At 41.1% G+C, this 249297-nt stretch overlaps 2 protein-coding genes across 3 annotated transcripts; one reads left to right on the forward strand and one right to left on the reverse strand.

Annotated features, from left to right (window-relative positions):
* The first annotated feature begins 18374 nt into the window (after nt 1-18374).
* CRTAP (cartilage associated protein) lies at nt 18375-91489 on the forward strand. 2 transcript variants are annotated; one of them, XM_078151769.1, is made up of 7 exons: nt 18375-19348; nt 54377-54526; nt 57036-57207; nt 61205-61333; nt 65665-65810; nt 69438-69521; nt 72867-73035. In XM_078151769.1, exons 1-7 carry the CDS (start codon nt 18797-18799, stop codon nt 72999-73001), a joined length of 1368 nt encoding a protein of 455 aa, XP_078007895.1. In that variant the 5' UTR covers nt 18375-18796; the 3' UTR covers nt 73002-73035. The 2 variants fall into 2 exon arrangements, with proteins under 2 accessions (XP_078007895.1, XP_020843062.1); XM_020987403.2 differs by lacking the exon at nt 72867-73035 and adding an exon at nt 87922-91489 and having other exon boundaries at nt 18380-19348.
* An 8738-nt stretch (nt 91490-100227) lies between these two features.
* SUSD5 (sushi domain containing 5) lies at nt 100228-209184 on the reverse strand. The gene is made up of 5 exons (XM_020987404.2): nt 208632-209184; nt 191795-191972; nt 155474-155592; nt 129024-129212; nt 100228-104026 (listed from the first exon to the last, which is right to left on the reverse strand). Exons 1-5 carry the CDS (start codon nt 208738-208740, stop codon nt 102732-102734), a joined length of 1890 nt encoding a protein of 629 aa, XP_020843063.1. The 5' UTR covers nt 208741-209184; the 3' UTR covers nt 100228-102731.
* Nucleotides 209185-249297: the final 40113 nt, after the last annotated feature.

The following is a 249297-nucleotide window of genomic DNA, read 5'->3' on the forward strand; positions in this document are numbered from 1 at the left end:
AGGAAACCCCAATTGAAGTCATGAAGTCAGAGGAGACTCTAAAACAACTGAACTGAAAATTCTATTGAGGCTACCATTATTCTTTTGTATCTCTTGTCAGTACTACTTTTTATAGTCCCTTGCCCCACTTATCCAATCAGTTGCAATTGGGCAGTTAGATGGTGAAGTAGATAGAAAGAGCATTAGGCCTCAATAAGCTTGTACAACATTAATTTCTCATTGAGGAAGCTAAGTGGCAAAGTGGATAAAGTGCTAGAAGTTGGAGCAGGAGACCTTCGTTGAAATCTAGCTTCAGATACTTAAGAGCTTTGTGACCCTTTACTTAGCCCCTTCCCTCAGTTTCCTCATCTGTAAAATGAGGATAATAATAGCACCTACCTCTCAAGTTCACTGTGATAACAATAAAAGATATTTGTAAAGCTCTTTGTTAGCCTTAAAGGGCTATGTAAATGCTTACTATTATCATTGCTTGTAATTTTGAGCATTATCTGTCCTTTTGCCTTTTTTCAGGTATGTCTCCTCAAGGAGAATGTAATCACAAGGCCAAAGATCATAAACTTACCCTCTTTTGTACTGAGAAAATCAAATTGGCAGTTTCCAGATGAAGAAATTAAAGCCATCCATAGTCATATGAAAAAATGCTCTAAATCACTATTGATTAGAGAAATGCAAATTAAAACAACTCTGAGGTACTACATCACACCTATCATATTGGCAGGAAACAGGAAAATGATAAATGTTGGAGAAGGTGTGGGAGAATTAGAACACTAATGCACTGTTAGTGACTGTTGAAGGCAAGATTTGAACTCTGCCTCCAAGAACAGCTCTTTAGTCTCTATGCTTTAGCTGGAGTGGACCTTGAAGATAACTTAGCTGAACCCCATTATTCAAGAGAACTGAGGTGGATTGCCCAAGGTGACCCTACCGATCAGCAGTTGAACCTTTCTAATATGCCACATTGCCTCTTGAATGCCATGTTCCAAGAGCACAGCTGTTCTACAAAGCCCGAGTACTGTCCAATGAGGCTCAGAGAGTGGTCATTTAATGTTACCCATTGACTAAGTCAGCCCATTCAATGTCCTATTTTTAAAAACTTTGTTTTAATAGAAGGTAGAGAATTCCCAGGAGATAAACGAACTCATTTTTTAATTATAAATTAATTAAATAATTTAATTATAATGTATAAGGGAGCTGCCTAGGGCACTGGAAATTAAGAAATGTGCTCAGAACCCCACAGCCAATAGTTGCCAGAGGCAGGACTGAAACCTAGATTTTCCTGGCTTTGAGGTTGGCTCACTACCCATCACACCACATGCTCTCTGTCAGTGCAAGATACCTGGGCTAAGCGCCCATTTCCCAGATGAGAAAACTAAAGGCCACACAACCACAATATCTCGAAGCAACAGCAAGCCAGTAGCTAAAAAACTGTAAAGGAAAATTAATTATAAAAATGATAGTAAAATCAACACACAGGTAGAATCTCACAATCCCAAACAAAAAGAAGCCAAACCTGGCACGAAGTATGAGAGTTTTAAAAAGTGGACCTGACCCCTACTCACAAATGATGTCATAGCAGTAAGAGTCTCAAGGCAGGTGATTGTTTATCCACACCAATGTCCAGAGTGCCCAGTAGAGGGGCTTCCCTCTGAGTGGTTCATTAGTATTCAGTAAGCTAAAGCACAGCTTAATGCAGAACTTGGAAAGAGTATTGCAGTTGGATTCAGAAGACCCAGGTTCAAATCCTGACTGCTTCTGACTATCACTGTGACTTTTTTTTTTTAATTTTTTGTTTTGGGGTTTTTTTTTGGCTAAGCAATGGGGTTAAGTGACTTGCCCAGCTAGTGAGTGTTATGTCTGAAGCCTGACTTGAACTCAGGTCCTCCTGAATTCAGGGCCGGTGTTCTATCCACTCACTGCACCACCTATGACTTTAAGGAAGCCATTTAAGCTCTATGAGCCTAAGTTTTCTTATCTATAAAATGAAGTCGTTGGGTGATGATCCCTAAGATTCCTTCCTCCTGTAAACCAAGATTTTCCATTTTTTCCTGGTTTTTAAGCAGATGATCTCACCATTGTAGTATAAATCTGACAGGATAAAGGTTGGTCTTAGAATCTCTCCCAAACTTAAGAAAACATCAGTGGCTACACAATGCCTTTAGGACAAAACAGCATCTCCTCAGGTATTTAATGCTCTTGGTAATCTGTCCCAGGATGATCACACATTATTTGCCCTGAAGCATTTTTCTCTCTAGATAAAATGGCCCTCTTGGTGTTCTCCCGCAGGCCAGATTTCATCTCCTGCTTCTGTGATAGGTACAGACTGTTTCCCCATAGCTGGAAGGCCTTATCTCCCCCCCCCTTGGAACCCCTCAGTACCCACTGGGGCTTAGTTCTAGGTCCTATTCCATTAAGAGGACCTCCACCCATCTACATGTGATGTATATTATTGATTTCTTTCCTAAATTCATGATAAAAGCCCATTGATACTCAAAATTGATTATAAAAAAAAGCTTTTGTGTAATATTGGCAAATAGCTTTTTAAGAAACAAAAGTCTTTTTTGCATGTGTATGAACAGATCCGAACATGGTTTGGGTCAGTACTTACATGGGACCCAATAGAAGTAGCCATCAGGGTCAGGTCATTAAATAGCATAAAACATATCCTTTAAGCTGCAGAAAGAAGAAAGAGGAACGTTAACCCCATTTCAGAATTTCACCCTATAACTCAGCTGTTCCCCTTCTTGGTCCTGTTTCCTTATTTTTAAATGGATAATCTCACTGTTGTAGTATGAAACTCAACAGGACAAAGGGTAGTCTTGGAATCACTCCTAAATTCAAGAAACATCAGTGGCTACACAGTGCCTTTAGGACAAAATAGCATCTCCTCAGGTATTTAATGCTCTTGGTAATCTGTCCCAGGATGATCATACATTATTCCCCCTGAAGCATTCTTCTCTAGGTAAAATGGGCTCTTGGTGTTCCCCATGGAGCATCTCCTGCTTCTGTGATTGGTACAGCCTGTTTGTTCATTTCTGAAATGTCTTATCTCCTCCTCGCTGCCTAGTTCCAAGACTTGATTTGACTCCAAAGCCCTTTCTTTCAGGAAGTCCTTCCTTAGTGCCAGTCCACCAAAGCACTGTGGATTTATTTCGGAAATATCCTGCTTAGATTTATCTGGGAATGTGTTGTATTCCCTTAGCAGCCTCCTGAGTGAATGGCCTGTCTCATTTTTTGGTCTTGGTAGAGAGCTGCTGCCAAATCGATGAGCTCAAAAATCCGTTTGGAGCCCCTGACAGCACCTGGAATATAGCAAGTGCTTCAGAAATATTTGTTGGCCTGAATGAAAAAAACTAATGGACATCTAATGAATTGTCAGACTTTCAGTATTTTTTTCTCTTCTGTTGTTTTGTTTCCTCTTTATGATGGTTCCTCCTATTGGTTTTAATTTTTATTTACAACTTCACTAATGTGAAAATATGTTTAATAGGAATGTAAATGTATAGCCTATATCAGATTGTGCGTCATCTGGTGGGGGGAGGGAGGAAGGGGGAGAAAAATTTTAAACTCAAAAGCGTATGGAAGTGATTGTTGATAAATCAAAATAAATTAATAAAAATTTTTTAAAAGCTAAAAAGAAAAAAGAAAAAAAAACTGAACCTAATGGAGGATTTGAAATACAAGAGCCAAGAGGAATATAAGGTACATACCAAAGACTAGCTACAAGCGACTCAATAAAGGCAGACTGTTTACCTTTTATATGAGGAAATGTAAAAGATTGTTATTAGTAATTAGGTAGTTCATAAGAAAGATTGGGGTAGACCTCAGTATGATATGATTTTAAAAAGTAAAACCATGTAGGAACAGCTAAAAAGAGTAATTATCTTATACAAATGAGGTGTGAAAGGAAGACCCAACATAGAGGAATTAGATGGGGGAAGAGGGCTGGTCGTTCTGGAAACCTACTTTCACCAGGAATGGGTTCAAGAGGGAATGATACAGATATATCTAGAAGAGTATAACAATCTATATCTAGAAAGAAATAAAACACTAAAGGGATAAGGAGAGGGGAAAGGATACGGGAGGGATCTCTAGAAGGGAAGAGGAGGGAATAGTTTAAAATGGGGTATAGAAGCACGTTTAGATTAATGGGAATGGAAGATTAAGGAAGGATCTTGGGTGAGGCGGGTAGGTTAAGTAATAGGAGGACAAGGTAGTGGGTAAAGTAGAAGAGTCAGGAGGGATAGGAAATAAAAGATACACACAAACATAAAATAAAAGTCAGGAATAGAATTTGTTAGAGGAAAAGGAGCAGGGGTGGAAATCATTATCCTGGAGAAAGTTAACACTAAAATACATTTAATCAAAAGAGAAAAATAGGGAAATCATACACTATGGGTGAGCCATATTCATCAACATTGTTTTGGACTATTTAAAATAACTGGAGAGTACAAGGTTGGAATATTGCTCTGGTGTAGGAAATTACAAGTTGGTGGACTCGTAAAATATAGAAAGACTTGGACTTATGAAGGAAGAGGTTATCCACTCTCAGAGAAACAGAGGGCAAATAAGTATAGTATGGTCTTACTTAGATGTATATGAATGTATATGTTCATATATGAGTATGATTATAGGTATCTAAGTATATGTATGTGTAAGTATGTGTGTACGGGTATATGCATGTGTATATGTGTACATATATAAATATATCTTTGTGTATATATGTCTATTTGTGTATGTATGTATATGTGTGTGTGTCTGTGCTTAATTTTAGCCTTGGGGGGAGGGGGAGGGAAAAGAAGGAAAAAACGAAGTAAAATGTGCACAGCAGAGAACAAAAGAAAATTTACAAGGAAGCAAAGAAAAGATGGACAGTTCTCAACACAATGGTAGCATTTATTATGCAGGCTTTCTTGAAATGGAAATTTATTGCTGTATATTTTGAATCCTCTTTTGTGCTCTACTGTACACGTGGCGATTTTTTTCTTTCTTATTTTGTACTTGTTTCAATATTTAAGTTTATAATGTGTTTCTTTTTCTTTTCTTATTGTGTATTTTAATATTTAAGTCTAAAATAAATTTTAAAAAAAAGAACAAGAAATACTTGTTGGTTGATTGACTAGAGTTAGAAGACCTCCCACCATAGATTGTCTTGCCTCCACCATATAGTGTCTGTGTGACTTTGAGTGTTAACCTCTCTGAGGCTCAGAGGTAGGGAATGGTAGGAAATGGATTATGGTGTCATTGGGAGGGCCCCAAGATTTTCTCCAGTATGGATTTCTAAACCTTAGAATAGACTCACATGCACGACTTGAGCAATTGTCTCCCGACAGACAATAGGGCAGCCAACATAACTCCACGTGGGGCTTTCCAATCAGTCCCATGATTGATTCTAAGATTGCATTATCTTGATATTATGAAAGTCAGCAATCCAATAGCTAGCATGCTGGAATGAGAGTCAGGAGACCAGGGATTCAACAGCTCCAAACCTCCTTAGTAACCAAGTGAATACTGTGGGAGGAAACTGCAAAACTTTAATGGAAGCAGGATCTTAGGGTATGAATTCCTTCTGCTTTTCCTAGGGAGCTCAGAAGTTGCCACCAATTCCCTTCCGGTCCACTTTTTTTGATCTCCAGCTTAGACTGTTGCAAGCATTCTGTCTGGGGCTGACAGGGCAATGGGTGCGAATGGAGGTCAGGACCCTAGAGCCCCAAAGCCTGCTCTGGCTTCCCTTACAAGCTTTTCTTCATGTTCCTTTTAATATAACATTTTGTAGGTTGTGAAATGTTTTCATATCCCTTTAAAAAACCCCATGAAGTTAACAAAGCAAGTTTTATTGTACCCATTTTACAGATGAGAAATGATACTCAAAGAACTTAAATGAATGATTTGCCAATGGTAGATCCCAAGGTCGCACTGCCAGCAATTGATAGAACCTTGATAAACTTTCCTATTTCACAACCCAACCCACTTCCTACCACACCATGTTTCATCATCAGTCAATTCACTGTTTTAATTTGTCTATTATTAGCCTTAAGTCAGAGGATCAGAGATTTCTAGCCAAATGGGGCCCCTGAGGCTATCAGATCCAACTGTCTCGTGTTCTAAGTGAGAAAACTAAGGCACATAAAGGTAAAGAGACTTGTCCAGGGTCATACAGCTGTTGGACCAAGACCTCAGGGAGATGATGAGGTGACTTGCAAATGAACTGGATTTAAGTGAGGCAGGGCTATGCAGAGTCAACAGCCTCACTCTGTCCTCTGGGGCCACCTGGGTCCAGTGGCCAAATAAGATCAGGACAGCCGAAGATGGCTGGGGGTGCAGTGGGAGACTTTGACTCTTTTAAGCTAAAGTCTTTTCAGGTTCTCACTTTGAGGGAGAGAACAGTCATTCAATGAATAGCGTGTGAAGTCAGGAGGCCACAACTGGGGACCCCTCTTTATTAGAAGTTCTTAACCTGGGGTCTGTGAGCTTGTGTTGTGGATTTTTTGGGGGGTTGTTTTGTTTTTGGCTAGGCAATGGGTTAAGTGACTTGCTCATGGTGTTTGAGGCCAGATTTTAACTCAGGTCCTCCTAACTGCAGGGCCGGTGCTCTGTCCACTGGGCCACTTAGCTGCCCTGAGCTTGTGTTTTTAATACATTGATGAATGAATGAATAAAGAATTTATCAAGTGTCCACTATGTGCAAAAGTGCTGTGCTTTGGACTTTTTTTAAAATTTATTTTAAATTTAAGTACTAAATAAGAAAAAAAAAACATTGCCATGTACACAGCAGACCATAAGAGAGGATTCAATATAAAGCAATAAATTTCCATTTCAAGAAAACCTATTTAATAAATACTGCATATTGTTTTCAACGCTGTCCAGCTTTTCTTTGCTTCTTTGTTGGTTTTCTTTTGTTTTCTGCTGTGCATTCTTTATTTTTCCTCTCGCCCCCAAAGAAGGCTACAATTAAGTTCATGTGTGTGTGTGTGTATACATACACATATACACACACAAATAAAACATACATGTAAATGTCTGTGAATGTACCCATAGAAACACAAATAAACTCATACACACATATATCTAAGACTGTACTATGCTTATTTCTATTTGTCATCTGTTTCTCTGAAGGTGGATAGCATCTTCCTTCATAAGTCCAAGTCTTTCCATGTTTTTCTAAATCAACCAACTCATCATTTCCTACAACACAGCAATATTCCAACCCAATCCCATTCTATCTGAGAGATTGTCTAGGAAAGTTTTTCCCCCAGTTTTCTACATTCCTTCTCTTCTTGGCTGTATGGGTTTTATTTATACAAGAAAATTGTAATTTAAAATAACCAAAACGATTCATTTTACATTTCAACAATGCTCTCACCTTGTAATATGGTTTAAAGTTGGATGCTGCTGGATCTGCTTCCTTTACATCTTTTTCCCCCCTGGTTTCTTCGAGGTTCTGGACCTTTTGTTCTTCTAAATGAACTTTATTATTGTTTTTTCTAACTCAATAAGATAATTCTTACATAAATAGATTAGTTAAGTAAAATTGTCATTTTTTTTTATTACATTGGCTTTACCTACCCATGAACAATAAATATTACTTCAATTATTTAGACCTAGCTTTATTTGTATAAAGAAGTTTTATGTTTATATTCATATAATTCTTGTGTCTGTTTTGACAGGTATACTTTTGGGTATTTTATACTGTCTAGTTATTTTAAATGATCTAAAACAATATTGAATAATATGACTGACACATTGTATAGTTTCCCTATTTTTCTCTTTTCATTAAATCTATTTTAGTTTTCACTTTGTCTGAAAGACAACTGTTTTTCAATATATTGGTTCCCTTACATAATCAATACATTGATTATGTAAAATACATAATCCTATGTGTTTTAGTTGATTCATTTTAAAAATTATTTGGAAAGGGGTCCATAGGCTTCACCAGGCTGCCAAAGCAGGGTTGGGGGTGGGTGGCACCCATGACATAGAAAAAAAAGTTAAGAACCTCTGCTTTAAGAACATGCCCCAACAAAATGCAAGAGGACAGGAGATGTTTCTTCTGTGTTTTTCTAACCCCAATACCTGGCACATAGTATTATAAAAACCCATGACTCAATTCAGAATTCAGCCCGAGACTGGACTCAGTGATTTCCCTGAACAAGAGTTAGCTGGGTAATAACGAAATCACAGCTGTGGGGTGAGAGAAGAGCTACCTTTATTGTCAATTCTCACTTTGAGAATTGGGTGCCTATGTTCTCTCATGGGAACCACACACCTATATAGGAGCAGAGTAAGCAGTTATACAGGATTACTTGGCTGTAACCCCCAACTTGTCCCAACATTCCTGCACATTCCATTTAACCTCTGTATTTGCAATGCAATGTCTATCGTTTCTATAGAGTCTATGAAAACCAATCTCCCCCTCATCTTGTTTAAATATTTGTGTAAACCAGCAAACCAATAAACCAATTTCCCCTTGTCCTGTTCTCTTACCAATTCTGTGGGAACCAAACTGTTGGCATTTCTCACAATTCCCTCATTTTCTTTTAATAAGGATTTGGTTCCCATGCCTTCCCAATTTCCTTATCCTCTAATCTCCTTAACATGACTTTGCATTCACCATCACTGGGAAAGTTTCATTAGTACTTCCAATCACCATCCTTATATCTCCAGAGCCTGCCATCTGAACTCCCACCGTAGGTCCTACGGGGATAGTCTTTTAGTGAGGGACGTATCTGTCAGTCACTGTACCAGTCCCCCAGTGCATGGTACTAAACAACACCCTACAGCAGTTAATACTCGTGAATGGATATAGCCATTCCTTTCCCTTTGACAAATCAGGATTCTAACCATCCCTTTAATCAGTTATCTGTCCCAGAGTTCTCTGCCAACCCCTCAGCTAAAGTGGTTAAACTTTGCTATGCCTTAGTGATGGCTCTATCTGGGGCTGTGCTGCTGGGCAACATTTCCTCAGAGGATTTTGGGGACTTAAAGCAATATGGGAGAAGGAAGAGAGAAATTGACCGACACATTGACAAATTAAAAAGGGGGCAGTCCCCTTATTAAGTTCAGATACAGAGACCCAAAAGTAATGATAAACTGTCCATTTAAAGCTTCAGAAGTTTCTTCTCATGCGGCTTTCTGACGCCCTGGACATCATCTGGTGAAGTCTTGTGGTCTAAGTGCTGTTCAAACAGTGTCCAGCAGACTCTCTTCTTGTAGGGATCCTCTTTCTTGTGTCCACTCTCCTACAAGATTGATCTCAACACAATTTTTAAATTACCTTGCCAATAACCACAATTTTTAAATTACCTTGCAAATAATGAAAATTAATTCAACCCCCATGTCTCCACCATTACAAGGTCAAAATTGGAACCTTGCCAATTGTTATATTTTAAGAAACTCAAATTAGAAAAATTAGAACCTAGCCTTACATTCTGTATTACTTCTAGTTTTTATACCTTGCATTAATTCATTATTCATTCCTATTCATATTCCCCCATCAGGAGGATGATATTCCACTAAGGAATTAATAACAGACTCTAATATATAATAGTTAATTTAAAACCAGTACATATTAAATACTAAAACAATCCCAACTTCTAGTCATGTGCAAATAAATAATCCTTAATTAAAATGGGTGTTTCTTTCAAGGCATTTACAAGATAAGTCACAAGCTATTCTTCTTTTAACATTAATTAATTGTAACAAGCTGAGACAACTTTAATATCAACTAGGTATTAACTAAGTAACAGAATAATATCCTGGTTCCACAATCTTCTGAGCTAATTATCTTCATAATGATGGGGTATTTGCCATTCTGAAATCTGAAGGGAGATAAGAATTGCAAATCCAGAGAACAGCACTATCTCTCTCTCTCTCTCTCTCTCTCTCTCTCTCTCTCTCTCTCTCTCTCTCTCTCTCTCTCTCTGTCTCTCTCCCCAAATAGCTTTATAATGTTGCTATGCATTTTAAACAAACCACTGAAATCTTATCACATTAAAAGACAAAAAAACCCCTTATTTTTACAACTCTGAACACATTGCTTTGATGGGAGGGATACAAAGACAGCAATTCAAACTCTTAGTCTTGGGATTCCACCAAACCTGAATTCAAATTCTTCTCATGCCATCTTGGGTGGCATGCTCCAAACCCTTATCAGTACCTCTCCGCTTTTTTGATTCCATTACTCATTATCTAACTTATTCTGGTATCCCAACTAGGCTAGTGTTGGGACCACCCAAAAAAAAAATCTTAATCTTCCACTGAAAGCCTTTCCCACCATTCTTTCTCTAATTTCAGACTTAAAATTTTTTCTGGCAGACATTTACATACTGACAGACAGACAGACAATGTACACATGATTCAAATTGTCTTGGATCATTGTATTGCTGAGAAGAGCTAAGTCTATCACAGTTGAGTGTTACACAGTGTTGCTATTACTGTGTACAATGTTCTCTTGGTTCTGCTCAATTCACTCAGCATCAGTTCATGTGAGTCTTTCCAGGGTTTTCTAAAATCCACTGCTCATTTTAATTAAAAAAAACACACAAAAAAACAATGAGTCAGAGACTCTGGTTTAAGAAATGAATCTCATCTAAGTCAAAAGTTTTAAAACCACATCCAATACTGTATGCACAAAGTTTGTATTATTAGGGCTCCAAAAATAATTACAAGACCATGTGGTTCACTGAGAATAGCAATGAATTTGGGGTGAGGAAACCTTGGTTTGAGTCTTGGCTTTGATATTTACCTGTTCTGTGACAACAGACAAATTGATTAACCTCTCCAAACCTCAGTTTCCCCAGATGTAAAATGAAAATGCTATCCATTTGTACTACCTGACTCGCAAGAGTTCTTTAAAGTAGTTTGTAAACCTTAAAATGCAGAGATGGTGCAACATTCCATAGTAGGGGAAAGTTTGCTCACCTGAGAATTCTATATAGCAATGGTTCTCAAAGGGTGGTAGAGGGACCCCTGGAGGTCCTTGAAACCCTTTCGGGGGGTCTGAAAGGTCAAAACTATTTCTATCATAATAGGAAATTTTTAAAACGTTAAGTGTTGATAGATATAACACACATAAACAAACACTCTTTGAAGGGTCCTCAGTAATTATTAAGTATAAAGGGGTCTTAAAACCAAAAAGTCTGAAAACCATTGTGCTTCCAGGAGTGTGCTGGAGCCGGGGGGTGCCATCTCTGAGAAAGCTAGTTGTTAAATTTTCTGTGTTTGACAAACACTACAAATAAGAGCTTGACTTATTGTTTTGTTTCTGTCTAAACTTAAGAAAGTGATGGAGAAAATATTAATTATGCAATTAAATTTAAAAGTGTATCTTGCATATCTCTTTCCCCTACAGAGCTAAACATTTATTAGCATACCCTCGGATGTCAAAGAAATCACAGGTCCAATCCCAATCCTAAATACAGATGATGCCCTGAACAAGGTGGTTTGGGAAGCAGGGAAGGATCAGGAAAGGTCTCTAGAAGCATTTGGCCTTAGTTTGGAAAGAACCTAGGAATTCTAAGAGCCATTGCCCTGGAAAGACCAAAACAACAAAGGTAGTCATTGAGGGACTACCCACTCCTACATGCCCTAGAATTTTCAAAGTCAATAAATATTTCCTAAGTGCCTATCATGTGCCACGCTATTTGCAATTATCTGAGGATTGTAGTGTAATGAGCAGTAAATGGATTCATAGTTAGGAAATCTGGGGTTTAAGTTTGATTTCTGACACATACCAACTATGTGACCATGGGCAAATCATTTAGACTTTTGAGCCTCATTTTATTGAGCTATAAAATGGAGATAATTGCACTCACGCTTCTTACCTCTCTTCTCAGCAAAGTACTTTTGAAGCCTTAAAGTGATGTCTAGGCTAAGACTTGGAACACCCTGTCTACATGTAAGTATCATTCTTAACTGGGAGTGAGTCCAAGAATGCAGAAGAGATTTCTAGCAGGGTTTTGGGGCAATGCCTCTAAATGCCCAAATGGAAATGTTGTTCCAAGAACACAACTGATATACCTTTTAACTTTCTGTCTTGGTTCCCTTCAGCTGCCATATACAATAATACACAATACAGGGGCTGGGTGCATAAAAATAACTTTATTGAAGACCCAGGTGAGAGAAGGTATCTAACATAAAGAGATTTTACAAGTAAACTTAACTTTTGATAAACTCAGCCTCTTCCAGTGATTTTAACTTACAGTTAGAAAGCATTGGTCACAGATCTGTTAAGTTTAGTATTATCAAACTTAGTATTTCAAAATGACATTAGGCTGTCTTACAAAAGTATTCATTAGGGGCAGCTAGGTGGAGCAGTGGATAGAGTACCAGCCCTGGGGTTAAGAGGACCTGAGTTCAAATCTGGTCTCAGACTAGAAACTTGAGACTTATTAGCTGTGTGACCCTGGGCAAGTCACTTAACTCTAACTGCCTTGCCAAAAAAAAAAAAAAGGAAAGTATGCATTAGCTTCATCAGACCCTGCTTAATTTTCTCTTCTTTTAAGCCACTCAGCCGTCAGCACATGCTGCTCCTGTCTTAAATCTTAACTAAATTGTGTTTTTGTCCCCAAACTCATTTCTGAAACAAAAAAAAAATTCTCTTCTCTCTGGGCCCTAGTTCAATTGGCTGAAATTTCAAATTCGCTGAAAACACTGAGATCATTCTTGGGGATACTTCTAATTCCTGGCTTCTTGGGCTTGGTGACAAAGAGCATTGGACCTAAAAACTGGAAATTGTTGTTTTTCAGTCATATCTGACTCCCTGTGATCCCATTTATGGTTTTCTTGGTAAAGATATTGGGGTGGTTTGCCATTTCCTTCTCTAGCTCACAGATGAGAAACTGAGACACACAGGGTTAAGTGACTTGCCCAGGGTCACACAACTAGTAAATATCTTGAGGCCAGATTTGAACTCATGAAGATGAGTCTTCCTGATTCTAAGCACTGGATGCTCTATCTACTGCACCATTTAACTGCTCCAAATCAGAAAGGCATGAGTTCAAATCCTGCCTTGAACTCTTATTAGCTGTGTTATCCTACATGTCATTACCTCTTTATCTTTTTGATTTTTATTTTATTTTGGGGCAATTGGGGTTAAGTGACTTGCCCAGGGTCACACAGCTAGTGAGTGTCAAAGTGTTTGGTCTGAGGCTGGATTTAAACTCCGGTCCTCCTGACTTCAGGGCCTGTGCTCTATCCAGTGCGCCACCTAGCTCCTCCTAGAAAGTTTTTTTTTTTAAAAGATTAAGAATACTTATCTTCCACAGTTCTTGTGGGGATAAAATGAATAGTATTTGTTAAGTACTTTGTAAAACATAAAGTGGTAATATTAATATTAGTTATTGTTGTGAATACAAATGGTATCCTAAAAGCTAAAAGAATATTAAGAATGACTTTCCCAACCCCCCTGAGGGGTTTGAAGCTCATTTGATAATCCATCCTGTATCTTGAGATCCTGGAACTTGAGAACTTCTCAAGTTCTTTTCTCCTTATCTTGAAATACTATACAACTTGTACCAAAAGAATTGCTTTTGTCTCCCCTGTCCCGAGTTCCCTATCTGGTCATTTATCTTCCCAATCCTGTGTCATGACATATCTTGTAAGCCCTAATCTTCAACCCCTATAAGAAACCCTAACATTACATGATCATCCTACAGGCTGTGTAGCGTTCTGTCTATACAGCCCCGGTTTTCCCCCTTATGTCAGGGCTTTTGTTTAGCTCCTTGCTAATCTCAGACCTGTGAAGCTTTCAGGAAATAAAGCTCAAAATGGTTAGAGAAGGTCTAAGTGAATTCTTTCACACCTGAACCAGCTCTCCCAACTCTAAACCTCAACATAAAACAACAGTTAATAATTCCCATTATCTCCACTCTTCCTCCATTTCCTCTTTTTCTTTGGCCATTAGCATTGGCTGTACAGCCTAATTAATGCCTGTAATTATGGCCCAATCTCATAGGTGAGTTCCTCTGAATGCCACCCTACATGTGAGAAACATTGTGGCTGGGGGTGGGCAGCCTCTCAAACTCTAGGTAGCTCCTGAGCCCCCAACTGATTTCTTTTTAACCAGACTAGGTAAAAGGGGTAGCTTAGGACAGTGGAAAGAATACAGAATTTGGAGTCAAAGATCTTGGATCTGATGAGGTCTAGAGGTTAGGGGTGCTGGAATGCCAAAATCACAACCCGCAGGTCCTGTCCGAAAGAATTCAACCCAAGCCTTCTTTCAGCCAAAGACGAGGTTTATTAAAGATCCTCCATATTGGCCAGACTCTTATGGAATCTGAGCACCTGTGAGCTAGTGGCCAGATTGTAAAAATCTCAGCAGTGGCTAGATTGTAAGAATCAGAGCAGTGGCTAGATTTTAGTAATCTGAGCATTTGTGAGCTATTGGCTAGATTGTAAAAATCTGAGCAGTGGCTAGATTATAAGAATCCAATCATCTTAATGGAGATGAGATGGACGTTATATACAGAAAGACTATAGGAGGGATCTAGGAGTGGCCAAGTAGTCTATGAGGTAATAGAATTCCAGGGGTGGCCTAGGAAGAATGGAGCCTAGATAGAATTAAGGGTGGGAAATGGGGGGGGCAGCACAGGGAGGTAAGACAATGGAGGGCCAGCCTAGGTTAAGGGTAACAGAGATTGGGCATAGCCACAATGAAAGGCCAGTTGATGGGATTATAGCCGGGGACCACCAGAGATTTGGCCATGTGGGAAAGTCCGGGGTTTTTCCTTTTTGGGGTCTAGATCCCATCTTCATCAGATTCCATCAGTGTAAATTTGGGCCAGTCACTTAGCCTGGAAGCTTTGGTCTCTAGTTTATAAAGGTATGGAATGAAGCTGCACTAGAGGTCCTCTGGGGTCCCCTTTCAGCTCTCAATCTATGATTCTCTGGGAATGGGAAGACACTTTAGTTCAAAGCAACTGCTATTGGATTCCATATTCCTCATATACAAAGGATACCATAATACTAGTAGAGGAGGGCTCACATACAGGAACACTTAGTGGAACGTAGGTTTGGAGATGATATGTGGCCAGGAGACAGGGAAACCCCTCCCAGTCACGCCAGGGAACCATGGGTAGCTTCTGGTGCTGTTATCAGGGAAGCAGCTGTACCCTCAGAGGAGGGACCCCATGCAGCAATGGTCTCTCTGCTAGAGGCTTTAGCCCTATATGGGGGAAGGCACAGAAGGATGTGGCCCCTGGGTAGCTTAATTACCCTAGGAGTTTTCTTTAGCTTTTTCCAAATGAAAATACCCCACCCCTGAAACTATTTAGTAATGCCCTTAGGTAGGCTAAAAGCTATCTTTTGAACTCCTTTGGGGCTGGAATGCAATGAAACATTCATAGACTATAAAATTCAATAAAAATATGAGATTTAAAAGGCTACCATTACCAATTCAAACCGATGCTGTTCCCCTTGGTTTTCATATTCACCAAGGCAGCAAAATTGAGGAAGACATTAGGAGCTTGGCACATTGCAAAGGCTGAATAAATGTTTGTTACCTGACAGATTGATATTCCACAGAGGTGGAAATTCTGCTAAACCACAGGAACACCAAATCAGCACCAGTCATTTTTTGTGCGTCCAGTGACAAGAAAACCAAGCTAAGTCCCTGGGCTAACCAAATTCCCAGAATGGGCTCTGCGTCCATTACAGAATAAGAGTCCAGCCTACATAAAACAGATTTGACTCCTACTATGTTCTTCATTTTATGGATGGGGAAACTGAGGCCCAAGAAATTAAGTGACTTACCTATGGTCGTGCAGTTATTAAATATCAGACGCAAATCTTCCTGACTCCACCGTCAGCGTTCTATTTGTAACCCCATTTTACGCATTTGTAGACTGAGACCTTTACAAATGAAGTGACTTGCCCAGATGATCTGAGTCTCTGCTGTAGGGCTCCATAGTGAAGGAAGGACCTTTCCTTTTTGGCCATGGTTGGTGTAGTCAGAACAGCTGGTAAGTATCTGGTGTGGGAGCACTCTAATCATTCTGTGACATTGCCTCTTAGGCATGTATCAGGTTCTTCCCAATTTAGCACTGCTAATGGGTGATAGAATGACTTTGTGTTAGGAAAACTCCCTACTCCCAGAGGAATGGAAAGGAAGCTAGTTTGGCTGGATATAGAGTTTAACAGACAATGTCTATTAAAACCAAAAAGGTAAATTGGAGACAGGCTTTAAAAGTCAAACAGAGAGATTTATATTTAAAAAATCGTCATAGGTGCTGTTCTGCCTCTCAGGGACCAGAGTAGACAGCAGAGAAAGTTGGTGGCTGGAGAAGCTGTTTGGCATATGGTAGAACTCATTGCCTTTCTGTGTGTCCCATGAATGGTTTGTCTATTATTTTAAAAGTCTAGGGGTAACTAGGTGGCAAGTAGATTGAGCACCAGCCCTGGAGTCATGAGGACTTGAGTTCAAATGTGGCCTCAGACACTTACTAGCTATGTGACCCTGAGCAAGTCACTTAACCCAGATTACCTCAAAAAAATATAAAAGAATGAAATAGAATAATGTTTAAGGGGAAGCTAGGGGGACACTTACTACCTGTGTGACCCTGGTTAAGTCACCTAACCCTGATTGCTTCACCAAAAAGCAAAAAATTAAAATTAAAAAAAATGAAAGGTCTATAGTTAGATTTAAGTAGTGTATGTTTCCTAAATATTATATAACGTTTCAATTTCTTAAGGTCTAGAATTGGCTAACTTAATTCTGAATCTATTGGCAACTATAATCAGGAAGGCAGGGCAGTTAGGTAGCACAGGGTATAGAATGTTGAGTCTGGAGTCAGGAAGACTTTTCTTCATAAGTTCAAATCCAGACTCAGACACTTGGTAGCTGTATGACCTTGGGCAAGTCACTTAACTCTGCCTAGTTTCTTCATATGTCAAAATGAGTGGAGACAGAAATGATAAATCACTCCAGTGTCTTTGCTCAGAAGACCGCAAATGGAGTCACAAAGAGTAGGGCACAACTCAATAACTACAAACATTCAGAAAGACCTGGTTTCCACCTCATTTCAAGTCCCACACGGGACATGTACTGGATGTATGATCCCGAGCAATTCAGGTAACCTTCAGAAAACTTTCCAAGACTACACTGTTAAATAGTTGCCAATCTAAACGGGCATGTGGTATTTCCTCACCTTAAACTGCCTATATTGATGCCCCAAGTCCACATCAAGCAGTAGGCACTTTTGATTAGCATTGGCTGAATATTGACTAATCTTAATTTGCATAGGGCTTTGAGCTTTATATCCCTGATTTCCTTTGATGCTTACAACTATCATTTTCCGTAGTAGGTAGGACGCTGTTACATTTCTATAAGCATCAAACTATACATTGAAACACAAATACCCTGGCTAACGAGGGCATTTTGTCACACCCTCACATCTGAGAGGCACCCTGGCACTGTACCAAGGAGCCAGAAAATTGCCTTAAATCACTCACTGGTTGCCTATCATTGGGGAAACCACTCACCCTAAACCTGTTTTCTCATCTCAAAATGGGACTAATACCTCTGTTTATAACCTCGAGGGGTTGTTAGATAAATAGAGTGAAAACGTATGTGAAGGTGCTTTCAAAACCATTGTATTTGGGTCGGGTGTCCATTTCCATTCAGTCTGACAAATATTTACCTTATGTACAGGGCACAGTTCTAGGCAATGAGGTAAATGTGGTGTAACTGTATAGGCAACTGGTCTTATGAGTCAGGAACAACTGAGTTCTAATTTCACTTCAGAGATTTACTAGCTGTGTAACCGTGGGTACATCAGTGAACCTTTTTGGGGATCAGTTTCCTCTTGTTAAATTATGGCTGCTAAGGTCCCTTCAAGCTGTGAATCTGTGATCAAAGATAAATAAAATCCAGTCAGCTCCCTGCCTTCAAAAAGCTTAATACCTAATAAGCAAAATAAGTTACATTTATAGCTAAACGTAGAAAGATACAAGGGCAAAAGGGTAGTAGGAAGAAAGTGTTGTGTATTCGGGAAGAGATCATTACTGGCTGTTCCAGGCACATAGTAGGTGCTTGACAAATGTTTCTTGACTAATTAGGGTGACTGTGGAAAAATTCACGGATGATATTAATATTGAAACTGGAAGTCTAACGGATAGGACAGGACTCCAAAAGATGGAGACGTGAGGGGAAGGCGTTGCTGATTATAGGAAGGGAAAGTTGATGGAGGCCCCTGCCAGACACAACACCCCTCTCTCCAGGGAAGGGCTTTCTTATTCTGGCCAGAATGGCAGAGGCAGCAGCCTGGCTGGGTCGGGGCGCCTCCCCTCTTTAGCTAGCCCCAATTTGTCAATCTTTTCCTAAATCCCCGCCCGAGCGAGGCAAGTCCTACCAAGAGAGGCCCGGAGTGGGAGGGCAAAAAGAAAATTCTCCTCCCGCATTCCTGATCTCTCTTCCTGCTCCTTTCCTCCACTTCCCCCGCCCCTCGTCCTCTTTGGCTACGTGGTGGTCGCCCAGGCCGACACCCCGACAATCAGGCAGGCACTCTCTGTGGGGGTGGATGAAGGGCAAGCCACTGGGGTCCAGAGTGGGAGGACGAAGAGAAAACTCTCCTCCCGCATTCCTGATCCCTCTTCCTGCAGCTTTGTCCCACCCCTCCCCTAACCTCTTCCTCTTTGGCTACGTGGTGGTCGCCTAGACTGACACCCCAACAGCTCAGGCAGGCACCCCCTGTGGGGGTGGAGAGAGGGGTGAGCCATTGGGGTCAGGAGTAGGAGGCAAGTTTGTTGAGGTGGCAATAGTAGAGGGGAGAAGGCCGCCGGGCAGGGCATCTGCGGCAGCGGGATGGGGCAGGTCGGCCGTGGCCGGACCCCCGGCCTCTGGGTGGCCGCTGGCTCCGGGCGAGCCCTGCTCTGCGCCCTGTGCTTCTGCTGCTCCCTGAGGCCCGGGCTGGCGCAGTACGAGCGCTACAGCTTCCGCAGCTTCCCCAGGGACGAGCTGATGCCCCTGGAGTCCGCCTACAAGTACGGCCTGGACCAGTACGGCCACGAGAACTGGGCCGAGAGCGTGGGCTACCTGGAGATCAGTATGCGCCTGCACCGCTTGCTGCGGGACAGCGAGGCTTTCTGCCACCTTAACTGCAGCACCGTGCGCATGGACAGGGACGTGCCCGCGCCCGTTCCGGACCCTGGCCTTGACCCTCAGCCCCAGCCCCGGGACAGGTTCGCCGGCTTCCCCGAACTGCGGCTCTTCGGGGACCTGCTGCACCGCGCGAGATGCCTCAAACGCTGCAAGCAGGGGCTCCCCGCCTTCCGCCAGTCGCAGCCCAGTCGCGAGGTGCTGGACGAGTTCCAGCGGCGCGAGCCCTACAAGTTCCTCCAGTACGCCTACTTCAAGGTAAGCCCGCCCCCGGCCCATCCCCGCCCCCCCCCCCACGGCTCCGCCCTCCTTTCCTGTGAAAGGTCTGTACCTTTCTTACAAGATGACCCAGCCCACGCTCAGCATTTTAGCTTTAGGGCTGGAAGGGATTTCAGGGGTCGCCGAGCCTAAATTCCTCGTTTTGCACCTGGGGAAACTGAGACCCGTCCAGACAACGTAAAGAAATCCTTCAACTTTCTTTTTTCTAAAAATTCTTTTTTATTTTGAACGTGGCAATCATTAACAAACATAAACGTTTCAATATGTTTTCGTCCCCCGCCCACCCCCCACCCCCAGTTCTGTAACCAAATGATAATCTGTAATAACTCACATAATGACTGCCTTTGCTGGCTGGAAGGGTGTGCCGATTTACTCCCCCTCAGGCTACACCAAAAACTGCCTTCCTGAGGCTTGGCTTCTCTAGTCATTTCTTGCCTCCTCCTAATACAATATGAATTACTTAAGGGCTGGCCCCATTGCCATTTTTAATTTGTATCCCCAATGGGTAACCCTGTGTTTTGTACTTTGTAAATGCTTCATTCACTCATTCGATAGCAGTCTTCCTACATTACTTATCCTAAAATCATAGCTTTAGAGATCAAGGGAACTCAGAATCTAACTAGTCCAACCCCATCCATTTTACAGATGAGGAAACTGAGAGAAGTGAAGTGATTTACCCAAGGTCACAGGGGTAGTATCTGAAGTCGGATTTTAATTCTGGTTCCTCTGACTAGTGCTTTTCCCTCTCTTTCCTTTTGTCTTCTTAGTAATTTCTTAGCCACCCTCATCCCTATAAGTTCAAATCAGCTCCGAAGAGCATTTGCCTTCAAACAATCTCAGAAGAGACCGTAAAGGCCATCTAGCCCAAACTATGAACAAAGAATCCCATCTTCATGCCAGTCTTTTCAGCTTCCCATGTTGGCACAGTCCCCTTGCCCTTGTCCATCCTCTTCTAATTTAATTCAGTTCATTTCAAGAAGAATTTATTCCACACAATGTGCAAGGCACTAGAAAACCGTAAGTTCTCAGCTTTCTCCAACATGCAGTCTATTATTACCCTTCCTAATAACACAAAATTCTGTTTGGCCTTCAAAGCCCTTCAATCATTTGTCCCTTTCCCAGTTTTCCAGTTGTTTCATACCTAAGTCCTCTCCACATACTCTTGGATCTAGACACTGGCCTCTTTCTACTCCCTGCATAAAGAAACTCTGCCTCCCAACTCTGGGCTTTCTCACTTGCTGTTTCCCATGCCTGGAATTCTCTCCATCCACTCTGTCTTCTGACTTCCTCCGAGTCCCAGGCAAATTCCCACCTTCTGCAAAAAGCTTTTCCCCATCCTCTTTGATGCTAATGCCTCGTTTCAGTTGATTTATTTCCAGTGTACCCTGTATATTTAGCTTGTTTCTATATAGTTGTTTGCATGTTGTCTCCTCCATTAAATTATGAGTTCCTCAAGAGCAGGGACAGTCTTTTGCCTTGCCTGGCACATACAGTAGGTGCTTAATAAATGTTTATGGCCTGACTGTCATCTGACTACATACCATTTTGTCTTGGCTCTCTCCTTTGTCCCTATGAATACCCCCTCCCAAAGCTCTTCTAGGGCAGAAGCTATTTTTTTTTTAAATCTCAAAGTGGCTGGCACAGTGTTTTTACATGTTGTAGATACCTAAAGAATGTTGAATTGAATTGAACAACCAATGCCTGTCTCATCTTTGCTCTAAGTCCTCTGGTGACAAAGAACTCTGTAAATTACCCCATTTTTTTCCTCCTCTTCTATGTCTTCTTCTCCTGTTGCAATGAACACTGGCTTAATAATGGCTTCATTATTCCCTCTGTACCTTGAGACCGTAATCACAGCTTTCTAGGAATTGACAAAGGTTGTGATCTACCAAATGGAGGCATTTGGTTGGTGGGTCTTCCCAGGGAGCCCCTCTCCTAGTGGTGAAGCTATGTGCTATCCTTGTTTCAAGTGGGGGGAGGGGGGAGTTTCTGAAAGGGCGAGGCAGTTCCTTAGACTACACTATTGATTGTATTTGACTCAGTTAAGGAAAATATTGGTATTTAACAAACAACTATTCTCAAGAGCAATTGAATTCTCCTCCTGGATTTACATCAATGATGGTGGCTCTCAGCTTGGATTTCAGCAATTTTATCAAAGAGAATGCATGTTTATAGAGTTATATTAATTCAAACATTGCTCAGGGGTTAGTCACCTAATCAGAAATTTCAGGTACTAGACTCTACTAGTTTATTTGTATAAATTAATGCAGTAAAATTTGCTTTACTAAGAATCTCAAATGAGTCACATGCCAAGGTTGGGGCGTTTGACTCTAGGGCCAAATGTTTGATGTCCAGGATTTAGAACACAATTTTATTATTTTTTAATGATTATGGAAGTTTATCTTTGGTCAGTCAGTCAAGTAGCATTGGCTTTTGTTGTTCAGTTGTTTCAGGGTCAAGTCTAGCCTGCACATAATCATTTTTAGTGCCAAGCACAAGAGAGTATTTCAGCCCACGTGGATCAATTCATTTGTTGTTGTTTGGTCATTTCAGTTATGTCTGACTTTCCTTGACCCCCATTCGGGGTTTTCTTGGCAGAAATACTGGAGTGATTTGCCATTTTTTTCTCCAGCTCATTTTACAGAGGAGGAAACTGAGGCAAACAAGGTTTAAGTGACTTGCTCAGGGTCACACAGCTAGTAAGTATCTGAGGCCATGTTTGAATTCATGAAAAGGAGTCATCTTGACTCCAGACTTGGCACTCTATCCACCGTACCGCCTAGCTGCCCAGCATTTATTTAGCACCTACCATATACCAGGCACTGTGCTAAGTACCGGTACAACAGAAAAACACCAGCATTAGAGTTAGTGTACCTAGGTTCAAATTGTGTCTCTTACGTTTAGTGTCTGGGTAACCTTGGCCAAGTCATTTCAACTTCACAGGCCTTAATTTACCCATCTATAAAAAGAATGGATTGGACTAGCTGGTTTCTGAGGTCCCTTTAGATTTTTGATCCTGTAATATGGGAAATAGATATTCTTTCATTGGTTCTTACCTGGGGCCAAACAACTTTGAGTGATTATAAAAGTCTTCCAGGGGCCTCTGCATTGCCCAGGGGCTTGCTGAATCATCATGATGTCAAGAGAAAAGTGAGGAAGGCCTCCAGAACACTGGATGCCCGAACTTTGGGAGCACATGGCCAGAATCACCTGGGATGGGCAGGCATGGATGGGTGGCAATCTGCGTCGTTGATGGCAGCTCCTGAATGGAGGAGATCACTGATTGATTTGAGTTTATTTTTCTGCAAGCTTTGCCTTGATGGCATCCTGTTGGCAGTATCTCCCACTTATTTGGATGTTTGCCCCTTGGTCAGTAATAGAATGCTTTCATCAAAGCACACTCTTCCGTTGGAGAAATAAAACATGCTTTCTTACAGATGACTTTATAATGATGCAGTTTCCTGGAGTACCCTGGTATGCAAAGTGAGATTTGACTGTGTGTTTTTTTTTTAAATGTGCTTTATTGATGATTTGTTTTTATACAATAGTATACATTAGTTATATATATTTTGTACCATAGTCTACATGGTCATTTCTAAACACAACCAAACATCCTGAAATGCATTCTTCCTTCTCTCAGAGAAAAAAGTTAAGTAAAAATAAGCAGTACACCAACCAGATACGAAAATGTATGTGACTTGCTACCCCTACAGTTCCCTTGCTTTCCTGCCAAGAGTCATAGATATTTTTCTTCAATATATACTGTATTGGGCCCTCCCACAGACACTCTGTATACTGTATTAACAAAGAGGGAAGTGAATATTGGGAGGGACAGTTAACTGTCATCCTTGGAGGAACTTGTGTGAGGCACTTAGAAGAGAATAACATAATGTTTTTCCTGGGGAGATTTGGAGAATCACTTGAAATGAAAAAAGAGTCTTTGAGATATTACAGTTAACTGCCATGGAAAAATGAATCTGTGTGGGACTTGGAAAGTTAACCATCATCTCTGAGATAGTCTGAAGATTCATTTTGAGGGAAGTGAGTTTAACTGCCATTTTAGAGGGAGAAAATTGAACTGTATTTCATTCTCAATGAGAACTGAATTAACTTTTATTTTGTAGAAAAAAACCTTCTGTGAAGACATTCTGAGGAGAATTTCTAAGAGACCTTAACTGGCATTCCTGAGAGTACTGAATTGTTGGCCGATTTTGGAGGAATTATTGTTGCAACTTTTTCGTGGGAAGTGACTCTGGCTGTGATTTTCTGCAAAGTGGAGGCTTTGTGTAAATGTTTGTAGCCCATCATGGATTCTGGAGGGCCTTATCTCAACTCCCACTCATAGGTAGGGTCCACCAGAGCAAGGATAGTTCTGGGGTCTAGGGGTCCTCTTTAGAGCTTTTGTGAGGCTCAAATGAGACAGTATTTGTAAAATCACTTAACACAGTGCCTGGCACATAGTAGGTACTTAATAAATTCTTGTTCCCAGGGCAGCTAGGTGGAACAGTGGATAGAGCACTGGCCCTGAAGTCTGGAGGATGTGAGTTCAAATCTGGCCTCTGACCAAACACTTGATGCTTACTAGCTGTGTGACCGTGGGCAAGTCACTTAACCCCAATTGCCTAAAAACAAACAAATAAATAAATAAATTCTTGTTCCCTTCCCCCGATTCTGTTCTTATCTTTTGTAAAAGATAATTGACATCAATTAAATGATACTGATACTGAAAACTGGATCAACAAATGACATAGAGAAAGTACTCATTGTAATTGTTGATTGATGTGGAGGCAGACAGACTGGAATGCCCTCAAGCCAACAGCATTGAAAAGGTCCCTATAAACTCGGGTTCTAATAGATCTGGGTAGTTTTCATTTATGGTTTCTTGAAATTTGGGCTTTTAAAAAAAATCCATGGTTTGTAGGGATTCCAGTGAATTCCTAAATCATCTCTCCTTGACCTGTTTTCTAGATTAGTTGTTTTTTATTTCAGATTTCTTCCATTTTCTTCTAATTTTTTTAAAAAAATTGTCCCAATTTCTTGCAATCTCAGGGATTCCTTGATTTTGGTTTGTTTTATTCTAATTTTCAGGGAATCTGTTACTTGGGTTAGTTTTACCACTTTTTCTTCAAAGATATTTATTCTTCCCTCCAATTATTTCCTCAAAATCTTTTATTTCATTGGTTTTTGATCTTGTACTTCATTTCTTCCTTGTACTCATGGAGTCCTTATGGAAAATCCTCCCCTTTCCCTTAGAGTCTCTGCTTACAATTGTTTTGGAATTATTCTGTGCTCCTTTTGGAGGTGATGTCTAGATTTGCAGTATATATATTTTTTAAAATTTTGGTTGGTGTCCTCTTCACTTTATCCATCTTTCCATCTGTAGCTCCTAGACTGGGGCTTTGTACCAAGGCCAACCTCTGCCCCCTGTTGCACTTTTGGGTGGGTGATTAATCCTGCTTGGTATTAACTTGAGTCATCTGAGTTATTGTGCTGACCCTTTCCTCCTGGGGTTACCCTTCCATGGCTCTGTGAGGTTTGGAGTGCTGGATCTTCTGGGTCCCTATCACACCACAGGACAGGGTGCCAGAGACCTCAGAGCCCTGGGATATTCTGCTCCAAGCTACATTTGCTTTGGTTGTGGCAGCAAAATGGGGCTTCTAAAGGCCCAGTGTGATTCTATAACCCACCTGAAGCTTCACTGGGGGAGCCTCCCCTAGCATTTAACAGAAAACCCCACAGGCTACACATTACTCAGCTTGTTTATTAAAATTCTGGCTTTGGTGGTGGTCTCCATCCTATTGCCTGGGGGCTGCTGACTGACCTCTTCTGTAGTTCTGAATTTCAGGAAGTCACCATAGTCTCTCACTGGATTTCTTGATTGTTAATGAGTCTGGTACAAATCTGGCAGTTTGCCTCTGTTCAGGCAGCTGTCTCGGTAAGGAGTTGCTTTTGTAGGAGTCCTAAGCATCCCAGCCCAGCCAGAGTGCTGGGTAGCCCTTGGTGGAGTGATCACAGACAGTGATGTCAGAGAGTCCGTATTCCTTTATCCATTTATTCATCCGTCAAATATGACTGTGCTAGGCAGTGTAAGAGATACAAAGTTTACATAAAAAGTCATCACTGCCCTTGTGAAATTTAATACCCTAATAAAAGAATATTCTGATGAAGACCAGATCACAAGATTGTAGGATTTAGACCTGGAAGGGACTTTAATGATTATGTAGTCTTTTATTTTTAAAAATTTATTGAAATTTTTAGCTTTTGTTTTTACCTTACCTTCATTTCCAACTATATTCCTCAACTCCTTCGTAACAAAGAAAAAAAGGAAAGAAGCAAGAAAAACAAAATAAAATAATTCAGCTAAACAAGCAACCAAGCCAGAAAGTATATGTAATACTGTACCAGTGTAAGTATATACTGGTCCTTTGCCTCTGCAAGGACGAGAGGGGGATGCATTTTCTCACCTCTTCTCTAGGGCCAGTCTTCTTGCTCCTTATAATAAAATAACACTCAGTTTGAACTTGCATATGTTCTTGTACAAAACAGAAGCTAAGGGCTAGGAAAGTGAAATGACTTTCGTGAGGTCACACTGTTAATAAGAGACATGACTGATATTCAGACCCAGGTCTTCTGATTCCAAATCCCATGGGTCTTTTGTTTGCAATGAAGTTAGCTGTTAAATAGCAAGCATTTCTTTCAAAGTCATCCCTTTCCCTCTTTTCCTCCTCCTACCTCCTCCCCCACCCCAAAATGTGGGCCTGTGCAAAATTTTGTAAAGCAGGATTTTTTTCACTGAAGCCTAATTGGTCAGTCAATAAATAGGCATTTATTAAGCACCTACTATGTGCCTGGCATTGTACTAAACTCGGATTACAAAAAGAGTCCCTGCCCTCAAGAAGCTCACAATCTAATTGATGTTGATACTGTCTGGGGCTCTTTCAACACCACAGTGCAAACATCTATAAAGAAAAAAGGTGTTTTTGCAGAAAAAAAAAATCAGAAAAAAAATTTTTTAAAGTCAAAACCAGTTATCTAATGGCATGTCATTTTCAGCATCCAGATATGATACGAAAGAGGCTATTTTCAAGCTAATGTATCATTGTCCTTTTAGTTTTATTTGTAAACTTTTAAAAAAAAATTGTGGGTTTCCTTTTCTGCTTGTTTTAGTTGGCATGAACAAATGAGATTTGAAAACACTCTCTCTTTAACCTCCCTCCCTGAACTTTGCCTATCCTTATATTATATTTTATTCATGTTAGAAAATTAAGTCTTGTTGCAAGTGTTTTTTGACTTTGTAAGGTTAAATCCACCTCAACCAGCAAGATTTTCTCCTACTATAGACAATCACAAGTTTTTATTCTGCTCAGTTTAATCTTCTAATGCACAGATTCATAGGAGGCCAGATTTAAACCCTGAAAGGACCTTTGAAGTCATTTTCTCCAGCTGCTCGTTTTATAGATGAAGAAATGAGGCCCTGACAGGTAAAGGGAACTTTATTTCCTTTTGCTGGTTTCTGTGGTTATTGGCTAGCACTTGCCCCAAACAGCTGCAAAATTCCATCCTGAGCACTTCAATCACTGTAGGTGTCTTCATGAGCCACTTGCTGTCTGGCTTTCATAAAGTTCTAAAGGTAAAGAGGCTCTGTCTGGGTCACAGTTTGAAGGCAGAAGGGTCAAGGCTGACCTAGAGACTAGAGATTTTCCCAGTGTCTTTGGGAATACTATTTCCACAGTGTTCTATTTAATTCATTGTCTAAGATGCAGACTAAAATAGTCTAACAAAATGTGAAAATAATTGTTGAGTAATTCAGGCTAATTATTAGATAAAGTTTTTGTAATTCCTCAGGGAGCTATGAGATACCCAGGAGTATTTCGTGGACTTTATTTGCATATCACTCCCATGGCCTATGAGAGATAATATAAAGAGGAATTTGGGGCTGTTGCTAATTTCTCTGCATATCTGAATTTAGACTCTGCCAAGAAGTAATGATGGGTTCTCCACTGCCCCATCTCGGAGTGGCACCATTGGGCGGTATGAACTCTTAATCTGGGCTGGAGGGATGTTATTCTTAACTTCAGCATACAGCAACATCAAACTCAGAGGCAGCTGAGAGGAATATCACATGGGCCTGCTTGCTTACTGAAATTCTAGAGGGCACTAAGCCAGTTTATGTAAAGAGCCATTTCCTTGAAGACATGTCCAATGCTGTGGCTACCCCTAAAAGGTACTGCAGAATATTCCTCCAGACTGCTCTCTACTGGTTCTGAGAAAGTATCAATCCCTGAGACGTCTCAATGTGTGGTTAACCAGGGATATTGGAAGCTATTCTAGCCAAACCATTAATCAACAATTGTTAAGTTTCTACTTCATGCCAGTCCCTGTGTTAGATGCTAGTGATACAAATACAAGGAATAGAACAACCTCTGTTGTAATTTTAGCAGAACATGAGGGACTTCCAGAATGTCAAATGTGAATCACTCAGAGCAGCCAGTTGATTTAGGACATTGGCAGTTGTCCGTGGAGGGGTCCAACCAGTTCCCTCCAGGAGCAAATGAAAGGCTTAGTCACTAGAAGTTATTTGAGAAGGTGGCAAGTCTAAAATATTGGGAGCAGAGAGACCTCAGAGATAGAAAGATGTAGGAATGATTTAAGGAACTAACAGTCTTATATTGGGCAAAGGAAGGCCTTGTAAATCAGATATCTGTATCTTCCTCTCTGCCTCAACCCTCTATTCTGCAATGGGGGGAAAAGGCTTTATCCTACATCTTTATAAGCCTTTGTCAACTTTGGTGACCTGTCTTTCTGGACCTGGACATTGTTATTTGGTCACTGTGTGTTGGAATCAACTTTCAAGTTCATTATTCCTGGGCCTTCTGGGTTGGAGCAGATGACCTCTTAGTTTCCTTCCAACTAATGGAATGGTCAATAGAAGGTTGGACTTGGACTCAAGAAGATTCAAGTTCACATCCTTTGATATTCATTAGTTCTGAATAGGCAAACCACTTCTTATCTACAAAATGGGAATGCTAATACCCATAGCTCCTACCTCATAGAGGTCTTGCAAGGATCAAATGAAGCAATGTATGTAAAGTGCTTGGTCGACCTTAAACCATTATATTAATGTCAGCTCTGTCTTTGTGGTTCAGTTCCAACTGCTCTTTAAGTAGGAGATTTGGCTGACCCTGAGTTATGGGGGCAGAAGCTCTTCAAGAGCAGTAAATTTGTTGTATTTAAGTACTCAGAAGAGCTCCTTGCCCTTATTATGTATTTAATAAATATTTGTTGTTTCTGCTGTTGATGATATGTCATGGTAATCTGTTCTGGAAGACTTTTACTCACAACATTGTGGATGAGACCTCAATGGGGACTTTTATGTTGTAGTGGAGAGGGGACTCATGTGAAGTGGGGGTTATTTCGGGGGCATAGCATTGGCTAGGTGGCCACTGAGAAGCCTTCCAACTCCGAAATTACTTGCTTATCACAGTGTACAACTGATTTCCAAATGAGGTGGAACCCTTCACAGTGAAAACTTAGACCAGAAATGGCAACCTTTCAGAGGTGAAAGGTGAAGAGCTCACTTATTTGCTCTTTCGCTATAGGGATAGAGTCACAGTGTCAGCTCCTTCTCCCAGAGGGTGCCTTTAGGTGCCTGCTGTCTCCGTACCTAAGAAGCCTTTGCAGCATGAGGCTGTGTACTGAGCATGATAGGAACATCCAGGGAAATGCTCCTCCAAGCCTCAGGCTCCTGACTAGGAAGAGAATGAGTACCGCCATGGCCACCCCTCCCCCCAGTCCCAGGATCTCAAAGAATAACACAATTACGAGTCCCCTTCCCAATTCTATGTTTAAGTCAAACTACCTACTACCTGTTCTCCAAACTTGAAACACCATAGTCCATGTCCTTGCCTTTTACAGGTTGTCCTTTGTGTCTAGAATGCACTCTCTCATCTCTTCTGCCTATTACATTAGGTTCTATCAACGCTTATTAGAATCCTAAGTAGCTTTCTACCTCCTACAGAAAACCTCTCTTGTCCCCCGATGTAATTTTTTTATCCTTAATTTATCTTATATTTAATTACTTTAATTAATTTTGAATTATTACTTTAATTTCCTTTATTCAATTAATTTACTTCATATTTAATTCAATTAAGTTGAATTTGGTTTATGTAGCCCAATTGATACCTGAACAGGAATCTTTCGTTCCAACATTCTGAAAACGACGATATCCCATTGCTACTTGAAGACTTCCTGTTCCTTTGTTGGAAAGCTCTACTTTTTAGGTAGTTTCCCTTTTGTTGATGTGAAATCTGCCTCTTTTCAATTTCTACCCATTTTTCATCTAGTTCTGCCCTCTGGGACCAAGCAGAGCAGGTCTAATCTCTCTTTTATAAGGCAGCTCTTTAGAGTAAAGCTATCATATCCTCTCCGCCCCCCAGCCCCCCAGCCCCAAGCCTTCTCTTCTCTAGACTAAACATCTCTAGTGCCTCCAACTGGATGAAATAGGGCATGATTTCCAGTCTTTTCACCTCCTGCAGCATCCTCCTCTCTAGGCATTCACATTTGTCAATGTTCTTAAAAATATGGAGCACAGGATTGCGCATTGTACCTAGATGTGGTCTGACTGGGTTAGAATGTAGTAGGACTGTCACCTCCCGGGTTCTAGACACTATGCTTCCATTAATACCGTCTAAGCTCATGTTTGTTTTTGTTGCTTCCATATCTCATTCATAGTGAGTTTTCAGTTCAATAACTGCCTCCTTCCTCAGGTTTTTGTGATACCTTGCACCACTGATTTTTCCTGCACTGCCTCGTTGGAGCTGTCATTACAATGGAGTGCAAGAGCAAGTTTCTATAGGAACGATCCACAGCTCTTTGGAAGCTCCCCAACACACACACACAGCTTATTGAGTACCAGTGTGGTCATTGTTCAGCTACCAATACAAGACCCAAAAAAGTTAGGTTTCAGGTGTGATGGTAGCACAGCCTTCATCTTAACAGGATCCGTCCAACCCAAGGAGACCACGGGAGGACAAGCAGAGGAAGGAGGGCAGAGTAAAGGTCCCTCAAAGATAGGTGTTGTATTTTTAAAACCTTCTTACCCTATTGTAGCATCTACCACGTAACCTTGCGCCTAGTGATCACTCCCTCGGTTGAATTGAAAAGGCAGGTTTCTTATGATCTGCTGGTAGTCTGAAAAGTCTCCTGTTTATGGCTTACAAACCTGCTACTGGTCTACACCATGGTCTGCTACCCTTTCAGACTGGACACACCCCATAAGCCACCTTTAACTTCATTTCCTGGGGACCTGAGGAAAAGTGGTGTCTCTGGGTCCAGTTAACTGCAGGCTTATTACACATGCCTTTTGATATCAGATATTTAGAAAGAATTTGGATGGATTACAAAATCATATGGTATATCTTGGGTCCATACTATGTGGGAGTTCAGAGACCAACTCTCATACATAAAAGATGGATTCATTCTGAAGTTATCTTCCAAATGGAAAATAATAGGGCATATGGGACCTCCAATAGTGGGGTCAGCAAATACAACAAAATTTTGGGGTTCAAGGTAATATATGGGAATACTCTTTGAAAATTATAAGGAATTATGCAAATTCTAATTCCTGAGGAGTGATGATTGTCAATTAAAGGAGTTGTGACTAGTGCTTGATCAGATAATTGGCATTTATAATGGTAGTGAAGAGGTGACAGCCCTCTGAAATCCATAGCCTTAGTATATTAGCAGGCTATAGGAAGAACTATTTGCCTCAAATAGTTATCTCTAGGCCTCTCTCTCTCTCTCTCTCTCTCCTCTCTCTCTCTCTCTCTCTCTCTCTGTCTCTCTTGTGTGTGTGTGTGTGTGTGTATATATATATACATATATAAAATCTTTCTCTCCCACCTTTGTTTTCTTATTACATACATGTCTAAATATCTTTCTTTTCTCCTTTTTCTCCCTTTCTTAGCATATATTTTACCCTATGTCTCTTAATTTCCTCTTTTCTTTTCCTTTTCTTCCTTTCCCTTTCTTATTCCCAACCTCCTTCTCAAAAAACTACATCAAACCAAAACACCAGACCTTCAATGGTTCAAAATGTGGACTTGAATTCTAATTGGAAATGTTGATATTTATTTTACAAATCTTTGGGTTTTGTTCTAATTCCTTGCCTATCAAAGTTATATGTCTCATTCAAGGTATATAGCTTTAGTTTCCCTTGCTTAAAAAGCCTCTCTTATTTATTTTGGTCTATATTCGTCTCCTCTCTGACCATATGAAGTTATAATCTGAATTTTTCTGAACCTCCTTCCCTCAGTAGCCCTAAATTAAAAAAAAAAAGGTACCCTGTGTTGGAAAGAAGGATACCTTTAAATGTCTTTTAACCTTTTCGTTGCATTTCTGGATATCTGATTTTGGTGTTCTACTGAATTGTACTTTTTTTTTTTCTAAGTCCATCATATCTAAATATAATATGATCAGATGTAGACTTTGGTAGTATTTTTTTCCTTCACTAAAGCACATTGAAACTATCTCTTAGATTCTTTTTTGCTTTTCCCTCTTCACTCCTAATTGATTTAGTTTTGGCCTACAGCAACAGTTTGTGAACCTTCAGCTATATTGAATTAGAACCAGTCAGCACTTTGAAGAATTTTGTAGCTCATTTCTATGCCAATACTCACTGCTTAATCAAACAGTATGCATACCTTTTCTGCATTTTCCTGCAAGAATTTTTTGAAGTTATAAAACATTTTTTCCTTTACTGTTTTATGTAGTTGAGTCTAGTTTCCAGACTTCTCTTGCAAACCATCAAAGGCTAACAGAAGAGCAGCTATGGTATGGAGATAAAGTCTTGGTGAGAAGAAGGTATAGGTAGGTAGAAGTTTGGTTAGGTAGATTGGGTGAGGTTTCTTACCCTGCTGGCAGATAATGAGGGTAGCTGCCATCTGTAGTTGGGGCAGTGGTATATTGGAGTTCTGCTATATTTGACATTCCTTATTATTAAAATGACTTCATAGATTAGAAGGGGATAGTAAGCCTTTCTTGCTCACTTGGAAATATTTAAGAATTTATCAGAAAATGTTTACCTTGTTAACAAAATACACTCTCTCTCTGTCTCTCTCCCTCTCTCCCTCCATACACACACACACACACACACACACACACACACACACACACTTTTTTTTACCCTGTTTCTCTTTGTTTCTATAGAAAAGATCCATAGCTATTTGGTAGTTCCCCAACACACACACACACACACACACACACACACACACACACACAGAGCTTATATTGGTACCACTGTAGTTTTTGTTCACCTACCAACACAAGACATAAAAAAGTTAGGCTTCAGGAATGATGGTAATAGAGCCTTCATTTTAACAGGATCCATCCAATCCAAGGAGACAGAAAGAAGACAAGCAGAAGAAAGAGAGTAGAGTATATAAATATATATACGTATACATACACATACACACACACATATATATATATACACTTATATGTGTGCATATGTATATATGTATATGTACACACATATGTGTATGTGTACGTAAATATATATAGTATGTGTATATATGTATATATATATACACACAGAATATACACAGAGACATGCACATATATATATTTCCATTTATTTTGTTTAATCATTTTTTGTTCATGATTCGTCATGACCCCATTTAGGGTTTTCTTGGCAAAGATACAGGAGTGGTTTGCTATTTCCTTCTCCAGCTCATTTTACAGATGAGGGAACTGAGGCAAACAGGGTTAAGTAACTTGCTCAGGGTCACATAGCTAGTAGGTGTGTGAGACTGGATGGGACTCAGGTCTTCCTGACTCCAGGCCTAGCACTCTATCCACTATGCAACCTAGCTGCCCTACCTCAATATGCCCTTTATTTTTCCAGAAATCTAAATTAATTTGTTCATAACTGGCTGTAACATTTGGCCGAACCCCATTGGTTATTGATTTCTTTTTGGTATTTATTAAGACTCTGTGTTAACCTTTGAACTTTGTAACTTTGGATCTAGATATAACTGAAAAAAGGTACCAGTGTTTATTGACAAGTGGTCTGGGCCAAGAAATTCCCAAGATTTTGAAAAAAATTCATTTTAAAACCTAAGGATGATAACCATCCATTTGTGGAAAGGTAAAGATTTTGTGTACTTTTTTGCTAATTTTTGACTTATCCCCTTCTATTCCTTGAAATGTTCACTGAGAAGATAAATATCTCATCAAAACCTCTTATCACCTCTTTCTCATACTGCACATTTCCACATGATACCCTGCCACACCCACCCTCTTCTATCTGCAAAACCCCCTTGTATGAGCCCAGAAATACTCTGAGGGGTATATAATATTTAAAATGTAATAACAATTATGAGATCCAGTACAGGCCTAATGACTAGAGGGTTACCCCTGGAGTCAAGAAGATTTAAGTTCAAGGAAAAGTTCTGACACATATTGGTCACATATGTGACCCTGGGCAAGTCCCTTAAACTCTCTGTGTTCCAGGCAATTCCCTAAAACTCTAAGTTGTAAATCAGGGCTGTGGGTAGAGGAAGTTCCTCGCTGGGAGCTCCACACACAGATCTGGTATAACAACAACAATAATAATACAGAATAATGTTACGTTTATATACAACTTCATGTCTACAGAGCACTTTCCTCATAATACTACCTTTGAGGCAGATAGCATAGTATTGTTTATCCCCACCTTACAGGTGGGATAACTGTGGAATCGATTGTGAGACATGGGAGACGCTGGCACAGAACCCCGCGGCACGGTGTGCCTGTATCAGAGAAGGCTCTGTACTGTCTGAGCAGAGCAGAACTGTAGTGGCTCAAAAGAAACCAAGAGATGCTCAAATTTAGAGACATTTCCACTCCAGATGTTCATATGGACCAAGGAGGGATTTGTTCCGTGAAGTTTGGATTCAGTCAAAGGGCCCCACTTGAGGACCTAGAAGCCCACATGCACCCATGGAACAAATCCCCTTAATAGAAGGATTTGTTTTGTAAAACTTGGACTCAGTCAAAAGGCTGCACCCAAGGACCTAGAAGGCCAAGTGGTCTCGAGGCCCAGGTTCCTTACCCTGATGGACTATTTGTGCCTGATCTGTGGTAGAACCTTCTGAGCTCATATTGGTATCAGTCAATGTATCGGCCAGTGTCAGACACACTGTACATTGACCTGGACAGTGAGAGCAAAGGACGACACCGGACCAGACAGGTGGGAAAGCTGAAACTCTGAGGGTAAAATATTCCTCATTAGTGTCTGGGCCAGGCCACAAACCCAGCTTTTCTCATTTCAAGACCATTGCCCTTTCCACCCAGACTCTTCAGAGAGACTTGGTCCTTTGAGGTCATTCAGTCCATATACTCAGCCCTATTCTGATCATACTATATCCCGGGAGCCTGTCTACACTGTCCTCTGCTCCTCCATCTACTCTTTCCCAGACACGCCTGCTCATGCCCTCCTCCTTTTCTCTCTCATTAGGTACAGAAAGAAACCAGGCTGCTTTTCTTTCTGTGTATTTGCTTAAGGGATCAGGCACTTTCCTCTTTTTTATAGATTTCACCAGTTTGCGCAGTGGGAAAATGAGACCCACCCTACAGACCTTGGAGCTTCTCTGTAGAACTCCTTTTTTGGAAAGGGCGTAGAAGTGGCTGCCAACCTGGGCATTTATATTGACGAAGTTTCTGACTTAGGTTGACGATTTCATCCTCAAGTTTCCCTAAGATTCAGAAGCACTTGTCCTGATGATTGATTGACAACTTGCTTCTTAATTATGGCTAGGAATACTGGGCACATTTATCACATTTTCATCCAACTTTTCCAAAAAGACCCCTTGGAAATGGGAATCCAGGTGAAGAGGGAAGCAAAACTTCAGTCATAGTCTCCGCTGTCTTCTTTTTTTTTTTCCAGAGGGGGCTTTCTGCACCATGATTCTCTAGCTGAATTCCTGCCTTTGGTGTATTTAAAGAAATCTCTTTCCAGAGGAAGGAATGAACAAGCTGGGATTTTTTTCCCCTTTTTTCCTCAACAATAGCTCACAGCAGAGGAGAATTAGCTTCAAAGAAACAGCATAAAACCCAACATCAGAAGTTTCTGCCAGGGAGATTGTTTCTGTTCCAGAAGCCAGAGGCTAACCTTTCTGCCTTCCAGTGCCCAATCACTGCTCTGTCACATAAATATTCTCGACACTAGCTTTCTTGGGCTGCAAAATATCAGCATCTTTTCTGTAAAGAACGATTCCCTTCAATTGCCCAAACATTCGTTAAGCCGTGTTGTGTATGCTAGGTATGCCAAAGATGAAAAACAGCACAGTGCCTTCCCTCCAGGAGATTACAATCTAACAGTATAGTTTATTATCAAATTGTTTCTGAGGTAACCTTTTATTTTCCTTGTATTGAGAATATTTTTTTCAGTGACAATTTTTGTGCCAGAAGGGCCCAGACAGTGTCCTTCTTAATCTAGAAGGTCCTCCTTCATAGTGATGATGTCTGAACTCTTTTAGACCTTTTGCTTTAGACCTTTTAGACCTAGGTGCAGTGACTGTTAGGTGCCAGACACATGGCAGGTAGATAGGCAACTATGTGTGTGGGGGGGGCGTAAAGAAAGCCAGAATATCATTATACCATCAGAGTGTCTTCCTAGGGCTCAAAGTTATACAGTCACCTGGTTACAATATTGGGATTCAATATCCCCGTGCCCCAACCTGGGTCTCAGAGGCAGAAGTAGCATTGGACTCTGGGAGCGATGGGTTTTCTGTAACTATATTTCCTTAATCTGGGGAGGGTTAGTGACAAGTGTCTTTTTTTCTTCCAAGGGCCCCATGGAAGGGCTTCTTTCTGCTCTATTCCATTGCCTCTCCCGTTGGGATGGATGTGATGGAATTCAATGTAATCAATACAGCCAGCCTGAACCAACATAATTCAGTGGAAAGAACACTAGACTGTGAATAAGGGGATCTGGGTTCTACTTCACTTCTGAAGTCACCAGCAGAGTGACTCCAGTGTCTTTGCCAAGAAAACCCCAAATGGGGTCACAAAGAGTCAGCCATAACTGGAATGACTGAACAGCAGTAGCAACATGGCAGACAAAGGCAAAGAAAGGGCTGCTTTCGTCTGTCCAGCTAGGTTCCCAGTAGGGAACCTTCGGCCCTGAGGCCACATGTGGCCCTCTAGGTCCTCAAGTGGGGGCCTTTGATTCAATACAATTTGTTCACAGAACAAATCCCCTTAATAAAAAAATTTGTTGGATAGAGCACACTGGCCCTGAAGTCAGGAGGACCTGAGTTCAAATCCGGCCTCAGACCAAACACTTGACACTTACTAGCTGTGTGACCCTGGGCAAGTCGCTTAACCCCAATTGCCTTAAAATAAAAAAATAAAAAAATTTGTTCTGTAAAACTTGGGTCCAGGCCAAGAAATGTGAGAGATTCAGAGAAAAATGTCATAGATGAAATGATACTTGACTGGGCTTTGAAGAATGGAAAAGCAGCCACATGCCTTGGTTTTTATGATTTCTTTACTTCAAAATCTTACCTTTAAGCCCTCTTATAACTGCTCTCCTAAACTCAGCTCTGCTTCTACTACAGTTCTCCCTTCCACATCGAGGGGTGGGAGTGGGGAGTTAGGGGCATGGTGATCTGGAAAATCCATGTAACATTTTTTTGCCCCTCTGTTTGTACCAGAGAAGTCTAGATTTTTGCATTTGCTTTTTCTTTTTTTAAAAAATTTTATTTAATTTTATTTTTTTTTAATTTTATTTTTCCATATGCTTTTGAGTTGAAAATTTTTTCTCCCTTTTTCTCCCCCCCCCCACCCTACCCAAGACGGCCACAATCTGACATAGGCTTTACATTTACATACCCATTAAACATATTTTCACATTAGTGAAGTTGTAAGTAAAAATTAAAAACAATAGGAGGAACCATCAGAAAGATGAAATAAAATTCAACTTAAGATAAAAATAAGTGAGAGCAATTCGACTTCCTTAGTTCTTTCTTTGGATGTGGACAGCATTTTCCATCCCGAGGCCTCTGGAGATGTCTTAGATCCTCGTAATGCTGAGAAGGGTTCAGTTTAACATTCTTAGCCATTGCATAACATGGCTGCTATTGTATACAAAGTCCTCTGGGTTCTGCTCACTTCACTCAGCATCAGACCATATAAGTCTTGCCAGGTTTTCTGAAGTCATTTGCTTTTTCTTTTATGGGGTATTTACAGTACCTTATTGTAAAATTTGAGTTAAGTGTTTGGTAATAGGCTCTGTGTCACCTGCTGGCCTTCGTGTGTCATCTGCAGCTTATACAAAACTCCCTCCAAAATTCCCATTTAATTTCTTATGGTGACCCATGATATAGTGAAACCGCAATGGGGAAAGCTGTGATGTGGAAGGGGTAACTGTGCTTCCAGAATGGTAAAGGGAAGAGGGGCCACCTCTAAAGGAATGCTGGTCAGAGCTGAAATTGTCATGGAGTGACTGGGGCTTTGTCCCAGGCGCTGACATGGTGGGGAACACACTTCCTCACATTTCATTTCTTCCTGTCCCTCACCAATCCACTCCAGCGTGCTCAGCCTGACAGACTCCTTTTCAGGTCGCCTTCCTACCTGAGGGAACTGCTCCATGCACTGCCTGACCTGAGGACTCATACCATGGACCTCTGGCATCAGCATCAGACCATCGGTTAGCTTCAAAGGTGAGGGGCCCTGTGGATACTGCTTCCCATCCCCACCCCCAACCTAATAATGCTTTGGAGGCAGAGGCTGTCTCATAATTTTTCCATGGTCTCATTAATCCATGTAACAGTGTCCATCATAGATTAAGTAGTCAATAAACATCAGTGATAATGATAACAGTTGATATATTTCTTGTGAAACAAATAATCCACTCCTTTGCTTTACCCTCAGGATGTAATTATCTTGAGTAAGCTCCACCTCAGGACAGAGGTCTGAGGAGACCTTTGTGCATTCTTCTGATTGAGAACCTCAGCTGATTTAGCTTATCTGTGCTTAGATATTCTTCATGTACTATGACTGGAGAACTCTGAACCCCTGCTTTGCTAATCCCTGGGTTTCAGCACAACATTTGAACATCCCCCTTTCCCTTCTGTTGTTCTCCCCATACTCTTCCCTTTCCAGCTCAGGGCTACCTCTCTTCAGTCCTCTTTCTCCTTCACTATCCCTATTATCTACTGCCCATCTTTCTTATTTTTTTTTCTTTTTTCTTTTTTTAAAGGCAATTGGGGTTAAGTGACTTGCCCAGGGTCACACAGCTAGTAAGTGTCAAGTGGTTGGTCTGAAGCCAGATTTGAGCCGGTGCTCTATCCACTGTGCCACTTAGCTGCCCCCCCGCCCGCAATCTTTCTGATTAACAAACTCTACTTCATCCTATGTCTTGTCATCTCATATTCTTTAAATCGCTTGTATTCACAGAAACCTAGCTTTCTCCTGAAGATACATCTCATGGCCCCTTCTCCAAGGCTGGCTGCTCTTTCTCTCATGTCTCTTGCTCCAGAAGGCCTTCCTTCCTTCATTTCTTCCTTCCTCCTTGCCTCCTTCTCTTCATTCTTTTCTTTCCCTTCCTCCCTCCCTCCCTCCCTCCCTCCCTTCCTTCCTTCCTTCCTTCCTTCCTTCCTTCCTTCCTTCCTTCCTTCCTTCCTTCCTTCCTTCCTTCCTTCCTTCCTTCCTTCCTTCCTCCCTTCCTTCTCTCCCTCTTTCCTTCTTTTCTTTCCTTTCCTTCCTCCCTTCCTTCCTTCTTCCCTGCCTCCCTCCCTTCCTTCTTTGTTCTTTCCTTCTTTCCTTCCTTCCTCCCTCCCTCCTTTCCTTCCTCCCTTCCTTCCCTCCTTCCTTCCTCTACAACATCCCTAACAAGTGGTCATCCAAGTTTCACTTCAACTGAAGGGAACCCGCTATCTCTAGAAGCAGTTTGTTTTCCCTTTTGGTTATTTAGGTAATTTTTCTCTTTTGTGGATTCTAAGCCTAACTCTCTGTAGCTTTTATCTATCACTCTGATTTTGCTATCTGGGGCAAAAAAGAAATCTAAAGCTTCTTCTAAACAGCACTTTAAATATTTGAGTACTTGTGCCCTATTAGTCTTCATTTCCCCTCTCTGAACTCCCCACACTTCCTCACCTGATCCTTATGAGGCTTGCTATCCCATCCGCTCACCATCTAAGTTGCCCTCTCCAAACATGCTTCAGCCTTTCCTCACATGTGGAGCCCAGGAATGAATAAAATAATCTTAATAGGGTCTGATGAGAGCAGAGCACAGCAGAATCATCACCTCCCTGGGGGGAGGCTGCCGTCTCATACTTTTTCTTCTTAATGAGCTTGGATTCCACCTTTCCCAGTATGACGTGCTTCCTTTTGGGTTAAGGAATGCTTATCCCAGTGTTCTAGTGGCTTGTCAATAATGTGTTGTTCCTGAATGTAGTTTTTGGCAGTAGCATATTTATATCCCCAATACAGCCAGTTATTTTAAGCCAAGATACAGAAAAATATCAGTGACATTTAGGGATTATTCCAAAGGCAATTCAAAAAGCCAGCCTAACTGTGAGACCCACTACATGTTCACTTGGATTGCTCGAGATGACAAATTTGGGCTAGAGTGTAGGAAGTGGGAAAACAATCTTCTCAGTATCTCAGAATTTCTGAGTTGGGTGGCATCTCAGAAGTCATGTAGTTCAAAGGAAACTCAAAGTGGAATCCCCAGCACAATGCACATGACAGTCTTTGCTCAGAGACTTCCAATAAAGGGAAACTGATGACCTCTTATTCTATTTTTGGATTCCACTCATTATTCAACTGTTTTTCCCCATATAAAGCTTCATTTTGCCTACTTGTCTATTTCTTTCTCTTTCTTTTCATTCTTTCCTCTGAGATCAAACAGAAGTCTAATCCCTCTTTCATGTCATAACCTTTCAGTTATTTGAAGATGGACATCATTCTCTCCCTCCCGCCCCAACCTCACCCTGAGTTTTCTCTTCTCTAAACTAAACATAATGAGCTCCTTCAATGTATTCTTACACAGTACATGACATGACATCTTTTCCCATTCTGTTGTCTTTCTCATTATACTCCCCAGTCCTTCCAAACTGATGATTTTATCCATGCAGATAATATCGAGGCCATTTGAATATGGAGGTATGCTCTAAACCAAGAAACAAAGTGCAGATTTTTCTGCATTTGACTGGTTATCATCTCAAATTTCCATCCAACCTTAAGCTCCCTGGTTTTTCATCTTTGTGGACTTATTAACTAAAAAGTTCAGAGAAAAGCATATCCTAGGGATTTTCTGAACAGTTGAAAGTCAGAATTTCAGGAAACAATGCTGTGACCATCCCTGATCATAACAAAAACTTCTTGATGGCTGTGGACCCCTGGGGGCAGAGCCATGAAATTGCATTGATGCACAAAGAGAAAGGAGGAGTGAAATATTTATCTTTTTTTTAAAAGCAGGATTTGCAACCGAGAAAGCAGCTACTGGCTACATTCTATACATTCTGTGCAATTATAGACTTAGACTCAAAGACTATTAGGATTTGAAAGGGCATTAGAGATAATATAGTTCAACTTCAGCACTTTGCATATGAGGAGTCTGAGACATAGTAGGTACTTAATAAGTATCTCATGACTATTGACTGAATATACCCACCTAGAGCCACACAGCTAGTAAGTGGTAGAGTCAAGTCTGGAACCCAGAACTTTGTGGCCATTTGCTCTTGCCACTAATCCATGCTGATAAATTCCAGTATTATCTGTGGTGTATCTATATAGCTTACTCTTCTAGCAGGTAATAATGCCCATAAACAGATGGACTCCACTCCCAAGCTTCTGCATTCTTGTGCTGCTAAAAGTTCTGGGGATGGCCTTTACTTATGTTGTCCATTCATTCCTTTATTTCCTTTTGGACAGACCTGTGGTTTCTTCGATATGGGGAACTCGGTAAGGAAAATCCCCCTCTCTATGTAGATCCATAGCTATTCTTCAGTTTACACATAGAAGATAAATAGCTTGCCCAGAATCACACAGCTAATATAGGTAAGATGTGGGAGTTAAATCCTGGTCTTCCTGACATGGAAGCTTCCTCTCTATTGACTACATTATGTTGCCTCTCATCCATTCCTTAGCCCTCTGTCATAAGGCTTCTGTCTTCATCATTCTATTGAAATTGCTCCTCCTGGAGATCTCTAATGACCTCCTAATTGACAAGTCCAATGGGTATTTCCTTAGTTATCATTCCTGACCTTTGCATTATTTGGCACATTTGACCAATTCCTCCTTCTTAAACTCTTTCTCTTTATTTCTCTATAACAGAAGACAATTTTGATCCTCTCTCCTTCCCAAATCTGTGACTTTTCTTTCTCTTTTGGTTGAAGAGACTAAGTAAGAAGTCAAGGATAGGGAAACAGCACACATAAAATTGAAACAATAATAGGATCAGAAGCAAGTTAAGCAAACGTAAGTCAATAAATGGGATGCACATACTGGAATGCAGATAAGAAAGAGAATGGAATTCTATAACTGGGAAATCTGCAAGATAAGGTGGCCAGTCAGCGATCAGGAAAGTTTCCCCTCTCCCCCTCCTTGTGACTTATCTCCCAAGTCCTCCCCCATCTCTGCCCCGAAACTATCTCAAAAGATGACCGTCTCTTTCTCATAAAGATTTTGGCTTCCTGTTTGTTAGCTTCTCATCTTTCCTCTTCTCTCCCTCAGTGCCTTTATTTGGCCTCATCCATTCTCTCCTCTTCCCTTCCAGTCTCAGAGAATGAAGTGACCCAGTTTCCTTGTCAAGGCTAACCCCTCCACTTGTGCTCTAAAGCCGGATCCCTCTTTTCTTAATTTACTCTCGTCTTCAATCTCTCCCCATCTACTGGTCTTTAGATGCTACTTACAAGCATTCTCAGATCTCCCCATTTTCCTGAAAAACTACCCTTAATGCTGCTATCCCTGTTCTCTTATATCTTTTCTCCTCTTTACTAAACTTCTAGAAAAAGTAGTCTATAACTCCTACCTTACCATCTACACTTTAAAAAAAATGATTATTTAAAATGAAGAAAAATCTGTTTTCTTCCCTTCCAACCTCCTGTCCCTTTGGAAAAGAAAAAAAAAAGAAAAAGAAAACTCTATTATGAATATGCATAGTCTAGCAAAATCAATTTCTGCATTAGCTAAGTCCAAAAAATATATCTCATTCTTTGCTTTTAGTCCACCACCTCTCTGTGTGGAATTAGGTAGCATGTTTCATCAGTCTTCTGGAATCACGGCTTTTCACTGGGTTGATCAGATTTCTGAAGTCTTTCAAAGTTGTTTGTCTCTAAAATACTGTTCTTGGGGCAGCTAGGTGGCACAATGGATAAAGCACCAGCCCTGGAATCTGGAGGACCTGAGTTTAAATCTGGCCTCAGACACCTACTAGCTGTGTGACCCTGGGCAAGTCACTTAATCCCAACTGCCATACACACACACACACACACACACACACACACACACACACACACACATATATATATATATATATTTCTTATCGTGTTATTTGTTTTCCTGGTCCTACCCACTTAACTCTATTAATTCATACAAGTCTTCCCAGGTTTCTTGCCATTTTTATAATCTCTTGCCATTTCATTCATCCGCCATAATTTCTTCAGTCATTCCTCAATTGATGGGTCTCCTGTGAATTGTCTGTTTCCCAAGAACCACCAACTGTTATCATTATCACTGACAAACATTTACTGACAGCTTATTTTGTGCAGGGCACTGTTACGTGGGTTAAGGAGACCACAGAAAAGTTGTTAGACAGTCCGTGCCTCCAAAGCATTTATTGGGTTGGGGAGAGGGGTTGTTGGTAGTGCTTCCTCCCTTTCAAGCTAAGCAGTGCTCCGATGCTGATTCCAGAAGTCCCAGTGGTGTGGGGCCCCAGTTTCCGTTCCTTTAGCACCATAGAAAGTGATGCTACGGGTTCTTTCCTTCTCTGATCTTTTTGGCATACGGCCCTGGTCCCACCCACTCACTTTTCAGCTGCCTGCAAATGTGCTTGCCGTGGCCACCTCTCAGCTAAACCTGCTCCCTCCAAGGTCGAGAACAACGTTTTAATTGGCCTGTTCTCAATCCTCACCCTCTGACTTCTCTGAAGCATTTGTCCTTGTTGAGCACTCTTAGTTCTTGACAGAGTCACCCTCTGATTTCTGTGACATTGCTTTCATCTATTTTACCCCCTACCTATCTGGGAGCTCTCCCTTAATTTCTTTTTCCAGCGCATTCCTCTCTTAGCCTCAAAGTATTGGTGTCCCTCAAGATTCTATCCTTGGCCTAATTGTCTTTCCACATTCTCTACACTTCGGGTTCTCATCTACTTTTTTTCTTTTTAGGCAATTGGGGTTAAGTGACTTGCCCAGGGTCACACAACTAGTAAGTGTCAAGTGTTTGGTCTGAGGCTGGATTTGAACTCAGGTCCTCCTGACTTCAGGGCCGGTGCTCTATCCACTGCGCCACCTAGCTGCTCCCCCCCCCATCGACTTTCAAAGTTGCAGCACCTTAATGCCGATGATGCTTACATGCGTAGATTTGCCATCGGCTTCTTTCAAAAGCACCAATTCTGATTTCGAACTGTCTGTTGAACATATATCTCTCCACTGCTATCTCACTGGAACCTTGGACTCAGCATGTCTGAAACCAAACCAACTTTGAAGTGGCAAAGAAAAGAAATTTGCTTAGTTTCTTACTGGGACTTCTTGAGGAGGTATGGTGGCTGGTTACATGGCGAGAGGAGGCCTCAAGACTAGTTAGATGGGAAATGGGATTTGTTAGTATTGAGAAGTTGCAAATGGAATAGGAATACCTTAGGAGAAAGTGTCCATAGTTTGTAGCTCACAAACTTTGCATTCTGTAACATGTTTGGTTTTGTTTATTTATTTTTTATTGTTTCATTTTTTAAGCTAGTCACTCTGTTTTTGTTCAGAAAAATGAAAAGATGAATTCCTCCAGCTCAATAGTTATTTTCCCTAAATTCTAATCCTAGTCCTGAAGCTTTGAAAACAGTTACCACCAAGGCAAGTGGCTATTCATGTGGGGCTAATAATCAGCTCTGTGGAAAGGAGAAGGTCCTCTTTCTAAGAAAATACAGGCAAGGCTTTCTTGGGGTTTTGATAAGGGAAGGGATTGTTTTTCCTTGATTGGCAAGGTATTTCTTGGGAGAATCAGGGACAGAGAATGTACCAGAGATTTACTTTTATCAGTTTAAGGGGGGATAACCACAAGTGGGTGAAAAAAATAGCTGATGTTCATTAGAGTGGCTCATTGGGGAATGGTCAATATCAAACCATGGGCCATCAGCTTTCATTTGTAAATTAAATTTAAAAATTTTTTTTCCAATTAATAAGTGTTTATTTTATCTTTCTGAGGCATCCTCCCTTGTCCCCATTGAATAATAAGAGAACAAGAAAAATAAAGCCTTTATAATAAGCAAATGTAGTCAAGTAAATTTTCTCATTGGCTATGTCCAAAAAAATATATATCTCATTCTGCATTTTAATTCAACCATGTCTCTGTTAGAAGTAGATAGTGTGTTTCATTTTCACTCCTCTGGAATTACTTTATGCTTCGTGGTTGGTAAAAATTTCTTTCTTGAAAATCTAAACCAAAAATATGTATTGTACTGTGGTGAACCCATAAGCAGTTCTAACCGACAGCCAATCAACCCTTAGCTCTGGTGCAATGTCTCCACCATCTGCCATCAAATGAGTATGTATTTGTGTTTCTACTAATCAGATCACTTGACTTCCATGCCTCCATTTACTTACTATCCCTTCCCATACAGAGGATGCTATATCTCTGTCACCTTTATCACCTTTATCAATGTCATTAATTTATATACCGCTTACTCAAAGTTCTAAAAGAAGTACTACGTAAAGGTTAACATCAGTGTACCCTTAGTCCACGACCCTTCCATCTGTCATTGGCAGCAAGTGGAGAAAAGTCTCGAAGTTCAGTTCTCAGTTGTTTTAAGCCAGGAGTTGCCAAGGGTTTTCACTCTGGCCTTTTCAGTCTGAAACTACCTAGGCAGATTGATTCCATGTTGATGCAGCCCTAGAGCTGCAAGTGCCCTGAAAATCTCTCCCAAAGGCAGTATGGAGATGAGCAGGTAGGATTGCACCTCATGCTGTATTTGGTTCCAGGTGGTTGCGTTTCTGCTTCCTCCATCTCCAGTTTTCTGCTATGCTATCAAGTTTATGCATATAATTGCACCCATTTTCTTTTAGAACCAAATAAGTCTAGGGAGATGGGGAGTGTCCTCCATGACATCTAGGCTGTTGGGATGTCATTGTTCTGCCAAAGAAAATAAAATGAGTGTAGGGTTGGGGAGAGGCAGTCAGGAACTCAACTACCATTTCTCCATCTTTCCCTTCACGGTCAAACTCAGTGCCCTTTAAAGCGCCTCATCCTGCCTTTCTTTGTCACATCCCTGGAGCTGTGTGGGAGGGATACTGGTGCTCTAGTTTGACTGTCAAAAGGACTTTTGTATGAAGGGGTCCCAACAGGGCTGAAATGGGGTCTAGGGTGCTCTTTTTTCTGGATACCAGCATTCTCCATTTCAAACATGGGGCCTCCATTTAATTCAGCTGAGTGTGAGAATTGGGAAGGGTGGTGGCAGAAATGAAATCCAAAGCCAAGAAGGGATTTCCCTCCACAAAGCCAGTGGCTAGAGAAGAGGCATAACTTAGAATTCCTCTTCCTATCCATTCCTCTTCATATCATTATCCAGAACTTCCTCCTATTCTTAAAGTAGCTTGAATTTTCAAGTGAGTAGCCTTAAGGTTCTGGGAGGAGTTCTTAGCCTCAGGGGCTTGGGAAAATGTTCTCTTTAGGACAGGTGGCTTTAAGAAAGTTTGTTTCCTATAGTTAATTACATACATACATGCCTCAGGCTCAATCTCCTTGGCAGGAGAAGGTGTTTCTTGGTTCCTTTATTTGCTCCAAAGAGTGGGGACATTTATTAGGGGATGTTCAGCTTCTGTTTGAGAATGTTTCTGTAATGCCAATCTCATCAATTAGTCAAGGAATAGATACTGCGACCAGTTTAGTCTCTTAAATGAGTTAAATATTTTTTTTTCATCAGTTTTCTACATGCCATGACTTCTGACTATATTTCACCTCCCCCTGTCTCATGGGGCCAGTGTTCAATTCCGTTACTAGAGGGTTCTTATCTGGTCTCATTTCACTGGTGGTTCTAGAACAAAGCCAGGCTATGTGGCTTTCCTTCTTAGGAAAAGCCATTAAGAGGCTATTTGGTTCCAAAACAGTATGCTAAATATTCCCTCAAAAATAAAGGAGTTTCGGGGCAGCTAAGTGGCATGATGGCCAGAGTACTGGTCCTGCAGTCAGGAGGACCTGAGTTCAAATATGACCTCAGATATGTGACACTTACTAGCTATGTGACCCTAGGCAAGTCACTTAACTCCAATCGCCTCAAAACTAGCTGACCCCACCCCAAACAAAAAGACAAAAAAAAGAAAAAGGAGTTCCTCCATGAGAGGATTTCTTCCTTGTAGGAAGTCAGGCTACCCCGTTGAGGCTGGCTCAGTTCCAGGTAGGATAATAGGACTTAAAGTTGTATAGGAACTAAGATATTCTAGGTCAAGGCTCGTTAACTTTTTTTGTGTAATGGACCCCTTTGGTAGTCTGGTGAAGCACTGTGGATCACATCTCAGAATACTGATTTTAAATACATAATATAAAATACATAGAACTACAAAGGAAACCAATTATATTAAAATACAGTTATTAAAGGTTAAAAAAAGTTTATGGACCCTGGAAATATGCTTTGCATGATTTCACACATATAATTGATGTCATACTGCTTTCCTTCTTAGTGGATAGGGGAGGGGTGGGAGCAAAGGAAAGAATTTGGAACTCAATATTTAAAAAGAAATGAATGTCAAAAATAAATAAATTTGGGGGAAAAAGAAATAACTAACAACTTCAGTAAAGTTGCAGGATATAAAATTTTTTTAAAACCCTCAGACTTAGTCCAACCCCTTCATTCTATTGGTGAGAAAATTTAAGATCTATGCAGTAGAAATGGCTTTCCCAGTCATACAGCAAAGCAGAAGGAGCAGGATTTGAACTAATTTTCTTTGTCTCACTGCTTGGATCACGTATGCGTTGGTTATCTCGGTAGGATTTGCTGATGACCGGCAGATCTTTTTCCAGATTTATTTTCCGTTGGTTCCCTTCAAGACAAACCAGCCTGCCTGTTGCTTCCCAAGCTGAGCATTCTGGCCTTCAGCCAGGCTGCTCCTCATTCCAGGAAGGCTTGCTCTGCTCACTTCCACCTCCTGGAATCCTCGACTTCCTCTAAGGCTCAGCTCAGGGGCTGTTTCTTCTGCAAAGCCTTCTCAACAGATCTCAGTTGTCCATGCTCTTTCCCTCCTCCAATTACCTGGCATTTTCTTTTTAGTTTATGCTTGAATTTCTTGGCAGGATTGGTCTTCCTGGATTTGTGCTGTCATCTCCCAGGAGCAGAGTTAAACAGACAAAACTAAGTGCTGGCAAGAAGTGGTTAGAGACCACGTATCCTCAGTATCTTTTGTTCATTACATCAATTGAGATACTATTATAAACAGCATCATCCCGTATTACAAATATATGTCCCCATGGTGGGGGCAGCTAAGTGGTGCCACTGATAGAGTGCTAGGCCTGGAGTCAGGAAGACTCATCTTCCTGAATTCAAATCTGGCCTCTTGCTAGCTGTGTGATCCTGGGTGAGTCACTTCACCCTGGTTGCCTCAGTTTCCTCATCTGCAAAATGAGCTGGAGAAGGAAATGGCCAACCACTCTACTGTCTTTGCTAAGAAAACCCCAAGTGGGGTCATGGAGAATTGGACAGGACTGAAAAATGACTGAACTATAACCCCAAAGTGAGATCAGTTGAGCGTGGGGCTCAGTGTCCAATCTTAGAAGTCTTGGATTGGTGATGAGGAGAAAGAATGTCATGAATCACAGAACCATTGATTTATGACTGGAAGGAGCCTTAGAGATCGTCCCCTCTAACGCCCTCGTTTTGTAGATGAAGAAGCTCAGGACAAAAGAGAAAATGTGACTTGCCCAAAGTCTTACAGGTACTAAGTGGCAGCCCCACAAAGGATTTGAATCCGGATCCTGACTTCAATTCTGGCACTTTTCCCCATTGTACTATCCGGGAAGAAGATCAAAAGCTGCAGAAAAAATCAAGAAATATGAGGCGTTGGGGGAAGCTAGGTGGTGCAGTGGATAGAGCACCAGCCCTGAAGTCAGGAGGACCTGAGTTCAAATCCAGTCTCAGACCAAACACTTGACACTTACTAGCTGTGTGACCCTGGGCAAGTCACTTAACCCCAATTGCCTAAAAAAAAAAAAAGAAGAAGAAGGAAATATGAGGCCTGGAAAGTACTTGAGTGTTGTGCACAGCTAACTCAGCTCACCACAAGAGCAAGGATCCTATACTAACTTTGAAGGGATAAGGCCAGCTTAACCTATCTCGAATGCGCATTGATGAGGCGGGAGACAAGATGGAAAGGAAGCAACTCCGTTTCATTTTAACAAAGCATTCACTTAAGTAGTAAGGTAACAGGAACTTCTTCTCAGGTTACAGTGACGTAGAGCTCATGCTGTGCCAAGGACAGTGCACGCACATCCTGTGCACTTGTCTGACTCCAACCACAGATAAGCTGCTAATGACCATGCAGTAACTAAGGGAGTTAAAGATTGTTAAAGATCCATATAATGGAGCACCCAACCAGGCGACCTTTGCTCATAGATCAGCACCCGAGAGGGGGCCTCCGCCCATCAGCGAGACCTCATGAACAGCCTGTGGCCCTCTACATCCTTACACATCCCCAACACTTGAGAGACCATTGGTAACTTCAGAAAGCAATTTCAGTAGAATGGTAGCTGGCCAGTTGTAAGTTGCGAGTGAGTAGTGAGGGAGAGGAAGAAGTGAGGGTTGACTGCTGTTTGGTAATGAAAGGGAGTTGGAGAGACATGGGGCAAGAGTTTGAGGAGAGACGGTGCAGGCTTTTAAAGCACCTGGGAGACGTGAGCATGTTTGTACATAGTAAGGAAGAGGCTAGTGTAGAGGGGGAGATTGAGAGTGGGGCCAGAGATATGACTGGGGTGACGTCGGGTCTAAGAATCAAATAGAGAGATTAGCCCTGGCAGGGAAGGAGATTGACTTATGCTTTGAAACTTGAGAAAGAACAGGAGGACTGATAATTACACGTTTGAAGGCATGCAGTGGAGGAGATGAGGCAGTGAGTTGTAGAGGATAGAGCTGTGGCCTACAAACCAGGAAGACCTGGGTTCAAATCCCATCTTTGAGCCATGTTGGCAGTGTGTTCCTGGGCAAGTCACTACTCCTCTCAATGCTTTGGGTGACTCTTTTAGGACCATAAGTGGCAGAGAAAATGCTGGCCTGCTTTGGTCAAGTGAGTTTCCTCATTTGGAAATTTACATAAAATGAAAGAGTTGGGGGAGCTCATGATGGATGGCCTGATTATTTTTCGGCAAAGTAGAAAGCAAGATATTCTTTTTATACATACATACATATATGGGTATATATACATGCACACATATGTATGTATATATTTTTTCTTTTTCTTTTTGGTATCCCCAGTGCTGAATACATTGCCTGGCACATAAATTAATTAATGCTTGTGGAATGAATGAACAAGTCAATAGATACATTAGCACTGGAAAGGTCCTCCCCTCATCCCCCCCCCCAAAACAAACCACTGCATTGTTAACAAAGTATTTCTTCAGTACTTGGATGGGATCTGTGGTCTCACTGATGTAGTTACTTCCTCCCACAATTCCAAGCACGACCAATCCACACTTGCCCATCTTGTGCAGTTCTTGCCTGTGTCCTCCCATAAATCTTTACCCCAAGGGTCCACCTCATCTAGGGGTTTTCCTCCAGGACCTTTGACATTGAGTGGAAAGTTCACTGATATCTGTTGTTCTCACAGTGTAACCAGACCATTTTTTCCTTCACCCCTTCCCCTAATCATATCTCTGATGATGTCTTTTATGCTGCTTCTCTTATAATGATGAGGTAGTGAATAAAACATTGGACCTGGAGTCAGGAAAACCTGAGTTCAAATCCAGCCTCAGACACTTACTAGCTGTGTGACCCTGGGAGAATCTCTTAGCCTCTGCTTGCCTTAGTTTCCTCATCTGTAAAATGATGATAATAATAGCCCCTCCCTCCCAGGGTTATTGTGAGAATTAAATGAGATAGTATTTGTAAAAAATGCTTAGCACAGTGCCTGATGGCATTGTAGGTGCTTATTTCTTTCCCATGCAATTCCTGAACAATTCTTCATTTGTAATATTGGGTAGCCCGCTAGCACCCACCATGCCTTCCCCTGAATGAATGTCAACTTTAATTCTTCAAACACTATGGATGTTAATGCTGCCAGTGAATGAAAATAATCTAAAATCCATAGATAGAAAAAACACACCAGAGACTTAAGAAATTCTCAGTTATTGTTTTTATACCAGGTGGCCATTTGCGTGTGGGGTGTGTGTGTGTGTGTGTGTGTGTGTGTGTGTGTGTGTGTGTGTGTTGGGAATGTCAATAAAAAAAAAGATTTGTAATAGAACTGGATTGTTGAAAATTCTACCTCAATTAAAAAAAATCTTTTCTTAAAATTTTTTTTTTGTGAGGCTGAAAATGCTTGTGCATTTTAAAGGAAAGATAATGGGAACCATATAATTCAAGTCATACAATTATTTTGAGGAAAAATAATTTGTAAACCAGCAGGTAACTAAGTACTTAGGTGTAACTGAGGCCCTCTCAGCCTAAGTTTTCCTTGTATATAAAATGGGGATGATAATAATACCTATTGGGGAGCAGCTAGGTGGCACAGTGGATAGAGCTCTGGCCTTCTGTTCAAAATCCATCCTCAGACACTTGACACTTACTAGCTGTGTGACCCTGGGTAAGTCACTTAACCCCGATTTCCTCACCAAAAACAGCCAAAAAAAAAATAACACCCACTTCCCAGGTTGGTTGTTATTAGCAGCAAGTGGGATAATATACGTAAAATACTTTGCAGATCTTAAAGTGACGTATAAAATGCTAATTATCATTATTGTTACTAGATGATCTTCCAGATCCCTTCTATCTCTAAACTCAGGATCTTCTGATCTTCCCAAATGTTTTTTGGAAAAAAAAATAAAAACAACAAAAACCCCTACTGTTTTCTATGTCCTGGCCTCCCTACCTCACAGTGCTTTTGTGAGGAATAAATGAAACGACATAGAAAAGTGCTTTTGTGTACTGTAATGTTTTTTATAAAAGTGTCATCACCATCCATTAGTATCTTAATAATATTATCAGTATTCTAAGCTGATTATGCTAGGATTTTTGAAAATGTAAACATTTGTAAGAGGCTTAGAAATATGGCCTCCCCAAAAGTCCTGGTCCAGCCCAGTTCCATCCAGCAGTATGGAGATGACCCTGGCTACTTTGCCCAGGAATTGGCAAGCACTGACATGGTCTATTATTGGGAAATGCCAACACCAGCCTGGACCTGCCTTCCAAGAACCAGCTCATCTCAGTACATAGAGACTATTACCAGCAGCTAGGTTACAAGGCCCCAGCGGCACATAAAACAGACATAAATACAAAATGACCCTTGGTCTCCTGTGGCTTCTCTTTCCCTTCTCAGCTCTGCATAGTGAGGAGAGTGCTGGAGATGGAATCAGGAAGACCTTAGCTTGGATCCTTCCTCTGAGACTCATTAGTGATGTGGCTTTGGGCAAATCCCTTGACCTCTCTGTGCTTCACTTTCCTTATCTGTAAACATGATGGCTTTGAAGGTTCCTTCTACTTCTGAATCTATTATCCTATGATATACATTTCTTTCATACTTCAGGGATCTGTGATTTTGGTGGTGTGGTCATTTCCTCTATCTATGTGGATGGAGACCAGTATATATCTCAGTAGATAGATGGGCCTATGAGAGCTATGGTTGAAAAAAAATCCATCCTCATGAAGCTGGTCTGATGAGAAGCCTGTTGATATGGGTGGGAGACTCTGTGGTAAGTAAACAAAAAATGCAACCAAAAATTGCTGCTGATGCCAGAAAAGAGGATAAATAATGACTCCTTCCTGGTATATGGGCCCAGTCCCAGTGAAGAGGATGCCAGGGATGAAGAATAGGATGGAAAGCTGCTGGGTCAAAGATCACAAGTCATAGACCGTCATAGCTGGACTTGGCAATGACTTGGCAAGAATTACTTGCCACCTTGGCAATCATAAGTGGATCATTTCAACCACTGAGGCCCAGAAAGAGAAAGATACTTACCCGGGATCTTTCTGTTTTCCCAAAGATTAATCCTTGGATAATTCTGTGTCTACTCAGATTGTAGAAAGTAAAGATGACATGAAGGCTGTTTTCAGTCTATTTGGGGACAAAATGTTGAGAAGGGTGTCTTTTTTGGCAGGATAACTTTCCTACCAGAGCCATTGTGCCTCCACTTAGGGTCATGGGTGGGTCTTAGTGACATCAGCTCAGAGCTTCAAATTAGTTGCAGAAGAGATGAGTCATGGCTGTGTGAACTGAGGCATCGCTGTATAATGAAAGAATATTTGCTTTGGAGTAATCCAAGTTGGCTTCGGGTCTGTCCTTTGCATCATACTGCCTGGATGAAGGTTTCTTCTGGCACTAGAGCTCTTACTGATGAGGATGAAGTCTCCCCTAGCTCCTCACTGTTCTGTTGTATTCTCTTTGCAGACTTTTAGATATGCTGCTATCTGTAGCTTCAGAACTTCAGACTGATGTTTGGTGGTAGGAGCTCTTGGGAAATGAAGGGAGGGGCAGCCAGGTGGCACAGTAGATAAAGCACCCTCCTGGAGTCACGGGGACCTGAGTTCAAATCCTGCATCAGACACTTATTTGCTGTGTGACCCTAGGCAAGTCACTTAACCCTGTCTGCCTCAAAAAAAAAAAGAAGAAGAAGAAGAAGAAAGAAAGAAAATGAAGGGCAAACTTACTGGTGTGTGTTTGTATATGTATATGCACCTGATTGTGTGCATGTGAGAATGAGAAATCACTTCCTCTTTCTATGAACATAGTTAAGGCTTGAGGTGGAGGAAAGAGAAATCAGATTCGTTCATTTTCCTTACTGATTTCTTTTTCTTTTAATTTTTTTTTGAGGGCAGAGGAAGGAAGGAAAGAAGATGGGACTTGAAAACAATTTCTACCTCTAATTTTTCCCCCAGTGTGTTCATAGATCTAAATCTTGAAGGGAGCTTGAGGTCATTGAGTCCAATCCCTTCCATTTTTCAGATGAGGAAACTGAGGCCTAGAGAGTGAGAATGACTTTCTCCAGGTCACATGGGTAGTAAATGGCAAATCTGGGCTTCAGATCCCTGTCTGGTGACTCCAAGCTCAACAATGCTTTAATAAAGAACCCTGTTTCCTCTTAACTTCAGTCTATTCTTACTCTGTTCTTAAAGGCAGAATAGCTATCAGTTCTCTAGGAGTAAAGGAGACACGAGGCAACAGAGACCAGACAAGACTAACTGACCCAGCTTGGAGTCACTGACCTGGTTCGTGCCCCAGAGTCATCCACCTCATACTAGGGCCAGGAGGAAGACAATTTGACTGCATTCTTTTCCATTCTAATTCAAGGCTCTGCCATTTTCGCTGTAAAGCCCTTCCACAGGGAAGAACAGGATGTAATGAGATTACATTAAAAAGAAGAAAAGAAAAATTGAGCTCCCACTAGTAAATCTCAGGAGTAAAAACATTCAGGCTCTTGGATATTGGATTTGGGCATCTCCGTGAAATGGATGCCCTCAGCACATGCCGGATCTATTGCAGGTCCCTAGAAATTACTGACATAACAAGTGTATGTTGATGTTTCCTAAAAGCACTGTTCCAATCTTGCTGTTTTGCGATATTCAGGATCAGAGTCTATAAAGAGGATTTTTTCCCCTTCTTTCCATACCCTTAGGCAAACAACCTTCCAAAAGCCATTGCTGCCGCCCACACCTTCCTTCTGAAGCACCCCAATGACGAAATGATGCTGAGAAATATGGCCTATTACAAGAGCATGCCTGGTGCTGAGGACTACATTAAAGACTTGGAAACCAAATCCTATGAGGTAGGTCCAGGTCTCTCTCTCTCTCTCTCTCTCTCTCTCTCTCTCTCTCTCTCTCTCTCTCTCTCTCTCTCTCTCTCTCTCTCTCTCTCTCTCTCCCTATTTCTCTCTCATTTTTTTTTTCTTTTTGGCTCTGTGTCCCCATTACCTACCACAGAGTCAGCCACATGGAAAGAACTTAATACATTTTGCTGATTGATTCCATTGGTTGATGGGAAAACAGCATGGTAGCATGGAAAGAGCATCCCCTCTGAAGTCAGGGGACCCGGGTTCGAACCCCACCTTTGACCCTAATTACCACAGGGTGACCTTGGGCAATTCACTTAAACTCCTTGATGCCCAGCTTCTTTATCTGCAGAAGGAGATAGTTGCTTTAGATGGTCTCTGAGATCCCTTCCAACTCTAGAGCCGAGGCCCTGGATCTTGGTATACAAAATGACACTTACAGTGATAAAATAGCTTCTCACGTTACAAGGGGAAAGAATAGGATTTTCAAAGATTTTAAAAAATATAAGAATTAACTGTGATTTTGCCTTTTGTAATGATCAATTAATTAATTGATTAATAAACACTCATTAAACACCTGCTGTGCACCAGGTACTGTGCTAAGCTCTGGGGATATGAGGTAAGGCAAAAAAAAAAAGTCCCTGTCCTCAGGGAGCTTACAATCTAACGGGGGAGACAAAATGCAACTAAATGTATGCAAACACATATGTACACACTCGAAAACCATTTCTACCTCTAATTTTCCCCCAGTGTGTTCATAGATCTAAATCCTGAAGGGACCTTAGAGGTCATTGAGTCCAATACCTTCCATTTTTCAGATGAGGAAATACATATACACATACATACATGCATATACATACACATACATGCATATATATATGACTAAGTAGATAAGTTCCACAGAAATACCTGAGGCACACATACAAGTTAAGTGACTCACCCAGGGTCACATAGCTAATAATGGTCAGAGGTGAGAATTGAACTAAGTCTCCCTCATTCCAAGCCCAGCACTCTACTCATTATGCTACCCTGGCTTGATTTCAAAGATAATATTTTGTGAACATTAAAAAATAAGTGCATAGCATTGCTGATAACACACAAGGATAGTGATTTTAAAAATCATCTTTTGTGGAAATATTTTTAATCTCTTTTTTCCTAGGTTTTTAATGAAAGGGCATACAACAGATTAATATTTGGTTATTTTAAATGAAAATTTAAAAAGTGAATGTGGGGGAAGCTAGGTGGTACGGTGGATAGAGTACTGGCCTTAGAGTCAGGAGGACCTGAGTTCAAATCCGGCCTCAGACACTTGACACTTGCTAGCTTTGTGCCCTGGGCAAGTCACTTAACTCCAACTGCCTCACTACCCCCCTCCCTCCAAAAAAGTGAATGTGAAAAATGTTTCTGTCTAGTTCCATGGCTTTTGTTCTATATTAAAATCTTGCATTTCTGGCATTTTAATCTACAAGAAAGCTCCAGAAATGAATGTTTCTGATATCTTCTAGTAATAACAGCTACCATTTCTGTATTGGTTTAAGATTTGCAACGTGCCTTGCATATGTTTTCTCTCTTGGTCTTCACTCAGCCCCATGAGGTAGGTGCTGTTATTATCTGAATTTTTCAGATGAGGAAACAGGCTGAGAGAGGCTAAATCACCTGGCCTGATTCGAATTCAGACCTTCCAGACTCCAGGCTCAGCACTCCACCCACCAGTGCTGGTGGGGTCTGGGAAGAGGGAGACAGATAAGTGTCTCACAAGGCTTCGCCCAGTTCCCAACTGGAATAGTGTCAGCCTTGGGGTTGGGAAGACCTTGTTCAAATCCCACTTCTTGTTCAGAGAGAATAACAGTATCTACAGTTTCTACCTCACAAGGTTGTTATGAATCTCACATCAGTTGGCAGGTATAAAATGCTCTGCAAGCTCTGAAGTGCCATAGAAATGTCAGTTATTATCATTCCTCTTCTTGCCATTTCATCTTGGCCTCTTTATTCTATTCCCAGCTACAGTCACAGCTGGAGATGTTCAACAGCTATATGGAGCTGGCAGTGATAACATCATACAGGGTTACAACTCTTCAGTCTAAGCTTAAATAGTAAATATCTCCATCTTAAAATGAGCTTGAAAATCCAGAAGAAAAAGAAGCCTCTTTGAGGTAGTGGATCTGGATTCAAGTCCTGCCTTTGACACATAATGGTCATGTGGCCCTGTATGAGCAAAGCTATATGAACAAATTATCTTGCCTCTTGGTAGCCTGGGCAACTCTCTAAGACCAGAAAGTGGTCATCTGCCTGGGTAGAGGGAGTTTCCTACTCTCATATGAAACCACGGGTCCAACTTCTATCCCTTATCCATAGAATTTGATTAACTCAAGGTGAGCTGTGTTTTAGGAGAGCTAAGAAATTGGGACTGTCTGTGTGCAATTGTTCATGAGGTGATTGCCCAGGTAGCTAAGGGAGGGCCCTGCCTGCCCCTGGAGAATGTCAGCTGGGTCTCCTTCCTTCCCAGAACCTCTTCATCCGAGCCGTGCGGGCATACAATGGAGAGAACTGGAGGACGTCCATCACCGACATGGAATTGGCGCTTCCCGACTTCTTCAAGGCCTTCTATGAGTGTTTGGCTGCCTGTGAAGGCTCCAGGGAGATCAAGGATTTCAAAGACTTCTATCCCTCCATAGCAGGTTGGTGCCGGGCTGTCACTTAAAATTAACAAGGGCACTTTGTTGGGAAGAGGGGCGGGGTTTGGGAGCAGGTGGGCCATGGGCACTAGAAAGACCTTCTGAAACAAGGTAGATGGTGCACGAGGGCTCCCGAAGTGAGTGCTCAGAGGCAGAGGTGACCATCAGGGGCATCTGGAAACACACAGTAGGCAGAGATCCCCACAAGCAGGCGGTCAGCATCAAGGAGGCCTGGGACTGGGCAGCAGGTAAAGCAGGCCATCAGGAGAGCCTAATTGGGGCAGCTAGGTGGCGCAGTGGATAGAGTACTAGCCCTGGATTCAGGAGGACCCAAGTTCAAATCCAGACTCAGATACATAACACTTACTAGCTGTGTGACCCTGGGCAAGTCACTTAACCCCATTGCCTAGCCAAAAAACAAAAAAAGAATTCCTGAAGGAATAAGAGCAAGAACCAGGGCCCCAAGAAAGGAACTTGGACTCTAGGAAACAAACCAGGCACCCAGTTACTAGTACTGAGGTGCAAGGTGAGTCCAGTAGCAAGCATTTATTAAGTGCCTACTATATGCCATGAACTCTACTGAGCTTTGGGGAAAAGACAGCTCCTGCTCTCAATAGGCTCACAGTCTAATGGGGGAACAACTTATGTATAGACAAGCTATATATAACTTGGAGAAAATCTGCAGAGGGAAGACACTGGCATTCTTGCAGAAGGTGGGATTCTAGCGGGCACTTGAAGGAAGACCAGAAGGCAGAGACAAAGAGGAGGGAGAGACTTCCAGGCATGAAGTAACGGCCAGTGACAATGCCCAGAGTCCAGAGATGTAGTTTCTTATGCAGGGCCAGCGTCACTGGATCTCAGAGCCTGTGAAGGGAAATGAAGTATAAAATGGCTAGAAACGTAAGGAGAATGTAGGGCTTTGAAGGCCAAACAGAGAATGTTCTATTCGATCCCAGAGGTGACAGGGAAGTCACCAGAGTCGATTGACCAGGGGTACTGCCCCATTAGAGCATTCCCTCTGATTTATTATTAATACATTAATTAACCTCCTCTGTGTCTGATTGCTCGATAAGTCCAGGTAACTTGTACCGGCATTCAGCCTCCATCTTCATGAGACATTTTGTCCTAGACCGTGCTGCAATCCAGTTCTAACTGATGTTCTCTGTGTAGTAATCTTGTCAAAAAAAGGAAATGAGGTTAGTGTAGGGCGACAGCTTGATAACTTGATTCTGTTAATTAGTGGCCATTTCCTCCCTTTTTAAAATGTGTGAAATTTATTTACTTTACAGAATGAAAAGCAAAGCACCCTCATGGCAGATAGCTTGGAAAAACATTTTTTTGAATCTTCCTCAATTTTTTTCTAGTCTATGAAATGTTTGCCAACTCTTCTTCCACTGTGGATGTCTTTTACCTCACCCTCTCCCATCCCTTGGTCTTTTTTCTTGCCATCCCATATGCCCTGAATGAATGCTCTTCTTTCATCCCATTACCATTTTTTAAATCCTTCCTAGACTTAAGTCTACCAATGATTCTCTGGGCCATAAACTCTTGAAACGAAATTCTTTATCAGACTTGTGTTTTCTTTTAATATTAACCCAATTTCATTTGGGCCTATGACAGTTGTTGTCAATGTGGTAGTTTGATTTTATAATAGGAATTTACATATAATAATAAGAATAATGTTATTAATATTAATAGCATTTACTCATGGCTTTAAGATTTACAAAGCTTTTTGCATATGCTATCTCATTTGATCCTCACAACAACCATAGGAGGTAGATGGGCATTATTATCCCCATTTTATAGATAAAGAAACTGAGACTGAGTGAGGTTAAGTGACTTCCTCAGATAACCTAGCTAGTAAGTGACTGAAACAGGATTCAAAGTCAGGTCATCTGGATTGCAAGTCCAGCACTCTATCTGCCCACTGTGGCTTCAAGGAGGAGATGGTATGAAAAAAATCATATCCTTTGAGCCAATAATACTGGTATTATAAGAATTCAAAAATACATTTTATGGATGACAGACACTAAACATGCTATTAAGAAAAGGAGAGGCAGCATTGTAGAGGCAGAGAGAGCTAGCCTAAGGAATCAGGAATAGCCAGGTTCAACTCTGCCTTTGGCACATACTGGCTGAGTCACCTTGTAAGTCCTTTAACTTCTTAGGTGACTCTCTAAGACTAGATCACAGAGCACGTTCTAACCTGCACTGGGAGAGGGAATTCTCCCTCTATCAATGAAAAGTCAGATCGAGTCTGAAACAAACACAAAAAGATCTACTTGAAAATACCAATAACGATGATTGTAATAACAGAAACCTGGAGTGAGTTTGGTTGAACAATAAATAGAAATATAATATCAATTTTATAGATATCTATAGCTATATAACATAGAAACATTGTATACATAGATATCTATGGCTATGTAATATAGAAATATAGATTTTATGGATAACATAGAAAGGTAAATAGAATATAAATAGGAATCTGACTGGAGAAGCAGGATAGGGGAATGGAATGAGCGCTAGCCTTGCAATCAAAGGACCTGAAGATAAGAGAGAGTCCTACCATCTATGTGACCCTGGGCAAGTCTTCTTGACCTCTCTGTGCCTCAGTTTCCTTGTCTGTAAAGTAATGCTTCCATTCCCTGCTTGGAAAGTACCTCAAAGTTCATCTAATCCAACCTCTTTCATTTTACAAGTGAAGAAACTAAGGCTCAGAGATTGAATGTTTTGCCCAAGGCCACATGGGGTAAGCAAGCATCAGAATTGTGAGGAAAGGGCTTTGTAAACCTTAAAGTTCTATCTAAATGTGAGCTATTATTAATAAACTTTAATCAAAGAGAGAGAGGCAGCATGATGTTTGAGGGACGGGGCTGGGGGGCTTACTAAAGTCAGTAAGAACTGATTTCAAGTTTTTCTTCTCACACATACTTGCGTGACTCTAGGCAAATCACTTCTGAGTTGTAGAACAGATAGAAGGAATTTTCACACCAAGACTTCTCTAAAATGGTGGCCAGGTGGTACAGTGGATAGAGCAGTGGGCTTAGAGGCAGGAAGACTTGAGTTCAAAACCCAGCTCAGACTCTTCCTAGCTGTGTGACCCAGGGCAAGTCACTTAAGTTCTGCCTACCTCAATTTCAACTGTAAAATGGATGTATTAACAGCACCACCACCACCCCCTCTCCCCGCCCAGGGCTGTTGTGAGAATCAAATGATATAATAATTTTAAAGTTCTTAGCATAGTGTCTGGCATGTAGTATGTGTTTAATAAATGTTTATTCCCTTCCCTTTCTCTCAAGTGATGAAATCATAAATCTGGATTAAAAAACAAAACAAAGCAAAAGCACCCTGAATCTCCCATAGCTGTGCCCTTCTCTGCCACTGGTTAACCAACTCCCACTTATTAGTCCCTGTGAGTAGCATTATAGGGCACATTGAGGACAGCCAGAGCCTAGAGACGAGACACACCTGTTGGTATTGGGCTGGCACCAGTGTCGGATAACAGGAGAGATTCAGGATTGGTGAGTAAGGCGTCGTCATTGGAGCATTTCTTTCTGTAGGCATTAATTAGCTAATCAGGAATTCAGGTTGCTACATGGTTGGCATCACTGCCAACAGCAATTGATGTATTGGCAGACAGATTACATTATCAGGGTAGTTTGTCCGTGAGTGGAGGCCAGACCCAGGCAGCCAACTGACCAGCATCAAGGAAGGTCAAGAAAGGGACAGCAGGTAGGTGTCCCAGCAGGACTCAGCATATTTGGGTAGAGGATATGAGGCATGGCCCTGGCTTTCAGGCAGAAAATCTTAGCAGTAAATGGCAAAGACTTCAGTATCGGGGCTGGGATTTGTGGAGGAAGGCTGTAAGACAGGGGAAATCAAGGCAGTAAGGTATCATGGAAACAGCAATGAATCCTGGAATAAGAAAACCATCAGAGCTGTATTGTGTTGAAAAATGGTTGACTATGTCTGACATTGAATGTTTGTGTTTTTCTAGACCATTATATTGAAGTTCTGGAGTGCAAACTGAAGTGTGAAGAGAACCTCACCCCTGTCATAGGGGGCTATCCTGTGGAAAAGTTTGTGGCCACCATGTATCATTATTTGCAGTTTGCATATTATAAGTGTGAGTTATTGATTTCTCTCTAAAGATGGGATTTTTGTTGAATTGCATCTTTCCCAGAATTCTTTGGGCACCATCATGATAGCATCTTTTACAGGCCCTGGGTGATGTCTTTTCTTTTCTTTTTTTAAATTATTTTTTTTAAATAGTTTTTATTGTTCATTATTTTGAACTTCACAGACATCAGCACACATGAGTATTTCCATATACAAGGAACAGAAAAAGATTATTGCATGTGAATCTCTGTTACAGTGTTCTGGTTCTGCTCATTTCAATTTGCATCAATTCATGTAAATCTTTACAGGAAGCATCTTGGTCATCATTTCTTATAACACAATAGTAGGTGATGTCTTTTCTTATAATGACTGAGGCATCTGTCACATTGGAAGGGCTTTATCCCTTGGGCTGAAATGAAGACTTCATAAATTTGACAACAATTCAATCCCACGAATGGAGAGGTGACATGGTGTAGGGGATCGAGGGCTGGGTTTGGAATCTGGCTTCCAATCCTGCCTCAGATGATTATTAGCTGTGTGATCTTTCATAAGCCATTCATCTCTCAGTCTCCATTTCCCCATCTGTAAAATGGGGATGATAATAGCACCCACTTCATAGGATTGTTATGAAGATAAAATGAGACTGTATACACATACGTGTGTATAATATAAATACATAATATAAATACGTATAAATATATAAAGCCATAAGGTTGCTATGAGGATAAAATGAGATTATATACATATGTGTATAAATAGAAATACATATAAATATCCACAGGTTTGCTATGAGGATAAAATGAGATTATATACACATATATTATATAATATATTTATAGTATTATATAAATATGACATAATAATATATTGTATATTATAGTAGCATATATTATGTATAATAGTATATATTATACACACATATGTCTGTACAAATATAAATACATATAAATATCCACAGGGTTGTTATGAGGATAAAATGAGATTATATACACATAAATATATAAATATAAATGTACATGTATACACTATACATATGCCCATATATACATTTATGTGTGTGTATATATGTATATATATATATCCATATATCTTACCATATACATATCATAAACATGTGAGAGTGAGCCTCAAAGATAGAAAGTCCTAGCTCTGATTGGCTTTCCTACAGTTTAGACAGTTCTATTCAGCTACAGATTGCAGAGAAGGTGCCAGTCTGACTTGGCAGAGAGTTTCCATCACTGTGGAGTTCTATATCCCAATGAAATCAAGGCTCTAGCTCCCCTCTTGTTGTTGGCCTAGATGATCTCTCTATCTCCTTCCAGCCCTAAACCTGCGTCCCATCTAGAGTGGCTGGCCCCAGCCCTAGGGTTGAAGATAATCTTGCTGACCCTATTGGCACAGATGATAAGATTTGGGGGAAAGACATCTTGGAAACTATGTATTCCAACCCCTACATTGTCTACTGGAGGAAGACGAAGCCCAGAGATGGGAAACAAATTGCCCGAAGTCACAGAGAGAACAAAAAATGATACGGCTCCTTGTGATCTGACTCCAGATTCAGGCCTTTTCCCTTCTACCACACCTTGCTTCCCCATTTATGGTAGGTGATTTGTGTGCCCTGAATTCAGCACTCACATTCTGAACATTCCAATCACTGAGCTAGCCCCTCTGACTGGGTCACAGAAGCCCAGAGGGCATAATATGACCACAAAGTGGGATCCAAATTATTCTGAAAATGAGATGGCATCCTGCGACATCTTTTCCTCCTTTATATGCCCTGCCAACACGTATGCTCATGCTCTGATCAAATTCTAAGAGCAGGAGATAAAGCTTGGAGTAGGGGAAGGAGTGCTGTCTAAGCAGCCTGGAGATCTATATTCCAGTAATGGGTCCACCATGATGGAGTCAGCTATGTGAAATCAGGCTGGTCACTTCCTTCATGATCTCTGTTTCCTCATGTGCAAAAGAAGGGCCTTGAGCTAGGTGGCTTCCATCTATAAATGTCTAATCTAGTGGAACTTCCAAGGAACTTCCTAGTGTGCTGGCTAATTCTTTTAGCTTTGCTTGTGTTTTTCAGAAAGTCTTTCCTTTAATGTTTTTAAGGTATCACAGTGCCTGGAACATTGTAATCACTTAATAAATGCTTGTTGACTTGACCACCTTAATTCTATAAGAATGCAGTCATTTTATCAAGCCACCACTAGGTGGCACAAGTCACACGTCTAAATGGATATTTTGGTATGCTGATGCCATTTAGGGAACCTAGTTTTCATAACTCATAGGACAGAATGCTAAACATGCCCCATCCCTTCACCCTTTTTCTCACCCCTAATTTCCTCTCAATACTGGTTTAGGTCTGCTCCAATACCCCAAGGGTGTTGGTTAGATTTCTTAGGCTTTGAAACCTGCTGGTGGGGATGACTCATTCCAGAGTTCAGGTCACCGGAGGCTAGGAGCAGGTTTAATGCATTCTAGACAACCTCGCCACACCCTGCGGTAGTGCTGAGTACTTGAGTCACCCCAGCCTTCTAGAGCCTTTTGGAACTAAGGATAGATAATTCAAGGTCTAAAGGAATGTTTTCAGACCCAGTCTGGGTCAGGCCTACATTGCTGGCACAATTTAGTTTCAGGGGATAGCTGGGGTAAGGGTAAAGGGAAGGAAACAAGCATTTATGAAGCATCTACTGGGTGCCAAGCACTGTGCTAAGTGCTTTACAACGATCAGCTCATTTGATCATCACAGCTCTGGGAGGCATCCCCATTTTACAGTTGAGGAAACTAAGGTAGCCAGGAGTTGAGTGACTTACTTAGGGTCACAAGGTAAGGGGCCATTTGTCCAGGGGCATTTTCCTGGACAAGTGAACCCAACAATGGTATTTCCAATTACCTTTAATTTTTTTTTAGCCCTCTCAATTATCCTAAAAAGAAGTTTTATCCATATCTTTTGTGTTTATATGACATTCATTTCTAAATCTCCTCCCTCCCTCTCTACTACCCAGCAAGCCTTCCTTTGTAACAAAGATTTTTTAAAAACCCCTCAACACTCAACCGTTCAGCAAAACTACCACATTTGACATTACATGCAACATTCTACACCATAATCTCTCCCTTCTCAAAGGAAAGGGAAGAGGTGCATTCTCTCATCTCTTTGAGGCCAAGACCGGTTATTATATTACATAACATAATTTGGTTTTGAGGGCTTTTTTATTCCTTCTTTTTACATCTGTTGTAGTCATTTCATGTATTGTGTTCTTATGTGATTCTGCTTATTTCTGTTCATCTGTTCATATGTTTTCTCATGTTTCTCAGAATTCCTTATATTGCTTTTTAGGGCACAATACTATTCCATGATATTCATACACCATAGTTATCCATTCTCCAACTGATGGGTGCCCACTTCCCACTTTGTTTTTCTACTTTTTGCTACCATAAAAAGTGCTGTCATGAATATTTAGGTGCCCGTGGGGCCTTTATTTCTATCTTTTACCTCCTTGGAGTTATATATGTGGTACTGAGATCTCTGGATCTAGGAGTGTGAAGATTTTAGTCACTTTTTTCCCCACATAATTCCAAATCATTTTCCAGAATGGCTGGATGACTAGCTGCGTGACCCTGGGCAAATCACTTAACCCCGAATGCCTAAGAAGCAACAACAACCACAAAAACCAGAATGGCTGGACTAATTCACAGCCGCACTAATAGAATAACAGTGTACCTGTCTTCCTGTAGTGCCTCCAACATTGACCACTTCAGTCCTTTGTCATTATTGCCACTTTCTTGGATGTAAGGTGAACCATAAAGTTGTTTTGATTCACATTTTTCTCATTATTAGTGACTTGGAGTCAGCTTTCAAGGGATTGTGACTTGTTTGCAATTTTGAAAAAGTGCTTGCTCATCTCCTTTGGCCACTCATCTAATGGGGAATGAATGGCTCTCGATCTTATATATTCTATTAATTCTGTGTATGTCTCAGGTAGCAATCTTTATCAGAGATATTTGAGCCAAAGATTTTTACCCAATCTACAGCTTCTTTTTTTATCTCAGCAAAATTTATTTTGTTTGTGCAAAAGGTACTTCCTTTTTCCAACATTGACCTCAGATCCTGCATCAGATACTCACTTTTTATGGAAATTTCTTGTCCCAATACTGTTTCTAGTTCTATTCACCCAATTACAGGTTTTCCAAATCAGAGACTATCCAGTAAGACATGTCAGATTTTCCATAAATCCATCCTATTTTTTCAAGACCTTTAGGAAACTGTTCTCCATCTCTAATGAAATATGACCTCCTAGATTATTTTTCTTCCCATTTTTCTCCTCCTCTCCCCATCCAATCCAGTGAATGACATGAAGAATGCTGCTCCATGTGTTGCCAGCTATATGCTCTTTGATCAGAAAGATGAAGTCATGAAACAGAATCTGGTTTACTATGAGTATCACAGAGACAAGTGGGGCCTCACAGATGAGCATTTCCAGCCCAGACCAGTAAGTTTGTAAAAAAAATTTCTTGAGTAAATTTTTATTTTTTGGTCTTTTGTTTTTACCAAATCTACATTTCCCCTCCTCCCAGAGAGCCATACTTTGTAAAACAAAGAAAAAAGAGAGTGGGAGGGGAGGCTTGGGGGAGGGTTCACTAAGTTATATACTAAAAAAAATGGATATATGTCATGTACCTGTAACCCCTCATTTCTGCAAAGAAGCCAAGTTAGTGTCTTCTCATCTCCTGCCTTTGGGGCCATGCTTGATCAGATAATCAAGTTTAATGAACATATTACTTGCAAATTATTTTCCCACCCCTCTTCTATTTAGCACCTACTATGTGCCAAAACACTTTACAGATATTATCTCATTTGATTTTTACAACAACCCTGGGAGGAAGGTGCTATTATAATCTTCATTCAAGGAAATTGAGGCAAGCAGAGGTCACACACCTGGTAAGAACTGGGACCTTAATGACTCTAGACCCAGCACTCTGTTCATTGTGCTACCTATCTGACTCTGTAGTTTCCTATCCATGGAAAAAAAATACAAAAACTAAAGATAGGAGTGAGGAGGGGAGGGTAAGGAAGGTCTAACCCAGTGCTCAAAATCTTCCATTAACTGTATGCTCTTCTCTACCCTAACCCCTGTCTCTACAAACTCATCTCTGTAATATAGCTTCTGTATTCCAAATAGACTAATATATCTATGATTCATTTTTTTTAAAGTATGTAATTTTTATTTTAATTTTTCTTAATTAAAGAAGTACTGCCTTCCTTGCCTCCTAGCCTCTTGTCATTTGGGGGGGGGGAAAGGAAAAGAAAAATAAAACTTTTGTCACGAATAAGCAGTCAGGTTATAGCCATTTTAAATTTCATTTTCTTTTTCAATTAACAAGCATTTACTTTCTCTCCCTTCTACCCTTCCAACTAAAAGGAAAAAAAAAAGATAAATAAATACACAGAGTCAAGCCAAGCAAATTCCTGCTTGGCCATGTCCAAAAATCATGTCTCATTCAGATTATGTCTACACAGGCAAAGGGAAACTTATTGTTTGCAAATGCAGAATGAACCCTGTTCCAAGGCACCTTCGGGTGTTTCTGGGCTTAAAGCTGATGAGAGTGAACTTCCCCCAGAACACAAAACAACCAGGGTCCAAAGCTTTCTTTAGGAAAAGTTTCAGTCTTTTCATGATTGAACAAGTAAAGAATTTCAGTTGATGGTGTTGGGGGCTATTTGCAGTGGAAATCTTTGTTTGATCAAAGAAGATGTCTTTGAAGAAACAATACAGCCCAGTGTCCTCGTCCCCAAAAAAGAGAAGTGTGTGGCCATTAGGCCAGAAGCTCTTCAATGAATGCTTGTCATTTTTATGCTGGTTGGCAGTATTCTCAAGGAAGAACTGTCTCTCTGAGTTAAAACAGTGGCTTTTTGCCCAAGGATCATACCAGCCATTGGCCTTAGCCTCCAGTCTTCTCTCTTTCCAGATATACAGATGAGTCTTATTGGCTCTCTGTTAAATCTGACTGTCCTTGATCAGCGCAACTCACTAGGCAGCTCTGATCTTCAGTTTCCTCATCTGTAAAACAGATGTAAGATGCCTACTAAGTGCCCCGTAAAATAGGAATAATAATACCTGCAGTAACTGCTACCCAGGGTTATTACAAGGAGCAAATGATATAACTTATGCAAAGTGCTGTGACAGTCTTAAATGCTATTTAATGCTTATTATGATTACTGACCACATCTGTTTCTTTTTTTCTCCTCTATGTTCATGCGTCCTTTTTTCCTATACTCTTTTCTCTCTTCTTCTTTACATTTCTACTCTCATTTCTCTCTTCCTCACCTGTGCCTCAGACCTGCATATTGGCTCCTGGTGGCCCTCAAGGTTAAAGTACAGGCAGATAGTAGGTACTTAATAAGTACTGATTGATTGGTTGATGAAACAAAGGCCATGACAAAGCAACAAACATATCAACATTCAAATTTTCTGTGTCTAGATACTATAAATGACTTTATAGGAATTATATATATATCCTTATTGCTTTATGTTATATATTATATATCCTTATGTATTGTATTTTATCATAGTATATTATTATATAGTATTATTTTACATTATATATTATATGTAATTATATGTATTATAATTACTGATTATATTATATTATAAATTAAATAAATTATATATTAAATTAAATTAAACTATAATTATATTAATTATAATATGTATTATATATCCTTACTGCTTTGTCTACCCTTTTTTCTCCATTGGAAAAAAGGCATTGAAGGCAGTTAGGTGGCACAGTGCATATAGAGTACTGGACATAGAGTCAGGAAGACTTGCATTTAAATCTTGCCTCAGACATTTATTGTGTGACCTTGGGCAAGTCATTTAACCACTACTTGTCTCAGTTCACTCAACTGTAAAATGGAGACTGTAAGAGCACCTACCTTCCAAGGGGTTTGTTGTGAGAAGAAAGTGAGATAATATTTGTAAAGTGTCTAGTACAGTGCCTGGCATGTAGTAGGCGCTTAATAAATGCTTATTTCCTTCTTCCTTTCTCTCAATCTATCTGACAACTTGTCCTGGATTGGAGGCCAGATTGCTTATTAGCAATTATTATTAATTTATTATTTATGTAAAGCCATAGAATTTTAGAAGTCATCTAGTTCAGCCTCTTCCCCGTACCTGACCATCTCAGATATATGACCATCCAGCTTTTGTTTAACTACTTCTGATGATGGGAGAGTCACTACTTTATGAGGTAACACATTCCATTTTGGGGTACTTCTAACGGTTGTAAAGATCTTCCTTATGTCGAATGGGAATCTGTTTCTATTTGCCCTACTTCCATTCCCTGGAGCAGCAGCAAAACAAATGATGAGATCGGAGGCTTGTAGAGTTGGAGTTAGAAGGGACCTTAGAGGTCATCTATTCTAACCCAATCATTTGACAGATCAAGCTATTCAATGACATGTATTTATTAAGTGCCTACTGTGTACTTTGCACTGCACTAGGAAATGGGGACACATGTACAAACAATGAGAAAATCCCTGCTGGCAAGTAGATCACATTCTAATGGAAAGACAAGTCCATATATAAGTACATGTAGAATGTTGTTGTTGAGAATACCGTTCTCAGTCATATCTAGCTCTTCATGACCCCATTTGGAGTTTTCTTGGCACAGACACTGGAGTGGTTTGCTGTTTCCTTCTCAAGCTCATTTCACAGATAAGAAAACTGAGGCAAATAGAGTGAAGCAACTTGCCAGGGTCATACAGCTGGTAAAATCTGAGGCCAGATTTGAACCCAGGTTTTACTGACTCCAGGCCCCATGCTCTATCCACCACACCACTCAGCTGCCCTATGTATACTGCTGTAATAAGGAATAATTCCCATATAGAGAATACATATATAGAAAATAAGTGTAAGTGGTTAATTACAATAGATTTAAGTAGAAGATCACTTAGGAAGGGACACAGCAGCAGCTGAGGGGATCAGGAAAGGCTTCATGTAGAAGGTGATGTTTGAGCTGTTACTGGAAGGAAGATGGCATTTGTATCCCCTGACACACGGTTGATAATTGTCAGCACCAACATTGTCCCACTATGCTCTCTCTTTCTTCCCCAACAGGAAGCGGTTCAATACTTCAATGTAACAACAATCCAAAAGGAGCTCTACGAGTTTGCCAAGGAAAACATAATGGATGATGATGAGGTGAGTTTTCAGTTCTGTTCAAGTCAACTAAAACATTTATTAAGCGCCTACTTTCTGCTTAAGTCCTGGATCAATATAAAGTTTAGTAAAGCTATGGGTTCCTGTCCTCATGGTGCTTACATTTGATTAGGGGATGTAGTACAAATAAGTATAACATACTCTGCTCCAGGAACCTTTTCATCCTGCCAGATCACATCAGTCCCAGTACTCACAACTCATCAGGATCCTCTGGACAACTTATCAAGGACCTCTCTGACTGGAGCCTCCCCAAACCTCCATTTAAAGAGGGCACCCAGCCCAGCCATCTCTTCATTTCCCACCTGGCTGCACTCCTTTGGAATTGTCCATCAGGTCTCTTTATCAGGTCCCCACCTCTCCCTTTTTTAGCCTCATTTTATGTGCTGTGTTCTCCCTTGAGGGCAGGGACTGTCTTTTGTATTTTTGTATTTTTTTGTATTGTTGTTTATTCATTTTCAGTTGTGTCTGACTCTCCATGACCCTATTTGGGATTTTCTTGGTAGTGGGTGGTTTGCCATTCTTTCACCAGCTCATTTTATAGATAAGGAAACAGAGGCAAACAGGGTTAAGTGACTTGCCCAGGGTCACATAGCAAGTAAATGTCTAAGGCCAGATTTGAACTCAGGAAAATGAGTCTTCCTTACTTCAAGCCCTGTACCCTATCCACTGTATCACTTAATTGCCCTTGGCACATAAAAGGTGGCTAATAAATATTTATTAACTGACTGATGACAAATAATGTAAAAGAACATGCTGAATGAGATCTCAGAATGTGTAAGGGCAAGGGGAGAGGACCAGGAAGGGTGCTCATTACTGACTAGCAGGATCAAAAAGACTTGGTATAAGAAGCAATCTTTGACATGGAACATGAACCACGAATAGCAATTCCACAGTTGATAGATTTAGATAAATGGAAAGAAAGTTATTCCAGGCATAAAACACAGCGTAAACAAAGGTACAGAAATGAGAGACTGGGGTGTATATATAGTGGACTACAGGTAGTCCAGTTTGTCTGAAAGAAGCCGTATGAGATAAGGTGAGAGAGGTAGAGTTATGAGGGGTGTTAGCCTCAAAATCTAGTCTAAGGAGTTGGAAGTATATTCAAAAGTCACTCAACTAGCATTTACTAAGCACCTACTATGTGCCAGGCACTGTGCCAAACAATGGAAATACAAGCAAGAAAAAGAAAGACAGTCCCTGGGACACAATGAAAAGCATAAAATAAGAACTAAGGAGCCATTGCAAAGTTTTGAATTGAGGAGGGAAACGACCAGAAATGACTTCCAAAAGGAAGAGAGGTATAGCACCTCTGCTGTAGCAGCAGTGTGAGTAATGAACTGAAGGGGAGAGAAACAAATGAAGGGAGCCTGGCTCTTGGCGAGGGAGGTGGTGATACAGGAGAGGGCTTGCGTTAGCTACGTAACCACAGCCAGATCGCATAATCTTCCGGACGTGAGTTTCCTCATCTGTGAAATGGAGATAATACTTGCATCGCTCATCTCACAGGGCGATGAGGAGCAACGTTTTACAAATAAGAGTTACCGAAAGGAATCATTTTCCCATTTGATTAAAGTTATCACCATGCTGAATTCTCCCTGTATATGAAAAGTGCAGAAATCAGGGGTTTATGAGCATTTTTATGAAAAGATAATCTTCATACAAAAAAGGACAATTGTAAGAAATGGGAACCAAGACGAAACATTTCCCTGCAGGGAATATTTGTGGTTTCCTCAGGATGTGAAACTGCATGTCTAGAGGGATACACAGACCACACTCTGTAGCATCTTTTTTACTTTCTCAAACAGTGAATTTTAAATATTTGTTGTTCTTCACTCATTTCAGTCATGTCTGACTCTCTGTGACCCCATTTGGGGTTTCCTTAGCAAAGATACTGGAGTGGTTTGCCATTTCCTACCTCAGCTCATTTTACAGATAAGGAAACTGAGGCGAACAGGGTTAGGTGACTTGCCCAGGGTCACTTGCTAGTAAGTGTTTGAGGCTAGATTTGAACTCAGGAAAATGAGTCTTCCTAACTTCAGACCTGGTACTCTATCCATGGCACCAGTTAGCTGCCCTGAATTTTAAATGACCACAGCATTTTAAAGATCCTCAGATAGCTTATTTCCTTCCATTTTTCTGTGAGCTTGAGCCGTTGTCTTTTCTTCTGTAAATTGTGTCCAGTGCCCCTTAGCAATTCTAGAGCATTTCTTGAAATTTAGGGCTAGGTGACTCCTCTGAGGTGAGCTTGCTCCCCTTCCACATTTGTTGAAAAAGAGCATAGAGCAAGAGAATTGGAATGGACTTAGTGGCTATCATGTCCAATCTCCTTCATTTTACAGCTGGGGAAACCGAGGTCCAGAGAAGTTATATGATTCACTCAAGGTCACATAGGCAGCAAGTGACAAAGGCAAGATTGAAAGCCAAGTCTATTGATGCCATATCTAGTAGGACTCTTTCTCAGCAAATCCTTCTGAAGGCTTTACATGATGAAGAGCACTGTATGAGGTTCTGGGAGAAATACAGAGTGTAGATAAGACACAATTCTTTTCCTTCATGGCTAACTATATGTTGAAGAAAAAGATTAATATTGTACTTTGTATTTTAGGCACAAGAGGGCCATAGATAATTTAATTTAATTTAACATGAACCTAATATTCAAGCCATTTTTGGTTTAGAGATGTCAGTCAGTAAATGTTACGTACCTACTGCGTGCCAGGCACAGTGAAGTACTGGGAACACGAAGAGAGGTAGAAAGATAGTCACAGTTCTCAAAGACTTCAAAGTCTAATGGAAGGAAACGGAGGGGAAGGCTTTCCTGACTCCAGGTTCCATGCTTGATCTATTATTGCACCCGCCTGCTTCAGCTGCGCCTTTGTTCTTCCCACTAGGCAGCACTGCCTTAATTCTGTGATACAGCTTTCAGTGAATAGGAGAAAGATAAGATGGTGTCTTTAAAGAGCTGTAGGGTCAAATGAAGGAGATTTCATTGTTTGTTTGGATTTCTTTTTGCTTTTGTGAGTGCTTTTTCCATGACAAAGGAGACCTGTTTCTGTATTTGAAGGTAGAAAGAAAGGATTTGGTAGACAAGGAAAAAAATAGATTGAAGATGCTAGTGATACCGAATTTCAGATCTGGACGGGATCTCAGCAACCCATCTTTTCTTAAACTAAAATCCCCATCACTCTCAAGTGATCATCTGGTCATTGCACGAGGACCTTCACTAAGGAGATTCCATCACCTCCCCAGGCAACTCATTTCACTTTTATATGACTCTTATTGTTAGGAAGTTTTCCCGGATGTCAGGCTTAAATCTACCTCTCTCTTCAGGTTTCCCTCACTGTTCCTGGTTCTACCTCCTGGGGTCAGGTAGGACAAATCACCCCATACTCTATAACTAAGACCTGCTGGTTTAGTCCATGTAAACCCAGCCCACAAAAGGTGAGGACTTCACTGTTTGGTTAGTGAATGGGTGCCAACATTTTCCCCGGGAACATTATGAGACTTTGATTTAGCCAGAAAGAGGACAGGTCGAGTTCTGACTGTCCATTGGATATTTGGGGTTGAACTCTAAATGTTAAGAAATCAACACCTTGTTTGCAAGTTCCCTGGGGCCCAAGTCCACACCTTGGTACTCTTCAGGAACTCAGCATGCTCCCACCACACTAAACCAGGCCCCAGTTCCCACAGCATCCAACTGACGCCATGACTCTGTGTGGTTGGATGGGTCTGCCATGTCCGACTCTCCTAGTCCTTTTAAGAGGTGTTCACTCACCTAAAGAATGTTGATGGAGTTTTCAGCTTTGTACCCTTAAAGCCAGCTTGGCAGGAATAAGATGTTAAATACAGTGAAACTTCTTTATAACATTTTCCAGGCAACTAAGACTTTTTTTTTCTTTCTACATCTTGGAATGAGACATCCTGGAAAACCTTAACTGGGGTTAGCTTTATGGGTCTCTCGGCTGGGAAGAAAAAAAAATTGGCTGGTCTAGGCAGGAAAATGTTATTAGGAAGCTTCACAGTGATTATAAGTCACGGTAGGAAGTTGTAGCTAGGTCTGCCATCTTACAGATTTCTAAGATTCCAATTCCATGGGAATCATTGCCCTGAAGGAATAGAAGGGTGTTACAAACAATTTGTTGTTGTTTTTTTAAAAAATCTGTTTTTCAGTAATTCAATTGTGACTTGAAATAGAGCAGAGGAAATGACATAAACAGAAAACATGTTTGAGTAATTTCTTGTTCACATAAGTCTTAAATTAAGGCCAACTAAAATGTTCTCTGAGTTAGTGAATGGTAGCATGCGTTCCAGATGTAAATTGCAAATTTCATGAAAAGTATGTGGAAATTCTACAAGCAGATAACAGCTTTCACATGGAAATGGTTATTCCTTTTGTTTTGTTTTTTTAACTGTACCTTGTTATCCACTGTGGATCCTTCAGACCTCTTCTGATATTGTGTCAAACCTGTTTCTTCTGGTTTGTACCATAAAGAAAACAAACACCACTAACTTGTTTTACAGGAGATATTCCCTTCATGACAAATAATTGGAGTTAACAGTAGGTCTGAAATGCATCCAAAACCTTTTTTTTTTAAGTTCAGACTTTTTGGGTAACAGGCTGGTCAGACACTCTTCTTAGGGTGGGGATAGTATTCATCATGATAAATTATTTCTATTATGAACTAAAATTTCTGACACTTGGACAGACTGTGGGACAACTCGGTGAAAAATGAATACCAAGTCTAGTTCTATTTCAGGAATCATTGGACTTACAAACGTGGATAGAATCTCTCTCCTTCTTTGTCTCTCCATCCTCTCTTCTCTCTTGTTGTTCTTGGTCTTCTGTGCCTCTCTCCTTCCTCGTCATCATTGTTGTCGTCTTCTTCTTCTTCTTCTTCTTCTTCTTCTTCTTCTTCTTCTCCTCCTCCTCCTCCTCCTCCTTCTCCTCCTTCCTCTCCTTCTTCTCCTTCTTCTTTCTCCTTCTTCTTCTCCTTATTCTTTCTTCTTCTTCTTCTTCTTCTCCCTCTCCTTCTTCTCCTCCTCCTCCTTCTTCTTCTCCTTCTTCTCCTTCTTCTTCTTCTTCTTCTCCTTCTTCTCCTTCTTCTTCTTCTTCTCCTTCTTCTCCTTCTTCTCCTTCTTCTCCTTCTTCTTCTTCTTCTCCTTCTTCTCCTTCTTCTTCTTCTTCTCCTTCTTCTCCTTCTTCTTCTTCTTCTTCTTCTTCTTCTTCTTTCTTCTTCTTCTTCTTCTTCTCTTTCTCCTCCTCCTCCTTCTCCTCCTCCTCCTTCCTTCTTCTTCTTCTTCTTCTTCTTCTTCTTCTTCTTCTTCTTCTTCTCTTCTTCTTCTTCTCTCTCTTCTCTCTCTCTCTCTCTCTCTCTCTCTCTCTCTCTCTCTCTCTCTCTCCCTCTCTCTCCCTTCCTACAAACAAGTATTGCTCACTTTGCATTTGTGAGGGGAGTCAGTAACTTAGGTGATCTGAGACAAGTCTTCAAAATACTTAGTTTCAAAAACAACCAAAGAAGTTGCCACTTTAGACCGCAAGAACTATGAAAATGTCATCTTCAGACAGAAATGACTGTGTGTGGTAAAGCATACTTTGTAGATACATAGTATCAGTCATATCACTTTTGGCTCCAGCCTCTTTCTGGACTGATTCCTCATACTCTACGTTCCAGCCACACTGGCCACTTCCCAAGTTTGCTCCATTCCATCTACCACCTTTGCATAGGCTATCACTTTGGAATGCTCTCCCTCCTTCCACTCGGGGCTCTTTGAATAACTTGGTTCAGGTGCTACCTCCTTTATAAGACCTTTCCTGGTCGCTTCAGTATCTCGTTGAAATTAATTTGCATTTACTATGATATGTACTTTATAATTGAGATACAACATGCCATGATAGAAAGCTGATGGAGTCAGGAAAACATGGGCACAAGTCTTCACATACTGTCTACATGACCTTAGACAAGTCATCTAACTTTATAGTGCCCCCAGGTAACTCTCTTAAATTCCAGATTGAAAAGCTGGTGTTGACCTACATTGGTAGAGATTACTGAGATTTCTTTATACCGATGAAATTGCAGATCTAGCTAAAAGGAAAAAAAACACAAACATGAAAGCTTCTATTTACTTACCTATATTTCTGTTGTATCACCTCATTAGAATATACATTTGTCGAGGGCAAATGTTATCACATTTTTGTCTCTCTGTATCTCCAGTGCCCAGCACAGTATCGTACACATTTTTAATGCTTAATAAATGTTTGCTATGTTATACTCTGGAATGTGCTGATAAATGTTTAAAAACTGACTTTCCTTTAAAAAAAAAAGTATGCACAGCACACTTTTAAGAATAATCTGAATTATTGACATATTTTCCATCACTTTCTTAAGTCTGGACAGTCAACAAAATAATAAATCGAATCAAGCTCTGATCTGTAGTATTTGCCAATTTCTGAGATACAAATTCTCACACTAAAAATTTAATAGTCTGGTATGAGCTGGCTCCAGTACAGCCCTGCCCTAAATTTGTTGTTTTTGTTAAATGAAGAGTGGCCTACAGTAGAAAGATATTGAGTGTACAGTCAGAAGACTTGTATCAAATCTTGGCTCTTGTCCTTACACCCTATATTACCTTGGGCAAATCACTAGCCTTCTCTGGGCCTCAGTTTCTCAATTTAAAAATGAGGGTCTTGGGCAGGTGAGTTCAAAGGTGGCTTCTAGCTCTAAATGTATGAGAGCTCTCTGATCTGGCTTCAGCTAGTTATCATTAACAGTGATGGGGAAGGAGTGTAGGACCAGCAAGGAGGAGATCTGGATTCTAGTTCCAGAACCATGACCAGTCAGACCTCCAGTAAGTCACAAAACTTCATCTCCAGAATGAGGCGACTGGACCAACTGAGTTCTTTTCCAGCTCTATGATTACATGTCTCTTTGAGATCACATTCATTTCCTGGGAATTTGAAGACTCTTGCATCAAGGTGGACCACTTTCCTCTTGGTGCTTGTTTCATAATTTTGTGTGTGTGTGTGTGTGTGTGTGTGTTTGATCCTCATGTATATTTGCAGAGCAGTAGCACTTTCAACAGTTAGAAAAATGCAGTTTGTTGTCAGAGAAAGAACATTAATCTCAGAATCAAGAGCCCAATTTTGAAACCTTGATCCAACAATTGTGACCCTAGCTAATTCATTGAACCTTTGTGCCTCAGTTTCCTTCTCTCTAAAATGGACTTCATATTTCACAAAGTTTTTTGGTGAGGAAATCACTTACTTTATTTTAATATTTTAAAATAAATATTTATTTATATCTTTCATTTTGACATCACCTACATTTTCCAGTGTATCCCTTTCCTTTCCTGATCCCAGAGATCATTCCTTAGAACAAAGAAGGAAAAAGATTTGGCAAAACTAAGTAACCTATTGAAAAAAATCTGATGTTATATGCAACACTTCCATACCCATGAGAGGCAGTATGACACAGTGGATAGAGGACTGGTCTCATAGCCAGGAAGATCAGAGTTTTTTGAGTTTTGCCTTTGATATACCCTGAGCAAGTAACTTAACTTCTCAGGGCTCTAAGCAACTCTTTAAGTCTTTAAATTGCACAAAAAATGGTGCTGATCTGCCTTCATAAATGGCATTTATTCAACCAAGAGGTTCCTTGTGCCAATGAAATCACAAGCCCCATTCCAATCCATACTTATATGCTGCCACCTTTGCAAAGAAGTGAGGGGTGGGATGGTGCCTTCTAATATCTCTTTGGGGCCAGACAAAATTATTACAATCTCATATCTTTCAGCAGGAAAGCACTTTATAAGTCTGAAAGCACCGTGTAAATGTGAACCACTAGTATTATTTCCAATTGTATTGGCTATTCTCTTTCTGGATCTTCTAAGTAATTAGTTATGGGAAGAGAAGGCAGAGGAAAGTTAGGGGGGAAAAGAACTGGAAATACAATGTGCACGGTTCTGGGGCTTCCTATGTGCCAAATCCTGCACTTAATGACTTAAATGGAGTTAAATTCCATCCTATAACATTTCACTAGCTCTTCTGGGCACTTTATTAGGTTGAATAGAGTTGAGCTGAGCTGGACTGAATTGAATTGAGTTGAGAGTTCTCTGTTGCCTAGTCCCTGGCTGAGTTCCGTAGGTGTCTAGAGATTGTTCTGTCCTCACACCTAGATGCAAGAAGGGAAAAAGTGAGAGCTCTTATTGCCTTCAAAACTCAACTCAAGTGCCATCTTCTACATGCTGCCTTCCCTGATCTGTTTCCCACCTCCTACCCACTCCCCTAAATTATCTTGAATTTATTTTGCTTGTGTTTGGTATGCACTAGTCACTACTAAGAGCAGACTTATGACTGGGTCCTCTGATGGGTTTTTATGGTTTTGGCTAAGGAAATTTAGAAGTTGCATATTTCTGATTAGTAATTGATTATTTAAGCTTATGATGAAAAGAAGCCCATCAATCAAAACTAACATCAATTTTTAATCTGTTATTTACACACACCATTAGGAGTTGTTTACTAAATCTGGGGGACACACATGTCATTGTCAAATTATACCACTCAAGTCTTTATCTTCAGAAAAACAGCTTACATAACAATAATTCATCACAAAATGTAGGCTTAGAACAAAATGGAGTTGCTCATCCTAAATTAACATATTTATTCCCACTACATTCCACCCTCTGGCTCTGCCTATTCCTGTAGTGATCTAGAATGAGCTATACCTAAGATCACAATGATCACTAAAATTATCCATATAGCAATTCCAAATATATGTGCTTAATTCATTTAGGATTAGAACAAACATGATGCACAAGCATTAATATCACATTAAGCATCAAAGCATCTTTAAATAAGTCTTTGGAGGACCAGAGAAGATTCTAATTCATGGTTTTCCAGCTGTCCTATGGTTTCTCCTGGCAAGTCTTCTGTAGTCCAAGAATGCTACACAAGTATGAGAAGATACAGTGCAAGTTTTGGGGGCAGCTGGGTGGTGCAGTGGATAGAATGCCAGGCCTGGAGTCATGAAGACTCATCCTCTTGAGTTCCAATGTAGCCTCAAATACTTAGTAGTTATGTGACCCTGGGCAAGTCACTTAACCTTGTTGGCCTCAGTATTCTCATCTGTAAAATTAGCTGGGGAAGAAAATGGCGAACTACTCCAGTATCTTTGCCAAGAAAACCCCAAATGGGATGGTGAAGAGTTGAACACAACTGAAACTGAAATGGCTGAACAAGTACAGGTTTTTAATCTCCTTCCACTCTTTCCAATGTTCTGCATTTTTTTATCTAGTACTAACGATCATGTCATTTATGATGGATCTTTTCCTTTGCAAAATCCTGCCTAAATATTTAAGCTCTTGTTCCACTTCTTGGTAATGTTTAGGTAATTGTTGCTGTATTTTTGGTAATATCCTGTTGTGTTTTAGTTAGTCAAAGGGTTGTATCCCCTCTACTTCCATTGGAGTATCTAAGAAAGGATGAGCATGTAGGTCCCTCTATCCTTGCAAGTCCCAGGTGGAGTAAGTGGGATTCTCCACTGTCATATTAACAGAGAAACAGTTGCACATGGAATAACCAACCAGAGGGTGAAACCATGCTTGGCTGCAAGTGGCTACAAGGGGGTTCTGAGGGATAATGTGTAGGATAGGTGTGCAATGACATACACACATACCAGCACACCAGATCAGGAAGGAATTGATGGTAAATGCCCGCGTCCAATTTTCTCACATACCCATTTCACTATAATCACAGGCTTATTTATCCCCGTATTATTCCTCCATCTGCTAATGTGAGTGATCCTTTCATCCCACTTTGCTTCATATTAGTTTGAGCTAAAATGTATCCAACCTTAATCTTCACATTTGCATTAACCATGTCCTCCTATGACTCCTTTCCCCATACTTCACTCTTATTTACTGTCCAATTATATGTTTCTTCATTTAGCCGATCATATGGCTAATCCATTAGATACTGCCCAAGAGTCAGTCCTTCTCCTTCAGATAGCCTCTGTCTTCAGTGCTAACCCTGCGTCCTTGTAATATAGATAACACTGGAGGTGAGTTTACCCATTGTCTGCTTCTGGTATCTTCTTCCCATCCTGTAGTCTACCAAGACTTTTCTCACTCTGAGGTACTTGGATATTATAGGGCCTTTGTCTAGTGGTGATTTTGCTGCTTTGTAACTCATATCATCCTCCCAAAACACCCTTCCCCAATAGCGGTAGAGTTTATAGAGCAAAGAGGTAAGTCTTCTTGGATGAAGCTGAGGAAGGCAGTGTCCTGAGGGACTTTTTACCACCTGATTGTTCATTGATATAACAAGTGTCAAGGATGATTCACCATTTTTCTCCTCTTAATCTTCAAATTGTTTTTTCTTTCATTGTCTGGATAATAAAAAAAATGCTTGAATTTGTGAAATGTTACTTAAATTATTAATTACTTCAACATCCTGTTTGCCTTTGTTCTGTAGAGACCCAGTCAGTATATTTTATTGGTTTCCAGTAGTTTTGTGGAGCTTTTGGTCTCTGGGGATTCCTGTTATACCTGACTCTTCCCTTAATCTACTCTCCTAAGACACACAGAGAGTGCTAACAAGGTTCTCTTCTTCCTTGGTCATTGACTTCTCTTATGCTTTATCAGGTTTCTCAAACATGTACTACAGGTGGATGAGTCATACTCTGGCCCGAGTGTCTTAGAGTTCTTGTCATTTCTTAACTTAAAAAAGTATGTTGATTTCCAATTGCTGATTTATACCCATTGACTCATCCAAGCAAAGATAGGTCAAAAAAGCTGACCCAGACCTTGGGGATTTCTGTATAGATGATGGAAGCCCCAGAGCCCTTAGGAAATAAAATGTTTTCTAGAATGTACTGTTGGAACCAGGCTTGCATAGCTGGGATGAAACTCACCCTGCTGTTATTATTCCATCTCTTCTCTTCCACCACCCACTACATCCTCCAACATCAGCCTTCACTTTTTTTTTTCTTGATAGAATGGGCTGGCAGTGCCTGGGTGCTTCAGGCTTAGTCTCAGTAGGATTAAAGATGTTATGTTAGGTGTCTCCTTGTGAGATGGGATTTCAAGGGCTCAGGGAGGGACACAGTAGAGATCTTCCATTAGGGTAGAGACACTCCAGATGGAATCTCTGTTTTTACCCAAATATGGGAAGCTGTTGATCTAATCTAGAAGATATAAAACAGAGTCAAACCATAGTAGATATATTTTAATCTCAGACAGGGACACTTCTCAAGGGATTATTTAATTCATTACACTCCTTCCCCCCTTCCAATTCTTTTTTGTGTTGGATTCTTCCTGCTATTGAATAATGTCCCAGAAGGCACTGAACTCGGTGTTGTACAGATAACTACAGTAGCACTGGAATGTAGAGGAATTTGAATGCCAGACTGTGAAGATTGAACTTTACTAGAAGGTCATTTTGAGGAGTGACTTGACTTGTTGTTCAGCTGTGTCTGACTCTTCCTGACCTCATGGACCATTGCAAGCCAGGCCCTCTCATCCTCCTCTTGTCTACGAAAGTCTGTCCCAGCTTATGCTCATTGCTTCCATGACACCATCTATCCTTCTCGTCCTCTGCCATCCCCGTCTCCTTTTGCCTTCAATCTTGCCCAACATCAGGGTCTTTTGAGTTCCACTGAGTTCCATCTTCTCATTATGTGGCCAAAGTGTTTAAGATTCAGCTTTAGTATTTGTCCTTCTAAAGAATAGTTTGAATGACATGACCAGGCCTGTGAAAGTAACCCCCAAGCAATGAATTTTTACTCATAAAAATAAATTGAGTTGGGAATAAGAAATTGTTTTACAAATGAAACTGGAAAGTGCAATCTACTTGGTTCTGGATGATTGACTGTCTTTCTCTTCATGCCCATTTGTAGGCCAACTAAAGCTTTGGCATGGGCTGATGGCTAGTTGTGAACTCTTCCTGAAGCTGGCCACAGCAGATGCTTCACATTTTAGATTCTCTTGCTCATTTGCTATAGGCAAGTTTAGGGAGAGGAGACCCTATATATCTGGAAACCTAAGTGGCTTATTACTATTAACCATTTCAGGTAAAATGCTGTTGGGATTGGAGGACACAGAGTTATTATCCTTCAGTGGTTAGAGCCAGTCTTTGATATTAGTAATTACCAAGATAGAGAACTAGATAGGATTATAGAACTAGATCCCCAGTTGGGATAGAACTGGATCCTCACAATTGTGGATGTGCAAAAGTTACCCAAAATAGCCATGGTGTTCATGACCAGTTTTCCAGATGCACTGGCTCTTAGAGCTAGAAGGCATATTTGCAATCAACAAATCCAGTCTCTTTTCATTTTACAGGTGAGAAGGGAAGTGAATTGCCCAAAGTCACACAGTGTGAAAATGGATTTCAAAGCAAGGATTCAAACCCAGGTCTCTTGATTTCATGTTAGAGATGAATGCTCAATAGCCATGGAAGCTAGAAAAAAGTCCAAGGAATCTGTGTGACATTGGGCAAATTACTTAACCTTCTTGGGACTCAGTTTCCTCATCTGTAAAATGAGGGGCTTGAACTAGATGGCCTCTGAGATCTTTTCCAGCTCTAAATGTATAATCCTATGTGGACTGAAGTTAACTAAGATAAGTATGGCATTCTGGGAGTTAAAAATGTTTGCATATCAACATGATGATACAGCTATTAGGGCAAAGAATTCTCCCTTTCTAAAAGCATGGGAGAGAGGCCCAGTAAATCAAAGATGGGGGAGGAGGGTGGAGGCAGGGAGGTGGTGGTTAAGAGTTCTCCATCCTGGGATCCGTTACAGGAAAAAAAAAAGCCAGGGAGCTTTCACATCAGAGAACAAACTGGCATTGGTGATCCTGGCTCACATCTTTTCCATGGGGACCAGAGCTTCCCAAATCCGTTGGCCTTCAGGGTAGTGTGAAACTGTTAGGTATGTGTAGAGGGAGGTTGTTTCCCTGGAATTAGCACTGAGAAAATATTTGTCCATCTCCTCTGTGCAGAATGCTTCTGAAGCTCAAGTCCACATTCCACACCAAGAGTTCATGGCTTGCCATAGTGGGAGGTAGGGTGCAAGGCTAATGATACCAACTATTTATTCTTAGCTCTCCATTTGACAGCTTGGTGAATTTCTCCATCAGGTGACATTGATGAGGGAGCAGAACTGGAGGGAGGGAGATTAACCCACTCACTACCCCATAATGTTTCCATGTGTACATGCGTTCATGTGTGTATGTGTGTATGGGGAGTATAAGTGCTAATCATCCTGGAGACCTAGAACAGACCCTATATTGGCCTTGGGGAGGGGTGGGAGGGAAGGAAACTAGCTGTCTAAATGGTTCTCTAGACCCTCAAGGCAAATTCCAGGGCATTAATTCTCCCCTAAACTTTGACCCAACCTATTTGTTACCTCTGAAGGCCAATCCAGACCTGCCCTCAGACCTTGTCTGGTATTAGCCTGCCCCAGGGTGAGCTCTAGGAATCAGTGTAGTCCCAGTTGTTATCAGCTGCCTGAGGAGTTTGGGCAAAGGCAGCTAACCTGACCCAGGTAGGGAAGTCATTTATCTGTGTCAGAAAGAAAAAAAGTGGTAGTAATTTTTTTTATTGAAAATGGCATATTGCATTCACTTTCCCCTTTACATATTTTATTTTTCCCAATTAGAATTTTTTTTCTCTTTTTATTGATATCTTTTGTTTTTATATCCCCTTTATTTCCAAATATATTGCTCTTCCCTTCCCAATAGACCATTGCTTGTAGCAATGAATAAAAAAAGTAGTTCAGTAAAACTAAGTCTATTTGTGTATCTAGTGCTCTTCACTCATAGTCCTTCACCTCTGCCGGAAAAAAAAAAAAGGACGGGCGGAGCATTTCCTTATAATTTCTTTTAGGTAATTTTAGATACATAACCTTCAACTCCTTCCTTTTGTTTTTGGTTCTTCTCATTTACATTGTTGTTGTTGTTATTGTGTACATTGTTACATTGTTTCCCTGTTTCTGCTTACTTCACTCTGCCTTAGTTCTGGCAAGTCTTCCCATGCTTCTCTGAATTCCTTATGCTCATTGTTTTCTATGGTACGGTAAGAATGTATTACATTGAATTCATGTATTAGACTGAATGAAATGGACTGATGTCTGTATTGTCATTTGCACATTCAGTCTAAGAGGCAGTTTATCAGTTGGCTTTCAGGTCAGGAAAACCTTGGATCGGATCCTATTTAGGATGCATATTGGGCAACTAGGTGGCACCATAGTGCATAGAGCACCTGGCCTGAAGTCAGGAAGACTCATCTGCCCGAGTTCAAATCTGACCTTGGACACTTACTAGCTGTGTGACCCTGGGCAAGTCACTTAACCGTGCTTGCCTCAGTTTCTTCATCTGTAAAAATGAGCTCAAGAAGGAAAGGGCAAACCACTCCAGTATCTTTGCCAAGAAAACTCCAAAAGAATCAGACACAATCAAAAGGCCTGAACAGCAATACAGGTGAGTTATCTATGTGACCACAGGCAAGCTGCTTAGCTACTTAGTGCCCCAGTGGATTCTCAAAGGCCTTAGGTTATAGCTAAATTGCCCATCTGAGTCTAAATTGGTGCAGGGAGTTTCCATACCAACCTCGTAGAGATTAAGTGATTTGTTCAAGGTCACACAGCTGACCAAAGTTTAAGTTGAATAAACAGAGATTAAGTGATTTGCCACAGCTAGTAAATGTCTGAGGTCAGATTTAAACTCAGTTGTTCTTGAATCCAGGCCCAGCGCTCTATCCACTGAGCCATCTAGCTGCCTCCTTCCTGGAGCAAAGTAGGGATTTAATCACCGTTTATTAAATGGTGGCATAGGCATCCATACACACACCTATTTCTACTATTTATGAGCGAGATAAATTCTTAGAAAGGACTGGGGATGTTTCTGCTCCCCATACTTGTATTTCTGTATTATTTAAATGGTTCAAGAGGGCTGAGAGCCAAGTAAACCTTCCTCCTGCACAAGCTGGTCACTTCAAAGGCTACAGATGTTTTCTCTGCAGGGGCTTAGGGGGATGGGAGGTAATGCTGTGCCGAGGAGCAGTGACCATTCCTTAACTAAAAAGGAGATGCCATCTGCATTTTCCTTCTGGGGTCCTCCAAAAGATCATATCAGCTCCATGTAAAGTGCTTTAAGGTTTACAAAACAGTTTCAGGATTCATTCTTTTTGTTTGTTTTTAAGTGGATAGAGCAGGGGTGGAGAACCTGCTGCCTCAAGTGTGGCCCTTTGACAAATTTGTTCTGTGAAGTTTGGATTCAGTCAAAGGGCCTTACTTGAGGACCTAGAGGGCCATAGGTGGCCTCGAGGCATAGGATAGAGGGATAGACTGTGTGCCAGGCACAGTTCTAAGCACTAGAAATACATATATAGGCAAGAAGAAAGACAGTCCCCACCTTCAAGTGGGCTTACATTCTTCTATAAAATATTTTATTTTTTCCCAATTACATTTAAAAAATTTTAATATTTATTTTTTAAAATCTGAGCTCCAAATTCTTTCCTTCCCTCCCTCCTCTTCCCCTTCATTGAGAAGGCAAGCACTTTGTTATAGGTTATACATGTAGAGTCATGCAAAACACATTTCCATATTAGTCATATTGTGAAAGAAATCACAGAACTCCCCCCAAAAACACCCCAAGAAAATTAAAGGAGCTTACATTCTAATGAGGAAAGACTACACATAAATGGGAGCTAAAAAGAAGAGAGGGCTGACAATGCTCTTGTTGCCCATTGCAATGATGTCCAGAAAGTCTGAAGCACACCTGGGAGGAAAATGAAGGGAAATGAAGGTCCCTTCTTCAAAATGGTGGCCTGGAGAAGTCTCCTGTGGTAGAAGGGGGCCAGCATGGCAGAGGGATGTTTCAGAGTGAGGAGGCTATGGGGGTGGTTTGATATTCCAGGTTGAAGAGGCCCAAAACCCAAGGGAAGTTCCAGGTTGAGACTGTAGCTAATGCATGAGGTTAAAGTTCAGGAAGTCAGAAATATAGCTAGGATGGCAATAGGGGATAAGTAACATAAATACCATCGTTCCCATTTTACAGATGGGAAAACTGAAGTTCACATCTTAGTATCATACAGGGCCGGAGGGACATTAGAGATTATCTATCAGGAGTTTTTACCCTGGGGTCCATGAACTTATTTGTTTTTATCTTTCGATAATCATGTTACAGTATAATTGGTTTCCTTTTGTGATGCTATGTATTTTATTTAATGCATCTAGGCTGTTGTGGTAGCTTATATTTATAACCTCTGTTACTGAAGGGTCGGAAGCTGGTGGATTATTTGAGTTTAGGAGTTTTGAGCTGAGGTGTCACTTAAGCTGACTGGATGTTTGAGCTAAGTCTGGCAACAATATGGCACCCCAATGTGGCAGGTCAGAGATAGATAGGGTCAAATGGAGCACAGTCCCAGTCAGTAGTGGGATCTGACCCATGGGTGACTGCTTACTTCCTGGCTGAGTAAGAGAAGGTGACTAAATCTTCAAAAACAAAAAGAAAAACACAAAATTAGTCTGAGAAAGGGGCCCATCAGCTTCGCTAGAAAGCAAAAAGGCACAAAAGAGACAGAGACCCTCGGAACTAGCCTGGTCCTTTCATTTTATCGATGAGAGCACTGAGGCACTGACACATAAAGTCCCTTGTTTGTGGCTACCCAGCTAATTTGTGGCACAGTTGGGATGTCAACCCAGCTTTCCTAACTTGTGACTTTTACTTTTACAAGCAATTGCCTTCCACGCTTATAAATTTAATTTTTCCTAATCTCAGGCATGGCACAGTAGAAACATTTAGTAAAAAAATTAATAGCCTCCTTTATTACTTGTATACCTGATAGAGTTCTAAATTGCTCCAAAATCTTAAAGAGCTCCCCAAGGTCAGGGCAACATTTTTTATGAAGCTATGCATTAAAAACTTGAAAGAAGCCGACAGTCCCTGGTTTTTTGAGTGTCAAACAGGGGAAATTCCTCTGGATTGCTTTATGTCCTTGGGAGGTCAGGCTACCACAGTGGGCTTTGCCCTGAACTCCTCAGGCCTGAGCAGGGAGGGGAAAAGGATTCTAGAGCCAGATAGGAAGAAAGGAGGAGGATGAAGCTTCTTAGGGGGGGATTCTCTGCTCTCATTCTTTGCAATAAAAGACAATATGGGATGTGTGGAGGGGCTATAAACAGGAGGGCCCAAGGGAAATTAATGCAAACCAGACCAAGGAAAGGAAGTTATGAAATAGGAACAGAAATCCAGGGCCAGAAGGGACCTCAGAGGTCCCCTGGCCCAAGCCCCTCTTTACAGCTGAGAAAAGTCTGTGTGATACAGTAGAAAAAAGTGTTGGTTCTGAGCCGGTTCAAATTCTGCCTCAGATGCTCACGGCCTGTGTGGCTGCACATTATATTTCATTTCCCTGGGTCTCTGTTTTTTCATTCGTAAAAGGAGGAGGTTGGATTTGATGGCCTCTGAGTCCCTGAACCTCCAGAGTTATGGTCCTATGAAACGGCCCTGGAGAGAGTAAATGAACTGCCCTCCCCCAAGGTCATATAGGACCACTCCTGTGTGACCCTGAGACCGAATTGGGACTGCTTTGTGCCCCTCAGCATTGTGAACAATCTTTGAACAATCCCGTTTTGAACTCAGTGGGGATGAGGTCCTTCGAGGTAGGCAGGCTTGGAAGCCGACTAGGCACTTGAATGAATGAATGAAAAAGCATTTATTAAGCACTTAACTGTGTAAAGTGTCAGAGCGAGATTTGAATCTACATCATCTGACTTTCAAACCATCTTTCTGTGGCACTGCCTATCTCTCTGTATGGTGGACAGAGCCATTTTGGGACCTGATACATGAATGCTCATGCCAATGTGGACATCTAGAAGCGGGTGAGCAGTCAGTACCCACTGCAAGATGAATGTTACAAGGTTGTCCCCAAGGGTCCTCACCCTTTAATACAGTGATGGCCTGCTGGAACTTGGGGTGGGGGGACAAGAAATAGTTTTTATTAGTTTCCTATTTTTTAATGTGTCACTGATGAAATTGTTGGGACAGAAGAGCATAGGATAAGGGTGCTTTGGCCCAGCCCTTCTCTACTCAGAGCTCCCATTGTCCTTCTGAAGTCCTGATTGTTCATTGGTCTTTAGAGTACTCAAAAAGGTTTTTTTTGCTTGTTTGTTTGTTTTTGTTTACAGTCCGGGTTAAGTAACTTGCCATAGGTCATACAGTTAGTTAAATGTCAAGTGTCTAAGGTCTGATTTGAACTCAGGTCCTCTTGATTCCAAAGCCTGTGCTCTATCCATTCCCCTTCTAGCTGTCCCTGAATATTCAAATCTTGACAGCTCTTTTCCTCTATGTCGTTGTGGTCATTGAATAAATTATTCTCTCCTGGTTCTTGTAGGGAGAAGTTGTGGAATACTTGGATGAACTCCTGGAGGAGGAAGAAGGCAGTTAATTGGAACAAACCAAAGGAATTCCAGAGCAAGGTGGACATTTCCCCAAGAAGCCCAAGGCCCACAGTGGTTCTTCCTTTGACTCCCTTTGCTCAGGTTCATGATACCTCAAAGCCTCCCTTTGTTCTGTGACATAGAGGGAGAGCACCAGTTTTGACCTCTCAATACTCACTGTCAGCAGGGAGGTCAACCCTTCCTCCTTGTACCTTCTCTCCATCAGCCCTGGCCACCTGTCTGGCTGAAAGAGTGGTCCTCAATTTGGTCCCCTTGCTTAGCTTTCTCCAAAGGTATAATCTTCTTAATGAAAACAGCCGCCCTTACCCAAAAGAGAGACAATCATGAAAACTTTCTGCTGCTGTGGAATTTGTTTGTCTTCGTTTTCAAATCCTTCACAGACTCCTGAATCAGAAACTAATATGTTTTTTCACAAAACTCTTGGAGAGGTTGTGGAGTGGGTGAATGGAGAGGGGGTGAGGTGGAGAAAGAAGACTCTTCAAGTCTCTCCATTTTGTGCCTTGACACCAACATCAATAAAAGCCAACCCAAAGGTCTTTAGTTAAGGGAAGTAGACATTGTGACTTTCCATATGTGTTTCCTAAGGTTTATTTAAAGGTTTTTATGATGGTAACTTGTGTCCTTGTGAGGAGATAACCCTAAGTTAAGATAGAATGGGAGTGTTAAACTCTAGGAACACCACTCTGTTGTTTGTTTTCTTTTCTTTTTCTTTTTTTTTTTTAATATATATTTCCCTCTCCTCTTTCTTTCTAATTTCAAGAAGCAGTTCCTAGTCTAGCCAGCAGAGCCCCATGGAGATGGAAGCTAAAAAATGGGTCAAAGAATCAATAGGAGAAAATTCCTCTGGTGGGGATGTGGAAAACAACACAGAGACTTGTGCCCTGCATGACAAAATGAGTCCTCGTACTCTACAGTGAGAGGAGACATGACATAGAGGGTAGTGAGATGGCCTTGAAGCCTGAAGACCTGTGTTCAAAACCTGCCTCCCAACACTGACTGGCTAGCTGACCCTAAGCAAATCATTTAACTACTCAGTATCCCAGGAAACTCTCTGAGACTATAAATTGCAAGGAATGGAAGGAAAACAAGTATTTGTTAAGCATCTGTTATGTCCCAGATGTTACACTAAGCACTTTACGATATTATCTTATTTGATCCTCTCAACAGCCCTGTGATGTAGGTGCTATTATTATCATCATCTCTATTTTACAGTTGAGGAAACTGAGGCAGAAGAAGATGAAGTAACTTGCCTAGGGTCACAAAGCTAGTCTGAGGCCAAATTGGAACTCAAGTCTTCATAACTCTATCTACTGTGCCTCATAGATGCCATAAGAAGATACCAACCTGTATCAGTAGAGAGTTTCTTCACTTGAGACATCCCTGTATCAGTGAAATCACTGGTTATATGGTGTGTGATAAATAGTAACTTCAGACAGAAAAAGTTCAATATGAACTCTTTCCTCTAATGAAGCAACTCTTGGTTAATCACTTTCCTTGTGAAAAGAGGTGCAGTCCCACTAATTCATAGGATTCGGAGTCAGATGTGACCTTGGAAATTATTCAGTCCCATTTATTTATTTTACTTAATTTTATTTTTACTCCACCATCCTGGATCTGCCTCCCCCAATTTTATTTTTATTGGTGGCTTTTTTTTTGTCACCTTCATTTTTGAATGGAATCTTTTCTACTTCCCTACCCATTGAGCCATCCCTTTGTAACAAAATCCAAAAGACAGAAAAAATAATCTGTCCCTCAATACCAGACAACCTATGAACCATGTTTAACCTGATGTGCAATATGCCACACTGTAGGTGTCCATCTATGCAAAGGAAAGAGGGAGTTTTTTCTCAACCCTTCTCTGGAGCCAAGCTTGCTCATTATAATTACATGGAATTGTTTTATTTTCTTCATGTTTAAATTTTTGTCATTATAGTGTATACCATTTTCCTGGTTCTGGTGCCTTCCCTCTGCATCACTTTGTATATCTTCCCATGCTCCACTGAATTCATCATGTTTGTTATTTCTTTCATAAATATACCATAATTTGTTTAGTCATTCCCCAATCAGTAGGCACCATTGCCTTATTTTAAAGAGGAGAAAAATTAAGTCCAGAGAGGTTGTGACTTGACAGTGGGTCACATAATAAATAAGTAACAGAGCTATGATTTCTACCCAGGTCTTCTGACCTCTCTCTCCACCATACCATACTTCCCCGGCTATATTAGCCATCTAGAGGTGAGCTGCAAAATAAGGTTTTTCTGGACCCCAAAATTGCTCAATTCTTTTGACTACTTTGAAGGGTCAACATTTTTTCCTAAGTACGTTGAGTAGGTCTTTGAGCTAAAGATAATCTCAGGCTTAAGACAGGCTTGCCACTGAAATTATTTTAAAATCATAGAATCTCAGAGTTTGGAGAGATCTCAGAGGCCTGAGCAGTGTCCCCATCCCCAACCCTCCTCTACATACCTACCTGATTCCCCCACAAAAGAAATAAACCCATTCCAAACTACTGGGTTAGGATTGACCATAGAGATGGTCAATGAGCACCTTTAAGTGATGCCAAATGTACAGTTCATTCTTAATTTTTTGTTTAGTGAAATTAGCAGATTGGATCCAGCTTTACAGATATGCTCATATTCCTCTGTTGGCTTTATTTATTTTTGCTTTCTTTGAAGTCAATAAGTCCTCTCCAAGACACTTTAGGTTGGAGAGTGCATTGGGAAAACCTTCTGTAGGCTATTGAATTTTTGATGTTCTGTAAGACTGAATTAAAAGTCTACCATTAACTGACCCAGATTCCTAAAAAGAGTTTAAAGCTTTGAGCATCTTCTTTTCCCAGAAGTTCCCCTAGATGAAAGGAAATGGGCCAGTGAGGATTGTCTGGCCAGACACTTGGCTAGGAAGCTCCCAGGGAAGCTGATGGGGGGTTCAGCTTGTAAAGGGGAGCTCTGTGGCCCAGTGAATTAACATTTTTATTGCTGGCATTGTCAATAAAGCATATTTTCCACATCAACTCAGCTGCCTGACAGACAATCAAGCCTAATGCTAAGTAAGGAAAATATGATTTCCCACTGGGGGAGACAGCAGCTCCCCAGAGAAGGGCAGATCTGCCTTTTTTCCTCCACACTCTCTGCTGGGATTCTTCCTCAGCCCAAGCAATTTGCTTTTTGAACTCCCTGGGGAAGAGGCTCTCAGGGCAGGGAGGGAAAGAGGACTGTTGCCCAGGAAGCAGCCCTGAGTATTCATGAAAACTGTTTAGAGAATTCTTCTGGGAAATATTTAGCCTTCTCTCTAAGGTGGAGTATTCCTTTCCACCCTTAGCTGCTCCTGGTATCATCTGTCTTAATTCTGTTTACTCTGTGTGCCTATCTGGAACATTAGAATGTAAGCTCCTTGAGGGCAGGGAAGGCAGGGATTGTTTCTATTTTTTTCTTTGTATCCTCCGGATTTAGCACAAGACCTGGAGCATAGCAAAAGTTTAATAAATGCTTGATCCATTGATTTATTGACCAAAACAAACAAAAAAACCAAGATTATCATCCATAGCCCACTAGCCTACCCTCTTCTCTTCACTAACCAAGTCACCAAAAAAATGGTTTTGTTGCATGTATATGCAAGCACAAACAGACTGCCCAATGGTTCAAAGACTGGACCAGCAGCTATTCATTCTGCACCTTGAATATTTCTTCCTTGCTGTTGGGGGATAGTATTTTGAGTTTTCCCCACATCCATTTTTTTCCTCCACCTGTGGGCTCCTGTTTAATTTTACTTTTTTTTTTTTTGTTAAAATATGGTACTAGGGGCAGCTAGGTGGCACAGTGGATAGAACACTGGCCCTGGAGTCGGGAGGACCTGAGTTCAAATCTGAACGCAGACACTTGATACTTACTAGCTGTGTGACCCTGGGCAAGTCACTTAACCCTGATTGCCTCATCCCCCACACAAAAAAAAAAAGAAAGAAAAAAGAAAAATATGGTACTGTACAGCAGAGATATCCACACTCCCAAGTTTGACATGAATGAAATGAATATGTGATTAGGAAATAGTTAACGAAATAAATAGAAGTATAATAGAACATAAATAATGCCAATGTGCAGTTTTCTACACCAACATGTTATCCTCAGGGATCTTCATGTAGTTTGTTGGCCCCATTTCTGTGACACCCTGCTCTACAGTTCTTCTGGGACCAGTGTTCCTCATGCCGTTTTCTGTTTGCTTCTTTTTTAGGCAATTTGGGGTTAAGTGACTTGCCCAGGGTCACACAGCTAGTATCAAGTGTCTGAGTCCGGATTTGTACTCAGGTCCTCCCAACTCCAGGGCCAGTGCTCTATCCACTGTGCCACTTAGCTGCCCCGCCTTTCTCTGGGTGGGGAGAGCCATGAATGCTACTGATGCATTTCTGGAATGTAACCTTACTTTGGTTTACCTCCCCATTCCTTTAAAAAAAGCATTGGTGTTAGTTATGTTGTCACCACATCACAGATTGGGACACTAGGTGGCACCACAGCACATAGAGTGTGGGGCCTGGAGTCAGGAAGACTCATCTTCCTGAGTTCAAATCTGGCCTCAGACAGTTACTAGTTCTGTGACCCTGGGCAAGTCACTTCCCTCTGTTTGCCTCAGTTTCCTCATCTATAAAATGAGCTGGAGAAGGAAACGGCAAACCACTCCAGTATCTTTGTCAAGAAAAGCCCAAGTGGGGTCATGAAGTTTGAGACACAATTGAAAATGACTATAAACACCGGACAGATGTCACGTCACCCAAGTGATGCTACTGACTGCTTTCACGCATCTCTTTACCATCCTAGGCCTTTGCCTTTGGTATGGACCATTGCTGTGTTTACTTAGGGTCTTATTATTATTATTATTATTTTTTGGTGAGGCATTTGGGGTTAAGTGATTTGCCCAGAGTCACACAGCTAGTGGGTATTTTGTGTCTAAGGCCAGATCTGAACTCAGGTCCTCCTGACTCCATGGCTGGTGCTCTATCCACTTCACCACCTAGCTGCCCCTATTTATAGTCTTGTATTGGTCCTCCTTGGTATGCCGCTAGTTAAATACTTGGATTTAGCAACCAGGTGGTACAGTGGGTAAAGTGTTAGATTTGGAATCAGGAAGACCAGAGTTTGAAGCCTGCTTTAGATGGTTACTAGCTGTATGATGACCCAAGGCAAGTCACTTAATCTCTCTCAGCCTCAGTCTTCTCATCTGTAAAATGGGGATGATAACAACACCCACCTTACAGGATCGTTGTGATTATCAAAGGAGATAATGTCCACGAGGCTAGCCATGTGACCCTGGGCAGGGCACATCAAAGTTGATGCAAATGTCCCAAAAGATTGTTTATGCTCATCATAACTTTGACTTTTTACTGATGTCACTGGACCAGATTGCACTCAATCACGTCTTCCTGTCTACAAACAGCATTTCAATATAATTGGATTCTTTTATAATCTTATGTATTTTATTTGACGTGTTTCAAAACACAGTTTTCAGAAGAGGTTCATGGGTTTTATTAGACATTTTCAAAGGAGCGTGTGGTACCAGAAAAAGTTAAGAACTCCTGATCTAAAGGAACAACATTAGCTAGGGATGAAAATAGTCTCCTCACTTCTGAGTTATTATATATATATACACACACACACACACACACACACACACACACACACACACATATGCACATACATAATAGAAAATAGGGAAATAGAGGAAAATTCCTACTGTTGAAACTTTCTTGTACTTTTTTGACTTCTTCAATTCAGGTTCATTTCTCCTTTTTTAAATTTAAAAAAATTTTTTTTTAGGCAGTTGGGGTTAAGTGACTTGCCCAGGGTCACACAGCTAGTGTCAAGTGTTTGGTCTGAGGCCGGATTTGACTGACTTCAGAGCCGATGCTCTATCCACTGCGCCACATAGCTGTCTCTAGTTCAGGTTCATTTCAACGAACAGTGTGATCTATATACATTTTATAACTAAAAGAAGCAGCCTGGAGATTCAGAATGATCTTTACCTCTCTCTATATATATTGCCTGAGTGACTTTGGACAAGTCTAAACATCTTAGTACCATAAGCAACTCTGAGATTATAAACTGCACCACAAGGGATGATTAGCAACAGGGGAGGGAGTTTGCTCTTTGGGAGTCCCTTAAGACCAGTGAAATCACGGTTGGGACCCCATTCTCATCTCCTGCCAGAGTGCCATCATTCTTAAATTGAGTTATTCTTTTTTTGGGGGGGGGTTGTGCAATGGGGGTTAAGTGACTTGCCCAGGGTCACACAGCTAGGGAGTGTTATGTGTCTGAGGTTGGATTTGAACTCTGGTCCTTCTGACTCCAGGGCCAGTGCTCCATCCACTGCACCACCTAACTGTCCCAGAGTTATTCTTTCAAAAACAGGTCAATTCTGCTTGATGGGCCGCCTGACTGTGATTTCATCAGCGGCTCATTTACCCAATTGCTTTGGCTCTTGGGTGGAAGCCAAGATTGTGTTTAGAAACCATAGATAGGGCAGTTAAAATTTGCTCTGTCTCATGACCCTGGCCAGCTGTCTTGCAAATGCATGCTGTGGGCCACAAAGGGGAAATGGGTAAGCATGTTGATAGAGCGGCACAAATCTCTCTTTCTCCTGCTGGAAAGATTACTCAAAACTTGCCCAAATGAAATCAGGTCAGTTGTATCATAATCATATATAAAGGAGAAAATGTTGCTACATATACAGAACTTTTATTGAAAATTGCACATCTGCAGGGCTGAAAGAGCCTCCACTTACTTGAATTTTGTCTGTTCTGTGTGTATATGCCCAGCCATCCTAAAACAGGACAATCAGGCCTTTGCCCCAGGAGCCTGAAATTTAGAGGGTACTGATGGCACTTAGAACTTGATGAATCAGAGGATCGGGGAGGACATCCCAGCTCCTCTGCCACTTCCTACCTGTGGGAATTTGGACAACTACCTTACTTCTCTGGGCTTCAGTCACCTCAGCTATAAAATGAGGTGCTGTGGGTGAGATGACCTCTGAAGTCCCTTTTAGATAGAAATTGGTGATCTCATGATCCTTCATTAGCATAGAAACAAGTGAGCTTAATGTCCAATTATCAAGAATAAATCATTAAAATAGGAAGCTATGGAAGGCACATTGCCACATCTCAGCTGCTCCTACCTGACTGCCCTCAGTCTCACTCTGGGGCAGTTTCCAGGAGCAATAACTCCACAAGTCTGGAGGAGGGGAGTCTCTTTCTTCTCTCTTCCACTGATTTGACTTTAAAAGTTGATTTGAAGGTAAGTTGGGTGCTGATGAGTCTGGGCACCCAAACTACTGGTTATGGCTACAGGTTTGGAAGCCTGACATCTTCTCTCTTCACCTTTTGATTATCCCAGCTTCAAATAGCACTATATCCGAACTATGAACAGACACTATATTCAGGCGCTATAGTTTAGTGGGGAGTCAGAAGGCCTAGGGTATGGTCTAGTCTATGATTCTGGACCAGTCACAACCTCTTTGGATACGTTTCTTTTTTTTTTTTTTTTGAAAATGAGAGTTGAACTAAATGATATCTAAAGACCCTTCTGTCTTTAAGATTCCAAATTGGTAAACAGGACATGGCACATAGTTCTGGGTTGTATCTGCTTACCAGGCTCAGGTCCTTAAGTAAATGCTTTTGTAAAAACTGCCTTTGGAGGTCTCGATTTTGCCTCAGGGTATATGGCCCATTTTAGTGTACTGGGTTATTGATGTTTGCAAAGGTGGTGCAAACCAAATCTCTTAATTAAAGCTGGGGTCAGGGAGATTTAAAGTGATGGAGTTCTCAGTTTCAAAAGAAATCAAAACAAATAAAAAAATAAAAATAGGAAAAAAAGTAACAGTTTCTGTAAGTAGACCGTTAAAATGCAAATTTGTACATTGGACTTAAAAAAAAAAACCCTCAACCCCAATAACCTCCATGGGCATGTTTCTTAGAAGGTTCCTGGCAGTGTTTCCTGGATTAAGATCCCCTAGGCTAAGCATCAGCCAGGTCCATCTTTTAAAAAGAAAATAAACATGTTTATGAGACTGTTGGCATGTCCAAAGCTGGCTGAGATGACTGCTTACCTTGTGGCATGCTGCCCAAGTCTTTTGATGAAAGACAGTAACTGGGACTCTTCCTTCCTTCAGTACCAAATGTATGAAGCTTAGTTATTGGAGTTTTGCTGTTGTTTTTAAACTTCAAAAGCGTTTATTATTATTACATGTTTATAACAAAGGCATGGAGCAACCAAGTGGCCCAAGGGATAGAGTGCCAGTCCTGGAGTCAGGAAAGCTCATCTTCCTGAATTCAAATCTGGCCTGAGACACTTATTAGCTGTGTGACCCTGGGCAAGTCACTTAACACTGTTTACCTCAGTTTCCTCATCTGTAAAATGAGATGGAGAAGGAAATGGCAAACCACTCCAGTATCTTTGTCAAGAAAACTCCAAATGGGGTCACGAAGAGTTGGACACGACAGAAAAAAAGGGCTGAAAACAAAGACATACACATTGAGAGTGCGTGCGTGCGCATGCGCACACACACACGTGCAGACACACTAATCCTATGCATATAGTGCTGCTCACATATTGACACCACTTACACAGTATTGAGTTGCTAACAATGCAAGGATGGAATGAATGCTGCCATATGACTAGACTGTCCACGTGTCATTGAAAAGTCATAGACCTTTTGTGCAACATTGAAAAGCTCACTCAGCATTGAAAGGCTCCTACTCATAGAGCTTTCTATGTGTGAGCTCTCACATCTGGTGGTCCTTGGAGCCCAGTTACTGATAAAGGTTTTTTCCTCCTTCATCCAGGTCTCGGGGGAGGCAACATGGGACAATGCAAGAAGTCAGGGTACATGGATTCAAATCTTACCTCTGTAACTTGCTATATGGGTGACCTTGGGCAAGCCACATTCCTAAGCCTTAGTTTCCACATCAGTATGAGAAGGGGTGGAGTTGGACTAAATGACCTCTAAGGTCTCTTCTAGCTCGATATCTATGTTCATAACACTTAATAATACCCAACACGTCCAGCACCATTTCAACCTTGGGAAAGGAGAGGTCGCGCTTGCTGGTTAGGTTAAGGTATGTCGCTGTGACAGTTTGGTGCCATTAGGATCTGATTTTGGGGAGCAATGTTCATGCTCAGTTTGACTTCTGGAGAAGGAAAATGAATCTGGGGAAGGACTAAGGCAAGCTGCAAATGTTTAAAGGGTGACTATTAGATAAAAGTAGAATGCAAGCTAACAAAGTTGCCTTATTAAACTAGTTCCTTATTTTTGAAAGCCTGGATATTTCTACCTACTAACCTTTTGGGTAGATCTCTGTGATCCAGGTTTATTGCAGTAACCATTAGCAGTAAAGTCTAACTCAGGAAATCTGTTCTTTTAAAGAGTTCCCATTAAAGAGATTTTAATAGCATGCAAATTTTATTGAACCGAATTCTGAATTGCAAATAGACAAAAGGTTCTAAAGGAAAGTGTTTATGATGGCTGCCAGTGAGGATAAACAGCTGCCCACCTCTGCCAGCGCCTATGAAAATATGTTTTTAAGTTCTAAATGTGAGCTGTAAACCAGAGCTCCTTCACTTTTAAAAAATTCAATACTTAAACTGTGGGGAGGGAGGGAATCGGTGCCAGAGAAAACATTCTCATTTAATAATGTTTGAACATGGAGCTGTGATGCAGTTGGTAGCGAGGCACTGAGAAAAACCCACAACTAATCCTTCACTGCAGATGTCTGAACTCTTGACTGTCTGCCATGCTTTAAACAGCAACTTCTTTTTTCTAGGGACTCAAGGCTTGAATGACCCAGTGTGGAGAGTTGAAACTCCATACAAAAATATAAAAAAGGAAAAAAAAACTTAAGCCTCAGCTGAAGATTTGGTAAATTGGACCGTGGGGCTCCGGCAAACTGGGGTTCATGTCGTACCCGCCTTGGCTTGCCCTTTTCCGGTCACAGGATATAGTGTGGAGTCTCATGGGAGCTCCACAGATGGAGAAGAGGGAGAGTTGAAGACTTAGACTTTATGGGTATTTTCAGTTCGTTTGGTTTGATTTTTTCTTTTACCTTGACTAACCCACTGCTAACTAGAATAAAACAATCAAATAAAAGAGACGTGGTTTTCTTATGTTACCCAGTGTTGCAAGTAACATTAACATTTATAGAGTACTTTTCTCATTAAGGAGGTCAATTCAATCACCATTTTTCACATTCAACTGAATTCCACAAAACATGGACTGGATGGCTGCTTTGGGTAAGACTGTGCTAAAACCAGTTGGGTAGAAAAATGAAAACCCAATTCCAGGCATCAAGTAGCTTATGACTTAAAAATATGACCTCACATGTCTCCTTTCCATCTTATGCTTATGAAAAATGGCATAGCTAAGTGATTTGGCCTTTGTTATATGATAGGGAGGGGAACAGACCCCAGATTTTCTAACACTTGGGGTCAGCGTTGTATTCACTTATGCCAAGGTAAAAGTCATTTTCATTCTTCTAATTCTTCTTCCTGCTTTTGACTGCTCATGGAAACCTGATTCTATTGGAAACTGAGGTCTTTGAAATTAGACAAATACAAAATGTTGAAATATAAGAGTACTTTTTTGATTGTTTTCTTAATTATTGTGCCATTTCTGTAGTTTTTTATTCTGATAATCTCTTTACTTAGTGGCTCAATGGCATTTGTCACTTAATATGGCAGACTTAGTAAGATAGCTTCATAACGTGGGTCTTAAGATCTTATTGAAAGCAAAGAGCCTATCAAAAAAAAATATGCCAGGCAAAGGCTCCTCTAACAAAAATGAAGAAATCTTATGCCTTCCAGAAAAGTTAAGTCGTTTTTCAGTTGTGTTCAACTCTTTGTGATCCCATCTGCGGTTTTCTTGGCAGAGATACTGGAATGGTTTGCCATTTCCTTCTCCAGCTCATTTCACAGATGAGGAAATTAAGGCAAACAGGGTTAATTGACTTGCCCAGGGTTACACAGCTAGGTAAGTGTTTGAGGCCAGATTTGAACTCAGGAAGATGAGTCTTTCTGACTTCAGGACCAACAGTCCATCCACTGCACAGCTAGCTGCCAGACTCTCTAGATGGGTACATCAAACTACAGAAAGGCTTTCCCATAGAGAAGGTAACTTTGGGAAAATTTCAGTTCAACTCAGTAAATGTTTATCAACTATCTATTATTTTCTTTGTTCAAATCTAACTGGATACCCCTAAATATTGATATCTTACACTAGTATCTTTATATATTAGTTCTTTACTAGATTTGAAGACAAGAGTGTGAACTCTGGCTCTTCCACTTACTTGATGTGTGATTTGGGGTAATTTCTTTGACCTCTCAGAACCTCAGTTTCTTCATCTGTAAAATGGGATTGATGATAGTTATATTATTAAAACTCGGTTGCTGGGAGAATCAAATGAGATAATGTATGTAGAGACCTTCATAAATTTTAACATAAAATGTGAGCTATTATTATCATTGTCTGACACAGGAATTGAAACTATGTTTAGTTCTGACTGCAATTCCTAGACTAAGAGATGTCTACAAGTTTCACTGGTAGGCCTAGGGCAGATACAAGGAGAAAGAAGGGTGAAGAAAAAAGGAAAGAGTAGAAGAAGGGAAGAGAGGGAGATAAAATGGAGGGAGAAAGGGAGGGAGAAAAAGGAAGAGAAAAAGATGCATGTTGCGGGGCATGGTGCAATGCTGTCAGTAATTGTCTATAAGGCCATTTTATCACAACAGGTCCAACGGTCTAACACGTAGAATTCTCCCATGACAAAGAAATATTGATCAATTTCATGTTGGTTTACTGTCTTGAATGAGCCTGGACCTATTTAGGCCCAAGTTTTGGCTCGAGGAATTTATATATTAGTAAATCTAAACTTCTTTGCAATAAGAGTCTTCAAATATTAAAAGTTGGCCAAAAAAATCCAGTCCTCAATACAATTGTCTTTCGGGCAACCTGTCACCCCTCTACTCATTGTTTCAAGAAAGAGGAGTATGCAAGGAGTCATTTAAGTGTTCAACTGTGTGCAGATGACCTACTGCCAATTCTTTCTGAGTAAATTCAGCATTAATTGATCTTAAGTGCATCTCTTGTTTATCAAGGCTTAATATGATTGTTGAAGTCCAGCAATGGACCATTAATGGCACCATTTTTTAAGCCATCTTTTTTTTCCCTCTTTATTTGAAGGGTCTCTGAAACTTTGTACTAACAAGCAGTTGTATTTTCTCATGTCCCCTGAACTGTCTTGAGTCCCTCATCCTTATGAAACTTTAAGCCATTTGTATTTTCTGTTACATAAAGCAATTTTATGTAATAATGAAAATTAATTAATTAAATTTTATTTAATTAATTCATTAATTAATGAAAATGAAAATTAAAATTTTATGTAAAAATGAATATATTCATTTTCCAAGACTGAAGATTTTAGTCATTCCCATCCCTCATGCACTTGTGGATTTCAAACATTAATGGAGATAAGCCAAATCAAATAAAAGCTTAAATACCAATGGCTTTGTATTTATTTTGCAGTATATTTCCACACAGCTGACACACAGTATGTACTTCTCAGTTACGTGTTCACATTGCTCGTTAAATGGGTTAGTGTAAATTCAGTATTTTCAGCTACTGCTTAAAAAAGTTTACAATGATAATTCTAATGTTGAGACAGAGGTTATTTTGCATTCTAGAAGGCATTGAAAGCATAAAGGTTACCTTGAAGTATATTAGGGGAAAACTATTTACAAATTTGTACAGTTTCCAGTTTTTATTATTTTGTTTTGTTTTTGCTTTGGCTACCCCCATCTAGTAGTACTAGACTTCATTCCCATTGTTCCAAATTTGTTCTCACTTAAAATTTTCCAGCTGGGTTCTAGACCTCTTAGGTTTATCTACTGATGGGGGCTAAATAGGTTCCTTGGAAGGTAGATCTACTAGATCAAGGTGGGGGACCTTTGGCCTCAAAGTTACATGTAGCCATCTAGGTCCTCAAGTGTGGCCCTTTGATGGAATCCAAACTTCACAGAACAAATGCCCTTAATAAAAGGATCTGTAAAACTTGGACTCAGTCAAAAGGCCACACCCAAGGACCTAGAAGACCACATGTGGCCTCAAGGCTGCACTAGATTGTCCTAGTAATTTATCTGATCAGCTCTCTGACCTATTGTTCTTTTTACAAAGACTGCACCCAAAAAAGGTGACCTAGGAAAAGAGTAGGCAAGTTTCTAATGTCTCTTTTAAAACATGCTTTCAGTAAACACTAATGGTTGATTTTGTAACTCCATAAAGGAGCCCAGTTATTCCAGGTGCTTTAGGAAGTCTTGACTCCTTTATGCCCACTCTCCCCACCCCACCCCCAACCATTTATTATTGAAAGTTATTTCTAATTAGGTTATTCATGTTGGAAGAGGCTGACGGGTATACTGGCCACAAAGTCAACAATCTGTTGTAAAGGACAAACATGGCTCTTAGGGCAGCTCCCCCATGCTGCCACTAATGCATGTGCTGGTTTCTTATCAAGCAAAACAAGTGAGGTTTTAGAATGAGAGGGGAAAATGTCTTTTATGTACATCTGCTTCATCATCTGACCTCCTCCACGTCTACATTTGAATTCATTTCTTTTCCAGTAATATTCAGCTTCTCAAAAGATGTCCGGTTCCAGAATGGGCTACAGAACAAATTCAGTCCAAAGTACCTGGTTGGGTGGAGCTCCCAATTGTGGCCATTTCAAAATCCTCTTCCTTTCCATTATCAACAAAGTAGCCACGCTGGTTATGCTACTTCTTTCCCCTTCTTACATGTCCCCTGCCCTTTTTCATAAGTCTCTCTCCCAGCTTCGGAGGAAGGAAGTGCTACTGTGGTGAGGAGGGCCAATGACTGGTTTCTACCATCCTTTTTAAAAAGATGCAGATGGCACCGGGCACTCATGGCCAAGAATGACCCGGTCGCTGCTCTGCAAAGGAGGCTGAGTGGATTGGCTTAGAGTTGACATCACTCAACAAAGAATAGAGTCAAGTCTTTGTCTCAGGGCCAGGAAGGGCACTCTCCTCCACATTCACACCCACTAGAAGTCTCTAAAAACCCTTTGCTTTGCAATCTTTGATCTGCCATTCTAAAGCCAAAGGCTCCAAATTGAGCTAATTTATTCTCCCCGGGCAACATCACGAAATAATAAGGCGACAACATGATATATCTTCTCAGTCCCATGCTTGGCAATAAAACATCCAGATAGATAGATAACACAGGCCTCAAAATTCCAGCTCATTGATATCTCATCAATTTGAAGGATGGGGCCAATTACTTTTTTTTTCTTTTTCAAGAAAGGCAGCATGATCAACCCAAAAAGGGATGTTTTCCTTCATGTTGGGAAGGAGGGCAAAAACACAGGCTTTTGCTTGGTGAAGGAAGTCATGGGAAAGATAACAAGAGCATTGCCAGCCAGGGTGTGCTTTCTCCTTTGCATATGTGGAAGGCAACAGAGAAGTAGAAAATGGAGCATTTTAAGTTTTTTTATTCCACTGTGGAGTCCCTCTAGGGTCTTTAAAATGAACATCAAAATGTCTGTTTGGTTAGGTGTTCAGAAAAGAAGACAGTCTTCTTCTGGGTGAGTGAGCCACTTCCCCCACCCCAGCCAAGTCACACCCTCCAGAATTGTCCCAGTTCACCAGCTGGGTTTGATGGTCGTTCTCACCAGCTTCTGAAGGGACAAGCCCATTGGTGGCAGTTAGACCTTCTGCATTTCAATCTGCTGGTGATAATGCCGCGTCTGACCTTTCCCATTCAGCTTATACACAGAACTCTTCTGCTGTTGCCTTCTATAGCACCACACGGCGCTGATAACCACCAGCAGCAGTAACAAACACAGAACGATCACTATGATGGCAATCACGGGGCCTTTACTGATATTTGAGCAATCCTCCCCCACACATGACTCAGTGGTTGGAAGAGGCTCTTCTTTTATGCTCGAGGTAGGAAGCTCCTGCTCCATGAATCTCTCAGAGGGTGAGTCTGGGAAACTACTATGGGCGCTGAGCATGGTGGTCTGGGTAGGAGGAAGAGTGGTGGCAACTCTCTCAGCATCTCTGGGTGATGGGATATGGTCAAGGGGCTGGGGATCTGCTATCGTCATTGTCCCTGGGGTTGAGTTGGTAAGGTCATAGAGCAAGGTGGACACTGGAGATTCATCCGTTGCAAATCCCCAAGGCACAGTGGACTGATATGTGACCATGTCACTCGCTCCTTTGCTGGGACTCACATTCTCAGGGGCAGTAGTAGGTGTGAAGGTCCCTGGTTCATAGTCCAATGTTCTTATCAGAGTGACAGTCAACTGAGTTATATCTTCACCTAGAGTGAACATGCTACTGCTGGATTTTTTAACTTCTACATGGTTGGGCTGGTCAGTTATCACCAGAATACTTTCATCCAGACCTACTGAGCCATCCCCCTTGTCCCCTTCATCATCTTCTTCTTCCTCCCTTGTCCCATCAGTTACAGGGTAGCCATCTAACCAGGACTCATCACTGCTGCTCACAATGTGGTCCCCCACCTTGCTGTCATTCCTGCCCATGGTCGGTCCAATGGGGAAGTCAGCACTATCATAGATCATTTTGGCACCTGGCTCCTGGAGTCTTGATTTCACTCCAATATGGTTATCTCCATCGGAAAAATGCCTCTGGCCATTCTCCTCTATCATCTCCTTCTCCAACTCAGGCTCATGAAAACCCTCAGCTGGGAACCAAAATAAATGTTTCTGGCTCAGCAAGGAGACAGGAGATTCTGTGGGAGCCCTGCCTTCTCCTCCAGGCAGGCCCCTCGTCTTTATGTCTTTGTTGCCAGCCACGCTTTCTCTCCCTAGTGAAACAGAGATGGAATAACCCTGCTTTAGTTTGTCAGAGGCTTCTTCCTGGCCCCTGGCCTCCTTCTCTTCCTCCTTCCTCTGATCCTTCTTATGATCTGTGAGTGGCACTGATCTGTCATCAGGGAAATTCTCTTCATAGTCAATATGTGTCTCAGCTTCACCTAGAAAAAAAAAAAGGAGAGGGTGGTAAGTTGCATTAGACAGCAGAGTATAGGTGCTATCCCTACCCCCATTACATTGTAAGCTCCTTTAGGGCAAGGACTGCATTTTACTTCTTTTTGTGTCTCCAGTGCTTAGCTCAGTGCCTGGCACACAGTAGGTACTTAATAAATGCACGTTAATTGATTGACCTGTCAGGGGCATTACCAAAGTGAGCCAGGTTTGTAGCATGCTACCTTGTTAAAAATCATAGGCAATGCTTTTATTGTAATGGGGATTTGATATTGAATGTTAGTTCCTTGAGGGCAAGGAGTGTTTTGTTTTTATCATTATAATGTCAGCACCCAGCACCATGCCTGGTCCATAGTGTGTTACTGAATTGAAGTAAACTGCATTGTGGGGCTAGAATCTACAAGAAGATTCTGTGATGACTCAGAAGTGAAAACTCTGGGTGCTTGGAAGGACAGTGGTGCCTACCTCAGAACTATGAAAAAGAAGAGTGATTTGTTTTGGTTACATCTAGGGTTGGGCAGAGATAATGCGCCTACAGTGGCTGCCATTTTCCCATCTTGCTGTCTATTGGTTTCTGCATTTTCGCAGGTGAGAAATTTGTGTTATGTTGAAACTAGGATGATAGCTGAATACACAAATGCTTTGTGAAATCTCTCATTGGAATTTAAAGTCTTTGATGGTGGGGACTGAATTTTTCTCCATTTCTCTATAGCTGTGTCTTGGATATACCTGATGCTTAAAAAAAGGACTGTTGAATCAAATTGAATTGAAACTCACTGAGCTGTACCCAAAGATTCGATGACCTTTGCTGAGTTTAACTATGAAATCAAATCCAGTAAGTTTTACTTGGTTCCCATTCTCATTCATTCATTCATTTGACAATTTTTTTTTGGGAAGACTCTAACATGTGCTAGGCTTTAGGAGACATATGAAATTTAGGTTATGATACCATCCCACCTGTGTGGAATAGCTTCCATATAGTGAGGGAGGGAGGGGAGAAGGAAAAGACAAAATGTAATGGTGCATAAATAATATGTATTAAGTACATTACAAAGTTATGATTCAAGTGTTCAACGAGGTTAAGGGGAAAAAGCTGTTGTCAGCTGAAGGGCTCAGTGGAGGCTTCATGGAGGTGGTGACCTTTGGCTTGGAACTGACAAAGCATGCAGGCATTATCCTAGTTTTAGCAGCACACAAATTTCTCATTTGCTCAGATGTAAAGCCCAATACACGAGAGGATGGCAGCCACTGCAAACATAGTGTTTCTGCCCAGCCTCAAATATAACTGACAGAGATGTTGGCTGCCTTTGTCTAAACATCCTATGAATCAAGGCTTCTCTCTGTTTAGGCAAATTTCTTGGGTTTGGGGATTTGAAACAAACAAAAACAAAAATCCAAACAAATTTGGAATCTCTTTGAGAACAGTCTTGCCCTTATCTCACCCATCCCCCACTCCTCATCCTTTTTTGTTGTTCAGTCATTTTTCAGTGGTGTCTGACTCTTTGTGACCCCATTTGGGGTTTTCTTGGCAAAGACACTAGAGTAGTTTGCCATTTCCTGCTCCAGCTTATTTTACAGATGAGGAAACAGAGGCAAACAGGGTGAAGTGACTTGTCCAGGGTCACACAGCTAGTAAGTGTCTGAAGCCAGATTTGAACTCAGGAAGGTGAATCTCCCTAACTCCAGACCTGGTATTCTATCTACTGTGCCACCAAGCTGCCCCACTCCTCATCCTTACAGGGGATTTCCCCATGGAAAAATGCGAGGACTAAAGCAAGGATAGGTCCTGGCTGTCCATTGTAACCTCTTGCCTCTCCCAGGGATTGGAGGTCAACCAGCCAGCTCTTCCCACTGGGTGTAAAGTAAGCTGCAGAGTTATATCTGGAGTTTCCAGCAGACATCTTGCCTGCTCCTGGCTTGAGTCTCATTCATTGTAGACAATGAGACAGTAGAGTGAGTTGGCTGTGAGATGGCCCAAGGCCCTTCTGTGTTTGTACAGTCTACAGTAGCCACCTTTATGTGTGTAGGAGCTGTTCGCTTTGGGATGCCTGTATGAAAGCATCCATTCAGCTCTCAGAACATCAAAGGCATAGGCCCACCCCTCCAGCTGGGAAGACTTGACCCTTTCCCCATCCCTATCAGAATGCCCTGGCTGGCTGGCTTCTTTCAGCAATGTTCTCTCTTCCTGTCCTGGCTTTGTAGACCAGAGGAAGGCACTGTTGGTCACTGGGTGGTCGTGCGGCTAGCCACAGTGTCCCAAGTGTTAACTATTTCCCTTACCACTTGAGAATGAGTCTTAGATTTGGGGTCAGAGGACCTGGGTTCAAATCCCAGCTCTGCCACTTACTACCTGTGTGACGATGGGCAAGTTTTCACCCCTAAGGTTACATTTGCTCATTTGCTGTTTTTTTTTTTTTAGGCAATTGGGGTTAAGTGACTTGGCCAGGGTCACACAGCTAGTAAGTGTCAGGTGTTTGGTCTGAGGCTGGATTTGAACTCAGGTCCTCCTGACTTCAGGGCCGGTGCTCTATCCACTGCGCCACCTAGCTGCCCCTCATTTATAAAAATTAAGATGTCAGAGTAAGATGTCATTTCCCTGTAGCTTCTAAACAACCATGATAATAATGCCCGCCTCTTAGACAGAACCTTTACATACATACCTTATTTCATTTGGGCCTCTCAATAACCCTGGGAGGCAAGGAGGGTCTTAGAATCATAGATTTAGAGCTGGAAAGGACCTTTGTGATTATCTCGTCCAACCCCCATCCACTTACAAATGAGTCCGTCACTCAGTCAATAAGCATTCATAAACATTTAGCAATGAGCATCAAAAAGCATTTACCAAGCACCTACTACGTGCTAGGCAAGGTGCTAAGCTCTGAAGATGCAAAACGACAGGTCCTGCCCTCAAGGAGCTTACAATCTAATGGGGAATCTAATAAGAAAACTAAGGGCTAGAGCAGTTAAACTGTGGTCAAATGACTCATGGTCATAAAGACAGTAAGAGGCAAAGCTGAGAAAATGTTATGAGTATTATTGTCCTCATTTCGCAGCTGAAAAAAACCATGACCTTAGAATTAATGTCAGAGGCAGGATTCAAACCCAGGACCCCTTTGTTTTCCAGCTCCAAATCTCATTACACCACTACCCTGCCTCTCTCAAGCATCAACTACACCTTGTCTTCAAAAAATTCCTTGACAAGGAGGTAATAATGATAATGATGATAACAGCTAGCATTTATAATAGTGCTTCAAGGTTTGCAAGGTGCATAAATATATTTTCTCATTTGATCCTCACAACAACCCTGGGAACTAAGTACTTTATTGTCACTATTTTACTAAGGTTAAGACAGATAAACCAACTCGTCATATCATTGAGCCATTTAGCGTGTGAGGCAGGATTTGAACTTGGGACTTTCTGTGCAACACTCTATATACTGCACCTTCTCTGTGTGGAGTTTACACAGAAGAGCTCTCTCGACAGGTTGTTTGTTAGTTTATTCTCTACCTTAAGCATAAGGCCTTGAACATAGCAGCCATTTGTTAAGTGGGTTCATTGTTCTATTGACCAACTTCACCCTTTCTTGATGATCTCATCACCTCTTGCTCCCTTCTTTCGCATTGGGAAGGCTGTCACACTAGACTGATTAGCTAATGTCTGATTACCCCACTACTGAAGAGGTGTCTCTCTGTGCCCCAAATATGGGCATTTAATGAAAGTGATCCCACTGCTCAGACCAACAGTCATGCTGAGGATGCTCTCAGAGCCCAGCAGGCTAATGTCACTCAAAGATCAGGTGACCCAGAAAAGTAGCAGCCTGCCCTTGACGTCCAGCCTCCACGTTCTAGGCTTCAATCTCATAGAACACAGTGCGGCAAATGTCAGAGCTGGAAGGAACCTTGGAGATAATAGAGTCCAGTCCTAAGGTTCTAAACCCTGGGCTTCCCCTAATGTCTTAGCCCTGGCCAAGAGGCAACAAGAGAAGGGCTAATGGAATTTTTAAAGTGGTTACATGCAAAAGAAACATAAAACCCTGATAAATGATGGATAATATTTTGTATTTGTAAAATACATGGCACTTTGAGGTGCACAGGGCATATTTTCCCCATTTGACAGATGAGGAAACTGAGACTCAGAGGGGTTAAATAACATGCTCAAGGCTATATAGCTAGTACCTGGCAGAGCCAAGACTAGTTTAAATTATATTGATATTTTTTATTTTCATTTCATCCTCATTTCTGAATACATCCTTCCCCCCTCCCCCATTCAACGAATTATCCCTTGTAATAAAGAAGAAAGAAGGAAGAAAGAAAAAGTTCAGTCAACTAACTAAGAAGCCAACCTAGTCAAGCAGAATGCATGTTCCCTTTGCAAAAAAAGGAGGGTGGGACATTGTTTTCATTGTTTCTCTAAGGGGCAAGATCTTTACACTTCCCGCTGTCTCTCCACTCACCACGTTCCTTTGGTGGGATTCAACAAGCAAGAAAAAGAAAAAAAGGATGAGACAAGAAATTCCACCACTGTAGGTTTTTGTTTTGTTTTGTGTTGTTTTGTGTTGGTTTTCTCAGGGCTAAGTAAGGGAGTGATCAAATGAAAGCGTAGGTCACCAGACCTGACAGGGAAGACCTTTGGAATCTGCAGTCACCAGAGCAGGATTGCCAGGGAAAATTTTCAGGGAAGTGGCTCCATACTCCTACATTAAGACACTGGTGATGCCACTGGACAACCTAACCAGGTGGCCTACCAGTGAGGAAAAACAGAGGAAGGAGCAAACAGGAAACTAAGAGAGGAAGAGAAGGGAGGAAAGGAAAGGATCGAAGGATTGATGTCAATGGCAGAACCAGACAGCCTGTGGCCACTGAAAGCAGTGCTATCTAGGCCTGGATTATGTCTTTTGCTTCTACTGACGGCCTGTGTTGACCCACCCAAGACTCTCTGAACTGGTGCATCTCAACCCTCTTCTCTCATCCTCGAAAGCAAAGCGTGTGAAATGGAAAAGAGTATATGGTGAGCCAGAACCTATTCAACATGGCTCTCTCCAAGCCTGCCCATTCTTCATGGTTTTTTGGGTTTTGAGTGTGGTTAGCCCTTCATAATCTGGCTTCAAACTATCTTTCCAGATCGATCCTATGTTACTTCCCGCTCCCTCATGCACATTCCGAGTCTGCTGATTGGCTGAATCAGTCCCCACGCGTGACATTTCATCTCTTGCCTGTGTCTTTTCATAGGCTGTATCCCTCTTCACCTCTGATCTCTTGACATCCCTGGTTTCCTTTGAGGCTCGGCCCTTTCAGCTCCCACAGTTAGTAACGCTCCCTCAACAGAAGTCACTTTGTATTTACATCAAATGTTTTCAGTATCATTTTATGTGTGTTTCTCCCTAATAGAATGCAAGCTCTTTGCGGGCAGGGGAGGTTTATGTCTTTGTTATATTCCCAGTGCCTAGCACAGTGTCTGGAACCTAAGAGATTAATAAATGATTGTTGAACTGAATTAAGTAATTGAAGTAACCGTTAACTGGACTTTGTAAGCAAAGCTAATGCCTGCCTGAAAATAACTATATCCTGTATTTACTCATGGGTCATATCATTTCAGTCCAGTCCACATATCAATTTTAAGATTTAATATGAGGGTTTTTGGTGGTATCCAGCTCCTAATTGGTACTTTGGCCGATGTGATGATTGCATCAGTGTGGGTACTACTTACAGTTAATACAGGTCATAATGCCACCTTCAAGCCTCCATCCTAAGAGAGCTGGTGTTGATGCTAGATATCATAGGGAGTTGTGAAAAGAGATAGAGGCATGACCTTAAAATCATGGAGATTGGGGTTTGAGTCCTACTTTTGACATATACTAGCTCCCAACTTAATTATTAGTAAGTCACTTGCCTTTTCTTCCCCTGGCAGCTCTCTAAGACTTTAAATTCCAATGAGCTGTGTGTTTCCATCATTACTTGGAGCTCTGTTTCCCATGACCTCTGGACTACCCTCTTCAAAAATCTCACCTCCTTGTTTTTGTTGTTACAAACCAAAGGAGGCACTTTAGATTAGGGAAAACAAGTCATCAAATGTACTCATCAGCTGAACTACCTTGTCATCTATTCTCATCATTGTTGTTATTTGTCTAATACTGTCATTGAGGGCAGGGGCTATTTCCCTTTTATTTTTCTAGGTCTGAGAGTAGTGCCTGGGCACAAAAGAGGCACTTAATGAATGTGGGTTGACAGAGTGACATAGTTCTTTTCACATTTTGCTATAATAATTATTACATCATTGTTATTTTTCTACACCAAAGTCCTATCCCGATGCCTCATTGTGGCATGGAGGTGACCTTGGCTATATACCAAAACAACACAGATTCTGGCAGATGCTGAGAGGACTTAGAGCAATGTTTAAAGGACTAACCCAGCTAAGACTGGAGAGCCTCAGCCACTAGGTGATGAATATATTTTGGCCAAAGCAACTGATGAAAAATGTCCCTTCATGGAAAGGGTGCAATCTGCATTGATAGGGGAAGTACCCACTGCAGATTAAATCAGGGACCTTTGGAAGCACTGAAGTAAGAATAGAAGGAAAAAGAATAAGAATTTATCCTAAATCTCTCCCTGACTAGATCTGTAAGAGTTTCACTGGGGCACCATCCCACAAAACATTTCAAATCCCAATTTGAACTTAATGTGAAAAATATCCCAGTGAGTGAGAACAGAGGACCTACAGTTCATTGACTAGAATATAAAGAGCTCAGGGAGATGACGGTAACTCAAACAGCATCTGGCTGTGAAGGGGGCAGAAGGAGCTTATTCCCTCACAGCCAGAAGAGATGCCCAGGCCAGGGCCTGGGAAAGTGGCCAGTGATGTCATCTGGCAGTCTTGTACTTTCAGGTTAAATACTCTGACTCTATATCATGGGATCAATATGTTGCAAGGGATGTTTTTAAATAAGAAAGAAAGATCCTCCACAGACATTTTCTATCTAAATACTTAACAGGTAAAATTGTGAAGAAATTAACTCCAAGAGTTCAAAGGGACATCTAATCTATACCTCCCCCAACCTTCCACTCCTCACCACCCTCTGCAACTCCAAAACCACCTAAGACAAATGAATATTGAGATAAACTTTAAGAACTCCAGAGAGAGAGACAAATCCACAACCCCCACCAACTTAGCAGCCCTCACAACTGAGGAAGTCATCATTTCTATTTTCCTTCTGAAGCTTAAACCCACATCTCCTTTTTTTAGTTATATTTTTTCAATTAACAAGCATTTATTTTTTCTCCCTCCTAATTCCCTTATCCTCCACTGGAACAAAGAAGAAGGAGGAGAAGGAGGAGGAGGAAGAGGAGAAAAAGAAGAAGGAGAAGAAGAACAAAAAGAAGAAAAGACAAATAAAGCCTATGTGACAAATAGACATAGTCAAGTAAAACAAATAGGTTTCTTGTGGTCTAAGAAAACAACATTTGATGTCCAGATATAGTCACACCCTCCTCCCCCCCAAAAAGGAAATGGAATGAGTTTTTACAAGAAGATCATTGTCTTGAGTCATTGATCATTATCAAAGGAGAATCAATTCTTAATTTGCTTTCTGTGGAAATCATGCCTATGAAAGCTATATAGAAGGGCTTGGACAAGAGTCACACAGGATGGGAAAGGGCAGATGAATCACTGGATCATAAAATTGCAAAGCTGTAAGCAGCCTTGGGGGCCATCTAATCCAACCTCTTATTTTTTTTATAGATGAGGAAACTGAGGCATATAGACAGGAAATGACTTGTCCAAGGTGACCAAGGTAGTAAATAATGGATCCGGGATTTGAACCTGGGTCCCAAGACTCAAACTTTAGCACTTGTTCCATGACACCAGAGAAGGAAATACCCATGCTGATGAGATCACAAATCTATTGAAGGATCAAATTACCATTTTATTATTATTATTATTATTATTATTATTATTATTATTATTATTTTGGTGAGGCAATTGGGGTTAAGTGACTTGCCCAGAGTCACACAGCTAGTGAGTAAGTTATGTGTCTGAGGCCAGATTTGACTCCAGGGCCGGTGCTCTATCCATTGTGCCACCTAGCTGCCCCGCCCCCCCAATTTCCATTCTTACTGTTGCCTTAGCTAATTCCTCTAACTCCACAATGCTTTCTTCCTTCCTTCAGCCCTATTTCACTCACCCTGAAATGCCACAAAACGGTCCATATGAGCAGTATTTTACTCATAGTGTAATTGTGAACTCCAACTAATATTCCTTAAAGCTGCTCTCATGATGCTTTCTTGCCCAATTATAAAACTTTTACTGCTTTTGTACAGTGTCATTTTGATGTCATACAACATTATATCCTCATCCTCCCACCTCTCCCCATCTACCCATTTTCTTCATTTCTGGGGAGGGCTCCATCGTGCCTTGAAAGCTCTCTCTTTCTTCACCTCCACCTCATTGAAGCCCTTATTTCCTTCCAAACAACTCAGACACTGCCTCCTCCAGGAAGTCTTTCCTGATTTCTCCCAGTTATTAGTGCTATTCCCCCACCCCCACCACTGTGAATTGTTAGCTATTTATTTTGCATGCACTTCTACTTAATTGGCTTCTTACAAATGCTGTTTCCTCCACTCCCCACCCGCAGAGCGTGAGCTCCTTGAGATCAGAGACTTTGTTTTTGTCTCTGTTACTCCAGAGTCCAGGAAAGTGCTTTGGCAGAGAGTAGATACTCAATAAATGCTTGCAAAATTGAATTCTACTAAATTTCGTTAGAGCTGGCGGTGGCTCAGGGGTGCTCTGTGCCGAAATTCTCACCTTGGATCCTGCACAAAAATCAACTTGTGCAATGAACTGTAATTTTTTAACTTAAAAAAATCTTTATAACTGTGGTCTTTTTTATTCCATAGAAGTATTTCTGTTGTTCAGTCCTTTTGGCTGTGTCCAACTCTTTATGACCCCATTTGGGGTTTTCTTGGCAAACACAGTGGAGTGGTTTGTCATTTCCTTCTCTAGCTCATTTTACGGGTGAGGAAAATAAGGCAAACAGGGTTAAGTGACTTGCCAAAGGTCACACAGCCAGTAAGTGTCTGAGACTGGATTTGAACTCCCAAAGATGAATCTTCTTGATTCTAAGCCCAGGGCTCAAGGCACTATGGCACCACCTAGCTGCCCCAGTACTGTTTCAGCCTCTGTCAAATAAGAGATTTGGATTGTACATGATTAGGAAGCCATTCTATGATCTCACAGGCAGGTGTGATCTATGCAACAAAGGGAAGTCACAATAAGTATTGTTAGGGATTTTGGTTGCAATGAATGCAACCAGCTTAATCCTCAGTAATCCTGATAACATCACTAAATAATTATGGTAGCATGGGAAAGTGGAAAGGGTCTTGGATTTGGAGTCAGGAGGACCTGGGTTCAAATGCCCTGACACTTGCATGACCTTGAGCAAGTCACAAACTCAACTAATCTCACTTTTCTCATTCATAAAATGGTGGTGACAATACCTGCAGTGCTACCTTTAAGGGTTTTGTGAGGCTCAAATGAAATAATGCACGTAAGCCTCTTTGCACAACTTTAAAGTATTATATAGAAGTAATTATTAATTAGGAACACAGATTATGGATTTAGAGCTCAAAGCAGTGGTAATTGTTTAACAACCAGCTTTCCTCCTAAATGTATGCAAGATAAACTCTCAAGTTTAATCTCCCTTATTAACTTCTTTTTCATCACTTTCCTAAATCTAGATAATCAAACAATAAATTGAGTCCTAATTTGTAGCATTTGATGATTACCTAGGTGTAAATGCCCCCTGTGAAAATTTAACAACCAACTGGTTACAAGGCAATTCCAGCACATTCCTGGCTAGAAGGTACCTTCAAGTTCATCTAATCCATCCCCTCTCATTTTAGAGATGATAGTCTCATAATCTCATGGTATTTAGTACCGGAAGGGACTACAGAGGAAACTAAGGCCCAGTTGGGTTAAGTGACTTGCCCAGGGTCACTCAGCTAGGAAGTGTCTAAAGCCACATTTGAACTCCTGAAGTTGAGCCTTCCTGACTCCAGATCCAGCACTCTCTCCACTATGGTGCCACCTAACTACGCTTCAATACCTTTTCCCATGTCATTAGAAATGCACTGCATGTCATCTGGAGCTCTTGTGACATGCCAAAGATCCCTGCCAATCTGGAAGATTACGTTATAAAGCATTGCTTTCTGAGAGCTTCTTTCTTAAATGGAAAAATTTTTTAAAATGTGCTTCCACCATCACTCCCCAACCTGCCTTGGACTCTCCACCTAGATACCACATCATCACACAGTTCTCTAACTGGCAAAAGGAAATTCTATTTCTCTAATGTCCAGGCATGGGTTGAGGATGAGTTGAAAACATGTCAGTGCAAAGGACATCTTTCCATGACATCCTCCCATTAAGAGAAGAACCCTCACTGAGCCATATCAAAGCAAGAGCCTAGATTTTTTTTGTCAGCCCCTGCTTTATAAACATCCATGCAATCCCCCACCCTGAGAAAATTACAAGGTATGCAGGGTAGATAACAATGCATGTTGATTTTGTTAATTTTACTTGATTTGACTAATTATTTTTTGTTTCTTGGTTCATCAAGTCTTTGATTTGGAAGGCACCTTCAAGGCAATTTGAGATAACCACCATCCAAATCATCTATCCTGTTTAGAATCCTCTCAAAATAATGGTCATCAAGCCTCTACCTTAAGGACTTCAGTAACAGGCAATTTATTGCTCCATCAAGGTAGCCTTCTCCATTCTTGGATCGCTTTAATACTTAGGAAGTTTTTCCTTGTATGGAGCCAAGATCTACCGCTCTTGATGGTTTATGGATAACTTCCACCCAAGTGGGAGCCAAACAGAACAAGCCTAATCCCTGTCCTTCCATGGCAGTCATTCAAATAAGTTCCTATCAAAAAAATCAGGCTGTTTTAGGCCAAAACAGGCTTTACTTGCTGTTCCCTGTATTTGATATCCCATCTGCCATGTTTGGAATGCTCTCCCTCTATCTCCACTTCTTGTAGTTCCCAACTCCCTTCAAGGCTCAGCATAAATGTCACTTCCTTCAAAGGGCCTATCCTGATTCCCCTAGTTGTTGGACCATTCATCCCCTGGAAAGCCTCTTCAAAAAGCCTTTAACTTATACATATCCTCTATTTACTCATCTGTGCACATGCTGCGTCTCCCAGCAGAACGCAAGCTTCTTTAGAGCAGGGACTTTCTTATTTTTGTATCTATATCCCTGACTCCTAGTGCAGTGCCTGGCACACAGTAGATGAGGAGCAAATGCTTGCTCACTGATTAGTTGATTAGGCAAATGTGAAAGCTGCATCTATAAATTGAAGCTTTCAGGGTAGCTATTTGGCATCAGGTTGAGCCAGCTGGGGAACTGTAAGTCCAAAGCTGGGTTTTCTTCCAGTCTACCACCAACATGCAAAATGATACTAGTCAAGTTATTTTAGCTAAGTATACCTGACCTCAGTTTTTCTATCTACAAAATGGATGGGTATTATAGCTTTGAATGAACCCAAGGCCACAGAGTATTCTGGCATCCTTAAAGGCAGTGAAAATGATAGCACAGCCCGGTGGAAAGACTGCTGAGGACTACGGTCTGAACCTCAGCTCTGCCAATTCTCAGCTATGTAATCACAGATGAATCCCTTTCTCTTTCTGGGCCTCAGCCTCATCATCTGTAAAATGGGAAGATTGGACTAGATCATCTGGATGGCCCCTTCCGGTTCTCAGCACCTCTCTTAGGAACATGCAGCTGGTAAGTGTCAGATCTGATACTGGAAATCTATAGAGATGGAAGGGTCTTGGGGGTGGTACAGTCCTGGCACTTTACAGATGAGGAGACTGAGGCTCAGAAAGTTTCAGTGCTTCACCCGAGGCCACACAGCTCACAGCTGTCAGAACCAGGACTTGAGTCAAGGTCAGAGGAGCGTTGATTGTGCGCCGGAAAGCGTCTTAGCGGTCGCCATTCCCTTCTTGTGGCAGATGAGGAACCAGGGAGGCAGAGTGATTCGATGATTTGCCTACAGTCACACAGAGCTGAGGGGAGAGGGATTACGGAGGTGGAGGAGAGGCTCTAACTCCACATGCAGGGCTCTGTCTACAGCACTGTCACACATCACTGTAAATAAGTATGAAACCTGGAAACCCGGATGGAAAAGACTTTTTTCGACCACAGCCCAGAAGGAAGTATGGCCCTTTTGTCCAGATTATTCTCTGTAAACAATTTCAGAGAATCTCCCCCTCCCCCCAAAAAAGGCTTCCTTCCTCTACTCTCCATGCTATGAGCACCCCCCTCCCCCACATGAAACGTCAGCAAAGGAGCAAGTCATTGATTCCATAGCAAACCTACACCCTGACCCTGTGAACCTCACCATTCCACAAGTGTGACAGCACCTTTTTTTGCCCCTAAATGTGTTCTGAACTGCAATATGACATCCCAGGTTCTTTTTCGGGTGGGTGGGGGCAGGGGACAAGGGGTACGGGAAGGGTATGTTCTCTCTACTGCAGAAGAAAGAATAATAAACTGCGAAAACGTACATTTCCTAGTCCCCTGCCAAAGGTTGCTACGTTTAGGCTGAATATGACTGTGTTCTCTGCTAGAACAAGTCTTCTTTCATGATGGGGAAAGACAGGAAACAGTAACTCTTCAGGACCCTTTTTTCCTCAAAAAGTTTTCTCGAACAGAAATTAGGGGTGATTACCTCATGTGTGTAATGTGCTGTAGGGCCTCTTACCGCAAATTATTTGATTATGATGTATTTCTTTGTTTCTCCGTGGCCGTCACAAGACACCAAAAAGTCAAGAGCTAACGTATGGGAATGGCTTAGTGCGTGTGATTTCAGTCATGCCCGGATCTCCACGGCACCATTTTTGACATTTCAATCATCTTTGCATTTCATCATTCAGAGAGCCTATACAGCTGGCCATAAATGGGCTCCCTGAGCTGAAACCCGAGCGGGGTCATTAATAACAGGCAGCAGCGAGGCCTGTCAGGTGAGTTTGGGCCGTGTCTGCCCTGGGATGACGTCCAGTCAAGGCGGCCCATGGAAGTCGGCCATATAGAGGCAGCCTGGCTAGCATTCCAGCAGCTGCCCAGCTATCACTCTCAAATTCCATCATCTCTTTTTAACCACAGACATACGCACGGTGTTAAACAGCAGGTGAGCCAATCTAAACACTATTCATTCTTTGCCCAGATAAGCTGCAGCCAAATATTGTGATAGCAAATGTTCAAAACATCTTTGTGGGCTACCCAGTATGCTTACTGTCCTGTCCCCATCAGGCTGGTTAGATTCCTGCACATCTGCTCCTTACCTGTAGTTTTCCCTCTCACCTCTTTTTACCCCATTTTGCTTATCTTTTCACTGCGCTCCCCACAATCCATCCCCCCACTCCCACCACTTTCTATCGTCTCTATTCTAACCCTTAACCCTGAGGGTCTTCCCTCCAAATTTGATTTAATTTTTTTTTAATTAAAGGGGCCATCTCTTGCCTCACTTCTTAAAGAGGCCTGTTCACTGAATGAGCATTATCTCACTCAAAGTGAGAACCTGAAAAGACCTTAACTTATAAAGGCCAGGGTCTCCCATCGCATCTCCAGTCATCCTGATGAATATCTGGCCACTGGATCCAGATGGCTCCAGAGGAGAAAGTAAGGCTGGTGGCCTTGTACAGCCCTCCTTCACTCAAACCCAAGTTGACTGCAGGTCATGTCATCATCTCCCTGATGTCATAGTCCTTTTCAAGACCAAAAAACAAACACAACGTCACCTCCTCTCACCACATCCCTTATTCTGCTCTCGTCAATCCTGACCTGGTTGGCTATATTACCCCGATCTTTGGTCCTCTCTCCGGCCAGTCTCTTTTCCATCCCATATCTTGGGCTGCTTGCAAAACTACACAGATCATGGGACCATTGATTTGGAGGGAGACCGAATGGGGGACGAAGGACCCTCCCATATGCATCGCTTATTTTCTTTTTTTGGAGTGTGAGATGGGCAGAGCCTGGCAGTGTTTCTCAGAGCTGTCCATAGGCTACCACTTTAAAGAAACAATTTTTGTTACTTTGAGGACAACATATCCCTCTTCCTTCCTACTTCTAGCCCAGTCATGACTGCTCCGCAGTGGCATTGTGGATAGAGTACCTGGCTTGGAGTCAAGAAGACCTGAGCTGAAATCCAGCCTTAGATACATACTAGTTCTATGACCCTAAGCAAGTCACGTAACTTCTGTTGGCCTCAATTTCCTCACCTGTAAAAGGGGATAATAATAGCACCTACTTTCTTGGGTTGTTGTGAGGATCAAATGAGATAATAATGATATAGTACTTGGCCATCCCAAGTGCTATATAAATGTTAGCTATTATTATAGGGAATAAAGGAATGGCAGACAAGGATTGATGCTACTCAGTATACATCAGGGGATGCTGGCAGAGATTTTGAAATATTGTTCCTAGGCCTGGCCATTACTGACTTAATAGAATAATGGAGCAAAGGAAGAGATGAAACAAAAGCCAGAAGGAGACAAAAGGAGAAATGAAAGAACTTGACAAAAAATAACTCATCCTAAAGTAAGTGTACAGTTCTGCCTTCTAACTTCGAGCAGAGTCAAGTGGGCAGCAAGGGCAGTTCTCTGGCTTGGGGGTCTGGAGGAAAGAGACTCTTAAGTTGCTAGAATAGGAAGACACACTGAAGGGCCTCTCCAATTGCTTTTGCCAGTAGTATGTGGAGTGCTTTTTTGTGCCCAGTACAGTGTCCAGCCATAGAATTGAAGGATTTAAGCCTGGAAGGGACATTAGACATCTGGTCCAACGCCTTCATTTTACAGATAAAATGATAGCCAGAGAAGGAAAGTGACTGGCCTGAGGTCATACAGATAGGGTCATAGGGTTATTAATTTTAGAGCCTGAAGGACCTTAGAGGACATTGAGCACAACCTTCTCATTTTACATGAGGAAAATGGCGACATCGGGAAAGTAAGTGATTTGTCCAGATTCACACAGCTATTAAATGTCTGAGGCAGGATATGAACTCGGGTCATCATGATTCCAAGTCCGGCTCTCTATCCATTATATCATATTCCTCTTAAAGCCAGGTCTTCTAACTCCAAACCCAGTGTACCTTCAAGATTTGGGTTCAAATTCCAGCTAAACCAGCTACAACCTCATTTTCCTCATCTGTAACATAAAAGGCTTGCTCTGTATAACCTCTATGGTTTTGTCTAACCCTATATTATGTATTACAATGACAAGAACTGGAGAAAAAAAGTTTAGGTTACAATAGAATGCCATTGAAATCCCCAACAAGACCAGGGAGTGTTACCCTCTGAAGACATTTACTACTTCCTAGTTTTGCTTCCATTAAGGCACGGAGAGATGGGCTCATGCCTTTCACCTTTGCCTTCCCCAGAGCTCCAGGACTGTGGCTACCCCCAATCCCCCTCTGTACCCTATACCCTCCTGTCTCCTGCTTATCTCAAATGGAAAATTAAACCAGATTTTGCCAGAAGGATCACTGACTTAAATATTTTAGTCAAAGGATCAGAGAATTGAGAGCCTAAAAAAACCTCCAAGATCATTTAGCTCAGTCATTTGCCCAAGATAAACCCACATGGTAAGAAGTAGCCTTAGCATTTGAACCTGGAAGACCACAGCTAGTTTTCTATTATCTGTGGCCATGGGACATTGGGGAAACAGTGGGCAATGAGAATCACTGAAGCCAAAAGGCTAGATAATTCACAAATCACTTTCTTAAATACTTTCAAACCATTTAAATGACGGGATCTTGGCACACCTTGGGTAACTCTATTGCTACCCAGATATCAATTCCCTGGAAAAAAAACACTCCAGAAATGGCTATAGAGAGTGACCAAGAACAAAAGCTTGGCCTGAGTGGTACAAACATGTGATTCTCTCTTAATGACTCCTCATTGTCAGATCACCAGATCATAGGGTCGTAGGTGGAGAACCAGAAGGGACTTTCAAAATCATCCAGGCACTTTGCTGTGCCTGGTGAATTGGATCACTGGGAGCCAAAGAATTCAAAGGAATAATCCACGTAATAAAAACCTATCTAAAGACCCCTGGTAAAAAGCTGTTCCATGGGTAGTTAAGAGCAGTCCAGAGGATAAAAGCCACTGGCAAGGACTTTAAAAGCTGTCAGCAAAGGGGTTCCCAGGTGCCTTAGGAAGTCCCTACTGAACTGAAAACCATTTTTATACACTGCTTCCCCCAAAGCACACAGCTAGGTCCCAGATCAATCCCACCTGGGGGCAAAATTAATGCAAACCACCCCAGGTCTGCACCATAATTTTCTTCCAACAGTCCCAGCTGGTGTGAAAAGTCAGGAGGCTGAGGGGGGAAGTTGGGAGAGTTAACTAACTCACTTCTCCCCAGGTTGACAAGTCCTGGGCCCACAGTAAAGATCATCATTTTAGGCGAAGTGGCTCTGATTTCACTTTGAGCTTTTCCTATCATGAGGTCACAGCATCACAGGATTTAGAAGGGGAAGAGATCTAAGAGATCATCTAGTCTGTCCCCACTCTCCCCATTTTACAGATACTCAAACTAAGGCCCAGCAGGGGTGAACTAACTGGAGATCATTCAGAAAGTATGTATGGCTTTTAAAGTCTTTGGTAATCTGGCTACTTCCTACCTCACTTGTGTCTTACTCCTCACATTCTCCCTGTCCTCTCTGCAAACCAGTGACAGCAGGCCTCCTTGCAGCTCCTGGTAATAGGCATTCTATCTCCTGACCCTGGATGTTTTCACTGGCTTCCCCCCTCTCCTCTCCAAGCTTCCTCATCTCTTCCTCCTGGCTTCCCCAGACTTCTTTCACATCGCAGTTAATTTCCCACATTCTGCAAGAAGGTTTTTCTTATTTCTTTGCAAATTGATTCCCTCATTAGACTGAGCTCCTTGAAAGCAGGGACTGTCTTTTGCCTTACTATAGATCTTCAGCACTTAGCACAGTGCCTGGCACATTGTAGATGCTTAATAAGTGTTTGTTGATCGACTGTTGACTGAACATAGCAGAGCAGGATTTGAACCCAGGCCTTCTGATGCCAAACTTCTTTCTGTTTTGAATCATAACTATTTGTGTTCTTCACCAAAGTCCTGTCATGCCTCATCATGGAGATGATGGATGACCATGGATACTTTAAAGCAATGACAGCTGGGCATCAGCACCAAGGTTGGAAAGACAGTATGGGTCCAGTCATGGCTGCATGTCTATTTTCTGAGAGCCTTCCTAGTTCTATTGAGAGAGACTTATCACTAGGTTGGCTGCAGCGTTCTGAAGTTTTTTGGCCTCGGACGCTCCATAAAATCTGGAGGATCCATGATCTTAGTGGAAGAAATATTCAGACAAGATCATAAATCCTTGAGGTACTGATGTGAAATTACTTGTGTGTATGTGTGTGTGTGTGTGTGTGTGTGTGTGTGTGTGTGTGTGTGTGTGATCATCCCATTAGTTATGAGCTACTTGAGGTCAGGGACCATGCCTTATTTTTTTAATCGTCATTTATTTATTTATATTATAAATTATATTTTATTATTTTTTCAATGAATAAGCATTTATTTTCTCACTCTCTCATTTCCCCAGACCTTCCCCTGGGGGAAAAAATGAAAAAGAAAACCCTTGTAATAAATATGCATAGACAAGCAAAACAAATCCCATATTTGCCATGTCTAGAAATGTGTGAGTCACTCTGTATATTTAGTCCATCACTTCTTTATCAGGAGGGGGGTAGAATGCTTTATCATTGGTCCTCTGAAACTATGGCACCATGCCTTATTCATTTTTATGCCCTCCAGTAACTAAATTGGGGCCTTGTAGATAGCAAGTGTTTAACAAATATTCACTGAATCAAAGCAAATCAGGTACTTCAAGGATAATGTGCAGATTAACCACCTCCGTATGTATGTATGTTCAGTTGTTTTCAGTCACGTCCAACTCTTTGTGATCCCATTTGGGGTTTTCTTGGCAAAGATACTGGACTAGCTTACCATTTCCTTCTCCAACTCATTTTACAGATGAGGAAACTGAGGCAAACAGGGATAAGTGACTTGCCCAGGGTCACACAGCTGGTAAGTGTCTGAGGTAGGATTCAAACTCAGGTCCTCCTGACTTCAGGGCCAGTGCTCTAGCCACTGCACCACCTAGCTGCCTCTTTGCTGACTCCAGTGGTTCTCAAACGTTCTCAGGACTCCTCTATGCTCAGCTTCCCCAAAGGGCTTTTTGTTTTGTGGTTTGCATCTACTGATATGCCCCATATTAGAGATTAAAAAAATTATTGTTACAATAAAAATAGTTTTGACTCTGAGGAGCCCCTGAAAGGGCCTTGGGGACTCCCAGCGGTCACTGGACCACACTTTGAGAGCCAGTGATCATGTGGCATGTCAGTACAGGGCTCAAGGAACTCCCTTAATTCATGGTCAAGTCCAAATACAAAGTTTCTGAGTTCTGTAGCCCAGGCTGTAAGAAGGTGATCTTGGGAGCTCAGCTGCCCCCTCAGAAAACAAGTACAGCTCCAGACATACAAAATCCCCCAGGCCTCTCCATCCTTGGCTCATTAGCACAGATGGTAGCATCAGCTCCACCAAATGGCTCTAAAAACGGTCTCCTGTGACTGCTCTAGCATCAGGCCTAGTCTCCTCCACTCCATAAATTTAAAAAAGCCTGCTAAAGGGCTCTGGTGTGAGTCAGGTCCAGTTTTCCTGTGACCATGTCAAACAAACACACAAGATCAACTCTCCAGGCCCAGAGTTTGGGTCTGATCTTCTAGTGCAGGTGGGTAAAGACAATTGGCCTCCTTACACTTAGTGAGAAAAATGGGGGCCACAGTGGAGGAGGGCAAAGGACTTCTGTAAAAATCTGCTTGATCCAAGCCCGGGAGATAGAGGGAACAAGAGCTTCCTTGATTTCTAAGAGCATCCTTTCTCGTCTTCCCTTCCTCCCACAGATCCCTTCTCCCTGAGCTTCATGTTCAATGTCTGAGAGACTTTTAAGGTCTCTTGTTCTACGAACCTCGGCCTACAGCTGCCATGTGGAGACCAGTGAGTTTCTTAAGGAATGTCTGAGCCATCCAGCCAGAATGAGAGCCTCGGCTTGGCTTTGGGATGGCAGCTCGGCCAACAAGGGACATTTATGTACTGACTAAAGGAATTGCTCTCAGGAGTGGGAAAGGAAGAGAAAGAGGGGGGGGGAGGCTAGGAGAGAGGACAGAGGAGAGAGAAAGAGAACAGAGAGAAGAGGAAAGGAGAGGAGACAGAGAGAAAGAAAAAAGAGAGAGGAAAAAAGAGAAAAGAAGGGAGGAGAGAGGAAGAGACAGAGGGAGAGAGAGAGAAAGAAAAAGGAGAGAGAGAAAGGAAAGGAGAGGAGACAGAGAGAAAGAAAAAAGAGAGAGGAAAAAAGAGAAAGGAAGGGAGGAGAGAGGAAGAGACAGAGGGAGAGAGAGAGAGAAAGAAAAAAGGAGAGAGAGAAGAGGAAAGGAGAGGAGACAGAGAGAAAGAAAAAAGAGAGAGGAAAAAAGAGAAAGGAAGGGAGGAGAGAGGAAGAGACAGAGGGAGAAGAGAGAGAAAGAAAAAAGGAGAGAGAGAAGAGGAAAGGAGAGGAGACAGACAGAAAGAAAAAGGAGAGAGAGGGAAAAAGAGAGAGAGGAGGGGAGGAGAGAGGAAGAGACAAAGAGAGAAGAGAGAGAAAGAGGAGAGGAGAAAGAGATACAAAAAGGAGAGAGAGCGAGCGAGAGAGAAAATATGAGTTATAGTTATTTAAATGCCAGTCATTTTAGAAGATTGATTCTCCAGGCCTGTCCTGCTACTAATAACCCAGAACAGAGGTTAGCCTGGTTATTTTGGGTTTTTCACTTTTCTTGTCAAAACTTTCCTTGTATGGTTGATTACCTGGAAAAATCAATTACCTAATCATCAAACCCCTAATTAATCTAGGCAATCTTCAATCTGTATTGAAGCAGAGTCATAATCATCTTCTATCCACCTAAATTTTTCCTTAAAGTATCCATGGCCATGGATTACTAGGCCCTCTGGTGGGCCTGGGGTTAATAGGGCACTAGAGTTGACATGAGGAAGGCTTGGGTTCAAATCCCACCCTGGACACTTAATAACTGAGCCTCAGTTTCCTCATCTGTAAAATATGGGACCTACCTCACAAGTCAGTTGTGAGGCTTAAACGAGATGCTGTAAAGATAAAGCACTGTGTAAATGTAAAAAAAAAAAAAAGAAAACATTTATATAGCACCTACTATGTGCCAGGCACTGGGCTAAACATTTGACAGTAATTATCTCATTTGATCCTCACAACAACCCTGGGAGGTAGGTGCTATCATTATCCTCATTTTACAGATGAGGAAACTGAGGCAAACAGAGGGTTAAGTGGCTTGTCTGGGGTCACACAGCTAGTAAGTGTCTTAGGCTGGATTTGAACTCAGGTCTTCCTTATTGCAGGACTGCCTGGCACTCTATTCACTGTGCCATTTAAAAACTGTCTTTATTCCCTGCTTTGTCCCAGGTATTAGCAGTCGCTCCCTCCTGAAATTATTTTGTAAGATTTTATATTTCCTTACTATGTTTTGTGTCTGTCCCATCCACATCCCCAGTAGATGGTAAGCCCTTGAGGGCAGGGACTTCTAAGTTACTGTCTTTGTATCCCCAGTACCTTGAATTGTACCTTGTAGCCACATAATAAATGGTTGTTCTAATGATGAGTCAAATTGAAGTTTTATGTAAATGTGGGTTTCAATATTAGCATCTATGGATAGGATTAGTTCTAGTACAAACTTCATTCCTACCTAGGCTATGCTCCCCACACGTCAGTTTAGGCCATTCCCTTCTTCCCCTCAGGCAGGGGCACAGTGCCATCCTTAATTTGTCCAGCTAACTGACCATATAAGTAAACAGTAAGCTGATGATAAGAAAACTGAGAATGAATCGATCAATTCATTAAGCACCAATTCTGTACTGGGCACTGGAGATAAAAAGACAGAAATGAAATCAGTCCCTGGCCTGAAAAAGTATACAGTCTAAGTGAGAGAGACTCTGTGTGTGTGTGTGTGTGTGTGTGTGTATATGTGTGTGTGTGTGTGTGTGTATCTCTATATGCATGTAAATCTCTTTCTTTCCAGTACACAGATAGAGAGATCTATATAGACATACATATACATATAGCTCTGCCTACATAGATATAAATACACATGTTTATAGGCACACACATTTATCTGAAAATAAGTGAAATGTGAGCGTGTGTGTATGTGTATGTGTAACCTGAGCCCCCAAACCCATTGGTATGGAATCCTCTGCTCATCGGTGTTGATCAATGCCTCATGCCAGTAATAAGGTTTAGAGGAGAGTTCGTCACAGCAGTAGAGATGAGAGATTCACTTTCTTCAGTCTCTTCAAGCTCTCCAGTCTCTGGGGACTTTGGGCTTCTAGTGTTAAGACAGAAGACATGTGGAATTCCAATCTCTCTTCAGGGCCATGAAGGGAGAAATAATCTGGGAAGATGTCAACATAAGAGGAGCTGGCAGTCTCCATCATGTCCCTCTCCTTAGCTTGGTATACTAGAAGCTTAGGGGAATTTTCCCCTTGCGTGAGAACTGGGACTCTGCCTGCCTATCTGTCTGTCTGTCTGCCTCTATGTCTCTCTGTGTCTGTCGTTCTGTGTCTCTGCCTCTATGTCTGTGTCTGTCTCTCTCTCCACTGAACTGAAATATCTTGCTGTCAATGGAAGGGTTCCTTCATGCTATATTTCCTGGTGTATGTTTTCATATGTATACTCTTGCTGACTTCTGTTTTGCTGTCGATTTGGATAAATGGGTTTCTTTGCCATTGGCTATGTGTGTGTTCATTGTGGAACTAGTATTTGGTGGAAGGAAGTCAAGCTTCAGATATACGGCTTGGGGTCTTCCTTTTCCCATTAATGAACATTGATTAGGAGTTTAGCTTAAACCAAGAACTACATCCTCTAAAACATTAAGAATGTTTAAGGGAACAGATAGACATAATTCTAGCCCAATACCCCTCTCTAAGGAGAACAGCATGGCCAGCCCCTGCACTCCATTTCCTGCTTCCCCTCCTGGCAGGAATTAAAATCTCCCTTGGAGAAAGGTGGGGGGAGGAGATGCTAGAGATACACCTATTCTGGTCTCCGTGTGAACCATATTGAGATAGCCTTCATTAACACGAATACGCAAAAGAGAGACAAGATAATTTGGGGAGAAGATACTAGCAGCTAGAGGGATGGGGGAAGGCTTTATGAAGATGCTGATGCTTGAATTGAATCTTGAAGGACGCCAGAAATGGTGGAAAGGAAGAAATGCATTTTAGGCATGGGGCATTTCTGGTATAAGCCTATGCAAAGACACAAAGAAGAGAGATGGAATATCACTAGCTGTGCAATCCTGGACACATCATGTAACCTCTCAGCCTCACTATCCTCATCTATAGAATGGGAATAATAATGGCACTTACCATCCAAGATAGTTGAGAGGATAAAATGAGAAAATGTTTGTAAAGTGTTTTTCAAACCTTAAAGAACTATATAAATGCTAGTTATTGATATGTTATTATTAATGTATGAAGAACATTATGAAAGGCACTTCATACTATAGAATATGTGAAGGGGAATACTTTGTAATAAGGCTAGAAGGGTAGGATTGGGTCAGGTTGTGAAAGACTTTATGTACAGCAGGGGAGTTTATATTTTATCTTCAAGGTGATAGGAAGCCACTGGAGATGATTGGGGAGGGGAGGCCCATGGTCCGACCTCTGCTTAGCAAATCACATTGGCAGTGGTGGAGGAATTTTGTACTGAATATTGCAGTGAGGAAAAAAAACAAATTGTTCACCATCTTTTATTTAGTTATTCTTCAAACAATTAGGCACCTCCTTTTCCCCCACCCCCACTTTCTCACTTTCTTGAGTTGAACAACCCCAGTTCCTTCCTTAAGGAGGATATAGAAGATATAGTAGGGAAGGGAAGAATGGTGGGGGCATAGCTCAAGCCCAGGAAGGATGGATTAGTTACAGGAAGGATATGACAAAAACCCAGTGGAGGCAGGGGCTGGGGGGGGGGCGGTGGCAGGGGCAGGGAGTAACAGTGAAGGGGTGGTAGGAGGTGAGCTAACCATATCCTTATAAGCCTGAGCAGTCCTCCTGTCCTGGTGGCAAAGGCAGCAACATGACTGAAGCAACTAATTCACTGACTGAACTTGGTCTGAGGAAGCTTCTACTAAGAAGACTCCTCATGCCTTAAAATAGGAACTGAGAACCTCCTTGCTTGGCACACAGTAGGCACTTAATACATGTTTGTTGGCAGACTGGTTGCCTCTTATAAAGAGAAAGAGGAGGCTGAAGTCATTGCTGGTACCTTGGAAACAGACTCCATGAGTAGTTCAATATGGCTGCCACATTTTGTGATACAACAGCAGGACAGAAGAGCGTCTACGAAGCTGATCATGGGCCTGTCTAATGGCCACAAATCAAGGCCATATCCAGGGCCAGCAAACACCATTGAGTTTTCTAACACACTTCAGCCCACAGACAGCCAAACAAGGGCATGTCCAAACACAAGTTCTCCCTCATTAGACTCTTTATTTTTAACCCATCCTAATTTTTGACTGAACCAAAGAAGGTTGAATTCTGGGAAGAGCTGAACTGTTTTCTAACAAAAAAAGGCCTAAGATGCTGTTGGACAGATGTATCCAAGTTGCAGCTTCCTCTCATACTATCCTTTATTGTTTATCACCCCCAAGTTTCCTTGAACTTGGGGATGGATGAGGCTGCTGTCTTTGAAACAGAATCTCAAGATTGAAAGTGACGCGGGGGCAGCTAAGTGACACAGTGGATAGAGCACTGGCCCTGAAGTCAGGAAGACCTGAGTTCAAATCTGGCCTCAGACCAAATACTTGACACTTACTAGCTGTGTGACCCTGGACAAGTCACTTAACCCCAATTGCCTAAAAGCAAAAACAAAAAAAAAACAAATTAAAAAAAAAAAGAAAGTGACTCAAGAGGCCTTCTAAGCCAACCCATACCTGTACAGGAATATCCTCTATAATACTGCCAACAAATAGTAATCTAGACCCTATTAAACACCTGCAAGAATGGGAAAGCCACTACCTCCCAAAGCAGCCCATTGCATTTTGGGAAGCTCTTTCTCTTATGAAGTCAAAATATTCTTCAAAGCAACTTTGACCACTGGCTCTTGGTTTTGAGCTCTGAGATCAAGCAGAGTAATCACAATCCCTCTTCCACATCGACTACCCTACTCCCATGAAGACTACTCCCATGTCTCCCCTCTTTTTTCTAGGCCAACCATCTCTAACTCCTTGGTTCCATCCTCAAGTGTCTTGTTCTCTGGTCCTCTTGTTTCCTTCATCATCTGGAGTCATTCCAGCTTATCAACATCCTTTCTAATGTTGTCCATCCCCAGAAAAAGAACTGATGGTATCAGTATAGATTGAAGCACAATGTTTTTTTGCTTTTTTTTTTTTAGTTGTTTCCCCTTGGGTCTATGTTTTCTTTCACAAAGTGACTATTATGGAAATGTTTTGCGTAACTACACATGTATAACCTGTATGAAATTGCATGCCTTCTCAATGAGGGGGGTTGGAGAGGGAGGAAAGGAGAGAACTTAAAACTCATAGTTTTAAAAATGAATGTTTAAAATTAGTTTTATATGTAACTGGGGAAAATAAAATACTAAAGAAAAAAAGTTAAAAAAAATCAATGTCCTTTTAAAAAGGTGGCACTCTGACCTGCCCTTATTCTGGGCACTAAGTCCTCATCTTCATCAAGCCCAGGACTGTGATATCATACAGCTGATCCAAGTTGAACTTGCAAACTACTGAAACCTCCAGATTTTTTAAAAACAAAGTCCTGCTTTCTAGCCATGCCTCCCCCAACCTTTATGTGTGGGACATTCTGTAGGAATCCCAATATAGCAGGCTTACCTTTCACACAGGCCTGTACCAGTCCATACCACTCCCCACAGCTGTCACAGAGCAAGGTGAAGGCAGTCTCTTTGTGACCCATGACGTAGCCCTGGGCACAGACATACAGCAGCTCATCCCCCATCTCAAATCCAGTGTGGCCATGTAGGATGGTGTGGGGGAAGGAAGGGGGATCCCCGCATGGTTTATCTGAGGAGAGAAGGGAAAGGATTATTTTCTGTAAATTACAAAAAACAAAAACAAAAACAAGCCCAAAAAACCTCATTGCCTGGTTTTAAGTCTTTGGGAAAGAAAAGCTTATTAAAAGTGCCAGTCCATCAGAGCCCTTGCACCAACTTTTTCCTAAAACAGTTGCCGAAGCAATCTCTCTTACTGAAAAATATCATGGACAGAAGAAATAATCTCCACAAGGTATCCATTTTCCTTGATTCAGACATCTGCTCTGCCCACTACTATTTCCTATTCCTCCTTTAATATTGGCTACAGATTTATGAATGACAAGCCCCAGACTGCCATTTTGGGTTCAACAACATGGCTTCCACATGGGCACCTGTACTGTTGGTCTTTAAAGTTTCACTTACACTTCCATTTTGACTAGAGCAAAAAATGACTACAGAATGACTACAATGACTACAAAAAAGGGAAGCTTCAATGCCAGCTTCACTTTGTCTTTGCTTTTTACCCTGTGGCCAGGGTACAGTCTTTATTTCCATTCATGGAGGCCACTATTATTTGGTGAGGACTTCAAGTCAACCTGAATTAAATCCCAGTTAGATCCTTAAAGGCTCAGCATCTCTCTCCATGCCCTCAGGCATCTAATCCTCTTTCAGAATGTGTACCCCCTCTCTCTGTCTACTATCTACCCCTATTAGGATCTCATTTGGATTCAGTCAGTGATGGAGAAGATAGGACTTTTCGACAAAGAGAATACTACAGGCATTCTTAACTTGGAGTCGAGACAGTTTAAAAAATCTATTTTGGTAGCTATTTCAATATAATTGGCTTTCTTTCTAATCTTATGAATTTTCTTTTATTCATCTAAAAACATTCTGAGAAGGGGTCTGTAGGCCTTACCACACTGCCAACAGAGTCTATGACACACAAAGTTTAAGAACCTCTGAAATACAGGACCTCATGAAAGCATGGTGGTGGTCCCATATGCCCCACCTATGGTCCCACTCCCCAGTCATATCCTCTACTGCAGAATACACTCATTCAGCCTCTTCAATTTTGTTACCACATAAGGTGGGGGAAGGCAGTCTATTCTCCCTAGGGTGTGACAAGTATTTTTACGAACTGAGAGAGAAAGATGATTAACCAAACAGCACCATTCTCTCCAAAGGAAAACCCAAGAACAGTGACCAGGCTCGATAGCAGATAGAAAGGAAAATATTCCATCCCACAAGACTCTGGAGATCTTCTCCATCAGAGGATATTTCCATAATGGCATAGTCAGAGAATCTGGTTCAGGAAAACCACCAAAACCACCTGACATTCTCGGACCATTTATTATAGATTTCTGGGTTTCCCACACACATGCAATAAGTAAGTTCCAGTCACTTGGCCTGGGTGTTTTCTGCCTCTCTTGCATAAAATCTTCCTATTTCAACTAAATATGCTGAGTTTAGGAAGCAGCCTTCCCATTTAGGAGCTGCCTGAATTTAGTGCCCTGGGTTTCCCATTCCTTTGCTTCTGAACTCAAATAAGGAAAGAATGAAATATCTCTAGCTCAAAATGTTTTCAGCCTTTACCATCAACTCTCAATGATTCAGTGGCTGATGATTCTAGTAAATAACCCTAGCACTAATTGTGGCCCAGGATGGCTGGAGAACACAAGTGAGATGATATATATTTCTCAAACTTCAAAGGATTTTTAAACAGATTTTTTGTTGGGGGCAGGGAGTGGGGGTGGGGATGACACCTGTAATTATAGACTTACAAGACCAGCATCCTAGATTTAGAGTTGGAAGGACCTTGGAGATCAAGTTCAACTTTCTCATTTTATGAATGAGGAAATAAAGGCCCAGAGTGGTCAAGTGATTTTTCCAGAGTCACACACCTAGTAAGTGACTAAAAAAAGCAGTATTTGAGCTCAGGTGTTCCTGATTCCAGCACTCTAGCCACTAACTATGCGGGCCTACCTGGAAGCTCTCATTAAGCGTTAATTAAATGTTAGTTAATGAAGGGTTAATTAATCTCCAAAGAGGTGATTCCTTTACTTTTGAGAATGGAACCTGCCTTACAACTTATATTTTAGAGAGCATGGGGAATACTAAGAGGTTAAGAGACTTCCCCCCTTCCTCCTCTTCTTCTTCCTCCTCCTCTTGCTCCTCCTCCTCCTTCTGATCCTTTTTGTGGTGAGGCAGTTGGGGTTAAGTGACTTGCCCAGGGTCACACAGCCAGTAACTGTCCAGTGTCTGAGGCCAGATTTGAACTCAGGTCCTCCTGACTCCAAGGCTGGAGCTCTAGCTATTGTGCCACCTAGCTGCCCCTTCTGCTCCTCTTTTTTCACCGCTTTACCTTCCCCTCGTCATGACATTTCAGCACAATGAGCCGTAGGCTTTGCATTATTTGATAAAATAATAATAAAATTAATTTGGAGAAACAAAAGACCTGGGATATCAAGAGAAATAATGAAAAAGTAGTAAGGAAATGAGAATAGCACTTCTAGACCTCAAATTATATTATAAGACAGCAGTCATCAAAACCATTTGTTGGGGCAGCTAGGTGGCACAATGGATGGAGCTCCAGCCTTGGAGTCAGAAAGACCTGAATTCAAATCCAGTCTCAGACACTTGACACTTACTAGCTGTGTGACCCTGGGCAAATAACTTAACCCCAACTGCCTCACCAAAAACAAAAGAAAACAAAAAACATTCGTCATTGGTTAAAAGATAGAGAACTAGTTCAGTGGAACAGACAAGACAAAGGAGAGGCAGAAACAATGGAACTCAATACTGCAATATTCATTAAGCCCCCCAAAATAAATTATTTAGGAAAAAAATCCCTATTTGATAAATTAATTTGACCAAATGACATTCTCCAGTTGATAAGTGGTCAAAGGATATGAATAAATAGTCCTCAAAAGAATTACTATTAATAGCTATATGAAAAAGTGTTCCCAGTCACTAAGAGATGCACAGAGCATCCCAAGGTTTTACCTCTAACCCAAAAAACTGGCAAAGATGATGAAGGAGGGGGAAAGTCAATGTTGGAGGAGTTACAGGAAGATATAGTACATTGTTGGTGGAGTTGTGAATCAGTCCAAACATTTTGGAAAGCAATTTGGCTTTAAGTAAAACAAACAGACAAACAAACAACAAAAACTCTAAAATGCCTGCATCTTTTGATCCAGGGATGCTACTACTAGGTTATAATATACCCTGAGGAAGTCATCAGTAAGAAAAATTCCCCATAAATAATGAAAATATTTATTTTATTGTTCAGTTGTATCTGACTCTTTTGTGACCCAATTTGGGGTTTTCTTGGCAAAGATACTGGAGTGGTTTGCCATTTCCTTCTTCAGCTCATTTTATAGAACCGAAGCAAATGAAGCTAAGTGACTTGCCCAGGGTCACATAGCTAGTAAATATCTGAGGCCAGATTGTAACTCAGAGTGATGAGTCTTCCTGACTTCAGGTCCAGCATTCTATCAACTGTACCACCAAGCTGCATACACACACACACACACACACACACACACACACACAGAGCTCCAGTAGTACTTTTTTATGATAGCAAAGAAATGGAAACAGAATAGATACCTATTGACTAGGAAATAACTAAACAAATTGTTGTATATGAAAGTAATGTGACATTACTGTCCTTTAATAAAAACAAATATGATGAATACAGAGAAGCATAGAAAGACTTCTATGAACTGATGCAGAGTGAAGAAAGGAAAACCAAGAAAACAACATATGCAATGACTACAGAAATGTAAATATAAAGAACAACAGTCACAAAATAATTGGAAGTGAACTCTGAAGAGTTACAAAGAACAAGAACAGCCCCAAAGAAGAGATATGAGAAGACATCTACCCTAACTTCTCTGCAGAGGTTGGAGATCCATGTGTGTGGAACACTGTATTTTCAGACTTTTTCAATGTATTGCTGATTTTTTTCTTCTCCTTTTTCTCTAAAAAATATTCTTTGTTACATGGAATGGCTCTCTGGAAGAGGGGAAGGAGGATACAAGGATAAGTTTTGGTGGCATAAAAATAAAAGTTATCAATAATTTTTTTTAAAAAAAGTTTGATATGGGAGACACAGAGCCTGTGACTATAATGAAATTTCTGATCAAAGTAGCACAGAATATTAGTACTGGAAGGGACTTTAAGGATCATTTAATCCAACTTTCTCATTCTGTAGAGAAAGAAACTGTACCCCAGAGAGAATTGATGTGTCCAAGGTGACAGATGTGCTTATGGAGACAGTGTTACACAGCAATGTAACATGATGGAGACACAGGTAATAGAGGCAGTATTACACAGTGATGTTACAGTGATGGAGACCCCAGTGATGGAGACAGTGTTACACAATGATGTAACAGTGATGGAGACTCAAGTGATGGAGACCATGTTTCATAGTGATGTAACAGTGATGGAGACAGTGTTACACAGTGATGAAACATGACACAGACACCAGTGATGGAGACAGTATTACACAGTGATCTAACAGTGACAGAGACAGTGTTACACAGTGTTGAAACATGACAGACATAGGTGATGGAGACAGTGTTACACAATGATGTAACAGTGATGGAGACTCAGGTGATGGAGACCACGTTTTACAGTGATGTAGCAGTGATGGAGACACAAGTGATGGAGACAGTGATACACAGTGATCTAACAATGATGGAGACAGAACCCCAAAACAAATCTTCAGACTCCAAACTGAATTATCTTTCTCTCTTTCAACTTCCTTTATGATTTCAGCAATCCATGGTCTCCCCATTTCTGTGACTGTGCAAGTAAACCAAAAAAAAAATGAAGAGTACAGCCCCCAGATGTTTAAGAACCAGGCTCTGGCAGCTTTACAGAAAACAATACTCATATGAATCCCCACCTACTTACGTCCCTGGGTCTTGGGTTTCCTAACTCTAAAGACAGACATAGGAAATAATGCTGTGGCACAGTCTAAACTACCAGAATGATAAAAAAAAAAAGTTCAACAGACTAAGACAGTGGGATGGTCATAGATGGTGAGAGAAGCAGAAAACAACAGAAATCCCCCTTAGGCCAGAGCAGTTACTTTCCCTAATGAAGGATATGACCCAGTTGTCTCACCCAGGGTAGGATCTGGGAAGGTAACTTGGACAGAAATATTTCTTTTCAATTAAAAACAGGAAGCCAAGGTAAGCAAATCACAGACTGGGCCCAAAGGCAGGCCTGGACTCCACCCCACAGAAAACCTCAACTGCGGTTGCAGCATGATCCAGACAGCTACATCCAAGACAAATGCCTACTAGCATGGAACAGAAAATCTTGTTTCCACCTGGGAATCAGAACCACAGACTCTTTCAGTGGGAAGGAACCTCTGAGGCCATCTGGTCCCACCAATATTCACCTAGAAATCTTCTCTACAATGCCCTGACAATTAACGGTCATTGGGGCTGTGCTGAAAGGCCTCCATAGCGGGAAAATTTATGACCTCCAAAGCAGCTAGTTCATTCCACTTTTAGACCTCTCTCATTGTTAGCAATATTTTCCTCACATAGAGCCAAAATCTACCTCTTTAACTTCCAAACATTGCTTTTTTTCTTTTAAAATGTTTTTTTTAATAAAATATTTATTTTTGTAATTGAAAATGAATTTTTTGGTGTTCTGACATTTCCCAATAGTTCCCACCTCCCCATCCCAAAAGAAGTCTCCCTTGTAACAAACCAACCATCCTTTTTTCTCATTCTGCCCTCTGGGGCCAAGCAGGCTAGGCCTAATATTTCTTGCCCTTTAAAGGCTTAAAGATTGTTGTTAGTGCTTCATTCTCAAAGAGAACCAGTGATATCAGGAGGGTGATGTCTTGACTTGCAAGAGAATTGGATTTAAGTGAGGCTGAGCTGTGCAAAGTCATCAGCCTCACTCTCCTCCAGAGTCATCTGAGTCTGGTGGCAAGATGTAGGTCAGGACAACTGGAGGTGACTCTAGATACAATGGGAGACCTTGGCCTTTTTAAGCTAAGGTCTTTCCCAGGTCTCATGTCTCCCCTAAGTCTTCTCTCCTCCAGGTTATGTATTCCTAGTTCTTTCAAATGGGTTTGATTATGGTATATTCTCCAGTCTACATACTCCTACCCCAGACTTGCCATTGTCTTCTAAATAGACTCTAGCACATCTCTATCCTTCCTAAAATGTGATACCCAGATCTGAATGTAGTATTCTAGATATAGCTCGACTAGGGAAGTTCACATCAAAACTATTATCTCCTTCATCTTGTACATAATTCCTCTTTTCATAATTTTTTTAATCCCTCTCTTAATATGGAGAATTACATTAAGCTTTTTTGGGCTGCCACATTGTACTGTTGACTCATATGCTTTTAGTATACTTCATTGGGTTGTTTTGAGGATCAAATGAGATAATATATAAAGAGCTTTGCAAATATTAAAGAGCTATGTCAATGCTAGCCATCATCATCATCATCATCATCATCATCATCATCACCCCCAACAAGTCTGGAACAAGAGACATTTGAAATAAGTAAATTTGAAATAAAAAGCTTACTTGAAAAGAAAAAGAAGCTTGATTCTGCCAAATAAAGTTATGGAGTGAAAGACATTCTCACTAGACACAGACACTTGGGCTTAAGTTGCAACTTGTGAATGAAGCTTATATCAGAATCAACTCTAGACAGTGGCTACTAGGAAAGGGTGTGACTTAGTGTTAGCCATTAGAGTGCCAACCTATACCCAATGAATGCTTAGATGCACTTGCATACCTTCACTTGCTTTCTTTACACTGGACCAGAGTAGCTTCCTTGTTACCCTATAGCCATGCCTTATCAGTTGTGTAATCATATGATCAAAAAAAGAAAGGGTGTTAAGAGGACATCATACTTTCCCTTGGAGCACTGAAACATATTTCTGGATTTGTCTGTTCATCTCAGATGTAGTAATAAAGTTCCCCCTCATTGGCTTCAGTAATAACTCTGCAAGGGGCAGAGTCATAGCATGCATCCTCAAATAATTATTTCATCATCTTTATGAACTCCCCTTTCAGTAAGGGGAGGAAATGGAGGGTAACTGCATACTCCATCAGGCTTAGATGGCACTCATCTCAGGAAGAATACCATTCCTATTAAAAAAAAAAGAATGCCATTCCCTATTGAAATACATGACTAGAGGTTAAAAGCGGGCGGAGGGGGGTACTTTTAAAAATAAAATGAAAAAACCCCAATAATTTCTTTTATTTGTAATTTAAATGTATATAATTTAATGTAATGTAAATTTATGTAAATTTAAATGTAATTTAAATGTAATTTTTCAAAAATCCCTCTGTGATTGGAAAAAGCAATATAGTATATTGAAAGGCACTATGAATTTGGAATCATAGGAGCCCTGGGTTCGAATTTTGGCTCTACCTACTTCCTGTGTGCTGCTGGGTCAGTCAATGAGTCACGCTAGACCCCAGTTTTCTCAGCATAAAAATGAGGGGGTTGAATTAAAAAATCCCTAAGGATCTTTCCATGTTTAAGTCCTATAACCACCTGTGACCATAGAGGAGAGAGGGGTTAAAAGAATGCATATAAATTTAATCCCATTCACTAAAATGAAATGATGATCCGTTTGACTCATAGTGTATCATCAACATACATAGTCTTGCTGGGTTCCTGGTTTAGTGAGTGAAACATTGACAAAGAAGTCAAAAGATCAAGAATCTTAGTTCTGGTGCTATCAGACTTGTTCTATACTTTGGGGCTAATCACACCTTTCCTATAAGTCTTGATTTCTTTGTCTTAAAAAAATCATAAATAAATAAATCAGAGGTAATAGGATGCGATGACTAGAGAATGAGTCTGGGATTTGAGAACCCTGGCTTCTGGTTCTGATTGCCATTAATTAATTGTGGATCCAGGCAAAGCTTTCTCTGGCCCTCAGTTTAGTCATCTCCAAAATTAAAGAGTTGGACTCAACGATGTCTAGCATCCCTCCCAGACTCAGTGATTTCTGTCTCTATCTACATCTCCCTCCCCCAATTCAGTTCAGAATTAATTAGTCAATAAGCTTTTATTAAGCATCTATGTGCCAGGTACCATGCTAAGTAATGGTGACAAAACACAAAAATGAAATAGTTTCTGCCCTTAAGGAGCTTATATTCTATCAGGGGAAATAATGTTTACATGTACAAAAAGATATAAATATATATATAAAGTAAGCAAAGGGTAATTTTGGAAGGCAGCAGCCAGTCAGCAGCTAAGAGGTGAGGAGAATCAGAAAATAAAAAAATTAATATACTACCAAAATACAGAAAAAATTAATATACTACCTCATACTGGAGTCAGCATATTAAAAGGAAAAAAAACCTGTTTGGGGTTCATTGGTGTTGATCCATGTCAGTTCAAAACAGTATTTTTTTATGTTAGCTACAAAGTCGGTTTGCTGGCAAAAACACAATCTTGAAAACCTAGTGACTCACAGGAACAAGTCAGCCTGCTGTGAAGACAGTGGCTTGCTCAGGATTTTCCTGCCATTAATTCTGAGCAAAGAGACCCTTCGGCTACAGACATCGCGTTCCTGCCCTGGATCCCACTTCTTTCGCCTGGATAAGCATTGACGTTTGTGGCCAAGATCCAGGGCTTGATTCATAATCGTACCAAACCAACGACTTCCATGTTTTGACACCCTTCCCCTCTCCTCCAGACTGCTTTCCACAATCCATCACATCAGCTGTCTGCTACTGCAATATGTCTCCTCTGTGTCTTCTCTTCCTCACGTTCTCCTGTCCCCACACAGCATATACTTCAACTTCCTTCTTGTCCACCGCTTCCTGGTCGCTACTTTCTTCTTTTTGTATCATCACCCCTTGGAGAAGGGATGCACATGGCTGAGGACTCTAAGTTCAGGTCTAAGTTCAGACTATAAAGCTTTTCCTCCTCCATCACTATGATCAGTTGTACAGCTAGAAACTGAGGGTGTCCTTAATCAAAAATGGTAGTGGGACTCATTTTTTTTATTAGCCATCATTTTAATGACATTGATCTTTGGTATTTCCCTTGTTATTCATCATAAAGCAAAGAGCTGGACAACTGTGCTATGTTGCTGGGGCTACTTGGTCAGGAGTCACCCCAATAAAGAGAGAAGGATACTGCTATTATCTCATGTTCTGACTCAAAGTTCCCTGCATTGCCTTTTGCTTTTCCCCATGCAGAAGAGTCACATAAGAATTTTTCTTTTTTCTTCCTTCCTTCCTTCCTTCCTTCCTTCCTTCCTTCCTTCCTTCCTTCCTTCCTTCCTTCCTTCCTTCCTTTCTTTCTTTCTTTCTTTCTTTCTTTCTTTCTTTCTTTCTTTCTTTCTTTCTTTCTTCCTTTCTTGTCTGGACCTATGATTTCATTAGTAGAAGCAGTTCTCCATTAGGAAACTCTCTTCTGCCAATGTAGGTCAGAACTTTCTTTGAAACTCATCATCAAATTCCTGTTCCTTCACTATGGTGCCTGCCCTAGAGCCATCATCCTCATTCTCTTCTGTCAGAACCTTGGACTCTGTCCCCAGGAAGCCTAACTTGGAAAGGTAAGCTTTCACCTCATCTTGTCCAGAATCAGGCCTCCATGCTATTTCCCAGTCCTCTCCACACCAGGCTGCCTTGCGCATACCCTCCTCACTGTCTTCTGGCTCCCTTCTAAGTTAAATTTGGGGATGTTTAATGTCTCTTCCATATCTAAGGATCTATATGTGTTGTCTTCCCTCATTAGAATGTAATCTCCTTGAGGACAGGAACTGACTGGCTTGCTTATATTGTATCCCCGGGGCCTGGCAGATTCTAAATGTGCTTAATCAATGTTTTATTTGTCTGTCTGGAGCTAGAGTTCATATTCTTTTTTGTGTCATGGTCCCCTCTGGCAATCTGGTGAAATCCATGGACTCCTTCTCAGAATAGTGTTTTTAAATACATAAAATCAAATACATAGGATTACAAACCAATTATATTGAAATATAATTAACAATGTGGTAAATACGTGGTAAATATAAATATAATAAATATTTTGATATTGTAAAACACACACACACACACACACACACACACACACACACACACACCCCAAAGTCCCAGACCCTTGGTTAAGAACTCTTTATTTAGAGGGGCAGCTAGGTGGCACAGTGGATAGAGCACCAGCCCTGAAGTCAGGAGGACCTGAGTTCAAATTCGGCCTCAGACCAAACACTTGACACTTACTAGCTGTGTGACCCTGGGCAAATAACTTAACCCCAATTGTCTAAAAATAAAATAAAAAAGTTAAAAAAAAGAACTCCTTATTTAGAGAGAGTTGACTGTGGCACTGAGGGGTTAAGTGACTTACCTGAGGTACACTCTTAGTCAAAGGCAAGACTCGAACCTGGGGCTTCTTGACTCTTGAGACTGGCTCTCTATCAACTATTCCCCATGCTATCAAAAGAATTAATTCCTACAGTTTTGAGAAATCGATCTTCCCTCAGTGTCTCCTCTGACAATTTAGATGCCTTTACTGAAGTGAAAACCAATGTAACTGTAATGTTTTGTGGAAACTTCACAGTCTCTGAGAATTTATTTTATCTTGACAGATATAAGAGTCTGTAGCTGTGGGTGCTCCCTCCATGGATTCAGACATTTATTGGAGCCTCTAAGAGAGGCTTCTTCATCCTTGTCTAGGGTCAGTTGGGTGCTACAGTGGATAGAGCACTGGGGTCTGGAGTCAGTATGACCTCAGACACTAGCTGTGTGACTCGAGGCAAGTACCTTAACTCTGCCTCAGTTTCCTCATCTGGAAAAATGAGCTGGAGAAGGACATGGCAAACCACTCCAGTATCTTCACCAAGGAAATGCCAAATGGGTCACAAAGAGTTGGATCTGAATTAAATGAATGAACAACACATTCTTGACTAGGTCTTTACATAAATCCTCCATAGGAATCTCCATGATGTTGCTAGAAGGCTTTCTCTCACTGCTAGAGGCTCTCAAAGGAGAAAGATGAGCCACTAAAACTCCAGATAGAGAATTTCAAGGTTGGAAGAGATCTCTTCAGCCACCAAGTCCAAATGATACTTGAAAAAAGAATCTCTACTACGATAATTATAATAATTTGGAGATTTGAGAAGTGAGCTAATAAAGGAAACTCCCTGACTTGTATCTGCCCAGGCTTGGCTCAAAGACCTCTGGAGACAGTCCAATTCACTTCTGGACACCGCTAATTGTTGTGAAGCTTTTCCTTTGTAAACTTCCACCCCACTGCTCCTGGTTCTTGCCTCTGGGGCCAAGTTAAACAAGGCTGATTCTCCCTCCCTATGACATCCCTTCAGATACTTGAAAACAGTTTCATGATCCCAGCCCTCTCCTATGCCAAGTCTTCTCTTCTCCAGACTAAACATTCCCAGTTCTTTCACTCATACGACATTCACCCTTCTGGCTGCCTTTCTTTGGACATCCTTTCACTCATCGATGTCCTTCTTTAAACATGGTACCCAAAGTGAACATCTATTTGAGTCTCATTCTCACTTCGTCATAGGAGCCTCCACCATGTTTGCTTCCAGATTCTTAGAACCCTTTCAGATCTTCTAATGAGTACACATATATACATGTTATTTACTTATATGGCAGCAGCACATAGCAATTTGGGGCAAAATCTCCATTCAGACACCTTTTGTCTGAAGTCAGGTTCACCTCCTTTTAACTGGGAATCCCACTTAAGAATCCCACTTGCTAGGTCTCACCAGCTTTCAGACTCCAGGGGCAACACAGAAACATTCTCTCCAGAAGCCAAGTGTTCAGTGGCAGAATTTGTAGGGATCACAACTATTACAAGACCATTACAAGACTCCAACAATTTCCAGGCTCTCCCAGGATGGAGTATACTCACTTCTGGGATCCCCAGTGGCAAAGGACTGGAATAGGTTTAAATTCACAAGGTCACTTGTATAGAGCTTAGGAACCTCAGAGACCACCAGATCCAACCCCATCATTTTACAGATGAGGAAGTGAACACCTAGAAAAATTAAGCAGCTTTCCCTGTGTCACACAGGCAGTAAGAAAAAAGAGGCACCATTTGGACCCCAGGACCCTTGACCCCAAAGCTAAGTACTCTTTCCACTGTAACATACTTCCCTTAGTTCTTTTTCTTGGGTTGTTTCTTCTCTTTCATCTCTGTGACTGGTTTATTTAAGATGCCTTTTGTTAGGATATTTTATATTTTTGAAGGTATTCCTCTAGGGCAGCTAGGTGGTAAGTGCCAGGCCTGGAGTAGGGAAGATTCATCTCCCTGAATTCAAATCTGGCCTCAGACTCTTACTAGCTGTGTGACCCTGGGCAAGTCACTTAACCCTGTTTGCCTCAGTGTCCTCATCTGTAAGATGAGCTGGAGAAAGAAATGGCAAACCACTGTACTATCTTTGTCAAGGAAACACCAAATGGGGTCACAAAAAGTCAGGTACAAACTGAAATGACTAAACAACAATTTCTCCATTTCTTTTGTATTCTCAGTTCTGTTACCACATACCTGTGTAGAATAGGTTCTAATTAATCTTTTTCATTTCTTCTGGTTTTGTTGTAATTTTACCTTGTTTGTTTTCCAATTTTATTAGTCTTGTCAAAGAACAAGACTTTAATTTTATTTATCATTTCAATAGCTTTACTGGTTTCTAGTCTACCTATTTCTCCTCTAATTTTCAATATCTTTTCTTTTGTGCTTTAGGTTTACTTGTTGATTTTATAATTTTTAAAAGTTACATGTTTATTTAATTTAGTATTTAATTATATTATATAATTTAAAATTAATTTCATTAATCTTTTTTTCTATTTTGTTAATGTATATTTGAAGGGATATGATTTTTATCATGAGAACTGCTTTAATGGCATCCCAGAAATCTGACATGTTTCATCATTATAATTTTATTAGTAATTGTTTCCGTAATTTGTTCTTTGACCAATTCATTATTCATTGTTTAGGTCTCCATTTGAGTCTGTGTCTTTTGTGTGTGTCACCTGAACTAATTACTGTTTTTATTATGTTACAGTCTATAAAGGACATATTTATTATTTGTGTCTTTTTACATTTGTTTGCAATATCTCTATGTCCTAATACATGTAAAAATTCCATGTGGTGCTGAGAAAAAAAAGTATATTCTTCAGTAGTCCCATTTAGAAGAAGTCTTTTAGCTCAAGTTTCTCCAGCAATTTGTATTCTATATGTTCCCTTTTGTTTATCTTTCTGTTAGAATTATTCAAAACTGAGAGAGGAACATTGAAAGCTCCTGGCAGTATTGCATTACTGCCTATTTCTTCTTGAAGTGCAGTTAATTTTCCCTTTATGAATTTACATGCTAAGATATGCAAATTAAGGGTTAAATTGAGAGTTAAGGGAGAACCCTTGACTTTCTATCACATCATATTGCCTTTTCAAAAATGTCTTATGTCTCCTTATCTCTGCCTTCCTGCTCATGCTGTTGATTTCACTTGAAATTCCTTCCTCTTTCCCACCCACTCATTCCTCCTTTTGAGCTCCTACCCATCCTTCAAAGCCCAGCTCAAATACTGCTGCCTCCATGAGCCATCCCCTATTTTCCGGCCACAAGTGATCTCTCTCTTCTCTGAATTCCCAAATCACTCAAAGCCTTTCTCCCACTCTGTTTTATTTGTGTCCAAACCATCTTCCCAGTCACCCAGTTTTTAACCTCGGAGTCATTCCTCACTCTCCCCTTTTCCTTACTATCCCATTTGCCATTCAATTCACTGTTGAGTCTGAGAATCCTGTATATTCTCCCTCTCACATTGGTCCCCTTCCGTCTGCTAACAGTCATTGCCTTAATGCAGCCCTCATCATCTCTCCTTTGGAGTTCCATCAAGGTCTCCTAGCTGGGGTCTTGCCTCTAATCTCTCTTGTCCAATCCCTCTAGAAGGAGATGGAGAGAGGGATAATGTGGGGAGTGTGGGTGATGTAAAAATAAAAGTGATCAATAAGAATGTATTTTTAAAAAATGAACTAGGGATACAAAGCAAAAATGAAACAGCTCTTGCCTTCAAGAAGCTTCCACTCTTCTGGGCAGGAGGTGGTATTCAACATGTACATGAATAAACTCCACAGAGCAGCCAAAATCAGCTTCCCAAGCTATGTCAGACTATGGTGCTCCCTTGCTCAAGATATTTCAGAGGCTCCCCATCGCCTCTATGAAAAAATACTGACTCTGCCTGACCAAAGTGACTGCTGCCCACTTTTGCAGGCTCACCTCGTGCTCCTCCCTTTCACGCGCTCTCTGGGTCAGTCCCATTGGACTGTTGACTCTTCCTCCCATTACCATCATGTCTTTTGCCTCTGCCTTTGCCTGTAATGTCCTTCATGCCCAGAATAGGCACCTTGCCTCTTTCTATTCATTCAAGGTCTGGCTCAGGACTTCCTTCTTCCAGAAAGGCTTCTGGATCCTTCTAGCTACCAGGACCTTCTCCTTCCTCAAGGAAGTTGCCTGGGTACACAGTGTATTCTGCTCTCCAGCCTCCAGAGGAGAGGCTCCTTGAGGGCAGGGACTGTTTCATTATTACAATAGATCCCTAGGTCCTAGCACAGTGCTTTGTATGTTTTTCAAAAATGTATTTTATTGATATAATTTTTTTACATCACTTACATCAACCAATCTATTCCTCTCCCACTCCCTCCCCCAGAGCCATCCCTTATAATAAACAATACAAAGAGGAAGAAAGAAACAAAAAAATCAGCAACACTAAGCAAATATCCCAAAAGAGTCTGACAATGTATACAGCGCTCTCTACTAGTTGTCTCCCACCTCTGCAGAGAAGCAGGGAGAGAGGTCTTTTCTTGGAGGCAAGCTAGATTGTCATGATTTCACAGCATTCTGTTTTGATTTGCACAAAGTGTTTTTTTTTGGGGGGTGATAACTAAGATTTCATCATTGCAGGGAACTCTTAACGAGGAAACTCTCTCCCCAAGGCTGGTTGTCTATCTGCTACACCACCCTGCTGCTCATTAAATGTCTGTTGAGTTGAATTGAACATGGCTTGTCTCCCTACTATGCAACAGCAAGCTCCCTGAGGGCAGGGGCTCTTACGTCTTTTCATCCTTGCTCAGTGTTTAGCGGAGCATCTTGCAGTACTTGGTACACAGTAGGCACTTAATAAATGCTTATTGATTGGCTGGTTGGCGGCAGTTAATAAATATGAGTTAAATGGAAATAAAGATGAGTCAACAAATAAAATGAACCAGGGCTGCTGCTGATGAGAACTGATCCTACCACACCCACCCAGGGCATTCTGGGCTAAATAAACCCTGATTCATTCAATTTGCTTCCTTTGACTCCATGCCTGGACTCACTGAAGGTTCAGCTGCTCCAGCAGAGACCTTGGAGCTGGGCACCTGCCCTCAGAAATTCCAAACTTTTCTGAAAGACTAGTTAGCTCTCTTCTTACCTACGTAATGTTGGTAGGAAGGGACCCAGAGGCTGTCTAGTCAAACTGCCTCATAGTAAGTCAAGTCAACAAGCATTTATTAAGCACCTATTATGTGCTAGTGACACAAAGAAAGGCCAAAAAAAAGATCAGTTCTTGCTTTCAAGGATCTCAGCTTAACATGTAAACAACTAGACACAAGGAGAGAGACAGAGACAAAGAGAGACAGACAGACAGACAGACAGACAGACAGAGAAAATGAGAGAGACAAACAGGGAGAGAGAGAGACAGAGACAGAGAGACAGAAAGAGAGATAGAGAGACAGAGATAGAGAAAGATAGGGAGAGAGGGAGAGAGAGAGAGAGAGAGAACACATGGGAATTCATCTCAGACAGTAAAATTAATATATCTATGTATGTATATATACGTATATAAGATTAAGGAGGACTAGGAAAGGCTTCTTCTAGGAGGTGGGATTTTAGCTGAGACTTGATAGAAGCCAGGAGGTGGAGATGAGGAAGGTGAGAATTCCAGGCTTAGGGGTCAGCCAGTGAAAATGCCTAGACTTTCGAGATGGAAGATCATGTATAAGGAAAGGAAAGGAGAACAGTGTCACTAGATGGTAGAGTATGAGGTGGAAAGGTGTAATACATCTGGAGAGGCAGGAAGGGTCATGAAGGGCTTTGAACACCAAACAAAGGATTTTATATTTGATCCTGGCTACTGGGAGCCACTGGAGTTGTTTGAAGGGGGAGGAGTGACACAGTCAGACCCAGACTTTAGGGAGATCACTTTGACAGCTCAGTAGAGAACAGACTGGAGTGGGAAGATGGGTCTGGGAAGTTAAGGCCATTTGGATTGGTGGGGCCAGACTTCTGAGAGTGAGGTACATTGGGGTGGTGAGGAGGGATCAAGGCCACCCAGCTTTGAAACAGAAGAAATGGAAGCCCTGGGAGACCGGGGTCCAACAGAGCTCGAGTGAACTAGAACCCAGATCTCATGACTGTCATCACTCTGGCTTCTTTGCCTGGAACAGCCGGGATGTTAAGAGAAGCAAGGCTTGTGACCCAGCATGGAGGAGGCTTCTTTCACCAGCATCCGGTTGGTTAAGAATAACTTCATTTATTAGTTTAAGTGAGATCACCACAGGGCTGGAAATTCACTGTCAGCTCAAATGCAAAGTATTGGAAAGGAAAAGAAAAGGCCCACTTTGTGGCAAAGTTTATTAATAACGATAATCTTTTTAAAAGAAGGCCATGTGAACACTCCCCAGGCCTTGTTTGCCTTCTGTGCCTTTACATAAGTTTATGAGACTTATATTTGCCTTTATTGGAATTCTAAGCTGTCATTTTTCCTTTATAGCCGAAAAGAAGGAGAGCTGCGATAGCTGCAGAATACATCACCAGGGCACAGGCAGCTTCTGATGAGAAAGAGATTGAGGCCGAGCAAAAGTGGGGCTGCACTGGCCTTGGAGAACCTCAGGTCAAGGCTGGATGGATCACTTCAACTCCCAGGCCTCAGTTTCCTCATCTGTAAAATGAGAGGGTCTGACTTGATGACGTGGAGCTCATGTCATAAGACTTTGAGCTGGGACTTTAGAGATCATTCAGCCCAACTCCCTCATTTTAAAGAGGGGTAAACTGAGGCCCAGAGAAATGAACGAACTTGTCCAAGGTCGCACAGCTAGTAATAACAGACCCAGGTTTAGAACGCAGGCCCTTAGACTGCAAACCCAGCACTTTTTCCCCTGCACCATTTATTACCATTGATATCTTATGGTTTGATTCCAGGTCTAGAGATATATTTTGAGTCATTACATGATGCTGCCTACAGCAAATGAATCCCGTAGGGCATCAGAGACTAGCAGAGCTGGAAGGGACTTCAGGGGTCATTTCATCTAATATTCATCTGAATATATTGACTATGAAGCCTTTCCCCATCTCTCTTAAAGCTAGTGCTTTCCCCAGGTTGGTAATCTCCAATTTGTCTTATATGCATCTTGTTTGGACGTAGCCGTTTGCATGTTGCCTGTCCCATTAGACTGCTCCTGGCTCTGCCCCTTGAGGCCAAGAACACGTCAATGCCTCCTCTGCATGAAATAATAATAACAATAATAAATAGTCAGTAAGGGCTAAGATTTATATAGTGTTACTATGTGCCAGCCACTATACTCAGAGCTTTACAATTAATATTTCAATGGATTCTCACAACAACCCTGTGGGGTAGGTGTTATTATTGTCCCTGTTTTACAGTTGAGGAAACTGAGGCAAACAGGTCAAGTGACTTGCCCAGGATCACATAGCTAGTAAGTGTCTGAGGCCAGACTTGAACTTAGGTCTTCCTGACTCCAGACCCCTCACGCTATCAACTGCACCACCTAGCTGCCTCTTCAAATACTTGGAGACAGCTACTATGTTGTCCCAAAGTCTTCTTTTCCCCAGGCTAAATATTCCCAGATTGTATATAAATGAAATATAACTTTTAAAAACATATTAAGTACAAATTTGTTGTGTTGCACATGAAATTTATTGGAGACCGCTCTTTCCACTTACCCTCAAGGAAAAAAAAAACAACCCTGCACAATTGGGCAGATGTTTCTTGTTAAAGTCATTAAATGGTCTCGCTGAGGGAGGTAAGAAAGCAACACAGACTTTCAAAGGTCATTTCAGCACACAACCCCCAGAAGGATGGGCTATTCATTTCACATTTGTCTGTTTTGTAGACTCTGTTAAAGACCAATTCCCATAAATATGATAAGATAGATATATGTAAGTGCTTAATAAAGTGCTTTCCTTCCTTTTCTTCCTTTCTCCCTCCCTCTCTTTTTTCCCTCTTTCTTTCCTTCCTTCCTCTCTCTTTCTTTTTCTTCCTTCCTTCCTTCCTTCCTTCCTTCCTTCCTTCCTTCCTTCCTTCCTTCCTTCCTTCCTTCCTTCCTTCCTTCCTTCCCTCCTTCCCTCCTTCCCTCCTTCCCTCCTTCCCTCCTTCCCTCCTTCCCTCCTTCCCTCCTTCCCTCCTTCCTTCCTTTCTTTCTTTCTTTCTTTCTTTCTTTCTTTCTTTCTTTCTTTCTTTCTTTCTTTCTTTCTTTCTTTCTTTCTTTCTTTCTTTCTTTCTTTCTTTCTTTCTTTCTTTCTTTCTTTCTTTCCTTCATTAACCATGAGCTCAGTTGGGTTGGCAGCTGAAATAACCAGAGCTCACCCTACCTGGTGTGATTAGGCCAGGGGTATCCACCATCATAGCTAGTCCAGGAGGAAAGCCATATTTCTGCAACCCCAAAATAAGCCCCATCTCCAAATCTCAGTTCACAATAAAAGAAAATGAAATCCAAGAGAGAATTACACAAGGTGTAAGTCTGGGGTCAGAGGAGCTGATTAGGGAGAAGGTTGCTGGGTTCTGTTTCCCCATCCCCCCGCCCTACTCTAATAAGTCATTAGATTTTCTTGTGCTTTTCCTCTGAAGATCTTGGTAAGGTCTGACTTGTGCAATGGCTCCAGGATCTAGGGCACCAACTCAGCACAAGCCAGAGTGCCAATGGGAGAATAGTTCCCGGCTGGCAAAGGCTACCGCCAGGCTGGCTGCAGGAGCCCAAGACATCTGGGTGAATCCAGGTCAGGTTAGCAGCTGGGATGGAACAAGGAAGGGCCCTACTCATCAGCTCAGGCAACATGGCAGTGAAGCATGTGATGGATGGGAAGATGGAGGAGGGGAACGTGGTGGGTAAAGGGGGAGGCATCTCTGGCTCATAGCTACGCAGCACTAGGCCCTTTGATGTAGGTAGCACAACTATTGTCTCCCCTATTGTAAATATAGGGAGAGCGAAATTCATAAAGGTAGCCCACGGCCACATAGCTAGTAATGTGGAAAGAGCACTGATGTGGGAAATAGACCTGTCTTCAAATTAATATGCTGATTGTTACTACCTGTATGACCTGAGCCTCAGTTTCCTCATCTGTAAAATGGAGTTGGACTGATCTCTGAGGGCCCTTTCAGCTCTAGATCCGTGATTCCAAGGGCTAGAGATGAGACTTGGGCCCAGGTCTGACGCTTTTTCCATATGCCACACTGCCTTTCAGGAGTTAGGACATCTCTATCAGATCTTCTCCCAGCAGAGCAAGTTGGACCAAGGAGAGGGAAAGTGACTTATCTACCTAGGGCAGGGTTGAAGAAAGGGAAGTGCTAGCACTGGTGCTAAGCCCTTTACAAATATTATCTCATTTGATTTTTGAAGGACCTTTAAAATATCTGGTCGTTGGTATGTCTGACCAGATCAGGAGGGAATATTGTGGTGAGAAGTACCTAGGGATGCCCTTAAGATAAAAATAGCTGATATTCTTATGGCACTTTAAGATTCACAAAGCATCCTTCATCTCATTCAATCCTTGCAACCTTCTATAGTGGGTACCACTGGTATTATCCCCATTTTACAGATGAGGAAAATCAGATTCATAGAGGTTAAGGGATTTGACCACAGGCAGGATTTGAATCCACTTTTCTTCTGACTATTAGAGTCCAGGTAGTGTGATATAGTGGAGAAAGGACTCTCTCCATGGAATAATTCTTCCATGGGATAATAAAAATATTAATAAATAATGCTTCCACAGGATACTAAAGAGACTAGTCTATTTCTATAGGTGAGGACAGGTCCCCAAGTCCTGGGTGCTTCACCAATACTCTGGGACATGATGTCCTGTTGGATGAGATCTTACCATATCTCGCTGGCCCCAGACTAGAACATGTTTGGGACTTTATCATTCATTCATTCATTCATTCATTCATTCATTCATTCATTCATTCATTTTCTCTTCATTCATTCTGATCCCACAGGTGGCTCTGAGTGAACAGTGTCAACAGAATTATGGACTCTACAAAGACTCATACATCCAATAGGACCATCTATTGAGGACATTCTTGTACCCTCTGAGGATAGTCTACAGAATTCACACTCCACACCCCAAAGTCAAATAGACCACAAGAGGTGATGCCCAAATCAGAGAAGTTCCACCTCCTGTCATAGTATGTTCTGTTGCCTCTCACCTTGTGCACAGTAGGCATTTAATAAATGTGTGTTTAATAAGTTGAATTGAATTGTTCACGATAGGAGCTGTCGGTTCTCTGATTTGGGCATCACCTCTCGTGGTAAGCTCATCATGTTTGCTTCATAGATACTTGATTCCGCTCTCTGGCCCTCCGCTTCCTGTAAAATGAAGGGCTTGGAGCAGCTGGTCTCTAAGCTTCCTTCTAGTTCTAAGTCCATGATTCTAAATCACAAAGGCTCCTTCCAATCTCTTTCCCCTAGAGTCACTTAGGCAATGTCATTGGAGTTATGGAGGTCTGAGTCTTTGGATACGTCTTAATTACACTTCAGTCTATGCATTCATCTCCACGAGCAGCACTCATTAATGTTCTCCCTGCAGCTTAATATTAATTTCATCCATCGTGTTCATTAGCTGGTAAGAAAAGCAGGCAAGAGAATTGGTAACCTCCATGATGGCTCCCTGGGCAGCCCTCCACACCAGGAGCCCCTCTACGCCAACACGAGGAAGCCAAAAGTATTACAATACACTCAGTATTTCAGACGTGGTCCCACCAGGCAATTTCTGCTTGTTTAATTGAGGTCACCTTGTTTAGAATTGAAAAAGAAGCAAGTCTACCATCCACTTACCCAACATCTGTTGAGTGCGTACACCTGAGAGTTTCTTTCTGTTATTTAAAAAAAAAAAAGGATGTACTGAAAGCCGTTTGAGTAACCTGTAGGCTATGTAAACCTTCCTTGGCAGTTAATTAAATTTCCATTTCCATTACAGATTTAATTTGCTTCAGCCCAGCTGTCGGGGTATGAAGGTGTAGGACTGTCAATAGTACCAGTATCAATCAGGGCACTTTGGCCAAACGACAAGCTTGTCTATTATCTGAGACGGGATATTGGCGTGAGTGAGGAGCCGAGTTGGGAGCCTGAGCGTGGATGAGGAGCTGCTCGAGTGACCTTGAGATACTCACTGAGAGCCTCTGAACTGGGCTGATTGATGGCTGAATAGGACACGGGCCGTTGCTAGGCTACAGGCTCGATGGATAGAGCCATCCTTATTTCTCTTCCTCTTGGTTGTGTCACGGAAAGAACATGGCTCATTCTGGGGTCAGAATCAAATGTTGGGTTTCATTCTTCACTCTCGCCCATGACTTAGCTGATGACCAAGGGTGAGTCACTTCAGAGTTTCGGTTTCTTTATCTGTAAAATGGGTGTGACAATAATGCAATTGCCTCATTTTATAGCTCATGGGATCACAGATTATAGATCCAGAACTGAAGTGTACCTCAGAGGTCATCTAGTCCAAGCCATCCATTTTACAGATAGGGAAACTGAGGCCCAGAGAGGTGTGGTGACCTAATGATCACAATGTAGTAAATAACAGTACAACCAGGATTTGAGCCCAGGTCTTCTGCCTCCAAATAATGTTACAACTGACATTTATGTAGCATTTTAAAGGTTGCCAAGCATGCTAATCATTGTATTCTTTGTTATCTGGCTTTAGAACACATACCGACTAACTTCAATGTTCTTGATTGACATATAAAGTTTAACTTAATTTTTTATTGTTGAAAGCAACTGTCTATTTCTTCTGAATTTTCACATAAACATGTTTGCTGGGGAAGGAGGGCTCAGATTTTAAATGTTGCTTATTAGATTCTGTCCATTATGCAAAAAGGCCGTAATGATTAGCTTTACATACAAAAAAAGCCTCAATTATTTCTTCCCATTTTACAGATAAGGAAACTGAAGATCTAAGAGGGTGACTTGCCCTTGGTCAGACAGCTAGGAAGTCCCAGAGACTGGATTTGAAGGCAGATCTTCCCAACGTCAATTTAGTGCTGGTAGCATGGTGGATAGACTGCTGAACTTGGAGACAGGAAGACCTGAGTTTGAATTCTGCTTCAGACAGTGATGAGCTGGGTAACCCTGGGCAAGTCATTTAAAAAACACTCTGTGCCTCTGTTTCCCATCTGCAAAATGGGTGTAATAATTGCACCTACCTCCCCAGGGTTATTGTAAGAATCAAATGGGATTATATTTGCAAAGTGCTTTGCAAACCTGAAAGGTCTATATAAATGCTCCCTATTGTTGTGATTTTTATCCACTATATCACTTTACCAACTTGACGAAGGTTTTTTAGTTTAGTTTTTTTCAATTGCCTATCTTATCCTCAAAAGAGCATAGCTATTCTTCTAAACATGGTGCCACCTGCACAGATGATTAAAATGTGCAATCCTCCTGACCCCAGGTCCAAGAAGCACCCGTCAATACCTCTCCAGACCAGGCGCAGTGGTCCCTATTATGTTATGGCAATGTTTATTTTGTACTTTTTACCAGGGCAAGGCAAGAATGTAGTACTCAGCTGCTTTCACATTAAATGACAGATCAGTCATCTTACAGATGATAATAGATAGACATCATGTCATTCAACCCATTTTAAAGCTGAAGAAACTGAGGCCTAGAAAGAAGTGACTTGTCTAAGGTCAATAGGGAGCAAAGGGAAGAGGTAGGATATGAACCCAGGTTCTCTGATTCCAGAGCTACCATTCTTTCCATTGTGCCACATTTCCTCCCTTCCTTGCAGCTATCCCACATCCTTCCCCCATGATCTTCCTGATGACACTTATGGTCCTGGAATCCTTGCCCAAGAGGGGGCCAATGAACTTGGTCAGGGGCTTCCATTGCAAGGTGAAAGGAGAACTGAACCTCTGTTGGGCTTCTCTACTGGGGAGCCCATAATTGGTTTCCTTTCCACTGGATAAGTATTTTCATTTCAGTGAAATTAGAGGTAATCTGTGTTGACAATGAAATCTGACCTCAGGTCTGTAAATTAGGCCTACTTTGTGATCCCTCCTTCCTCCCTTCTTTCCTTTCTTCCTTTCTCCCACTCCCTCTCCTCCCTGCTCCCCTCTTCTCCCCTTCTCTCCTCTTCCTTTCCTTTCCTTCCCCTTCCCCTTCTCTTCTCTTCCCTTTCCTCCCCTCCCTTCCCCTTCCCTTCACTTCCTTTCTTTCTCCCTCCACCTCTTTTGTTCTCTCCCAGTGATTTCATTGAGTCTTTTTAGGGAGTGCCTGGTGGCACTCTCTCTACTGATATAGATCCAGGCTTGCTCAGCTAACTACAGTCACCAAGCTCTACCAGGGAAGGAGAGGGGTAAAGTGAATTGCTCACAACCACCCAGCCAGTATGTGTCAAAAGCCAGGTTTCCCCGACTCTCTCTACACTATACCCCATTGCCTCTCTCATGATCTCCTCTGACGGCTGATTTTGGGTGTCAGACAACCAGGGCCATCACCAGTGGGCCCCAGGCAGAACCTAATTTAGATGGCTCTAAATTAACATGTCTAGTGAGAAGGAAGTAGCTACAGGTCTCTGAAAGGATTGGGGCAGGTCTCCAGGATTCTAGGCTCCTCAGGTGAACACTCCTCATTGGACACTGCAAATCTAGCCCGCGTAAGGAGGGTTGGTCACCATGACTCCCCTACCCTGAATGCCTCTCGCCTCAGCTGAGACTATGAAGGGAGCCCAGAGTGTCAATGATGAGAGGGCCTAACCTCATCAATTGTGGGGGGACATGTTGCAGAGGTGAGGTGCCACTCCTACTGGAATGGGCTTTAGAGGGGAGTTGAGACCTCTTATTCAGCCACCAGTGGCAAACAGGACCCAGGGAGCAGGGCATCCCAATGTCTGATTCCCAAGGGTCAGGGGAAGGGGCACCCCCTCAGTATCACCATAATCTCTCACTTCCACCTTCTGGCATTTCTTCCCTATACACAGCGAGGCTAAATCCAAGGAAGATATCTGCTTGGCCCAGGCCCAGCCTGCTTCTCCTCTCACTACCAGGTATAATACTTGCCAGCATTTACATAATGCTTTAAGGTTTACAAAGTGTTTTATGTGTATTATCTCATTTGATCTTCACAAGAACACTGTGATGTAGGTGTTCTTATTATTAGATATGGAAATTGAGCCAGAAGGAGACTAAATGGCTTGTCAATCACATGGTTACTAAGTGTCTGAGGCAGGATTTGAACTTGGGTCTTCTTGACTCCAAGTCAAGCACTGTATCCACCCCCTGGCCCATCATCACGTATTGAGCTTAGCTGGACCTCACCCATTATCAGCATGAAATCTGTGTGTGCATGTATGTACATGTGTGGTGTGGTGTGGTGTGGTGTGGGGTGGGGTGGTGTGGGGTGTGTGTGTGTGTGTAGGAAGGAGGGGGAGGGAGAAAGTGGAGGAAAGAGTCAGACCTCCTCTCCATACTGGACCATCCAGCATGGCCTGGCTAGTACCTTGTTAGCAATTAGTTAATTGTTAGTTAATTACAGTAAGAGGCTATCATTCTGTAGCTCTCCTCCCTTTCGTGGCCAAACTCCCAGAAAAAGTTGTCCACACTCATTTTCTCCATTTTCTCTCCTCTCTCAACCCCTCTATGACCCTACCACTCAATCTGAAACGACTCACTCCACAGTGACCCCGTAGAAAGAAGCTCATTGCTGAATCCTCTGGCCTTTCCTTAGGCCTCATACTCTCCAGAAAGCCATCTGCCTAGGTAAGAAACTTGATTTCTTCAAAAACCTTTTCCTTTCTTCCTCCTTCCATCTTCTGGCAATCACTGAGACCTTGCTCCCTCCTAGTAACACAGCTTCCTTGGCCACCCATTCCAGCACTGCGTATGGTTTCTTTACTGCTCCCCAACTCCTGGGGTGGGGAAGCCAAACTACTCCATGATCTCCCTCTACCCTCAGCACCCAGTTTTCACTCTTCCTTGGAGGTTCATTCAATCCATATCTACTACCCAATTGAGATTCTGACACTGTTCTCTACTGTCCTCCAGGACACCCCCCCCGTCTTCTTTCCTCAATGATTTTAGAGGTCAGCTCACCGTCTTTCTCTTGTACCCAACTCTGGCCTTCATTCTATGGGACTACACTCAACTTTCTAATTCCTCAAATTGCTCATTTCATTTGACCTCTTCTTCATCCCTAGACTATACGCAGACATAATCATACCTTTGATCTTGCCATCACCCACAACTGGTCCACATCCATGTTCATGAATCCTGAAATTCCTTTATTTCATTATCTTTTCCTCTGCCTTACAATGCCTAACCCTGCTCTTCATCCTTGCTGCGACCTCCAGTCCTTCCACGCTGCAGTTCTTTCCCAGGCCATCACCCAGGTACTGGCTGAACTCTTCTCCCTTCCTCATCTTGACCTCTTGGTGAACTAGGTCAACTCTATGTTGTCTTCTCTAGAATTTCTCACTCTTTTATCCCAATGCCCATCTTTCCCGGCCAAACCACAGCCTTGGATTACTCCCACCATCCCTGGAAGCTGAAAAAAAAAATCATGCAACTGTCCCTCCACGAAAATGTAATCTTCTTGAGGACAAGAGTTGTTTCATTTCCATGTTTGGACTCACAGCACCTTGTACAGTGCTGTGCACACTATAGGCACTTAATAAATGTTGGTTGCATTGGATTGGACTGGAAGTTACTGGATGAGCCGCAGGTATTAGTCTTTTCTCCCCACCTCATGATCGCATCCCCATGTTTCTGTATCCTTTCCCTTTGATACTGTGAAAATATCGCCCCTAGATACAAAAATGCCTAGTTATAGCTCTGCCAGCAATTAATTTTTCTGCTAAAAGGTAAACCTTCCCTCTTGAGATGCTGTGTTCAACAAGTCTGGTAAAGTTCCTACCCCCAGAAAAGTTTTTCTTTAAAATGCACCGCTATCTTTAAAGGGTTGGGGGATACTGCTGGTGAGTTCCTGGCTTTGGCTAAGCCCCATGAGCTGACTTGTATCCTGCCTGTCTGTCTTTTCAGCAGCTTCAGCACTAACCTTCATCCTTGACACAAAGGGCATCATATTTGTTGCCGGGAATCAGCTCACTTTCAATTTTCACGTCCACAGCTTTCATACTCTGCTGCTCCCCATTCATCTTGCCGCACACCATTGTCCTAAAATAGAGGAACGAGACAAAGGAAAACTTCAAGTGGAACTGAAAAAAGAAGTGCAATTACTACTGCTTATGGGTCACAGTGGTCACCAAACATTAAACATCAGTACACCAGCTTTCAGTTGGGCAGAGATATCTCCCATAAAGAATTTTGACTAAATGTAGTGGAGTGGAAAAACCCATTCTAGGGAAAGAAAAGAAAGACAGCAAAGATTAAAAAGGACAATTCCGGAGCATCTTCTAGATTAATTCAAAGCTCAGAAAGTAACACATGTTGGATTGTTGTTGTTTTTTACACTGGCTAAAATGTAAAAGTGGAAAATTATTTTTGCATTCATTAGAGCAAAATGCCACTTGTACCACAGCCCCTCAGAGCCAATGGGTCTCTGTTTATTAACTATAAAAATCTTTCCATCTTGATCCAGGAACTTTTCCAGTACTGCTGAGATGTCTTATTCAACTGCAAATCCAGAATTTACTTTTAATAAGAAATCATGATAGAAAAAAAAAAGGAAGATGATGGAGTTTCCAGGAAATAAGTCCCAAAGGCATCGGGGATTCGAGTAGGGGGGAATTTAGGCAATGCTACAAAAAGAGCTGGGTCCTTCCACCCACAAGATTGGTGGAGCATGTGAAGAGGCACTCTACAAGGAGAATTTCCATCTGCTGAGAAAGTAAGAATGGAACTCGGGGTCTTCAAAGGGAAATATTGGTCTGGAAAAAGGTACCAAGGGCAGCTCAAGGGGTGATTTGGAGACAGAAGATGTGACTGTGGTTGCTTCTGGTCTTTTAGTCATAAAGTCATTACAAAAATGGACTGAGTGCCTACTACATAGTATCCTGTGTGTTATGAGAATACCAAGAAAATGAGCACAGTCCTACTCTTGAGAAGCATTCCATCCAAGTAAGAATGAATTGCATAAATACATAGAACTAAGGATGGAGTTCTAGCAATTCAATGGAGTGAGATGTGACTAATGGCTGATCGGGAAAGCTTCCACTGAGGAAGACTTCGAGTCGGACTCTAATCAAAGATGGGTAGGATTTGGATAAAAGGTGGGGAAGCACTCCAGAGAGGAGGACCTGCATGAGTAAAGTAAAGTAAAATAAACTTGCACAATGTTTGGGGAATAATTAATAAACCAGCCTAGCTAGAACAGAGGATCACTGTAGGGGATTAAGAAAAGGAAAGGCAGGTTGTGGAGAGCTTTGAATGCCAGACTTAAGATAATAAATCTAGAGCTGGAAGGGACCTCGGAAACCATCCAGTCCAACCTCCTTATTTTACACTTAAGGAAACTGAGACCCCAGGAAGTTAAATGACTCACTCAAGGTCATGATTATCTTAGGCAGGATTTGAACCCATGTCCTCTGACTACTTTAGGTCTTTATCCTATCTGTAATAAGGCCATTTGACATCATGGTGATAGAATCATCCTTGCAGGCAGGAAGATTTCCCTGGAGTATATTCAGATAATAGGCTGAATCCTGTTACACTCAGAAGGATGGAGGAAACACCTAGAGTATTTTGGATGAAAAATCCCCTCGGATTGGTTTGGTTGGGAGGTTAGCCACAAAACAATAACACAATGTTATTTACAAATGACTGCTCAGAGAGAAAACTATTTCAGGAAGTTGACCAAATGCAGTCCTACTTTGGGAATGTGCTTGAAAGCAATAATTCTTCAGTGTTCTAATGCCATAGTATACTTTAATATTATAGAACAGGATTTGATGTCAGGAAAGTCCTCCCTTGACCTTATCCAAAGGGGTCCAGCTACTGCAGTAACAAAAATGATTTCTCCTTGAAGCCCTTGCTGAGACCTGGGCCCTGGGGTATTTTCTCTACCCAGCCTTAGTTGCATACAGGTAGATGGATTCTAGGAAGTAATCAAATGCCGATTCAGCTCCCTGTTTGGGACCCTGTGCCAAAGGCAACATTGTCCAACTGAAAGTAAGCTGGTCAAACTGTAATTCTAACACCCCCATTAACAAGGACAACATGGAATAACACCTCTTCATTGCTAACCATTCAGCGTGAACCTGGGCCAAGACTCCAGGACTCACCCTGACTGCCAAATTTACAATAAGACCATAGGCAAGCTTCCAAAAGATGGTGCTTAGAATTGTTGCTCAGTCATTTTTTTGGTCTTGTCCAACTCTACGACCCTATCTGGGGTTTCTTTGGCAAAGATACTGGAGTAGTTTGCCATTTCCTTCTCCAGGTCATTTTACAGATGAGGAAACTGAGGCAAACAGGATTTAGTGATTTGCTCAAGGCCACACAGTTAGTAAGTGTCTGAGGCCAGATTTGAATTCAGGAAGATGAATCTTTCTGACCTTAGGTCCAGCACTCTATCCACTGTGCCCCTAGCTACCTGGAGTTGCGTGACTGATTGTAAGGTACTTATTTGATTTTTCTACCGAGATTCCATTTTTGCTTGTGCATTTCACATCATACTCAGCACATCAACTATAGGAAGGACATTTGAGGGTAATTGGCCAGCTATAACCTGGCTCCAGTCTCCCTTTCCGGCCATCCTTCACACTTATTGTCTTCACACACTATATTCCGGACAAACTGGATAATTCCTCAAACTCAACTTATCTTCTCACATCCCCATGCATCTGCTCTGCCCATCCCCTACACTCGGAGCACAGTACTCCTCACTTTTGCTAGTCAGAATTTTTTTCCCTTAAAAATAATAGTAGCTCACATTTTTATACAGGGAATTAAGACATGCATCCTTTAATCTCAGTTAGGTCCTCACAATTACGCCGTGAGGAACTGCTACTTTTATCCCCATTTTACAGATAAAAACTGAGAGATCAAGTGACTTGCCCAGAATCATACATCTAGTAAGTGTCTGAGGCCAGATTTGAACCCAGGTCTTCTTGACTCAAAGTCCAACCTTCTATCAACTAGTCTACTCTAACAACATTCTGTTCCAAGGCCCAACCCAAGGGCCACTTCCTCTTTGTAGCCTAATCTGGACAGCTGGAAGTATCAAGTTTTCTTAGAGCATTTTTTGAATCTATCCTTGGTTCTCATCACAACCTCAACCTTCAATGTATTATACTTACTTGTGTCTATATTGTCTGTCCCTCTCATTGCCTATCCCATGCCCACCCCGACCAAGAAAAATGCAAGCTCCCTGAGAACAGGCACTTTGTATTTTAGTGATCTACAGTATCAAACACCAATAAATGTTTATAGAATTGAACTTAATTGACTTATATTGATGCTTATGATAAGGGGGTGCCTTTCCTCTACTTTCCCAAAATGTATCCTGAAGACATTTTGGTTCATATTACTTTTATTAACTATTGTCAATTTAATGAATCCTTTATGTCAGTCAACAAACAATTGTTATACATTTATTATGTTCTAGATACTGTACTAAGTGCTGGGAATATACTCTTCAACCCTACCCAAAAAAGCTCCCCAATCTCCGATGTTCTCACAGCTGACCGTGTTTTGTAATTCCCAGGCCTGCCACTCTTGGTCAGTTAATCGGTCCACAAATGTTTATTGAGTCATTTATTCTCAAACTAAAAAGAAAACCTGGAAATAGTCTACTGCTTACCCATCTCCAGTGACTATTTCATTCTGGGTCTTATGCCATGATAAATGGAAAAACTGGCATTTATGCAGCCCTGTATGTTTTATGAAATGCTTTGCAAAAATACATTATTTCACTGGCAGCTCACAGCAACCCTGCAAAGGAAGTCATACCAGGTATTATCATCTCCATTTTACAGATGAGGAAACTCAGGCTAAGAAAGGTTGAATGGCTACGACTCAAACCTAGGTCTTCTTAGCCCAAGTTCAGGATTCTATCTAGTTTAGCACAGCCTGAACCCAAGTGAATTTCAATGAGGGTTGGAAAATCAGAAAGACTTAAGGAACAAATAATGTGTGTCAACCAGACAACTTTATTCATTCAGCATTTACTGAGGCCCTACTATGTTTAAAGGCATTAGGTACTCTGGCAGATTACTCAAGAAATTTACTCACAGTTATAGAGAGGAGACATGTACAAAAATGAGACAAAGTGGTATGTGATAATTGGCCACAAGAGACAATAGGAGGTCACCTAATCTAACCCTCTCATTTCCCGATGAGGATATTGAGGCTTTGACAAAATGCAATTATGTTTAATAAAATGCTGGATTTATTTCTAAACTGAATTAAGTGATTTGCCTAGATTTGCCTAAGTGATTTGTCTGTGTGATTTCTCACGAAGGTGCTAAGTGGCAGAACCCAGACTCTAGTCCAGGTCCCTTGATTTCCAGTCCAATGCTCTTTCCATGACACCGCATTGACTCCTACATTTGATTGTGGAGGATGCAAAGGCTGATACCCTGTGTATTGGAGTCTATAAAGCCTGGAAGAGGCAATATTTGAGCCAGGCAAGGAGTTAGATTAGTGGAATGATTCGGGAGAGGGAAAAGCTTTCCAGGTGAGGGTAACAGAGTGAGCAAAGGCACAAAGGTGGGAAACAGGAAATGGAACTTTGTGGCTCAGTTAGGTCTGAGACAAACAGAGCTGGCCCAAGGGAGAAGACAGTCCGCATTCCTCCTCCCACCTCCTGACTCTCCTCTCCAACACAGGCGCCATTACGTGAAGGTACAGCAGGGAAATAAAAAGAGGATTAAGGATTGGTAGCCACCAAGAAGAGGCTTAGATATGTTTTATGCCCCTGGATGTCATTGATCTCTAGGCATTAAATTAAATATCTGATTAAAAATGCACAATGGGAATTCAAGATGATGGAGTGCAGGTTGGGATCCAGTTGAACTTTTCCAGCATTCCCCTCCAAACAACTTTAACATGAAGCCTCAAGTTAAATTTTGGAGTGGAGAGCCAATAAAAGGTCAGAGGGAGACATTTTTCCTGCCTACAACTTAGGAGATCCACAGGAGAGGCCTGCAGCATCAGCATGGGCACAAGACCGGAGCACAACAGGAGCACCAGCAGTAGGCCTTGGGAGAAGAAAGCAGCAGGGGCTTTGGGATCTCTTAGCCCAGAGATGGTAAGAAGGTTGGAAAATAGGTCAGAAAGAGATTACAGGGGCCCCTTTGCTGGCACTGGGTGTAGCTAGCTCTGATTGGTAACTCTACTGTCCATAAGCAGTTCTGGTTCACAGTTCCAGGATGGGGAGGAGGGTTTCTCATTGATCACAAGGGAGCATGGGCCCTGGGCATAGTTTTAGGACCAAGAGAAGTTCTAGTATTTGAGGCTACAGGAGAACAGGTTTTTTCCTGGGTAAAGAGCAAAGTGTAGATCATGACAGCAGGACCACACCGCTGCCAGAATAATATTACCTTGGAGGCACTGAAAACTTGCAGGCCCTCTAGAACTAGCTCTGAAAATAACATCATGAAAAAGCCTAAAGCTTGAAACAGTGCCTCTGCACCCCTAGGTGAACAGAGATTAATTTTAACATAATGCTCAAAGTCAAGAAATAGGCTGGGAAATAAAGAAACAACCACCACAACAAAAGAACTTGACCATAAAAAGCTACTAAGGAAGCAGGAAAGACCAAGACATAAACTTAGAAGACAACAATGTGGAAAAAAAAAAACAAAGCTACAGGTAAAATCTCAAGAAAAGTGCTAATTAGATCCAGGTCCAACCAGAATTCATGGAAGAGTTAAAGAAAGAGAAAAGAGTGGTAGAGGAAAATTTGGAGGGAAAATGAGAATGATGCAAGGAAATTATGAAAAAAAATTAACAACTTGATAAAAGAGGCACAAAAATACTGAAAAAATATCACCTTAGAAAACATACTTGACCTAATAGTAAAAGAGGCACAAAGATTTACTATAGCAAAGAACTCCTTAAAAAGCAGAATAGTGGGGCAGCTAGGTGGCACAATGGATAGAGCTCTGGCCCTGGAGTCAGGAGGACCTGAGTTCAAATCCGGCCTCAGACCAAACACTTGACACTTAACTAGCTGTGTGACCCTAGGCAAGTCACTTAACCCCAATTGCCTAAAAAGCAAAAAAAAAAAAAGTAATAGAACTGGACAAATGGAAGCAAATGACTGCATGTGGCCTCAGAAACAATAAAATGAAGTCACAAGAATGAAAAACTGGAAGAAAATGTGAACTATCTCATTGGAAAAATAACTCATCTGGAAAATCAATGAAGAGATAATTTAAAAATAATTGCCCTACATGAAAGCCATGATCAAAGAAAGAGCTTAAGTATCTTATTTCAAGAAATTTTAAAGGAAAACTTCCTGACATTTTAGATCCAGTGGGTAAAATAGAAATAGAAAGAATTCACTGATCATCTCCTGAAAGAGATCCCAAAATTAAAACTCCCAGGAATATTATAGCCAAATTTCAGAGCTCCCAGGAGAAAAGACTTCAAGCAGCTCGAAAAAAATAATTCAAATATTATGGAGCCATGGTCAAGATCACACACGATTTATTAGTTTCCATATTAAAGAGAGTGAAGGGCTTAAAATATGATACAGTTATCCCTTCCACATTGTGACTTTCCCTATCATGGTTTTGATATATCATGGGTCAGCATAAGAAATCAGCTGAGAATTTTTGGGAACTTTTGTGGAAGCCACAGATGACATGTGAAGGCCAACAGATGACACAGAAAAGGTTTAGAAACTCAGATATGCATAAAATATATATATATATATTACATATATGTATTTTGTATGTATTTATGTATTATATATATGTATTTATATGTATCATATGTGTGTGTATATGTAATGTATCTATTATATATTATATATATAAAAAATACATATATTATATAATATCAACATATTTTATTTTTTAATACCATAATAACTCAGACTTCTCTAGTATGAAGGGAGGGCCAAAAAATTTTATGCACATTTTCCAAATTGTGGGGGTGCCATGTCCCTAAACTCTGCAATGTGAAAGAGATAACTATTCCAGAGGGCAAGGGAGCTAGAATTGCAACCAAGAATAACCTACCCATCAAAAGTAAGCATTCAGGGGAAAAAATGGATGTTTGATGGAAAGAGAGGACTTTCAAGCATTCCTGATGAAAAGACCAAAACTGAATAGAAAGTCTGACATTTAAACAGAAGACTCAAGAGAAGCATAAAAATGTAAATGTGAAAAAATAATCACAAGGGACTCAATGGAGTTAAACTATTTGCATTCCTCTATGAGAAGATGATACATGTAACTCCTAAGAGCTTTATCATCATTAGGGCAGTTAGGAGGAGTCTGCATAGCAGAAGGCGCAGATGCGAGCTGAATGTCTTGGGATGATCTTCAAAACAAGAATGTAGGGGTAAGAGAGAAGGATGCACTGGGACAAGGGGAAGATGTTGCTGACACTCTTCAGCCATTTCAGTCATGTCCAACTCTTTGGGACCCCATTTAGGGTTCTCTTGACAAAGAGGCTAGAGTGGGTTTGCCATTTCCTTCTGCAGCTTATTTGACAGATGAGGGAACTGAGGAAAACAGGGGTCAAGTGATTTGCCCAGGGTCACACAGCTAGCAAGTGAAACCAGATTTGAACTGGTCTTCCTGACTCCAGGCCCAGCACTCTAACCACTACATCACCTAGCTGCCCATCAGGGAGAGGTGGAATGGGGCAGATTTTCTCAGATAAAGGAGGTGTGCAAGGAAGAGCTTTTATAGTGGAGGCAAGAAAGGAAGAATGACAGGAAATGCTTGAACCTCACCCTCATTAGAATTGGTTCAAAAAGGAAAAAGGGAAGAATGTGTGTGTGTGTGTGTGTGTGTGTGTGTGTGAGTGTGTGTGTGTGTGTGTGAGTGTGTGTACTTCAATGTACTCAGTCGGGTATAGAAATTTACCCAATAGGGAAGCAGGAGGGAAAGATGAGAAATATGGATGGAGGATGATAAGGGGATGAGTGGATTGGGGGAGGCAGTGGTCAGAAGCAAGATAGACTTTGGGGAAAGAACAAGATGAAAAGAGAGCAAAAAGAATAAAGAGAGGAAAATGGGATGGCAGGAAATGCATAGCTAGTTATTATAACTGTGAATGTGAATGGGATGACCTAACCCATAGAATGGAAGCAGATAGCAGAATGGATTGAAAACAAGAATTCAACAATATGCTTTATACGAGGGACAGATGGGGGGGCAGCTAGGTGGCGCAGTGGATAGACATCAGCCCTGGATTCAGGAGGACCTGAGTTCAAATCCGGTCTCAGACACATAACACTTACTAGCTGTGTGACCCTGGGAAAGTCACTTAACCCCCATTGACTAGCCAAAAAAAAAAAAGAGAGAGAGAGACACACATTTGGGGCAGAAAGACACACTTAGAGTTGAAATGAAGGGGTGGGAGCAGAATCTATTATGCTTCAGCTGAAGTTAAGATGGCAGGGATGGCAACCATGATCTCAGACAAACCAAAAGCAAAAATAGATCTAATTAAAAGATACAATTACGGAAACTACATTTTGACTACATTTTGCTGAAAGGTACCATTGACAATGAAGTAATATAAAAAAATCTTTTTTTTTTTTTAGTGAGGCAATTGGGGTTAAGTGACTTGCCCAGAGTCACATAGCTAGGGAGCATTACATTTTTGAGACTGCATTTGAACTCAGGTCCTCCTGACTCCAGGGCTGGTGCTCTATCCACAGTGCCACCTAGCTGCCCCCAATATAAAAAAATCTTATAGCAGTTTTGTCTGATAGAGGTCTCATTTCTGGAAATGAGTCATATATATAAAAAGTAAGAGCCACTCCCCAATTTATAAATGGTCAAAGGACAACAACAGGCAGTTTTCAGAAGAAGAAATCAAAGTTATCTATATCCATATTAAAAATGCTCTGAATCTCTATTGATTAGAGGAAAAACGAAGTAAAACAACTCTGAGGTACCACCTTACACTTATCAGAAAAGACAAATGTTGGAAGGAAAGAGGGAAAATTGGTACATTAATGAATTGTTGGTGGAGTCCGTGAACTAGTTCAACCATTCTGGGAAACAATTTAAAACTATGCCCAAAGGGCTATAAAATATGATCACCCTTTGATCCAGCAATACCACTACTAGGACTATACCCCAAAGAGATCAAAGAAAAAGGAAAAGTACCTATATGTACAAAAATATTTATAGCAGCTCTTTTTTTGTGGTAGCAAAGCACTGAGATACTCATCGATTGGGGAATGGCTGAATAAGTTGTGGGATGTGATTGTGGTGGAATACTATTGTGCTATAAAAAATGATGAGAGGGGTGGTTTCAGAAAAAAAAAACATTGTAAGATTTATGTGAACTGATGCAAAGTGAAGTGAGAAGAACCAGTAGATCACTGTGTAGAGTAAAAGTAATGTTGTAATAATAATCAACTGTGATTGACTTAGTTACTCTGATTAATACAATGATCCAAGACAATTGCAAAGGACTAATGATGAAAAAATGCTTTCCCCCTTCAGAGAAAGAACTGATAAACTTTGAGTACACACTGAAGTATATTTTTTTTATTTCATTTTTCTTTATTTCTTGTCATTTTCCCTTTTCTGGACCCTTTAAGAGTGCTGATATTGAGGGGCAGCTAGGTGGCACAGTGGATAGAGCACTGGCCCTGAAATCAGAAGTACCTGAGTTCAAATCTGGACTCAGACCAAACACTTGACACTTACTAGCTGTGTGACCCTGGGCAAGTCACTTAACCCCAACTGCCTAAAAAAAAAAAGAGTGCTGATATTGAACTGTCTGGTCATTGCTTCTCATTTAGATCTTGCTCTGAGACAAAATATGGTGACAGTAAATAAATACTGAAACTGATAGATAACCAAATATCCTTTTTAAACAGAATGAATACTAATTGGGCCAGGACTTATAAACACATCTATCATTCAGGATTTTTTGTTTAGTAGAATTTGTGGTACATACATCAATAAAATAATTAGCTTGAAGTATATTTTAATCACTTTTTTTTTGCTTTTCCCCCCACAATATGACTAACATAAAAATGTTTTCATGATTTTACATATGTGATTGATATGATATTATTTGCCTTCTCAGTGGGTTGGGTAGAGGTGGGAGGAAGGGAGAAAATTTGTAACTAAAAATTTAAAAAGAAAAGAATGTTTAAAATAAATAAATAAGTAATTTTTTAAAAAAAGAGCATAAGGCCAAGCACAACTCTTAGAAGATATCATTGTAGGATGCTTGATCAAAAGAAATACTGTATGTATTTCACAAACCCCAAAGTACTATATAAATGCTAGGTATTTTGTAAACCTTAAAGTACTATGTAAATGCTAGATATTATTATGTAAACATTATCTGCTACATTACATGGACTACCTGCCTATTTAAACTTTATCATTAAAAGAATGTTTGAGAGGAAAAAATACACAACGAAAAAGAACGTACACTCGCTGCACCCATCTCATCGTAGATTTAAAAACATCTAACTTGCCAGGATAATTTTCATCAGGCTTTTCCAGGCTTACCAAAATCTGAATCAAGATGTAAATTATGCAATGAAGATAATTAGCAAAAATGGCTGTTTCAAGCAGAATTGGATTGCAGGCAGCATTGGATTATTTCCACCAACCCCAATTATGTCACATCACCAGGCTGTTCACTTTTTCAGCTGGAAAAACACAATTTCACTGGTGCACCCTGTTAATCCTTGCTACTGGGGTCATTGAGGCTGGTGAACCAGTAGAGCCTGGGAATTCTGAGATACAGTGGGCAAAACTGATGAAGTACCTTTACTAAGTTCAAAACCAATATGGTTTACCCCCACAAAAGTGTGTGTGTGTGTGTGACCACTAAGCTTCCGAAGGAGAGGCCAATCTCAAATCCAGTCTCAAAAAAGAAAGAAAAGGAGAAAGAAAGAAAGAAGAAAGGAAGAAAGAAAGAGAAAGGAAGGAAAGAAGGAAGGAAGGAAGGAAAGAAGGAAGGAAGGAAGAAAGAAAGAAAGAAAGAAAGAAAGAAAGAAAGAAAGAAAGAAAGAAAGAAAGAAAGAAAGAAAGAAAGAAAGAAAGAAAGAAAGAAAGAAAGAAAGAAAGAAAGAAAGAAAAGGAAGGAAGGAGAAAGGAAGGAAGGGAGGAAGGAGAGAGTGAGGTAGGTAGGAGAGAGAGATAGAAAAAGAAAGAAAGCACAAACTACAGTTTTACACACACACACACACACACACACACACAGAGATCTCTAGCGAAATGTATGCTGATGGGGGTTCTTATAAGCTGTGGTCTACTTACATTTTTGCAAAGATGAATAGCATAGATTTGCAGAGGACTAGGACTTCTTCTTTCCTCCATTAGAATATAAGTTCCCTGAGGGCAGGAACTGTTTCCTTCTCCTCTTTTTATCCCCAGCACCTAGCACAGTGTCTGGCACACAGGAGGTACTTACTTAACAAATGCCCGATTGCTGGATGTATTCAAGATTATTTCCTGTCTGTATTATAAATTTCTTGAGGGCAGGGAGGATGGTTTATTTCTTTGTATAGTCTTTCCTAACTACCCACCTTATTCCTTGCTGGAGCTTCATAACTATCTATCTAATGAAAGAATAAATTAATAAAGGTCATTGTGCTTTTGTGAGTTAGGCAGGAATTGTTCCCATATAACAGAAGGTGAAGATGAGGCGCAGAGAGGTCAAATAATTTACTTAACGTTGTACCTTAGGTAGCAAACTGTAGAATTTAGAACTTAGAGATCATCACATTGACCCCTCTAAAGTTTCAGGAGGTGTGAAAGCCTCCTCCTGGGTTGCTCATACTTTGTGGTTAGGACCCTTAGTTTTAGCCCAGAGGTTGATGAGTCCAATACAAATTAAATGTGTCTTCTCTAAAGAAGTCTTTAGAGATACCTAATGGAGACTTAGGGTCCTTTGGAATTAAGAAGTTTGGTTGCCTTACCCTTGGTCTTATTTCCACCAGGTCTGGCAGTTTCTCTTTTAGGAAACAGCTCTGAAAATCTGTGCTCATTTGAATAACTATCAGAAGTCTGTAAGAGGATGCATTCCAGTGGAGGTGTCATAAGTTAAGGCTGTAAACCAGTAGGATAAGAAATAGCTACTTGAAAATTCATTAGGGGTTTGTTTGTGGCTTACGTTGAGCATAACACATATAAGGTGTTAGCTCAAGCGGGCAGTTATGTGAAAAGTCTGTGGTTTAATACTGGGTAAAGGTAGGTTCTTGCTAACACAAGTTAAGACAGGAATTCTTGCCCACTTGTGAAATCCAACCTCAGCAGGCACTTCTTACCAAGGCTGTAATGGCTGTAACAATTATAGGGCCCTTGGTGCAAACAGATTATTAAAGTTGACAACAAACTTGTAAAAGGGCCTCAATTAGTTGACTTGCTAATGATTTTTCCCTGTTTGGAGACATTAGCCTGAGTTCCTTCTATATTCATTTAAACAGTGACTGTCTCTGCTCTGGTTCTTTCAGACCATGGAAGGAGAGGAGAGGCCCATGATGAATGGAGGAGACCAGGAAAGGAGCTTGGTGCCTGTTAGAGCTGGGAAATGATTTCCTGGCTGAGGTCTGCCTGGAATTTACATTTATTTTCTTTGGTAAAGTGCCCAAAAAGGCATTTGCCTAGAAGGCGCTATAAAAGACACTAAATATATAAAATAAATAATATGTTTATTTCCCCCAGCTACCTATTTTAAAATAAAAAGAGAGGCATGTATACATATTACCTCACAGGCCATAAATTTTATATGTGAATATATATATATATACATATGTATAGATATAGATATAGATATAGATATAGATATAGAGATTTTAAATACATGAGAATATACATGTACATATACATATATTACATATTTAGAAACTTTTGTGGGCCCCCATTTTGTTTCAGGTTGGTAAATGGATCCATAAGTAGAATTTAACATGTATCTATTATTATCTAATTATCTATTTAAACAACTGCTGCTGAAAAGGCAAAGAAGATCAGCTTAGCTGAAATAATGAGGCATTCTGGGGAAAAAATGGAAGGCAGCATGGCCCAGGCAAGTCAAATGGCCACCATTTAGACCACCATCTCCCATTAGACCCCAGTGGAGATGACCCAGGACCCTGAAGACAAGAGGCTTGAGAACAGCAATGCTTCCCGCCCAGTGCCCTCTGCCACCATCCTGGGAAGTCACCCCTGAGGGAATGCAAGGCAGACTTGCTCCTGCAGGCACCACAGCCACAGCTCCTGATGACCCAGGGAAGAAAGACCTTGCCACCAAAAGTGGTTCAAGATCAGAAACTCATGTGATTTTATCAGTGGAAATGACATGAAAGCGAAGGCATTAACATTTGCTTTGCTGCTGTGTGCTAAAGAGCATGAGACCATTTCATCTACCTTGCAGCTGAAACCTTCCATAGGTGACATCTCCCCATTAGAATGTAAGCATGAGGGGCAGCTAGGTGGCGCAGTGAATAGAGCTGTGGCCTTGGAGTCAGGAGGACCTGAGTTCAAATCCAGCCTCAGACACTTACCACTTACTAGCTGTGTGACCCTGGGCAGGTCACTTAACCCGGACTGCCTCACCAAAAAGCAAAAAGAGAAGAAAAGAGAAGAAAAAAGAAAAAAAATAAAATGTAAGCATGGAAACAACTCAGCAGGACAGCAACCAGTTCAGGAATGGAAGCATTCAGACCAGGCCTCCCAGGGCCAGGGTCTGTTAGGTGTATCATATCCTGTCCCAAGATGACATAGAAAAAGCATTAAGATCCAGTGCTCTAAATTGCAAAGAGCCAGGAGACCCCCAAACCTGCCAGTGCTTTTAGAGTAGACGCCCTGGGAGTGGGATGTCAGCCTTGAACCCCAGGTCAATGCCGACAGACACAGGTCCTCAGCTTCAACCCAATTTCCATTCTGACACAAAGCTACTGATACCCCAAGCTGGCTATTCTAGCTTTCTTTGTTCTCAGGATGAGAAATTCTTTCAATTAGTAACTTCCTCTATTTGTACAGGCTAGCTGTGCAAAAGCTACTTCTTGTCATTTCTGCTTTTCATCAATGAAACAGCTTCCTCACTGATTCTGTCACCCGGATAACTATTTCTCTGTCCTTTTGTGCGTCTCTGCCTTCCAATCATATCTTGTGCCATTCATTCATCTGGTCTCCTTTTGTATTTTAGTTAAGTTTCTGGCCATCACAGAATTCATATTCCCTGAACCTGCATTTTCTTTTTTTTAATTAAATTTTTTTTTATTGAACCTGCATTTTCATCCACCAAAAAAAAGATAGCTCTTAGCTACAGCCAGTCAGTCAATAAGCATGAATTAAGCACTTATTGTATGCCACACTTAGTACTGAAATACAAAGAAAGGCAAAAGATGGTCCCTACTCTCAGAAAGTTTATATTCTAATGGGAGAGAGACTATATGAAAAACTACTATGGACAGGCATGCTATCTACAGGCTACATGGAGATAATCAATAGAGGGAAGGCACTAGTATTAAGGGGGTCAGGACAGGGGTAACCTACGGCCTATGGCTCTCTTCAAGACTCAGGACTCCTGGACTGCCATTGGAAGATAACTGAGCCTAGGTATGGCTCACATCCATGTTTGACCAACCATGGGTACCAGGTCTCTTGCTCCCTTAAAAGTACGAAGGTCTTAAGTGCATATTGGGTAGGACAATCTTTATTTCACACCATAGAAAATGCAAAATGTTTTAAGAGCCTTTGAAACAGATCTCAGAAACATATTAGGGATTCAAAGCTTTTTCAGGAGCTCACGAGAGATGTAGAGAACACACCAAGTAGTCACAATAATTCCAACATTCCATTGAGTCTCATTTTATCCCCAGACATCCTCTGGGGAGCTTGGAATCTTTTGGAAGAGAAATACACTCTGGGTTTGCTGAATAAGCAAACCTTTTCCAAACAGACCTACATCTGTCTGAATGCCTTATTGTGAAAAACAGTGTGGCAAGGTCCTCAACTCTTGCTTCCCCAAATTATAGGCACACTTCACTGCCCTCTAGCCACAAAGGCCATGTGGATGATCCTCATCTTTCTCTAAGAAGCATGCATGTTCAGGAACTTTCTTTCCCTTTCTAGAAATCAGGTCCCCAAACTTTCAAACTTTGGGTTACTCTCAGGGTAACCCTTAAGGTTCTCAATGACACCCAAATCTCCCTTTTCTGGTTAGAAGGGTTGATTCTGGGATCCAGCTGCCTTGGGAAGAGAAAGCCTCCTGCCACACACAGGAGGTTAGGATTCAGAGACATCACCCATGCTCTACACTCAAGCCTCAGGGATAAGCACTTGTTTGCTTCTACCATGAGCTTCTACAGGAACTCTCTCGATTTCATGGCTGCCTCATTGTTTGGGCCCCTTAATGCTAGTAGTGCCTTCCATCTATCAAGTTTCAAAAACTCTCTTCTCAGGGCAAAGTCATGGCTACACCTGCTGTGTGCTTGTATGGGAACTCAGGTATCCAGTCTCTGAGATTCCTGCTCTAAGCTGCTCATTAACGGTTCCTATGGCAAGATATTATATGCATAGGGTTCCTTCCTCTCAGAACCAGCTATGCTCTATTCTGTCATCCGAACTGGGCAAAGGTGAAAGAAGTCCCCAAAGCCCCCTATTGCTTTTTTTCCTCCTCCTAAGCTTCCACCAGCCAATCATCTTAGAGGCAGTCCCAGTCCTTGGATACCAATGTCCAGGATTAGATTAGTTTCCAACTGAGGGCCATGTCCACTCATCCGGATCTATATCTTGCCACGGACCCAGATGGCTCCAGAGGAGAAAGTGAGGCTGGTGACTTTGCACAGCCCTCCCAAATTTAAATCTAATCCCCCTCTTTGAGAATGAAGGACAAATAACAAAGGCAACATTTTAAGGGCAGTTTCAATCCTTGGATACCAATCAGCACAATAAAGAGTTGTCCTTTTAACCAGGTGCTAATGGGTGTTTCTAGATTCTATAGTGCATAAGGGGGATCAGGAAATGTAACCCAACCCTCATTACACACCCACAAAAGGTCCTGGATCTAATCACAATACAAATATTATTGGGGTCAATTCATCACAGAGATATTGACTTGTCACTGGCTGTTTAAGAAGAGAAGGAAAGTTGGAATAGGACCAACACTTTTTCCATATGTTCTGCTATCATAGTTCTGTTTTCTATTATCAGTTAATTGTCTTACTGCTCGACAACTTTTCAGAAGGAAGGAAAAAAAAAAAGCAAAACTTAGTGGAGCCAGAGCTTGCTTAATACCTCCTTTCCCTTTATTTCCCACCTGGTCCCTCCACCCCAGGCTCCCTCCATTCATCTCCACCAAGCCTCCTTTATTCTTTAGGCCCTGATCCAGGCAAATGTATCCTTGGACACTTTATCAAAGAATTCAACTTGTACTTCTACCGAGGACAGCCTGCATTTAAATTCGCCTCAAGCACTAGCCGTGTGACCCTGGGCTAATCGCTTAATCTCTCAGCCTCAGTTTCCTCATTTTGAAATGCAATAATAATAGCACTTTCCTAACGAGATTGTGAGGCTCAAACCTTAAGCTGATATCTAAGTGCTGGCTGTTATTATCATTATTACTTAAGAGCTGTGTGACCATAGGAAAATCACTTAATCTCTCTGAAGCTCAATTTCCTCATCTGTTAAATAATATTAATGAGATTCTGTATGTAAAGTGCTTTGCAAACCTATTTTTCTCTAGTAGGCTAGATAGGATACATTCACAGTCTCATTTACAGGCATCTCTATCAATCAATCAATCAATCAATCAATAAACTAAGAGCCAGACATTGGGGGGGTTTGTACTCTAGAGGATGTATGGGGGAAGGGACACACAAAAAGACCTGTTTCCTTATCCACCTTCTCTCCTCTCTCCCCGCCACAAATGGACCATCTATCCTTTCTAATAGTTCACTCATTGAATGAAATAGGAAGTGATGACATCATTACTTTGTAGAGCTGAGCCTACAGAGAAAGACAGGTTTCTCTGTTCAGTGAATTCTACCCTCTTCTCAAATCTCCCCTCCCCATCTCTCCAACTCCCACCCCTATCTCCCCACCAACTACTATGAGGCTGTCCTGATTGCAAAAAATGCCTGGTATCCCATGAAGTAAGGGGGATAAAACCATAAGATTGAAGGATTTAGGGCCAGAGGGACCTTAGAGATCACAGATCATTATTATGGAAAACCCGGGGTGTCGGGTGGAGAGAGAAATGAGCGCAACACCCTCAGCAGAGCATTGGAACTCCATGTTCCTTGCATACTGAGTCACACAATCATAGATTCAGGGCTGGAAGGGAGCTTTGAGCTCATCCGAATCCAGTTACCTCATTTTACAGAATACCTTGTACAATCCAGATCTTCTTGTCTCCCTAACTAGGGTGAAGCAATGAAGCCCCCTGGCAGGAAGCACTCCTCCTGCTCCCTCCTCTCCCTAACCCACCCCCAGGTGTCCAAGGGCAAGACCCAGGTCATGTTGTTAGGAATTCTTCACAACTTCTGTTGTATATGTATAGGTACCTAGTTAATATGTCTTTAATTGAAGTGACTAGTAAATGGCTCCAGAGAATACAGAAAGAGCTGAATTTACTGATGCTCCCTCAAAATGCAAATTAGACAGCCGGTCCACAGACTCACCCATCTAGCTGAAACCCCTCTGCTTGCCTGACAAATCCGCCCATGAGCTGCTGGCCTCAGATTACAGCATGTGAACACTTCCTTTCTATAATAGCCCAGGCTCCATGCTCATCTGGACTTAGTTACTCCACCATGTGAATGGGCCTCTATATTAGTGGGTGCCAAGATGATGCTCTATGTATATAATGAGATGTGAGTTGAGTATTTAAGGTGTTCAACAAAACACTCTTTATTGGAAACAGTTTTTGGTTTGTGAATGCTTAGATCTCTTGGCTTAGGGTGACTTTACTTTTGACTGACAGGATCTTGGCACCCTGATAACCCATCCTCAAGAAGGCATCCGTTCTGGGTTGCCCATCAAAGTTTGCCCTGTGTGTAAGGGATACACATGCCCTTATGACAGCAAAAGCTTACATTCCCAAAAGAAAGAGGCCAAAGAGGCATTTATGAAGGGATACCAGAGTGGCAGCAGAATTAATTTCCGGTAGCATCCTTCACTGTGGCGGGTAAATAGTCATAGCTAGGCTTATATTAGAGAAGGAAAAGGGGATCCCTCTTAAAAGGAGACTGAGGGTGGAAGGGTATATGTCTCCTAATAGATGGTAAGTTCCTTTAGGGAAGGCATTGGAATTTAATCATATTTTGCTTCTCTGAAGGGTCTGAGGTGGAGGTGGTACCATCAAATGTAGAGGGTTCTTGACAAACACGCCTGCTTGGTGTAATGGAAAGAGCCCCTAATTTGGAGTCCAATCTTGGCTCTGCTACTGTTGAATCTTAGTAGACATGTACCTCTTCCTCTCTGGCTTTTAAAAGCCCTTTGAAGCCTGCTCAAGTTAGGTGGAGTCAACAAGCATTTTTTCAGGGCCTTCTCTGTACCAGGCACTGGCGTTCAAGTCAATGAACAAACAAAAAAGTTAATCCCTGCTTACAAGGAGCTTACAGTCTAAAGGGAGAGGCCACATGCAAACCACAAGATGTATTCCATGTAAACTGAAGATCATCTCAGAGAGAAGACACTAGCAATAATGGGGATCAGAAAAAGCTTCTTGGGGCAGCTAAGTGGTGCAGTGGATAGAGCACTGGCTCTGAAGTCAGGAGGACCTGAGTTCAAATCCAGCCTCAGACCAAACACTTGACACTTGCTAGCTTTGTGACTCTGGGCAAGTCACTTAACCCTAATTGCCTTAAAAAAAAAAGAAAGAAAGAAAGAAAGAAAGAAAGAAAGAAAGAAAGAAAGAAAGAAAGAAAGAAAGAAGGAAAGAAAAAGCATAAGATGGGATTTTAACTGGAACTTGATGAAAGCCAGCAAACACAGATGAGAAGGAAGGGAGTTCCAGGCATGGGGGACAGCCAGTGAAAATGAATAGTCTGGAGAAAGAGGGTCTTGTGTCAGGAGCAGCACAGGAGTTAGTGGTCATTGGATCACAGAGTATGTGGGAGAGAGTAATATACAAGAAGACTGGGAAGGTGGGAAGGAGCCCTATTAATAAAGGGATTTCTTTAAAAGACAAACAAGGCATGTCATATCTGAAGAAGGTGTTAATAAGCAGCCACAGGAGTTTATGGAGTAGGGGTGTGATACACTCAGACTGGCACTTTAGGAAGATCACTTTGGTACCTGGATGGAGGATGGCCAGCAGTGGGGAAAAGCTAGCAACATGGAGACCACTCAGAAGGTTATCGAAGTGGTCTATAGATGTGAGGTGATAAGGCCCTGAACCAAAATGGTCAGAGAAGAGAAGGGAGTATATATAAGAGATGTCAGGAAGGCTGAATCAACAGGAACTGGTAACATTGGATAAGAGGAATGAGAGAGACTGAGAATGGCACCATGGTTGGTTATACCTTTGACCCAGCCTAGCTTTCCAGCATCATCCTTCATCACTCCCCTTCCCACACTATACACTGATCCAGCCAAACTGACCTTTGCTTTGTTCCTCAACACTCCATCACTCACCTCTCATCTCTGTGTCTTTGCATGAGCTGTTCCCATTCCTGGGAGGCAATGTCTCTTCACTTCTCGCTCACTGATTCTCACTCTTCCTTCAAGCCATAGATCAAGCACTCTCTTCTATGTGAAGCCTTCCTCAATCCCCTCAACTGCTAATGCCCTTCCTTCCTAACTATCTTGTATTGATTTTGTATTGATTCTGCTATCTGTGCTTGAGGAAATTCTGAGACTGTAAACTGCAGAAAAGGTGCTGATCTACTTTGAGTTGAGTTTGTTCACTGGGAGCTTACTAGATCAATGAAAACACAGATCTGGTCCAAATACATATATACATATACATATACATATACATATACATATACATATACATATACATATACATATACATATACATATACATATACATATACATATACATATACATATACATATACATATACATATACATATACATATACATATACATATACATATACATATATATACACACATATACACATACACACATACATATATACACATACTATATATAATATATAAATATATATTTAGATATATAATATAGTGTTATATTATAGATAGCATATACTGTATCTATATATTATACATAATGTTTATGTGATGTGTTATATCATATAAACATTATAAATGTATACATGTATGTATATGTACGTATGTAGGTATATTTGGACCAGATCTGTGCTTTTATTGATCTAGTAAACTACATATAATACACACACACAGAGGCACACTGGCTTTGTGGGAGGCACTGTGAATACAAAGAACAAACATGAGAGTTCCTGCCCTCAAGGGACTTGCATTCTATACAAGAGAGATAACCCATGCCACAAATCCAACATAATGGATTAGCTTGTTGATGTAGAAGGAGTCGCTGCTTGCATTGAGAAGGAAGTCAGTCAAATTCACAAATGGAATTCATTTTCCATTTGGCCAATTTTGCTTTTTAGGGCATTCTTCTCCTCACTGGCTTTTTGGACCTCTTTTGCCATTTGGGTTAGGCTATTTTTTAAGGTGTTATTTTCTTCAGTATTTTTTTGGGTCTCCTTTAGCAAGTTGTTGACTTGTTTTTCATGATTTTCTTGTATCTCTCTCAGTTTTTCCTCTGCTTCTCTTACTTGTTTCTCAAACTCCTTTGTGAGCTCTTCCATGGCCTGGGACCAATTCATATTTTTCTTGGAGGCTTTGGATGTAGGAGCTTTGACTTTGTTGTCTTCTTCTGGTTGTATGTTTTGATCTTCTTTGTCACCAAAGTAAGATTCTATGGTCTGAATCTTTTTGTGCTGCTTGCTCGTGATTCCAGCCAGTTACTTGAGTTATAAACTCTTTGTTAAGGTAGGGGTCTGTTTCCAGTATAGAGAATGTACTGTCCCAAGCTTCAGGGGTTTTGTGCAGCTGTTTTCAAAGATACTTCTAGGGACCTGAAAATCTTCAGGTCTTCCAAGGTGCTTTGATCAAGGGAGAGGTGTTTACTCCTTTTCTGTCCTGTGCTCTGGTCTATGATTAACCATAAGCACTCTTTTCTGTCTTGGAACTGTGAGGAGGATTCTCTCTCCACAGCCACTATAAGCTCCACCATGCCAGCGCTCCTCCTCACTCAAATTCACAAGTGGATGGATAAACAAATAGACATATTGTAAATTCAGGATAGTTCATAGTCTCCAAATCCCCCAGTAACATCCCCTGGAGAGGGCAACTGCCCAGAACTACTCTGCTAATCCGTGGGCATATTTACATCTGTCTGCCACCTCTCTGTGGCTGAGGATTGTGACTCCTGTGCATAGCACACACAAAAATGGTCTTGTTACATTCCCTCTCATAGGAACAAGCCAAACAACTCTGAAGAAAAGTTTTTATGGCCACTCAGCTCATAGAAAACAGCTCAACTGCTAACAGAACTCCAGTGTTTGGATTTCTATTCCCTGTCCATTTAGCCACCCATTCGTCATTTGCTGGGCAGTCTAATGTGTGATGGCTGCTCACTGTTTATTTCTCAAGTAGGTTAAAAAGGTCTCCCTTCTTTCCCTCTTCCTTCCTTGTCTATGTTTGTCTCCATTTCTCTCTAACTCTCCTTTCTTGTTTCTCTCCTCCCCATCTATCTCTATTTCCCTCTTCCTTAAACCTTCTCTCCTCCCTTTATCTTTCTCTGTCTCTCTCTTCCTGTGCCTTTCTCTCTTTATATAGTTGTTTCTGACCTACCATGTCCCTCTCCTCCCCCACTTCTTCTCCCTTAAACTGTCTGTGTGTCTCTCTCTGCTGGTCCCCCACCTTGTCACAGTTACAATAAAAATAACACTCGCATCCCACAGAGAACAAGATGACTCATACGTACCCCATAGGGTGCTGAATAACTAGCTGATTCAGCAAACAGATGCCCGGGAAATGTCTGATGGTATTTTCTAAAGTCTCAAGTAGCTCCGATGACTGGCCTTGGAGACTGCTGTAGCTGAAAAATTCCTATCCCTCTGTCACATCCTGATTTGACCAGGGTACACAAATAGAAAATAATTGTCCTTCCCTGTTCTAAGAAACAGGAGGCTGGAGGACCACATGAGATGGGGGCACATATCAGGAAAGACAAAGTGTGAGGTCAGCGTACTGGCTCTAAAAAGATTGTACAATTTATAGCTATATGGAGGCACTTAATCTAACCTCTTTATTTAATAGATGAAGAAACTGAGATCCACAGAGGCTAAGTGACTTATCCAACGTCACATCCTTGGTAAATAGCAGAACAAAGATTGAAGGCAGATCTTTAGATTTCAAATGTAGCTCATACTCCACTAATCCATTCTGTTCTCAGATGCTCATATTCCTGAAATCATTTAGAATTCATTCATTTGCTAAAAAAAAAAACCCAAACTACCACTTAATGCCTAATAGTATAATAATAATAGCTAGCATTTGTATATCACTTTAGGGTTTGCAAAGCATGGTACATGCAAATTTTTGATCTTTAAAACAGCCCTGGAAAGTAGGTACTCTTATTATCTCCATTTTACAGATGAGGAAATGGAAGCTGAGAGAGGTTGTATGACTTGGTCACTAAGCTAGCAATTAATTGAGGTGGGATTTGAACTCAGGTCTTTTTGACTGACTGCACCACCTAGCTGCCTCTAGTGGAGAGAGAGAGAACAGGATTCAGAATAAGGAATTTGTTATCATTGTTGAGTCATTTCAGTCATGTCCAGCTCTCTGTGACTCCATTTGGGGTTTTCTTGGCACAGATACTGGGGTGGTTTGCCATTTCTGTCTCTTGCTTATTTTGTAGATGAGGAAACTGAGGACAATGGGGTTAAGTGACTTGCCCAGGGTCACACAGCTAGTGTCTGATGCTGAATTTGAACTCAGGTTCTCCTGACTCAGGGCTAGTGCTATATCCTCTGTACTACCTAGGTGCTCCATACAGTAACGAATAGCTGGCTTCAAATCCTACCACTGGCCCATATCCAGTCTGTGATTCTCAGTGCCCCAGGCACTGAGTTGCCAACACTTAAAGAAATCACAGATTGTGACCCTCCAAAAATTATTTAAGGTACCATGCTAGGTATTTGAGGACTACATAAAAATTAAAGAGGACATGGTCCCTGCTCTCATGGAACTTAGTGTCATAGTAGAGGAGGTAAGACATGTACACAAAAATCTCTAAGACGAGATAGGGAGTGTTAAATGTATAAAGATAGTTGGTAGTGTCCAGGAAATCCTGAGCAACAAAGTAACAAGTGATCACTTACAGCTATAAGGATGAGGAAATGTTTTATGAGAGGAGGTGACATTTGGGAAATTAAGGCAATGCTGAGGGTGCCTATTTTTCTGCAAAATGCCTTTTTTTCCCCTAAAGACACTGTGCTGGCTACAAATTGGCCTTTTGTAACAACTCTCCATGAAGACTGCCCTTGATTCTCATTTTAAACAGTCAGCATGTAAAAATATTACTGGAGGGCAAGGATAGTTATAAGGGATGGGGAAGGGAAGGAAGGTGACATCACATAGTGAGATTTTCCTCCATCAAGAAGGACCTGTGGCCTTGCACAACAAAACAAAAATGGCTAAAAGGAAGTTGATATCCAACATTAGTAAGGAGATAGTTTGAGAGCACCTACTTGCCTTTGAACTGAAATCATGTTGCCCAGATAAAAAATTTCTTTGGGTCCTGGAAGAACTGGTGGGTAAGATTGTGGAACCAGTGTTGACATATTAAAGCCTGGGGGGGGGGGGGAGGCAAGAGAGGAAGTACAGGACTAGAGAAGGGTAAGTGTTCTAATTTTTTTTTTTAAAAAGGATGAGGATAAAGTTTGCAAAGTATGGATAAGTGAACTTCACTTTGATTCCTTGGAAAATTTTAGAATGGATAATTAAAGAAATGATTGGCAAACACCTAGAAAGGAAGGAATGACTATAAAGAAACAGCCTGGTTTCATCAAGAATGGGTTATGTCAGATTAATCTTTTTTTTTTTGACTTGGTCACTAAATTAGCAGATGAGAGGGATGTTGTAGATATGATTTATCTAGATTTTAGCAAAGTATTTGATTCAAAAAAAGATCTTGTACTATTCTTGTGGAAAAGATAAAATGATACACCCAATTAAATGGATTTGGAGCTGGTTAAATGGCTGGTCTCAAAATGTTGTCAAGGATTTGGTGTCAGCCTGGCAACAGAATGCTCCAAGGATCTGTTCTTGGCCCTTTGATGTTTAATGTTTTTATCAATGACTTGGCTGAAGGAATACTCATAATTTGCAGGTGACACAAAATTGGCTGGGAGGTATCACCAACACACTGGATTACAAAGTCAGAATCCAAAAGGATCTTGACAGGCCAGAATGCTGGGCTGAACCTAATAATGAATTCAATAGAAGTAAATGTGAAGTCTTGCATTTTGGCCTCAGAATATCAATTTCACAAGTACTGAAAGGGAGAGGGAGGCATGGTCAGAGAGCAATTTGCCTGAAATAAAAAAGATTCAGGGACATATACACACATACACAATTTTTCCACATTCCCAAACTACTACTACTACTACTACTACTACTACTACTGCTACTACTACTACTACTACTACTACTGCTACTACTGCTACTACTGCTACTACTGCTACTACTGCTACTACTACTACTACTACTACTACTGCTACTACTACTGCTGCTGCTGCTGCTGTTATTACTACTGCTACTACTGCTGCTACTGCTGCTGCTGTTACTACTACCACTAGTACTACTACTACTACTATTTCTCTTCCTCCTCCTCCCCCTCTTCCTTTTCTCCTCTCTCTCTCTCTCTCTCTCTCTCTCTCTCTCTCTCTCTCTCTCTCTCTCTCTGCCTGCCTCTGTCTCTGCGTCTCTGTCTCTTATCTGCTATATCATCAGCTCTATGTAAGATGCTAGTGTAAAAGTAGCGCTTGCCTTCCAGGAGTTTATAATCTAGCTTCAGAGTGTACCTTTAGGAAATGTGCTCTTATGAAACAGGGAACAATTGAGTGTTGAAAACTCTATCCCTTCCAAGTAGATATAATAAGTGTTAAATAGCCCTGTTTCTAACTGAAGGGATGGTGATTTTTCACAGGATGGTGACAAGCTTCATATTCACCAAGGAAAGAAGAGGAAATGCGCTTAGTAGCAGCACAGAAGCATTTAGTAACAATGCCTGGTACATAGTATGTGGTTAATAAATTTTATTGATTGATTGATAGAATCCTAGGACCTAGCATACTGGAGATAGGAGGGAACCTGTGGAGTTGTTGTGAGGAATGTGCTTTGTACACAAAAGTGTATAAATGAGAGCTGTTATTACATTTGTTATGAAAAAAAAATTGAGGAAAAAAATAATAGCTCTTGTCTTGCTGCTAGCAGCCTCTTTCAACATTACTATTGTCCTGGTGATATGGGAACACTGCTGTTTGGGAAGGCTCTTGGTTCTTTGAGCACTTATCTGCACACCGCACTCCATCCCCTCCTTTGGTCCTTTTCATTGGCTGGCTCTCATGCCTGGAATGTTCTCCAACTCCAGGCTTCCTTGTTTTCCTTCCAGTCTCACCTCAGACTCCACTTTCCACAAGAATCTTCCTTGATGCTATCACACCCTCCTTCTGAAATTTCCTCCAACTTATCCTGTCCATATTCCGGATGCACATTGTCGTTTGTATGTTGTCTGTCCCGCGTTAGAATGTAAGCTCCTTGAGGGCAGGGGCTGCCTTTTACCTTTCCTTGTATTCCGGGCACTTAGTGCAGTATCTGGTACATGGTAAGCATGTAATAAGGGCTCCCTGATTTGACAGGTCTGTGACCAGTGAGAGATGTGTGTTTCCAGCTTTGGTGATACCTTGGGAGTGTGAGGGTTCCCGGGTCAGTACTGGTCGAACAGCAGGAGAGGATTCTTGCAACGACATCACTTCTTGGAGGAAATGACTACCAACAGAATCGTCCATAACTACCCACTGCTACTAACTAGACTGGGCTGGGTTCTGTTTTTTTTTCCTGGGGCAGGGGAATGCCGGAAGGGGAAACCAATATACATGAGTGCAAGTTTTGAAAGGATTGTTGGGTGTGTTCTGCTTGGCTCTCAGAGAACTCAGAGGAATGGGTAGAAGCTACAAAGAGGTAAAATCAGAGTTTGTGTAAATTTAACTCGTAGAGGGCTCTGTAGCCACGAGGCTGATTCTGGCTACATAAACAGGCACAGAATACTCCATTCTTTGTAGCAGCTGGCTGCTCTACCCTACCCTAACGGATGCTCGGGGAAGGCTGCAAAGCTCTCTATGATTCTCAGAGAACGTCTGCTTCTCTCTTTCACCCGCATCTCTTGGCAGGTGAAAGCTATTAGTCTCATTAACTTCTAGTGGGTGTGGTCAGATCCAATCAGAATCACAGCTCTTAAACACCTGCCGACTGGGAAACCACAGCTTCCTTCCTGGATTTGCTTGCTCTACTTTAGTGAACCCTAATCCTACAAACCCGATAAAATGGAGCCAACCACACTCAGCATGGCTCACTGCACACAGTGTTAAGTGTTCATAATTAAAACACGGAACATGTGACCCTGTGCCTCAGCTTCTCCCAGATCAAAGCAGCCCTTAGGTAGGCACCTCCAAACCTTGGAGTTTAGGAAAGATCAAGTGCCAGGTGCCTTCTCCACCCATGGTGAAAACCTCATAGCACCTGCATCTTCTGCTGCCCAATGTCCATCATTTCTTCTCCTGATTCCTTCCTTGGCAGGAAAAGTCTGACTTCTCCCTCCTATCTTCTGCCCCTATTTTAGTCACAGCAGGAGAAGACCATCATTGTGCGAGGGTAATGAAAGGGCTATGTTTTCTATAGATAGGAGCTGTCCAAAAGTGGCTTGGGATGCCCCTTCTCAGGTACATCGCAGAAAGGATTTTGGCGAATTTGAATGAGATTGCCTCTGACATACCCTCCAACTCCAAAATCCTTTGATTCTATAAAATTCAAAGTTTTTCTAAGATACAATTCCTGCCCTCATAAAGCTTACAGCCTAACTGGGGAAACAGGATACATAACACATAAACTAGAGAACAAAATGTGAACATTTTTCAAGTTGATTGGTACCCAGTGTTAGGGTCTGTGAAAGTGACAGTGAGTTGGCTAAGCTCTTATTTCTAGCCATGCATCCCCAAAAAAACAATTTTCACCCAAATATCAAGTTTATCCTGGGTTTTCTCTTTCATGCTTCAAAACAAAGAGACCAAAAACTGTAAAGCCATTTCTATCCCCTGAAACGACAGCAATAAAAGTGCAATTTTTTTGAAGTTGGTCAGCACTTTTAAAAATACCCAAATATTCTACTTTTAGAGGTAGACCTAAGTTTGTCTCCACATCTCAACTCACCTACTGAGGATTCTTTAGAGTGTGTCTTGATAGAAAGATGGATTTGGAGTGAGAAGGCTTAGGCTTCATTTTTGCCTCTACGACTTGCTACTTGTCTGACCCTGGGAAAATCACTTTCAAGTTTCTTCATCCTTAAAGTGAGAGGGTAGTCATAGATGGTCCCCTCCGGATATTATGACTCTAAGATCTCATTTGGTTTTTAATGTCACATAATGTCTCCATGCATTTGGATAGGGCTGGTGGGCTGACTGGAAGATACCCACGTTTGTCTTTTAAAAAGCTAGCTTTCTATAAGAAATGATGAGCAAGCGGACTTCAGAAAAACCTGGAAAGACTTGTACAGACTGATGCTGAATGAAGTAAGCAGAACCAAGGGAGCATTGTACATAGTAACTAACTTTGAAAGACTTAGCTCTTCTCAGCAATGCAAGAATCTAAGACATCTCCAAAAGTCTCATGATGGAAAATACTATCCACATCCAGAGAAAGAACTATGGAGTTTGAATACAGATCAAAGTATACTATTTGCTCTTTTTTTCCTTCTGTTTTGTTTTATTTCTTCTTTCTTGTGGTTCCTCCTATTGGTTCTAATTCTTATTTACAACATGACTAATGTGAAAATATGTTTAATAGGAATGTATATGTAGAGCCTATATCAGATTGCATGCTGTCTTGGAAAGGGAGGTGGGAAGGGAGGGGGAGAAAATTTAAAACTCAAAAGCTTATGGAAGTGATTGTTGATAACTAAAAAGAAATTAATTAAAAAAAACCCAAAATAATAAAAAACAAAAAGCTAGCTCTTACATATGGATGATATAGTGTAAGACAAAAGTCACTGTGATTTAATGAGTACTTTTAGATGTTAAGTGGCACAGTGAATAGTGGCCTGAAGTCAGGAAGACTCATCTTTCTGAGTTCAAATCTGGCCTCAGACACTTACTAACTGTGTGCCTCTGAGCAAGTCACTTAACCCTGTTGGCCTCAGTTTCCTTATCTGTAAAATGAACTGGAGAAGGAAATGGCAAACTACTCCAGTATCTTTGCCAAGAAAACCCCAAATGGAGTCACCAAGAGTCGGACATGACTGAACAACAAACTTCTAAATGTATTAAAACTAAAGCTACGGTCTGGACATACTGGGTCCCCTCCCTCAGAGGAAAAGATATAGCCAGAATGACTGATGAAGTTATGGGTATGGTCATGATACCCAAGACATTTTTTATCAACTCCTGAGTATATCCCTATTGGTCCTACTTAGGATGGGTGTACTAGAAGATGTCTGAGATCTTTGAATGATGCATTAGGGCCACTAGAATCTAGCCTCAAATTTTGGGTGGGCTGGTTATCTGAACCATCCTGACTGTTCCTTCATCTCTCAGCACCAGAACCAATCAATAATCAATCAATAAACATTTATTAAGCACCTACTACATGCCAGGTACTGTGCTAAGTGAGACTGGAGATGTGCTCACTGACACCTGAGATGAATTTGAGATGGTGAAGCTACCTGTATCCTCAATAGCTTGTTCCCAATAGATTGGTTTGTAGGTTAAAATGAAACCTATAGTTAGATGAACCAAGGAGGGGGCTCTATTTTTATGCCTTAAAACAGGGGCCAGCAAACTTAAACCTGGCTTGCAGATTGTTTCTGTACTCCCCAGGAGCTAAGAATAGTTTTTACATTTTAAATACAACAAAACTTTATTATAAACTGTTAAAAAAAATTCTTAGCTCAGAGAACCAGAAAACATGAGGTTGGATGAATTTGACCTTTCTATCTTAAAATCTCAGTTTACAGGACTGGCAGGATTAGATATTTTTATTAATGCCCCCATCTCCAGTTATTCATCCAGACATGGAAGGGACCTTGGGTTCTTTTCAGTTCTACCAGTGGAGTGAGTATATGCCTAGTAAAAGGACCATAACGTCTTTTCTTCCAGGACCAGATTAGCTACATTGGTCCTGGCCATCATGAAATCGGTCTTCTTGGGCATAGTAGGCTTGCATTCCACCCACACTGACAAAAATGGCAGATTTGTAGTAGTACTGTAGCAGTCCATTTTCACAAATGCTATTTGAATTGAACACCATTTGAAACACAGGATATTAAAAAAAATTATTTTGCCCACAGTAGCTTGATGTAGTGGGAAGAACACTAGATTGGAAATCAAAAAACACGTGTTTGAATCTTGGGTCTGTTGCTTACTAACTGTGACTGGGTACATGACCTCACTTTTCTGGTCTGTTCCACCAACAAAATGAGTTCAGATTAGATGATCACTCAGGTTCTTGCCAGCTTGAGAACCTACGATCTCTAAGTGCATAAGAACAGGATCAGCAAACGTATGTGAGGTCCAAGGAAAGAAAGGTTATTTTCAATTGGGGACATCAAGGAAGGTTTCATTTGGAGGCAAAGGCTCACTTGAGGTATGACTCTAGGCAGCAGCTCTAGGTTAAGGTTACCCTTACCTGGTAAATCCCATCCCTCTTTGTCTGTACCCCAGTACAGCTCTACCCAGTACCCACCGTGGTGTAGCTCTGTGGAGTGTACGTGGAGAGTAGTGGAGTAGGATTAGGCTATAAAGAGCCTGCCAGGTAGCAGCCTGTGGGGGAAGGCTAAGCAGTTTGGATTTTCTTTGGTAGTCTACTAGTAGGGATCCCACAAATTTTGAGCAGAGATGCAAAACATTTAGGCTTTGATAGTCTACAAAGAGATCAGCCCTAGATCTCTTGAGTACAGTTGTGTTTATCCTTCATAACTCAAGTCAGATCCAGTAAGCTGAGAGGTCAATATAAATACCCACCTTGTACGTTCCCATATGCAAAAGAAAATGTCCTTTGAAAATCAGCATGAAAATATTTCACTCTTGTTTGCGTATTTAAAAATTAATCTTGTGCCACCTTTGCCAATAGAGATCTAGAGGTCTAGGCCCAAGATTGAATTCAAAGCCTCCTAACAAATCTAAATAAAATGTCCTTTGCCTTGACATGAAGTGTAACCTATGAGTTCCATACCCAGGAGTAACTCCAAGTTGTTTACAGACTCCAAATCCCCAGATGATAGAGATGAAATTATGGTTCTATGGTCACATGAAAACCTTTCATATTTGTCTGCAATATGGAAACTGGCATGAATGGGTGTATTTTGTTCACAAACAGAGGTCGAACTGTTTGATGCATGAAGGTCATGGGTACGGCAGATATGACCTTGTTTTAGAGTTGGCTTTTCAATCCAACTTCAAAACGTTTATCAAATGCTCCCTAGGTATGAGGCTGCTAGGTCCTGGGGGCACAAAGACACATTTGGAATTGGTTTTGGAGGAGTCCCATTTCTTTCAACTTGGCAAATCCTAGGACTTAGTTTTAACCCCTACCTCATTTTACACATAAGGAAATGGAGAACCAGAGAGGTCATTACCTTGGGCTTGTCACTTCTTTCTGGGCTCCAGTGAACTCAGTAAAATGAGGGCATTGGACAAGATCATCTCTTCACCTCCTCTCCTTTTAGATTCCTTACCTCCCAATGCTCAACTCAGGTGCCATCTCCTGAAGGAAGCCTTTCCCAATCACCCTGGTCGGTAACCTTAATTTATCTTGTATTTATTTACATAGTGGGGTCTAGGTGGCACAGTAGATAGAGTGTCAGCCCTGGAGTCAGGAGCACCAAAGTTAAAATCCAACCTAATACACTTACTAGCTGTGTGACCTTGGGCACCCTGTTTGCCTCAGTTTTCTCATCTGTAAAATGAACTGGAGAAGGGAATGCCCAACCATTCCAGTATCTCTGCTGAGAAAACCCCAAAATGGGATCACAGAGAGTCATTCACGACTGAACAACAACTAAAATTGCCTTATGTTTCCCAGAACCAAGTTGCCAGGTCATGTTAGGCATCTCCATGCCTCTTACCCCTTTCTAGCTTCCCTTTAAATGGTTTTTTTTTTTGGTCTGCCTATTGGAATGTAAATTCCTTAAGGTCACAGACTCCTTTGCTTGTATTTGTATCTCAAGTATTTACTACTGTGCCTGGTACATAGAAAGCACTTAAATGTATTATTTATCTATTACAGATTCCCTGACTTATTGCTACTTTCAAATTTAATGATTTTTTTCAATCCACAATCATTTGTTCTCTCTCTCTCCTGAAAAACAACAACTATCCTGAAACAAATAAGCATAGTCAGATAAAAAAACAAATTCACACATTGACCATGTATTTCAATCTGTATCTTGAGGCCATCAATTCTCTCTCAGGATGGTATCCTTTTATTCCTTTGGGATCATTCTGACCTATTCTTTAATTCTGTTTCAGGAATAAGAAAAGTCCACCTCTATTCCACTGGGATCCTCCCAAGCACCTGTCTCATGGCCTTGCCTAGCACCTGCAGCTTTCTTCCAACCACTTTGAGTCACCCAATACTGATTAGTACTGGCTTAAGTTTCAAAGGTTTTTCCTCCTAAATCATCTCATTAGGGGGGGGGAAAAACCCACCCACCCAACCTCCTAGGAGCAGACAGCTGGGTATAGGGAAAAATGGGAGGGGGTGAAGTAAGTAATTCTTCCCCCCCCATGCCTTTCTCTCTCTAACTCCCCTAAGTTCTCAGGAGCCTGTGAGCCACTCAATAACCACTGGGAAATGAGCTGGAGAGGCTGCTCAGTGGCTGGTGGACCCAGGACAATAGACACTAATTGGTTCCATTATAGATAGCTTCAGCAGAAAGACGTGGGAATGAATGGACATGAATATGAATGGACCGATGCTATCCTTTCACCACTTAGAGGTGGTCCTTCTTAGAAAAAAGATGGATAGAAAGTTCAAACGAAGGAAGCTTGCACAGGCCTGACAGTTCTGAGGCCAAAAAGGATCTGACTTTAGGGCTGTCTCATTACAGACTTTGTTAATTACTCCAAATACCTTACATTACAGCCAATCAAAGGGCCACTTCCTCCACCCCTGGCAGGTAAAAGTTTGTCCAAAATAAATAAGAAAGAATACTGATTATATTTACTTTTCTATCCACACCTTCTATCTCTCCATTCCCCTACCCCACAACACACAATACACACACATACACACTAGAGGAGAGCAAATTAGTTTAAGGAAATGTGCCAAACAAATCAAAGAGAGCCAAGATCCTTTAATCTTAGGTTTTCAATTTACTCTATCATTGGAGTTTGTGTATTGTTTTGTCTGTTGCTTGTAGCAATCCTTTTCTGGTTTTTAGAGAGAAAACTTGAAAGATGTTATTAGTATTATCTTCAAAACAATGGTCTGCTACCAATTCTATAATTGGTATAATTTGCTACCAATTTTATAATTCTGTAATCATTGACTCTCCCTGGTTAGGGAGGAGAGGGTGGTATAGACAAAGATGTCATTAGCCATTGAAATCTACAGCTAATAATAATTTTAAAGACGTTTCAGCCAATAGTTTTAGCCAGTTACAAAATGTTTTACCAGAGCTACAAAAACCGTAGGAAGAAGACTGGTTGGGGTTTTAGCACCCTTGCCCCGACTCAACCTTCTGATGCTTTTATAACACATAAAAATAGTCAATAAATGGACAGGCTGCCAGGGTGAGGATGAGAAGCCCGGAGCTAGAGAATCCTCAGGCTAGGACTATGCTCTGGAATAATCAAGAGTTGGTAACGGCAGCAGGAACTTGGACTATAGTCATGATTTAAGATCATAAACTTAAAGAATGTTAGAGCTGGGAGTGACCCCAAAGATTGAGCATCATAACCAGAGTCATAACTAGGGTGGGGTGACCAGTACTTTATACAGGAAGCTATAATTTAGAGGGTGCCAAAATGTAAAAGACTGCATAATTGTAAAATCTGTTACATTTTGGACAGCATCTTCTCTCTTTCGGCAACTTAGAAATAAGTGAGCTTACCACTTGGTTAGCAAGGATAATTAAGCTGGAAACTCCCAGATGATGACCTTTCCATAATCCTTATTTCCATCCCAATGGCGACATACCAGGTAAGTGGCTCCCTGTTCCCACCCTCTTCCCTCTGCCCCACTCAGCCATATAAACCTCCCCAGAAGCCTCTTGTCTCAGAGGGGTCTCCCTCTGCCCTTCCGCTTTGTCTTGTAGATTTCCACATCATAAATTACAAAGTTGATCTAAAGGCACATTTTGTGCTGCATACTTTGGGTGTTAAAATTGTTACCTACAGGTCTGCTTCTAATCTAACTCATTCATTTTACAGATAGGGAAACACAGACCACAGACAACAAATGGCTTTCTCTCGGTCACGCTCACATAAAAGCAGTCAGCTCTCAAATTTCCTCATCCAGTGAAGGGAAGCACATTCTTTCAAATCTCATGGTGAGGAAGGGGAGGCATTTCCCCTGAGCACTATGGAGTATCAGAGCCACTGTGCAGAGGCCTGGAGCCCCAACTCCTACCTACCATGTGAGTGGTCTTCCCGAGTATGTAGGGTTCTCCACTTTGAGGTTCCCTGAAGCCCCAGATTACTTCCCAAAACAATCATAGAAACATGTGGCCAAGGTCATAAAGGCAATGTGCCTCTTTGATTTAGAAAACTGGGGAGAGGGCTGGGGGGGCAGGACTTACAGGTTTGGCCATGCCTAGTCTCACCTATAGTCACTGACCAAATGGCTATTTTTTTTTTCACCACCTCTACTCCTCCTAAAGAGCAGCTAGGTGGCATGGTGGATAGAGTGGGATGCCCAGAGTCAGGAAGATTCATCTTTCTGAGTTCAAATCTGGCCTCAGACACTGACCCTGGGCAAATCACTTAACCCTGTTTACCTGGGTTTCTTCATCTATAAAATGAGCTGGAGAAGGAAATGGCAAACCACTTCCATATCTCTGCCAAGAAAACCCCAAATGGGGTCACAAAGAGTCAGACATGACTGAAAATTACTGAACAACAAAACTCCCCCTAAAAGTTTGATTACTGGTATAATGGACTGTTTTCAATGTAACTGGTAATATAATTTATTACTGACCACAGCCTTTGTAACTTTATTTCATTGAGTTTGGGTTTTTTTTTTTATATGAGGTACATTTAAAAATGCTTCAGAAGCGGAGATCTTTCCCAGTTATTTCTGGGCACATCTTCAGAAGCTCCCTTCACCCCTGGCTCCCTCTCCCCCCTCCCATACAGAATGATCAGTATACATATCATCTAAGCAACTCCTAGACTTCAGCAAGAAATACAAAAGAAAACTTCTACCCTTTGGAAATCTGTTTATTTTCTAGTTTAAAAAAAAGGCAAAAAGGGTCTCTGAGAAATTTCCAGCTGGAAGCCCAGAGTTTAAACATATCACCTCCATCTTTATAAGTGATGGTACACTTTGTTCTCTGTCCTTAGTCTTTATATTAGAGGTCAAGGCCATTTAAAAAAAATGTTTTCTTAGAATCAGAGAGTACAAGGAACCTTAGAGGTTATGTAATTCAAGACTTTCATTTAAAGATAGGGAAACTGAAGCCAGGAAGGATCAGTGGTTTTCCCAAGGCTATGCAGGTAGCTTGTGAGAGAGTTAGTGCCAGAATTCAGGTCCACTGACTTCCAGAATACTACTCACTTCATTTCTTTTTTTATTACGAACTTGACAGACATTAACAAACATTGACACTTGCATATTCAAAGACAAACAGAAAAGAGGATTGTATGGGTAATTCTGGCCTTTTTCATATATGTAGTTTCTCTTTTTCAAAGTCTATGTTAAAGTTAACATGGTGGTATCCACATTTCCCTTCTGAACTCTGGTCCTCTCTTCTACGTATTTTAAATTTTTCATTAACATTGTTTTCCTTGTTTTTTCCTTTTCATTTCAATCACTGTGCACTCATTCTCCCTAAAATAAAAGCCTCCTCTTGTAATAAGTATTGTCAAGTCAAACAAAATGCCTCAAAATGTGTATCTCACTCTGCATTACTGCCAAGAAGTGGGCAGCATACTTTACCACCAGTTTTTGGAGCTGGGACTAGTCAGTGTTTTTTTCTCCTATATTAGAATCCCTCTAATTGAATATGCAGATGAAACATGTTGAAAAAAATGCACAAGGTCACAGAATACATTATACCTGATGTACTACATCTTATTGTACTTAACCTATGATTCAGTTCAGTCACTGATTCAAAAGCCATTTTTACTATGCATAAGGCATTGTGCTAAGCGTTACAGCTGCAAAGACAAAAAACAAACAAAAAAAACAATCCCTTGTCCTCGAGGAGCATGCATTCTACTAAGGGAATTAATAAACGTTATTTCTGCACCTACTGTGTGTTAGGCACTATACTCAGCATGAGGGATACAACAAAACACTGCACAGATAAACACAAAGCATATACAAAGTAACAAAGGGCAACTTTAAAAGGGTGAGAAGGAGTGAGGGATTGATCCTCTTCCCCAAAGTCTTCCTGTTCTAGAGTAGCAGGTTTTAACCTTTTTTTATGATATGACCCCTTTGGTGGTCTGGCAAAGGAGGAAGAACTTGAGCTGTACTGTGAAGGACTCTTCAAATTCCCTGCCTTCAAGAAGCTTACATTCTACTGGAGTGGCTGTAGCTTCACTATCTACACCTTCAGTGTGGTTACCCTTACTCATGTGACTAACCTAAGGACAGAAGTCTGGCTGTAAGGGAAGGGGAGGGGTGGACGGAAAAGTAAAAGTCAATAAAGAATTCATTTGGGGACTTAGCATTTAACCATACGGCAGTGGACTCAATAGCTCATTTTTTCTCCTCTGTAAAATGGGGATGCAGGGCCGCTGGAAGGAGAGCATTTTGTAACGCTATCAGACGTACGGAAATGAGAGCCACTGTTGTGCTTTCCTTACCCGACGGTGCCATCTGCCAGCCAACCGGTGGTGCACGTGGCAAAGGAACATTCCAGCACAGCTCGCCGCAGCTCCGCAGCAGTAGCGAGGTGAGCACCAGAGGCCGCACAGGAGGCCTGAGCCACAGACAGATCCAGGCCCTGAGAGCCATTCCAGGATTCCAGCACAAAGAGTTTCCCTGCAGGAGAACACACAGACACAAGCAGACCCATCAGTCTGAGCCAGAGGAGCACCTGTCCTGGTCTATTTCTCAGGGCCAGGTACCTGGCAAGCCATCCTATCCCCCAAGGTCTTCCCATTCTAGAACAGCAGTTTTTATTCTTTTTTTGCGTTTTGGGGCCCCTTTGGTAGCCTAGCAAAGCCTATGTAGAAGCCTAACAAACCCTTTGAAGAAGAATGCTTTTAAATGCCTAAAATAAGATACATAGGATTACAAAGGAAACCAATTATATGAATACATTTTTTTAAAGTTCCTTGGTCCCAAGTTTAGACTCCTAATTCTAAGACCCCAAAGCCCTTTAACCAGATCATTCCCATGTTATGCATCATTTCATCACATCACAGTATCCTATCCTAGATTTAGCCCCTAGAAATTGTCCACCCACACATACAAAAATATTTATAGCAGCTCTTTTTGTGGTGGCAAAAAATGGGAAATTGAAGGGATGCCCATCAATTGGGGAATAGCTGAACAAGTTGTGGTACATGAATGTGATGGAATATTGTTGTGCTATAAGAAATGATGAGCAGGCAGATTTCAGAAAAACCTGGAAAGACTTGCATGAACTGATGCTGAGTGAAGTGAGCACAACCAAGAGAACATTGTACACAGTAACAGCAACATTGTGCAACGAATAACTATGATAGACTTAGCTTTTTTCAGCAATACAATGATCCAAGGCAGTTTCAAAAGACTCGTGATGGAAAATGTTATCCACATCCAGAGAAAGAACTATGGAGTCTGAATGCAGACTGAAGCATGTCATTTTCACTTTTTTTTTGTTTTTTTTCTTTCTCATGGTTTTTCCCTTTTGTTCTGATTCTTCTTTCACAACACGACTAATGTGGAAATATGTTTAGTATGATTGCACATGTATAACCTGTATCAGATTGCTTGCTGTCTTGAGGAGGGAAGGAGAGAGAAAAATTTGGAGCTCAAAATTTTACCAAAAATGAATGTTGAAAATTTTTACATGTAATTAGAAAAAAATATTATTAAGGAAAAAAACATCCAGTATAGATGAGGAAACTGAAGAAAACAGAGGTGAAGTAACATACCCAGTGTCGTACAACTAGTAAGTATCTGAGACTGGATTTGAACTCAGGTCTTCCTGACTCCAACTGGTGGACATTTCAAATCCATTTTGGATGTGAACAACTTGAGAGACAAACTGTAGGATCAGAGGGCAAAGGGAAGGTAGAGAATAGTTTGCTGATTCTTAATCTAAAGATTCAAACTATTTCACCTACCTCCCAAGGTCGTTGTGAGAATCAAATGAGATAATAATTGTAAAGTACTTAGAACCGTGCCTGTCACAAAGTAAGTGCTATATAAATGTTAGCTATCATCATCATCATCGTCTCATTTGAGCATCTCCACAACCCTAGGAGATAGGTATCCCTATTTTGTGGATGAAAAAATAGAGACCCAGAGAAGTCACATGCTGGCCCAGGACCACACAGCTAGTAAATATTAGAGGTGGGATATGAGCTCAAAGCCTACCAATTTTAGATTTAGTCCCCTTTCTGCACTATACTGCACCACCTCTAAAATTGATTTATTAGTTAGAACTAGTCCACTGACAACTTTTATTGAACCATGCTTTCTTAGTCTAAATTTGGTTATTGTATGTTTTGGTAAATACAAAAAAAATTTTTTAAATTAAAAAATTATATAAATTCCAATTTTTGGTTATATAAACTGGCAAAATTTACCCAGAGACTCAGGGTAACCTGTTTCCTTCTGAGGCTTTTAAACACACTGCTGTGCTCCACATCTGATATCCACTCCCTGCCTCCCTGCACTCCACTTGCAGCAAGGAAGATAAAATGTCCTCTAATCTGGGATGGAGTTAACTAAAAAGGCTTTGGGAATTGGCTAAGAGTAATGACAATTCCTCCCCTGGTTAACCTTAGGCAGGATCTAAAACTTGAATTCAGAAAGACAACTTTGAAAAAAATGTTGTGAATCATTTCAAAGACAACTTTGAAAAATGTTCTAAGTCAACTTAGAACTCAGTCAGTCAAACTCTCCAGTGAGACTTTACTGAATATATAAATACAAATATTTCTCTGTAGTCATATATAGACATATTCTCTCTCTGTCTCTTTCTCCATCCCTCTGTCTCCCCCTCTGTCTGTCTGTCTCTGTCTCTTCTACTACCAAATTTTTTATCCCCTAAGGCTTTAGAGACAACTGAAATGGTCCTAAAATTAGAATTTGTCTTCTTGATGGACCAGCTTCTAGCCAAATGATGAAGTCAGTCCCTAAATGGAGCTTATGTCAGTTAGGCTGGGGTTTGGATTGAGTGGTTTGTGGGCAAATAAAGATGACCTATAACACTGTTTTTGCCCTATTCAAACTTAAAAAAAAACACCTTCCCTTCTTTTCTTTCCTTGGTCTCTCTGTTTTATTTCAGAGTTTGGTTGGTTTAGTTTCTGTTTGGAAATGTTTGCTGCTATCCTCATGCCGTGATTCCGGTTTTTCACTTTAAGAAGCTTGGACCGTTAGTACTTTGTTCATACAACATGTCAGCACCATTTCTGAAACTGGTTTAATTTGAACATGCATACACATATACATGTATGTGTGTGTATATACACACACATATATGTATATACACATGGCAAGAATACGACTAAATACACACCTAGGGAAGCAACATATTTGACATAGCTTTCAGAAATCCTGTGGCATAGTTTTCTCTGCTAAAATCTTCCCAGAAGGGCAACTGGAATTCCTCATTCCATGCCTGGAGTCTGATAAAATGCTGAGAAACCTGGGCAAATAGCCTCTCTCCTTCCCATTCCCAGAAGCCAGCTCACTTTTGGTCAAGTCCCACTGTCTGGACCTATATCAACCCAGGGTTTGTCTCAAAACCTCCTGACCATGTCAGCCAAACGTACTCCAGAGTGAGGCAAAACTCCTTTTTTTCCCCTTTTTTTGGTAGGCAATGGGGTTAAGTGACTTGCCCAGGGTCACACACGGCTAGTAAGTGTCAAGTGCCTGAGGTCAGATTTGAACTCAGGTCCTCCTGACTCCAGGGCCGGGGCTCTATCCACTGCACCACCCAGCTGCTCCCCAGAATTCCGAAGTTGGTATTTTCACCAATTTCATTAATGTTCCTCCGGTTGTATCTCCCTCTCCAAGTGCTTTTATCTAGGTTGCATACTGGAGAGAACACCAGAGCTAGATCCATCCTGAAGACCTGAATTCAAATCCAGCTTCAGACACTTGTTGACTGTGTGACCCTAAGCAAGTCACTTTACCTCTGTCTGCCCCAGTGCCTCAAATGTGAAATGAGAATAATGCCACCTACCTCACAGGACTGTTGGGGGCCCAATATATGCCTGTAATATAATAGACACTTAACAATTGCTTGTTCCCTTCTCTCTTTCCTCTTTTCTTCACCCTGCTCTGCTGGGCAGCTCCTTCAAATAGAACAGCGAATGCTGCCATGAGCTACCCAGGGCAAAAGTAGTTCAGAGAACCAGAGGATTTTAGCCCAGGACACAGATTCATCACACACAGATTCTTGGACTAGACCTGTGTTTTCATTGCTATAGGGAAGTCCTCATAAGGAAACTGCTCTCCCCCTAGCTGCTCTATACCTCACAGTTTCTGAGAATTGCCTGGGACATGAACTGGTTAAGTGACTTGTCCAGGGTCACACAGCTAGTTCATCTTAGGTAGGATGTGAACCAAGATCTTTCTAAGGTCATGGCTGGCTCTCTACTTACTACACTGCTGCCTATATGTATACATGTGCATGTATGTAACCCTCCTTGTGAAGCAGAGGAGTCCCAGAATATACCACAACAGACATCTTAGAAAACAATAACACCAACACAAAACTACGGAGCCTATGCATATGTATAGGTATGTACATATGGGAATATGTGTGTGCGTTACCAGTTTGCATTAGTAGATGGTGTTTCCACATTGGGGTTTCTCTTCCAGTAAAACCACCTGTCTACAATCCATCCTCCCCAAAGAAAATCGTGTGTGTGTGTGTGTGTGTGTGTGTGTGTGTGTGTGTTATGTAACAAATTAAAAAATCAGACTTTTAAAAAAAGTAAAATTTCTCTTTAATAGTTGGGGCCTTGGAATTCTTATCATCATTCCTGAATCAAAAGTATGTGTAACAAGCAAACAAAAGCTTCTGAAACACACAAATTCTAGAAGCTTCCAGTCTAGAATATTGGTTGGACTTGGCCAAGGGCTGGTTAGATGAACTGGGCTCATGCCCTGGCTGGGATACTTTTGGGTGTACCAACTTGACGTGCTCCTTCCTCCCTGGCAGTCCTCTGGAGCTCAGTACTCCTCTTACTGCCATATGAAGGCAAGACTCCTGTTGGATTTCCTTTGCTTGGCTTGAGTTATGGGCTTCTGAGGCACCAGGCTCCAGATATTCATCCCCATCAGTCTTATTCAGGGATTCATAAAGCGAAGTGGTAATCCGACAGGAATAAAAATAATATTGCCTCAAATTCATCAAAAGGATACAAAGGGCTACGCGGGCCAAGGCCCAGCTAAAATCCTCAGTCATGAAACGTTGCTTCCATAGGGTCCAAAGTAGGATGAGGCATGATCAGAAGCTGGGAGATCCACTTAGGAAAATGCCTTTGTGAAACTAACCCAGGGTTTCTCTGCTCCTTCCGTGTGGATGTGTGTGCTGTGTCTCTGGTTTCTCATCTATTAACCATTTTTGTACCCTGGACCCTTCTGACATTCTGGTGAAGCCCTTCTCAGAATAATGTTTTTAAATGAATAAAAATAAAATACAAAGGAAATCAATTATATTGAAATATAGTTATAAAAATATTTTTAAATGAAACTCACTGACTCCCTGAAATCTACATAGGGATCTCAGGTTAAGAGCCTTTGCCTTAGGTATTTAAAGCATTCATGAATCAGTAGATGAATAGAAATGATTGACTTTTACCTTCATTGCATGTTCAAAAGAAAAAAGACTTCAAAACTGTGAATAGGATTTGGGAAACTTGGAACCCCACAAAAGTCAATGTGTGAACAAAACTATAAATATCACAGAGTGATCGGGGCTTTGTTCCAAGGGGAAAAAATGGGGGAAGGCAGATTTCCTCCCTAGGGGTAGGAGAAGGATATGCTTCTTTCTCTAACTGTGCCTTGCTTCTTTGTCCCCCAGGCAGTAGGGTCTAAGCACCTCCAGGGTCCTGTCACCATGGGGTCCCCTTCTTATACAAAAATATAAGGTTGGAACAAGGGACCTTAAAGGCTGGGTAGCCCAACCTCCTCATCACAGATGAGGTAACAGAATCCCAAAGAGGCTAAGGGTCTTGTCCAAGGTCACAGAAGTAACAAGTGGCAGAAGTAAGATTCAGACACCAGTATAAGGAGGCAGATTTGATAGTGGAGTCAGAACTCACATGTGTATAATGAAGCGGGTACAGCCCAGTCCTCTGACGTGGCTACCCAAACCTGTTTCATTATACAACCCAAAGGATAATTAAAATTTATAAGAAAAGAAGGAAATCAGCCTCACCCTGGGGGTATTTTGGTATACAAAATGAAAGAGGAGTTGATCCAATGGCTAAAGCGTGGACCCTCCAGTTCAGGTCCCAGATTTTGCCACAAAGTTGGAGAAGTTGTGAAATTATTCACGTCTTACTTTTCCCTTCCACAACAGAAACAAATTGTTCTTTCCTTCAAGAGAACCAAATGAGAGATAAGGATTTAATATTTATTGAGTGTCTTCAGATCCTAGGATGAAAAGGCCCTCCAGAAATGAGAAATTGGTGTTGCTTCTCCAGCCTTCTGCCCACATACCTTCCTTTCTTAAGCAAGATTAACACTATTATTGCAATCTTGGAAAGTTAAGGATTTGGTCCTTCAGGAATAAAAAAAAACACCCTTAAGTTGTGTATAAAAAATGAGGAAGATCTTTTACTTGGGCAGACTTCAAAAGCATGTCGTTCGCAGAGGTATCAGGATTCACAGAACCCAGCCTCTTGCCTCAGGTGGTAGGAAGGTAGATGCTATTCTATTCCTAGCACCATCTTTTCAAAGTCTACTCTCTGAGGATGTTCACACCATTGCCCTATCCCATTTACAGAGCCAGTTGGTGCTCAAACCCCAAGGGGCCAAACACTGTGGATGGAGATCTCAGTGCCATTGTTAAGAGTTTTGGACAGAAACCAGGAAGACATCACTTTATTTAAGACATGGCTCTTGTTAATGCTGAGAATCCTTTACTAGCACTAACCCCAAATTTTTATGTGGCACAAATCTACCCCAAATCAAAGCCTTGGTTGTGTGTGTGTGTGTGTGTGTGTGTGTGTGTGCTTACAGATGGATGTTATCTATTGTTTTCACATACTCCTTGAGGTCAGGAGGCAGACTCTCTCACTTGAGGAAATTTTCTGGACTCTACCTCACAGAAACCTGCGTGTGAGCTCTCAGAGTTGTGACATCATTCAACATTGGATTCTGACTGATTAGGGAGACATGCTTCCCAAATGCAGGGTTTAAAAAAAATGAAAATCTCACAAGAGTTAGCTAGAGGTAATGTCTATCCCACCCTCACCCCTCTCACCCCCATGTCATCGCTTGGTTTCCTGATTTTCTTCTAGGACCTAGCACTGTTCCTCAGGGAACATTTAGGCAAAACACTTAGAATGGCACTCTCTCACAACTTTATCTGGTCATGAATGTGGGTTGGTAAAAGAAATGTAACTTAACCATCCCATGTCACAATGTAGTCTTGTACTAGGTGGACACATGTACATGGTGGATTGGAGCTGTGGAGACTTGAGTTCAAATATGGCCTCAGACACTCAGTAGCTGTGTAACCCTGGGCCAGTCACTTAACCTTCCTCAGCTTCTGTTTCCTCATCTGTAAAATGAAGGAGTTGGACTTAATGACCTTTAAGGTCCCTTCTAGCTCTAAGGCTATGATCTTATCATCCTTTGTGCCAACAACAGCTGCATACCTGTCTAACTCTGGCTGGTGGAAGGTTTTGTGGCTAACTTGACCTCAAGAGCTAGCAATGACCTGACCCTCTTGTCTCCTCCTACTGACCAGAGCAAATCCCCTATTCTAGCTAGGCTGACTTCCTTGCCATGTAAGCCCTTACACAACACGCTCATTGTCCACTTTGTGTCTTTGCTCTGTGCCATTTTTCTCCTGTGGAATGTGCTTCCTTATCCTCTTCACAAATCAAAATCCCACCCAGACTTCAAGGGCTGGCTCAAATCCCTGTGGTAGATGGCCTTGCTTTGTGTATTTTCAGAGTGGTGGTATATTTTAATTGGGGGGTGATAGGAACACAGATCCTTCTTGTATTTCCTTGCTTTCCCTTCACTGAAGGGGAGAGGAGAGATACTCTGTGATTAAGTAGGAATGTGGGGTTGAAACACCCCAAAGGCACCATGCAATCAGGGTCCTTTTCAATTCACTGATGATGAGCCTTGAACTTCAGAAGGCCACCTATATGAGTGAATCCCAAGATGGTGGAAGAGGGAGGCTATTTTTCAAAAGAAGACTCCATTGTCCTTTGGGATCATGAGGGAGCTATGTTCCTGGCCAAAAGAATACTGAGAAGATTAGCTAGGCCTGAATTTTTAATATTAAGTTAGAAATCTTAGGAACCATCAAGTCTGGGACAGGGTACCTTTCTTTTACATATCATGAATGTGTATATTCTCTGTTCCATTGATAGTTTTTTTTTCATCCAGACCTATGATTACATCAATGTGGTTAACTCCTGGTATGGAGACTTTCACCACAGATACAGATCTGCAACTAAGCATCTTGGAGCCTTGCCTGGGACATTGACTGACTTGCCAATAGTCACACAGCTACCATGTGTCAAAGGTAAGACCTGAAGCCATGTCTTCATGACTCCAAGGAACACTGGACCTTGAATTAGACAGTAGATTAGTCAATAAGCATTTATTAAATGCCTGCTACACGCCAAACACTGAGCTAAGCAAGCCCTGGGGATACAAGAAAAGGCAAAAGATGGTTCTTACCTTTGAAGAGCTCACAGTCTAATGGAATGAAGACTTAAATACTATATACTTAAGTACTTACTAATACTTAAATACCTACTAGCTGTGAGGCCCTGGACAGTTAATGTCTCTGAGCTTGTTTCCTCAATTTAGGACTGATAACAATACTTCCCCATAGGGCTGTTGTCAGGATCAAATCAGATTCTGTTCTGTATAAATGCTTTGTTAACCTTAAAGCCCTATATACATGTGAGCTACTATTATTATTAATTATTTATTATTATTATTTAGAGGAGCATTGAGACAACTCCGTAACAATAGTGTCTCGCACAAAGTAGACCCTTAATAAATGTTGAGTTGAATTGAATTTGAATCAAAATTGAATTGAATTGAAATCTTATGATTATAGGATTATAGGAAAAATAAGATTATAAGAAACCAAAAGATTATAGGATAATGGTTTTAGAATTAGAAGGGGCCTTAGAGGCTATTAAGTCCAACCCCCGTGTTTTATAGATGAAAAAACTGAGGCTTAGTGAGCTTAAGTGACTTGCCCAAGAGTCACACAGCTATTAAATGCTGAAGGCAGGTTTTGACCTCAGGGCTTCCTGATTCCAAAGCCAAAGGTCTTTCCATTAGATTACCTAACTGTCTGTAACTGAACCAATGACATGAAGGGGAAAGGGAATAAGCCTTTATAATGTGCCTCCAATGGCATTGTGCTAAGCACCTTAAAAAATATTATCTCATTTGATCCTCACAACAACCCTGGGAAGTGGGTACTGCTATTTATTATCCCTGTTTACACTTGAGGAAACTGAGGCAAACAAAAAGAAAATGACTTGCCCAGGGCCCCTTCTCAGAGCCTTTTCAGCTTGGTGTATGGCCTGCCAGAGCTTGAGCTCCACTACCAACTGCCCCTGGGACATCAGGGCCTGGATGGCCCATTGGCTTCTCCAACCCCAAGCATTCAAAGTGAAGCTCACTACCTTTCTGTTCGAACTCACCCAGTGTCCAAACTTCTTTACTACTGTCCTACCAGGCCCCCAAGTTCACAGGTCCTACTCAGCTCGCCCCTCACATTCGATCACTTGCCAGATCTTGTCTTTTCTACCTGCGCATTGGTTCTCTCCTCTCCATAGGCATCACACCGCCATACTTCCAAATCTTATCACCTTTCCCTTGTACTAATACAATAGAATTTTTACTGGACTGCTTGGGTCAGATTTCTCCTCACTCCAGCTCATCCTTCAAACAGCTGCCAAAGTGTTTTCCGAAGGCACAGATCTGATCGTGGCACTTCTCCACTGAACAAACTCCGATGACCCCCTATCACTTCTAGAATCATGTACAGTCTCCTCTACTCGGCATTTAAAGCTTGTCACAACCTGGCCCTATCTAGCCTTTTCACACATTATTCCCCTTCATGCACACTAAGGTCCGGTCAAACTGGCCTTACTGTTCCTCACAGTACATTCAACCTCCCTCTCCATGTCTGAATTTACTTATGCCTAAAATACTCTTACCTCCTCTGCTGCTTAGAATCCCTAGTTTCCCTCAGGACTCCCCCTCAAATATTGCCTTTTTTGGCTAATTACACCCACTCCCAACACAGCTGCTGGTGTTATTTCTTAAAATCCCCTTCTACCTGTTTTGTTTCTAAGTAGAGATCTGCACCTTGTCTCCCCCAACCAGACTGAAAGCTCCCTGAGGGCAGGGACTGTTTCACTTTAGACTATCCCCAGCATCATACATATAGTAAGTGCTTAATAAATATGTGCTAATTGATTGATTGGTATTTAGGGTCATCTTCCTGCCTCATCAGGCATTAGAGAAAACTATGGTGGAGATCATAAAGAAACAAAATAAAACCTCAGCATTTAGTTAACAGCATTGTTTTCCCTTTCTTTCCCATATCATTAAGTGAGGGAGGGCTGCTGAAAGTCACAGCATCAGCTACCTGAGGTCATGGTCTTCTTCGAAAGAAGGGCAAATAATATCGCTAAGTGCGGTTTTATGCTTTGGGGAACTAAATTATAATTGCCTCACCTGAAAAAAAAGTGATCAAAGAAGCAGTAAAATGACAAAAGAAGTAGGAGTTGTTTCTGAGCTCATCTCCTGGGTCTTTGTTCTCCATGGACTTGTAATCACTTCCTCCTAGCTATCTGAAAGGAACAGCTGCTTTCAAAAGAACTTATCTGAAAGAGTCAATACTTGTTGCCGAAAAGGACCAGTGACTTTGCATGATGTCTTCACTTTCATACAAATTGGATTTAAGTGAGGCAGAGTTTCACAGTCATCAGCCTTACTCTCTCTTCCATTGTCATCAAAGTCCAGTGGCTGGACAAAAGTCAAGACCACTGGCAATGATGGGGGGATACGGTGGATGACCTTGGCTTCTTAGATGTCTGACCAACCTCTAAGTGCTCCACAGTGCCTGCTTCAGCCACCTTCATGTATGGCACTGAATTAGTACATTATTTAAGCACTACTGTCATTTTCATTATATTGGTATGATCCAACTGTGAACAACTAATCTTTCTAATTATTTAAGTCTGTCTTGACTACCGCTTTATTAAAATAAGAAAATGAATATTTGCCAATCACAAAAAGGCCCAGTGCTGTGCTCTCAATGCAAATCTGTTTTTCTTTGCACCTTGCTGCTCATCTCAGGCACTTGGCAAAGATTCAGTAACAATGGGTGGGTGGGTGGATGGGGATGGGGCTTGGAGAAGAATACTTCTGACAATCTTGGGTAAGAAGCCTTAAAATAATAAGTAGAGGTAGGGTTGTTTATTTTTAAGGTATACTTTCTTTGCAGTTACTCTCCTTTCCATTGGAAAAAAAAAGAGAAGTAGCAGGAATCAAGTGTCTAGGGGAGAATTAGAGCTATTTCTAGATCCAGTTTTCAATTTTCTTCATACTTTGTCTACAAAATATCCTTTTCTTCCATTCTCTATTCACTGTCTTTCTCCCTCCAATGGAAATACACATATACATATGGTGAGTGTATATATTATATATGTATATAAATGAATGTGTCCATTTTAGTCATTTTCTATGGTTGTCCTAACTGCTGACTTATTTACTCAGATCATTCCCAAAAAAATCCTCACACTTGAAATATTGGGGGCTCTGGTCTTCTGAGTATGCTAATATTCATGGGTATTCTGTGAGCCCTCATGAAGAGAATGCGACCCACTGTGATTCATTCTATTTTTTTCATCCAACAGGCATTCAGAACTGGCTTCTTTGTTCCACTGGAAACCTACATCCTGACTGAACAGCAGCATTAAAGTTTTCAGCAAAAACTCAAGTTAGCAACATTTTTTGGAGTCCTTCATATGTTTTTCAAGCTGCTAACACAAGGCAACTGGGGTTTTACTGTTGGAAAAACGAAGGTCCTGGATTTCCATATGACCCACCCACCCCTCATTACGACCAGCTGTGAGGGCATTTCTTTTTGACCCACAATTAAAAAATGAAAAAGGTACTAGGTCTGAAATCTTGAAAGACTCTACCTAATTCAAATTCTGAAAGAAACACATGCTTTTTGCTATCCAAGAACAAAAAGGATGTGATGGAGTTGGGGGCGGGGAAAGAAATTTTAACTGATAATATGTCCTATCATCCTATTTGTCAGAGCAACTTAGCATCTGCAAAATACAATTGGGCTTGATGGGTGTTGTAGCAGGCAGGAAGAAGACACACTAGGGAGCCAGAATGTGAAGAAGGGACCTCCCCCACTAACATGTCATATGGGAGAGAGTAAAGCCACTTAACAGGGATGAGAATTTAAAGATTTAAAAAAATTATTATTCATGCAGCTTTGTCCTGGTGTGGGCTTGCATGTGGTCCATTCAGTGAAATGACAGCATGAGTGTCCCAAAAGTCTTAGTTCAGTTTTAGTCTGAGAAATCTGAGAACTGCACAAAGATTTTCAGGACACCCTGTATAGAGTAAGTATGTTCCCCTTAGCTCAGACTGGGTTTTCTTTTGACCCTCACAACTGTAAGGTGGTGGAAGTAGAGTACAATGTTGAAAAAGCAACAGGGATAAAGGGCACCTATCAAGACACAAGGCTGCCAACTGCTGTCTAGATTTCATTAGAAGTAGGTGTCAATAGAGGTGTAGACCAGGAGTTGGGAAGACCTGGTCTGAATCCAGCCTCAAATATTTACGAGCTGTGTGATCCTAGAGATGTTAATTAATCTCTCTGAACCTCAGTGTCCTCATCCATGCAATGGGGATGATACTAGCACCTACCTCAAAGGGTTGTTATGAAGACCAAATGATACAAATGTGAGCTATTCGAGTGACAGGGATGCAATATACATCCCATGATATCCTTCTTTTACCGTCCACTATGGTGAGGTGAGTGAATGAAATATTGAAGCATTACCTGATTTGCTGTTTTAGACTGGGGCTTCTCAAGAGAGATACCTTTCACTTTTTCAAAAACCCTCTAGAGTTCCTGGCACATAGGAAGTGTTTAATAGTTGCTTGTCAGCTGACTGATTGACATTCCAAACTGAAGGCTTTCTCTATCTCCCCTGATTCTAGCACTTTCCTTCTGTTGCTTATTTCCAGTTTATCCTGTATACAGTTTGTACCCAGATGTTTGCATGTTGTCTCCCAGCATTAGACTGTCAGCCCCTTGAGGGCAGGGATTGTTTTTGCCTCTCTTTGTATCCCCAGCACTTCGCACAGTGCCTGGCACATGGTAAGAGCTTAATAAATGTTTAGTTATTGTTTGGTCATCTCAGTCATGTTTGACTCTTTGTGACCCTATTTGGGATTTTCTTGGTAAAGATACTGGAGTGGTTTGCCATTTCCTTCTCCAGCTCATTTTACAGATGACGAAACAGAGGCAAACAGGATTAAATGACTTGCTCAGGGTCACACAGCTAGTAAGTGTAAATGTTTATGAATTGGCTAACCTTAAGGAAACAGATTTTGGAGAGTGTTTCCTTCTTCACATCACATAAGACTCTTCACTTTATAAAAAGATACCTGTAGGAAATTAATCAAACTCATCCTCAAATTGGATCCTGGATGCTGATTCGATTCTTGTCTAACATATCAGGTAATAGAGCTCCACTCTGCCTGGTTCTGGGTAACCATAGGCACAGTGAGTGCTTTTCTTTTGACCAAATCTACTCCATCCATTGGCTCATGACACTAGAGATTGTCCTAGAGAAATCTTGAGCTACATAGTTATCAACTGCCTATTGTCATGCCTTCTCATTGGACCTGAATCCACTTAGAGAATAGAAGATGGTGAAATGATAGCCAGGAATTCTATTTCTTTAAGAGACCTACTCCCCAACCACAAAACACTTCCTGATTTCCTACTCTCTCTTGGAAGAAGAGGGAGTCATTTTATTATCGGTTGATATGAATGCACAGATAATGTTACAGAATGGTCTAGAGTGGAGATTTTCCCCATCTTGTGGTCTATACTCATAATTAAATGAAATGCCAAATTTCAGTTAAGAAGTTAGTAAAAATAAAGAGGTTTTCTCACCTGTCAAGTGGGAATAATAATGCTTGCTCTACTTAGGAACATAGATTTGGAGTTGGAAGGGATATTAAATAGAACTAGAAGGGAATTTATATCTAATTTAGTCCAATTCACTTATTTTACAAAAGAAGAAAGTAAGGCCAAGAGAAAGGAAGTAACTTGCCCAAGGTTACATGGGTAAAGAGTAGCAAGGCTGGGATTCGAACTTGGATCACAGGCTCAAAAATCTGGAACAGAGGTAAGAGGTTGAGTCCAATGCCCAGAGAAGGAAGAATGACTTGCCCAAGGTCACACCAGCTCCATCAGAGGCAGCATTTTAACCTTGGTACGCTGACTCCCAAGCCAAGGCTCTTTCTACTGTATCACACTCCTCTAACTTGACATGTCTGTCTTTCCACCATACCACAGTTATTTCATAGAGTTGATGTGAGAATGAGACATTGGATGGCAAAACTGCAAAATCTAAAGTTCTGCATAACCTTAAAATATTTTAGACTGGGTCCCCAAAGATATGAAACATTGGGGGCTGTACTAGGTGAGATCAAAGGTTTCTTCCCAGCTCTAACCTTTCATGAATCTATGAGTTTATGTACTTATGTGTTTATGTGCTTATGTTAAAACTTAGATGTTTCAAGACAAGTAGAGTATCTTCCAATTCTTGTTTTTTCATGACTCACACATAATAGACGTGTTCCTGAATTTTCCTTAATCAAATTTTTGTGAACAAAATGATCTTTTCCACTAACTTACATTCTTATAATTTCAGAGACAGTGTTTTCTTATTTCTGACTAGCAATGACCTCTTAACACTTTTCAAGATTACTTTCTCTTCCTCTTCTAATTCATCCTCTCTACCCCCCTTCCTTCCTGATCTATTCATAATTAGATGCTCTAACCTGACCTACTATTCATGGAAATAAGGAAGGGTTAGGGAAATGATTACCCTAATTTACACATAAATATGTTTGGTACAGATATACCTGTACATTTCTCTATGGGGAAGGGGAGAGAAGAGAAAGAAAGAAAGAAAGAAAGAAAGAAAGAAAGAAAGAGAGAGAGAAAGAGAGAAAGAGAGAAAGAGAGAAAGAGAGAAAGAGAGAAAGAGAGAGAAAGAGAGAAAGAGAGAAAGAGAGAAAGAAAGAAAGAAAGAAAGAAAGAAAGAAAGAAAAAGAAAGAAAGAAAGAAAGAAAGAAAGAAAGAAAGAAAGAAAGAAAGAAAAAGGAGGAAAATGTACTGGCTGGAGATCAGTGGAAGAGGCAGTTTATTTTCGGGTGTGGCGTTACTAAATGGCCTGCTCAATGAAATTTTTCCTTCAGTTTTCACAAATGAGAGGATCTGTATTTCTTAACTAGATGTAGATTTTTATGGGGATGGGGGGAAGGAACACATTTTCATCCCATATAATATCTTAGGATCCACTGAAGCAAATAATATTGCAAACTTTCATTTTTTTTTCAATTTGGAGACTTAAAAAGAAACTTTTGACTTTACCTTATTTTAGTACACATTCATTGACTACATTTGCAAATGATAAGTGAAAAAAAAATCTTGCATGCCAGCCCAAAACACTACAACTAACAACAGATCACCAACAAATAGCTCTGATAGCACAAATATGTTCCCTTAGCTTCTCTCTCTGAGGATATGGAGAAATAAGAAGCCGTTCAATCTTTCCTAAAGCAGAATTCTCAGATCCTCAACGTTGACATGAGATGAGAAGCAGTGAAAAATTTAATAATAATAATCATAATAATTTTCCTCTCTTGGTTTCCTTTTCCCTTTTACTACAATGCTTCTTTTTGTTTCCTTCTGGCAGAAGGGTTATTAAAACACACACATGCAGACACACTCATACAGAGTCATTGCAAAGCCTCTGAAACAAATTGAGAAATTCCCTTTACTTTATCCATGAAGCTCCTGCTCAGCCAAAATTAATGAAGAACCAATTTCCCTCCAAAGCTGTGAGAATTGGCCTGTCCAACAGTTTGCCTCTTTCTTTTTCTCAATTTAGTCTAAGACCGCCACCGCTCCCCCTCCAAAAAACCAAAGGTAATATGAAGTTGTTTTTGTCAAATGAATTGATATGGTATCTGAATCGCCCTAATTTAAAAAGAGTAATTAAAAAAAAGTCAAATCCTTCCTTTGAATACAAAACCTAGTGTGAAGCAATCATCCTTATCTGAGTCTGAAAAGTTTTAGGGGTAGTGGGATAGAACATATGGGTCTGCAGTGGAAAGGGCAGTGAAAATGCCCGCTCTGCCACTTCCTAGCTGTATAACCTTGGGCAAGTCACCTCCTGCCTCTGGGTCTCAGTTTCTTCATCTGTAAAATGAGGAGGATGGAAGAGATGAATTATAAAGTTAATGATCAATGGCTTCTGGAGCATCCTTTACTTTTTGGTTTGTTTCAAAGCCACAGATAAAGGAAAAGTCTTGAACTTGAAAAGGTTCAGAAGGATTGATTAGTCAGAGAGGAGAAAGAAAGTTGTCTGAGCAAGACCCCCTTCCATCCAGGTCACAGCCCCTGTGGGCAAAGCCTAACCTCGAGGCGCGGAGACATGGCAATCCCCATGGGCTGCTGGGCTCTCGGGTCGGTGTGAACATGGGCAGAGGTTCGGGGCCAGGCTTCGTCGATTCCCCTAGATTTCCCCAGAGCTTCCGTGGCATCCAGCTCAGGCACACACAGAGCCCAGGAGGTGGCAGGATGGTGGCTTTGGCACTCTGGGTGGGCAGGGGTGAGGATGTATGGAGAGAAGGCAAGGGAGTGCTCCCCAAGATGGAAACAGAGTCCCTCAGGGTCATTCTCCTGAGAATGCTTCACTGGAAGGAAGTCCCTGCGGTGTGCTTTTCTCCAGCTCCCCTACTTATGCACCCCGCTCCAGCCATTCTCCTCTTCTGACGCCCCCGTCCCCATTCTAGCTCAGCATGGCAGCCCTTCAGGGTCCCAGACAGGTCCTCAGCATCACTAGAATTCTTTCTACTTGATACAAAGTATCAGCCCCCCCGCGGGAGGGGGTGGAGGTGGGGGTCACCGGCGGCCCGCCCGCCCAGCTTGGCACCAAGGGGAGAAGAGAAGATTACCCTGCTCATTCCCTTACTCACCGTCAGCCCTCACCGACAGGCACCAGAGGCTCAGCAGCAGCAGCAGGGCGCCCCCGAGGCACTGGACGAAGGTGGACGCCTGGGACCCCCGGCTGCCTCCAGCCGCCATGGTTCTGGCCCCCGAGAGGCTCTGGGAGGGCACGGATGGGAAGGTAGGGAGGGGGACGCTGCTTTGGGTTGGGAGAGGACGGAGAGGGCGTGTGGGAGAGTACCCCCGACACCGGGGCTGCGATTGAGGAGCGCCCTTCTTCCCAGGATGGGATCGGGGAGATTAGGAGGGAGGGATAGTAAAAAGAGGGAGAAGGACAGGGTTTGGGGGGCGGGGTGAGATAGAAGGAAGGGGAAAGATTCCTTGGCGTCCGCGGGGAAGCCAGAAGAGAGGGAGGCCGAGGTGTGGCAAAGACCCGGGTAGGGTACGGGGTCTGAGGCCGATCTGCTGGGCTGGGGAGGCGCCTTTATCCAGTCCTTGCCTTGCTGGGGGGCTGGTGTGCACCTGGAGGGCTGGTGTGAAAAGTCACATCGCCCAGTCACACTGCAGAGCTCCGGACTCAGCCCTGAGCCAGCCAAACCAGTGCAGGGGGCGAAGGAGGGAGGGGGCGGGAGGGAGGGAGGGGGGACCGAGGGAGGAAGGGAGGGAGGAGTAGGATAAGGAGGAGTAGAAGGAGGAGTGGAGGGGCACTAGGAGGCAAAGAGCTGACTGTGAAGACGAGGGGAGGACGGTCTGCAAGGAATCTGAGGCTCCAATCCCTCTCTCCATCTGCTACTAACGGGTAGAACTGCAACATTCACACCGTTGGAATACTCTCTAAGGCTTTTGATCCTGTGAGCATCTTATCCCTTGTTTCATATGAATCCTTCCTATATTATAGATTTTGAGCACGAACAGACTTTAGGGGGCATCTAGTCAAACCTGCCCCTCTTTTTTATAGTTAAGGAAACTGACTCTTAGAGCCATGAAATAATTTACTGGAGATTATTCAGGTAGTTAAGTGTCTGGGTCAGGATTTGAACCCAAGCCCTTGGAGGGATCCAGCCCTCTTTTCAGTGCACCACTTTGTCTCTCTACTATCACTGCAGACCTGAAGGTCTCCAATGCGTTGTCCATGTTTTCTCTCTCATGCTTATCACATGACCAGTCCACTTCCTTTTCTGATTACATATAGCCTTGATAATTCTTTTTTCACTGCCTCTCTTCTCTGTCATACCTGCAGCTTGCTGACACCCACTTATACCTTTCCCTTTCTCTTTAGGTAGCTTCTCATTTGAATTCTGGGGTTCTAGGACTGGCAGCCTTATAACACCATGGATGAAATTTTGATGTTAAAGAGATAGCCTTTGGGAGCAGCTGGCAGTTTGGGATCATGAATATAGCAGCCCTGGGACACAGCTGCATTTTGACCCGGCACATCAAAGTGACACAAGAACTATTTACATAGCAAACACATTTCCTCAGAAAGGCCTCTATACTCTGTGGAAATTTGTACATAACCAAATCAAATCTAGCCATATCACATGGAATTTTGTTTGAAAACATTCATTCGAAACAACTTGTAAGAGTAACATATTTCGATTTCCATTTGACTTTAAAATCAGAAGACTTAGATTCAAATCTCACCTTAGATGTTCGGTACCTGTTGTGACTTTGAACAAGTCACTTAACTTATCTAGGCTTGCTTCCATATAAAATGAGAGTTGGATTAGATACCTCTAAGGTTTCTTCCAATCCTAGGTCCAGGATGCTATGAATTACCATTCAGTGAAACATCACTGGCCCAGTTTGACTGATAGGTCAAGAAAATGCTGTTAAATATTGAGACATGATATTTCAACCAGACATTTGACAAAGACTCTCACCTACTGTCTTTATCTAAAAGACGGGGAGATCTGGACAGAAATGGATTGGATGCCAAGATGGAAGGAGGTCCTCAGTAGAGTGCCCAGAGATGGTGATGAAGATGAGGATGACAACCCACACTCCTGTAATAATAATCATTTTATTATTACACAAAAATCCTATAAATTAGATGATCAGGGTGGTCAAGATAAGTTAGTAAATCAAAGATCTGTGATTTTGTTGATGTGAGACCTTCCTCCACCCAAGCACATTGTAATACCTTCTATAATTTTATGTATAAATCTCTGAGAATTGTCTGAGATTAGGAGCAGTCACCTGACTTGTCCATGTTAACAAAGCTAATTAACCTTATATGAAGAATTTGAAGTAATTTCTTCTTGATTACAAATGATGGCATAGTGGATAGAGTGCCACACCTGGAGTCAGGAAGACTCATCTTCCTGAGTTCAAATCCAGCCTCAGACACTTACTAGCTGTGTGACCCTGGGTAAGTCACTTAACCCTATTTGCTTCAGTTTCCTCATCTGTAAAATGAGCTGAAGGAGGAAATGGCAAACCACTCTAGTATCTTTGCCAAAAAAACCCCAACTGGGGTCATGAAGAATCAGACACAATGAAATTGTACTCTTTTTTTTTTTTAACAACTGGGTTTTCTTAGTTCAGCCAGGCCAAAAGCGCAGTTTGCTCATGGGCTTAATCCCACTCTTGATCTATACACTGTCACAGATCAGCATGAGACCATTGACTTGCTCCCCTTCCAACCTGGGAGTGACCAATCTGATACCCCTTTCCTTTCCAAAGAGGTTGTCATTTTAATGCCAAACAGTTCCGATGTAAGATTGGCATAGCTCACTGTAGCTCAGAATTCAAGAGATCCACCAGCTCAGTCTCCCTGGTAGCTGAGATTCTAGGCATGTGCCACCACACTCAGCTCTAATATCCTTTTGCCCCTAAATTAGTACCCCCTGTACAGATGAGGAAATAAAGGCACTGAGATGTTAAGTGACTTGTACACATAGTTATTGTCTGAGGCAGGATTTGAATCCAGATCTCTTTACTGAGTAAAACACTCTATTGACTACAAGATGCTGGTTCCATCCTTGGCTCTACTCTGTTAGAGGTTAGATGAAGGTGATATCTAATTTGCAGGTCTCATGAAACAGGAGAGACAACTGCCATAATGGGTGACAGGATTGGGGTCTACACCTTTTCTCAGCCAAATTTCTTGAAAAAGTTGCTGGCTTGTTCCCTCCATTTCATCTGGTTCCCCTCAACCCTTTGCAGTTTGGTTTTCAGTTTTACCATTCAACTGAACTCTCTTGAAAGTTACCAGTGATCTCTTAATTGCCAAATCTGATCATTTTTTTTTGAGGCAATGGGGGTTAAGTGACTTGCCAGGGTCACACAGTTAGGAAATGTCTGAAGTTATTTTGGAACTCAGGTGCCCCTGACTCCATGGCCTGTGCTCTAGCTGCCCCAGGCCCGATTCCCCTGATCCTTATTGATCTCTGTTGCACTTGACACTGTTGACCACCCTCTTCTCCTGCATACTCTTTCCTCTCTGGATTTTCATGATGTTACTCTCCTGGTTCATCCCCTTCCTGTTTGACATCTCAGCATCCTTTGCTAGCTCATCATCCATACCATGCCCCCTGACAATAGCTGGCACATAGTGGGTACTTAATAAATCCTTACTGAGTGATTGATAGATGCATCCTTGGACAGTGGGACAAAGTGATTAAGATGGGATTTTATCAGAGATAGATGTAAAGTCCTGCAATTAGTTTTAAAGAATCAACTGTAAAATTACAAAGTGGGAATTTAATAGACTGCTTACTCAATTTAAGTCATGATAGCCATGTAGCCAAAAAAAAAATGGAATTTTAGACTGCAGTAATGGAAGTGTTGTGTCTAGGAGAAGGAAGTAGATAATCCGATTGTACAAAGCCCTTGTCAGGCCACATCTGGTTGTGTTGTCGTTGTTGTTGTTGTTTGTTTTGTTTTGTTTTGCTAAATGCTCATCCCTGAGCTCTTTGTAGCTTTGAATTGTCAGTCACCCCCTTTTCCTCGATACTCTCTTTGAGGCTTTCATGACACTACTCTCTGCTGGTTCTCTGATCACTCCTTCTCAGTCTCCTTTGCTAAATCTTCATCCACCTCATGCCCTCTAAGAGGAGGGATCCCCTCAATGGTCTGTCGTCTGACCTCTTCTCTTCTCCCTTTATATTCTTTCACTTGGTGATTTTATCAGCTCCCATGGTTTTAATTATCATCTTTATGCAGATGACTCATATCTTCTAGTCTAGCCCTAACCTCTCTCTCCTCTTGACCTCTGACCTCACATCTCCGACTGCTTTTTAAACATTTCAAACTGGATATCCCATGGAGAACTTAAACTCATTATGTCCAAAATTGAACTCATTATCTTTTCCCCCAAACCCACCCCTCTTCTTAACTTCCCTATTACTGTCAAGGGCACCACCATCCTCCCAGTCCGTAACTCAGGTGCACAATTTAGGTGTTATCCTCATCTCCTCCCTCTCTCTCTCTCAGCACCCATATGAAATCATTACCAAGTCCTGTCAATTCTACCTTCGTAATGTCTCTTGTATACGGCCCCTTCTCTCCTCTGACATTGCCACCAACATGGTGCAGGTCTTCATCACCTCCCACCTGGACTATTGCAATAAACTGCTGCTTGGGCTCCCTGCCTCAAGTTTCTCCCCATTCCAACCCATCCTTCTCTCCCCTGTAAACTGATCTCTCCAAAGCACAGGTTTGACCATATTATCCTCCATTCAGTAAACTCCAGTGGCTCCTTACCATCTCAAGGATCAAATATAAAATCTGTTTGGCTTTTAAAACTCTTCATAACCTATCCCCTTTCTACCTTTTTACAGTTTTCTTACACCTCACTCTCTCCAGGTATCCTGTGATTCAGTGACACTGGACCCCTTACTGTTGCTTGAGCAAGACATTTTCACTGGCTGCCCCCTCCCCCATTGCTTGGAACACTCGCCTCCTCATTCTTGCTTTCTGCCTTTCCTGACTTCTTTCAAGTCTCAGCCGAAGTCCCACCTTCTGCAAGAAGCTTTACCCAGTCCTACTTAATTTTAGTGCCCCCCTGCCCAGATTACTGCCAATTTATCCTGAATATATCCTTTGTACATGGTTTGGTTGTTTCTCCGCATTAGACTAAGAGATCCTTGAGAATAGGGACAGTCCTTTGACTTTCTTTGTATCCCTAGTACTCAGTACCATGCCTGGCCCCTAGTAGACACTTAATAGTGTTTGCTGACTGACTATGAAAGATTTCTAGGAGGATATGGACCAGAGTTGCAAATAAGATAAAGAGGCAGGAGTTTTGTGAGCTCTTCGAGAGCAGGGACTGTTTTTTGCCTTTCTGTTTATTTCCAGTGCTTAGCATAGTGCCTGATGCATAGTAGATGCTTAATAAATGTTTACTGATTGATTGAGCAGGTTGTGATCTGCATTGTTGAACTGAGTGTCCACATGAATGAGATTATAGTGCCATCAAACTACCTGGCCTCCACATTTTAGGAAGAACAATGAAAACAGGAGTACAGGAAGATTGGCCAGGATGGCGAGGGCATTGGAAACCACACCATCTGAGGTTGGAGAAATAATGGATGTTTAGCTTAAAGAGGGAAGTTTTGCAACTCGTGATTGCTATCTTCAAGTATCTGAAGATCTGTCATGTAGAAGAAGGGTTGGATTTTCTTTTGGGGCCCAAAGGGCAAAATTAGGAGCAGCTGCAGATTTAGTGTGAGGTAAGACGTGAAAATTTTATGGAAAAATATTGAAAAGTACTATTGGAAAGTATAATGGATTACCTAGGAAGGGAGTGAGTTTCCCTGTCACTGGACATCTTCAGTTGGAAATTGGATGACCTTATTTTGGGATGCATGATCTTGCATGGTCAGTTATGTTGAAGGAGTCTTGGATCACGAAAAGGAGTAAGAAAAAGGAGGAAAACACAACTTTCCTATGATGCTTTTTGTCAAGGGCACAAACTGTCCGAAGAGAATTAGAGGGAAAGGGAACTTAGAATGAGAGCCTAGAGGAAAGTGGGGGAAAACTAAATATTTACTCATCAATCAACAATTCAAGCTAAATTAGTGATGATGACAAAGACAAGAAAGAGCAACTAAAGGAAAAAAGGTTCATAGAAGTAAAGGCTAATAAGTGGGAGAGGAAGCAGTTCAAATACAGAAGGATCTCAGGAGCCAGAGGCATTTTAGTTCTATCAAATACTTCATTTGAGGGTGAGCTACTTACTCAGTGGGTAGGAGCAGTAAATGCTGTTAGTACTGCTGTGTTCTATTGGAAAGAGCACTGACCTAGAAGTTTCTCTGCTACTAACTCCCTATATGACCTTGGGTCATAGAAGTCATTATACCACTTGGGTCCTTAGTTTGCTTGCCTGCAGAATGAAAAGATAAGATGAGATGATCTTCAACATCTTCTCAAGCTCTTAAATTCCATGATACCAAAGGTTAGCAGGCAGCTTTCAAAAAATAGAACTTAGCATATTGGACTTCAAATGCCAAGTACTAGTTAAAAAGCTCAAAGTGAGCAGATTTCAATTCTTCAATAGAATAAACTTCTTAATAACTAGATAGGGGTTGATCTAGATGGTCTCCAAGCTGAAGTGTGCTGGATCCAACAGGCTGGTCACTGTTGTTAAAATTTCAGTGTGAGCACTTACACCTTCTAACTTGTCATGTGGTCCACACCAGGGTTTGATTTATTCTTTTATTGTCTGTCTAGACTTAAGAAAATGATGGAGAAAATGTTAACAATGCAAATTAAACTTAAAAGTGTATTATGGTATTTTTCTTCTCCCAGAGAGCTTGTTGTTAAACATTTACCAGCATACCACTGCCTCCAAAGTACCTTCCATTTCTAAATCTATGAGTCAGAGATTTGTCCAAAAGCAAGAATAAGCATTGATAAGGTGGATAGTGGCCTGTCCTAAAGATACTCAATACTGGTTGACTACTTGTTGAGGAAACTGTAGGTGGAATTCCTGCTCAGGTATGGTTTGGCCAAGGGGACTTCTGAGGTTGATCCCAACTTATTCTAAGGGCTGAGAAAAAGTCTCAATGTGCACATGTGGTCTCTATGAAAGAAGACCAGGTTATATCAGGAATTTTGTTCGTGTTCGTTGGATTAGGATACATTTCTTCTGCGCAGATTTAAGAATTTGGAAGCATTTTGGGAGTGGGGGCATTCTTCAGCAGCATCTAAAAAGGACCACCAGCATTATACGTCACCTCAGGATCTAGCCTATACCTTGTACATTAGCATGCACTCAATAAATATTTGTTGGATTGAATTGAAAGTGATTAAAGTTGTGTTTATGATGTATGGGTGAAACCCAGAAGCATCACTGAAATAAATTCTCTCCTTCCTGTTCAACTTTTAAAAATATATATTCTGTGCTTTTGTAACATTAATAATTAACATAATATTATGGGAAAAGGATCAGGGCACCAAAGGACACTGGAACAGTTGGAAATTTCAAAGGATCATAGATTCAGAGTTGAAAGAGACCTCCCAAGTCATCCAATACCACAACTCCATTTTGTAGATGAGAAAACTAAGGTCCAGAGATGTGAAGGAAGACAACAACATTTAGGTAAGGGGCCTTGTCAACCGTGTAGTGTGCCACATCCCTTAAAAGAACCCCAGCTAGAGAGATAGATGATATATGGGATATCTAGACAGATAGATAGATGGCTAGATAGATTATGGATAGATAAATTGACAGATAGATAGATATGGAACATTTATTAAGTGCTTACTTAGTATGTGAAAAAGAACTGTGCTGAGATACAGATACAAGAAAATAATAGTCTCTACCCTCAAGGAGCTTATATTCTAAAGTAGGGGGAACACATTACATATAGGAGAGTTGGAACAATAGACATAAATTATCAAGCCTCTTCTTGAAGACTTTTAGTCAATCAGTTAACCAACAAGTATTTATTAAGCATCTACTACGTTCCAGGCATCGTGCCATGAGCTTTACAGATATCTGTTGTTGTCATCCTTGTCGAGTCAGTTCAGTCATGTCTGACTCTTCATGACCTCATTTTAGGGTTTTCTTGGCAGAGATGCTGGAGTGGTTTACCATTTCCTTCTCTAGGTCATTTTACAGATGAGGTAAACAGAGTTAAGAGATTTGTCCAGGGTCACACAGCTAGTAAGTGTCTGAGGCCAGATTTGGACTCATGAAGATGAATTTTCCTGATTTTAAGCACAGTGCTCTATCTACTGTTGCCACCTAATAACAACCCTGGGAAGTATCCCCATTTTACAGTTGAGGAAACTGAGGCAGACAGCAGTTTAATTGACTTGCCCAGGGTTACCCAGCTATTATTTAAGTTGGGATTTGCTGTAGTTTCTCCTCTGTTCTCAAAGACGATCAATGCCATCAGGACTGTGATGTCTTGACTTGCAAGTGAATTGGATTTGAGTGAGGCAGAGTTACACAAAGTCACTCTCACCCTCTCCTCCAGAGTCTTCAGGATTCAGTGCCAAGACATAGGTCAGGACAATTGGTGATAGCCCTGATGCAGTGGGAGACCTTGGCCTTTTTGCCCTAGATCTTTCCCAGGCTTCAGTTTGTCTGAGGTGACATCCATTCAGCAATTAAAGGCTAGGTAAGAATTGAGGCAAAAGACAGCCTAGTTTGCCTTCACAAAAAAAAAAAATCAATCTGGAAAGGGAAGAGCCTCAGAGTTTCTGGCCAGAACAGCAACAATTGCTATTTACATTCACTCTAAGCCATCAAAACCTGAACAATGGGCAAATTAGGCTTGGCTTGGGACCTATGATTGGCCAATCAATGAGAGGCAGAGTGATTTGGGTTTAAAGGCATAGTCAAGTAGCTCCATTTGAATTCCAATTGGCTTTATCAAAGCCTAGTTTTTCAGAGCTATATTTTAAGAAATCATAAATGAAAACTACATGAGACAAAAGAGTTAATTGTCCCAGCTTTTTTTTTTAAATCAATGATGGAATAAATAAGTAGGGAAGAAAAAAATCTAGCCCCCAAACCTCACGATACCTTGCTATGTATAAGTGATCAAAATTTATATTCTTTTGGACCGAGCACCCACATATAAGGGTATGACTCCCCACATGGACAGAGGAAGAAAAGGAAGATGAGGAGGAGGGAGAAAAAGGAGAAAGTAACAGTATTGCCCAGCTGGAACTGGTTGGGTCCCCAGGGGGGCAGCTACTACTCCTCACAGATTATTGTTTGTCCTTTGATTGCTCTATCCACTGTACTGCCTAGAAGAGCTGCTGAGTACCTAACAGAGACAATGAACTTACCTCCAAGGCATAAAAAGCTTCGGCACCTTTTTCCAACCACTCATTTGCATTGACCAGCAGGTGAAATTTAGAGTTTCACTACTTAGAGAACCCTGAGCTCTATAAGTGTTTGACTATTGCACAAATAGTCATCACCTGGTTAGAGCCTAGCTTTCAGGAAGGAAGACTTGCCGAATGAATTGGATTGGCGATTGGCCTGGAGGACACAGAACTTGGGAGACTCCTGCCTTGTTAGGGTTGAAGCCCCAGCTCTTTCTGAAAGCACATTGTTAATCAGCTGAATCTGAAGCTGTTGGTGGTGGAGATGATAACTGCCCCGTAAAGCAGTCCAGCAAGGTAACCTATCCAGAATAAATGATGTGCCCTATGAGATGCCCAACGGCAGCTAAGTGATATAGTAGGTAGAACACTGGGCTTAGAATCAGGAAGACTCATCTTTATGATTTCAAATCCAGCCTCAGACACTTACTAGCTGTGTGACCCTGGGCAAGTCACTTAACTCTGTTTGCTTCAGTTTCCTTATCTGTAAAATGGCCTGGAGAAGAAAAGGGGAAACTGCTTCAGAATCTTTGCCAAGAAAACCCCAAAAGGGTTTATGAAGAGTCAGACACAATGAAAACAACTCAACAATAACAATGAAAAACCTATCCAAGCAGTGGTGTGGCCTTGCCAGAACTGACACTATGCCCAGTAGGGAGGAGCACCAGTAAGTGGACTGACCTGGGAGCCCTGAAGTACCAGAGGTCAGAGTTGCATTGGTCATATGAATTCCATATATATATGTATATATGGATGGATGGATGGATGGATGGATGGATAATTCCTAGTACACTTTATGCATAAGCCCTCTCTTCCCATCAATGCTCTATGTATTTGTAGGTACAAAAGGATTTTCATCTTTTTACTCCCTGGAAGCTATGTCTCTCTTAGTGCAATGCAAGATCACATTAGCTTCTTTGGCTGCCATAATACACTGCTAACTTATTTTGAGCCTGTGCTTTGCTAAGACCCCCAGATCTTTTTTTGGACAAACTGAGGTCTGAGGTCACCCCCACCCTGTATCCATGAATTTGAATTTTTCAAACTTGTTTAACCATTTACATTTAACCCTATGATGAAATTAATTTTATCTTATTAGATTTGGCCCAGTGCTCTAGTCTGTCACGATCATTTTGGATTTTGACTACAGGGTCATCCAATGTGTTAGCTATCCCTCCCCGCTTTGTTATCTTCAAATCTGATGAGCATGAGATCTTTATTCAAGTAATTGATCAAATCTTTTTATTCAAGTAATTGATCAAAATGTTAAACACAACAGAACCAATCTCAGATCAAAGGGCCACTCCCCCGTGGATGGAAATTAACCTACCATGTTGGCAATGGACCAGTATTGATTACTCTTTGGGTATGGCTATGCAATCAGTTCTGAGTCAATCCAGTTATCCATATCTCTCCATCTTATACACAAGAATAATATGAGCAGCTTTGTTGAATGGTCTGCTAAAATCTCAGTAAAGGGTACCCACAACATTCTCCTGATCTACCAGTTTGTTAAGTGATCAAAAAAGTCAGTGAGATAAGTCTGCTATGGCCTGTTCTTTAATGAAATCATATGTTATAATCACCACTTTCTTTTCAAAATGGGAAGTAATCAGCTCTTAAATGAACCATTCTAAAATTTTCACCAGAACTAAAGTCCACCTCAATCACCTATAGTTCACACACTCTGGTGAAATCAGGACAACACTTGCCCAAGGTCAAAGAGGTAGTACTGACAAGAGTCAGAATTCAAATCCAGGTCTTTCCTATAAATCTATAAGTCTATCGACTGTACCATGGGCATACTTCAGTATAAGCTCTACTTATTTTTTGATCTGGAAAAGCTTAGGAATCTAGACAAGAGGTATCAAATATGCTGCTTTCGGGCAGTCCACTACACTTCTGAGTTCAGATCAAACCAGATTAAAATGTAAATGGAAAATCTTTAACAAAATAAATAATAATTTGATAAAATAGAGATATTACATTTTGAGTGAAGTCACTATGCAGCCTGTAGAAATCCTTATGTACAGATTAGTGGCCCTGACCTAGACCAGTCTTCTCATTTTATAGAGGAGGAAACTAAGTCTCAGAGAGGTTGAAGGACTCGTCCAAAGTCACACATCTAACGAGCGGCAGAGCCAGGATTTGATCCCAGTTCTCCTGAATTCTAGGCCAGTCCGTTTTTCACCATACCACATTAGTTGGGAAAATGTTTTCATTGGGTTGGGATTTGGCTCTGGAGTGAAGAAATTATGGCAAATGACTGGTTAGAGGAGCTAATGAAATGCCTTTCAGTTTAATGGGTATCTGAAGGATTCTTGTGGATTGCAGTGCTCTGTAATCATTTACTGGGGGGTCATGGCAAAAAGAAAAGGTGGGGGGAAGAAGCAATAATTGAGTGGTTTCTATTTGTAGTATCTAGTGTTTCCTTTCACCACCCTCAATATTGAGCATAAAATACGGAAGGTAGATCTATGACAGAGAGGCAACATGGCACCATAGAAAGGATGTTCATCATGGAACTGGAGTTCCAACTCTGCCACTTACTCTCTGGGCCTCAGTGTCCTCATTTACAATAAGATAGGGTTGGGCTACATAGCCTCTGAATTCCCTTCTGGTTCTAAATCTTATGATCCTAAGATTTGAGTTCTCAGCCATGTCTTACTAATAATGTTATGGTTCCCACCCACACTCATAAACAGCCAGGAATCAGTTGTCCTGAAAAATAAACAAACGAATGAATAAATAAACAAACAAACAAGCAAACAAATAAATAAATCCAGGAAGATTTTCCAACATAAACAATAAATGGCTACTTCTCTACACCCCTCATTAAGAAAAAAACAAATTGGTCCTCTGTACTAATGCCTAGTGAAGACCTAGGAAATAAAGGATAGAATGGGAAGTCAGGAAGAGGTTGCAATCTGCAAGAGTAGAGAGGGCTTTCACTCTCATGAAATCCCACGTACAATAAAATTCCAAAGTATAAGTTTCCTTAAAGGAGGCAGCTTCCACTTAATATCATATCATCCTTGCAGGAAGCTCTTACAAATTGGCAATTGTGGGGCTCATTTTGGGCTTTGAATGGTAAGCAAATATGATATAAGTGCAAATCTAGTCTTTATTCTCTTGAAAGATGTGTTGTCTTGGTAATTTGGCTTGGAGGTGCACACGCCTTGTATATAGTTAGTGCTTAATAAATGCTTGTTGACTGACCATAAGATGATAGCCAATTATGGGAAAGGTCCATGTTGTTTGAAAAACTGTATGTTTGGAATGAAGCACCACCAAATGTGAGGTGGCAAGAATACACACATGTGCCTACACACACACACACACACACACACACACATACACACACATGTTTCAGGTACACTGTGAACAAGACCTAATGGTCTGCCTAGAAGTAAAGGTTTTCCTAATTTTGTCATCAGGTATCCTTTGGAATATATGATTTATTTTTCCTTGCTTCCAAAGGTTGAAGAGTCATTAGAGTAGGTAACTGTCTACTGACAGAATTGGTTGCCAAGATAGAAATAATTATAACACTGGGAAAAAATGGCTCCACCATCTTGGTATTCATGATAGATGAGGAGGAGACTCTTGGGCATAAACATAGAGTGATGTCTAGACTTTAGGATAATAGATTTTGAAGAGTCCAGAGAAAAGGTATGTAGGATTCCATCTCCTATGATTCTATTGGGAGGATGGAGAGCTGACTCATTTGGAATGGGATGCTCCTCAAGAATAAAGTTTTCACAGCAAATGTAGATGACTCCAATGAAGAAGAAAAGAGGATACTATCTAAAGAGATTCATATAACTATGTAGAGAGTGACTGACGAAATCAGAATTTTAAAAGACACCTACAGGCAATGCAAGCAAGGTCAGGTAACAAAATATGAATGCCAAGGTGAGATACAGTCCTGCAAGTTAATGTCAGGAATATCAAGGAGGTGAGATTTAGAATGGTTAACAGATCTTGAAGTTCTCTTCCAACCCTAGATTTTATGATCTTATGTTCCTATAAATACAGAGGATAAAGAAAGAGATAAGATGACTATTGGGGGTGGGGGAAATGACACAATGAAAATGCAGAGAAGGTAGAAATTACAGGAGTCTAGAAATTGTCTTCTGTTTTCACTAGTAAAGAGTGTGATCTTTAGATTGGATATAAAAAGCAAAAATGGTCAATGGAAAACTGAAACCCAAGATAAATAAGAAGATGGTAAGCTACATTCTATAAATTTAAGTCATTGACCCCAGACAAATTGCTGCCCAGGGTACTGAAAGAACTTAGAGATTATTGATGATCCCTGAATAATCAGGGAGAGCAGAAGAGGTGCCATAGGAAGAAGAAAAGCTAAATCTTGTCCCATTTTTTTTAAATGGCAAAGAAGGTGACTTCTAACTATCAGCTGCTGAGCCTGACTTTGATTTTTGACATTATTCTGGAACACATTATTTTTTTGTTTGTTTGTTTTGGTTTTTTTAGGCAATTAGGGTTAAGTGACTTGCCCAGGGTAACACAGCTAGTAAGTGTCAAGTGTTTGGTCTGAGGCCAGATTTGAACTCAGGTCCTCCTGACTTCAGGGCTGGTGCTCTATCCACTGCGCCACCTAGCTGCCCCCTGAAACACATTATTAAAGACAGGTTTGTGAATGCTCAGAATGGGAAGTAATGATTCCTGTACTATGGGCCAGCATAAATTTGTCAGAAACAGGTCATGCCAGACTAACTTAATTTCCTTTTATTGGACAGGGTAATTAGGATGAGGGAACATGATCATTATCTTCAGTATTTGAAGAATTGTCATATAGACATCGAATTTTGTTTCAATTAATCAACAAATATTTATTAAGTGCTTACTTTGCGCCAGGCATTTGCTATGGACAAAGAGGGGTAAAAATGGTCTGTGTCCTCAAGGAGCTTACATTCTAAGTGTGTGTGTGTAACAACTTATATATGTATGTATATATAGATATAGATATAGATATAGGGGTTGGTGTTGTTATTATTTTGTTGTTGTTCAGACTTTTCAGTCATGTCCATCTCTTTGTGACCCCATTTTGGGATTTTCTTGGCAAAAATACTGGAGTGGTTTGTCATTTCCTTCTTCAGCTCATTTTACAGATGAGGCAAATGGGGTTAAGTGATTTGCTCAGGGTCACACGGCTAGTAAATGTCTAGGACTGGGTTTGAACTCAGGTCTTCCTGACTCCAGGCCTAACTCTCTATCCACTGTGCCACCTAGCTGCTATATCTATACAATCTATCTATCTATCTATCTATCTATCTATCTATCTATCTATCTATCTATCATTTGTCCATTCATTCTTCTTTCTTTCTTTCTTTCTTTCTTTCTTTCTTTCTTTCTTTCTTTCTTTCTTTCTTTCTTTCTTTCTTTCTTTCTTTCTCTCTCTCTTTCTTTCTTTCTTTCTCTCTCTCTCTTTCTATCTTTCTCTCTCTCTCTTCTCTCTCTGTCTGCATACACTAAATTCATACTGAGCAGCTATATGACAGTCACCTTAGGACCAAAGAGTAGAAGGTGATGAGTCAGATTTTGGCTTCATAACTTCCTAACAATTGGCACTATCCAATAGTAGAATGCATTGCCTCAGGAAGTACTGATTTCTCCATCACTGGAGTGCTTTAACTCGAGGCTAGATCACCACTCTTTGGTGATATGGCAGATTGGATTTCTGCTCAAGTATGGGCTTGATTACAGAAGATGATTTCTGAGGTTCCTTCCAGCTCTGAGATTCTATGATCATGCCAGTCCATTGCAGCTGCTTCATGGGATTTAGAAAGAACATAAATAAGAAACTAGTTTGTGATGCTAAAAACAAGAGGCCTTTATCTGGCATAAAACTCATGTGAGGGAAGGCCTTGAGGGTTAACCTGAGAAACCTCACTATGTCTGATTTGTTCCCCATTTAGACAAAACAGGTAAGGAGTTTCTAGTTAGCAAGATTAGCAGGGAACGTTCTAGCATGGAGGACTCCAAGTGGTGGGATTGGGTTCTGGGAGAATGGGTAGGGCAGGGGTAATGGACAGGAGGAGAAGGTGTGTCTAGAGATAGCCTTTGCAAGAAAGCCTAGGCCCCCAAACCAGAGAGGTTCAGTTCATTATCCCTATATTTCCCTAGACCAAAATTCCCTCCTGAACCACACACATACAGACACACACACACACACACACACACACACACACACACACACACACACACACACACTTCATCCTACATATTTTTCAGTTTCTATGAAATACTCTCCAGACTTTCCCCCCCTCTTCTTTTTCAATAAGCACACACATCAAGTGAGTTTAAGGAGCCTCTTTTAAGATTACCAAGGCCTCAAACCTCACTTTTGTTTTACAAAACTTAAGCTGTTTCCTTTTGAACTAAGCACATGGATGCCAAATCCTAACAACACCTAGCCCAGTGCTTTGCACAGAGAAGCTTTTGAAATACCATTTGATTTGACACCCCATTTCAATTTCAATTCCACCCCCACTGGTGACCACAGGAGATACGGCTGATTATAGAAGACACAGATTCAGTGCCCAAACCAAGCTAGGTAAAGCATATTCTAGATATGGAATTAAATAATGGTCATGTCCATATGGATTTATTGGCTATGCTTAGAGTGGCTAAATGAGGAAATTTGGGGTGGGGGTGGGGAAATACTTTTGCATTTGGATGTTTCCCCAGTGCCATGATACATTTCCCCCCTGGCTGCTGCTGATTCAGAGAGGCGGTAGCACAGTCAGATGTGTTTATTGGTGTCGGCAGAAAAGCTGCCTCCAATTCCTTCACTCTACAGAAGAATGGCAACCCTCTACACGTAACATTGGCCGACAAAGTCAATATCAAGAATGCTAGTGGAGGAAAGGGTATTCAGTGAAAAAAAAATCACTGTAATTTCCCACCTGCTACTGTTTTAACTGTCCACATTTATAAATGGAACATTTCACTCGGACTTTACAAACTTGACCAGGAGTTGGCATTTGGGAGATTCCAGAATGCAGGCCATTGGCCAGTCTTTAATCTCCTGAGCTTCAGATCTTGAAAATATCCCTCCATTCTCTCCTCTCCAGCTCCTCCCTTTTCCCACATTGGAATAATGCCTGGGGAGGCTATGTAAATACTGACCAAGTTATGCCTTTCCCTTGAATCTCTGAAATGTAGGAAAAACTGGTTCTTCCTCTCATACCAGACTGAAGACTGCTAATGGCTTTGTTTAAGCTGGCATTTCTTGGATTCCTTGGTAGACTTGTGGGAGGGAGATGAAAACTGGTCCTGTTTAAATTCACTGGTGTCTTATTTTCTCCTAAGGCTATGGAATGAGATGGATGAAGATAATGTTCAGCCTAGAGGTTCCCTAGCGACCTGAGAAAGAATGAATCACCTTATCTTAGGACCAAAGAGTTGACATGTAGTGGAAAGGATCTCCTGACAGATTCCCACTAAAGTACAACAAGGACTATATTTTCTAATCAGACAGGATCTGGTATAGTCCAGGAGAAGGCAATATAGTATAGTGGAAAGAGTGAATAAATATGCATTTTTAAGTACCTACTATGTGCTAGGCATTGAGTCAAGTTCTAAGAATACATATACAAAAAGTTAGGAGTTTAATAGGAGGAGACAACACATATAGGGTAGTGGTGGTCAGGGGAGGGAATTTTGGTCTGGGGAAATACAGGGATAATGAACTGATCCTTAGGGAAGTTGACTTTTTTCAGAAGCAATAATGGTGTTTGTTTGATTATTGTGTTCCAAGCAAGAGGTACAAAACGTTGAGGTAAGAGGATGGAACACAGATATGATAGTAGACAAATGACAAGATGACCTGATGGTTGGTTACATGGGATATGAAGGTGAAGAAGGGTCCTGTCTGAGGTCTGGAGCCAATGATATATAGAAGGCTAGGTAAATTTACATTCACTCAGTCACCAATCAAGATGGCTGGTCCTCAGTCTGGGAGTTCCAACAATGAGTGGATTAATATCCCCAGAACTTGGGAGCATAGATTCATCCTGGAGTCCCAATGTGGAGAGGATGCTGGTCCAGGTGGGGAAAAGAGAGGCAGCAGGACTAGGTAAGTGGCAAGATGGCCTGGAGGGCCTAGCTAGATGGAATGTGAAGGTAAAGATTGGTCCTATAAATACAAGGAGAATGAAAGATCACTGGAATGAAAGTCAGGAGACCTGGGTTCATTTCAGTTCAATTCACTGAAGCATTTATTAAGTGCTTACAAAGTATTGCAAAAAAAGAAGGAAAAAAAAAAAAGAATCCCTGTCCTCAATCAAGGAGGTTACATTCTACCAAGGAAACCGTATATATATACATATATACTTACAGTTACATATTTTCACATATATGTCATTTCCCTGTTATACACACATGCACGAATTATATATAACACATCACACAAAGTCTTTACACATATGATTATGTGTGTGTATGTATGTTTATATAAACACACTTGTATTTTGATGTTCAGTTGTTTCAGTCATGTCTGGCTCTTCCTGATCCCATTTGGGGTTTTCTCAGTAAATATATTGGAGTAGTTTGCCATTTTCTTCTCCAGCTCATTTTATAGATAAGGAAACTGAGGGTTAAATGACTTGCCCAGGATCACTAGTAAACATCACTTACCAGTAGCTATTAAGCGCCTGAGGCTGGATTTGAACTCAGGTTTTCCAGACTCCAGGCCCAGCACTCTATCCTCTGTGCCACCTGTTTGCCCCACACATATGTATTCATACATACACGTATATGTAGATAAGTAAATACATGATAAATACAGAGTAAATTCAACGTAATTTTGAGGTGTGGAGATGGTAGCACCCAAAACTGGGGCTATTAGGAAAGGTCTTCTGTAGGAGGTGACGCCAAAGCTAATCCCTGAAGAGAGCTGTCTATTCCAAGAGGCCAAGATCATTTGGGAGGGGATTCTAGGTTTGGGATACAGCTGATACAAAGACATGGTGGTAAGAGATGGGATGTCCTATGCAAAGAACAAGAATGTCTCAATTCAGATGAAAGTATTAGTTATGTGGCCCTGAACAAGTCACTTAGCTTCTTATAGAGGAAAAAAAAACCTGAGGCTGGGGATAATAATTAATTAATGCATGGTTTACGTGGTAGGCTTGGTGGGATCTCATCCTGCTGGATTAGAGCTGTGAAGATCAAGTTGGTCTTTAAGTCTTAGCTGCCCCTTACCTGCACGACTGTAGCTGGTGAAGAGAATATCATGGAGATCTATGAGGGACCATGGGAGTGCCAGGTGGACTAAGGAACCCAGCTAGGACAGTGTGAGTCTTTCTTTCTTCCCGCCCCTTCCCCCTTTCCTCTTTTCCTCAGGAGCATTGTATCCTGGCCCCTGCAGGATGCCAGACTTGATGGACTAATCATTCCAGCCAGTCCCATAAATCTTCTTCTGCCAGGCCCAAGTAGAGTAGCTGAAAGGGTTTGGGCACAATGCTGCATTTACATACAAGCTAGGCTCCAGCTCTGGAGTCTTTGGGGCTTTGGAGGCTGCGACTGGTGTGTTCAGGAAACACTGACTGCACTGTATACCGATTGTATGCCCTGGAGATAGTACACCTACTGTATCCCGGCATCTGAAGTTACTCCGAAGCAGCTGTATCCAAGCTTCTGCCCCACCCGCCTTCCCTGAGCTTTTGGGCTAACCCAGGAAAAAGAAAGATTTCTTTGTTTCTAAAATTTGAATTATTAAGTAAAAGAAAACGCTCAGCGCCTGGCAGTCGGCAGTAGCCTGTTAGCTGCTGGGGAGTTTTTATTTTATTTACTTGGAGTGTTTGCAACTAATTAAAGGAAAAGAAGGAATGAGGAAGAGCTACAATGGACAGAGAGCATACTCTTGAGGCAGAGGACCAGGGTTCAAATTCCATTCTGACACTCACCACCTGTGTGCTCTCGTACCAGCCAATTAACCTCCTGGGGTCTTGGTATCCTTAACTGTAAAGTGGGAGGGGGTTGCAGCAGATGATTCTTAAGGTCGCTTCCAGCTCTAGATCTGTGACCTAGTGAGCCTAATTTGGGGAACTGGTCCCAAAGAAGCCAGTTGTTGGACCCACCAAGAGGCATGGGCAGGATGGCATTGCTGCTCAGGGCTGGCCTTGCCCTAGCTGCTATCTGAGATTCCACACCAAGAGCTACACTCCTTTAGCTCATAGCTGAAGGTCTGTACTAAAAGTGAAAATACTCCTAGGTGGATGTGAAGAAATGGCTCCTCCCTAATCACTGATGAGTGGAACCCTGATAATGTAGGTGAGTAAATGATGCTTTTAAACCTGACCCCAGAAGTTGGCGGAAGGGGACAAAATAAGTCCAAACTTTTAAGGCTATAACGAAATCTAGAATTGGGTGGGGTTGAAGACGCAGCCAGAAAGAGACAAGCATGGCATCTGGTCATGTGATGGTGTGGAGTCCGGAAACTAGTAGATACAAGCAGGTCTTATCAACCCAGCAACTGTCCCTAATCATTTAAGTTTCAGTATCTTAGAGAAGGAAAGTAGCTGTATGGGATAGTGAACAGAGGGTCTTGAAATCTGGAAGACCTGGGTTTAAGTTTTGCATCTGACCCATACCGTCTATATAACCAAGGGGGAGAAGCTTGCTTAACCTCTCAATAGATTGTCCAGGCAATTCTTTAAAACTAGACATTGAAAACAAGTTGTCAATATGCATTGGTGGTAGAAGTTTCCATACTGGGAGCTCCCCACATATCAATGAAATCATGGATACAGACCAAAAAAAAATAGCATAAGATTTCCATGATCTATAGCTATATAATTCTGTCCTCCATATGTTTGTTTTAATTTTCTTTGTCCCTTGTCTGTTCCTTTGGAAAACCAGAAACCCAATACTAGGCACAGTGTATTGAATATCAGGAGAATAAAAACAACATTCATGCCAAAACTAGGTGAGGATTGTGGGCAGCATTGGAGGTGCCAAAGCCCTTCATTTGTCCCCACACAAGTATAGGGAGCTGGCCAGTATAGACCAAATAACAACAACAATAAGAAGAATGACCCATTATCCATAGTGGTGGAAAGAGACAACAGAAAAATAGAGGAGTGCCAACCAGAATCAGATTTAGTGGGAACTTTGTATATTTAAGATCATTAATGACATTTTGGAGTCTGTAGTGATATCATTGATTGGGTTAGCACCTAAGAGTCAAAAAAGATAGATGGGATGGCATAATTTTGCAAGATGGTTCTACTCAAAACTGTTATAATGATCAACTGAACATGGAGAATAGTGAAACAAATGGTACTCCTTTGTATTCTGGTACCACAGTAAGACAAGATACACCAGAACATATCAGAAATATCAGTAGTCCACTTACTAGAGTTGCTTCAGTACAGATGGCACTGATCTCCAAAGTAGGCAAGCCACAGGTACACATGAAGCAGACTAAAGTCATGAATATATTTATGTGCCTACACTGCTTAATGACAAAGCTGGCAATCGATCTTCCTAGTTCTAGAGAAGGACTTCATGTTATTTTTTGTCAACAGTGCTCTCAGCTTCGAGTCATACATCAACATACCTTGGACCGATGCCAGGCAATTATAAGAAATAATTTCATCCCAATACTCAAATTAGATAAAATTAGAGTTGAAATTGAGGATCTACTAAAATCTGAAGAAGGAAATGTTGAAGAACCTGAGGTCATTGGAAATCTTCATTTAGTGCAAAGTCCAGGTAACAAAACAGATGACAAAAACAATACCAATGAATATGAAAAAGACAGACAAACTTGGATAGGAATTTCTAAAAGCCTTTTATAGAATTTGACATCATGAATCTAACTAGCAGACCAATGACGACAAAACGGAATATTTAAAAGAAGATAGCATTTTCTATAACCATTATGAAGACACATTTTCCTTCAATATTTGAAAGAAAATATGAAAACATGTCAGGACCTATACGCAACGGTATATATTGCATCCATTTTTCTAGTATGAACAATAGGAGGAAATGGTAAGCTGGCAAGGATACTCCTAAGGACAGACACAACCATTACCATGGCAGAAATGACTTCAGAAAGCTATTGAAGACTTTTAGAAAGGCACTGGAAAGTTATAATAATATCTAGCTGGCATGTAGAACAGAAACCTTGAATATCAGATTGTCTAGTTGAAGGCAAGAAATAAGAAACATGTGAAAAAGAACCTGGAAAACAAAAGCATATGGGAAATTGTAGATTGCTTTAACCAAGAACTGAAAGCACAAACCAAAAGGCTAGGTGGATACAAGAAGTGAAAGTGGCACAAAGAACAATTTAAAGAATTTAACATCAATACAAAAATTTACTGCAGAGGCTTAAGAAGCAAAGAAATCGGAGGAGAAGGAAGGTATGGAACATTTCTAGTCATCTATTTGGTTTCAAAAAGTTCAATACAATGAAAATTCGAGTTGGATAAAACAAAGAACAGAATGCCCAGACACCATTAATATAAGGAACCATGGAACCATTAAATTAAGGGAGATGTTTCTTTGCAAATATGGAAAGTGGTGGGGTCAGAGAAGATCCATAACTCTTGGCTCACATGCTCCCCAGTGGCACATGATTTACTAGTACAGTCCTTTACCAGCTTTCTCTTAGGTGCAAGCCTACTCACAACATTCTGAACAGAAGGTATCATACCCTTACTACCAAAAGATGAGTACACTTGTTGTCATTGTTATTATTCAGTCATTTCAGATGTGTCCGAGTCTTTGACTCTTTGTGACCCATTTGGGGTTTTCTTGGCAAAGGTACTGGAGTAGTTTACTATTTCCTTCTCAATGACAATACTAGTATCTCCTCCAAATATAAGACAATGAGACATCTATGTACTTTGTAGAAAGCATATACAGCTTGTATCATTTTAAAAAGCTTAGTACTTCAATATGGATATATGTGTATATATATGTATGTGTTTAAAGCATCATGGTGGGACAACCTTGCAAGGAATATAAGTAAATTTCCAGGAAGTCAGTTGTGTGACCTGCCACTGGTGAAAGAGTAATGAATTAGGAGGCAAAGAACTTGGGTTTAAATCCCAGTTCTGCCACTTACTACCTATATGGCCTTGAAAATATCACTACTCTCAGGGACTCAGTTTCCTCATTTGTAAAAATGAGAGAGGATTGCATAAGATGACCTCCAAGGTCTCTCTGGTTCTAAGTCTGTGATCATGTGGCTGCTCACTCTCCTCACTTGGGACAGAGGAAGAAAATTCCTAAATTCTAAAGGAGCCATGGTCACTACAAATTCCTTAAATCCCTTTTGGGGTCATCTAGCTGAGGGAGAGGATGGGTGCTCAAAGGAATTTCTCCTGTGATTCCCAACTCCAGTCCTTAGTCAAGTGCCATCTCATTATCTGCTGCTTAATTCCCTGTTCACTGTAGACCTCAAGCTAAAAGGTTGACTCTTTTCTACCTCCATTTTTTGGAAAGGAGAGTGATAGCTGAAAGGAAAGTGATGATTAGTCCACAGTTTCATTTAAAATTCTATTTTAAAACTGCAACATTTTTTCCTGTCTACTGACTTTTATTCAAAGGACTGCCAAGGAGTCTGGGTAAAAGTAAATAAATAAATGAATGAACTGATTGCTCTCTGGCAACATGGCTTTTATTTTTATTTTTAAAAGACTCTATCATTCACATGGCCAGCACCCCAAATCCAAGCCTTAAATAACTTCATCTTTTCCAGAACCCACAAAAATGCAGAGTGAGCCTGTCTATGCAGGCAAAAGGAAGTAGAGAATTGTAGCAATTACTCATAATATGCTCGCACATACACATAAAAGGACTGCTTTGGGGGTGGGGGAGACAGAGGAGGAATTATCCATTTGGCTATCGATGTTGATGATAAAAATGAAAGGGTAAGAGTTATACTTTTACAAAATGTTTAAAGTATAATAATGCATGACTGAGAGATGAAAGGTTCACTAGAGATCATCTAGAGCCTAGATCAGGGTTAGGGAATCTGCAGCCTCAAGGCCACATGTGGCCCTCTAGGTCCTCAAGTGTGCCCCTTTGAGTCAGGCCACACTTGAGGACCTAGAGGGCCACATGTGGCCTTGAGGCTGAAGGTTCCCCACCCCTGCCTCTACATTCTAGACTGATCCTCTAATTTTACAGGCGAGAAAACTAAGGCCAGGGAAAAGGAAGTGAATTTCTTAAAGGACTACCCAGCTAGTAGAAAGGAGGCAGAAGAGCCAGGATGCTAACTAAGTCAGGCTGTCTGATTATAAATCCTGTGTTCTGGTCACCAACCATGCAGGCTGGACCACCCCAGCTTCCTGCACCATGTCCAGGGAGCTGGTGTTGATTATACTCTAAATTCCTATTGATCTGGAAAATGTAAAATGTATTTAATGGGGTACTCCTTTCAGACTTCTGCAAATTTGTAAAGGGCACATAACTGAGACAATAAGTAAAACTGCTTCCCATTCAGAACACATTTGCAACTTGTAGAGGGTGAGACTCTTTCAGATTTGAATGGATTATTTTGTATTTTTAGGCTCATTTGCACCCCCTAAAGAATGGGAGGTTCTAAGTAACTCATTTCCCTGCTAAAATCCCAGAAAAGTGGCTGAGCAGCCAAAAAAGACAATCAACTTGCCCTCAGGGCATAGATTGCGTACACAGTCTACTCTTTTCCACTGACCACTAAGATAGACTTAGAGTTTAAAAAATTAGGAACCCCAAAGCTATTTGGTGATTATTGGGTATAAATAGACTTTCCTGGCTATGGCCCGGCCTGTAGAGATAGACATTTGGTAGAATATGCTGGATGATCACTGTAAGTTATGAGAAGGTCTCTCACCAAAAGGACTTAGCCCTGAAGTAGTGGTTGACAGAAAAGGTTAAACCTAAATGCATTCACTTGACAGGATGACTCTACTCTCTAATCACCTAGATGAAAGTTGGCAAACCTCAGAGCCAAAGTTCTGAGGAAGTACAAGCAGGAAGGCTCATATTAGTTCTAGGGTAAGGGCCTCTCCTCCTTCTGAAAGAGCACAACCCAGTGGGGAATAAGAGGAGGACATCATGAGAAGTGCAAAGACCTCAGAGTTCTTCAATGATATAAGCATTAAATTACCATGGACACATGTATCTATTTCCTACATGTATGCCCCACTAACAGTATCCTTTATGTATATGCCCACTTTTCTTACTGATTTGTGGGAAATCATTCTTCAGGTTTTGGGAGGAAAGCTTGTGTCATCTTAGTACACATCCTTGCTTTGAGCTAATAGTGTCTACTGACTGATTATCAAAGGTAGCTACACTGGTGGGGGCTTGTGAGCTATATAAAAAGTCCAAACCTACAGAGTAGCTTTGAACCTGGAATAGTAGCTGCACTCTGAGGACTACAACCTCTAGTGCAAATACGAGTTGGAAGATAGCTTCTGAAGAAGGTGCTGTATTCTTACATCTAAAAGATGTAAAAACTATGAAAACTTGACAGGACTAAAGATAATCAACATATTAATATGGGTCAGTTCTTTCAATAGAATATCAACTCATTGGTCAATGAGCAAAGATATCACATTTAGAGTATCATTTGATAAGCCTGAGGACTACTTTATAGTTTTCTTTTTCATATTAATACTACAGAAACATAAACTTTTATTATCATGCCTTTAAGCCTCCAACCTACTTGTTTCTCTAAATGAACTTTGTCCATGCATGACTACTTACCTGTGGAATACCTGGGAGGCCACTCAAGTCTTCCATGTTGACATCATGGAATTATATTGAGTATTCATTCATTAATACTGGAGGCAGTATGGTGCAATAGATAGAGTGCTGATGGTCTTAAAGCCAGAAAGATCTGTGTTCAAATCCCTCCTTTGACATTAGCTTTATGACTCTGGGCATGTCATTCAGGCTCTATATACTTCAGGCACATTGGCCTTTAGAACTCACCTCTATTTTTCTCTGACATGCTAAGAAAGTAGGAAAATTTCTATCAAAAATGGATAAAATAAAACAAAGGTTACTTAACAGAATTAACTTCTGCTATGACAAAAACCTGCCTACATGGACCATCTGATCTCCTAAAACAGCAATTCTTAAAATGCTTGACCCAGGGACCCTCAGATGTCCCAAAGGCACTTTCAGGGGGTCCATGAGGTCAAAACTATTTTCATCATAATGCAAAAATGCTTTAATTTCTAATATAGTAAAAATTGATAGATATAAGTAATATACCTAAATACAAACTCTTGTGTGTGTGTGTGTGTGGGGGGGGTTCTTTAATAATTTTGAAGAATGTATTGAGCCCTGTGAACAAAAAAGTTTGAAATCTGCTATCCTAGAACAACATGGGATACATGTAATGTTACTATACTTAAGAATAGAATGTGTGTGTGTGTGTCTGTGTGTGTGTGTCTGTGTCTGTGTGTATCCTCTCATAAAATTTTGGATGCACTATGTGTCAATTCAGGATCTTTGAAAGAACTGCATACCATCCTTTAAAAAAAACACAAGCTATACATAATACAGATTCATCATATCTTTACAATTCTCTTTTTCTTTAATCCCTCATATGTGGAACTGCTCCCGTTTGATGATGTTTATCAGGTTTAGAATAACAAAGCCAACAAGCTACATAACACAAAGTCTTAAGAGAATATAGCTTGAAAGGCTAAGTAGCTCAGTGGATAGAGGCGCTTATAGTCAGGAGTGGGTGGGTACAAGGCACATCTTTTTCTGATTAGTGAGGTGAATGCACCCAGCTCTGAGGGTATAAATAATCAAAAAGGCTCCTCTTCACCCCATGATTAGCTCCAGAACCACTCACAGAATGTGCATTTTTCAAGTCAGGGTTCTTCCATTCAAAGTTGTCATGCCTTTTGAGAAGCAGGATCCCCAGTCTTTTCCACATGGCAGTTACATTAGCCAAGCTCTGCCTATTCATTACCATCACCATCATCCCTCCCCAACTCTCCTACATTTGCACATCCAGAGCTTAGCACAGTGCCTGGCACATAGTACGTGCTCAATAAATGCTTGTTGACTTAATTTTCTGCCTTAAAAATACTATTTTCATTTTCAAATGACACCAGACTCTGAAAAGTCATTTTTAAGGCCATCTGTACTTCATAATTGGCTTATTAAAGAACTGGTAAAGCTGAATCACAACAGACTTCAATTTATTTATTTTTTTTGGTAAGAATGATCTCTGGCTTCTTCATTTCCACTCCAGTAGATCTGGCCAATATGGGATTTCCAGATGCACATCGAATGTGTCAGCCCTCATCACATGTTGACCTACATAAAATTAGTCCCACGGTGAAGAGTGCCCATACAGAAAAAGAATAAATTTTCCATAGACTATACATATGTGTGATATGTTTCATAAAATGCATAATTCATCTACTTAACCATCAACTGAAAATGTTAAATCCTCTAATTCTTCTAGACTTGGGAACATATGGATAACAGGCTATCATTTATTTCAATAGCATATCTTCATAAATGCTACATATAGTTCACGTCACACTCAGAGCCAATACCAGCCTGCTCAATATGTGAGGTTAGCAATGCTGGGATTTGTGGTATCCATTCTCAGGACTAATGATGGATATAATCTTGAAGGAAGATACATGAATTCCAAGAAAGTCTCTACCAATTCAAGGCACTACCCTCCCTACAACATAGAGTCTCAGAGAATTGCCTAGAGTACTGAGACTATAAGTGCCTTGACCAAAGTCACATAACTTGTATGTGTTGCAGACAGGACTAGACTTGAGTCTTCCTGACACCAAGGCTAGCTCTCTATCCACTGCACCAGGTAGCCTCTCATGTCAATGAGTAAGATGTTTAGAAATATAAGCAACTTCCCTATCTGGCATTTCAAAGCACTTTGAGAGTTTCAGTATTAGAGTGGGGTGAGCTAACTCAATGCACATGAACTAAAAAGAGAGAGAGAGAGAGAGAGAGAGAGAGAGAGAGAGAGAGAGAGAGAGAGAGAGAGAGAGAGAGAGAGAGAGAGAGACCCAATGTGAACTTCTTTTTACTGAATGAGTCTGCAGTCTACTCAAGCCTTATTAAAAATTTGAAACAGTTTTCTGAATTCTTCCCTGTTTTGCTTCCTTCTCAGATTCCTTTCTAGGCACATCTGCACTTATTGCTTTCAAGTGAATGCCAGAAAGTCCTGGAAATCTCTAAGGAGGATTTGATAATGTTAGCAGCCTGGCCCCTGCGGTATGAGCAACATGCTAGCCTCAATCTCTGGTCCCATGAAAGTTAGGCTGGGTTTCTTTAGCAGGTGTAGAAACTCTCCTCAAGACTTGATTGGCTTAGAGGACTAAAGATTCAGGTTGTCAGCTTCACTTCCCGAGCTCCAGAGTACAAAAGAACCACAAGGTGTTCTCTGATGCTTGACTAGTAGACCATGACAGGCAATTCAGAGTCAGGGGAGCTGAGCTAAGCTAAGCTAACTCAATTCATTTCTTTATTGAATATCCTTCCCCTTCTATGGCCAAGTAAATCTCCTTTTGTCAGCTCTTGAATGACCCACAAGCAGGGGTATGCTAATTAATGTTTAACAACCTGCTCTGCAGGAAGAAAATGTGTGTAGGTCACACTTTTAAGTTTAATCTGTATTATTAACATTTTCTCTATCACTTTCTTAAGTCCAGAGAATCAAGAAAACAACCAAGCCTTCATTACACAATTTTCTGATTTCCAAGATGTAGATACTCACTCTGAAATTTAACAATCAGCTCTCTCAAGTGTGTATGAACTGACTCCAGCACATCCCTGCCAACTGTCTCATTTTGTTCCACCATTAAACATAAACTACTGTGGAACCGGCCCAAGTCAATCCCAGCCCTAAACAGCCCCCCAAAAGGATAAAATAGAAAACAAATAAAAGCTTAAGAGTAGATTTGTGTAGCAGAATAACCAAACCAATTGAAAGCCTTGGAGTTTCCACTTTGTGAAGCTCCTCCAAGTGATTTGCTATGTTGCTTAGCGAGTAGCATGGATTGGGGAATGGAAACAGAACCCCCATACTTTTTGGTCACACTGTCCTAGACCAGCTTTATTGTCTTTTAAGTTGATCAACATCATGAATCAGGAGGAGCTCATGTTTTGAATCATAGCGTTGCTTGCCCTTGACACATGACAATTGGCTGTCTTAGTCCAAGCTGCAAGGGGGCCAATTTAGGCTTGATGTTGGATCAGGGGAATCATCACAGTTAGGCTGCTGAAAAATAAAATAGGTTTCCTGGAGAGGTTGTTGGTAACCTTTCACTGGAATTCTTCAAGCGAAAAAGCTTGCCAGGTGTTAAATAGTAAGGAATCTTGGGGGGGGGGGGGGGGGGGGCGGGGGGGGCGGGCATGGACTCAACTAGATGAATGCCGATGTCCCAAATCTAAAAGAAAATGATGCAGTTCTGTAAATTAGGTAACCCTGGCACTCATCAAACCAGATACCAACATTGGTCTTAAGTGAATCAAAAAGGAAGCAAATGGCTGTAAAGGTTTAAAAAATAATCTGAAAAATTGATTATTGTGGAGCCAGCTCTATGTTGCTGTGTGGCTGCAACTATATTTATGAAAAAATAACTTCATAACAAACTGTCTTATTGTGGCCTAGATATCAGCTTGACATTACCTGTGATCCAAACAGCTTCACTTATTGCCAAATGGACTTTACCACAGCATGTTTCATGTATAAGTGCTGTTTTGCCTTGTAATTTTAGGTTCAGTTCATCACGTCTGCAGCAAAAGCCATTTCCCAAAGCCATTCAGTGTTGAATAACAGTAGTTGAGGGTAGTTCTTCTCCTTCAGAAAAATTCCCATCTGGGCCCCAAGCTCAAAAAACTGTAATAAAACTTAAACCACTCCTAAGCCATCCATGTGGTAGGGCGATTCAGGATATACACTCCACTGTGCCTTTTCTTTCTTGATGGATATGCACTGGTAATAAAAATAAATAAATAAAAATGTTGAGTCAAGTTTATACGTGTGCCACGAAGTTATAACTAGATCACTGGAATTTACAATGCATTTCTTAAGCGGCAGGTGATGAGAGCGCCACCTAGGGTCTCTTCTGGGCAACTACAAAACTCTGCCTTTGTACCAAGAATCCGTAAATAATCCATAGACAATCCATAAACAAGTAAGTGTCGGCTGTGAGCCAATACAATTTTGTTTATGACACTGAAATTTGAATTTAATATAATTTTCACATGTCATGAAATAGTCTTTATTTTTTTAATGATTTAAAATGTAAAAATCATTCTTCTCTTGCAGGCTTGCAAAAACAGATGGCTTCCTTCTTTCTCTCCCTCTCAACCTCCCAGCTTTCCAGCCTCCCACCCTTCCTCCCTTCCTTCCTCCCTTCTTTCCTCCCTTCCTGAAGGAAACCTGGAACTTTGTGTGTCCTCTCTCAAAGTTGGAAGTAAAATTCTTCTCCCCAGATCTCACCAACTCCAGTCTGTAACTCATATAGACATGGAGAGTGGAGCAATCATTCTCTTTCTCCACCAGTGAAAAGAGTCTTATGCCAATGGCATTAAGCCCCAGGTTACAAACCAAAAAAAGACATAATAGTATCATAAGATCATAGATCTAGAGCAGAAAATACTCAGCTAGGATTTTCAGAGCCCTTTACCTACTTTTCCAGTTTCATTTCATCTTACTTCCCTTCATGCCCTCTCCAGTCCAGGCTAGTTGCTGAAACCCATACCTGAAATGTACCCCCATCACCCTTCCATCTCTTTAAATTTCTGGTTTCTCTCAAAGCGTAGTTCAAATGCAACCATTTACACAACATGTATGTAGATAAGCAATTACACAGTATTTACAGGGCTGTAAAAATAATTTCAAGAAAGAATGCTAACAACTAAGAGTTATTGATTAAGAAAGACATTTACCTCCCAAGGCTGTTGTGAGAATAAAATGAGATATTTTTAAAGCACTTAGCAAGCCTTAAAGTGCTATATAAATGCTAGTAATGTTGGTCATGACTGATTCTTCATGACCCCATTTGAGGTTTTCATGTCAAAGGTACTGAACTAGCTTACCATTTCCTTCTCTAGCTCATTTTACAGATGCGTAAAGTGAGGCAAACAGTGTTAAGTGACTTGCCCAGGATCACACACTTAGTCTAAGGCCAGATTTGAACTCAGGGAGTTGAGTCTTCCTGATTCCAAGCTTAACACCCTATCCACTGTACCATCTAGCTGCCCCCAAGAATGCTAGTAGCTATTATTATTATTATTATTATTATTAAACAAATTTCAGTAACAGCAAAACAAAAAACAAGAACAGTTCCTTCGTTTTTTTAGGTTAAAAGTTGTTTTTTTAAAGTAAATTTTATTTATATCTTTTTTTTTTACAACAGAAGGATTTCTCCCACTTTCTCTCTCCCCTACCTGAGAACCATTTCATATAACATGCAATATTTTTTTAAAGAAAAAGGAGGAAAAAAAGCAAATACATGGAATGGACCACACCCATGGGCTTCCGCACTCAGTAAAGGAGTGGACTTGTCTTCACATATTTCCTCTTTTGGGCTATGAAAGTTCTTTGTAATGTTGCAACATTCATTGTTTTGTGGTTGTCCTTTCCATTTATATGGTTGCAGTCTTTGTGTATATTGTTTTGTTGTTTCTGTTTACTTCACTCTGCATCAGATGGTGTATCAGTGAACATCTACTTTGTTTCTAATTCTTTGCCATGAAAAGGGATGCTGTAATATTTTTACTGTATGTGGACATTTTCTTCTCATCAAAGACCTTTTTGGGGTATAAGCCTAGCAATGAAAGTCTCTGGGCCAAAGGTTATGAGCATTCTAGTCATTATTCACATAACTACAAATTGCTTTCCAAAATGATTGCACTTATTCAGTTTGCAGCTCTACCAACAATTTAATAGTATGCGTAGCTTCCATCAGCCTCTCCAGCAATGACTATTCTCATCTTTTCTCATATCTGCTAATTTGCTGGCTGTGAGCTGAAACCTCAGTATTGTTTGATTTGCATTTCTCTTATTATTAGTGAGTTGGAGGATTCTTTCATATGATTGTTATTAGTTTGTCATTCTCCTATGAACTGTTCATATTCTTGGACTTAAGGATCTGTTGGGAATGGCTTTGAGTCATGCTAATAAACACACGGATATGTAATTTATCTATATATCTTTGATTATACAAACACACGTGTCAGTTGTCTATATATCTTGGATACCAAACTCCTGAAACAAAGATTTTTTTTCCCATTTGAACCTCTTCCCTTCTTCTACTAGATGCATTAAGTTTGTGCAGAATGAACAATTTCAAATATTGTTTCATGTTTTGTTTTTTTGGTTTTTTTTGTAGAAAGAGCTCTATGATTTTGCCTTTTGACATGCCGGTCATATTTGTTTTGTGATAGCTTCTAGTTCTGTCTTAGGGATGTTTATAGCTCTCAAACTATGTAAAATCCTACAGAAAAATCAAGTCTTTGTTGTATTTCATTTTTGTTTAGTTTCTTTGGACAAAGCAGTTTTAGGACTTGTGGCCAAATGCTGAGATCAAACACTGATTCACAGTGAATCCAGTGATAAATGTGAATCCTGTAATAAATGCCTGTTGACTTGCAAGAAATTTTATGTTAAAATTTTTGAATACCAGCACATTTCACAACAGGCCACTAAAAATGTCTCCCCCTGTAGCTGGAAATAGATTGCAAGTACAAAGTATGTCAGTACAAAAGAATTTAAAATAAATTATATCCTATTGGACTCAAACACTAAGAAAATAAATACATGTCACAGCACTATTCCTTCTATACATTTTATTTCACATACGTATTAGATTAAAACAAATGTTTTTCTAAACAGCAGGCCACTTCCAGGCAAAACATGATGTTGGGTAATGGTGATAGGTCTTCTGGGAAATGCTATAGCATTCTCTATGTGGAGGTCAGAGAGTAAGCAAATATCACAAGCCATAAGGCAGAAAGGAAAGCTTTTATCCATGAGCTCACAAACTTTCTCAGCATTTTCTTAACTTTGAATGGCTATTCCTTTAACTAGAGAGTTTCAGTGATGGCTGAAACCCTGCCCGAACAGCCTCCTTCTCTTTCTTTATAACAGTCTCCTTTTTTTTTTTATCATCAACAGTCAATGAAACCTTTACTGACTACCCAATGTGTGCTTCTCAACTCATCTCATCTGCCATTGTCACATCATCATGGCTATTTCTCTTCAAGGACACAAAGGAAAAGAGTTACTGTGGTTTTTCCATTCTCCAAAACAGAAAAATATTAGAATCACAGAATTTTAGAGCTAGAAGAAATTTTTCAGTTCGTCTGAGACCCATAGAGATAATTTGATCTGCACAAAGTCAAACAGCTAGCTAGCAACAGAATGATTCCTGCCATGTTTTATCATTTTTTTTCTTGGATATAGGATTGGTATGGAAGGAAGGGAGGGATGGAGGAAGGAAGGAAAGAAGGAAGAAAGGAAGGAGGGGAGGGAAGAGGAAGGGAGGGAGGGAGAGAGGAAAGAAGAAATGAGGGAGGAACAAAGGAAGGAAGGAGGGATGAAGAAGAGGAGAGAAGAAGGAAGGAAAGAGGAAGGGATGGAAAGAAGGAAGGAGGGAGGGAAGAAAGGAAGGAAGGAAGAAGAGAAGGAGGGAAGGAAGGAAATGTTATTAAGCACCTACTATGTTACAGGCACTGTGCTAAGTACTTTACAAATATTAACTCATTTGATTCTCATAACAACCCTAAGAAGTAGGTGCTATGATTACCCTCATTTTACAGTAGAGGAAACTGAGGCAAGCAGAGGTAAAATGACTTGCTCAGGTCATGCAGCTGATAAGTGTCTCCATCTGGATTTGAACTCAGGTCTTCTTGACTCCTAGTTCAGCACTCCATCCACTGTACCATCTAGCTGCCTCTAATGATAATGGTATAGGCCCTGGGAAGGCATGGGGGAGTTGTCATGAAAAGAATATATAACAGACTTTGTTAAAAACACAATTTAGTTGTCTTTGGAATTCTGTGCCTGTCTGTGATTCCCAAATTCCTATGTTTAAGTTTAGACTCCCTTGTTACATGACATATAACCTATCTCTTTCCTGCACCCCACAGCTGGGTAGGTGTTTCTTAACCCTTGCAGGGTTTGTAGCTTCCTCTTTTTTCCCTTTTGTCCACCAGCCAGCTGTTCAATTCAGCTTTCCTACCTGATTTCACACCTTATTTCATACATACACCCCTTTTACTCTCCAAATGACAACTAAACTGCAATACTGGTCATTCCCCTAACTTGTCCCACCTTCCCCCACCCCTGTATATATTCACAGTCCATCTACCATGCCTAAAATGGACTTTCTCTGCATCTCCATCCATTGAAATCCTCTTTCTCCAATTTGCAGCTTCAGGGTCAATCCTTCTATTAAACCTTCTGTGATCCCTCCAGCTAATAGTCTTCTTTCACTCTCCAGTATCTTGTCTCTACCTCACTTCTACACTTCTACACGCATAATGGGTTGATACATAGGAGCCAGGGAGTCTCCCAGCCAACCTTCTCGGTCACATCTTCATGTGCAAACAGCAGAAAATTATCACAGCTTCCAGCATCCTGGGCACTTCATTCCATGTCCCACTCCCCCAGTCTTCATTGGTCAAACTTGTGTGCCTATATCTCAATCTGGGCACTGAAGAGGGACAATGTTCAACTACTTATCACATACTATCATTTATTGTAGCTATTTGTGAACATATCTCCCTACTTCTAGATTGTAAATTCCTCGTGGCAAAGGATTATGTTGTTGAAACAAAGGCCTCACTATTTGCAGTCAGGTCATGCTCCTTCAACAGGAACCTGAGGCTGATTAAAAGGCTATTTACTACATACAGAGTACCAATCACAAAGCTCTCTGCTACCTTTTACTTCCTGGGCTCCATCAATGAATTACTTATTAATCATCAGTTAATATGCCCATCCTCCCAACCCACAAGGCACTCCCTCTGGCATAACCATGCTGTTAAAATTCACTTAGACCTCAAGCTAAAGGTTAAAAATGCAATTTATTTAGATTGGTTGGATAAACATTCCAAAATTTTGCAGTTTCAACTGCCAGGCAAAAGTACCCTTTCAGGTTGGAGTCTGTTTTCTTTCACTACAATTTATTGAGCTATAAGATAACCAACCTAGAATTTCAACAGCTTATCATAAACCTCCCAGGCAGTCAAATGGGAGCTGAACACAGTTATGTAATAAAAATAATGATAATAGGTTTAAATATTATCACCATATAATATGTATTATATATACATACATATATATATATATCATTATGTGAATCATATAAGGTTTAAAAGGCTGACAAAGCACTTTACACAGTTGTCTCATTTGATCCTTACAACAACCCTATGAGGTGAGATCTATTATTACTCCTACGTTATGGATAAAGAAACTGAGCCTGAGAGAAGTTAAGTGGCTTGCCCAGGATCACAGAGCTAGTAAGTGTCTAAGGCAGGATTTGAACTCAGATCTGCTTTACTCAAAGTCCAGCACTCCATCCAACATGCCACCTAGATGCTTCACAAGTGCATTAGTTGCCAAAGTCCCCAAAATCACAAGGGACAAATCACAGGCAAATACAATTAATAGACAAGGACAATATTTACTTTTGCTAAAAGAAAAAAAAATTAAGGGAAATATATATTATTGGTATGACTGAGGTTGCTGTTAGTTTGAGGGTATGGTTTTTTTTTTTCTGATTCCCACAATTTGTATGTAGTATGCCATCTGTCTTCTATGACTTTGGAAGTCATTTAATAAAGTCCTTCTTGTTGATGGTCAAGTTTTGGAATATTTTTACAAATATTCCAGACTTCCCAAATCTTGGTGAAGAAAGGGAGAATGATGTGAGATGAGATCAAAAAGAAAATGCCTCAATATGGAAATTATACATCCCAACAAATGCATAATGGGCTGATACATAGGAGCCAGCGAGTCTCTCAGGGAGCTTTCTCGGTCACACCTGCATGTGCAAACAGTAGAAAATTATCACAGCTTCCAGCATCCTGGGCGCTTCATTCCATGTCCCGCTCCTCCAGTCTTCATTGGTTGAGCTTGTGTGCCTATCTGTCTCTCAATCCAGGCATTGAAGAGGGGCAATGTTCAACTACTCAAAAATCAATTTTATGGGGTGGGGGGCTGATTATTATGAATCTCATGCCAAAAAGAGGCAGGAAACAGGCATACCTAAGTTGTAGCTCAAGCTACCATCTCTTTCACCTCCACAGGGTACAATCTTCATATGCTGCCCTTATGTGTTGCTTTACATCCATAATCAATCCAATTCAGGTCTTGCAGGCACCAAAGTCCCAGGATGTGTCCCAAGAAGTTACTATAAAACCAATGTACCCCAAGCTCCATGACTGTATGCTAGCAGATACATTTCCTACATTATTTTTATATTGTATTCTCAGTGCCAAGCACAGTGTCCTCTATACAATAGAGGAATAATGAATGTTTGCAGTTAATTAAGTAGGAAATGAGTTTTAGACTGTTGTGTAAAAAACAAAGCAATAGTTAGTGCAAGTCTTTTCTGTCTCTTTCCCTTTGAGGACTTTACCTTTATTTTTCCTTGATATCGGGGTGGGGGCAGTTTATTTGTGTTATCAGTTTAACTCAGACAAAGAAAACTGATGTGCATAAGAATATTATAACATTTGATCCTCACAAAAATCCTGGGAGGTAGTTGCTATTATTACCCCCATTTTACAGTTGAAGAAATTGAGGCTAACAGTGATTAAGTAAATTGCCCAGGGTCACACAGCTAGTAAGTGTCTAAGACTAAATTTGAAACCAGGTCTTTCTGACTCCAGGCCTAGTGCTCTATCTAGTGTCACTTAGCTGCCTACAAGTTTGAAGGAATCTGAAATATCTGCAAGGTTATTACAAAACCTGAGCAATAGTAAGTTGTGTGAAATGACTTGCCAAACCCTTTTAGTCAGATGCTGTGCTACCTAAATGTCCATGGTTGTGCCATTACTTATGAACGAGACCATGTGCCATTGTCCACCACTTATATCCCAATGCCTCATTTCAGTATGTAGGTGACTCTGAGCTCTCCAAGATCATGCCAGCGGAGAGCAAAGCTAGAAAGGCTTGGAATAAGGACCCATAGAGACCCTGAGTCCTCTTCTCTTCTCCACAGGGATTGGCTCCTTAGGATGATGGCTGAGGTGAATGGGCTAGAAACATTGCTATCCCCAAGGCTCCTGGGTTCAGGGTTCTGAGCTATCTTCATCAGAGTCTGAGAGGAGGTGGTGGTCAACATGGTGGTCAACATTAACTTGCCTAATACGCACTGCTTCCTGTCTCTCCCTTGGTGTGCCTTGCTGTTTCTGCTAGACTGACTTCCCTGTCCTGTGCATGGCATGTTGTCATACATCATAATGATTTCTTTTAAAGAATTGTTTAGGCAAGAGTTTTCATGATATATAAACATTTTTTTCTGAATGTGTTCTTAAGACTCACAATAATAACTTTTGCATGTCCTTGTACTTTACCTTGAATATCATTTTAGCCCTTAGATATGCCTCACTTTCCAGTTTTGTTTTATTCTTGATATCTGTAGCATACCATGCACACATATTGGGCCATGGTATCAGTCTTGTCTATCTAGCCTACATAGAGGGCAGGGGTTGTGCCTGCTCCTAGCTTATCTTCTTTGTTCAGCACCCTGGACAGGGACAGTGGGTCCCCAGTAAATCCCATTTGGTGAACACCGTAATTGTTCCTTTTTGTTCTGTGATCTGGCTGGCCACCCTCTGATTAGGCATTATTGTCTCTTACTGAATGCTTGGGCTGTTTACACAGTTAGATCAGTCTCCACAATTTGGCATGTAAACTTTCAGATTCTAGAGTAAGAATTCTTTGGTTCTGGTCCCAAATGCTATGAGACATAATCAATTGAATCTAGGGCTGCAATCTTATAATAATTTTTAAACATTGATACAAAACCAATTGATTCTACTTTGCATATGCTTGACATGCCATTAATCTAACGTCAAAGTCACCAGCCCTTACTTCTTTCCCCTCAAAGTCTTCTACTATCTGCCTATCTACTTTAGGAAATGGCTGCTTGAGCTCCTTTCTAGGCTGAGTACTTCAGCCACAGAAGTGGATACACTCTGACCTGAAAGTCTCATTTTAAAAGCATTATCAGATGATTTTTCGCTACAAGGAATGATGCATATTATATTGCCACATAACAAGACTTAAAAAAACAGGACTCCAAACAACTTATTTTTTAAAAAGAGGGCAGCATTAAAACAGGTCAAAAAATTTCACTGCTACTTATGTCATGGAAGACCTTACAGTTTCTGAAGCTCATTATTGCTTTTTGAATGCTGTAGTGAACTTTCCTATTGCTGGCATTCCCCTAGAATTTCCCCTTCCAGCTTCCACTCCCGATAGAACCCTCTCTTATAACAATCAGGTTAAATCAGTGGACACACAGACCACTTCTGGTGATTTATGCTGCATCTTACACCTCTGGTCTATCACTTCTATGGAAAGATGAGAGGTAAATTTCAACATCTATCCTCTGGAGTCAAAATTGGTCATTGCATTGACCTTAGTACTGATAACCTTTAGTGTTCTTTTGCTTTATATGATTGTGAGCATTGTATATATTGTTCTCTTGGTTTTCCTTACTTCAATCTGCATGAATTCATACAAGTTACCCCAAATTTCCCAGAATGCAATTATATTTCATCATATTCATGCATCACAACTTGCTTATCTATTTTTCAATCTATGAATACAAACTTTGTTTCCAGTTGTTGGGATTTTTTTTGCTAGAAAAAAAGGTATTGATAATTTTTTGTTTTTCATTCATTTCAGTCATGTCTGACTCTTCATGACCCCAACATAAATATTTTGGTCCTGACTCTGACATAAATATTTTGCTATATATGAGCTCTTTCCCTCTGTCTTTGACTGCCTTGAGCTAGTAATAGGATAACTGGGTTAAAGAGCACCAACAAAGAGTACATTTCTTTCATAGTTCCAAATTGTTTTCTGAAACGACTGTACATTCACAGTTCCACTCATGATGTATTAGCACAGACGTCTTCCCACACATTGACTCTTTCCATCTTTAGCATCTTTGCCAATTCTCTGAGTATAAAGTAAAATTTCAGAGTTGCTTCCATTTCAATTTTGCTTATTGTTGGTTTGACTGTTTTTTGCATATAATTGATAAACATTTTTGCATTTCCTCTCCTGAAAATTGTTTATATCTTTTTTAAATTAATTTTTTTAATGAAGATCTATATTCTCCTTCCCACACTCCCCCACATTGCAAGAGCAAGAAAAAAAATCTCTTTTTATAAACATAAGGGGCTTAATTTTGGCACCGATCTTCAGTGCTTCAAATTTGGTTCTTTTGGGGGAAGGCAGACAAAAGGAGAGAGAGGAACTTGAAAAAGAATAAAGAATAGGTGTCTTGGTTCATCCTACCAATCTAGAATATATTTGAGAACCAAGAAATTGGCAAATACTACTTCTGAACGACTACAAAGTCTTTACATTAAAGTTACACATTTTACTAACAGAGAAGTACTTCAAGCCTTCTCTCTAGGGGGATACTAGTACAAATAAGATTTGGTCCCTGACCTCAAGGAACTTAAATTTTAATATAAGAGAAATGTTCTACATAGATAAACATAATACAAATTAGAATATTTGTTGTTCAATCATCCAACTTTTCATAACCCTCTTTGGGGTTTTCTTGGCAAAGATACTGGAGTGATTTGTCATTTCCTTCTCCAGCTCATTTTACAGATGAGGAACTGAGGCAAATAAGGTTAAGTGACTTGCCCAGGGTCACACAGCTAGTAAGTGTCTGAGGCTGGATTTGAACTCAGGTGCTCCTGACTCAAGGGCCAGTGCTCTATCCACTGCACCACCCAGCTGTAATCTTTAAGAGGGCTTTTGTATTTATGTCCCCCAAGTTTGTTGTTGTTGTTGTTGTGTTATGTTTGACTCTTTGTGACCCTGTTTGGGGTTTTATGGCAAAGATACTAGAATAGTTTGCCATTTCCTTCTCCAGCTCATTTTACAGTTGAGGAAACTGAGGCAAACAGTGTTAAGTGAATTGCCTAGGGTCATACAGCTAATAAGTGTCTGAGCCCAGAGTTGAAATCACAAAGATGAGTCTTTCTGACTCCAGGCCCAGCACTCTATCTATTTAGTGACCTAGCTGCCCTGATTGATGGTTGTGCTTCCTGGTTCCTGTTTGTACTTGTTGGCTAAACCTTGTGATTCATCTGATTCTTGAACAGTATCACTCTTCACTGTGCCCAAGAATCATGAAGGATCAGACACGACTGAAATGACTGAACAGCCACAATAGCACGACCAGGAAAACCTCAATAGAATGCACATCAGTGGTGAGTTTGTCCATACTCACGGTATGACTCTAAGTGATAAAGGATACAGAAGCCTCTGAGGAGGATTGCTCATAATTGCATAGTGATATCCTTGGAAGCCCTACCTGTGTCTTCAAAAACACTTTTTGAAGCTTTGTAAATCATATGCTTGTGAGGGGAGCTGGTAACAGCACCATAGATGGTGTCCAATGGCAACAGTGTGGGGAGGTCTCAGATTGTCTACATGAATATGGTTAATGAGGCAGACAAGTAAGAAATCTCCAAAAGTTTAGCTGGGCCTTTTACATCATGAGAATTTCCGACAACTAAATCATAAAGTGTCTGTTAAGTACCTATTGTCTATTAGGCACTTCACTAGGCTTGGGCAAGTCACCCTGACATTTCTGGGCCTCCATTCCATCACTTATATAATGAAGGGGTTGGAGTGTATGGCTTCTACGAAGGTCTCAAGGAGCTCCAAATCTATGATCCTGTCATCCAATTATTAGTCCCATTTAAAGTATGAAGCAGGTAAATGACTTGGCAAGGGTGCATAGCCAGTTAATGGCAGAGGAATGCAGCTTGGAAATGGCTACTTTTTTTTTTTTCCATTTCTTGGCTTATTTCAGATAACTGTGAAATACATACCATGGGAATCAAATTTGAGGACACTATATACAACTACTGGCAGCTAGATGGTGCTGTAGTGCATAGAGTACTGGGCCTAAACCTGGAGTCAGGAAGACTCGTCTTCATGAGTTCAAATCTGGCCTCAGGCACTTAGCTGTGTGACCCTGGGCAAATCCCTTCACCCTGTTTGCCTCAGTTCCTCATCTGTAAAGTGGAGAAGGAAATGGCAAACCCCTCTAACCACTCTACTCTCTTTGCCAATAAACTCCAAATGGGGTCATGAGGAGTCAGACATGACTAAATCGATATAACAACAGTATGCAACCACAACTCAAA

This window comes from Phascolarctos cinereus, unplaced genomic scaffold, assembly GCF_003287225.1.
Source record: "Phascolarctos cinereus isolate Bilbo 61053 unplaced genomic scaffold, phaCin_HiC Scaffold_1;HRSCAF=81, whole genome shotgun sequence".
Lineage (NCBI taxonomy): Eukaryota > Metazoa > Chordata > Mammalia > Diprotodontia > Phascolarctidae > Phascolarctos > Phascolarctos cinereus.

Excerpts from the sequence above, each read along its gene's own strand:
- CRTAP (XM_078151769.1), top strand. The coding sequence starts at position 18,797 with ATGGGGCAGGTCGGCCGTGGCCGGACCCCCGGCCTCTGGGTGGCCGCT. Across the intron at positions 19,349-54,376 it reads TCCAGTACGCCTACTTCAAG|GCAAACAACCTTCCAAAAGC; the intron begins GTAAGCCCGCCC and ends CCATACCCTTAG. Across the intron at positions 57,208-61,204 it reads CTTCTATCCCTCCATAGCAG|ACCATTATATTGAAGTTCTG; the intron begins GTTGGTGCCGGG and ends GTGTTTTTCTAG.
- SUSD5 (XM_020987404.2), bottom strand. The coding sequence starts at position 208,740 with ATGGCGGCTGGAGGCAGCCGGGGGTCCCAGGCGTCCACCTTCGTCCAG. Across the intron at positions 191,973-208,631 it reads CCTGTCGGTGAGGGCTGACG|GGAAACTCTTTGTGCTGGAA; the intron begins GTGAGTAAGGGA and ends GTTCTCCTGCAG. Across the intron at positions 104,027-129,023 it reads GGTACAGGCCTGTGTGAAAG|GTGAAGCTGAGACACATATT; the intron begins GTAAGCCTGCTA and ends TTTTTTTTCTAG.